Genomic DNA, 279,195 nt, shown 5'->3' with positions numbered 1-279,195 from the left:
GTGGGGTTACCACACATATATCCTAAACACAGTTTACAATCATTTATCATCCATGAATATCTGATACTTGTACTATAGTTTACATAAAGCAGTGGAGTATATATTAGTATATAAACTTCCTCAATGCAGATAGTTCATAAGAATATATATACACACAATATATACAATCAAATGCATTATGCATTTTGTTGGTTTGTCAGTGGTTTCAAAAACAGTTAAGGCACCCACAGCTTTTCTGACTTTATTTAGTATCAAATCAGATGGTGCCCATTTTCACATTTAATTATCTGCCACCAAGTTTTGGTGTTATATTTTCCACTTTTTCCAGGTTTGGAGCAACATGCCTTTTTTAACTTTTCATGCAACGGCTCTTCACAACCACAGAGTTAATTTATGTTTGCAGAGTGTGTTATTTATAATTGTCTTTGTAAATTTTTATATCACATGAAAACGTTCCAGCACTGTCGACCGACACCAGTGCTGATTAACAGCAGGAGCTCGTAGTAGTCATGCTCAATTTGGAACAGGAAACATCGATATTGCAAATGAACATGCCTTTTTCCTAAGTGTACATTTCATTTTAGTCACTGTTAAGCTGTATAGATGGGCACAGATTTTTTTTTTGTTTTTTTTTTTTGTTTGACTTGTAAGTACAGATAACTGTGAATGACAACACATGGTCAACGATAGTTATTTAGACTGTAAAATGTTTGACAGATTTTATGGTATTTATTAACGTGTGAAAAAATGTATTATATGTAAAGTAAATCAATCCTAATTTTTAAAAAAATATGTTGGGTCTTGAAAATGCTTTATGTTGCTAATTTGCATATAGAGTGTTGGATGTATGCAGAGGCAATAAACAATGCAGTTGTTGCAAATGAAGACATTCATTTCATTTTTTAATTTATTACAACGCTTGCAATGTTCTTTTTTTTTTTTTTTTTTTTTTTTAACTATTATACACACCTTTGAAATTAATTTAACTTTATTTAAAGGATTAGTTCACTTTCAAATGAAAATTACCACAAGCTTTACTCACCCTCAAGCCATCCTAGACGTATATGATTTTCTTCTTTCTGATGAACACAATCAGAGAAATATTAATAAATATCCTGACGCATCCTAGCTTTATAATGTCAGTAAGCGTTATCAAACGAGTATGAGCTAAAGAAAGTGTCTCCATCCATCATAAACATATTCCACACGGCTCTGGGGGGTTAATAAAGGCCTTCTGAAGCGACGCATTTGTGTAAAAAAAAATCCATATTTAACAAGTTATGAAGTAGAACATCTAGCCTTCTGTATTCAAATTACGAAAAAAACAGAACTGGCATCGTGTCAGTTCCGTAAGTTGAATAGGGAAGGCGTAGGATGTAGTGTAAACTTTTTGAACTGCTAGAGTTTTACACTTTCTTCGTAAGTAGAATACGGAATGCGGTCTGGTGGAAGCTAGATATTTTACTTCATAACTTGTTAAATATGGATAATTTTTTTTTACAAAAACGCATCACTTTGCTTCAGAAGGTCTAACCTCCTGGAGCTGTGTGGAATACGTTTAGGATGGATGGATGTGGATGAAGACACTTTCTTCAGCTCATACTCGTTTGGTAATGCTTGCTGCCATTATAAAGCTCGGATGCGTCAGGATATTTATTAATATTTCTCTGATTGTGTTCATCAGAAAGAAGAAAGTCATATACATCTAGGATGGCTTGAGGGTGAGTAAAGCTTGGGCTAATTTTCATTTGTGAACTAATCCTTTAAGGTCTATAAACTCAAGAATTTGAATATTAAATGTTGAAAATTTTATGTTGGTCAGCTTTCAAAATCTAACCCATTAAGATTGTGATGTTTGCATATTATTTCTGATTTTCCCCCCCTCCACATCTATTTACATTATGAAGTTCAGTTTATAGGCTACAACTTTCTTGCATATTTGTGCATAGTTAATTGTGGTCTTTTTTCCCCTCACATCTATTCATCAATCTTTAAGCATTTCATTGTTGGCCTGTATCGTTTTTACGTAACTTTACCTTTATTTATTTGCTACTTTGCAAATACTGTTGCTTCAGGATAAGCAAATCCTCTATGCAGATCTTTTAAAATACATTAAGCAATTATCATCAGATTTTATACACAAGAAATACATATAAAATGGTAACTCACCGTAACTGTGGTAAGTCTTGACCTTTAGAAAATTCATATGTTCTTTAGCATTAATATGCCGCAAAACAACCCACTGCTGATTTTCAAACTTCCGCCGCTATGTAAACATTAACCGAGAGGCGCTGCTTCCAGTTTCAGACACAATGGTGGTGGTAAAGACTCATTACCGTGAATCGGTTCCTTTGAACAGTTCGTTTCAAATAACTGGTTAAAAAATTGATTCATTGATTCTTGTACGTCGTCACGTGTTTCCTGACATCGTGGCATATGACGTTCTAAATGTCCCAGTAAAGCCGATAAAGTTTAATTAATGAGGGGTTTTGTTGTTGAACATGACCCAGTTCAGTTTGTTGCTGTCATAATGCGATTTAGAACATATAGAACATTTTAGTACCTATAGATTTTACATACGATGTAGAACTTATAGAACATTTTCATTTGTGTATCTTGGCTGGAAATATTGTTAACATTGCGAGTCGGAGTCGTGTTTGAAAAAGAAATCTGTTTATCCAATAATTCAAGAAACGCTCGGACAGATTCTGATCGATTCGTTTACGAATCATTTAGTTTTGTCATCCGGTTCAATCGATACATCGTAAGATCCGACTCCTAAGGTCCTTTACGAATCGGTCATCGCTTGTTAGAAGCTACTGTCATTGAGAATGAACGCCGCTAGTTTCAGAGATTGCAAGGTAAGTTTGGAGCTTCAATATAGTGCATATAACCGTTTTTCGAGTTATCATGAGTAACTTTTTATGGGTTTCTCGAGATAAAAACGCAACAGCGAACTGTAAACCTCTCTTGAGAAATGTCACTATTGAAGTTGAAACCTTTTGACCTGGGGATTATGATTGAGTTGTTTTTACTTTGCTTCATTAAACAACTACACAGTATAACGAAATGTTACTTCACATGCCTGCAGTGCATGTTACAGGCAGGACAAAAACTTTGCAAACAATATCCTACTTAAACAACACAAACAACAGCACTGCGTTGACAGTGATCCGTTGATCATGAAAATAGGTTTCAATTTGCGATTTGTCAGCAGTTTCTATATCATAACAGATTCATTTCTCCTTGTTTACAAGAAGTAAATGAATGTAATTGATCTACATAATGTTCTGCACAGCATATTGCATTAGGTATTGTATTGAATATTGCTTTGGCGGCACAAAACTAATTATTCAAGCAATCTTATTTGGCCAACAAATTTCAATTACACTACCTATATCATCTCTGTTGTGCATGTTTTAGGCCTGGAAATCAGAGGGTCTGCCTCTGTCCACCAGCAGTAATGAGGCCTGTAAACTGTATGATGCTATACTGTCTCAGGTACATTCATAAATCTATACTAATCTTGATAAATGTGCTTTTCCTTCTGCATATAACTAACCTGAATATTACTGTCTCTGGTAATCAGTATGTGACCTGGCGTAATGATGAGACACTGGGAGGAATAGAAGGCTGCATTACAGCTGTCAAAGCAGCAGACCCGGACTTTGGTACGTGATTGCAACACTGGACATTGTAGTCTGTCATGTGAAAAGTCACTGTAAAAAAGGTTGTAAGTATTAAATGTCTTCTGGAACACTTGATTCTTTATTGGTAAATTCTTGTATTCTGCTATCACATATTTATTTGTTTTTAAATGTCACTCCACAGTGTCTGTCTTCTATGGAATCTTTCCACCATGGAATAAAAATATAAAAAGATAATTGCAACTTTTTATCTCACAATCCTGCCTTTTTTTTTCCTCTCGGAATTCCAACTTTGTCTCTCAATTCTGACTTTATTGTCTGGCAATTCTGAGTTTATAACTCTCAATTCCGAGTTTATAACTCTCAATTCTGAGTTTATATCTAAACTTGGAATTGCGAGAAAAGAAGTCAAACTTGCAATTGCGAGAAAAGAAAGTAAGAATTGTGAGTTATAAATTGAGAATTGCAAGAAATAATGTCAGAATTGTGAGTTGTAAACTTGGAATTGCGAGAAACAAAGACTGACTTTTTCCTCAGAATTGTGAGATATAAACTCGCAATTGTAAGTTATAAAGTCTGAATTGCGAGATATAAACTCTTATAAGGAAAAAAAGTTATAAAAGTTATAAACTTGGAATTGTGAGAAATAATGTCAGAATTGCAAGTTTATATATCACATTTCTGACTTTTTTCTCAAAATTGTGAGATATAAACTTGCAATTGCTAGTTGTAAAGTCTGAATTACAAGAAATAAACTAGCAATTGTGAGGAAAAAAAGTCAGAACTGTGAGATAAAAAGTTGTAGTTACCTTTTTTTTATTCTGTGGTGGAAACAAGCTTACATGTCTTCTCACATTTCATAATTTAATCTCAAAATCAATAATGTCCATTTATTTATTTGGTAAGCTGTGTATAATGTACAATCAGCTGGTCATTATCACAAGATAAACCACTTCAGGTCCTCATTAGTGTCTCCACTGTGCTGTAGTTATGGGTCATGTGATTTCTACTGGGCTGGAGTTGGTGGGCACAGGAAGTTCAGTCTTGCGGGATGAGAGATTGGCCAGCGCTGTGAGAAAGACTGTGGAGCTGGCTAACTCTCAGGAGCTCACGTCCAGAGAGAGAAACCATGTGAAAGCCATGGAGCTCTTCTCTAAAGGGTGAGTTCACATTAAATTGAATAAGAGCTGCACAAGATCATTCAGCTGATGATATTAGGAATGTTTCACATCTAAGTGATTTTTTTTTCTTCTTCTTCTTCTTCTTCTTCTTCTTTTCTGATTCATTTTAAGCAAGGTTGCCTTTGGCCAACAAGCAGTTGTGAATTTGTTCTTTTAAGATTCATGTTCCCTCTAATGTATCCTTGGGCTGTAAAGAGTGTGACTGTCATATGAAACTAAGTTTTAGCTTGATTAAAGTTCTTGAAAAAAGCAGCCTTTTTAAAGAAGTTTCCCAATCATTTATGTTCTCAGCTCTAAAGAATTTGCTTTAGTAAAACCAATAGAATTCTGTGAAAAGATCACTTTTAAAAGAGGGTTCAGAGGTGACTAATACATTTGGTAAACTTTAATTGGTAAAACACAACATTTCTAATCTGAAAAGAATCTTCACAAAATACCTATGACTATAATACAATGTTGTTATGATAAACTAAAACTGTTTTCTGTAAAAAACTTAATTAGAAATGTTGCCTTGAAATAACTTAAATAAGAAAGTTAAAAAAAAAAAAAAAAAAATACAAAAATTACTAAAGCTAAATACTATAATAGTAGATAAATAACAATAAAATAACACTGCTGTACTATGTAAATGTTAAATGATTTTTTTTATTTTTTTTTTTTATGAATGAAGTACTTTGACTGTTGTGTTTCAGAGCCCTGCACAAGGCCTGTGATGTTTGGGAGGGTATTCTGGCAGAACACCCCACAGACATGCTGGCACTGAAGTTTGCCCATGATGGATTCTTCTACCTGGGTGAACAGATTCAGATGAGGGACTCGGTGGCCAGAGTGCTTCCCCATTGGAAACCACATATGCCGTTCTACAGGCAGGTTCTTGTGCTCCACCGATGCCAATCTGATCTGAATGCTAGCTTAAAATAATTTTACCATGTGATGGCAAAATAATTATTTTAAATTTTATTTCTCATTTTTGCTTAAACACTTATTTTATTTTTCACATTATATATATGTATGTATGTATGTATGTATTTATTTATTTATTTTTCATTTTACCAGGTTCAGATATTCATATCTAAGATATCTTTCAAAACCCAATTTGGTCCACATGACAAAAATAATTTTAGAAGTGTCCTGAAATAAAATGAATCAAATTAAATGTTTAACTAATTAATTCCAAGTAAAATGTCTTCATTGGATGTGTTTTCCAGTTATCTTAAAGGGATGTATTCCTTTGGGCTACTTGAGACTCATTTCTATGATGAAGCTGAAAAAATGGCAAAAGAGGTAGTATTTGTTTAATTGCATATATAATTCATATTATTCATTAGTATTGCTATCCAATGTTATGGCACTATTATGTACAAAAAATGACTAATTAGTCTATTAAACATGCATTATTAATTATAATTATATTAATATTTTATGTGATAAACCTGTATTTAATGCAGCAGACACGGTAAATGTGTTTTTCTTGTCTTGCAAAACTGGTGGAAATAAACAGAATAATATCCACATGTCCAGTGTACTGGATATTGAATATTTTAAAGTTCCCCACACAGAAATTTATTAAATTTTTTTATGTTTGTTTTTATTAAAAAAAAAAAAAATGTTTAAAAATATTAAATATTGAACTATTTTTCTGTTATATAAAATGCTGTTTTTAATCATAATTCCTTATTAACTGAAAGCATCATTATTACAATGCATTATTCTTGCAGGGCCTGGCTCTGACCCCTCAGGATGGTTGGAGTGTCCATGCTGTGGCTCATGTCCATGAGATGAAGGCAGAGGTGGACAAGGGCCTAAAGTTCATGGCCTCTACAGAGAAAGACTGGGTGGTCAGTCTCAGAAAGATTGTATAGAACATGTGTAGCACATTGTGTATTGTAAAATATTTAGGTCATATGATGTCTTTTTTTTTCCCCTAAAGGTGTGCGACATGTTGGCGTGCCATAATTACTGGCACTGGGCTCTATATAACATTGAGAAGGTAAAGGGAGGCAACATAGTTACATCAAGAACACAAGTTACTTTTATCAATTTTTTTCATGGATTTTTTTTTTTTCTTTCTTCCACAGGGGAATTATGAAGCTGCTTTGAAGATTTTTGATGAGCAGGTCAGTGCACTGATGTGCTTATGACACTGTCTGACATTAAAGAAGTGGCATGGTACTACTGTGGTTTGCATTGTAATACCATGTTTTTTTTTTCTATGTATCATGGTAGTAGCATGGTATTCTTTAAAAGTGCTTTGGAGTACCATGTAAAAATCATAGTGCAAGAATATGGTAAAATATTCAGTATATATCCAAGATACTGCCATCTGATACCACCTGTGGTACTGCCACAGTACTTAAATCTTGTAGATGTGTGGTGAATGTAATTAGTCACACCAGGGGAGAAATCCTGTCTTGTGTTCCATATGGAATGTGACGGATTCAGGCTGGTGAAAGTTGAATTGATTTAGACAGGAGCATATGGGTGTCAAGCCAAGTTGTTTCCAGGGCAAAATCTTTAGACTACACTCTCTTGAATTTATATGAATCATTCATTCATTTACCGCAGGTACACACTGTCAACAGACCATCAGTATTTGGATATCAGAATATTGAAAGCTGTCAAACTAAAGTTAAAATAGATGCACTTATTCAATAACTTATATTGAAAAATCTTTATCTTGAATAGAAAGAGGTTGAAGTGACAATAAAATATTTTTACATTTATCTCAGCAGGTGCCTTTAGTCTCCGTGAAGGCACAGTGAAGACACTCTTAAGTAAAATGCTTTAGAAAGTTTTTTTAAAAATGTACATAACACTCTGTAATAACTTCCAATGCTATTAACAAAGATTACATAACTTAAAATCTCATTTACATAAAGACCAGTAGTTAATGTAGAGTATATTCATGTTATAAATCTACATGGCTAGAGGTTTGTAACACCAGAACACATCTGTGCTTGTTGAAAGTTTAATATTAATATGGAGTTGGGCCTCTCTTTGCTTTTATATCATCTTCCACAATTCTGGAAAGGCTTTCTGTTAGAAATTGGAATTTGGATGCTGAGATTCACTTCCATTTAAGGCACAAGAGCTTGGATGTTAGGTAGTGACGATGGGCATTGGCTAACATTCTGCGTTTAATGAGGTCATGACATGAGAAATCAAATTTGCCTTGATCTTTTGACATATAAGAGGTCTTTGTACCATTAAGACATCCTGCAAGTTTCATAGCTTAAACGTCCTCCTCATTATAAACAAAGCGTTTATTTAATCAAGCTCCAAAAACAGCTCGTTCTGATATTGGGTGACCTGTGACATCACATGGGCAAATACATTTGCATATGCCTGCCTCCTGAGCAAGACACTGATTAATGGTTATACATCATCGCACCATAGGCCCCGCCTGCTGGCATTCAGTTGCTTAAAGGCTGACATTTGCCTACACTGGATGGGAGTGTTTCGTCAAAAGAAAATAGAACACATTATAATCACTGTCACTGTCTACATTGGATACAGTATACAGATGTGCGTTAAGTTTCTGACATGCTCCACGCACTTGAGTCTGTTGACAGGACAAATGGCAGAATGTTCGCTTTGACACGTCCTCTTTAAACTGCTTATTTGAGTCTCCGTACAGATTTCAAAAGGATCCCAATAGGATCCTTCAAAAGAGTTGTGTTGAATGATTATATGTTTGTTCGGAGCTGTTTGTTTTGTCAGTAAGGTACGGTGTAATGGAGAGTTCGCAAAGAAACTTCATCTGTTGAAAGATGAAGCAGCCAACTGTATCTGACTGCAGCTGCATCAAACCATAAATAAATGATTTAATAATGCTTTGTCTGTAAATGACAGTTTTATATGGATAATGTTTTCAAAACAAACATTAGCCAATCATAACAGTGTCCGTTTACTGACAAGCCTTAAAGGAGCCGTCCCTTAAAAACAGGTCATTTCAGACAGAGGTTCAGAATGAAGGTAGAAAATAATTGTTTTTCCACATATATATTTGTTTGTTGTTTGTGCAAACATTATTATTATATGTGAACCTGAAGGAACATATTAAAATAATTGAAAAAAAAAAAAAAATCCATGTCATGGCCCCTTTAAATTCATCCCAGTAGCGTTAAGGTCTGGGCTTTGTGCATTTCAGTCAAGTTCTTCTAGTAAAACCTTTAGTTTTGGACCTCTCTTTGTGCCAACCATGCTAAAACAGAATAAATGCACCCAATTTTCTTAAAATGTTGATGATTGCACAGCCATATGCTTGATTTTGTCAGTAATTGACGTAGCTGAAATTGTCAAACTGGTTGATTAGAAAGGAGCATCCATATGCTTTTTTAGTCATGTGGTGTATATGGATTAGTTTCATGACCTGTCAAACTCATTATATAATGTAACAATGTTAATGAAAGTTTTGACAAATTGTTACCTAGATGTGGAATTGAAATTACCAGTGATGTGACATTTAAAACCTTTCTCCAGGTTTCTCGGCGCTGTGTGAAATCTGGAGCCATGCTGGACACTGTTGACGCTTGTTCATTGCTCTACAGACTAGAGCTGGAGGGTGAGATATCATTCAGTCTTAAAATAGAGATTGAAAACAATAAAACCTTGTCATCTATGAGCAAGGGCAGAGAAATGTTTCTGTTGGGTCCATTTCTGCTATTCATCAAAACAGCTTGTGCATGCTGAACACATTTGCTTTTGACAGTTTAATCAAGGCAGGTCGGAAGTCTGCTGGAATATAACGTGAATTTGCTGAGGTGAAAAGCCCTGATTTGGTGTGAAGATCATCCGACTGGTGTTAGGCAAGTTTCTGAACCTCGAAAATGAGTGTATTTTGGGTGAAGAACTTGACTGGTAAAAATGGCAGATGGCTTGGGTTTAAAGTTTGGGGTTAACACTGTTTTAAGGTGTCAGTGTAAGTAACATTTAAATACTGAGAGTAGCATTTAAATACTATAGAGTTAGGGTTAGATTAGGGTTTAGATTAAGGTTTGGTTTAGGGTTAGTTGCATGTAGTTATGCACAATTTATAATAATTACTATAGTAACAACATGTAACGTGTAACAAGGATACTCTATATAAATAAAGTGTTACCAAATTTGGTCATGGCTTGTACTGTATGTAACAGAACTGCTAAACAGAATTGGAATTCGGTATTGTTTCCTAATCAAATCAGATTTAATATATATATATATATATTATATATATACAGGTGCATCTCAATAAATTAGAATATCATGAAAAAGTTATTTTTTTTTCTGTAATTTAATTAAAAAAAGTAAAACTTAAATATATTCTAGATTTATTATACATAAAGTAAAATATTTCCAGACTTTTTTGTTTCCATTTTGATGATTACAGCTTGCTGCTCATCAAAATCAAAAAATCAGTATCTCAAATTATTAGAATATTTAATTTCAAGTTCTATTAAATAACCATTCTCAGGGTATAAATACTGGGTTTAGGTCAGTAATCCCAACAGCAGTCATGGGGAAGTCTGCTGACTTGACAGTTGTCCAGAAGACGATCATCAAGACCCTTTACAATGAGAGTAAGCCACAGAGGGTCATTGCTGAAAGAGATGGCTGTTCGCAGAGTGCTGTGCCAAAGCATATTCATGGAAAGTTGACTGGAAGGAAAAAGTGTGGTAGGAAAAGGTGTACAAGTGAAAGGAATGACCGCAGCCTTGAGAAGATTGTCAGGCGAAGCCGATTTAAGAACTTAGGAGAGCTTCAAAAGGAGTGGACTGAAGCTGGAGTCAGTTCATCAAGAGCCACCGCACACAGACGTCTTCAGGAAATGGGCTAAAACTGTCACATTCCACGTACCAAGCCACTTCTGAACCAAAGACAACATCAGAAGCGTCTTACCTGGGCTAAGGAGTAAAAGAACTGGACTGTTGCTCAGTGGTCCAAAGTCCTCTTTTCAGATGAAAGTAAATTTTGCATTTCATTTGGAAATCAAGGTCCCAGAGTCTGGAGGAAGAGTAGAGAGGCACAGAAACCATGTTGCTTGAAGTCCAGTGTGAAGTTTCCACAGTCAATGATGATTTGGGCTGCCATGTCATCTGCTGGTGTTGGTCCACTGTGTTTTCTGAAGTCCACAGTCAACGCAGCCATCTACCAGGAAATTTTAGAGCACTTCATGCTTCCTTCTGCTGACAAGCTTTATGGAGATGCTGATTTCATTTTCCAGCAGGATTTGGCACCTGCCCACACTGCCAAAGGTACCAAAAGCTGGTTCAATGACTATGGTGTTACTGTGCTTGATTGGCCAGGAAACTCACCTGACCTGAACCCTATAGAGAATCTATGGGGTATTGTCAAGAGGAAGATGAGAGATACCAGACCCAACAATGCAGATGACCTGAAGGCCACTATCAAAGCAACCTGGGCTTCCATTACACCTCAGCAGTGCCACAGGCTGATTGCCTCCATGCCACGCCGCATTGATGCAGTAATTCATGCAAAAGGAGGCCCAACCAAGTATTGAGTGCATAGAAATGAACATACTTTTTCAGGAGCCTGACATTTCTGTTTAAAATATCCTTTTTTTTTTTATTATTATTGATCTTATGAAGTATTCTAATTTTTTGAGATAGTGAATTGGTGGGTTTTTGTTAAATGTGAGCCAAAATCATCACAATTAAAAGAACCAAAGACTTAAAGTACTTCAGTCTGTGTGCATTGAATTTATTTAATACACGAGTTCCACAATTTGAGTTGAATTACTGAAATAAATGAACTTTTCCACGGCATTCTAATTTATTGAGATGCACCTGTGTGTGTGTGTATATATATATTTATAATATAGAGATATAATAAACTGTTTATAATTTATATTTTGAAAAAAAATGTCCTAAATTATTATATGCTTAAAACAAGTAGAAAGAACAATTAGCCTTTTAAGAAAAAAAAAATTTGTGTTCTCTGAAAACCGAAAAAGTTGTATTATATTACACAATTTTGGTCTTAAGTTTATAGGGAAACAAGACAAAGGTACTGATTAAGAAAATTAGTTTTGCAGTCAAGTGCCTTGGAAAGGCTTGACGAAACATGTTTCTCTTCATGTTTCCTTGTGGAACATGTAATAACAGGAGGAGATGGTTACAGTGCAATCTATGGCGTTCAGTTGGTTATCTAGGAGATATTTTATCCTCTGGGACACGAGGACTTGTGACATTCCACAGAGAAGATAAATAGAAGATAAAGAGGAGTTCAACCTTTCCGGGCTTGATCTTAGGGTGAGGTGGTTTGAAAAATTACTAACGTTACAAAAAACCTGTTCCTGCTCCATTTTATTTAGCCTATTTATGGGCACAGTTGAAGGTGTCATGATCTATTTCCAAGGATATGTTTAAAGTCTGCTGAAAACTATAGTCAGCTTTAATAATGCTTTTCACAGTTTATATAATTTTAAAACAGCTCTATAGAAATATTAACTAGTCACATAGGGCCAGCTTGCATTAGCAAAAACCCTTTTTGGCATTATAAAACTACTGTCAGGGTTTACTAAAGACATTTACTGAAACATTAGCAATGAAAAGTCATGGACAGTTGCACGGCTGACCTTGTTGCATTATGCATTTGTAGGAGTTTCCCTTTTAGACACAAAATTTATAGGTTGGGAGTATTTAAATAAATTATGCAATGTAATTTACCAAGGTTTGCGGAAATCAATTTACTGGTATTTGCGCCATTATTTAACACTGCCCAAAAAAAGCATGTTCTAACCCATTTTGCGCACATTGCTGTGTCTCCGTTCCCACTCCCATTAGCACTTTTATGGGATTGCGGTCTCATGCTAATTTGCCCTTTTTTGAAATCAAACATGATTATAGTAGGTAATAATGTTTGTTTAGAAGCCTCTGAAGTCTGTTCTAAAGCATGCAAGCTTACAAAATGACTTGAAACCCTGCAAACCATGGAGATTTTAAGTTTATGTCTTCTGTGAATTCATCTTATGAGCTCAAATGTTTTTGTAGTATGCTAACTCACAGGACAGAGTTCACTTGAACTTTGGTATTCAAACATGAACTTTTGCTCTCCCATATTCACATGTGTATGAATGAAAATTCACGGACTGTGAAGTCTAGCATGGCCGGAAGGGACGGCTGGAGGGATGCTGGCAGGGGCTAGTGAACCGTCCCTTGCTGTCTGGCTGGTGTCGCTGCCTGTAGGCATGGTTCAGAAACACAGATGAGCAGAGATAGTGGGATGTGAAACCGCATATGTTTAGTTAATGAATAAAATGCATGTTTTTAGGCTGAAATGTAGTGCAACTGTGTGTTTGTGTGTGTATAAAATATGTCAGGTGTGAGCGTGAAGGACCACTACCGAGAGCTGCTGCAGGTGACCCAGCCACACACAGAGGACCACACATTACTTTTCAATGACCTGCACTTCCTCATGGTTTCCCTGGGTAGCAAGGAGACTGCCACCACTCAGCGCCTGCTGGAGAGTCTGCAGGAACTAGCTAAGTGAGCCACATGTATTACATAACCCACTCAAGAGATTACATTACAACCAGGTTCTGCTCAGGGGTGGGAGTTTGTGGAGGCTGAGTTGTGGACAAATGTGGCGTGTCTTCAGGCTCTGTATGAGATTTCTTAGAAATTTCCCTGCTCTGGGGAAGACTGGCATCCTCAAGGCTGATGCGCTGCATGCATATTTATTCCAATTAGTCATTACGGCCAAAACAAACGTCTGGTAAAGGTTCTACAGAAGGAACAAAGTGTATTGGAAGTATATCCTAGCACAAAAATACATTTCTTGTCAGCATGCTGTGTTTTATAAGATAACATGATGGAGAGGAACCCACTGGGAGTTGTATTTTCAGCACAGCATCTGTTCAAAGAAAGCAGTGTTTTCTCAAAGAGCAGAATGTTTTTCGTTATCCACTCATTTCGTTATCCACTTTAGACTTTTGGTAACTATTTTACACAAAAAAGAAGAAAAAAAAACTTAGCTGAATTGGTTGTCTAAACCAGGGGTTTTCAAACTTTTTGATTCCATGGACCATCTAAAATATAAAAGGGATTGCATAAATGTATACTGTGAAAAATCAAAATATTATAAGTATGTGTAAAATATTATTTGGAAAATATTTTGTTTCTATTATGTCGACACTTTTATTTCTACTCACAATTAGAGTACTGTTAGATGGATAAAACCTGAATAGAAACACCAAACAAAACAAAACTATGGCTATCAATGACTATCTGAGCAGTGTTTAAAAAAGCAGAATAAAACAGTATTAATATGTATATAATTTCTAAATAAATACATAACTTTTTATTCTTTTTTTCTTATCTTTAACCTTTTTGTGGACCCCCTAGCACTCTCTTGTATTCCCCTAGTTTGAAAACCCCTAGGGACCTCATTTATAAAATGTTCCGGCTTAGAACCTGACGTAGCTCTAAGCACTTTTCCATGTCAAAGACTGACTGTTTTTATAAATATGAACATTGGCGTGGATTTTAGCATACACATAGTCAAAGATCAAATCTGTGCATACGCTAAAATCCATGCCAACGTTCATATTTATAAAAACGGTCTTTGACATGGAAAAAAGCTTAGCACTATTCAAGGCTCTAAGCAGGTGTACACACTTTTCCTTGTGGCAGAGAACTGCAGGTATTTGGAAATCTAAGCAATCCTTGCCACTCGCCATTCTCAAGTAAAGGATTTGGACGTTGACTGGTGCTCTTTTATATGTTAATTACATTAATTAGGCGCCGTTTTCAAGGCAGAAATCTGAAACCATTCAGCTGCGTGCAATTTTAAGATCATTTGTGATTTATAGATTTCATATCCGGAAGAGAGGCTTACACGAGTTTTTTGTGCATGCGTTCATTCTCTGAATCACTCGTACACACATTTGAGAAATGATCGTAAGATTAAATGTAGGATGGTTTCCCCTGGTCTAAGTAAGGAAGAAAGCTTCCAAACATTTGATGTGAAACAATATAATTTTCTTACTTTATAGAACACAAAATAAGATGTTTTGAATAATGTTCACACTGCTGTTTTCCCTCTTTAGTAAAACATAGTGATGAGAGGGGCTGGCAATCTCCAAAAAAAAAGTCATATTTGTTGTATATGGAGTGACATAAGAATGAATAAATTATGACAGAAATGTCCATTATAGCATTAGTCAGATGCCTCTGTTTTTCTCCTTCAGAGACCCAGCAGAAAACCATCAGCTCCAGATAGCTCAGCGTGTGGGGCTGCCCATGTGTCAGGCTCTGCTGGAGTATGACCAGGGAAACTACAGCCAGGCCGTGGAGCTGCTTAAACCCATAAGAGACCGCTTTGTAGAGATAGGGGGCAGTGACGCACAGGTCTTTCAACACTTCACTGCAGTATGTATTAGATAAGCAGTGTTTCCACTCTAAACAACCTCTTTTTTTGTTCTTCCGCAGAGAGATGTTTTCAATCAGCTCCTTATTCATGCTGCCATGAAGTCGGGAGACAAAGAACACCAACGATTTGCCAGGTAAACGTTGTGTTATAACCTTCTAAGTGGAAAATGGTTTTCAAATAGCTCATTTGTTGTCTTTTGTGCTTTTATGCTGCAATTTAAAGGCCTTGTTTGGCTTACAATGTAAGCTCTATAGACAGAGTAGTATGCATGCTGACAGTTACCACATTACCTTAATTTGCTCTGTTAACTTCCATTGAAAGCATGTTAAGTTTTCATACCCCTGGCAGAATCTAGAAGATGTTTAACATTTTGAAATGATAAGAGATGTGAAATCTTTAAGATTTGTTTTAATTAGTATGACCCTGATAATGCTATTTGACATGATAGATAGATACATAGATAGATAGATAGATAGATAGATAGATAGATTTTATTTCACTTTGCTAAATGAAAATAAAATAAACTTATGTTTTTTTTGTTTGAGTGAACTGTTTATGCATTTGTTTTTTGTTTTTGTTTTTTGTTTTTTTTGTGGGTGAGACAAATTCACATTATTTTCGGTGGCTGTAGCTACTAGGGATGTACATCCCTATAACTGAGGCCAATGCGATACATATCTCGATGCATAGCCAACAATACGATACATTAAAGATACATAAGAAGCAGCTACCGATGCGATGCCTTGCGATTCACCCCTATTACGATGCAGTACAATCTGATTTCGATTTGATTTAACACAATGCGATTCAATGCAATAACAGGCAATGGAAAAAAATACGATGCTATGCAATTCAATTTGTTTACAATAATAGGGCCCTATGATTTTTTTTCCCCCCAGAAATTCTGTGCTGTGTATTTTAATTTTTCTGGTAATCAAATGAAGGCATAAAACATTAATTTATTATAAGTGCTGCACAACAGGTTTACTGTTAAAATTAAAACATGGATGAAAAATTGTGTGATTATTCCTTCAAAAATAAAGTCTTGATAATTATTGTATTATTATTAGTAGGCCTAGTAGTAGTAGTAGTATTACATTATGACATAAATTATACCGTACAATACTAAAACAATAGTATGCTGGTACATAACACTACAATAGTAATAGGGCTATGTTTCTGTCACAAGCTAAACCAAGCTTTTATTTTGATGGGTGACGCATTTCTGTGTGTATATGATATGACAATAGTTTTTCTCAAATTAAACGGAAAATGCTCATGAAGTGACTCTCAGAGCAGCTCTGGAGATGAAGTTTGTGTGTTCATGTGGTCATATAGTCAGATGGCAGACGCTGGAAAAAAAACACCACGAGCGTGACGCGTGCTTTAGTATGTGTAGTAAAGGTATTCCCGCATCTGAGCCATTCCGCGTTATACAGTAAATTCTGTTTTTATGAATGGATTCTGCAATTCTGTCCATGTTTTCTGCATCAGCGGAAATTATAGGGCCCTAAATATGGAACAGAAAGTATTTCTTTGGTTCAGACAGATAGCAAATCATAAATAAACTTGGGTGCCTTCTCACTTCTAATGCATGGCCCTTTCACAAACAGGCCTTTGTAGTAGTGCCATGTTAATCTATATTCTATGTGACTCTCAGGACATGGTTGGTCTACGTAGTGTTGTGATACGTCATATTCACTTAGCAGTAGTGGTGATGAGAGAAAGCGCTTGAGAAAGTTTAGAGAAGAGAAATCAATCTACATATAAAATATTGGTCACAATTATTTGTCACTTTTTAAATAATGAAAGTATAGCGCATCTAATAATAATTATATATAAATAAATTGCTTTTTACGATGCATCTCGATACAAATGCCAACTTGTGTCCGATGCACACTTTTTTTAATCAATGCATTGCATCGTTAACTTTTATACCGATGCGAATCGGTGAATCTTACCATCCCTAGTAGCTACACTTGATAGAATTTAAGTTTTTAAGTATTTAATCGGGAATGTTCCTTTAAGCGCAGGTTTCTCACTTCATCGTGACCCAGAGATCTTTTAGGGGTCAGCCTTTTAGATTTTACTGATTAATATTTTGTCTTCTAGTCACTATCAACTAATCTGTATTATAAACACAGATGTCTTTCCAAGCTGATAAACAACTTTTGTTAACTGAATAAAATTATACATCAAAAGCCATGGCCAAATACCTTTCAAAAAAAAAAAAAAAAAAGAATTCTCGGCATTCAATGAACTGGTTGTGAACAAAGGCACACGACAGACTGGAGTGCACAGTTGGCAGCATATTTTCATACAGAAATCAGTAAAACAACTATACAAGGCCACAGGGTTCCCATTAAAGATGAACTGTCATGTCAACTGATGTGCTAATTATAACCAAACTGTCCACGGATGCCAGTTATTTCTGTGTAATTCAGTTTCAAACAGAAATTTACATATTGCATTTCATTAGTATGCAATGCTCATAAATCGAAATTCTTCCAAATTTCAAACTCCCACCTGTTCTACACAGGTTGCACATAAAATGAAGTGCATGCGAATATTTTTAAAATGCCTCATTTAGACAGCAGTGTTGTCCTGCAGGGATTTTCTTGGACTCTTTCTAAGGAAACAGGTGTTGTGTGTTTTTGTCCCTAGATGCATGCTGACCGAAAGAGACGCAGTGCGGCCAAACTCCCTGCTCACAGAGCGTCTGATCCAGAGAGCCCACTCCTTACATGTTTAAATTCAGACCCTATTCCCTACGCGGCTAACAACCGGTTCTCCTTTGGTTTAATCACAGGCTGCTTTCCTAACTCATTTAACTACAGACATCAGATCAGAGAGCCCTGCGTACAGTTTGTACTGAAAAGTCTTCTGTTTAATGGGTTCACTCCTCCAACAATGTCTGTTAGTCTAGTCTCTTCCTTCCTCCTACATTGCAAGACATAAATTAAATGGAAGAAATGCCTCTCAAAGATATTTTGCATTACATGTTATTCAAGTCCGAGTAGTATTTTCTCTCTAGGCATGCAACAAATGACCAAGATTATTCAATGCTGTGTGCATTAAAAATGAACTTACAAATATCCCCCCAGACTTTTTGAATTTGTAATGAGGAAATAACAAACAATCCCACAAGCTTTACAAACAAACTTTTTTTATCAAATAACAGAACAAATGTAAACCAAAATAGAAAATAAATAAGAACTAGCTCCGAGGCAGAGTGAAATGAAACTGAGAGGAAAATGTGCTGAAAGTGTGAGAGCAGTCGGTGCAGAATGAAAGCATCACTCCAGTATGTGAGAGAGTTTAGCGGCACTGCAGGTGACTGTCTGCTGCCTCTACAAGACGGATTGGATCTCTTTCTGGATCTCAGAAATGAGGATCAGAGACAGAATGATGCCTGCGATCTATGGATCAAACAAAAGAACTGTGTCAGGACAGCAGTGTGCATGGAGAGAGGATCGTAATTTCAGTTTCTGCCCAACACCCACTGAAAAATTTATGAATGGAAATGCAGTGCATTGCATTGAGTAATATGGGATAAGAATACACAATGTTCATTTCAAAAGGAGCACAATCTTCAAAGGGGATATATGTGTATAATTCAGATTGTCTGTATCTATAGGCCTATCCTTAATTATATTAAAAGGTCACACACATAGGCATCACTGACCTATAATGAACAGACACAATATTGCCAGTTATGTTGTCTGTTCCTGCTCTGCCATCGAAAATAGTTTGAAAACAAAGCCACAGCAAAATGAACCATTGAGTGTCTGAGCTAACAGTATAGGAAAGGTTTTTTCATTTCTGTATGAATCATTGTTTCTGAATGGTTGAGTGAATGATTGAATAAGGGGCCGTTCACACAGAACACGTTTTTCTATTCCAATGCGCTACTTTTCCATTGTTTTTCTATGTAAATATGCGCTAGACAGTCCGTTACGCTCACGTCTCGCGTCTTTTGCAGCACCTCGCATATGAGCGGCACATTTTTAAGATGCTGCCGCTCAACTTTTACACGCAGCGCCGCTCATCAATGTCAGTTCCAAAACAGTGGACCAATCAGAAGAACTCGGAGGCGGGGCAAGTCTGTTTACAAGTCACAATGCTGCAAAATAAACAATTATAGGGACACAGTTTACAACTTCAAAAGATGCAACAAACAGCAACGAGAAAAAACAGAAATATGTGCTCGATTAGTTTTTTGTATCCCTAACATTAGGCTACACAGCAAAAACGATGACATAAAACCATGATAAAAGCTTTCTAATAAAAGCACGTGCAAAGCCGATCATTTTAGCCTATAATGTAAAGATTATGAACAGTTGAACATGTAAATGGGGCGCGTGTCCATTCGGCTGTATTACCTTATCGTAATAATCTATCAAACATGTTGTGATCCGAAGATAAAACAAAAACTTCCATTCCATTCGTTTGTTCGTATGTCAATAAAGCCGCGCCCAACGCAGAGCGAATATTCATGATTATGCACGTATGCTCCGCCCATTGAAACAGTTTTTCACAGGAACTGAATATTACACAAAACCAGCCAATACTGGGTTCGTGTTCTGACATAGAACCCGGAAGCGCTGCTCTGTCTATACAACGTAAACAGTGTAGGAGAATGACAGAGTAGAAGTTGATGAATAAAGTCATTATTTTTGTTTTCGCTTCATAACATTAAAGGTTGAACGACTGTTGTCACGTTGACTATTTTAACTATGTCTTTACTACTTTTCTGGACCTTGAATGATGGTAATTACATTGCTTTCTATGGGGGATAAAAAAAAGCCTTTTGGATTTCCTCAAAAATTTGTGTTCCGAAGATAGAACGACATGAGGGTGAGTAATTAATGACAGAAATTTCATTTTTGGGTGAACTAAACTTTTAATGGTTAATATTGATTAACAAAGCTGTAATAATTCACCAGTGGTTTCCTCAAGATTTTCCTATGGGTTTTTATAATGGGATAATTACAGAGACCCATATCAAAAACGTGAATTTTGACTTGACGTACGTGTGTGTGTGTGTGTGTGTGTGTGTGTGTGTGTGTAATTTACATTGTAGAACAAAACATCTTTACTTATAAAGTAAGTAAAGACTTTACTCTTTAGACCTTATTTTACTCATTAATTGAAAAACCCACAGGAAAATCTCAAGGGAACCACTGGCAAATTAGTCTTTCAGGTTTTGACGTCACAGCTGCAGCACTCTGTTCAGTACACTGTTTGTTTCTGCTGTACTGACCAATCAGCACCCATGAGTGGATTCATAACTCCCCAATCTGTTTGAGAAACTGAAATCATTCAGCTGAATGTTACCTGTGGTAAAGCGAGAGCCAGAGTCAGCGCCCCAACTAACAGCAGGTGAGATTCAATCCATATTACAGCTCTGTCTGCACAGCCCACCGGATAGATGGATTTAGTGGCGTCCAGATAGTTCTGTGTCTGAACCCCAAAGCCACACATGGTGTTGATCACAGTCTGAAAGAGTAAAAGAGAAGATGTTCTTGTCTTTAATGCTTTGTCTCGTCAGATGTTATAAGTCTTTAAGCAGCAGGGGGCAGTAATGGTTTAGCCTCATTCTTGTCGTTTGCTTAATGCATCTCATTTTAAATCCATAGTATACAAATACAAAACATGATTAATTAGTAGTTTTGCTAAAATAAGCACAACTATTAATACTATGCATATTTTGCAATATATCTAGGGACCAGAATATTATCTGGGGAGATTTTGGGCTAGTAAGCAACCACCCAAAATACCTTACCGTAAAAACACCTGCACACATTAGCAACTGAATAAAAGTGTCCTGACAAGAAGTACACATGTAAATGAAGTTCTTGGCACTTTTGATTCTGTTGATGATTATTTATCTCCTTTCTTTGTCTGGCTTTTGCATGTTTAGTGTTACTACCACCATAGGCAGTTTTTGACACCTACCCGACTCGACAGCATCCTACATTATCTAATGGATCAGGGCCAGTCATTTCCCCTTAGCTTTTTACAACTTTAGTGTGAGCATTTCACCATGCTTCATGACAACCTGAGGATATTGAATTCCCTTTTGTTTTGTGGGTTGCTGATGTAAAATGCAGGTCAAGGTCATATCTGTAGACATATGCAGTTTTCAATTGAATGTTTCCACCAGGAATTTACTTCACCCAAAAATGAAAATTCTGTCTCCCCCTCAAGTTGTTCCAAACCTGTATAGATTTCTTTGTTCTGCTGTACACAAAGGAAGATATTTGGAAGAATGTTTGTAACAAAGCAGATATCGCCCCCCATTGACTACCATATTATTATTTTATGCTTGGTTACAAACATTATTCCAAATATCTTCCTTTGTGTAAAGCAGAACAAATAAATTTATACAGGTTTGGAACAACTTGATGGGGAGTAAATGATGATAGAATTTTCATTTTTGGGTGAACTATCCCTTTAACACTGTGTGGTCTAATTATAAACATCAATCATATTTTTCTACAGAGATTTTACACCGCTTTCAGTATTCATCACTGATAACTGACAAGAAACGTACACATGAAAGATCATCAAGATAATTTTAATGTCTAAAAGGGGATAAAATATCACTTCAACAGCATTTCCAAGTATATTTTGTGTTGATAGTTAAACAATCCAAACGCATGTGATCCCTGAACAGGTTACCATTAAATAATGCAATGATTCATTTTCATATCACCTGCCCAGATGCTGCCATAGAGAAGTGCCATTGTCTCCATGTGAACAGCTGTTTGGATGAATCACCGAATATATAAACGAATCATTACTTTTGCTTCAAACAACATGTTTGAATACTGGAAGACAATTAAACCCATAAACCACACAGCTTTTCTCCCTCAGCATCATAAATGTGGCATAGTTCCTCCATTTCCTTCTGTTTTTGTTTGAAAGAATTGCATTTCGTCCACCCTGACCTGTTTAGAGAGTGTTTATCCAGCAATCACCGTAGACATTTGCCAAGGGAACAGAGACCATAATATTTAGGTCTGCCAAGGAGTCACCCTATATCTGTGATCTATGTTCTGTTTGAGTATCTTATCAGCATTTAGACACGTCTCACGGATTGAATTGAAGCACACATTTAGCATTTCAGCCAAGCAGCTGCTCTGGACGTCATGCTAAAATGGCACCGCTCGGTCATTTGCTGCCTTGAGAGGCAAAAAAAGTAATTCAGAACACATCAATTCTTCTCAAATTGCTGCTATGACAACTGTGTAGAAATTGAAACTTTGAATTACTGATACATTTGGTAAACCCAATCTGTTTAACTTCACAAAGCTTTTACTGATGTGATTACAACAGGGGTAGTAATTAGCAGCACAGGCCATCATCGTTAAAGATGAAGGCGCAAAGGACACTTTGAATCCGTCTCTCATGGCACTTTGTTGCCGAGTGCAATAAACCAATGACCACATACAGTTTTGCTGAGCTGATGAGATGAAAAATTATACAACTTTGCCTTTGCACTAATGCTACACTACAAAGACTGAGAGAACAAAAGGGGTGGGAATGTATTGAAATAAAGGATCAAAATGAAGGATCACTGTATAACTGAACTCAAATTTTACATTTTCTGAAAATGTGAGTGTTTTTTTGCCTGCATGTGCAAAGCTCGCCACCTTGATGTTAGAGTGTTTTAGGTGGTTGCCAGTGTTTTGCAGTGGCTAAAGTGTTCTGAGTGGTTGTTAGCATGTTGCTGTGCTGTTGCTAGGATATATTTAGAGGTTTCATTGAAGGTGGACTATTTTAACATGGACCAGTAAGTCATGTATTTTGGTCATAAGCTTATATGGCTTGGGTCCATATTAGATTTTAATTTTGTTTTGTTTTTAAGGTTTTTTTAACATCCACTAGGTGAAAAATTGATTTTGATCTTGTAGAATTTTTTCAAACTTTTGAATTACATTATGAAATTAATGTATTAACTAAGAACAAGCTATAGTAGTAAAACTTTCTAACACCACAAATCAATCATACACTGTAAACCTGAATAAGATGGCAGAACTTTTTCAACAAAAAAAATTGAGGTAACCAGTTACAGAATGTTGTAGAAAGTTAAAAAGTTTAAGTAAAGCCAGGTGCACACTGTGTGATTTATATTAGTCCTTTACGATTGTTGCTTGTCAGACTGTATGAACATGATCCTCATGTCACACTGTGGGATCTCAGCTGTCCTATATGTCAGACTGTACGACAGTCAAGACCCGTTAAAAAACGAATGCACGCTTTAAAACTTGTCCGGAGTTTTACATCAACCCACACACATTTGGTGACAGTGAGCTGCATTACACGCGGGACTAAAATGGTGATTTTACCAGTAAATAGGCAAGAATAAACCTGGTGTCCTTCATGATTCCTGCTCATTCCAACAAAAAGCACTTGAATGCAACAAACTCATAATTATGACTTCTGAAGTGAGAATTCTGAAATTTCCGATGGCACGTGAAGGCAGCATTAATTGGATCTAGAAAAGTGGGTGTTCCCCAGTACCAAATCATTATATTAGAATGATTTCTGAAGAGACGTGAGCTGCTGAAAATTCAGATGTTTAATTTAAAATATATGAAAATAAAATTAGTTATTTTAAATTGTAATAATATTTCTCAGTTTTACGGTTTTTACTGTATTTGTAATTAAATAAATGCAGCCTTAGTGAGCACAAGAGACTTCGTTCAAGAACATTAAAATATTCAAACTTTTAAATGATAAACAGTAGGTGTATATTCTCCCAATATTTGGTTTTCCAAGGTGATTATGCCATTACTGTACATCTGTTGCAGCCATGAACATTTGAGAGAATGTTTTCAAATTTAAAGGGGTGAACCTGGGGTAATATAAAACAATATTGTGAAGTTAAAATGTAATTATAATGATTTAGAACTCATAAAGCAGCATATGAATCCTCGCTTCACACGCAGATCTCATATCTGCTTATATTTCGATGTCCATTTTCATTTATTCATAACTGCAGATTAAAGATCGGTCTGTGCATATAGGTGGTTTACTCTCACCTCTCCTGGTAGAGGAGTGCAGCATGAGAAGGGAACTGCACACCTCTCATTGCTGGGGTTTGATGGGGTGCAGTTGAAGTAGAGGTTCCAGGACCAGTCGGTGTAGTTGCTCCAGCCACAGCATTTGAACTGCAAGGAGCAGCAAGGAAAGAAGGGAGAGAAAATATTTTTAGACACTGTCTCTCAGACCACATATTCACCTCTTATCTGCTGAACCCATGAAAATTTTCATTGTGAGGAGGACAAAGAGGCAGGATAACATACTGTACTTTATTGTAGAAAAGACCATTTGCTTATTTAGAGAGCCATGCATGTGTTGAGTTCACATATTTACCAAACTCTGCACTGTAAAAAATGAAAATTTTGTCATTGTGTAACCCTCATGTTGCTTGAAATTAACATATTTCTATTCACAAAATGAAATATATTGCAGAATGTCCAAGCTGAGGCAAGCTACATAAATTACAAAAAGCACCATAGTATTGGTCCAGATGACATAGGGTTGATAAGGAATTAAAGGATTAGTTCACTTTAAAATGAAAATTACCCCAAGCTTTACTCACCCTCAAGCCATCCTAGTATATGACTTCTTTCTGATGAACACAATCGGAGTTATATTAATAAATACCTCACAGCTACGGAAGGCGGTCTGGTGGAAGCTAGATATTTTACTTTATAACTTGTTAAATATGGATATTGTTCTTACACAAATGCTTTACTTCGCTTCAGAAGGCCCCCCTGGAGCCGCGTGGAGTACATATTGCTTTGGATGGATGCACTTTCTTGAGCTTCATACTCGTTGGTCCCGTTCACTGCCATTATAAAGCTTGGATGCATCAGGATATTTATTAATATAACTCCGATTGTGTTCATCAGAAAGAAGAAAGTCATATACACTTAGGATGGCTTGAGGGTGAGTAAAGCTTGGGGTGATTTTCATTTTAAAGTGAACTAATCCTTTAATAATTTTATTCAGATGCATTAAATTGATAGTAAAGACCTTTACATTGATGCCAACATTTTTAATTTCAAATAAGTACTGTTCTTTTAAATTTTCTATTCCTGAATCCTGAAAAAGCATCAAGGTTTCCAAAATAAAATAAAATAAAATAAAGAATGAGGCAGCTTATTATACTAATTTCATCATGTGACACAGAAGACTGGAGTAATGATGCTGAAAATTCAGCTTTGCTACCACAGGAATACAAAATATATAATAATAATAATAATAAAAACAGTTATTTGAAATTTCACAATACTAGTGTTTTTACTGTATTTTTGATTAAATAAATGAAGCCTTGATGAGCATAAGAGACTTCAAAAACATTAAAAAAGATTCAATCCATAAATGTATATTTGATACAAAAATGTAATCAATTTTGACCATAAAACAGCAAGTGTATACTGTACATAAGGGCGTTTTTTTTTTTTTTTTTTTTGGTTTGCATAGCCAGATGCATTATGAATCTGCACCGTCTGAACAAAATAAAACCCCTACCTCTTTTTGGATGTAGTCCATTAGGTTTTGAAGGTCCAGGTCATCTCGATAATGCACAATGGCTTTTTTCACAAATTTCCCCAGAGTTTCGCGTGTCTGTGAACATGACACTTCATACAGTCTAGCCACCAAGTATATTTCCATACATACTTAAAATCAAACACTTACATCTGGGTTGTATATGCATATGTAATTGTGCTACGGGAGACAGGTCGACAGCGCTAATTCAGCATGGCGGCTCTAATAGCATATGCTTTAGTGTGGTAATTAACTCTCGGGGCCCCCCTGAGCTCTCTCCTTCTCCCCTGTCAGTTCCTCTAATGCTGGCATGTTCAAGCACCTCTGAATGTCATTAACAGGAAGCCTCCTAGAAAGCCTCCATCGAAACGGAACATTTGGTCCCACTTTGATGTGGCAAAGCTCTTTAATCATTAAGCAGCGAAGATGCTTGAAGCGACGTTGTTAAACTGCCCTCCCTGTTTAACCGTGTGTGCTGTGAAGTATAGTGTGATGTAATACTCTCGACCTTCTGCTGGACTGTAGAACTTCAAGATTCCTTTTTTTGAATGAGGTAATAGTAGACCGAAAGGAAACTCTATAGCAAGAATTGACATTACGGGTAAGATGAACAATGGAAGTGAATAGTGAATTGCTTTTAAATTGACTTGCTATCCCATGAGATGAACTTAGAAACTGAGAGATGACTGCTAAAATAGGTTAACCCTCCCCAACCAAGCCAAAGCCTAATGTTACAATTAATCTTTAACAGCCCTGAAAGTTGTAACAATGAAATACACTTCATGTGATAGCCTGTATCCCATATCAGTGCTGCGTCTATAATTTCAAGTGAAAGCCCACCTGGTCAGAGTAGAAGAAGCCAAGGATTGCAATGACCATTTGGATAAGAAAGACCAGGGTAAGACTAAATGAGAACTAGAGAGGAACAGAAAAGAAGATTCTCTTACTTGTCTTTAACTGCTAAAGGATCAGTTTTACTGATAAGTAACAGATATATCATATATGTACAGAGAAGACAGAGGCTAGTTGTCACACTTTCTACTCTTTGTACTTCACTGTGTAGATTTATTTTTGACACTTTAAATATCTTGACCACTGAAGATATTTACCATTTCCACCATAATTCCCAGGAGAAAAAAAATACAAATGTGGGACGTTGTCACAGTAAAAACAAATACACTAAATACACAGTGTTATTTTAGTATATCATTTATATACTAATGTAGTTTTTAATAACATTTCGAATTAGCTTTTATTTTAGTATTTTAATTTAAATTTGAGTAATTTTATGTGCTTTTAGTGCTTCAAATTAAACTTATGGTGCATTCAAGTCATGTCGGAAAGATCATATTTACGAGTTGAACACACATGAATGTCACCACAAAGTCATATATATAGGAAGCTCAGGACTTTCTTTAAGCCCAGAGTTTATGATTTGAGGGCGTGTCAGTGAGAAAAAGTGGCAAAATACCACAATACTAGGTATTTAGCAGTGACATTGTTAGGCTTTCTTTTTTTTTATTTATTTACTACAAAATAAGCTAATTGCCTGCACAAAATATGATAGCATTGTAATACAACAATATAATATGTAACAATAACGTTACATTGTTACAGTTACAAGTTACAGTGGCTTCATAAATATATTAAAAACATAAAGGAGCAAAACACACCTGATGTTCTTTGTTCTCCATTTTCTAGAAGTAGGCTAGATTTTAAAAACCTTGCTGTATTTTTGTGTAGTTAATTAAAAGAAGGTACACCGCCATCTTGCTCCGACGAAATTGACTTGAATGCACATGACGTCGTAAACACGACTTCCCAACATTAGGGCTTTTCACACTTGAAATAGTTAACCCTGGGTCATTCTAAACCCCTGATAAACGAAATCCTGGGTTATCTTTATTCATGTTTCACACTGCATACTATACCCGGGGTTAACAGCCAATCCTAAGTATGTTTCACACTGCACATACTGTACCTTAACCCCAGGATAAAGTCCTTATCTGCATATTTGCGGTGTAAGTGTCACTGAATGGACAAACGCAGCACATGACCCGTTTACATTGAGGCTCTAGCATTGCGCGTCCTCATATTACACATTGCTGACTGTAATATCAATTTTTCTGAGTAAACTTTTCAAGCTATAAAGGTAAGAATGACGGTCTTTTCTTCACTCCAATTGTTGCGTTTTCCATCGCCGGTTGACATTTTTCCTATCATATGCAGAAACGACGTACTGTTTATACATCGCGCGGTGTTTCCATGACTGCTCAAAGCGCGTGAATATAAGGCACGCGATTGGTTGTCGCATCTAGTTGTAACATTCTAACACGATCGTTTCACACTGTACAAGTTTGGCACCGCAATGCGGAGTTAACACAGCAAAAGCGGTGCTAACTAACCCTGCTCTGGAGCAGGGTTAGCACCGCTTTTAAAACCCCAGGTAAAAAGCGGTGCTAACCCCATTTCTAAATTACAAGTGTGAAACACTCCTTTACCCGGGGTTAAAAGCGGTGTTTAGAACGACGATAACCTGGGTTTAAGCGCAGTGTGAAAAGCCCTTTTGTTTAGTTTTTCATCTAGTTACCTATATTTATATTTTATTGTATTTCAGCTTTATTTCAATGAACAAAAAAAAAAAAAAAAAATGTAATCATTTTAGTTTTGGTAATGATAATAATCCTGACAGCCTATATGAAACATATATCATATTATGATATCATATCATAACCTTTTTAGTTAGTAATATACACCCTATGTGACAACTAGCCTCCTTATACATCCATATAGGAAAGGAGTTATAACGACTGAAAAAGATAAAGTGTAATCTTTATTTGTAAGTAACTTTGAATAAACGTTAAGTATGTGTAGATAATAATTCAGTTTCTGCTCACAATTTTAAGGAGCCGTATATTTTCCCGCAGAGCTCCGATGCATCCACAGAAGGTAATGAAGAACATGACCACCCCCACCACAATGAGCATCACAGCAGGATCAATGAAGAATGTGTCACGCACTGTGTCTGTGGGAAAAAACAAACACAAACACAGGAAACCTCTTAACTGATCTGCAACATCTGCAGTTTATTTTGTCAGGTGAGGAACATACAAAACAATAATTGTCATACCTGTCGCCTTTTCAACTTTGGCATATACCCCAATGGCTACAATAAGAAGAGAAAACACCTAAAAAATAAATAAACATCAATAAATAATGTGAAATAATCAACTGCACATATATATACATACACAGAGAGAGAGAGAGAGAGAGAGAGAGAGAGAGTCCTGGTCAGAATTATTGGCACACTTGGTAATATGAACAAAGTTTTTCTCCAATACACACTGGCCACAATTAATGGCACACTTTTATTCAATACTTTTTTTCAACCTCCTTTTGCAAAGATCTTCTCCTATAATGCCCGATGAGTTTGGAGAACACCTGGCAAGAGATCAGAGACCATTCCTTCATACAGAATCTCTCCAGATCCTTCAAATTCCCTGATCCATGTTGGTGGATCTCGTCTTCAGTTCACTCCACATTTTCTATAGTATTCAGGTCAGGGGAATGGGATGACCATGCCAGAAGCTTCATTTTGTGCTCAGTGACCCATTTTTATGTTGATTTTAATATTTGTTTCGGATCAGTGTCCTGATGGAAGATTCAACCACGGCTCATTATAAGATTTCAAGCAGAGGCTGTCAACGGATGAATTTTTTGTCTGTTGGTATTTGATGGAATCCGTAATGCCATGTATCTAAACAGGATGTCCAGGACCTCCAGCAGAAAATAGTCCCACAACATTAAAGATCAAGCAGTAGCCTATATTTAATAGTACACATGTGGTACTTTTTTTGTGTGCACCAAACCCATCTCATGAGTTTGCTGCCAAAAAGCTCTCTCTCTTTTTTTTTTTTAAGTTTCATCTGACCATAGAACCCATTCTGTTTGAAGTTTCAGTATACTGTCTGACAACTGAATATGCTGAAGGTTGTTTTTGGATGAGAGCAGAGGATTTTTCTTGAAACCCTCCCAAACAACTTATGGTGATGTAGGTGCTGTTTGATATTTTTTTTTAGGCTTTCTGATCCTAACTGTTTTCTGCAATTCTCCAGCTGTGATCCTTGGAGATTCTTTGGCCACTCAAACTATCCTCGCCGTGCTTTAAGACATAGACACACATCCTCTTTAAGGCAGATTCATAGCATTTCCTGTTGATTGGAACTTCTTAATTACTGCCCTGATGATAGAAATGGGACAGCTTTAGATATTTTCTTACAGCCACTTTCTGTTTGTGAAACTCAACAATCTTACTATATTCTTTGGTTTTATGTATTATGATGGATGATTAAGGGAATTTGGCCTTTGTGTTACCTTATATTATACTTCTGTGAAACAGGAAGCCATGGCTGGACAATTTCATGTTCCTAGTCACCCTGGTTTGCTAAAAATTGTAAATATGAATGGGAATATACAGTACTTCAGAGATATTTTAGTAATAAAAATTTCTAAGGGTACCAATAATTGTGGCCAACGTGTATTAGAGAAAAACATTTATTTCATAATAAATTCCCCCCCCACATTCATTAATTTTACTCCAGTGAAATGTTAGATTGTTTTTTTTATTTTTTAATAAAAAGCATTAACAATACAGATTTATTTTCACAGCCGTCTTTGATCATATTTACCAAGGGTGCCAATAATTCTGACCACGACTGAATTGTTTTTTTTCAACATACATACATTATTTCTTTTATTATTATTATTTTAAACAAAGACTACATTCCTAGAGATGAAATATAACAGTCTCTGAGCAATAGCCTGGTCCTGAGACACTGTTGGCATTGCTGGTAATATTGCTGCTCTCAACCTGTGGTATAAGTTTTTTGTGTGTGTGTGTTTGAGTGCCACTGTAGTTCCATTACGAAACTGAAGAGTCTTCCACCTGAGTTTTATAAAAGCAGTTGAATCCTGTCAGCTCACTCCTTAAGAGTTGATGACTGTACTTTGAGAGCATCTACACACTTGGCTTACATATAAGGAATCAGGTTAAAGAGCTGTTCAGAAGCTTTTTGGTGCAGTGGAGAAACAGCCACTCCATATACACGGTTTTGTGCTTTTCTGAAAAACCCAGCCAGCCAGTGCGGCTGGAACAAAAGACTAATGGATTATGCTGTCCAGAGGTCCGTCTGTTGTGCACAAACATTGGTTTAGTGTGAAAAGTGTGAATTGGCAGTGCCGTCCACATTCCCAGCACAACACTCACTCACAAAAGACAATTAATCCCGATCACAGTCCACAGAGTATTTGTTTTCGGTGAGAGTTGGCAATTTGAGGCGATACGAGTGACAGTGACTGCTGATAATGTGACAAAATTGAGCAAATTATGCAAATGCATGGTATGCTGCTTTTATTTAGTCCATTTCCATTTTTAATGATGAATCAACTTTTTGCTAGTTTTTGGTTTGTTTGATAGTGTCACCAAGTCATCTAGATGACTAATAGATGGGGTTTTGCTGAAACTGTGATACTAATGGAAGCATCAGTTAGAGTACGAGTTACATTATAATTGTTTAACTCTTTCTCCGCCATTGACGTAATTTTCCGGCAATCCATGTTTTATGTTTTGTGGCGCTATTATGCATCTTCTGAAAGAATACAGAATCTCCGGATCAAAACACAAGCAAAAAAGAAGCAGGAACAAGCGATAAAAGCATTGCTTATGCACATTGTAGTCTTTGACAAAAATGTGATTTTCTCAGCTTTTTGTTCAAAATGTTGCTTTTTTTTAATGAAACACACACATTCAAGTGTTGATAAAAAAGAATGCATGAAGCTTGAATAAAAAAATTTTCTCTCTTTTTTTTAAAGCAGAGGCTCAGTTCTTTCTTTTGATATATGTGACCCTGGACCACAAAACCATAAGTCGCACGGGTATATTTGTAGCAATAGCCAAAAATACATTGTATGGGTCAAAATTATCGATTTTTCTTTTACGCCAAAAATCACTAGGATATTAAGTAAAGATCATGTTCCATGAAGATATTTTGTACATTTCCTATCATAAATATATCAAAAATGTATTTTTGTGAGTGGATATGCATTGCTAAGGACTTCATTTGGACAACTTTAAAGGCGATTTTCTCAATATTTAGATTTTTTTGCAGGGTTTTCCAGGGTCACATATTGCATGTTCAGATATTCATATAACAAAATATTCTGGGGGCCATGAAAGTTCTGTGAAAATGATCAAAAATGCTGGTGGGGAAAGAGTTAAATAAGAGTTAAATTTTTTTTTATCTAATTTTTTTTTTTTTTTTTTTTTTCTCAAATTTACTGTTAAAAATTTGGAGTCCATAAAATATATTTTGTGTTTTATGCTCACCAAAGCTAAAATTATTTAATTAAAAATAGCATTTAAAAAAAGTAATATTGTGAAATATTATTACAATTAAAATAACAGTTTTTCTATTTTAATATATTTTAAAATGTAATTTAATTATGTGATGGCAAACCTGAATTTCAGGATTCTTTGATGAATAGAAAATAAAATAAAAAATAAATAAAAAGGAAAAAAAGCAGCATTTATTTTAAAGAGAAATCTTATATTATCTTACATTATAAATGTTTTTACTGTCACAATTTAATGTATCCTTGCTGAATAAAAGTATTAATTTCTTTTAAAAATCTTACCACAAGATCAATAAAGATAAGGTGAAAGATAAGGGGTGTAGTATATCCTAGTCTTTGTCAGAACTGTTTAAGATTTTTTTTTTTTTTTGGTCCGTTCAAGGTACATTTTGTGTTTTAAACCTGTGCAGTACATCCAGTGGGAAGTTTACAGGAAGCTTGAGAGTCCTGAACAAAAGCATAATTCTAAGCAATTTCTGCAGTGCAAGCAGTACTTGATTTTGAATGGAAAATCCGGGCAGACTGTATCACAGTCAATGCACTGATAAAACACAACACAAACACTACCAACAGAAGAGGAGCATGAGAACAGATGCTTTTGTTTTGATTGCACGTTTCTTTGGGGGATTCAAGCCTTCCACTGCATCATATTCTGAGATTACATTCTAGAGAGTGGCATTTTTACTCTATTCATAGCTATAAAATTCCTTACAATTGTATGCAAATAGAGTGTTTTCGAAACGAGTCATGTTGTGTTGAAAACATTATGGTTGCAGAACAATTGCAACAGCAAGTCTGTTGAACAGACTAAATTACACCCCCTGATGTTTTATTCATTTCCAAGCTGGCCAAAGAGCTTATGATCTGCAGCCTGGAAATGTCCTTTCCCTCAACAAAACCAATTTGGAGCTGGTGTCAGAGGCCTTACTTACCCAGAATAAAAAGCTGAAGAAGAACAGGAAGTACCGAACCCAAGGGTTGACGAAAGAGAACATTTCTGTCCTGGTAAGGCTCGCCTGCCTGTCCATTCTAACAGATTTTTAGAGGCTGAAGATGATTAAAAAATCAGCAATGCCAAACAGATATGCCATCCACCATGTATGTTTCAGTCCGCAGCTATAGCCTGAAATGGACTGCAACAGCTGTTGTACATGTGGACTGACACACCGCGTACATTAGTGTCTGTCGAAATGGCCAGAGCGCCACGTTACATAAAAGCTGCCTTTGGATGCTTTGAAAGCTCTGTTCCATTGTTTTCGATCACCAGTACAGCCAGCGTGGACAAGAATTTGCAGTTAGGCAAAACAGACAGGGCTTTTCCGGTGTTCTAGTTTCGACACTATTCTCTGTCTACAGTATCTCAATATGAGAAGACATAGTGGCGGGTGATAATAGACACTTTGTGAAGAAAAGTAGACCTTGAGACTTCAGTGAATCAGACTGTCACCTGCCTGCTAACTGGTTCAAAGTGATGACTTGATTAGCAGGGCTGCTGCGAGACTCTTGGTAGATCAAGGACTGGGAAACCAGGGCAGGCAGCACAAGAAACTCTACTGCTGGAAAGCCGTTCTAAATATAAATGACCCATCGTGAAACTGCAGTTTCAGGAGTAGTTTGGACTCTGCTGGTTGTCTGACTGCCTTTTCCCACTGGGAGCTCTGCTGTTTCTCTGGACTGCATCTGTAAAGCTCATTGAATCCTTTATTCATGGGAGGCGAAGGACAATCAATCGGGTTGTTGAGAGTCTTTCTCACAGGTTTATTGCTATAGGCCCTGAATGTTTTTTTCTTTGAAAGTTTGGAGACAGACCAGTGTACTTCATGGGATCCAAGGCATTGATTTGTTTGTTTCCGCCCTACGTCCACAAAAATCACATCCTTTGTATGCGATATGGATATAGTCTATCATAATACTCGTATTACCACATTCAGACGCTACTCAGTAGCTTTTAGAATATACTGTAGCTATAAGAGTATTGATCTGACCAAGAATAGAGAACAGCATTGATCTATAATGTCTAATGACTTTTTTATAGGACTGATACAAAGCTTTCTGGATTAAAGAAGTGCTTTGCAAAGTCGACTTTAAAAAGGCACCGATTACTTTGACCATATAGTTATTTGTATTATGGCTAATAACAGAATGATGATGAATTTTTATGCTATTTATCATATTTTTTTTGATCCATTTATTTGGAAACATTAGGATATTTATTATGTAAGTTTATACTATTTATACATTCTAAAAAATGCTGGGTTAAAAACAACCCAGCGGTTGGGTTAAATGTTTGCCCAACCTGCTAGTTTTATTCAACTCAACTACTATTTAAGTAGCTGTACTGATTGTGTAAAATGAACCCAAAATATGTTTGAAATCAACATTTATAAATATATTTAATAAATGAACATTATTAATAAGTTTAATGAACATTTAATAAATTGCTTATTAATAAATATTCACCTTTTGATTATTATTGTTGCCTCTAGTAATTATGTGTCTGATTTTTAATTTCCAACATATTTTAGGTTCATTTTAAGCCAGCCCATATAGTAATTTTTTTTTTTTAAAAATAGTTGGGTTAAATAAAACTGCCCAGCACACTGGACAAACATTTAACCCAACCACTGAGTTTGTCCATTTTCAACCCAACTTGGGTTGTTTTTAACCCAGTATTTTTTAGAGAGTAGTTTTAATTCAACACAATCAGTTACAAACTAAACAAAGAGGCTGTGAATAGAGGCCAGAATCGCATACTCTCTTGAGTAGCTGCTTATCTTGAATGAGTAATTACTTCACGACTGTTGTTCTATATGAATGTAATCTGGACGTACTACATTTGCCATGTTGTCATTATCATATGACCTACCAGAGTCAGTTGCATCGCTTCAGTCATTCACAAATCCTCTCCCGTGGCCTCATGGGATAGTAAAGTCCATGGTATGCATACTTGAGGGGCCTCATTTATAAAGCGTGCGTATGCACAGATTTGAGCTTAGAGTGCGCGTACGCTTAAATCCACGCCAACACTCATATTTATAAAAACGGTCTTTGACGTGGAAAAGAGCCAAGAGCCACGTCAGGGTCTGAGCAGACGTATGCACTTTTCCTTGTCAGATTACTGCATGTTTCTTGCAGCTCGCTAAGGATTTGGATGATGACTGGTGATCTTTTATATGTAAATGACATTAATTAGGTGTCGTTTACAACACGGAGAACTGAAACCATTCAGCTGTGTGCAAGTTCAAGATCATTTGCGATTTATAGATTTCACATCTGAAAGAGAGGCGTACGCTTGTTTTCTGTGTGTACGTTCATTCTATGAGTCACACATACGCACATCTGAGAAATGATTGTAAGATCAAATTTAGGACGGTTTCTGCGCAACATTTTATAAAAGAGGCCCCAGAATCTCGCTGGAAGTAGTAGGTCACTTTTTGCCTACTCTTTTATGAGTACTGTGAATTCGGACATACTTCTTTTGTCACATACTATTTTTAGCCTACTATATATTATAGGGACAACGCTATCTCACGACCAATTCATACATATTTTATGAAGTGGCTAATTCGTCACTCGTACGAATTCATACGATTTGTCTTGACCTACCCCTAACCCCGCCCCTAAACCTACCCGTCACTGGGGTTATTCATACGAATTTGGCAACTCGTAAAATACGTTCGATTTAGCAAAAAATGTACGAATTCGTAAGAATTAGCCACCTCGTAAAATATGTACAAATTGCTGTGAGATCAGGTTGTATAGGGAAGTATGCGGTTTTGGATGCACTGATCTTGAATTAAAGGAGAAAGATGATGCAATCTTCTTTGTAAAATGGCCCAAATTCTGTGAAAAATTGCAAGCCTCTAAAAGAGTACAAAAGGCAATAAACAAAATTCTCACAGGGGTTTGGCAACACACTTTCCTTTATTTAAAAAATAGTAGGATTTAAAGAATGCAATTTAGTGCACCACCTAATATATTTATAGTGCTTTACATGTAGCAAAATACTCCACAGGACAAATCTGGGTTCACAAGATATCTGATAACTGCCACTCACCAGGACTACATTAAACACGTCACTCAAGAGCATACGTTTCTACAGCTTGTATATGCAGCTTACTGGTGGTGGTTAGAATGGCAGTACAAAAATACAGATATGACAGTGATTAGAACTGAATTACTTTTTAGATCCCCCACCTTTTTTTTTGTTTTAAACCCAAAGCACACCAGATTATTAGATCATTTTATGGCAGTGTCTGTTAATGGGAGAAAAAATTTCAATTATTTTAGTTGTACTGTGGTCATTTAGATCACCAATAAAAAGCTTCCCTGTCCTTGCAACACTGTTGATTAAAATATCACAATTCAATATACCAACAAATGCCAACATGTAATTCAGATCTACAACTTAGTTTCTTGAATTAATAGGTACAAAAACTAAAGAAAAAAACACATTGAATGGGTACAAAATTAGTTTCAACGACTGTTGAAAAAATATCCCAAAATATACAATCAGATGGCACGGGTGTGCAAGAATGTTCTTAGATGTTCTGGAGATATGAATTCTGCAATCTTCAATATATGATATGATAAAGAGAGACCATGCCTTGCAGATAATTCCTTAGTATTGGGCAATACTTGCTGTTAATGAACTTCATTAACAGCAATGAAAAGTTCTGCTTTACAATGGCTAGAAACTATAATGTGAATTTGTATGTGCTGTATGATAGTATCCACATACATCCGTTTTATTATGAAAATCCAACATAAATTAATTCTAATGTGGCAATAGGAGAGGCAAAGAAAAAAAACATTTAGAAAAACTAAAGGTTTATATATATAATGCAAAAACGTTATCAATTAATGCTTAGCACACCCTTAAACTTGATAAGTGACGAGAATATGATACAAAAACAATGACAACATAAAACAATGAACAATGTACAAGAAAAGAACAACTAAAAATGACATTACAACCCTTGTGTTGGAGTATCAAGCACTGAGATTCTCTTGCACCATTAGATATTTGACAGACACATTTAGACAGTTAGCAAATAGCAATATTTTCATTGCATATTAAACAGATATGCCCCAGATGTCAAACACATTTGCAACGGTTTATGAGATGATCTGTACTGAAATGTTTACACGCATTAAGCTTGACACAAATGCATTTCAAAACAGACACAAAAAAAAAAAAAAAAAAAAAGTAAAAATGAAAATTGCTAATGCCAAACTGCTGTTGGTTGTCATTCAACACTAATAACTCAACATTTGACAATTCCAGATTTAAATACACAGTGAAGCCTATAACAGTGGAAAAATATAAAGAAAAAAAAAATGGGTACTGTATATACGTGGGTATATACTTTTTTGTAAAAGAAGAGAAGAGAGATGGGTTTGAAGACATCTTTCAAAAATTAAAAAAGCTGAAACAAGACCAAAAAAAATTTCCAAACTCTTAAACAATTCCTAACCTTGGAAAGCTTACACGTGGGATTGGTTCACAGGATGCGATTTTGTGGCCAAAGTTTGTAAATCAGTCAGATAAGAGTGTTGGAACACATCATGAATTTAGCGTGGTGGGGTTAGAGATAGTACACTGAGCAGATGGCACGCATCAGTGCAGACCTAATCAAAGCTAGTATTGACTAACACCATGGTGTTCTTGAAGCAAAAATGGGGTTGAAGCCAGACCACCAGGCATAACACAAAAACATTTTCATTTATGATGGTAATAATGTTGACCGTGGCCCACTGGAGCCAAACTTGCATATTAGATAATTTGCTTGTATTGTTTCTATTTGCTAGTGATGGTGAACATGCAGTACTGATTGGAAAATGCTGTAGATTTCAGCCCTCCAGATACAAATGCCTCATAAATAACAAATATCCCTTAAAGCCAATACGAAACACCCTTGATAACCCATTTTACATCTGTAATGTGACACGTCTACTAGTAAAACAGTATGTTCCTTGACTAAAATGAATGTACACTGGGACTAATACTTCATCCATATGGAATTGACTTTCTTTGCATACCAGGATGGAACCAAACATGAATGTTCTGTCTTGACGTATCCCAACAATAATGCAAATATATCAATATTTGTAAACTTTATTAGTTAAAGCTGCAGTCTGTAAGTTTTGCCTCTTTGTCGCCATCTCTGTTTGAAACCTGCAATTGCAGTTATTTGCGGAATTATCATCTTTACGTGGGTTGTGCATCGGCACAGCTCCTCAGCGCGGATGAATCTAATGTTTTGAGGAGAATGTGTGGCTGTCAGTTACCACACCGGTGGATACTGTACTTCGGAATCACAGATTGTAGTCTTGAAGTATGATCAAATTAAGAATTTTCACCGGAAAATGTCATCTGAACAAGTAAGTAACTTGTAAATCTGCCACTTTTGTTCTGACCAACTGAGAAAAAAAGCATTACAATAAATCGCGCTACCAATGGTGATTAAATCTAACGATCGCTTAGATCATATCACATCTAATCGCACAAATTATTATTATTGTTATACTTTGTTCTCAAATTGTTAATGTTAACAACATTAGCGTTGTGTGACTGTGTATTTAGTGTGTATTAGTGTTACCTGTAGATTTCAATTTCTATACAGTCTAATCTCTAACGTTAATTTGTCATACCATACAATCCGCCATCAAAATGATAAGTTTAATTATTCCAGCTACTGTGAAAAAAATGCTCTGTCACCTGCAGCATCCTCACATGCGATATAACCTACTAGCTGGGACTCGTTCTTTATGTAAACAGATGTGACGTAATGATGCAAAGATGAATGGCAGCATGCTCGAATTTCCCGCAGAAACCTACCAGTACCACTCGAATTAGAAAACATTATTACAAGCTTACCATTGTGAATCGGGCTAAGGTAAGGAGATAGTTTTGAACACTGGCTGGTTATGTACTTGCTCAAAAATTGATTTTGGATAATTTTTAACCAAAAAAAGTTACAGACTGCAGCTTTCACCAGCATTAAATTAATATTTTTACTATTGTAAGATTTAAGAATGGCTGCATTACCAACCACAGTAACCTAAAAAGTTTGTATATATATATATATATATAATATCTCCTGGCCTAAAAGATAATATATAACATTAGATAATAATATATGGATACACATAGCCACAAAAAAGAAGAAGAAGAAGAAAAAAAAAAGTAAATGGGGTCAATTTTAGTTTCATGTTGACTTTAAATGCTTCCAGGCAGAGAAGTGAGTGAGGTTGAGTCTGCAGTTTCTCAGTCTTTCACCTTCTCCACTATCGTAATAAGCACAGATGGCTCTTATAGCAGCAGTGTGTACAGTGACAGAGTTTCTACACTCATCCTAAGCAGAAGCACTCTTTCCCCTCCATTTCAACAGAGGATGAACGTTAGAAGTAGCTGTCGCTTCTGGTCCCAACTGTTTTACGGAAAGCAATCTTTCTAAAATACAGTAAACATAGATTGTGTGTCAGTGAGTGTTTGATGGGATGAGAGGTGTTATTATTTTTCTCTCCATCTTGAGTGCTCTATTACGTCCCTCTTGGTCACACAAACGACGCGCACGTGGCCAAGCTCTTAAGGGAGGGCATGTAGTCTCATGTAGTCTCAGTGACAGCCAGTGACAGTGACCCCACTCTGGTTGTCTCGCAGCCATCATCACGCCCGATCTACTGCTTAGTGATTTTTAAACCCTAAAAACGGTCTGCTGGTAAACACACTTTCACTTCAAAACTTCATTGTCAAGATGCATTTCATTTAAACCAAGTCCCTTTAGGCTATGTGATACAGAAGCATTATCACTTCATTCAGCAGGAATGTAACCATTCCAGCCTGATTCTCGAAACTAAAAGACAGATGGAGACAGAAAAGAGCCGAGAGAGACAGAAAAATAGCACAGGCCATAAAGCTGAGGTGTGCGGAAACAGAAACACTGCAGACGCTTCTTTCTCAAGATGAATTATAGTTTGGAGGATTACAGTCTAACTAACACTACAACTGTGTTTGTATTTGGTTCTCTTTCTTTTTGGCTCCATACTGTATGTGATTTAACTTTAATACTTGACTTATATCTTGTAAGGAAGCAGTATTGACAATATGTTCTGTTGGGTTAGCATTAGTAGTAGACTTGAATCTTCCGACTTGAAAGAAATAGTTCATTCAAAAAGGAAATTTCTGTCAGCTCATGTCAATCTGTACCCTGTGATTTTCTTCAATGGGACACAAAAGGAGAACAGACCACCAATTTAAGTCATTATCTGGCTCACATGTAATATGAGCCTACAGAACTCGTCAGAAAGGTCAGAAGATTTCTGCAGAATTAGAACGCCCATCAATCAAGTTCTATAAATTACCACATTTAAATCCATCTTGCCCTCCGTAGCATCGTATTAGCATATTAAACGTTTTTGTGTTGCATTTAGTTGCATTTCTTGAGACACTCAAGATCAATTTACATCAAACATGATGAAATGCATCTTTATGTATCATATTTGGATATGCATATGCACAAATGAGATTTGGTGGAGGGCTGTTGGAATTTAGAAAACCTGAAATATACAGTATATTCGGTTACACTTTATTTTAAGGTGTCTTTGTTACACTGTAATTATACATTTAAGTACTGAGTAATATTAAGTAACTACATGTACTTACTATAGGTTTAGGATTTGGTTTGGTTTAGGGTTAGTTGCATGTAATTATGCATAATTTATAGATATTACAATAGTAACTACATGTGACATGTAACAATGACACTGTAAAATAGTGTTATCGTATATTCCAAGTTTTCTGAATCCAACTGTTGAGGAAAAGAGCACTAACACTAGTCATATGAACTACTTTTATCATATTTTTCCCTCATTTTTAGAGTTCGAAAGTGAGTTGTCAAAAGTACCAACTTCGGTACCAAGTCGGTACTGAAATTTTAAAAATGTGACGCTTTGAGCGCTGTTGAGCGGATTCGTAAACGCCTCCGATTGGCCATTGTGTTCACACACTCATCAGATATGTCTGTGATTGGCTTCAATGATCAATGCTTCAAAAACATTGTAAAGTCATCAATGACGCTCTTTACCGAGCGCTTACACAGAGACACACGGGAACATTTGAAAGCAGGCGTCTAACACGGACCAGTTTGCTGACATATGCCTGCTTTCAAATGTTCCCGCTCACGCTTTCAAATTCAAACACTTCGGTGTGTTTTCAAACGCTCCCGTGCGTTGATCATTGTAGATAATCACAGACATATCTGATGAGCGCGTGAACACAATGGCCAATCAGAAGTGTTTACGAATTCGCTCAACAGTGCTCAAAGCATCACATTTTTAAAATTTCAGTACCGATTGTACTACCGATCAGTACTTTTGACAACTCTATTCGAAAGCATCAAGTCTGCTTTTATGTATAGGAAAAAGCAACAAAACATTCTTCAAACTGTTTCCTTTTGTGTTCCATGCAAAAACTAAAAGTCCTGCAGGCTTGGAAAACGTGAAGGTGAGTAAATGATGACGGATTTTCGTTTTTGGTTGAACTAACTCTTTAAGTTTGCCAAAAATGTAAACGTTACTGTCCTAGAGAAATGTGCAAACATGAACAAGGTGGAATCTGTGCTATTAGGCTCTGTCTCAACTTTCCTTGGAGTATAGAGTTGGATTCATTGAGCAAAACGTGGGGAAATGGTCAAACTCACAAAGCTCTGCCTTTCACTCATGCTTGGTCTACTTACTTGTAACCTTCCCCCATTTATTCTATAATAACTGCACTTCATTGTCAATGCTACAGAGTTTTAGTAGCAGTTCAGTTAAAATGACCTTTTAGTGGTTAAAGAGGATGTTTTTGCTTGTATGTGGGCGGCTGGGTAATCAGACAGTCTGTATATGGTAAAACAGTCCCTATTTGATGTATTATACTGACATTAGGTTGTAATGGTTCTCATCAGGGTGAAACTTTCGACACATTTTGATGCATCCTCAAATCACAAACCTTTAAACACAAGAACAAGCTTGTGTAGCAACACACACAGACAAACTCAGATTCCTGGTCATACCTCGCTGAAGTCAGAATACTTGTACCGCCTTCTTCCAATCATTAGGTGCAAAAAAATGACAATTATGGGGTTGGGGCAAAGTCACTTATAAAAAAACGAACAAAAAAGTCTTGAGCCAAAATGACAAAGATTTCTGTCTCGTACAAAACCGCATCATGCTAAAATGGAGCTGTTTGTCATTTACATTGTAGATGGAGGTGATAATGAGCGATGCTTTTCAAATTCATCCCACCCCAAAGGTTTCCAGTCTGATGTCTTCTCAATGCTCTGTATGTTGGGCTTAAGAATTTACGTATTAGTGAAGCCACGCAGTTTGTCATCATTATTCTCCTTCTTGCAAACGTTAGTTAGTTCAAGCGTAAAATAAAGGTTCTAGAGGAGATGGAGAAAGTCAGAGGCCTCATGGGGAGGATGCTGGCCAAGAGTTGGTCCTCTCATTCCTCTCTGTCCCCGGGTCTCTTTGGCAGATGAGCAGATGGGGGAGAAAGAGTGGAAAAGAGACAGACCATGACTGAAGTCTATACAGGATGGTAAGGTGTAAGGTGGGGAATAATGGGAAGAGGGGCTGGCCAGTGGTGGAAGTTAGATACAAGAGGAGGAGCTGTCCTCCAGAGTCTGTCCCATAAAGCACCAGGTCTCCTCCCTTGAAAAACAGCCTCGTTAGGCATCATACTTCTTCCCGCTTCTGTGGATCTGATGGAACAGTGTCATGGAAAAGGCCATTCCCAAGAGCTGAAATGACAAAGATCCAAATGTAAAGGTTAATGACACACATGAGCTATATGTCAGCAAACACAGATGGCTTGGCTGAATGGAGACAAAACATTGCATGTGCGCCTAATCAAACACTAGAAAAATCAAGGAGTTAATATCTAATATATGAAATAAAGCGTTTATAAAATATAGTTAATTTCATTTTTTAGAAATATGAAATGTTCAGAGTTAATTTATGTTTGTTCATAATACATACATTATGTTAATTTATACACCTTGTTAAAAATTAGTAACAACCAATATTGATAAATGCTGTACAAATATTGGTCATTATGAAACCTAATGCATTAAAGGGTTAGTTCACACAAAAATTAAAATTCTAGGGATGCACCGATACCATTTTTTAAGGACAGAGTACGAGTACCGATATTTTTTTTCTGGTACTCGCTGATACCGATGCCTATACATTTATTAATTTCTTCTTCTTCTTCTTTTTTTTTTTTTGGTGATGTGGCAGTTTTCCAAGCACAACACAGTGAGACTAATGAATGTAGGACAGCTTCTTTATTATTACTCCAATGAAAAAAGTAATACTTTTTATGTGCTTGTCACAAACTTAAAGCACAAATTTCACAATATCCAATAACCTTCAAAGGGCATAATTACCAAAGTCATAATAAAAAAAACCCAAAAAACAAAAAAAACAAACAAACAAAAAAAACAAGCATTGTCTTTTTTAACCTGCCTATATATATATTTTTTTATTAATTTAACATCTTTTGTTGTTTTATTAACATTAATGACAGACAGATATTTAATTAGGCTACTGTCATTTTAAGACCAAATCCATGGATGTAATACTGACACATATCCTGTTTTCACCCACCTGTTTACATCCACTTAAGCCATAACCGACTGTATTAACGTGAGATACTCCACACGATGGACATTTTGACAACCATAGACATTTGTGCATTTGACCATCGCGTGCTGTCTGAGAGAACTGGGATCGCGCGCAAGAAAGAGAGAGCGCTTCTGGTCTGTCATTCAGCGCGATTTGCCATCATTAATTTTGAAGTATTTCCACACCCCTGAGGCTGACATTGTTTCTGCTGCTGCCGCCGGTATCTTTGTGCACGGAAAATTCTGTCAGTTACGTCACGTGAGGTATCGGTCCTTGGTATCGGGGGTATTTTTACGAGTACGAGTACAAGTACATGAGCTACCGATACCGATACCAGTATCCCTAAAAAATTCTGTCATTAATTACTCACCCTCATGTTGTTCTAAATCCGTAAGTCTTTTGTTCATCTTCGAAACACAAATGAAGATCTTTTTGATGAAATCTAAGCGATCTGTCCCTCCATAGACAGCTACGGGACTACCACTTTGACGCTTCAAAAAGTTCAGAAAGAGATCGTAAAAGTAATCCATATGAATCGAGCGGTCTAGTCCAAATTTTCTGAAGAGACACGATCAGTTTATGTGATGAACAGTTTGAATTTAGGCTTTTATTCACATTTAAACATTCATCAACTCACACATCAGTTGTGGTAAACAGAAGCTCAAGCATGTTTGCTTGACACGAGCAAGAACCAGTGAGATTCATTCTCAGGTTACGCAGCACGTTTGAGCTTCCGCAAGAGGTTTGTTCTCACACGTCTAGTTTCTGTTGAGCTTCTAAATTCAATCTGTTCATCATATAAAGCGATCGAGTCTCTTCAGAAAATTTGGACTAAACTACTTAATTTACATGGATTAGTTCTATGATCTCTTAATGAACTTTTTGAAGCATCAAAGTTTCAATTGCGTAGCTGTCAATGCAAGCTCTCAGATTTCATCACAAAGATCTTCATTTGTGTTCCGAAGATTAATGAAAGTCTTATGGGTTTGGAACGACATGAGGATGAGTAATTAATGACAAAATATTCATTTTTGGGTGAGCTAACCCTTTAACTAATGTTAACAAATGTAACCTTATTGTAAACTGATATTTTTGCCAGCACACACATAGTAATTTCTTGTTTTACTTTTCTATTTCATTACAGTTTTGTCATTTGTCAGTTGTTTATTTTTAATTTCATCATATTACAGTAGATGATTAGCCATTGATTGATTGATTTTTGGTTTTATTTTATTTTATTTATTGTTTATTTCTTTATATTTTATATATATATATATATATATATTATAATTGATTTTTTAGCCATTTGGCAACTGCAAACAACCAAGCAAATGAATGTGAATGCCAATGGATAGTTTGCAGACCTTTTTACAGATAGACTTGCAAAAATTGACGTCATTTTGTAGAAAAAAAAACAAGTTTTTTCACAAGGTGAAGATGCATACTGTCATGGAGGTAAACGGAAATGTGTTGCAAACATACTGACTCTTTGAAGTTCATTTTTAGATCTATCCTGATACATCAAACGCACAGCGGTGGTCGACATTCCACAATCATTATCTTAAAGCTGCAGAACAGCACAGTTTTTATCACGAGCAGGAAGTGCCAACAGACTCTGAGTGTGGATTAAATCTGATTTTCTCACGTCTTTGAACTTTAAAGGTATCACATCGCTTCTTCTTTACACTACGAATTCCCACAGACACTGAACACTAAATTTTGGCAGACTCTCACACAGACTTCAGTGTGAGACTGGTGGAGAAGTCTAGGCCTCAGTAATGTCTGACAACCAGAGATGCACTGTGGTTGAAACCCGTAGGGAAATGATTCCTTTCAGAATCCATGTGTTTTTATGAGAAAGAACTATGGTACACTAATGGAGTACTATGGTATTATAAAGCTTTTTGGACAGTGTAACATGGTACTACCATGGTATTCTAACTTGGTTTGGGGTTTGTACTGCATCCATTTGATCAAAAATGACAGTAAAAACAGTAATATTATGAAACATTACAATTAATATAACTGTTTTATCAGGGTTTCTGCAGGTTTTATGAAGGTAAATTTAAGACTTTTTAAAGACCTATTTAAGACCAAGTAAAGTAAATTTAAGGAATAAATTGAAGGGAACACAATTTGTCATTATGTTCTCTAAATGTAAATGTCTAGGGAGAAACACAATGAGCTGTATTAGCAACACTTCAGAGCTTGAGAATACAACTTCCAACAGATATCCATTACTTGTTAATTCATTTTACAGAGAAGTAGCTTGAATATCTCTGCTCCCAACCACTAGAATATGGACCACTAGAACCACTATGAACCACTAGAATAACTTTTACTGTGTATCTTCTGATCACACGGCGGAAATTAAAGTGATTTTTGTTTGTTTTCCAGTTTGTTTTCCAGTGCAAATGTCTAAAGATTCTTAAATCAAGATGCATTTACTGAAGATACAAAATGACATAAAATATGAAGTCTTGTTTTCTGTGAAATTGATCAAAATTAAGTGAGTTTATGTTTAAAACAAGAACAAATATCTGCTAATGGGCTCAGAAAAATCAACTTAATTCAAAGGGATGTTTTCATAACTCATTGACAGATATTTGTCCTTGTTCAATTTTTATTATCTTTACGTGCATTGTGCATCGGCACGGCTCCTCAGTGCGGATCAATCTAATGTTTGCTGTCAGTCACCATACCGGTGTGGATACTGTACTTCGGAATCACAGATTGTAGTCTTGAAGTATGACCAAAGTAGGAATTTTCACCGGAAAATGTCATCTGAACAAGTAACATATCTGCCACAGACCAACTGAGGGAAAAAGCATTAGGCCTACAATAAATCACGTTGCCAATGGAGATTAAATCCAACGATTGCTTAGCTCATATCACATCAAACCTTGTAAATTATTATTGTTGTTATACTTTGTTCTCAAGTTTTGAACACTGGCTGGTTATGTACTTGCTCAAAAACTGATTTTGGATCATTCAACCAAAAAAAGTTACGGACTGCAGCTTTAAATTTGCATCTCAAGTAAATGTATCTTGATTTAAAGTTGTTTAGATATTTGTATTGGAAAACAGGACAAAATCACTGAGGAAGATATATTTTTTTTTGCAATGTATGCAACTTTTAATGTAATGACTTTATGAATTTAAGATGTTCTGCTTTGATTGAAGACATTTTTAAGGCCTTAATTTGTGTAAGAGTGAGAGACCCGCAGAAATCCTGTTTATATTAAAATAAATGTGGTAAAAAAACATTTCTTTCTATTATTAATGTTGAAAACAGTTGTGCTGCTTAATAGTTTCCGTGATACATTTTTCCACAGGATTCTTTGATGAATAGAAAGTTTATAAAAAACAGCATTTTGAAACATAAATCTTTTGCAACACTATATGTCTTTATCAATTTAATGCATCCTTGCTAAATAAAAGTTGTAATTTCCATAAAAAAAATATTATCCAAAACCTTTGAATGGTATTTCATTGGACATGAATAGTAATCTAACAACGCAATGAAATATATGAAAGTACCATGGTTCTTTGAGATTTGTTCAAATCCCTAACCCTAAGTATTACATTAGAAGGCCCACTAATAATTTAAAACAACAAAGCACTTACAGAGCACAGTTTAGTGATTAAAAACCGGATTTGGCTGGCTTTTGCTGGATGAGATCTAAGTAAATCGCTTGTGACTTTCGCCCCAGCTCAGCCCGTGAGAAGGATTAGGTGGCAAGTGTTTGCTTACAAGCTTGAGGTCACCTCTTAGTACATACTGAGAAAAGTACATAGTAAAGACCCCTGTGCACTATTATCCTCAATAAACCGCAGGTAATTACAGACCATGGGTTTACGAGAACTCGTGGATTAACCGAGAGACCATTTTGGCTAATCCAACATTTTGTATTTCCGCCTTGCAATAAATGACAGTAAACCAAATTTTTGACGACCATGTAAAATGGTGAAGAGTTCAGTTTGTTAACTTTAAAAGTGGCAAAGATGTCAAAGTATAAAGTCAAGCAAGCTGTCGAATCAGGAGTTTGGACTATACTTAATATGTCTCGGCCTAGTTCCAAGAAAAATCTTCAGTTTGACATTAATGCAAAGCACCTCTGCAGAATGTACACATTAGACCATTGAATTCATGCTCTTTCTAGGGCTATAATGAACCAATGCAAGACATCATCTGGGACCGTCAGACTTTCACTTTCTATATATTTCGCATATCAGCAAGCCCTAATGATCGGTTCACCTATTCTCTCCTGTGCTGACTGTGGTGCTCCATGCATGTGCTTCACCGTTTCAGCAGAACCAGACAAGACAGGCACGCTCATTATCACCACTGCGTTTGACACACTGAGTGATGGCAAAACACACAAGCACACACAATCTTACCTGAACTACCAAGATACACATGCCGATGGTTCCGAGTAGGTGCTTATTATCTTCAAGCCACTCTTCAACTTTCTCATAGCAGCCCTGGAAGACAGGAAAAGTCATGAGATGTGATTTACCTTCTGGGCAAAAGCACTAATACAAACAGATTGTGTATGTTTCACTTTGTAATTTGCTAGTTGTTAATTCTGATCTAGAGAAAATGAGCTGAACTCCAGCAGCAGTGGAATTTGTTTGAGCACATGCATGAGTGAGCGAGCGAGCGACTGCTGCGGCTGCATTTTCAACGCGTAGTGACTTAAAAAAAAAAGAAAAAGCATATTCAGCGATATACTGTATGGTGGCTATGCGGAAAAAAAAAAGACAAAACAGCTTTGAGTTGGCGGTGTTGTGGGCTGCTTGTCATACTAAGGAACTGAAAAGGAAATCCATTTCCAGCACAACCGAAAACTGTGGTGGTAATACAATATAATACCTTCAGATATGGCAGAACTCTTGGATTCCTGTGCAAACAGCCTCATGTCACAATTCTTTTGACTAATTCCTCTTGTTCTATGAATTTAAAACAATTTATGTTGGCTAGCTGTTTAACTTCTGTGGGTGAAGATAAATTTAACAATTAAACGGCTTGTGGTTTCAGGCTAACTTAACTACAAATGTGTTCTTGTGTAATTTGCTCCCTACAAGGCAACGGACTGGAAATTGTGACATTCAAAATTTTCTTTTGTGGCAGTTTTACAAATGTGCTCATTCTATTTTAATGAAAAAAATGCATTTGAAAAGAACACTGAAAATTCACTAAATGGAATTGTCTCGTCTCAAGCACACACTCCATTAGTACCTCTGAGGTAACTAAAAGCTGCAGATAAGACAGTGTGACAGTTTGACATGTAACATCAGCTACTGATGTACACTACAGCTCTGTCAATGGCACAAAAATATTCCCTCAAGAAACCATTGCCCTCCCTAAAATCTCATTTAAACATTAAAATCAGTTTTTGTGAGTTAAATCAACTCCCATAGGGTAAGACAAACGCATCTAGTGTCCAAAAATGAGAAGAAATACATAAAGATACATGACTCTTGTACTTTACAGACGCACTTAGAGCTCCTACCAACAGAGATGTCTTAAATCTACGGCTTTTACCGCCTTTCATTTATTAATAATAACTCTTTTCAAGGACAGAAAAGAGAAAGAAAAAAAGAAATCCTCTCAATTATTACCTCCAGTCTTTTATTTTATCCTGTCTTGATTCAGAAATGTTCTTTAATGAATACAAGATTAACAGTCCAAATGTATTCAAAATGAGGATGATTAAAATTGAATGTCGTGCATTTGAAAAGTATAGTTCACTTCACATGTCAAGGCAATTAAAGGTCTGAGGAATTATGGCAACATTTGTCATTGGTTTAAGTGTAGGTGTCCACTCACCCGTGTCCAGAACATGTTGGTGGAGTTGCGGCCACACTCCTGATAATGCTCTTGACAGCAGCGGTCAGGCACCACCTTCTCTTTCAGAGCCTCGTGCCAATCTGTGTACCCAGTTACTCCACAACACTTCCACTGTTGGGGGACAACAATACATTTTATTAATAACCAGGCTAGATTAAGTTCCAGATATTGCTGTGTACATTAGAGAATATTTTCAAGATACTCAACATGATCATAATTTCACAAAGAGTACCTCAGCTTGGATGATATTCCAGGCGTTTCTCAGCCCAATGTTGTTGTCTGTGTTGTAGAGCGCAAGACCATCTTTCAGGTCCTGCTTTGCGTTCTCACTGACCTGTGAACAGCAGAAGGAAACGTTCAGTCATAGTCAATCACAAATCTCATCTTGATTATACCAATGTTTCAGCAAGGCCACTTAAATTATAATAACCTAATAAAAATATTGATTACATATATATATATATATATATATATAGAGAGAGAGAGAGATAGATAGACAGATAGATAGGAGTCATTCATATCTAATTCGTAACTTTTGAACTGAATAATTATTATAATATATATAATTATATATATATATATATATATATATATAATATAATTTGTATTAATCATAATTATTGTATCAAGTCATTCATATCTAATAACTAATTTATAAATTAATAACATTAATCACACACACACAAATGTATGCTATTAAATTGTATTATATCATTCATATTTGTACATAATTTGTATTAATCATAATTAATGTATTGTATCTTTCATGCCTAATTATTCCTAATAAATTCAATACATTTTATAGCTTGAAAGTTTGAATATATTCATTTAAGTGGTTTAGATGAATAAATGTAAATATGTATAAATATCAGCAATGGGAGGAACAGATTGTATATATATATATATATATATATATATATATATATATGCGTGTGTGTGTGTCATTAAATTGTATTATATCATTCTTATTTCTACATAATTTGTATTAATCATAATCTATTGTATCTTTCATGACTAATTATTCCTATAAATGATTATAAATTCAATTAATTTTATAGCTTTAAAGCTTGAATATATATTCATTCAAGTGGTTTGGATGAATAAATGTAAATATGTATAAATATCAGTAATGTGAGGAACAGATTGCAAATAATAAAGAATATTCAAGTCCTTAGTGAAATATTATCTGCTTGTCCACCCTAATAAGGAGCGTCTATTTAGTCAATATCTTCCATTGGGTTCTTGACTATGTGTCAAATTAATGTAATTAGCATCATTAATTGAATGGCATAGAGAATAGAGCGTAAAAAAGCATGCCATCATTGATGCTGGAGAACAACATACTCATATACGCCACTCTGGAATCACTATAATTTCCCCCTCGGCTGTGGTAGATAAATATTTCGCTGGCAGTTTTAATGAGGTGTACGATCTCACATTAGTGGTTCAGTGCACTCTGGCCCAGAGCGACGGAAGTGTGGGGTGATTACAGTTTGACAGAGCGGTGGTCCTGATATAGACACAAGCCAGATTAACATCGTTTCACCCAAGAGAAAAAATAAAACACCATATTCTGGAATTTCAGGCATATTTCAATGAAAGATAGTCTCTCACACAGAGCTATAAATAAGATATATAGAGATAATATCTGCACTTACTGCTTTAACATGATTTATTGTCACAGTTTGTATTGCTGTTGTATTTAACACTCCCTGTTCTGCTCACTTCTGAAAGACTCTGAACTTCTGAAGAAAATGTGACCGGTGCCTGTGCATGATGCTAGGATGTTGTGAGTGGTTGCTTACTATCCTAAAAAATCCCATCAAATTTCTATCATTTAGTAGATTCCAAAGTATTCCTAGATATGATTTGGGACCCTTCATCGATGCAAATCTATTGGATATTTTTTTGCCCATTTTATCATCTACCAGGCAGAAATCGTGAATTAAATCACATAGAACAGTAACATCACAGCTCTACTCAATAAGCCACAAAATTTAAAGGCATAGTTCACCCAAAACTGAAAATTCTGTCATCATTTACTCAGCAATTTGTTCCAAACCTATATGAATCTCTTTCTTCTGCTGAACACAAAAGAAGTTATTCTGAAAAATGTCGGTAACCAAACAGTTGATTGGATAAATATGTTCTTATATGTTCAGCAGAAGAAAGAAATGTATATACTTGTAGGTTTAGAACATCTTCAGGGTGAGTAAATGATGACAGAATTTTCATTTTTGGATGAACTATAACTTTAAGGTATCATTCATGTCCAAGAGAACTGGGATGCTTGCCTTAGCACATACCACTAATAATAAAGCAAACTGAAACATTCATGCTGTGAAACATCTTTAAATGCTGAGGGAAATTAATTAATTAAGAGTATAAAATTTTAATTCTGATAATCTTTCAAATATATGTAGAAAAAATTGGGTTAAAATGTTCTCTGGAGACCCTGTCATGTGATTTTCTTTTCTTTTTTTTTTTTTTCTCCATTCATTCCAGTGATGCCATGATGAAATAAATTCAGCAATGATGCACAACTGCAGCAATAACACTAAGTCAAAGCAAGATATTAAAAAGCTGGTAGAAGGCATATGTCTCTCACTGGAGTGTACACTCATTAGCGGCAGACATTTTTCCTGGTGGGTGCACTGTGTGAGTAGCCACGTTTCAGAATGGAGAATAAAACGAAAGGTGAATAAGCACCATCATTCTCCTCTACGGAAACATCTCGAGTCCGAGGAGTCTCATTATACAAGAATACATCAAAGCACACTCTCAACTCCATCAGAGAACACTGTGACATCACTCCTTTCACATCCTGCTTGGAACACATGATGATCACAACTGTTTGGTAATGGCTGTTCTTTCATACCTAAAGAAAAGCGCCCAATTATCCAGCACACGAGACTCCCATATTCCACACGGTCCAATTACAATTAGGCTCAGACTTATAATAAATTCTTAATCAGCTTGTGCCTGAAAAAGTTACGCAATTCTGTTCATCCAGTTCAAACTGCAAAATAGCATGTCTAATGGAGGGATGTTACATGTCCGACTAAGCCTCCCTAATGCCATGAGCTGAGGGTTATTTTTTTTTAACAAGAATTAATTTTCTCACAGTGCAATGAAAAGGCACAATGTACAGTATCAGGTCATAAAAATAAAGACAAAGTAGTAGTGTAAATACTTCAAAGGTCAGTTTTTTTTTTTTTTTTATTAAGAAATCAATACCTTTCTTCATCAAAGATGCATTAAATTGATCAAAAGTGACAGAAAAGACATTTAAAAGGTTAGGTTCACCCAAAAGTGAAAATTCTGTCATTAATTACTCAGCCTCATGTCGTTCCACACCCGTGAGACCTTCGCTCATCTTCAGAACACAAATTAAGATATTTTAGATAAAATCCAATGGCTCAGTGAGGCCTCCATTGCCAGCAAGATAATTAACACTTTCAGATGCCCAGAAAGCTCCTAAAGACGTATTTAAAACAGTTCATGTGACTACAGTGGTTCAACCTTAATGTTATGAAATGACGAGAATACTTTTTGTACACCAAAAAAACAAAATCACGACTTTTTTTATTTAATATCTAGTGATGGGCGATTTCAAAACACTGCTTCATGAAGCTTCGAAGCTTTACAAAGCTTTTGTTTTGCCATCGGATTTTATCAAAAATATCTTAATTTGTGTTCCGAAGATAAATGAAGGTCTTACGGGTGTGGAACGACATGAGGGTGAGTAGTTAATGACAGAATTTTCATTTTTAGGTGAACTAACCCTTTAATTTGACAAAAGATTTCTATTCTAAACAAATGCTGTTCTTTCTATTTATCAGAGAATCCTGATTAAAAAAAAAACTATCATTGTTTCCACAAAAATTATAAGTGGATTATAAACTGTTTTCAGCATATATTCACCAAATCGGCATATTAGAATGATTTCTGAAGGATCATGTGACACTCAAAACTGAAGTAATGGCTACAGAAAATTTAGCTTTGCAATCACAGGAATAAATTACATTTTAAAAATAGAAAACAGTTATTTAAAATTGTAATAATATTTAACAATATTACTGTACTTTTGATCAGAAAGATACTGTAAACACATTACCAATAGCCTGGGAACAGCAAATATGTATCCAGTAATCACAAATCTCTGGAAAAGTTACTGAAAGTCGTGGAAATACATCAGTCAAAAGGTGTGGGAATATATTTCATGAAAGGTTTCAGGGTATATAAAGCACATCATCACTGAAAGGCAGCAGTCATGTCAAATAATCTAGTAATCTTTCTTCTCATCCAAAACCCCACAAAGAAGGCTAGTGGAGGACGTTGGAACGACTCTCTTTTCTGACAACAAAAGGAGGCTGTCCTATCCTCAGAGGCGAGCGCTATCTGCAATGATAAATATCCTGTCACTGAAATGAAAAGTATTGGTGAGGTGGTGCTCTGATCATATTATGGCTCCAGTTTCCATCTTGCAAGCCCTAAGGGATGAGCTATGTTAATGCAACATACTGTTAGGAGCATCATATTATGCAGAAAGATAATTAGTTCTTCTCTCAGACACTGGAAGAGTGCCAGTGTAAATTAAAGGTTACTGTAAGGAAGTTACGATCGGACTGTCAATCTAAATCTACACTAAACAGGAAGAATCAAAAACTAATCAGATGGATGAACTCCAGTCCAGTTGATTATCAATATTTTATCTGTTTTTTTGGGACAAGAATATAATAATCTGCTAGACAACTCTGGCCAAATTTGTATTATTAAAGAGCTCAAGGATTTGAATCCTACTTCTCAATTAGCATCTCATATCATTACCAAGAGCCTTTAAATCCACTATTACTATACTAGTGCTCAAAAAGTGAATGGAGCATATGTTTCCCATGGCCTGTGGCTGCTTGTAGCTAATGCATAGCTCATTAGGAGTTTGTATACCTGGCCTTGGGTTCTGTTTAAATAACGTCTGTCCAGTTGGATACAGCCTCAGAACGCATGGTCCAAAGCCATTTCAGCCAGCGCAAGCATCTGGATCATGTGAATGACCTAGCGGCTCTTGGTGTTTGATTTGTAATCATTCCTCTAGTTGGTTTCCTATGTTCTCAGGCAACTTGTTAATGTAAAGATGTTAGTGTTTGTTTGGGAATGTGGAGGGTTTGACCAGAGGGTCAGATGTTAGATGTAGCTAATGGATGACATCATTATCTTCTATACCAACAATTCTTGGGGTGAACTGGGAACGGAAACAAGAGCGAATGGTTATACAGAGAGAAAACTGTGCTTTTGCTTTGGTCTCGTGTGTGTTTGAGTCTCCAGAGTGTGGATAGGTTTGGACAGGTTTGTCATATTGATGCCCTGGGGGCTTGGGTTTGTGGAGAAGTGTCAGCACAATGTGTGTGTGTTGAGGAAAGCCTGCTGTTTACTAAAGAGTAGAGGAAGAGAAAGACGAGGTCAGACAGCAGATTCTTCACTGTCCATCACCTCTGCCTACGCCAAAAAAAAAGTTTTGAGATATTTACAGAATGCAAACACACACCTTTAAATCCTAGCCAAAAGTGATAGTTCAACCAAAAAAGGAAAATGTTACCATAAAATTGGTCCATATGACACTATATTCCAAGTCTTCTGAAGTCATACAATAGGTTGGTGTTATTCATTGCTTGGCTTTCCTCAAGAGTTCATGAGAGAAGTGAGCTGGTTCTTGCTGACTTAATGATTCTCTTGTATTAGCAGTCAGAGGATGGGAAGATTATATCAGTGAATAACATCAGTGTTCCTCACCAAAAGTCTTATGACTTCAGAAGACTTGGTATTTAGCATGCAAGTCATATAGACAACTTTTATGATACTTTTTTTTTGTATCTTCATTTAATGTTTGACATGAAAAAGAAAGACCAGTACATTATTTAAATTTCCATTTCCAAAGAGGGAAAAAAAGGTAATATGGGTTTGGAACATCATGAGGGTGGTTTAATAGTAGTGCTGGGCAGTATGACCAACATTCTTTATTTGTTTAAGACTCTGGCCATTTCATGGTGTATCACATCACAGTATTTTTTTTTTTCTTTTTATGACCTTTATATACATTTATAGTGGCTTATTTTGCTGTTAGGAGTACATAGAATATAAAAAAAACATTGTAATGTCACATACAGAGCTGGACGATGACCAGTGTTGCCAAGTCTGCAATTTTCCCATGGAACTGGGCTACTTTTACACTGTTGCCACGGTTTGTTCTTCATGTCTGCGGGTTGAAGTGACCCCAAATAACATGATATTTAGCACCTGGAATGCGAATTTTACCAGAGGAACCCTGCCAAAAACGCGGATTTTACCCCGCAGAAACACTGTTGGGCTAGTTTAGAGTAGCAACTGGGAGGGTTTTGTTGTGAAAACCTGGCAACCCTGACAACCCTGACAATGACATTTTTTTTTTTTTTTTTGCAGAAGTGCTTTATAGATGAAATGAAATAATTTAATAATTGATCATCTTTACAACAGAACTAAATCTGACTTCAGCTGAACAACAGCCAAAATGCATAATTGTAGTGTTATCACTCTAAAACAATCTGTATTGTATAAAGAGCAATACATATAAAGGTGACTTGACAAATTTACTTTAAAAAAAATGGGGTAATCAAATCAATTTATAAAATTTAGTTAACCTTTTAAAATGTAATCAAATGAAAATTTAATAATTCATTTCATTTTTGGCAAGTTTACTATTTAAATTAAAACGTATGAAAACGTGTGATATTCCCTAAAATGTTCTAATAAATTGTAATATTATTATTACTCCTATTATTCCAGTATATTCTGCTGTGCAATGGTTATATATTTCTTTCATAATTTCTTCAAGTTAGACCAAAATTTATTTTGACGGGTTGTCGTAAAAACCTTTGAGTTCCTGTGTGTATATGATATGACAATAGCTTTATCAAATGAAATGGTGAAATGCTCGTGAAGTTAACTCTCAGAGCAGGTCTGCAGATGAAGTTCATGTGTTCATGTACCTCAAATAGTGAGATGGCAGATGCTGAAAACACCACGAGCATCACTACTTTGATATCCTTGCAAAATTCAGCCGTTAATTAATTATAATGTTAGATTATGTTCATTACATGTCTAGCTATGTATGTTTATGCTAAAATATAATTAAATAACAGTTTGTTTTTAAAGATTCTTTCACAATGTGTATTGAGTTGGATCACATGATTATTTCGTGCTTCAGAATTTCCATTAAGGGAACACAGGGAGCATTGATGACTTTTTGGGGAGCGAATGTTTCAGTCCAGTGGAAGGATTTTGCGATTGAGACCTTAAAATGGGTGACTCCCTGATCAGTGCCCTGACTACTGAACTAGGGAGCTGATTTAGATGCACCTTATGACACAGAACATGCAGACTTCAGAAACAGTTTTTTTTTTTTAGATTTAATATTTATAGACACTAGTCCATATCAAGATTTGATTCATTGCACAGCCTTGTCCATGGTATTTGCCTAGTTAAAGAGAGTTAGTTGTGTGGCTTATTTATTGTTGTGTTATAAAGTTATAATATCCATTAGTAAGAAGGGTATGCAGTTAATAGAGGTCCCCTCTCAATACACTCTACATAGTGCTTTTCGTGGCCATTGAATAGATGCAGCAATTATTTCAGCTACGCACTGGTATGGCGGTATTTGAAAGATACATATTGTACATGAAATTTAAACTGGTATATTGGTTCATCCCAGTGCCCAGCACTAGTTAATAGTGACTGAATTTTCATCCCATTAACAACCATTTGCACTTTGGAAATAATGTTCCATTAGCACAAATAAAAGCTTCCCGATCTAAGTGCCTGTCATGGGATGGTAAGTGCCTGTCATAGGATGGTAATTTCCAGCCCAGATGATGGGCCAGACTCTTGATCAGCAAGGGAAAGTCTGGCCATGCTGTGAGCTGGCAAGATAGGCGCAGCATGGGACCTACTGTCACGCCGTCAGGTGCTTTGAAACCTGGCCTGGAGTCCTTAGAAACCCTGGCTGACCGCCCCACCTGATCAGGCACTTTACAAGACACATTTGCTACTTAAGCTCATGAAGTGGAAAATGACTGTTTATATAGTCAAGCCTGATGTAAATCATTTTAACACAGGCACATTCTTTGTTGATTTGTTTAACGCGAGTTAATTGGTTTAATTCAGAGCCAAAATCAGCAAGTAAACAAGCAACCACAATAATGCTACCACATGAGATCACAAGCTTTAAACTCCCAGAATCACCTTAAAAATAACAGGAAACACAAGTGTTTTCTTCGACTAAATTATGATACGAGTTTGGGGGCCTTTAAAATGGTACCTGGAGTTTTACTTCCTGTCAAAAACACTCAACCCATTCCCTGCACATGTGGGTCGCTATTCGTTTTTAGAGCATCCCTAATTGTATCAGGTTTACTCATGTAATGGCACAACATTAGAGGCTAAAAATTGTTAGTCATCTATGGATTAAACCGTAACCACAGCTGAGGAGGCGAAAGTGCGCAGTAATGCTCTTCATCTGTCTCTGTAAGCCTATCCGAAAAATCACGCTACTGTGCTTCCCCCCTGTTCAAACCAGCTAATATGGCTTCATTTGGCCGCCGTCCTGTGGCACACGCGCTGGAATGAGGTCATGAGTGTAAAGACGGATGCTCTAATCTGGTGCCTAGCCTTCGCCATCTGCTGCAGTCAGATGGTGGGTCATTGGAGGGCCCACGTGTGTGCTTTAATCCACGCCGTTCATGTACGCTCAGTGAGGTGAAGACCTACTATACCTTTGTTTCTCCAACATACCTGCAGGAGGGAAGCCTCTTGCTGAGTTAAAGATCGAGGATGGCAAAAAGCATCACTAATGAAACTTTACAGCTCTCAAATTATGAAGCTAGAAAAAAAGAGTTTGCAATTTTGTAAATTTTACATTTAATAAATCAGTTTTTTTTTTTTGTGACATTTATACATTCACACATTATTTGAAACATATTATTCAATATTACATACAGTGTGTGTATATATATATATATATATATACCAAGGTTTTTTTGAGGCGGGAGGGGGGGGTGGTATTTTTATTTAAATAAATTAAATAATTAAAGGATTAAAAGGGATTTAAGGGAATAAAGAAGACATAAAAACAGTAAAAGAAGTTCTAGGTCTAATTATAGTTTATAGTTGTGAGGTAGTCCATTTAAACTCTTCGCCAATAATATTTTACTTAAAAATATGCACAAATTTACTCTTGTTTGTATGTCTAATATGTGAAAAAAAAAAAAATTGTATCGTCTCATCACATTCAGTTATGAATGACATAATTTAATGATAGCATATTTTCAATTAAAAATGGAGAAATTCCATAAAAAAGTTGAGTAGTCACTGTATGTTACACATATCCATCGTGCATTGGAATTCACACACGTCTTCAGTGAATAGTAAGCCCCGCCTTCTTTGATCTGATTGGCCATCTCAGTCATTTTGACATTGACTAGCGCTGTTAGACAGCTAAAGGCAGGGACACACCAAGCCGACGCCGACGAACAAGTGACGATGAAAGCAGTCTGCGGGGTTGGCTCACGTCGGCAGCGTCTGGGCCAGGGCCAAAGGGCCAAATTTGCCCTGTCACTGTGCCTGTGTAAGATGAAATGCCTTTCCGTACCAGCAGGTGGCAGTAGCTGAACAGCCAATCAGAATGATCAGAAATTAAGACAGACCGACGAGCTCCGACGCCGATTCAACATGTCGAATCGGCCAAAAAAAAGCAGACGAGGATGATGGCCGATTTCAAAACAGCGTAATGAATTCGACACTCTGATTCATTACGCTCCGAATCTTCCTGAAGCAGTGTTTTGAAATCGGCCATCACTAAATAAGTCGTTATTTTATTTTTTTTGGTGCACCAAAAATATTCTCGTCGCTTTATAATATTAATATTGAACCACTGTACTCACATGAACTGATTTAAATATGTTTTAAGTACCTTTATGGATCTTGAGAGAGGAAATGTCATTGCTCCCTATGTAGGCCTCACGGAGCCATCGGATTTAAACAAAAATATCTTAATTTGTGTTCCGAAGATCAACGAAGGTCTTACGGGTGTAAAACGGCATGAGGGTGAGTAATTAATGACAGAATTTTCATTTTTGGGTGAACTAACCCTTTAAGAAATATAAAATATTGGAGGGTGGGGATGGGCAATTGACCATTTTCATTTATTGAGGGGGACTTGATTTATATATGTTCAGATTTTGTGGTGAAATTAGCTGTACATGTTTCAATTATAAAATTACAGCTTCAAGTTTTCAGATATAATAAATTCATTTATTAAATTTCACATCTAAAATTAGCTCTATATGATTCCCTGCCTAGTACTACTACCTGAGCAAAATGTTTGGCTTTAACTTTGTGGTTTGTACAGAATAAGCATGCTTTCATACATTGCCAGCATGACTTTTTTCCTTAGATGTGATAATAACTGCCTTGTGATTTGGAGATCAAATAATGGAGTCAATTAAACATTCCTATGATTGCTCACGCCATTCTGCGCGAACAGAGTGGCAGGTTTTGAGTGACGGCAGTACCCCTGCTGCCCAGTTCATGTGGTGGAGAAATGAAAGAGACGTGCTCACAGCCCTGTGCAGTTGATACAGGTCTCTATATCTCATCTTCCCTCTCTTCTCTCTGAAGTATCTCCCTCATCACAGTGTGTTAAAGGTCATAGTGGTATCTTATATCGGTAGTGCGAACAACATCAATACATGGCTGGGGGTCTCAGAGTGGTCTTTAAAGACTAATACATGTTGGGTACCTTGCTTTCAGTCTAGCTTACTTCATAGGAAGGTACAATCTTGAGTCTACACACAATATAGAGATATAAAAGATGTGTCCTTGCAGAAACAAACTCATACAGACAGAAGCAAGCAGAGAAAGAAGTCTTATGCTTAAAAAATTTTTCATTTTGTCACCAAAATGCAGCTTTGGTTTGTGGTCTACAGTTGAGTGTGAGTTACACGCTCCGATAAGACAACCAGGCAGTTCTCGTACCTTAGAGATAGGCAGATCCTAATCTCTAAATGGATTGTGGGTAAGTGAATTACTTTAGCTTCCACAGAGAGCGTGGCAAACGGAGTGAATAATGAACCACCCAGAAATCCTTGACTGGATTAGCATCCTGCCGTACTTTTGGGAAGCGTCCTTGAAAAGGAAACCGTGCAGTGCACCATCTAAAGCATATGCTTGGTGACACTTGTGACTTCATCAAAGAAGAAACAGGACCTCTGCGTGCTCTGGGCGAGTAGCAATCCGCCAGGATCTGCATGGTGTCAAAAGGCCAGATTGCCCTGTTATAGACATACCAGTTGGCACAGTATCGCTTCCAGTTGTGTGCCTGTGCGGTGCCCTGAAGGCCATGAGAAAGAGCCTGACCACTGCGGCAGGTGGAAGAATTGACCGAGAAAGAGCTCAGCGCCAATTACTTGGTGACAACTGGCCGGGATTAGGCCTTGTTATGTGGGGTGACCTCTGACCTTTGAGAGCTCGGCTGGTGATGAAAACTCTTAACCTGCACTGCCAAAGACAAGAGAGGCAACTGTTCTTTAAAGAGGCCGCTGACCTTATTTAGCTGGGAAATGGGACAAGTATACTGAACAACAGTTTACTTGATAACAGGTTTCCATCCATGTATTTTATGGAAATTTTATGGGGATATTACATAAAAAAATCATTGACGGAAGCAACAAAATTACATTAAAATACATTAAAATTGTATACGCTCACTCAAGGTGGATCATTTTTTGTTATGTAAGAGACATGCGCATAAACTACAATGACTACACATTTACTGATTTTAATAAGCATCTATGTGGAAGTGGTTTGTCTGCCATGCAAAATCAAAGCCTAAGAAATCGCCACTAATTAGAGATTAGATATGTGAGGACATACTGTAAAATCATTTGCAGAATATATAACTGGTGAACAGGCTTACCTTATCAGAGTAGACGAAGAAAAGAATGAGCAAAATCAGCTCAGCCAGCAGAATAATCAGCAAGACAATGAAGAACTGCAGAAAGAAAATACACAAAAATAGGAAGTGAGTGATACGATTGAGAGAGAGACGCACAGGGAAAGACCTGTCTGAATGAATCATCTTGGCTTTCTATACTCGCTTTCTCCCTCTCATTCTATTTCACTTCTTCAGCTAAATATTTACACAGCCTTCCATACAGCATGTGCCTGTCAGCCAGTAAACATTATTCCGCTGAGTGCTTGATACACTTTCCAGTCATCTCCTGATGACCGTTCCTGTCAAAGTCCATCTGAAACGCAGATTCGGGCCATCTGAAAGCCTTTAAGACACTTGTTTATTGAACCTCGACATTGACAGGTCTGCAAAATAAGTTTCCTTCCGCCATTAGAGGATGACGAGAGCGATTGGGTTGTCTACGCGTGGCCTCGCCAACCGCTGAATGACAATCTGTGTATATGTCTGCTCTGCCATGACTTTACTCGCTGGTCCGGGCCATATGGGATATACGTAAATAGGGCAAAGTTGAAGGAATGGATGTGAAGAATGCAAAAGCTTTGAAGGTTCTTCCTTCCTAGAGCTCTGGGGGACGAGAGCGCTACACCACATCCAGGAACATAGGGCCGGCTGCTTAAATCTCAAACATGTGAAAACCTTTCTCTGATGTCTCACTCTCCCTCAGAGCTCGGGACGCAGCATATATACAGCACAGATGGAGCAGCGAAATCTAAAGGTCAGGCCATTCGAAATTACACCAGTCCTATCTAATAGGCATTTAGGGAACCGTCGGAACTGGAGATTGACATTAAAAAAATAATGATAAGGGGGAATGGTGATGATGATTCTGGGTTTGACTAAGTTATGAATTCTCCAAGCATCTCTCCCTTCACTTAAACTGAATGAAACATAATGTTTTTAAATTACAGTTAAAGGCACAGTATGTAATTTTTGCCGCTAGAGGTCGCATATTCAAAACCATAACAAAGGCGTAGCTTGATGACACTGTGAAGGAGTGTGGAATGATGGGAGTTGTCGTCTTCACCTCCAGTGCCAATGGAATCACAAATCATGTTCATGGATGAGGTAATGAAATAAAGTTTTATAACTGTTATGTTTGATCACATGATTTAATTCTAATGAATTAGCCGAAAGAAACAATGTTTAATGCTAAATTACTACACGTGTTACTTTATTTGTCGAATTAAATGGTGGGGTAACACAGCGCAGTTTTACGTGTTCAAAACTATCATACAGTTTTTTTAACATATCCACAGCATTTGCAAAAAGGCTGACTTACTATATAAGTATAACAGATACTGTATTTAATTACACTGTCATAGACTTGTTCACGCTGCAGTCCGTAAGTTTTGCCTCTTTGTCGCCATCTCTGTTCGAAACCTGCAATTGCAGTTATTGTGGAATTATCATCTTTACGTGGGTTGTGCATTGGCACGGCTCCTCAGCGCGGATGAATCTAATGTTTTGAGGAGAATGTGTGGCTGTCAGTCACCGCACTGGTGGATACTGTACTTCAGAATCACAGATTGTAGTCTTGGAAATATAACCAAAATAAGATTTTTTACCGAAGAATCTCATCTGAACAAGTAACAAATCTGCCACTTTTGTTCTGACCAACTGAGAAAAAAAAGCATTACAATAAATTGCGCTACCAGTGGTGATTACATCTAACGATCGGTTAGCTCATATCACATCAAACCATGCAAATTATTATTATTATACTTTGCTCTCAAATTGTTAATGTTAACAACATCATCACTGCGTGAATATATGTATTTAGTGTGTATTAGTGTTACCTGTAGATTTCAATTTCTGTACAGTCTAATCTCTAACGTTAATTTGTCATACCATACAATCCGCCATCATAATGATAAGTTTAATTATTCCAGCTGCTGTGAGAAAAGGCTATAAATGATCTGTCACATGCGATATAGCCTACTGGCTGGGACTCCTTTATGTAAACAGACATGATGTAATGACGCAAAGATGAATGGCAGCATGCTTGAATTTCCCGCAGAAACCCATCAGTACCACCTGAATTAGAACACATTAATACAAGCTTACCGTTGTGAATCGGGCTAAGGCAAGGAGATAGTTTTGAACACTGGCTGGTTATGTACTTGCTCAAAAAATAATTTTGGTTAATTTTTAAGCAAAAAAGTTACGAACAGCAGCTCTAAACAGTGTTAGGAAATGCCACACTGCTATTGATCCTCGCTGTATTTTTCCTCTGGTCAAAAACTCTTTTTGGGTCATTTGATTCACCCGTACGTTTACATTTCTTGCACTTATCTTTGGCGTCAGAACCTGCTGTAATGATAATATATGGTCCATGACGACTGTGCTAAACAACAACAAAGTGGTTTGCTAGAAACAAAAACAGAGTTGTGTGCTAGATGCTACAACTACTACTTCCGTATTTTTTCATGAAACTGCCATAGCTTCTACGGCAGAAAAAGCGGAAAACGAGGATAGCGCGGACATGACACCATTGACAGGCAACGTAATAAGGAGGGACATTACACTGGTTAAAAATGTGAATTCCTCTGTATTTAAAAATTGTTGGAAACATTTGGGATAATGCAAGTACACAAGTGAACAAAATACATATCACTGTGTTAGTGGTTATGGGGTATTATAATGCAAAAATCTTACATATTGTGCCTTTAATTACAGTAAATAAAATCATGAACAAAATGATGCTTATTTGGAATTACGTGTGGAAGTCCACAAGCAGATAACACGGTATTCAATGTCCCAAAACAAAACAAAATGACATTGTGACAGATTCATTATTCATTCCTGTAAATCAGTGTTTTCCAACCCTGTTCCAGGAGGCACACCAACAGTGCAACCAACATTTTGGACATCTCCTTTTTCTGACCCATATATTTCTGGTATTGGAGTCTCTATTAATGAGCTGATGAGTTGAATCAATTGTGTTTGATTAGGAAGTGTTCGAAAATGTTTAGTGCTGGTGTGCCTCCAGGAACAGGGTTGGAAAACACTGCTGTAAATGACAGAAAAGCACGCTGAGCGACAACCTTTTTCAATTAGACTGTGTAACACCATTAGCAGAATGATTGGTGGTGGTGGGAAGAGAGAAAGTGAGAATGAGAGTAAAGTCAAAAAGAAAGAACAAAGGCAGTCAAACGGGGAAAATAGAGAGGCATGTGGTTTAACTCTAGTTCTGAACCAAAAGCCTTCAATGCGATGTGGAGGCTTATTTGGCAATGAAGATAATTAACAAACCTTTCTGGTAGCAGTTTATTTTAAGCCTGTAAGTATAATGCATTATAAAAGTTACTCATAAAGCATAATATAGTCCACTTCACATCCTGACAGGGCTTATTTTGGGATAATGACTGGCCGACGGTACAGTGTCCCTCTTTTTACACGGCTACTCGCTGAATAAATAATAAAAGGACATGAAATGTTGATCTGGCTGAAATGATTGTTTTATGTAAGAAGAAAGAGACTGCAGATCAACACAAGAGACATGAAACTAGCACAGCCATGTAGGAAATTGTAAATTGACTGGGAAAACGGTCGATTATATAGTTCAGTGTGCATTTAGCAAAAATATTTGTATTTTTTTTTCATACCTTATATCTACTTAATGTGCTTTAATGCAATTTCTTATGCATACAACACACTAACACTCATAACTATGAATTAATATTATAATGCATACTATTATTGTGGTTAAAATTATTCACAAGAGCATATAACTGATTATAAAGTATTATATTTTTAATGTTTAAATGCATTATACTTTTTCCACTTGCAACAGGTCTGGTAGTGTGTTTTTACACTTCGGGAATGTAAAAGTGTGTAGGTGTGGCATAACTCACGCTCAGAAGCAGGCACTTGTTTTCCTTGATGGCGCCCAGGCAACCGAGGAAGCCCGTCACCATGACGATGGCGCCTATGGCGATGACCATGTTGGCAGCAGAGAGGGAGGGGAAGGAGGGGGAGAAGGTGGCGAAGCTGCCTTGAGACACAGACAGCCAGATTCCAACTCCCAGCAGCCCACAGCCACACAACTGCAGAGAGAAACAATAGATTATGAGATACTGATGCATTCTGGAACATCGATTCAGCAAGAAAGCTGTTGTTTTGAAAAACAACATTCATTATGCACCACAAAAACTAACTGAAATGTAGCTTTCCATCCCATGCAGACATAAAAGAAAGTTTGAGGCAGAAGCATTTCATGCTTTTCGTTGAAGTCTAGAGAGGTCCAATGGAAAAAAAAAAGAATAATACAGTGGATTTTAAAACTGCAACTCGCAACAATTTTCAATGACAACTGGTTCCTCTAGGGGGCACACACACCATGCGAACTTTGTCCCTAGAGGGCCACACCATCATTTTGATAAAACACAGACTGTCCATTGACATTTGTGTGCAGACACAAGAGTCCAGTTGCGTGACTGTGGTGGCGTATTTGTAGTGTTTACAGAGGCTTCTGATTGACAACACTGAGAGGAGAGGCTGTACTCCCCATCAATCTGTGATAAGGGCACAAAGTGATGCCTGCAGAGATGACGAGGAAGGAACGGCTGACATTTCCTTCGCTGTTATTGAAATATTTAAAGCAATCTCCTTGTGAATAAGGAATTGCACCCAGCACTGATAAATTGACAAGCGCCACACGGCAAATCAAAAAGCATCAAGAGTGTCTTCCTAGTGTGAATGCATTTGTCGCTGAAGCGTTAGCATGTTCGACAACCGACCAGCGGCGCAATGGCGATAAGAGCAAACCCGACAGTTGCATCCTTGATTTTTTTTAGATGAAATAAATAATTAATCGCTTTTACATACGCTCTCATTCGCTTTCAAGCATAAACGAGGTGGTTAACTGAACTGCCTGACAATGCCTGCAGCAAACTTGAGGACAGGAAGGGATTTGGGTAAGAGATTGAATAAAACAAATTCCATCAGTCATGGTGGTTGAAATTATCAGCACGCTCTTCTGCCGAGAACCTTTCCCACCACGGATGAGATAAAGAACACTGTGAGAGACAGAGTCTGTGTGTATCTCAAACTTGGCAGGTTAAAAGTGGGTGCTGATGCTCTGTTTGGTGAGGGAGCACTTTAGCCTGAGGGTGAGGGCCATTTTTAATGCCCTGGGTGGTGAGAAACGGCTCTGCGCTAATATAACATGGAGAACTCGATGTATCAATGTCCATGTTGTGAAGCAGCAAATTGTAAAATAACCTGAAATGAAGCAGCTTCTATAAACCTGAGTAGAAAGTGAAGTGAGATTGTGAGAGATATCAATACACGTCATGATACATACAGTCAAACCAAAAATTATTCAGACATTTTTGATATTTTTGATATATTTTTACTAGGGTGCATTAGTTCACTTATGTAAGTGATGATAGCAAAATAAAGTAAACTGTGACATATTATACCCAAAAATTCTTCATACAGTGGACTACCAGTAAAATTGATAAAAATTTGGAACCAAAAATTATTGACACTTTGAACTGACCATGTTTTGCTTAAGTGTTATCTGACATTATTAAGATTATTTTATTCTGACACAGTTTAGCTCTGAGATCTTGTCATATTTTATTATAATTATTTTTTTTTTTTAACTATAGTGAATAAACTGTAATAATGAATTAAATGTTCAAGGTGTCTGAATAAATTTAGTTTTTTTTAATAATTCAATTCAATACATCATGATTTCATAATCGGGCAAAAATGAGAGCAAATCTGCATTGTTAATTTTAATCTCTCTTGTGCAGTTTGCATCACTTTTGTCCAAACTACGCTGCAAGATATGTGAAAAATATGAAAAATATAGACAATACAAAGACCTTATGTGATTATATCAGAACAGCCCTTTGAGAATGATTCCATTTACCTTATTTATTATTTTTATTTTTTATTACACACTAGTTAAACGTTTGGGGTCGATACATTTTTTAAAAATAAAGGCTGCATTTATTTGAACAAAAATACAGTAAAAATAGAAATATTGTGAAATATTATTACAATTTAAAATAACTGTTTTCTATTTTAATATGTTTGAAAAATGTAATTTATTCCTGTAATTTTTAGCATCATTACTCAGGTCTTCAGTTCCACATGATCCTTCAAAAATCATTAATATGCTGATTTGGTGCTCATGAAACATGATTTTATTTGTAATAAAACATGATTTTATTAACAGTGTTAAAAACAGTTGTTCTGCTTTATATATATTTCTTTTTTTCACGATTCGTTGTGAAAATAAAGTAAAAAAAAAACAGCATTTGTTGGAAATTGATTTTTTTGTAACATGTCTTTGTCACTTTTGATCAATTTAATGTGTTATTAAAATATATAATATAAATATACAGTATATTTTATTTCTTCTGATAGAAATAAAACAATGAAATTAAATAAAATAAAAGGACTATACTAAATAATAATATCCTTAATTTATATAGCACCTTTCTAAGCTCAAGGTCGCTTTACAACACAGTTTACAACATCCAGTTAAATACAGGGTAATTTTTTTTTATTTTTTTATGAATAAAAATATAAAATATAATAAAGAGACCACTTTTCACAATCCAGTAATTTCCAAAAGGATAAAACACTGTCCTACTTTTTCACCCCTCATTATATATTCTCTTTCTCTTGTTACATTATGTTCCAACAATATACCACAAAGCTCATTTGCATTTGAAATATGAGCAAATTTATCACTATAAGTTTGCCCGAGCACTATATTTCTGTATGGGAATGCACAATTGAGGGTTAAGCTAACAAACTAATCTACATTTAACAACACCGTTTTTCAAATCACTAAGCCATTTCGTGTCCATCCATCATACAGAATTTATATGTGTAACAGTGGCTGAAGGTCATTAGCATTGGCATGGTCCTGCAGCCTCAGCACTGCTTAAAACGTCCTCGAACGCTTATGGAGTCAGAGCACGCCTGGAAACATCGACCATGCTGCTTAGCAGCCCCTCTGACCATCCTTCAGGCTGTGTGCAATTTTAACTCATTTACCTTATTTGTAAAACCTCTCTAGTGATTGAAACGGGAGCCTGTGCCATCACATCAAAAAAATTGAAGAAGAAGCAGAGGTGAAACGCAGGGGCAGAATGTGAGAGAACACATTAGAGGGGGGAAAAAAGACAGGGTCGAGGTGCAGCATGGAGGGAAAGATAGTAAAAAGTGTCCTCGGTGCTACGGCAAAGTCCTGAAAGCCCAGGAAAAGGACATGAGTGGGGTAAGGTGAGTGCCTCATAATGGTGCATTAGCAGTGTGTGCCTCAACGGGGGACATAAATGGAGGCTTTGTTCTTCTCAAATGAGTCTCAGATGAAAAAAAAAAAAAGGATGAGATTCTGGCCTCTTGCTTCAGTTCTATCTTGTTTTATACAAACTCGCTGGACAGACTTAATAATTTAACACCCAACTGAGCTCAGCACTCCAAGAATCCTGAGCTCTTCTGTTTGTAGTATTTTTAAGCTCTCTTTAAAAAAACACAGAGGAAGACATCAGAAAATCAATGACTGTGCATTTTAAAGATGTCAAATCTCTTACAATGAAATAAAGTGGAAAGTCGCATTCAGTAAGCACTGCTAATGTGGCTGGCATCTACAACTGTGCATTTTGCTTCAGTTTAACAAGACATTAAGGGGAAATTACCTGTTACATTTCCGTTGAACTGTTGACAAATATTTCAAACACAGGCTACTGCATTTAGAGCAATATTCATGATCACGTGACTTCAGGAAAATGTAGATTCTCTTAACCTCATGATCTGCTTAAAACAGCTTCAATTATTTACCCAGCAGTTGAACTACATAAAAATTACATTATTTGTATCAACCCTCTATGCACACCTTGGCAACAGAATCACCATTGGCTACTACATTTTTTAGTTTACTCACCAGACTGATATACTATTAACTATATTCACTTCAGAATTCAAATTTCCTGACAATTTACTCACCCCCATGTCATCCAAGATGTTTATGTCTTTCTTTCTTCAGTCAAAAAGAAATTATGGTTTTTGAGGAAAACATTCCAGGATTTTTCTCCATATAGTGGACTTCAACGGCTACCAATGGGTTGAAGGTCCAAATTGCAGTTTCAATGCAGCTTCAAAGGGCTCTACACGATCCCAGCCAAGGAACAAGGGTCTTATCTAGCCAAACAAGCAGTCATTTTCTTATAAAAAAAAAGAAAAAAGAAAAAAGATGTATATACTCTTTAACCACAAATGCTCGTCTTGCACTAGCTATACGATGCACCACGCATTACATAATAACGTTGGAAAGGTAATTTGTAACCGCGGTAGGGCGAAAAACTTCATCTTATCTTCTCCTCCAACTTCAAAATTGCCCAACATCGCTGTTTTACCTTTTTTTCTTTTCTTTGCACATTCGCTTTGTAAACACTTGCCTACGTCACACGTGACCTTTCCTACATGATAACGTAATGCGTGGCACATCGCAGAGCTAGTGCAAGATGAGCATTTGTGGTTAAAAAGTATATAATTTTTTTAACGTTTCGCTATATAAGACCCTTATTCCTTGGCTGGGATCGTGTAGAGCCCTTTGAAGCTGCATTTAAACTGCAATTTGGACCTTCAACCCGTTGGTAGCCGTTGAAGTCCACTATGGAGAAAAATCCTGGAATGTTTTCCTCAAAAACCTTAATTTCTTTTTGCCTGAAGAAAGAAAGACAAACATCTTTGATGACATGGGGGTGAATAAATTATCAGGAAATTTGAATTCTGAAGTGAACTAATCCTTTAATCAAGTTGTCTGCATTCGCTCAAACTGATTTAAGGAAATCAAAACAGGGACAGTAATAGGTGAGCGCTAGCCAATGAGATTGCCATTTGTGCATTAGTTCTGCCCACTACCGGAGAAACTGGCAGTGGCTTCTGCTTGTCCTTAAAGGCTGAATAATTCGAAATGAACTCCGTTACTTTGACAGGAAAATACAACAAAGAATATCATTTACATGTAGCGCATCAATTCTGCGTGGAATGTAAAACTCTCGCTCTGTCTTGCTCTTTGCGTGTGTGAGAGAAACACTGAGCGCTCTCAGTGGGCGTCTTCACACTAGAGTTTACAGTGCGTCAAATATACTGCGCCGCGCACCCATTGAGATGAATTGAAATGAACTGAAGCGTGCTTTACGGATTGCTTAACGAAGAGCGAAAATCTCAAGTGCTATGTCAGAGTGTTTGGCAAGTGAAAATATATCTGTGCTAAACTTACACTTAGCCTCTAACACACACTGGCGAGTGAAATCTAACAGCTGATTAGCCAATGAATAATGTTAGACATTATTTAGTCACCCAGCTTGAGTGATTTCCTTGCATTGCAGAGGGTTGTGTATATAGTATGTACATGTGCATCATATGCCTATGTGTTTCACATAGAAAGTATGTTGTATATGGTATACATTCATGAGGATACTGAATATTATAATTTCCACAAGAATGAGCGATGGAGATGGAGGTGTCAGTCACAATTCAAGCTAAAGCTGGAGGCTTAGACACAGCTTCAACTCTGTCTTTGCGCTGGTGTTTCACTACATCTTAGACTACTGAATATGTGTGGGAGAAGCCTTGCATCTCACTGTCAAAGCAAAATTGTCAACAGATGCGCTTCACTGGATTAGAAGCAACATGCAAAATGTGCCTAAGTATATCAATGTGCTTCAAGGTTCGAGTGGATGTGCATTTTTGACGCTCTATATGGCGAGTGTTTGTTTTAAAAGGCACTGCTATATTTATAGCGGCACAACTCTAACGCTAAGCTGCTGCTGGAGTTGAAAGGCGACATGGCAGTTTGCAGACTCCTCAGTAAACAAAGTGTCTCTGAAAGGACATTTATCATGGGAAGCCTGTCTCACAATGCCATACCCAACTTGGTATGCCTTAAGCAGAGCCTCTGAGGTATAAACACTGGATGGTTAAACACACTGCCTTTCACCTCACATTTCTCACAGGATAAAGAGAACACCAAGTATGTAATTTTAAAAAGGTAAGGTACAGTAGATAGCTCTAAAAGTTTTATGTCAACGAACATGATGGCTGGAGCTTTAAGAGACGACTCAATTTGACTGGATAAATGGGGTTTGCAGAGAGGCACGTAGCTTAAACTCAAGGTCAGTGTAATTGAAACTATGGAACGGGTTCTTCAGGAAAGCCGAGGAGCTGAGCAAGAAACTTATCCATCACTCTGACCACTTTATCAACTGCAGCAGAAACCTGCTCACTCACACACAGTCATGCAACTTCAATCTTATTGCAGCCCAGTGATGGACGTGACTCACGCGGCCTCTAGAATGCGGGTCGCCTATGTGTGTACGTGTCCGCTGTGAGAGACCGATTAACCTTTTCATGCTCTGCCTCAGAAGGGGGTCAAAGTGTATGTGTCCAGCAAACCAGCCTTAATGAGAGGTTATATCATCCTGACCCACTCGTCTTCACGATTTATTAGGACAAAGCCCTGGAGTAACTCAAAACGGTGTGCATGTGCGCTTTTGAAGGACACTGAAGAAATGTTCCAGCCTCAAAACAAGTTAAACTTTATCAACACCTGATGTGACATGCTGTTGTTTATCAAATTTGAATCTTTTTCCTTCATTAGTTCATTTTAAATGGTCCTATGGTTTGACAGCTGATCTTTTGAAAGCACAAATATTTAATGTAATATGAGGTCGTAAAAGCTGCATGAGTAATAACAAATAATTATATATGTGAGCAAAATGAGTCGCAATGAGCAAATTTTCAAAAATGTTATGGTTGTATTCACTATTTAAAAAAAACCTTCAAAATGATGTATGATTTGTTGAAATCTAACAAAAAATGACCGAGCTACACCTGTTTGAAGTCGACAGAGTCAGCAAAGTCAATTTTGAGAAAAATCAAGTTTTCTAAAGGTTTCAAAACAAAATCACCCAGCAACCATACCATAAAATCCGTTAATAACACCTCATTTGGCACACACCTCATCAAAATCAAATATATATACGAAAATATATATATTCAACTTTTTTTCAATATTTTACTTCAATATTTTGAAGTATAATTCTGTTTGTGTGCGTATATCGGGATCGCGCGCTGTCTGAGGCGTCTTTGTGCGAGCTCTTCGGATCTGTCAGTCAGCGCGAGTAAGATCGATTTGTTTACATCAGCATGAGTTTGAAAATCACATTTCATTGGTTCAGACTCATGCCATCAAAAATTCTCTATGAATATTCACAAAGTTGGAATGCTGCGCTTTAAAACGATACCAAACTTGGACTAATGAGGAAGTTGCTGAGAGGAAGAGCGAGTGGTGAAGCGAGCAGAGAAAAACAGCTTTCAAATGGGCGAAGGAAAGCTACTCCTCTTAAAAAACATACAAATAAAGATACTTTTAGATGTTTCATTGCTATTTGAAGCATTTGAATCACTAGATGAGGACTTAATGAACTCATTTTTGTGAAAACCTCAAATTTGACCAAAATTTACATTTTTGACTTGTTTTGCCTGTAGCTCGTAATTAGCCCATGCGCATTCTGACTCACTTTGCCAGCAAGGTCACATATATTTTAAAATATTAATAAAGAATATAATAAAATTGTGTAATGATAAAATAATCAAAAATTTTGCAAAATGCAGTTTAAAATTGGAGCATACCACACCGCAGGACCAGTCAACTTACATTAGTCACAGCAGCTCTTGATAGAGCTTAACTTGTATTGAACCAGGAACATTTTCAAGTAGCTGGTGGCTTTAAAATAGTTTAAGATAGAGTCCATGGATGGCATAGTGATGAAGATTACAGAAACCAAGACTTATGAAGTTGGTAAGTACAGAAAAAAGAAAAAAAAACTTCTTTAACACATACTGATTAGCATTCTAACGTTTTAAACAAATGTGTTTATTTTCTCCGGTGTGGAGCATTAATAACCTTCTTCACACAAGAGTGATAAAAAGAAATAAAGAGGGTAAGATAGAGAAGTAGAGAGAGATTTAGAAAAACTAAGAGAGTTTCACCGCCCCAGGGGTTGCGGGCCTCTCCTTAAGAAGCCAGTTAGCTGTCATTGATTTTACACTAAAATAAAACCGTCTATTGTAATGAAGACATAAAGGCTGGTATGCACTCAGCACCAAGAGGGAAATGATACCACATTACTGAGCAGCCCCATCCTGCTCAAATGACCGCTGGCCCTTTATTGTTGGAATAGACTGCAGAGAGTCCCTTGCATCAGGTAATATAGCTTTAAATCACATTAATAGGTGTAAGTATACTGTTTGTACAGAAAGAACCAAGTCCTGTAATGTCCCAGTGATATTGAATTAACTTGATATGATATCAATTTAAGAGATTTAGGAGATTCAAACATGTCTTTGATACCATGAGCAGATTAGATGGAGCACATGATGTAACCGTCCTTAGAGAGCGATCAATCTCTGCCTTTCATTTGTTAAGCCACTGCCATCCATCTTAGAGAATAAGTCATGAATGGATACTAATAAGAAGCCAAGTCTAAATAATCAAATCTCTCATCTGAGCAGATAGACAAAACATATTTAGCTTGAGAGGATGAGATATAAACAACTCTCAGCCATTTATCTTCTATAATAGCAAAGCTTCCCACAAATTTCTAAATAGTCAAACACAGGGCTCAGAAAATAAATTATGATAAGTTTTTACACAATGAAAGTGAGCCTTTTCCAAAAATTTATTAATAATAATAATAAAATATAACATTATATGAATAATAAAGCGATATTAATGCTTGTTTTACCACATAAAACCTTTAAACATTTAAAAATCTGAAATGTTTTTACTAAAAAATGTCTATTGATAATATTTTGTAGCATAGAAGAAATAATATTTTATATATATATATATATATATATATATATATATATATATATATATATATATATATATATATATATATATATATACATACATACACACACACACACACACACACAGTAGAGCATTGCACTAGCAACGGCAAGATCATGGGTTCGAATCCCTGGGAATGCATGAACTAATACCTTCGATTCATTGTAAATCACTTTAGATAAAATCTGCTGTTCTCTAAACTAAGAACTAGTCAAAACCTTTTAAGAAGGTTCCCATAGGGTTAAACTCCCAGGAGGCCATTCAGAATAGATCATAACTTAAAACATTCTATTTAAAACATAATGGACTAAAGCCCTCCAAACCAGCCCAAACCTACAGATAATAAAGCTAAGAATGATGGGTCCAAATTGCTGCTCTTCAGAGGGTTGCCTACAGCTTCTTTGGGCAATTATTGTAGAATTAATGAGCACCACAACATCCTGTCGTCTTAGTCATGATGAAAACTGTGACTGTTCTCTGCGTTCCAGCCTAGACAACTTGATCTGTCTCTCTTGGCTCCTTACATGAGTGGTTTTAGTAAGCTAATAAAAAAAAACAGCTGTAAACAGTCATGACAAATTCACATTGTCTTTGCTTTCGACTGAACCCCCCGTTGCTTTCACAAAGCACAGTTTGTCCCCCCATGGTGAAGAAGAGAGTCAGGTCTTCCATTGCAGTGTCTCAAAGAGAAACTTCACTGTGAATAATGCAGCGGAACTGTGGGAAAAATGTACCGCTGAAGAGAATCAGTAGTGAGCCTTAAAAGCCGACAGATGCGCTGCAGAAGATTAAACGGGAATACTTACAGTTTAAAGTTTCACACAAGAAGATGGAACTGAGTGAAATTACATGTCACGAAGACAGAAAATTGCTTTTTGCCAATTTTAAACTAATTAAAAAAACAGTTTGAGAGCTTTTGTGTATGTATTCAATGACATGGATATGATTTTCACAAACCAGTGATGACGGGGAAAAAGAATTGCCTATGTCAATATAAAAAGACATGGGGAACGGATCTAACTTGGGCAATGTGATGTTTTTCTCACACAAACAGAATATTTAGTAAGAAAGAGCGTAGCGACGCCAGTTTCATTGAAGCAGCAGCTAAGTGCTTTTGACATTTATCTTGAATCTCACATCTGGCATTGGGCTCAACGACTCAAAATCAATCAGAACATCTCTGCCAATCAGCAGCCAGCTCTCTCAGCTGACACCTGCCACCACGACTCACTTTCTCACAGTGGAGGATGAGAAGGAAAGGGAATTGGAGCAGGAGGGGGGAAAACTATTAGATACCGTTGGCTAATTTGTGCTGCTCTGCTCCACAGATTTCTGGCAGCTCAACAGAATACTTACGAGGACTACAGGCTCTTTAATTATGGATTGAAATTAGGATCGAGGAGACGAATGTAGAAGATGGAGATGGAGTGCACAATAAAGGAAAAAAATACAGATCCACTAATCGTCAATGGAAGATTAAATTCATTTTTTTTTTTTTTTTTTTTTTGCTGCTGCTATACTACCATTCAAAAGTTTGGGGTCAGTAAGATTTATATATATACAGGTGCTGGTCATATAATTAGAATATCATCAAAAAGTTGATTTATTTCACTAATTCCATTCAAAAAGTGAAACTTGTATATTATATTCATTCATTACACACAGACTGATATATTTCAAATGTTTATTTCTTTTAATTTTGATGATTATAACTGACAACTAAAGAAAATCCCAAATTCAGTATCTCAGAAAATTAGAATATTGTGAAAAGGTTCAATATTGAAGACACCTGGTGCCACACTCTAATCAGCTAATTAACTCAAAACACCTGCAAAGGCCTTTAAATGGTCTCTCAGTCTAGTTCTGTAGGCTACACAATCATGGGGAAGACTGCTGACTTGACAGTTGTCCAAAAGACGACCACTGACACCTTGCACAAGGAGGGCAAGACACAAAAGGTCATTGCAAAAGAGGCTGGCTGTTCACAGAGCTCTGTGTCCAAGCACATTAATAGAGAGGCGAAGGGAAGGAAAAGATGTGGTAGAAAAAAGTGTACAAGCAATAGGGATAACCGCACCCTGGAGAGGATTGTGAAACAAAACCCATTCAAAAATGTGAAGGAGATTCACAAAGAGTGGACTGCAGCTGGAGTCAGTGCTTCAAGAACCACTACGCACAGACGTATGCAAGACATGGGTTTCAGCTGTTGCATTCCTTGTGTCAAGCCACTCTTGAACAACAGACAGCGTCAGAAGCGTCTCGCCTGGGCTAAAGACAAAAAGGACTGGACTGCTGCTGAGTGGTCCAAAGTTATGTTCTCTGATGAAAGTAAATTTTGCATTTCCTTTGGAAATCAGGGTCCCAGAGTCTGGAGGAAGAGAGGAGAGGCACACAGTCCATGTTGCTTGAGGTCCAGTGTAAAGTTTCCACAGTCAGTGATGGTTTGGGGTGCCATGTCATCTGTTGGTGTTGGTCCACTGTGTTTTCTGAGGTCCAAGGTCAACGCAGCCGTATACCAGGAAGTTTTAGAGCACTTCATGCTTCCTGCTGCTGACCAACTTTATGGAGATGCAGATTTCATTTTCCAACAGGACTTGGCACCTGCACACAGTGCCAAAGCTACCAGTACATGGTTTAAGGACCATGGTATCCCTGTTCTTAATTGGCCAGCAAACTCGCCTGACCTTAACCCCGTAGAAAATCTATGGGGTATTGTGAAGAGGAAGATGCGATATGCCAGACCCAACAATGCAGAAGAGCTGAAGGCCACTATCAGAGCAATCTGGGCTCTTATAACACCTGAGCAGTGCCACAGACTGATTGACTCCATGCCACGCCGCATTGCTGCAGTAATTCAGGCAAAAGGAGCCCCAACTAAGTATTGAGTGCTGTACATGCTCATACTTTTCATGTTCATACTTTTCAGTTGGCCAAGATTTCTAAAAATCCTTTCTTTGTATTGGTCTTAAGTAATATTCTAATTTTCTGAGATACTGAATTTGGGATTTTCCTTAGTTGTCAGTTATAATCATCAAAATTAAAAGAAATAAACATTTGAAATATATCAGTCTGTGTGTAATGAATGAATATAATATACAAGTTTCACTTTTTGAATGGAATTAGTGAAATAAATAAACGTTTTGATAATATTCTAATTATATGACCAGCACCTGTATATATATATATATAAAAATATACTTTAAATAGTTATTTCTAGAGACACACAATACTTGTACACTTTTAATTCTTTCAAAATCAATAAAAAATTAAATCTTACCGACCCAAAACTTTTGACTTTTGACTATCAAAACTACTGAGCCCCGCACATGACATGCAAGAAAAAAAATTAAATTGTGTGCACGATTTACTAATTCGTTCCCTCGATTTACTAAATCGTGCGCACGATTTATCCTACTATTTTATTCCTGCATGTCATTTCCAGGGCTCCGTACAAAACAAACCTTCCAGAAGCTGTAAGCAGTTAAAAAAGAAAGCTTGTGTTTATTTAAAGTAAAAAATAAATAAATAAATAAATAAAAAAAAAATTATATATATTATATATATATATATATATATATATATATATATATATATACACATACACACACACACATACATAAATGGCCAAATAAACAAGTAATACTCTTTATTATCCCCTCACTGTCTCATAAAATATATATTGGGACTGCAAGTGTCTGTATGTGTGCTAAACTTTAAAAAGCTCTGAACACACCATCAAAATGGCTCTCTAGGGCCATAAACCCACCAGTCCAAACAGTGCGAAAGTTATAAAGCTTTCGGTTACCCAAGACGAACAGATGTTGCTGCTCTGGGCAAATAAATAGCAAACACTAGTTTGTCTAGCCTTGGAAAGGCTGCACTCTCATTGTAGGAAGAGACACAGACCTGGACAACCAGAGGGGATGTTCGGACAGAGCCAGGACTGAAGAGCATCAGATATGGGTGTAAAGAGCCCAGGGACATGAGCAGTACTGGACTCAGAGGACCAACAATGACGGAGGACAAATCCAGCACTTACACAGCAGAAATAATGACATTTACTCTGCAAGCCCTCAACTGTCTATAGTACTGGCTGACACAAGATGCAATAACTTTGTTATTTTTTTTTGTTTATACAAAAATTGTAGTTTTAGTTATAGATACACGGTGTATTATAAAACCTGAAACCCTCCACAACCCACCTGCATTAAAGGATTAGTTCACTTTCAAATGAAAATTACCCCAAGCTTTACTCACCCTCAAGCCATCCTAGGTGTATATGACTTTCTTCTTTTAGATGAACACAATCGGAGTTATATTAATAAATATCCTGACGCATCTAAGCTTTATAATGGCAGTGAATGGGACCAACGAGTATGAAGCTCAAGAAAGTGCATCCATCCAAAGCAAAACTTTGCTCCGGGGGGATAATAAAGGCCTTCTGAAGTGAAGCGATGTTTTTTTTTTAAAGAAAAATATCCATATTTAACAAGTTATAAAGTAAAATATCTAGCTTCCACCAGACCGCCTTCCGTATTCAGCTTAGGAAGAAAGCATAACTGACGTCGCGTCAGTAAAGCTTTTTCCGTAAGTTGAATACGGAAGGCGTAGGACGTAGCGCAAGTGTTTTGAACTGCGAGAGGCGTTACACTTTCTTCGTAAGTTGAATACAGAAGGCGGTCTGGGGAAGCTAGATATTTTACTTTATAAATATGGATATTTTTCTTACACAAATGCATCGTTTCGCTTCAGAAGGCCTTTATTAACCCCCCGGGGCTGCTGTGTAGAGTACGTTTTGCTTTGGATGGATGCACCTTCTTGCACTCGTTGGTCCAGTTCACTCCCATTATAAAGCTTCGATGCGTCAGGATATTTATTAATATAACTCCAAATGTGTTCATCAGAAAGAAGAAAGTCATATACAGCTAGGATGGCTTGAGGGTGAGTAAAGCTTGGGGTAATTTTCATTTTAAAGTGAACTAATCCTTTAAAAAATGAAAACGCTACTAGATATGGAGGCAATAACACTAGGCTTCAGAATTACTAATAAATACTGACAGAAACTAAATTAAAAATGTAAAACTATAATAACCCTAGAATGAGATATTAAAGCTACGGCAGATGGGAATAAATTCTAAACTATAAATTGCACTAAACAACTATAATAGTATAGAATAGTAACAAGAACTAATAGAATAGTAACAACTTATATTTCCATCTGTTCCTAACACAAAGTTATCAAATGGTTTCAGAAAACTTGTATGATACTTTTTGTCATCTTTTTAGGATGAACTATTTCTTGAACAATGGACATGGACATTTGGACATTTCTACGTTCAAAGTTCAATGTGAAATGTTTTCTTGGATTTTTGCAGTAAGATAATGACTGTATGTGTGTAGCAACAGGAAAGCAGTAAAAGTTTCTAGGGAGTTTAGATGTTGACCATTAGTGCTTAAATCGTGTTAACCACTCCACAACAATCCAAACTTCACAAAATCAATCTTTCACTGTGAACAGCAACAGAAATTCTAAACTTTATATAAATAAAGGGTTTTATCACGGCAGAGGCTGTTGTGTTTGAGGAACAGCTCTTGTTATTAGAATTCTTCCCTTATTCAACAAGATGTGCACATCTATCTTCTAATCTGAGACCTGCTGCCAACCTCACTCTCAAGAACGGCGTGTTATCTAGCTGTCTGCAAACACAGACCTAGCTTCACGAAAACTTAAGAAGCAGGCTGGGATTTGGAGGAGCCAAGATGTCAATGCATATTTTCTATTCTTTTTCACTTAGCATTTCTGCCTCGTCTGACTGACATAGTCATGAGTAGGAAACAGTCAGCTTTTTCACATTGATTTATTTGAAGGACAGAGCTCTCACCGAAGAGATTTCAGAGATCGTCCCTCTAGCGCCAAAAGCAACCATTTTTGGTTTCAAAATTCATTTTGAATTCAAAAACATTGTTTGAACCACCAGGTCACTGAGAAAATAAAATGTTATTGGAAAAGAAGTTGACTCACTGACTCAGACTGGTACCTGTCAAGTCCGTCTCAAGCCAACGTGGTGATGAAATTTCATCAGAACGCGGTAGAGAGGTGCGCTGGACTCCCTCACCTTGGCTTTATAGTGCTACGAAGCTGAGGTGATGAAATATTCTGCTCACATATTCATCAGAAGTACTTCAATTTCCCACCCAAGTTCCATCTTGACACTCATCTCGAGAGTACTCTACACTCATGCAACTCGCATTTTGAAATACAAACATACTTGAGGCCTAAGTGGCTGAAATTCAAACCAGAATCAATGCTAAAATAGCTATTATTTAAATCCTCTCAGCAGCACGATGTCCATGCAGGATTTCCCCGTGTTAGAAGTGCAATAACGATGAATCATTCAAAGCTGTGATGAATGTGTTTTGTATGTCTTGCATGCTCTACATGCATGCCAACAGGATGTAAATATATTTATGGGCTTTTATCACGCAACACAATAGCCCCTGCAGCTACAACAACAACACAGAATTGCAAACCATACCATTACACAGCCCCGCAGGACCGGAGCTGCTAAATATGCACATCCGCTTAAGTGCTAAAGGATGATCTCTCTTTCCCTGGAATGAGGAAATCCGCTATCAAAGACATACAGCATAATCAATAGTCACTTTGTATGACGGCATGAAGAAGATAACTTTCTTCCATTCTTGAGAGACTTTGACTCTCAACGAGGTCAATTAAGTCTTTAAATTGAGAATGCATCCACCTTTGCTGGTTATAACATTACAGAGAGTTTATTCTCAAAAAAATGAGTGACACATGCTCACTTGTTCCGATGCACACCGACAATGAATTCTTGCCAGCATCAACGTGACAAGCCTCAGCTTCACTGTTGACTGCTTTTCAGCTTGTTTTCAACATTACACAGCATGTTTTTCAGACTAATTGTCTCTCTCCTGCATCGTTCATGCCACCAAGCGAACGCTGTCCTGGCAGACACTATTTGTCATGCGTGCAGCATACACCAAACCTCTCTCTCTCATTCCCTCCCTTTTATCATTTTGTCAGTCGTGTTAAGCAGGAAACACGAATTTCAGTCAGTCAGTCCAATCAAGTATGCAGCACCTTTTTTTCTGAAGTTGTAGCTACTTGTTTTTTTTTCTAGATTTAGAATATATTTTTGTTATTTCTAGATATGCACAATACTATACACTAACGTTCAATATCTGAGGTCAGTAAGATTAGATTTTTATAGAAATTAATAACTTTATTCAGCAAGGATGTGTATAATCAGGGCTCGGCATTAACACCCACAATGAAGTGTTGTCAAAAATACTGATTTTTCGATACATATCAATACCAAAATATCTGAAATGCTTACAAAACCCATTTTCCGTAGAATAGATACACTAGCTGCGCTTTCTCGCTCTCTCATCTCTCTGACTGAGTTGACACACAAACCAGCCTCCCCTCACTCACTTGTTTCATTTGCTCCGGATGTATATTGTTGCTGACACCCAAAGTGCGCGCATATAAAGCCACCTCTCAGTATTAAATTGAGTTCTTTTTCGCTGCTTATTGTGCTTAAACAGTCAAATACACACAAAATAATGTCAAAATGCCGGTCTTGGCGAGTAAATCAGTTTGCATGTGTAACAGTATAATGGATCTGTGTGTCAGGTCTTAAAGTGACAACAGCCTTATATGCCTGCTACCAAATTATGAGAACATATAAAAAAAAAATATCTATATGGCAGTTTTTCCTCATGGTATCGATGCCAAAATTGTGGCCATTGAAAATGCTGAGTGGCTATTAACTTTGGAAAACCACTAGTCAAAAAAGTAGTGGCATTAAAGACATTTATAAAGTTAAGAAGATTCCTAAAATAAAATTTCAAATGAATGCTGTTCTTTCTATTCACCAAAGAATACTGAAAAAATTATATTATGGTTTCAACAAAAACAGCTGTTTTGTGAAAAATGTTTCCGTTTTCTCGTTTTCTTTTTTTCAATACAATGTATGTCAATGAGGCCCAAACCAACTCAAAAAAAAAAAAAAAAAAAAACCCACAAACATTTTTTTCAAAATACCCTCCTTTATGTTCCACTGAAGAAAGAAAGACATGCAGGTTTGGAACAACATTAGAGTGAGTAAATGCTGACAGAATTTCTGCTCATCACTAGTCCACATGACGTGTTCCACTAAATCAGGGGTCTCCAAACTAGGTTCTGGAGGGCCATTGTCCTGCAGAGTTTAGCTCCAACCCCAATTAAACACACCTGAACCAGCTAATCAAGGTCTAATTAGGCATACTAGAAACTTCCAGCAGAGATTGTATATTATAGGAAGATGAGACATCTCTTACCATTGGAGAAAGCGTAACGGCTAACTTAATCACATGCAGCACCTCTCAGCTTATCGTGTAATGGCAGTGACATCAGTCGCAACATTCCCTAGTCTGCCTTCTCTTAAAAAAAATACATTTTTATCAAGCTAAAATCTACATATAGTTCCCAACGAAAGTATTGTTTAGTGTAAAACATGCTGAAGATTAGCAAACAGGCTGTCGATTAATTAAATGATTAGCTATTTCCCCACAAAAGCTGTTTAATCAGCATAGTGAAGCCTCTCATCCATTGACATCCATTCAAAAAACAGCCTCTGGTCTCCTTCCCTGCGTACCGCCAGAGGCGGAGCGTTAGCATTAGCTGTTACGCTTTTTTGGCTAAAGGTTGCAGGCTTGCCTTCCAGTGGCTTTGCTTCCAGGCAGGTGCGTTGAGGCAAGATGGAGCTAAACTCTGCAGGACAGTGGCCCTCCAGGACCAAGTTTGGAGACCCCTGCATTAGATGATTTAATAATAATTCACATGTGCAAAAGACGCAATGAGAATTGCCTACGGCTATGAAACATAAGCATATGTGATGGTGTACGCAAACACAAATTCAACAGTCATTACTTAACCTATGTGAACATAAAACTAGCTTTAGTTTACAGGTAATCAGTTCTGAGCGTAAACAGGCCAAGCGAAAGCAGCTCCATCTGTATGCATGAGGCACTAATGCCGCCATGGGTGCTAAGGGAATGCTTAGGCATGCTGAGACAGCAACAATACGAACTCCACAAACCGACTTTTCCATGAAAACCAGCCTCAAGGTCCTAAGAACGCACCTCAGAAATAACACTTCCATCCTTTGAGCACAAACACAAGCTTTAGCAAAAAGCATCTTTAGCAAAATAACTTTTCCATGGTGTACAAAGATAAAGTTTTTAACGTTTTGATTTTATCTTAAGAATATCCCCTACCGTTCTATGTGGTAAGGAGAAACAGGAAGTCCTTGAGTGAATCTCGCTACGCTAGCATCCTATTCTCTCTATCTCATGCTCTCTATTTCAGGCTGAGCTCTATATTAATTCCCACATGGCATAGCTTGGATAAGCAAAACGTGTGTATGCATGCATGCGTTTGAAGATATTTGCCTCCGCATACAGTTTTCCCATTAGGCCTGGCCTGAGAGTCATGCACTCTTCTCTCATCGCCAGCAGACACACATGGCTCACCTTTGACCTGAGACAAAACTGGAATATATGGCAGAAAGAATCCCTCTTCTATTTTATGCAACTTCACAAGATACAATCCCATCAGTTTACTGGTAACATGCTAATTATTCTGGCTCTCCTGTGAAAATACAAGAGTGTTGGAGCCTGTCTATCACTGTGAATAACTGTCACTCAACTCTCACGCCTCAGAGACTCCTCTATATCTGGATGGCTTTCATAAAGCGGAGGTATTGTATGAATCACAAGGCCTATTCATGAAATATAATAGGGCCATCAGAAAAAAAGAGGAAGAAAAGAGAATGAGCTCATGCGTGTCTGCCCTGGCGGTTATGTCCATGCCGAAGCCCATCCAGTAATGTGATATGGACGGTGACCTCCACCATGAAGCAGCAGGGAGGCCAAGTCACATAAGGGGACAATGATGAAGCGCCTATCGAACACCCACTCATGGCCCTCCAGGTCATATTTCAAGATACGGATCACCTGGGCAGAGAAATTGGTCATAAATAGAAAAGCCATGTATGTGTCTCACTGCGGTTTTCTGGTCATGCCGATAACGGCACGCAACAGCGCTACGTAAGGTTTTGATTGCCTTGTTGTAATAATACAATTTTATTGCGTGAGGTTAACATAAGGGTCAGGGGCAGGGAGAAATTTATGAGCTTCCTGTTCTCCCGTATGACTGAACCAGAATTAATCAATACTCATTATATTCACTTCCACTCAAAGGCTGGGCAGAATAACAGCATTTTAAAATATGCCATATTTTGAGCTTCATTTGATTTCTCAGTTGATCAGTCTACTCTCGTCTGCTTCTGATCAAGGTCATCTGCCTCTGTCTTATTTACATTTCAGCAGCCAACCGTATGAATCACAACGGGATACATCTAGTGTACTGTAGAAGGAAGCTGAAATTGGTCAACACTAAATAAACAAGGGTTCCGCCAGCTGTAACACCACATGCATTAACACACTTTTGATCGGTAATACAAAAGAGACATCTAATATACCAGTGCAGCAAACCTGCAATTGCCGAAAGGCTCCATCCTGAGACAATTTTAGTTGATGTATAACACACTAATACACACCAGCACTGCACAGATTTTTTGGCTCAAAGAGGCAATGACAGCATGAGAGATTAATTCGGCATGGCATTGTGGCAGTGCGTATGTAAGGACTGACCCTCATACCGTAGCTGATGATGGGTGTTTGCCAAGGCTTAGACCACTGACAAAATATGATACGCTTGTCGGGGGTTCCATTGGAACAATAAATTATGCAAATCCCTCAGATGATGGCCTCGAATGAAACAATCTATTTTTAATATACTAAACAATGTTCTTTGATATGATAGAAATGTTTCAACTGGTACATGCATATTAGTAGCATATATTGGCTATTTTATAATGACTTCAAACATAAATCACTGATGTACTGAATAATGTGATGCTGTGTTTGAAATGATGCAAGACTTTTGCAGTGATCAAAGACATTCATTCGCTATGAATAATCTTTAAGTTGGTGCTTATCTAGTTCAAATATTCATGTGAGATGTGCCTCTCATTTGTAAGTGAATTAAATGATTAAATATTAGTATGCAATTATGTAAATTATTAAAGGCATAGTTCACCCTAAAATGAAAATTCTGTCATCATCTACTCCCCCTCAAGTTGTTCCAAACTTGTATACATTTATTTGTTCTGCTGTACACAAAGGAAGATATTTGGAAGTATGTTTGTAACCAATCAGATCTCGCCCCCCATTGACTACCATAGTAGGAAAAAAAAAAAAAAATACTATGAACAATGTCTTTACTACCTTTCTGGGCCTTGAAGGTGGCAATTGCGTTGCAGTCTATCGGAGGCCAGAAAGCTCATGGATTTCATCAAAAATATCTTAATTTGTGTTCCGAAGATGAACAAAGGTCTTGGAACGAGATGAGGGTGAGTAATTAATGACAGAATTTTCATTTTTGGGTGAACTAACCCTTTAAAGCCCCATCTAAAGTGTGGAAGAGGTACATTAGGCATATATATCTCGATTATGACATTTAATCTGTGTCCTTGATTCTGAAATATAGAGAAAGATAAAGTTCTCAAATTGTATTTGCTGCATGCATGCAAAATAAATAAATAAATAAACAACAGTTGCCTTTTTAGTCATTTTAGATTAGTCAGATCCTGTCACCTCCATATGTTGGACTAAATCAGCATTCCAGCAGAAGTGTTTCATTGGGACAATGTGTAATCAATGTGACCTTTGAAGATTCTTCTCCTTGTCACACAAAGTTCCGTTTCTAAGAAGTAGGTTAGCAAGTTTCTATGTGCGAAAAGCCCAGTGAAGGATGTCCGGCGCCGACGACCATGTGCTCGCACAAGCTCAGGAGGCCTTTGAAGATTAGAGTGCCGACAGAGGTGCGTCAGGTCAGGGTTACTTGTGTCCGTGCATTAGATTCACTTCACGTGGGACTTCTAGTTACGGTGCGGTACCGTGGGCTGCTTCTCACACAGCCTGCTGAGATGGAAAGACATGCTGGACATGTGGACGGCATCAGAATAGATCAGTGGTATCAGACGGATATGGAATAGAGGCCAGTCATTCCAGACTCTCTGCTACCTACAGCCAATTACTTCCCTGTGGGCCTCTGCTGGTCACACCAAGGTTGTTTGAATGGGGAAGTATTTTCCGTCCTGAATTTCAAACCCATTCAAAGGCCTGGATATACTAGAGGAACCAGGACAGAGCTGTTTGATTTGTGCACTTCCAGAGCATATTGCAATATTGGCTGCACTGAAGTCTTTGATTAAAACTCCACACACACCTTTTCCTGTTGGTATGTAATGAATATTAATTTCCGTCATATATTGCTCTCTTATCTGGCTGTCCCCGATGAGTCTATCTGTGCTATGCCTCACGTCTAACCAATCGTCTTATGCCAGCTTATCTGCCACAGTCTCAGTAAACAAAGTTACAAACTCATTTCTCTCTGAAAGTCACCCAAATTGTATAATTAACCCTCTTCTGGCCAAAAAAATGCAGAAGTTATGCCCTTTCATGTAGATGTTTGCCTTCCCAGAGATGTTGATTAGTTGGAAATTGGGAGGCTAAGTCTTAGAAGCTGTCAGAATGCCTTACATATTTGATGAGGACTGCTTTTGCTGAAAAATGCCTATGTTTGACTCCAAGCATTTGCAAAAATCAGTTCAAATCCTATTTTAATGTTCTAAAGTATGATATTGACACAAATTAATGCAATTACACTAGTTACAGTATGAAACAATTGCTGTAAAACCTTTTTTTTGACAGCAAATGTGACCAACAGAGGCCCACGGGGTATTTGGCTGTAGGTGGGAGAATGTCTGGAATGACAGGGTGAACCAAAACATTAATTATGATATAAATAATACTTTATATAGCTATACTGTAGCTGCTTTACGCATACAACATTGTTACATTTGATGAATTGTTCTTGAATGACACATTTATAAACACAGTCACACTTTTGTTCCTGAATGAATCAACAATTTTGACCTAATCATTTAAGTGAATAATTCAAATTTCTCAATCATATAGATAGTCACTTGTCACCACCTACTGGCATAGCAAAGTACTCCTGCACAAAGAGTGAATGTTTTTTTTTTTTTTTTTTTTAAATTATATTATATTATATTATCCAGTTAAAGGGATAGTTCACCCAAACATGAAAAATCTATCATCATTTACTCCCTCTCAGGTTGTTCCTAACCTGTATAAATTTCTTTGTTTTGCTGAACATAAAGGAAGATATTTGGAAGAATGTTTGTAATAGTGACAGAGTAAATGTCATAATCGATATATGCCTAATGTACCTCTTCCACACTTCAGATGGGGCCTTAAAAATTCTGTCATTAATTACTCACCCTCATGTCGTTCCAAGACCTTTGTTCATCTTCGGAACACAAATTAAGATATTTTTGATGAAATCCATGAGCTTTCTGGCCTCAGATAGACTGCAATGCAATTACTACCTTCAAGGTCCAGAAAGGTAGTAAAGACATGGTTAAAATAGTCCAGGTGACTACAGTGGTTCAATGATAATGTTATGAAGCGACGAGAATACTTTTTGTGCTCAAAAAACAAACAAAAATAACAACTTTATTCAACAATTTCTTCTCTTCCATGCCAGTCTCCTACGCTATTCACATAGCGAACACAGTGCAGTGCTCAGTATTAGCCGACGCCAAATCTGAGAAAAACCAAGTTACACATAGAGTATTACATTTGGCACTTGTCAGTTACAAATGGGCCTAGTCACCATATCAGCATTTCAACCACAAGCAGTATAAACAACAGAAGCTTTCTCCGTTTGGACTGGAACTGATTGGTGCTAAGATGATGTAAGACACGTTTGGCATGGTCTGCATGAAAAGTAGGGTCAGCTGAGGTCACATTCATGACAGGTTCATGTGTCAGAGGTTAGGGGCCAGTCACCTGTGCTTCCTCTCACTGGGCCTCCAGGGAAAAATTCCTGGATGTATACAGTTGGCTGACCCTGCCATTTATGGCCTCGCTCCTCTCTCTCAGCTGGGTCAACAATTTGAGGAACATGACATGGCAAACCACTGACACAAACTTACATAGCTCGGCAGTGACGAATGGCCGAAAAATTCATGATTTATCTTTATTTGATTATCTGAACTGACTCTTTTGCATCAATTTTAAGTCAAGTATTTTTAATAAGTAAAATGCTACTTAAGACACAAAAAGCACCTTAACCCATTATATCACAATCTCACTTTTCTTTGAACAATTCTGCTGAGTGGGCTTGTTTTTGGAAAGTATTTCAATCATCGTTTGTGAGCAGCTGAAAGCATTTCTCTCTACAGGACAGTTTGTAAGTGTGTTGTCCTTTAAAAATGGAATGAATGAACAGCCGTTTCAGCAGAATCAGAAGCCGCAGCTATTTGACAGGGAAGGTCTTGGTGATCATATCTTTGACTGTAAAGCCATGAGGCCTCTCTAACCCAAATCACACTGTTAGGTCATCTGAAGTCCAGCCAGACTCTCAGCTGATGGGAGTTAAATTTAGATCCTTGCTCTGACAGGGGGTTGAAAAGGGCTCACTTTATATTTTAAATATAAAATATAACATTTTATTAATAGCCAACAAATGCCCCGTTAATTTACCAATACCAGATTGTGAAACTACACTAATGCTAAAGTGCATTAAGAAAAATGACCCGGAAATAGTATGTAAAAGACTATGAGACAAAATTATGGTAAATAAAGTGTAAAAACATCAAGGGAACTCATGATCATTTTTAAATAAAAATACACTATGTAAAAACACTCATTTTCTTGGTGCATCAAATTAAAATCAAATCATATGCAGTGATCTGACAAGAAAATATGTCCTGAGCATAGGGAGAAATATTATTAGTGTTCAGAATCTTGACTTCACTTCACGCTCCATGTGATTTACAGGTGGGAAATTATTTCTATAACCAAATGCTTTGAAAGTAGGAAAAGCTACTCTGTTTGAAAAAGCCTGCATTTGATTGCAGTTCCCCCCTTCATTTTCTTCCTGAGAGCATTCAAAGATCGATAGGGTTCCAGTTAAATGAATCTAATGAACATTTCAATTAACTTGTTTCTACTGCAGCCTCACTTTTGAACTATCAATAACAAAAATATAAGCTGCTGAAAAGCAGAAAAATTCAAAAAGTAAAGTTTAAGCAAAAATTTAATTGAAAAGCCCTTATGGAAGCAGTTGACAACAGATGGGCTTTTGTTCTCTATATGGTTCTATGGGTCAGGATTAAATGTCTATCTGTGTAAAAAAAAAGCATTTTATGTTCATTCTCTGCTTTTGCTCACTCCTGATCACGTCAATGTGAGTGAGAGAGACAGAGATATGGTCTCCATTAATGCTCTGCAAAATCTATACCACCACACCTGTCAGGCAGACGTGTCCGTGTGGGATGATAGTTCTAATCTGGCTGCAGCTACTTCAGGAGGATTTCTGACACTCGTGTTTGACGCAGCTGGTGAGGCGATTAGGCCGGTCAGTAGAGTTTACTGTGTACATACATTCCCGTAGGGCTATGAAACGTATGTGCTTACCTCACATAAACGTCTAAAAAGTGGTTTTATGTGATTACAACAGCTCCCTGAGTCAGGAACAAATCAAATCTGTCAAGATGATGTTTCTGAATATCCCACAGTACTTTTTGATGATGTAATGACTAAAATAAAACCACTGATCATCTCAGATTATATGCCATAGGGATTAAATAGTGTTTTTTTCTCATCAGTTACAGTGCACTGACACTTCAACATGAAAAAATGATGTTTACAGAACACATCTTAACCAGTTTTCACCTCCCTCATGCTATAAGCAAAGGCCTGAAATGCTAAGCCAAGCAAAAGCTTGATTCACTGTCATAAACGCTGTTACAAATACACTGAATACATCAGCAGCACAGCAAACAACCATTTTAAAAAGCATCTTAATGTGCAAAGCACGCTTTTGTAGAGAGTCAGCTAATAATAATTAATATGATTAAGCGACAAGTAGAAAAAGATTAGATTAATTTAATAAAAAACTCCTCAGCAGACTCTCATCAGATGATCTCGACCCCACTCATCTGAACATTCCCTTTATCTTCTTTCAAAGGTTAAGCACCAGCCCACTGGGCCAACAAGAAGCAGTTGCTTGCAGAGCAGCTTGGCGGTAAATTCATGGCATTGTCCAGGTTGTCGGCATGTCATGTATAATCCGGAAAAGGAGATGTTGGCTAAACATTGGCAATTACATAAAGCCTGATGTGGTGCCCACTGCCCAGAGCGAGGATCAGTGTGTGCACATGTCCACCAGTGCCTGCCTTGACCGTGCCAGGATGAACGTAACAGCAGCAACCCAGCCCCATGCCTCAAAGTTTATAAAAAAGGCAAGCTTAGTTAATTGTACGGCTGTTAATGTACCATGAAAGCTAATAAATTGCTATGGACTGTAGACCAGTAATAGGTGTATGTTCAATGACATTAAAATAAACAATATATTGATTTCTAAAGCCACTTTTTATAACTATTATTCAGTTGATTAATCAACAAAATATTTTAATAAACTGGACATTACAGACAGTTTATTGCCTCGGTGCATCTAACCAATCAGGTAAAAGTCGGTGCAAATGAGTTTAAATGACCATGAAGTAGAAAAGGAAAAAATAACACAATATTATAATCACATTTCTCTAGGTACAACAAGACATAAAAGCCCTAAGGGTTCACTTAACTTGACAGTTCTCTATGGCTAGCACTTCCCATAATGCCCCAAAATCCAATCACTGTATGATTATTGTAGAAAGCAATTTCGGTACCGGCTAAAATCTGGACAGTCACCTTGCACCCTGCCTCCTGATAGAGAACCTTGAGGAAGTAAGTCCTATAATTGCTACAAAATAGAAGACTATTGTACTCAAATACTTAATGAAGGAAGAAAGAAAGAAAGAAAGAAAGAAAGAAAGAAAGAAAGAAAGAAAGAAAGAAAGAAAGGAAGGAAGGAAGGAGTGAAAGGTTGTGTTGTAATATTAGCAGTCTGGTTAGGCTTCCCTTCACAAGTGAATAAGTATTTAAGAGTGACTAACGTAGAACATGGTGAGGCACTTGTCTTAATTTAGCTCAAGATGAGGAGAGAGCGCCTCGATGGCCTTCTCCTGACAAGCATATTAGAATGAGTGCTGTGAAGCTCTTCAACCAACACAACCACTTTCTATAAAGTTTCTCCAGAAGCCTCAGAAATTCCCACCCCTTTTGGGTGTCTGATGTCATTTTCTGTGGCCTATTTTGGACACTTTTATCAGAATGAAGGATGGTAAACCACACAGTTTCATCAGAGCATGCAAGTCTCTGTTTCCATTTATAGATTGGTCTAGTTCAATATACAGTAGATGGTTACACAGAGGTGTCAATATAGTGTGTATAAGCCAAAAGAGCATATGTTTTGAGTCTGAATGAGTGAGCGGATTGGCACTAAACAAGTGAAGAAACTGAACGAATGAGGCCTCTGAGGCAAATAAGGATCTACTGATCAATGAATGAAACGAATTGCAATGTTGTTCAGTCAGTTTGGCATCCCATTCACCAAAAATAAAAAGAGGGGACAAAGTGGTCACTGCCTACCAGGAAGTTTAAGGTGAACTGAATCAGAAGATTCACTGGGTTGAATCAAAATCCCTACTACTCCTACAGTAGGGATTCTGATTTATCCCAGAGACTTAAATACTTTGATTCAGTTCATTCCAACCACAAAAACTGAATCCAAATCATAACTAAATCAAAAGATTCAAGTCATTACTACTACAGGGATTTTGAGACGTGTATATTTTGATAGTTCATTCTAAAAACATGAACTGAATCAGAACTGAAACAAAAGATTCAAAATCCCTACTACTGTACTTGAATGTTTTGATACAGTTCACCCCCAAAATTGGTAAATCATTTTACATGACTTGAAGCCTTGAAGTAATCCCCAGAAGGGTTTGTCGTCTTAGTTATCTCTAAACTACTGCGCTCGAAGCAGATTTCAACAGAATGTAGTCTTATCTATAAAATGATTAGTTTTTATTTGATTCAGTGAGATGTCAACTTCTCAACACCTTAGAGGCTTAACCTTCACTAACCTTTTATCTTCAAGTTCTAAAGGCTTTAGAAGACTGACGTTCAGCAGAAAGACTACCCTTCATGTGTCAGCCTCTGAGGCTTGTTTCCTGAACTTATGGGCCGCTCTGAGAGACGCCCACTGCATCCAGACCTCTCGGGCTGAACTATGATCTATTATGGGAAATGGGAGCTCTTGTGATCAACAGGGCCGACTGCCTCATTCATCAGACCCGATACATTTGCACTGACATGGCTGTATCACTTCTAGGCGGCCGGGCAGATTTCAAAGCTATATTTGCAATTTGACATTATATGTCATCCTCCCCAGTCCTCTTGTCTGTATGTTTCCATGAATTACCTAGTACTACGCTTTCTTTCTCTGGAGAGGCTGCCTACTGCTGAGTCTGCACTAGGCAGGAGTTCCTCAGAAACATGTAAAGAACTTGAATGCGATCCTTACTGAAGGCTATAAGGTTTCAACACTCCAGGAATCTGTGATAGTGACACATTCATTTATTATGATGATCTCTAAAGCCTATAATAACTATATTTAATGAAAACTACATATATAATATATATACTAAAACTATATGCTCTCCTCTTCTTTTCTGATGATTCTTTTCTCGTTTACTAGTGAGTGCGGGACAACCTGTCACTCACATGAGGTCACTGCAATACCAAACCACAACCATTCAATCAATTCCCCAAGGACAAAATCAAGTCCTGTCTTACTTTTTTTTTTTTTTTTTTTTTCATGTTCGAGAACATGACTTGGATATACTTCACAACAGGGAAGAAGACTATTGCAACTTCTGTTTCATGCCGACTTTAATCTTGGCAGGTAATATAGCATTTCAAATCTCTCAAGATTCATAGGTGTGCTCAAATATTCTTATTCAAAATTTGGGTATGTAACTTTTGGGAGTTGATCTCAGAAAGGTAATCAGACGTTAAGAAGCTAAAGATCTCCCGAAATAAACCCAAATACTCATGGAAGCGTGAATACTGATTAGAGGCACCATGCTGTGTTCAAGCCCAGTTAACAACCGCGTTCTCCACAGAGGGTACACTAATGTTTATAACATTGATTTTTATGGGTCTTTGACCAAGTATCACAGATTACATGGGCTGATCGTCTTTCAATCATACACACTCCATTAAACCACAAGACTTGAACAAAAAAGACACGTAATGACATAACATTTAAATCAGATCAATTTGCTACTGAACAATAAACTGCTTGTACATCTGCGACAAATTAATTCACTCATAAATTTGGGTTCGGGAAGTAAAAACTCCATTAATTTTCTCCATAGGGAAACTGATTTTGAATGACAACTTATAAACCTTTAAAGACAGACCTACTGTGAGCTACGAGGTTGCCTGCCAAAGCCATCAGCCCACATTACTTTTTAGCTTATTAAAATAGTGTTTAATATATATATATATATATATATATATATAGTCAAACCAAAATTTATTCAGACACCTTGAACATTTCATTCATTAATACAGTTTATTCAATACAGTTTTAAAAAAATGTAATAAAATATGACAATATCTCAGAATTAAACAATGTCGAAAAAATTTATCTTAATTATGTCAGATAACACTTAAGCAAAACATGGTCAGGTCAACGTGTCTGAATAATTTTTGGTTCCGAATTTTTATCAATTTTACCGGTAATCCACTGTATGAAGAATTTTTGTGTATAATATATCACAGTTTAATTTATTTTGCTATCCTCACTTACATAAATGAAATATAGTGTCCTGCACCCACACGCATTATATACACACACACATTTGTAACTTAGTAGTTTTATATTTCTACATTTTTATTTCGATTATGTTGTTTGCAATGCTTAATGGGATTGTAGTTCTTTCCCTCATTAAAGCCATTAAGTCTTCTACCTTTGTCTTTTTTTGTCAGATTTTCAAAAATCTTTTTGTTTCAAATCAAAGTTTGTAGTGTTGCGATTCACCTTGTAGCTGATTGGCTTGGTTCATGGCTTATAACTCTTTAACAAAGACTTTTAAAAAAAAATCCCTATGGGAAAAATGAATGGAAAAAATACTTCTGCAACCAGCACCACTGAAAATGGGGAAGGGCACCATTGCACTCTATAATAAATGTTTCTAGAGCCCCAAATCGGCATATTAGAATGATTTCTGAAGGATCATGTGACTCTGAAGTCTAGAATAATGACTGCTGAAAATTCAGCTTTGAGTTCACAGGAATAAATTACATTCTAAAATGTTAAAATACAAAACAGTTTAAATTGTAATAATATTTTACAACATTACACTTTACTGCATTTTTATTCAAATAAATGTAGCCTTGGTAAGCGTAAGAGACTTCTTCCAAAAACATTTTATACCGGAAGTATAGAACAACTGAAACTCTCTTATAAAAGGCATAGCTTACGGACCTAAGAAATCACTAAGCCAACCCGTACATAAAACATCACTAGAAGCTCCACTACATTATAAACACAAATGCCCATGTGTATAACTTCAGACTAAATTATGAATCCATGTTTACTGTGAACCTCTGAAAGGATGACGACTTGTACGTACACATTATGAATTCCTGGATTTGTGCCTCCACATAGGGAACATCAATGTGTGGAGATAGACTCATGCATTGACTCAAGGTGTCATAGCCAGTGTTCAAAGAGGCAAATATCTCTCTAGATCTGAACATGCTGTTTACATTCTCACTCTTTTTCATTAGCATATGCCTTATGATCCGTGATGCAATTTTAATTAAAAATCACAGAAAGAGAAAGGGAGAGAATTAAAAAAGGAGATAGGAAAGAATTAGGTGAATTCTTTTTTCTTTTTTTTTCTTTTTTAAGAGACAGATTCCCAATTTCCAAACAGCAATAAAGACTCAAATCAATAGTCTAACATGCATTCCTGTCAGTGAACTGAAAGGCAGGGGAATTGCTAGTTCATTTCGATATTACTACAACTCATTATTGAACATAATTAGAACATATGCGACGACCAGTGTTTCTCTACATGCTGATTATTTTCTCATCACAATGGACTTAATTACAATGCCCATTTCTAAACCCTCCTCCTACACCTGTTAGGCTGCTAATTTTAATGCCATTGTCAGCTATGTCACATATCCAAATGTTTTCTTGGCATTGACCTTTTTTTTGTACAGAACTGATTCATCACCCAACAGTTGTCATGATTTACTCACTGTCGTGCCATTCCAAACCTGTAGAGATTTCTTTCTTCTGTAGAACACAAAAGGAGATGTTTTGAATAATGTTTCAACTGTCGTTATGAATTGTGCTTTCAATGTATGGACAAAAATTATGGAAAGATATACAGGTTTGGAACGACATGAGGGTAAGTAAAAATGACAAAATATTCTTATTTCGGTGAACTATACCTTTAATTATTTATGATCATTTTATTCATATTCCAACAGCAATCAAACCACAAAAAGTGGTGCTGGTCTCGCATGATGAGCTGTGGCATTACAAGATGAAGATTAAGAGTCGATCCGCACACAGATGCAAATTCCCTCCACCCCTTCGGTAACAGAGACATCCAGGTCCCCATATCTGCAGGAAGATTTAAGTTTTATGCCCTCTTGGGTCATTAAGAACGAAGCCAGTGCTAAATCCCAGCTTACGTCTATCCATCCAGTCTACGTTCGCTGTGATCACCTGCCACATGCGGATCTCTGGAAGCCAACTAGGAACCACTAAAGAAGAAAAAAACACTACGGTATAATGGACCTCACGCTCCAGTGAAAATAAATTAACTATATTCATCCTCATAAAGTGGCCTCGGCTCCCTATCGGTGAATCAACTTCAAGGTTTCTCTCAACCTCTTTATTATATTAAATTATTTGGTCGTTCACACCTGGAGCATGTACCCTCCCCTAAACCCTGCAGATAATCCTCCTCTGCTGTTCTGGAGGAGATAAACAATGGATTCTCCCTGGATTTAGCCAAATCCAATTTAGGACACAGCACCAGGCTACCGGTCTCTCCTGTTAGTCACAACACTTCTCTGCCCTCTCAGCAGCGGCCAGCGATTAATACTCTTTAATGGAAGACGAATTACAGGGAGAGTCATTTTTCTGTATGTGACACTGCTCGCAAATGAGAGGCTTGGGCCTTTTAATAATTTTCTTGTAAGCACCTACTGACAGTTCAGTTTCTGGCAGGACTGGCAGATAACTAATCTTGCAAGCATCCAAGAGATTATGCAACGTTTTACCTATAAAAAATAAAAATAAAAAAATAATATAAATATATATATATATATATATATATATATATATATATATATATATATATATATATATATATATATATTCATAAATGCATGAAAGAATTAATTATGAAAGAATTAATTAATTATTCACATTTCCCTACAGTTCAGCTGACAGTTCAAGCTAACATTTTAGTTAGATACACCAATAGTTAAAAAACAAAAAGGCTATTTTTACATTAAAGCTATATTACAGTTGTCAAAAGTACCGACTTCGGTACCAATCGGTACTGAAATTTTAAAAATGTGACACTTTGAGCGCTGTTGAGTGGATTGGCCATTGTGTTCACGCGCTCATCAGATATGTCTGTGATTGGCTACAATGATCAACGCACGGGAGCGTTTGAAAGCACATGGAAGTGTTTGAATTCGAAAGCATTTTTTAAAGCGGGAGCGTTTAAAAGCAGACCTCTATCAGTGGACTGGTCCGTGATAGACGGCTGCTTTCAAACGCTCCCGTGTGTATCTGTGTAAGCGCTCGGTGAAGAGCTTCACTGATGGCTATTTACACCGTTTTTGAAGCTTTGATCATTGAAGCCAATCACAGACATATCCGATGAACACGTCAATACAATGGCCAATCAGAGGTGTTTACGAATCCGCTCAACAGCGCTCAAAGCGTCACATTTTTAAAATTTCAGTACCGACTAGGTACCGAAGTCGAAAATACCTTTTAAATAATATAATTCTCAGATAAAATTCTCAGAAAATACCAGTATAAGCAATAAAGATATGAATTAGGGTGACATTAAAGCATATTATATTTACATATTTACACTTAACATGACTAATAAAAAAAAGCACTGAATTCACTGTTTTTCCGTTTTTATAATAAACCTTTGTAAATCAAAATCTAGATTTGAATTTTTTTTATGTTTTTATAACCAAAAGATGCTATGTGAAAGTTTGAAACAGAAAATAGTGGTTTTCATCTTGCCACTTTCTTGGTAAAGAAAACACATTTTTACTCAAATTAATCAAAATGGATTTATTGCGTTTTGAAACCAAACTCTTCAAATATTTCTAAATACTTATAGTACAAACATATTATCTAAAATGACTATAATACCTTATAAATATATTATAAATATTTATCATTTTTAAAATATTAATTTTGCTACAAGACAGATGGTGTAAAACTATAAAAAGAGTTCTAGTAACTCATCTGAGTAATGAATTGAACTGCTCAAACAATCGACTCACTAAAATTAATTATAATGAACAATAATAATAAAAAAAATTGACATTATAATGTAGTATAGATTAATATTTTTCATTGCACTGTTAAAATCACAATTTGTTGAAAAAAAGAAGAAAAAAGAAGAGAAAAAAACTGCTACACTAAGGTTTGAAATGTCAATTTTTTTGGCAAAAGATGTTTGTCCTTTAAAGATGAATAAGACAACTCTTCCAGGGGGTGTTTTACAGTGCAAACTGTCTAAAAACTGAAGTACAACACGTTGTCACCACACTGATTAAATCAATGCTGCTAAAAATATAAAAAAGAAAAAAAAAAAATCCAGATAAACTAGTGACCCATCCCTAATTACGCCACAACCCTACTAGTGTTGAAGAAGCTTCAGCACAAATCAAAATAAAGATATGAATGTTGCACCTTTGAGACTCACTGTGTACATGTGATAGATGTTAATTAACAGCAAGCTGAGAATGTTCTGGCACACAGGCAGAGCAACAGTACATTAAAGACATGAATAAAAGATGAAGTGCACCTATCGAGGGTTGCCTAAGAGACACGGACAGGGATCTTTCATCCACTGTCAGTATCTCGAGCAAAAACGAAACTGGGCGTTCTTGCTCTCTCTTTCTGATTCGATCTTGCTCTACGCACAAACACAAGACATGAAACCAAGGAGGAGCTCTGATGAAGTCACAGGAGGTGCATTCATCGCCTGTTTACCCATCCTCTAATGTTTAGGAAAATGACTCTGAAGGGAAGCTGCTTGGGATCAGCCCAAATGAAATTAACGGTGCCATGAATCCTCAAGAACATTCACTGCAGATTTATTCCTCCCTTTAATTCCCCTTTGTTCATCCTCTATGCTAGACTTGCAGGTGGTAACGCCAGAAGTGGTGCTGCAGCTCGCTTTAGTTATGTCACTTGCAATAAACTGTGATTAGTAAATAGGAAGAGGGCCATCAGTGTTCCTTATACGTCTTACCACCATCTGTCCCACTGGCCCTTTACCCTGTGATGATAGCAAATCTTGTTTGCGTGTGCGTCTTAGGAGAAGTGTGTGAAAGCAAACGTACTCGTAACTGAACAGGTGTCAGTAGGTGGAGTCAGGTTCAATAACTAGTGAGAAATTGGCTGAAATCGGAATAGCATTCTTCTTACTATTTATGCCATTTAAAATATGTTATAGAATAAGATAAGATGGTACTCCAGTTTCATACAATATAAAATACAACAGAAATAGAGAGTCGTATGCTAATGTACTATTTTATATCTTCAATATTCCAAATTTAGCCATTGACTATGTTTGCATACAACTATGACTATACTACTATTTCTGCAATACTCTGTCTACATTACAGTCACACACAGACAGTCAGAAGCTTGTCTTAGCCGTTCTCTGATAGGATATGTATGGAAGCCTGTTTCCGCCACTAAAAAAAAATAAATAAAAACAGTAATTGCAACTTTTTATCTCAGAATTCTGACTTTTTATCTCGCAATTGCGAGTTTATATATCACAATTCTCACTTTTTTTCTCGCAATTCTCACTTTTTTCTCACAAGTGCGAGTTATAAAGTCAGAATTGCGAGATATAAACTCGCATTTGCGAGAAAAAAATTCGGAATTCTGAGATAAAAAGTCGCAATTACTGTTTTTATTTTTTATTAATGGCAGAACAGGGCTTCCATAGATATGCACACTGATTGTGGACAATCATGGCCAAAAGTTTTGGCAGTGACATGCGTTTTTAGCTAGACATTTTGTGCCAGGGACAAAAAGTGAAACTTGGGTTTTTGTGGTAAAGTTCACTTTTTTTCCAGCACAAAAAAGTTTTTTAGCAATTATTAAAATGCATCTGATCACTTTGCACAATAATCTAGAAACAATGTGAATCAACACCACATCAACTGAAGCAGCAAATTTTGTGAAACACAAAATTTGTCACTGCCAAAACTTTTGGCCATGACTGTATAAAGTTTCTTTATTGGCATCTATAGGTGCTTTCGCACCGAATCGTTCTAGGAACTCAGTTCTAGGAACTAGCCACTAGGATAGTTCCCCGGGTCATGTTCCTGGCTGTGTTCGCACCAGGAATAGGAACTGTGAAGCGGCCAACAGCGGCATCTTTAAATGCGGCATTTAAAAACACTAAAAACCGGTGAATGGAGGATGCCATGATCGGAGCTGCGTTTATTGCGTGTCGTCGGTTTCGTGATACCGGAGATGGAATGTAAATGCATAATCTACACGACTGAAAGAGCAAAAAGTGGGACTAAGAGACGAAATCTCCTATGACAATTTTCAGTATTGCATATCATCGAGGCGGAGAAAAGAACACAACCCTGCAGACAACAGGTAAATGCCGCTATCGCTGTTTATCATGTTCGTGAAGTAAATGTTTACACAGATTTTTAAAAATGCTGGGTGCCGGTGTTCACCAATCAACATACACTTACGTCACTGATAGTTCCTATAGTAGTAATTCCTACTTCCTCTGAAGTAGGAAGTAATTTAGTTCCCCCAAAAGGAGTTCCTAGAACAAAAATCGTTCCTAGTTCCTGTGGTGCGAACACGGCAAAATCCGGGTACTTTATAGCGCAAAAGTGTTCTGTAGAACTTCTTTTATGGCACTGTTGCAAACCCCTCCTTTTGGAACCTCTGGAACCCCCCCTTATTTTTAAGTGTACTGTATATATGACACATCTCGCAACAAGTAATTAATAGCTTTACCGCAAATAGACTTAATATTCACACTTCATTTGAGCATTTTACACATATCAAACTGTGTCTATTTAAATTTCAGGTGCAAAAAAAAAAAAAAAAAAAAAAAAAGTAGTTCACCTCTGTCAGTGAGAGAGTAGTATGCTACTGTGCTATTCCGCATTCTGCCAGTCTATATGTTACTACACTACTCCTGCAGTACACAGTATGTAAACTGTGTACAATATGCGCATTTTCTTTAGGGAATATTCATATGACCTACTACATTTGTCATAATGTACAAAGCAATCCCACAATGCAATGCACTCAAACTGACATTTTTAATGCTCAGTGTTATGAACAAACCATTTTTAAAAGAAAGATTTTTACATCTTTATCTTGACTTATTTAATTGGACTAAAAAGTAAGACATTTCTACTCAAACACTATTTATTTTTAAGAACTGAACATCATTAATGCTGCTTTCCATCTAATGTCAGAAGTGAGATATTCCTACTTGATATCAAAATGGCAGAGGTACCATTTACTTTGCAGGTGTCTGTCAACAAAAAAAAGTCTCCTTGCAAACAAATTTGCAGAGGATAAACAATGATATGCAATGTTAGCAATTGTTTTGCAGATGTAATTATTTACTGTGCTTAGCACACCTGCCTCTGCAAACATTTGTTGAGCAAATTTTGTTGTTTTATCATGAAGGAACTTTGACTCATTGATGCATTTCAAGGGTTTATTATAAATTGTGTAGGCTACACATCACTTGGTGCTGTCATGTTTATGCTTACACTAGCATCTTTCCAGGTTCCAAATCTAACTGAAAGTGGTGTGTTTTTGCATGTTTCCCAATTGGCAATTCAGACTTTGCGAATTAAAAGTACTGTAATGTAGCATAAACATGCACAATGGCAATATAGAATGCTACTGCTTAAAACATTTTTCACTACATAATACACACTGATTCAGTTTATACAGAATTCATGAGTAGTATTTCATTCCAAACAAGTAATGAGAAAATAATGTCAGGCATCTTTTTAAAAGTGTGAGTTCCAGTCGTTTGACACTTTGAAAACAGCTGAGCACAGCAGAGGGTGAACAATTCTCCACTAATTAATTGAAAGGCAGATTTCCAGGCTTATCAGTCAAGAGATAATTACCATTAACTACACAAACACCCTTAAGACACACCCGCTGTTTATCTCAACTTCTCACTTTGCAGCACTGCAAAATTTAGACTATGTTATCATACTTTCTCTCTTTTTCCCCTCTGTCTATATCAGTCACACGCACAGTCAAAAGCTTGATATGCACACTGATATTACTTATTTGAGGGAGGGGGGTGGGGGTATCTCAGTGCATCTTAGTCCGAGTTCTTGCTGTGAGATGTTACCGCACTCTTCCACCAAGGCATTTGCAAGTTCTTGAAAAACATCAGGGGGGACATATGGTTACACGTCTTAAAGGGATAGTTCACCCAAAAATGAAATTCTGTCATCATTTATTCACCTTCAAGTTGTTCCAAACATGTATAAAATTCTTTGTTCTGATGAACACAAAGGCAGATATTTGGAAGAATATTTGTAACTAAGCAGATCTCGCCCCCCATTGACTACCATAGTGTTTTGTCCCTACTATAGTAGTCAATGGGGGGGGCGAGATCTGCTTGGTTACAAATATTCATCCAAATATTTTTTTTTTTTTGTGTGTGTGTGTGTGTGTGTGTGTGTGTACAGCAGAACAAAGAAATTTATACAGGTTTGAAACAACTTGAGGGGGTGTAAATGATGACAGAATTTTCATTTTTGGGTGAACTTTTCCTTTAAGACTGTTCTACAGGTGCATGTGCAATAATTGTTTATGGTTCACTGAAAAGGTATGAAAAACATCATTTAAACCCTTTCAAAAAAGATCTGTAAAGCTTATTTGGATTTTACTGAAGTAATTTAGTAATTTACCAGATTCTTAAAGATGAAAGTGTATTTTTTTATATGACATCTATAGCGGTCCCAAATCCTCATTTTCATTTAATTAACCATCTTAAAAGCAACAAGCCATTAATAGCTTTACTGCAAATAAACTTAAATTCTACACAAGTAGTTCATTAAAAAGAGAATTCTACCGTCAGCTAGTCAGCCCATGTTATTTCAAACCCATATGTAGGCTTCTGAAGACTTGAAATAGATTTTTTATGGTGCGTTTTGTCATTTTTGAAGCTTGACAGCCCAAGTCCCCATCAGTGAAAGTTCATTGTATAGAAAAAAGCAGGATGAACAATCTGCTAAATATATCATTTTGTGTTCTATGTAAGAAAACTCCATTAAAACAGTTTGAAATGACATGAGGTTTTTTTTTTTTTTTTTGGCAGAACTATTTTTTGAATTATGCACTTGAAATTCAAACAGACTTGGATTAGAGCATAAGAGAAAGCCAGCGGGATCACTGGGAAATATTAATAAGATGGTCACACTCATCTCTCTCCCAGGAACTAAAGTGCACAAAGGCCAGAGATCACAAAAGGGTACGGAAGGTCACAAAGTGATTTAATTACAATTTCATCAATTAGCTTGCATGCAGAGTGCGGATTTTCCTGAGAATAATAATCGTTTGTCGACTCTTTTGAAAAGCTCATGTAGTTTCCACCCCTCTGTGAGGACGACTTCAAAAGACGACCCCATTTGCAAGCCATGCGGCTATGCTGTTTACCAAGACAACCCATCCATCATCCATTTTTCATATAAATGTCGTAGATGTTTGTACAGACACGGCCTGTTTGCATTAATCATGAAGAGACGCATATGCATTTATTAAGGCTGTGACTGAGTTTATTTTTACACCAATTATTAGAAAGCCTCCAAAGTGGTGAGGAAGGGCATAGATAACAGCACTGTATCTAAGTGTCAATGTGTGAGTGAGTGTGTATGTGTGTCCCTGAGGAGGGCTCAGTCTGGGAAAAGCCAGTGGTGTGTGAAGCTTTGTTGAGTGAATCGATATCACCCAATCTCCCTATTCTCTCCCAGGACTCCCCATAAATCTGTAGCCAGCCCAACAGCAGAAGGTGCAAAAGCTAATTAGCGCAAAGCTGCATTGGTGGTAAGAGAGAGCATACAGAGAGACCTTCCATGTTTACAGGCTGTCTTTAAAAGTGACACTAATCTCTAACATGATTACACTGTATGGGGTTTTATATTCCCATCTGACACAAACTGTCATCCTCTGGAATAAATGCAGGCGCTGATCAAGCCAATTATTTGCCATCAAAAATTTGAGCAAGACCTTCAGAAAGCTATTCTCAGTCGCTCTCAAAAAGGTCACTAGCCACTATGAATGCAGAGCAATGCAAGGATGGGATAAGGACCCAAGCTCTAAATGCTAATTCGGAGGAAAAGGTTAATAGGGGCCTCCGATGTAGAACAGATAGACAAAACCGAGGGCGTCACCTTCATGCAAGACCCGACTTGGAGAGCGCCAATCAAGGTGGCTAATGCTGCAACATGAATGCATATATATCAAGATGGTTCACTGATATTGCTTTGAATGGGAGGAGAGTGCAAGCATGATATGTTGGTACAAGTCCCACTTTCTAAATAAAATGGCCAATCAAAAATCGGTAGGGTCATCGCATCACTGCAGCCGCCGTTAAAAACTGTGCATTGGCTTTACTATCTGAAATATATGTTTTTATCGATATTTGAGCGTAGAAAAAAACATTAATGGGACAATTCCTGCCAAATTTTGATGCTGATTTGAAATGTTATTTAAATGTGATGTGAGCACAATGGAAGATGATAATTTATTCAGAAGTTCAACTTACTGACTCAATGATCCAATCAGAGCAGTTAAAAACTCAATGGAAGGGAAGATCTTTTTAATAAACAGATTTTTTCTCACACAAAGCTATCGTATGGCTTCAGAAGTCATTTTATGATACCTTAACACTAGAACCGCCGCGGGGAACAGATTCCCAGTCTCCCAGTCATTGACTTTTACTAAAATTGTGTTATTTACAATCCCCTGTTGTTAAAAATTGTTTAGACAAAACCAGATTAAAAAACAGGGCATTTATATACTTAAAAGCGGCAGCGGGTCAAATTTACCCATATATACCTCTATGTCTGCGCTGTCATTTTTGGCCACTTATGTTTTAATAGGGCTGGGACAATCTGGAGCGATTCTGATATTTTCTGATGTATTGCGATTCTCTCAAATCGATTCTGAGCTTAGTTTTTAAACAGCAGATGGCACTACTACACGTGCTTTAGAAACACTCGTACACTGCCTGCTTCCAGTTCCTTTACACACACAGCTTAAACCTAAAATAATCATTCATAAAGTTCGAAAAGGTTGAAGCGAATTACAAATCTCACATCATAAAAACATTCTGAGCCGAGGTGCAAGTATATTTAAAATGACTTAGCCGAACGCACAATCGCTGTCCAGCAGTCTTCTTCGTGAGCGTTTGAGAGTGTGTGGTTAAAAACTAGCCTAGAGCGCCATCTGCTGTTAAAACTAAGCTCAGAATCGATTAGAGAGAGAAAATATCAGGATCGATCCAGATTCATTGTATCGATTGAGAATCGATGTATCGTCCCAGCCCTATGTTTTAAGTTCTATGTTACTAGGCAACGCCTTTTACCCACTGAGATTACGGTAATCAGTTTTAGTCACAATGGATAAAAGAAGACAATTTTATGGATGCGAAACGGATATTAAAGGCACTAAATGAGTTATGAGTGCTATTTATTCTAGTCTGCCCATTCCCCCCCCCCCAAAAATTGATGTAATGAATAAAATCATTTTTGATAATTACCAAGTTTATTGGTGTTGTTCTCTTATTCAAATTATACATAGCTAAACAAATGAATAATTAATTAGGTGAAACTGTGCGCTTGAATTTGTCATTGCATCATAGGCTACATCTTATGCAGCACAGTGAATTATTATTGCTCTTTATTGTCTATTTAGGGCATTTTAGTAATTTAAATAACATGGGTTATCTTATTATGTGATCAATGACATTTTATTATAATATTACACCACCCAAATATGTATTTATTACCTTTTAATTCTCGTTGTCATTGCAGGCTCATTTAGCCTAAATTCACCAAAAAATGATTTGTTTAGCCTGCTTAAAATAGCATAAAACAACAGGACAAAAACATAGTTGATGACTGAACATTACTTTTTTATGACTCTAGACATTACTTTGTGAAGACAGTAGCACAATACAGTGACATCACACGTTTCGTGCCCATATCGAAACAGTAGTCGTGTGCATAGTCATTTTACCCACTGGCGGTTTTAGATATATAACGACCCCTGGCGGTTCTAGTGTTAATGGATGTTTTTTCATTTTAAGAAGCTTTACAGATATAGCATGAATCTTTAGAATTTATCTTTTTTTTTTTCTCAGAACAAAGTCATCATCCAGGTTTGGTTCGACATAAGTAAATGGTGACTTTTCACTCTTCTCTTCTTCCTATGGTTAACAATGTTGTGGCCTTGAGCAAAGCACTTCATCTCGACACAAACTCAACACAAACACAGACTCCATTCAACTCTTGCCTTGCGGCCAACGCAATCTGAGCTCAAGGGTGGATGTGGTCGGCACCGGCTAATGGCTTGCACAGAAGATGTAGGCAGGAGATTCTCTACAGAGCCCAAGGGTGCTGCCCAAAAGATGCATTCTGATGTCCACACCAACCCATCTGCTCGTGTCATCACCTCTGCGGGTGTTTTTGATTTGTGCCAGGTTCTGTCACTGCCGTTTCTTTCATCGAGTCTCCCACATCGCCCCAGAGCTAATGTTTGAAGACCAATTTTTTGTACGAGTAGGTGTAGAAAGGGTGATGGTAATTATATTCACAAATTATTACTGGGCACTGTTCCAAGAACAGTTCGAACCATTTCATCATATGTGCGGCTGAAAATGTTTAGCCTATACTTCTGAAGAGGAAAATAAACAGAAGGGAGACATAGATCTGGGAGGATGGGGGGAGTAAACACGCTTTCCCTGAGGGTGTTCGGCACTCCTGCAGATTCCCTCAATTCTCTCAAGGCGTTCTGCGCTTTCTGCTTAGCGCTGAGATCTGTCAGGTGTTGATGCTGGGAGCTGTCGTATACCCCAATGTGTCTTCTGATCTGATCTGAGACACAAAACAACCTTATTTTACAAGGCATCATGCTGTGCATGGAATATGAAAGATGGGAAAAGTGGGAATTTATATTCTAATAGAAGAGACATGCGTTGATAAAGTCACAGAACTGTCATTAGGCTCTCTTCCAAAACCTAGTGAGCCATCTCCCTAGGCAGCATGTTAAAGCATCCTAGGCATTTTTGCATCTGAAGCATTTTTGTTGACTTAATTATGCTGCCTCCTAAAATAACTTCTTTTGGATAAATTTTAACGACAAGCAGACCAATCTTCATATACTTTTAGTATTCAAAGAATTATATCTGTAATCAACATTTCTGTCACATTGCCTGCCATCTTGGATTTTTTGTTTTCACCATTCTGTCAGTTTTTATTTTTATTTTTTTAACTAATTCTAAGTCATTAAATACTGAACTTATTAAATAATTCAAATCTAACCTTTTAGCCCTAGAATGCTTTACATCAAGGTAAATGAAAATAAAACAATATCTTACAAATCAAAATGGTCTAATTCAATGACTATGAATGAATGTGACAACATGATGTACATTGCAAGATAGATGTTGATAATAGGTATGCTTAGTTTATTCAATTATGAAAAAAAAAATCATGACTACTGTACCTAAAGATTGTGATTTAGTGATTTAGGCAAATCTAGAATGCTGAAATAAATAAATAAATAAATAAATAAATAAATGGGAATGTGAGATGAATGCTGATTATAGATTATACTTAAATATAATTTAATTCTACAAAGTATCAATAAAAATTCAAAACTAAATACTATACACAAAATTGTGTGTACTGTGTATATTTGGGCACATTAAAGTATTCCTCTTATGTCCTATTTAAGTTAACTGTGAGTCAGCGTTTATTATATTTCAATAAAACAAACTATAAAACACATTTTTGTTACATGAAGAAAAAAAAAACTCAGTTGCCAAGGCACAATAACTTATTTTTATTTAGTTTAACTTGAGGTACTTAAGTAACTAAAACTGAATTAAAAATCAATAACAAAATACTATTTAGACATATTGAGAAAAAAGCAAAATCTAATAAAAATGACAAAACAACAAAATTACTAAAAACTTTACAATTAAAATGAAAACAGGAAAAAAACAGGAAACTAAATCAAAATATGAATAAAATCTATAATACTATCTCAATGACAGTTGCTGCCTATAGAGCGTTTCAAATTAGTCACAAGTTTCACGTTAATATGCTGCTATATAAGCAGAGGGAATGAGGGCAGTTGTTTTGGAACAGGATGAGTACACTAGTGTACTTTTAAGCTATCAAAATTTTGGGTATGAAATCATGGTGTCTGGAAAGATTTGGAAAGAAATTTAAGAGAAACTGAGCTGACATCCCAAAAAGCAACTTTCTGAGCTAACTTTTGCTGAAATGACCAGTTGAGGGTGGGAAAAACCCACTCAGGTAGACAGAAGCCACCTGGGATCATTTCTCTCTCATTCAGAACTCCAAAACTAATGTATAACGAATGTTGAGTAGGTTTTATAATTTAACGCCCACTTGGTGAAAACAAGCCATATCCAGGCATTTCTACAAGGAGCAAGTGCAATCTATCACATGCTGCAGAGTGCCAAAGGCATACAACAAAAGAGTGGAACTGTGCAAACTGAACTGCAAGGACGTCTACTGGGATGTTAAGTTCATGGAGAACGAGGGGGAAAAAGTATACAGCAAACAACGAAGAAAGAGACTTGAGCAGCTACAGAAACCATACAAACCACCACAGATGCCTTGTCTTTTTTTGTGTGTTCCCTTTAGAGATGCACCGGTCGACCGAACGAAAATCAGAAGAAAAGTTTTTGTTTACAGTTTGGCCAATCTCTTTTCCGGACTTGCACACAAGTAACCAAGAAAAAGCGATACCGCTGTTTCAAAAGCCCTGTCGGTGCTGTTCTACTGTCAGAGAGTGAATTTGCAATTTCATTCAGTCCATCTGCTGTTTTTGTTTTGTGCAGATAAGTTTTATGTAGCACAATTTCACAAAGCTAAAGTCAGACCATGCTGTTTTTGCATGCTAAAACATGCTAAAAATCATGCTAAATAATAACATGTTAAAAATATTGAAATTATATAATCTATTGGTTTAAATCAAAAACAACTGCTCAAGTTAAATGTGTGTAGCATCTTTGTTTGGACCATGGTTAAAATGCAGTGCTTGCCTCTAATTTCAAACTGGTTACAGATTTTTTAAGGCTAGTTTGGCCTGTAATAGAGCAAATACACAACAAATAAATTCGCTTAAAGAAAAAAAAGGCAACCAGTATCAGAATCGGCTCATTTGCTAGTAAAAAAATTAGAATCAGCCATGAAAAATCATGATCGGTGCATCCCTAGTTTCCTGTTCAGTTTCCTGAATAGCCATTGTCTTCGAGTCAACAAGCTATCACCTGAGCTTATAAAGCTCCCAGGAGGCCAAGTGCCACGGCAGTGGGGTGTGCTGGGATATTATAATGAGTTGGTCAACTGTAAACGCTCTGTCAATTACGAACACAAAAGGGCCATATTGCAAGAGAGGAGCTAATGAATTGGAAGCTAATGGGCAAGCGTGATTGCAAAGAGACAGAGACATCCAAATTCACTATTGTATTACAAAAAAGGAAAGAAAAAGCTAATTAACAGCACAAATCAGCTCATTTCATTACAAATCCCAATGCATTTCCATATCAATAAGTCGTCAAAGTGCTTGTTCTGAATGAGTCATCATTTGGTATAATAAGAAAAACATTACGTAGGCGTGATATTCCGCATGAGGACTGATGATATTGGACCTTGTTGCTCATCAGAAACCACACAGGATTCAGGAAATATCAACTAGCTCCTCTGCTATTAATACCTGACCAACTATCAGCTCCAGCAGGACACCAGGCTGGTCAGCACCACAAATAGGCCTTTGCACCAACCTGGGTATGAATATGAATGTCAGATTATTCTGAAACCACTAAGCTTTGCCTCATCATGTTTCCATGCTTCAGCCAAATAAGCAGATTTAGATCACATGGACCACTTCACATTTAATTACCTCGCACACAACACTGAACAAAATGCTGTATGACTTGCCAGTGTCACACTTTCAATCAGTTATTCACAATGCCCATTCACACACCTGTGTTCATTTATGAAATATTTTGGCTAATATGATCATGCGTTCAACTAATAACAGTATAGTGCAATGCACCATTTACCATACTAAAAAGCAATATATTCCACTGATTTTCCAACAATATAAGTGCAATAAAAGTCTGCAGATTCCATCTGGCCCTGATTATAAGTAAGCCAGTGTAAATGCTGTGGTTCTATACAGCTGTCAATAAATTGCTTGTTTGAGCATAAAAATAATCATCAGCTGTCAAACGAAGTAGCAAATGCAACACTGGAAGCAGGGCTAAAGGGGTGGTAAGAGTACTTTCTGAAACCCATTTGAAAACTACATACTCTGCAATTCCATTTGCTGCCACTTGGGGTGCATAAATTAAGTTTTATCATAGGGATGCACCAGAACGCGAGAGAGTATGCGCTTTCAGGGCACAATAAAACGTATTTTGTGGCAAAAACCATGACAATAACTTTTCGTCTTCATCCTATTGTTTACTATATTTATTTGCTTGGTCGGTGTCGTTGTGGGTTTTGTTTCTTTTGCGGTTGTAGGCTGTAGGGACCTATTGAGATAACTGAAAACATTTGGCAAAGTGATACGGAACTTTAATGCAGTCAAGACCTGCCTAGAACTACTTTAGCCGTGCGTTTCCCTGAAAATAATTGCACACCTTAGAACGATGGTCAACCAATCAGATTCGAGCATTCAACAGCCCTATAGTATAAGTTAATTTAATTTACATATCAACATATAATATACAGTATGAAAAATAGACATTCGTTTTTATATTTGCTAAAGATTAATAGGGCTTTTGAATTATTACTTCTTTTAGATTAAGATTAAGCAATTAGATGACGGAAAGGTATTCTAAATAAAAATGGGGAAAATTATTAAAGTTTGAAGTTACCATCAAATCAAAACTGCCAATTCTTGTTTTTTTTTTTCATTATAAATAATTTACCCACGCACATAATATTTTTTAATCATCTTCAAGTAATTGAAAATTGGAGCAATTAGCAACAACGATTAAATAAATTCCCGATGGACAAGATCAAGTCCGGCCCTATTCCAGCACATCCCAAAGACTTTCAAAGAATTTAAGGTCTGGACTCAGAGGTGCCAATTCATGTGTGAAAATTATTCTTCACGCTCCCCCCAAACATTCTTTTTACAATTTGAGCCAGATTAATCTTGGCTTTGTCATCCTGGAATATGGCCATGAAACTCTTCCTACATGGTTGTTTAAGAAATGAAAAGGTACACACTCCATCAATTAGGGTTAAAAGAACTGTTCCCAAACATATAACATGCTAAAAACATAATAATCACAGCAATAATGATCCAATAATAATCCAAACAGTGACTTGGCCAGGCAGTGTACTACTATAGAGGAACACTAATATCACTGACAGCCATAGCACACTGAAGTCCACCAGGTCTCATCATTGACCCAAAGACTAGCTAAACTCCTGAGAATAAATTCTGTTATATTTCCAACAGAAGTCCCAAGTACACAGTTCTCTTTCCCCAGTGCGCAACTCTGGGCTTAGAGTGAGGAGAAAGAAGAGCGGCACTTCAGTAAGCTGTAAAACATTATTTGGATGGTGTAAGACATCTGCTGCTACTTCACATGCTGAAGGAGCATCTCGAGAGTAAATCGATATACAATACAGATGGGTACTAAGGGCGCCTACCATGTTCTGTCATTACAGGCTGGCCTACGACACCGCTAGTTATGCTTCTCTGGCGAGCAATGTTTACCAAGCCTTTCCACTTGACGACTCTCATGTTTAGACAAGCAGTTGTGGGTGAAATGCTCTGAGGGATTCCACCTAAACTAAGAACGAGCGCTTGAGACTATCATGGATGCTATGTTGACTTGCTACATTTACCTGCCTAAATGGTGAATGGTGGACAGCAGCTTGCAGAAAAAGTATTTCAGCACACTACTTCCGGAAGTCTGGAAATGTGTAGTGGTTGTTCAGCTAATTTTTGTCTAATGTCATGGAGATGATGTGCTGCAGGGTAGGTGAATCACACAGAGTAATTATGCACACTGAACACAGGTTCCCCAGAGGAGCACATGTCATTGTCATTGGAAGCCCATATAAATTCATAGTCCTACAAACACAAACTTAGCAGGATACACTGATAACAGCAGAGGCGGCCTTTGCAATTCACAGTCTTGTTTCAAACAAACAGTTGGAGAACTAGAGAACAGGGATTAGATAAGTGATTTAATACTGTATTATGCATGCCAGGTCAGTAGTTGGCGATGTCACTTTGAAAAGAAGGACTATGCGCCTGCGCACATACATATTCTTTTACAGAGCACTCACACCAAACATGCATGCCTATATACTAAACACGAAATATGTATGTGCATGCCATCACCGGTTTCACAGATCCGCATTTTTGTTGTCTAGTTATTTAGTGTAGTTTTTTTCAAAAACTTGCACTTTCAAACCTGTTTTTAAAAGTTTACATTTTCAGCCCCCCAAAACGCTGCTGTCGTGTGAATAAACGGGCAAAACGCATAAAAAGTTTTCTGTTTTTAGTTGAAAACGGTGTTGTGTAAACAGCCCCTTACTCTGATTTTAACATTTAGAACTTGGCTTTCTGTTAACAGAGTGCTGCTAAAGCTCTGACAAAGTTTATCCTTATTCAACGATCTCACAACATTTACACCTGGGCAGGCAACATGGTGGAACGCAGGTGTGATTTTATCAGCTGCAGGCATGAGATATAAATATAGATAAAATTAAACAATGGAAAAAATGTAATGAAACTAAAACTGCCAGTAGACGGCGACAAATCATTGTCTTAAAGGAACACTCCACTTTTTTTGAAAATAGGCTCATTTTCCAACTCCCCTAGTGTTAAACAGTTGAGTTTTACCTTTTTCGAATCCATTCAGCCGATCTCCGGGTCTGGCAGAACCACTTTTAGCATAGCTTAGCATAGTTCATTGAATCTGATTAGACCGTTGGCATCTCGCACAAAAATGACCAAAGAGTTTCGATATTTTTCCTATTTAAAACTTGACTCTTCTGTAGTTACATTCTGTACTAAGACCGACGGAAAATGAAAAGTTGCGATAAGTTTTCTAGGCCGATATGGCTATGGCGTAATAATTAAGGAACTTTGCTGCCGTAACATGGGTGCAGCAGGCGCAATGATATTACGCAGCGCCTGTGACCCCCTGCTTGCACAGGGAGCGTGCCTTGCAACCATGGAGACATTTGTGAGAGACGCTGCGTAATATCATTGCACCTGCTGCACCCATGGTACGGTATAAGACTATAGTTCCTAGCCATATCGGCCTAGAAAATCGCAACTTTTCATTTTCCATCGGTCTTAGTACACGATTTAACTACCGAAGAGTCAAGTTTTAAATAGGAAAAATATCAAAACTCTTTGGTCATTTTTGTGCAAGATGCTAACGGTCTAATCAGATTCAATGAACTATGCTAAGCTATGCTAACAGTGGTACCGCCAGACCCGGAGATCGGCTGAATGGATTCGAAAACAGTAAAACTCAACTGTTTAACTCTTGGAAAATGAGTCTATTTTCAAAAAAAGTGGAGTGTTCCTATAAGGTGCCCACACTAAAAGATTTTTAAAATCTGAGAGACCACAAAACATGACGATAAAAAACATTGATTTAACAGTTTTGTTCCTATAGTGTGTAGAGTACCGCATGTGACCAAGACCGTTAGCTCACTTTCTGATTGAGTATCGTTTTGTTTCGTTTCACGTGATAATCTCCAGAGTATTTGTCCTCGGGGTTCCCCCCACACAACAGGATTTCTGATCGTAAATATTCAGCGTTGAATATGTACGATTTGTGATCTGAGCTGCCCCAACGTTCTTCTGAGCAGATTCAGTCTCTTTTAACACACCTCACACTTTACCACACAGGACTTTACCTAGGATTGTCGGAAGGGAAGAAATTGGCCCAAAATCACCCCGGATATCTTGTAGTGTGTGGCGAGGATAAAGGAGTGAGTCATTCAATCATTCAAATGATTCCTTCAAAATGCAGACTCATTCAGTTGCTTGGAGACACGCAATGGCATACTGTTGATTTGTTGTGAAATAGAGCAAAAACAGACAAGGAAAGTCTAAAATGAAAGTCACCTAACATTGACATCTTGTTATTGAACTGTTGTATAAAATCAATAGGCTTAAATATCATATTTATAACTGTGCTGATATTCGGGAAAACAGCACTCTATATCCGGTTATAAATTTTAAAAACAAGAACTCATACAGGGACATTTTGCCCAAAATCTTGATTTTTGGGGGACATTTTTATAAATTTTGGTGGCATTTTCACCTCAAGCCCCTGTAAATTTCTCTTTTTTGAGCGCAAGTAGACAGGGGCCCCTTCTGTTGCGAGGCCCATTTCTAGTGAAACGGGTGAAACATAACAAAGGCCGATACTGGATAACAGCACATATAAATCTAGCTTGTGAGAACAATAAGCCCTATTGGCTGCATGTCAGGCTGATCCATGTTCTGTTGACTTATCAGGCTGCATGCAGACGTTCGCCAAACACCCCTTGGATTACAGCTCAGCGTTGTACAGCTACTGTCATCCTATATGCTAAAGTGCTGTTTTTGCACCGTAATCCAGGTCTCTTGGTTAACATTTCATTACTATGAATGGTGAAGCAGCATATATAGACACCAATGAGACTATTTAATGTTTGTCCTTGAAACCTGCTATGCTATTGTCTATATGTAAAGAATGCAATGTTTGAGACAGAGAAAAGTAAGAGCTGAAAGGACACACTACTCTACAGCCAGAAGGCGCCCTCGCACAACGTCCACAAGTGAGACTAACAGCAGTAATAAAACTTATGATGTCCAGAAAATACCACATAGAAAACTAAATAGAGAGGTGAGTAAAAAAAAAAAAAAATACCACTCCTTGTAACTAACCACCTATCAACCACTTAACCAACACTTAGCAACATCACATAGAACAATGGCTTACTAAATACTTGGAAAGTTGTCAAGCTCCAACATCCTAGAGGTAAGTTTTGCATAGGAAGGCACAGCTTTTTCAGAAACCAAAAAGTTGAACGAAAGTACTGTGCTTCATCTAGCATTGGTACTCATTGCATGCTACTGCACGAGAGCCCTGGTGAAAATACACCTTGTACCAGTGTTTTATGAAGTTGCAGAGGCTGATTCAATTCTACAGGTTTTCTGCTCTTTATTAAGCTGACAAGGAGGGTTACACAAAGCATGTGATCAACTGAAAGACCGCCAGTCACCTTATGCTAACCGCAGTCTGACCAAATAGATTGCCTACTACTAACATCAATGCCTTGGGTATTATACCCCAATATAAATGTTGCTGACATAATAAAAGTATAGTCTAATATAGTTCCTTTCTGGCTGGCAGACATCATGGCATTTTGTTCTATAGTATTTCAACAAACAGCATAAGAAACTGCAGTGTAAACGTCTGTAGTCCTGATACAAATTCCATAATAATGTACTAAGCCTCCAATTATCAGAGTCTGCTAGTGTGTATTTGGGCCGCATGCTACTCAAAATAGCAGAAAAGGGCAATCGCTTCATCTCCCAGAGAATGGGGCACATGACATCCACATGGTCTTTTTAAGAATAGGTCACCCAGGCTGCAAAAAGACCTGAACAAGGCCTGTGAAAAGCTTTCTTTGTATAAACCTTATTTTCTTCCTCTCACGTCACATGACCTTTCATTCAGGAGGCTCATCTGCTGCTCAACCAACGGATCAAACGGCCACACAAAGATGACAAAAGACGGTGAGCCAGACAATGTGTATTATCAGAGGGATTTCAGAGGCCATTTTGAAGAAAAACATCTCTGGATCTGCTTGCTTAGTCAAGGCTAAAGCACACAGTGACGGAAATCTGCATGAAATCTTACTGACCAGAGAGATTTCACTCACATCTGGGGCATCAAGGGCAAAAGATGGTAAGAACATATACTTGACCTTCAGAACAGTCCATGTTCATGCAAAATATGTTGTGCTTTCTTCAACCTGCCCCACACTGTCAGGCTGGGATATGCTCGCAAGGCTTCGGATTTAAAATGGCACCACATGCATCTGCCAAGTTAATTTATAATGCTGCTCATGACTCTTTAAACCTTCAGTCAATTCACTTGTGAGTATTACATATGTGTTTTCAAGGCCGTATTGACATGCTCTTGCTGATTTTTCTGTTATTCTCCCTGTTTACTGAGCCATTTCTAACTTATTTGAACAGATCAAATTTGCCAAGGACCCCCGAATATAATGATCCTCTGAAAATATAATGTCAGGTGAATGGTATATTTATATATAAAGAAAAAAAAAAAAGTGTGATATTATAAAGACACAACATCCAAAATTAAATGCACTAACATGTGCTGGAGCATTGCATTTTTGCGGTTAAAAGCACGAGACAGTTCTAGAGACAAATTTTTTAAAAGTTTAACTTATTTTACCTTGAGCGCCACGTAGAATGCCATGTCATGCACAAGATGCTGCAAAAGATGTGAGCGCAACAGTTAAAGACGTCCGTCTAGTGCATTTACATAGAAAAACAATGGCCCATTCCGAACATTTGCAAACTGCACAGCTAAAAAAATATTGTTCAAAAAATCATGATAGTATTTTTTTTTTTTTGCTCATATTGCACAACCCTAAGCTATACAAATATTGAAGCACACATTTCTTTATGATGCCATTGTATGCTGTAGACAATAAGATTTGCCTCTACTGGAATAAAGGTGTCCAGACCAGGGGTTCTCAACTCTGGCCCTAGAGGTCAACTTTTCTGTAGAGTTTGGTTGCGTCCGAAAATGCTGCCTTCGGAGGATGCATTCCAAGGTAGGAAAGCATCAAGGCACATTGTTAGTCCAATGTTAGCTTCACTTCCTGTCTCCGGAGATACCTTCATCTGATCGATTTTTAAAGGCAGCATAGATGTATCCGTCACTGCCTTTGATATCCCACAATCCTGTGTGTTCAATTCTGTGACCGTTGAGCTAAAAAATAAAGATGGCATCTGAACATTGCATTTGGTTGTTAGATTGTGTAAATGTACATTTTTGAGCAATGTTTTCCACTTTTGATGTCCTATCTAGCAAGAAATGAGTATTGTAGTCTAAATATTTGCTTTGTTGTCATCAAAGTTCTGTCTATTTTTTTGTACTTCATTAAACCATTATGCTGCCTCAGAAGTCTGTCCGCAAAGCTACTTGCAAAGTCATTGCCTGATAGGATAGCGAGGCAACAAGTCAGCTGCCTAAGATTTTGGATGCAGCCTTTATCTCTAACCTCAATCAAACTCACCTGTAACTGTCTAGAAATCCTGAAGACCTTGATTAGCTAGTTCAGATATGCTTGATTAGGGTTGGAGCAAAAGTCTGCAGGAAAATGGGCCTTGAGGGCCAGAGTTGAGAAACCCTGGTCTAGACAAACCTGATTAGAAGGGGTGTCTACAGTACATATTGTCAGTCATGTAGTGCACTGCACTTTTTCAATTTTATTTATATTCAATCACTGATTCTTTCAGCCCTGTTGACAGAGGGAGTTCCTTCCCCAAACTAAGCACATTTAAGTGGAAGAAACGTGAATAAACCAATTGAGTATTCCTCTTCCTGTGGCCTCAGATTAGACAGAAGCACTAGAAAAAAGTGAGATTTCACTCTGAGGGCTTCAAATGACTGTGTTTAACCAGAAATTCCCTGTAGTGCTGTGCAAAAGCTTTGCTATGCTATTAAAGTGCTGTTGCACTGAAATATTAAAAGAGTGGCTGAAGGGAGCTCAAAAAGGTATTTCTGTCATCTCTCCTCCAGATTTCTACATACTAAGAACGTAAGTCAGATTACCGTATTTGTTACATCTCTCTTTCATGCTGGTGAAGCAGTTTCATCACATTCAGAGTTGCTGTGAGGCTTAATGGTCACTCTGGGAGAGGCTCCTTTCCATCACGCTTCAAGGCCGGTGATGAATATGTCAATTGAGCACACGTGAGGCAGCAGGATGACTTTACATTGCATTCGCCCTTTCCTGTAGCTTCTCTAGTTACATCCTGCCCAGCTGTCCACTGATATTTCTGGAGAATGGCATCATAAATTGCTATTGACCCAATTATCCAGGCCATTTGCCTATGTTAAGGTTGGTGCCTGATGTACTCCCTGACCTTTGCTCACTGGTTATTCAGTTGTGGAACTGTAACATCACATCACAAAGGCTGCTCAAAGGGTAACATGTACAGTCAAAATGCATGATGGACTAACAGACAAAATAATTAAGCTCACAATACTTTCATTAATATAACACTGACATTAAGATATCTTTAACACTTACTGAATTAAAGACCTTAAAAATGAAGATTTCAAAAGGAAAGTTTATTAAGAATGAGATTCTAGAAGGATATTAAGATATCTTTACTACTAAATACTTTCAGAGTTACAGGCATGCAAACTTTGGAAAAGGAATATTTATGGCACTCAGACAGGTATGTTCTATGCAGTTAAGTTGATAGAAAAACATGAGATACATTTCTAGTGTCAACATTATTTGTTCTTCAGATATTCCTCTTTAAAAGAAAAAAAGTATCAGCTGTATGCAAAGTGACCTACATTTGGTTTTTGACCACTGAATGTGTGTACAGTTTAACAATTTACTCATGGAGTCACATTAAGACCCCCATATCTCTGGGATTGAACCACTGAGGGCTTTTAAAATGGAGATACCATGGAGCCACATTAAGACCTCCATATCTCTGGGATTGAACCATTGAAGGCCTTTAAAATGAAGATTCCAAAAGGAAAGTTTGTTAAGAACTAGAATCTAAAAGGATATTACGATATCTTTAATACTTCTTGAGTTACAGCCATGCAAACTTGAGGCAAAAAACACAAGAAGTGCTTTTTGCCATTTTTGAACTGTCACCATTGGCATATAATGAAACAAAGATTGCTAAAGTCTACAGATTTTACTAATATATATATCAATATCTGTGTAAAAATAAAATAAGGATGCTGCCATCTTTCTAAAGTCATTTTTACACCCCTGTAAATTGGCTCCAAATTTCAGGTGAAAATTGTCATTTTGACCCCCCTCTACAAAATAGTGGACTACTCAGTAAATATACATCTGTGACATTTAATATTTGAGCTTTTATCATTATTTATGAAAATCAAAAATTTAAGCTGGGGAAGTTTCCAAAATTTGGTTGATTTGACACAGAATGACCCTATAGTAATTGTGAAATGAGCACTTTGAGGTAATTAGGAAACTGCCTAAAGGTAAAATAACATCACACAATCAAGGTTAAAAAGTACAGTTAGCAAAGTTCTGCTCACCACTTCACTCTAAGAGCAAATTAAGCTGCATTTGATGCTTCTGTTAATCAACCGGCCATTGTTCTTTTTTTACTCCATATTTTTATCTACATCATTAAATCTTTATGGAGGATGAGCATTCTACCAGCACAACTTACAAACACACCTTCCCTGTCTAATCAAATGAGTGCAGTCACTTGGTGAGGATGTGTCATTTATAGCTTGCAGCAAATTGTTTTCCAATAAAGAATGATTTATGGGAGTATGAAACACCTTTATGACAAAAAGATAAAAAGAATTGAGTGAATTCTGTCATTCTGATCAGTTAATTACTGAAATGGCCACCTGCTTCCTTTAAAAGTGCTTTCCTGCTGTATCAGGTAACAAAAAGATCCAGTGTTTTTCTCAGCATAAAAGTTCTGCTGTGCTGATAGTTGAGGCTTTAAATCAAAGTTACAGCTTGTATAGAAGTCTTTTAGAGACCTTTCAGAAAAAAGAAAAAAGAATACTGGCCAAAGGCTTAAAAAGACTATCATGAGCAGTGAGTGATTTTTATCGACATAGCATAATAATGTTGGAGGTCAAAGGTTCCAAAGAGACCAACATGAAAAATATTCACATAATAATCTTTTTAAGCGTACAGGCAATGAAATGCAAATTTTTTCCACTGTGTGAAAATGTTTTCAGGACTCATGATTATGTGGGTGTCAAGTAGTGCAGAGGTCGCATTCCAAACTAACTTGAGTGTGAGCTCATTCGTGGGTTTGTGTTCCCATATTAGCTGATGAAACCATCCAATCCAATGCTGCTCTTTCTTGGCAATCGTCAGGTGGTGCTTGTAATCCAAGCAGAATCATCCTTTATGCACACCTGATCGCTTTTAAAAGCCAAATATGAGCAATTGCAGCATCTGTTTGGCAGAAGAGAGCCTTTTCAATCAATTAATTCTGCAGTTAAATGTGTGGCATCTGTCTTATTTGCAGTAAAACTATATGATCCATTGTTTGTGGGTTAAAGAAAACCCCTGGATATGGATGCAAAGTAATGGACAACACTATATGCTCACTATATCTGCTTTAGATGCTGCAGACGACCTCTGGCTTCTCTAGAGAGAGCAGCAACTGAAAAACACATAAAATTCCATCATTTGTGAAGAGCGAAAGAAATACAAACCATAATGTTGCTTTATGCAGGGCTTTATTGATTGAGCGTAATTTCGATTTGGAGTGAAATGACAAGACGGCGGGATGCCTGGGCTTTGATGAGGATGTGCAAGGTCAGTTAAAAACAAAAACAGCTCAGATCGTTTTGCAGAATTTAGATTTTCAAAGTTTTTTTAGGGCTGCTGCACTCTATTCAAGCACAATTCACTGCATATGCAAACATTCAGCTTTTAATTAAAATATAGAATAATTTGAGACATCTGGAAGGTTCAGCCTTGGGACTTCCTGAGAGTCAATTTGATTGACATGAGCTGTAAAGTGGGGAAGATTTAGCAAGACTGCAGCTTACCATCTAATAGAATTATCCCACTTATAATAATCACGAAAATAGAGTGATGATTCATGCCAGGTCATTTTTACCTTCCAGAGCACGTTTGATTTAACTTCATCATTCCCAACGCACCCTGATCAGGAGGTGAAATATAACATGGAAGGTTTATATGACTAAACAAAATGACCACAATAATGATTTGGCCATTCATATAGTCTTCACTACTCAAGACTGACACCACAGTGTCTGGCGTTCACAGCGTGGTTGGAGATGGCCCATTTCCATGCTGAGCTTGGAGTCTATTCTCATTCCGACAGTGACAACAACTCATTCCAGACTGCACACAAAATGACAGAGTGGTCCTTATCAAAAAGCTGTGCAAAAACCTGTCTCCTGAATGCATGATGCCCCAGAGAGCCAAAACGGACTGCCGTGGGTTGAATATGAGAGTTTTTTTTTATTTCTCTGAAAAATAAGGGGATCCAAACATAAAATCATACCCAGGCCTTTGAGGTTTTGTGGGAATTCAATCACAATTTATAGACATAATTGAGGTTTGTGCCCAAGGGACATAGAGTGAAGATTCTGTTAATGACAGCATGAGCCTTCTGAAGGACCTTTTGGTAGAGGAGATGCTGGAGAATAATTCTAGGCGAGGTTCTTTCATCATTACCCCGCAGCAGAAACCCAACAGAAAATTGCTGCCTGATTGAATGGAAGGCTTTAAACATCTGCTTTGAGTCATCTAAGACTATCACAAAATTCAGAATTGAATTGAGAATGTTTTTTAAATTCAGGTTCAATTCTTGAATTTGAATTGAATATGAATTGTGGTACAGTAACAAAAAGGATGCAGACTTTTAATTCAAATTTGAATGTAAAAAAGTGAAATTAAAAAGAAATTAGAACTTAATTTTAACTAGAAATGCAAAGTTTGTCAAGACGAGCTTTAATTATCGGCTTGACAAAACATGTTTGAAAGAAAAATGTTTAAAATGCCTTGAAGTTTGAAGGTTTAGACATACAGTAAATATAAAAAAACAATAAAAAAATTAGAATGAAAGACTGAACGATAGGCCATAGAATGATAGATAAGGCCAATTCACACCGCACAGACAAACATGTTTGTTGGGTTTTGTTGGATCAGTGTTACCCCTGTTGCCGTTGGTCGGGGTTTGTTTTCACCGGAGTGAACATGTTCAATCAGTGTTTGTTGGTGTCTGTTGGGGCAGTGTGAACATGACAGTTATTTTTCATAAAATTCTAAATCCAATTGGCCCGCCATTCCAATTCAAACTCCAAGTTCACTTCCTGTTGATTGTGGATAATTCAACTCAAATTCATATTCATCATTTAAAAAAGTAGCCAACATTTTAATTCTGAATTTCCTCACAACCCTGCCAAAAACGCAGTTCTCCAGTTGCTGATGCCCCATTAAAGATCCTCTTTCCTGTTAATTAAACAGCACAACGCTAACCAAGACAAGCTCTGGTGTCATATCCCAGCACCAGGTGAAAGGTGCAAGCTGGGAGAGTGGGGCACGATCTGACATGTTGGCATCGATTTCCTGCATAATTTGCTTGCAGGTGACAGGGAAAGTGCTGACTGGGGCATGCTACTCTTGCAATCTGCATTAATTTACAGGTTAGTTGAAGATTAGCATTGATTCTTCTGCCAGGGGTTGAGCTGGGGGTGGGATGGGTAAAGTTTCCCCACTCAGGAATGATCTATGAAAGACTAAATCAAGAATGACTTTGAAGGAACCATTTTAAACCACTTCATAGTCACATAATGACGATAGTTTCAGCTACCTCCAAAACCAACCTGCAGAGATTTACCCAACAGCCTGTGAGATGTGATATTGCCTCTCAGTAAAGTGGAGTATGGTCAGTTAATTTCAATAAATTGCAAATGAATACATACACAGACATAAAGAGCCTCATTCTGAGCAGTGGGCTGCATCTTTGCCTTTCATTTCAACTAGTTTGTGGTCCTCAGAGGCGCTATGATGTCATTATCAGTAAATGCTTCTTGATGAGCCATGACTTCTTCCATATGACTTTGTCTTTCCTGTTAAAATCATCTTGTTCAAATGAAGGGCTTCTGGTATCCAGGCTTTTTTTTTTTAAGGAAGAAAAAGTAGGCTAAATTAATATTAGCTTCAAACTGCTATGCTGCGCATTTAATCCTGCTATTTTTAGCATTTCATAAAAGTCAATACGTGTGCTCTCTTTCCGACACATGCACATTTGGTGCTCCATAGAGATTTTCATGTGTCCTGAATGAGCATTCATGAGGTAATTGCACTAACACTGAAGGAGCATTGTGATGGTTTCTGCTTTTTATCAAATAAAAGATATGCCAAAACAGTCATTATAATGAGATGCCATATTGTCCTCCACAGACTGGAATACAGCAAATAATCGCAAAGAGATTGTTTGCAGTTGCATGACACATTACAAACAGGCACAGCACAAAAAGCCCACCTTCCTCATCCTTTGGGAGATAATGATTGAATTTTATATAGGGCTGCCAATTAATTTAAGGGTTAATCAATTACAAAAAATGCTGATTAACTAATTGAAAAATCATTTTTGCTGAGAAATGCCTACATTTAGATACATTTTGCAGACACTTTTATCCTTACAACCAAGATCTTGATGTTGCATGCTCTACCAATTGAGAAACAGAAACACCTCAGATGAATATAATAAAGAATATAATATGCCTATTACTGGCATATAGGCCACAGAATGAATAAATGCATTTACTATCATTACAGGCATATATATTTATTAGTGGAAAATCAATTTAAAAAATAACTAATTAATCACATATTTTTCTGCATTTAATTGTGATTAATCACACCTAACATTAAGTCTTTAATATATTTTATATTGTAATACTTTCACATTGAATCTCCAAAATAATGTTGAAACAACATATTTTAAATATTTGTTTAATGGCATCTTTTTACTAAGCAATATAAATGAAGGACAGTATCACAAATACCAGTGCTGATACTGATGTCTCTACTAAATAATTTGTTCCCCCTCAATTTTAGCCATTAGTTATAGCCATTCAACATTACAGTATAACTGAAAGCTATCAATTTTAACATTTAATAGGCTTTAAAAAATATCACAAACTTTGAATTCAAGTGAACTTAAAATGATCTTCACATAGACCCATTGTAATAAATGTCACATTTAGCTGTGCCTAATATATATCTGGGCTCAACGGTAATGTTTATTTCTATTTGCCCAGTCAGACCGGTTTTACCTGCCCTGCTAAAATGCACATTAAAAACAACAACAACAACAAAAAAAAAAAATATTTTCCTTGTTTTTGACCCATGTAATCTTGTAAACAGTGCTTTACGATTTTCATGTAGGTCTAACAGGTACATATACAGAAACTGAATAAACAAACACTGCACAGTCTTTACTGTATAAATTAAATTAAATATAAATTAATCCTTATTAAAGCTATAAAAGTTATTCAGTCAAGAGAAGTGAGTAATTTTCTCTTTGTCCTTTGTTCTGTTATTAACATTAGAGACACAGATAGCAACAGGTTTTTTTAGGCTGCTGTCACTTTAAGCTTATGAGTATACTTGACAAAATGGGATTTTTTTTGTGTGTGTTTTTTTGTCCATTCAAGCGTGAAAGAGAACTCAATGCAGCACTTGTGCGCTGTCTGAAGCCGCACTCTGTGTGCACATTTTAGGTGTTTGTTCACAGAGAGCCGCTTTACAGACAGCGCACCAGTACAGATTTTTTTGCATTTTATCACATTTGAATGGTGTAATAGCACTTGAAAGAATGATAGCATTGATCATATACTGTAGAACAGCCAAAGGATGCCCAAAAAAAAAAAAAAAAAAAAGATGCTGTGTTATTTGCCTTACATGTTTTTAACGTGTTAAACTGAACAAAAAAAAGAAAAGAAAAAAAAAAAGACTTAAAAAGAATATTTATATATTTTTTTGAAATGCAAAAAATTGAGTTAAATTGACAGCCTAGTTGTTCAAACGATGGCTGCATAAAATGACAAAATACCAAACAGAAGCCTGTACCAAAATGTTATATCAGCTACGGATAAGTGTTAAATTACCATTATCCACTTTTCAACAAATCAGAGAGGACAACTAGACAAACCTAATGTTGCATAATTAATATTCATGAGCCAAGCACCAAGCATCACCCATTCTGCACTACTTTCTTCCTTTCAATAACAAATAGACAAAGTGCAGGGGTCTTATAATGTCTTTTTTAAAGTTTTTTTTAAACAATTATTAAAATAATGTGATGCTTATGGTACAAGACGGATAAAACATTAAGCCCCATGCAGCAGCCAGAACGCACATACTTAGTTCCTGCATTACATGACACTTCAGCAGGATTACAACAGCTAATAAAACGCTGAAAGAAAGTGCTGAATGCCCTATATTTCTAAAAACACATAATTCATCAAGGTCTTAAACAAGAACAGTTAAGATTTTGACAGATAGGTCTGTGTTTCTAAGGTTGCCTTTGCTATGCCCCGTACAGCTCTTTGATTTATTTATGTACAGGTAAAAAGATTTCCTCATGGAGGTAGACAGGAGAGAGGAAAATAAAATGACAAATGAATCAAGTGATATGTCTTTCAATGTGTTATGGTGATTTGAGAACATATCTTGCCCTTAAGGGTGAATTTATTTTTAATTGGGCCATGAGCTGCTATGAATCAGAGACAGAAGTGAAAGGACATAATCTGATCCACTCTGTTGCTGAGAATTGGCTCAAACTCTTAAAATGAAGGACACAGTGCCTACTGCCTTAGGTCTACTACTGAATAGGCCTTTATCAGATCACTCTGGGCTTGAGGCCAAGTGGATGGTTAAGTATGTATCTCTGAAAGTAAAAAAAAACACAAAGAAAGTACAAATAAACAGCAAAACAGACCATTAACAGTCACAATAGCTTTAATTCTTGGGTATTTAAGTAATGTAAGGTTGTGCAGAACTAATTCTATATAAAGATTCTTAACCACTCCACAATGTCAATGACCCCCTGGAAAGAAAAACATCTCCAACTGATCCAACAATATCCCAGAGCTAATGAACCCTTCCAGGAGACACGGAAGACAACGGTACAGGAAATCGAAGGTCTAGGTGCACTTATTGAGAGAATTTCCCCCAGATACTCAGAAAACCAAGTAGCTAAGTAAATTATGTTAAGGAAAGAAAGTGGTAAACAACTATATCAGATGCTCAAATAAGGACTAATAATACAATCATCTTTGTGTAGAACTCAGAACCCATTTGCTCTTTTTCCTTCACAAAGTGTGTAAAGATTGTCAGTTTGTTAGCAGTGTGAAGATTCATGTTTTAACAAACACTCATAAAAAAAATAAAAAAGTGGTGATTTAATTTGGTCAGAGAATGAGCAAATCAGAGCTTGAACTGATTTTCTTTTTTTTCTTTTTTCTTTTTTTTTTTTTTACAATTAGTTAAAACTATTAGTAGACAATAGCTCTGTGGATGGATAGATGGATAATGATAAAGTCAATAATCCATTTTATTAAAGGTCAGAATACAAAAAAAAGTGCAAGAATCTTTTATTTCACTCAATAGAAGAAAAATCAATTTATCCTCAAGTGTTTTTTTTCTCTTAGAATAAAAGGTGCAGATTAACAAACTTAATCGGTGTTGAAGAAGGTGTTGAAGCTGAGAACAGGCTTGTGATAATTTATTAAAATGCAAAATGTTCTGTTGGAAAGAGTGATTCAAACTCTTAAAATAAAAAAGAATGAATGAGATAAAGAAAAAATAGCTTTGCTACCCTGGATGGAAGCTCTGTAGGAAAACACACATCATCTAGTAAGGTGGGTGGAGGGAGAGTGCCACTGCCGCAGTGTGGACCTCCACTCTACCGCTCATTTGTTCGACAGCACACCCCTCCTTTTCCTATCCAAAGTACTCTGAGACTGCCACTCACTTTGTGAGCTTTGTAGAAGCACCCACCAACACCAACATTTCAAACTCCAAAATGTCAACCCAGGCGATTAAATCGACAGACATCCTAATCTTCTGTTACCTTGGACCAAATGGCAGATAAATCCCCTGCAATCCCTAGAGTGAAACTCAGAATTCATAAATGCGAAGGTGCAAACAAAGAGGCAGCAGCTTTGATAAGAAGAAGCACACCTTTGGAGCAAACTGCTGAGGTGGCAGTATTGTTTGAATAAGAATGCGTTTGATGTAATATGATAATGGCGGTGAAATGAGGCTGTGCATTCAGTCTTTTACAAAGGATGTTGTGGAGCATCCTGCTGTAATGCTTTGGCCAGCCATAAGACGGTTACAGGATAGGAGAAGGACAAAGAAAAAGCAGAGCCACTGAAATATTCCTGTGAAATATGGCTCAGCATAATTTGAATGATATAGACAAATTACATCAGCTCACCAGAAATAAATTAGGTTGTAATGAATCTGGTGAGCTTATCTGAATGTGAGAGGCTGATGGCGCCATTATGAGAAAGCAGCCCAATCAAAAATTAGCAATCGATATTCATTAACAATTAACAACTGATGTAATTAATGCAATTTTCTGTTAAAATACTTTATCACAGCTTAATGTGCAGAGACAACCATATAAATGGCAGGACTAAATGTTTAGGGCATGTGCTTGACTGTCCTCTGAGGAAAAAAAAAAAAAAAAAAAAAAAAAATATATATATATATATATATAAATTATAAATTATATTAATATTTTTTAAGGCATTAGAATGATATTTATTGTGAAAAGTGCTTTACAAATTGCAATTTTAAGATACCTTAAAGATTAAAAATATATATAAAGATACATATATTTATACTAAATAAATATTTTCCTGAGAATATATTGTTTTAGCTTTAGTACAATAACAATACAATAGTATTACTTTGCAAAACAGCATGCAACAGTTTAAAACACTCTTTTCTAAATGTAAATACGAACTGAAGAGACAAATAGTAACTTGTCAAGTAGTATGTGTCACATTCCGCTTGGTGCCAGTGGGGCAAATTACAAGCAATCCCCATAAATAATAATAATAATAATAAATAAAACGTGGTGGGTCATTTAGACATGGTGAGTGCTGACCCGTTACAGAATCAGGAACACAGCATGGTGTGACCAAGCTCACCACTAAATGCTCTAATCTGTGCTGAAGCTGCCCAGCTCAAACCAAGCTAATCCACGTAAGAAAGACAAGCCAGATGGTCACAAGCAACTGCTGAAGTTCTGTACAGGAGCCTGATGACATGCCTGAGGTTCACGCTTGTATTTACCTAGTGCCTCGAGTTACAACCGTAAGCTCTGTGAAGAAGCAGCAGGCGGCAGCACCTGGCTCTCTAAAGCGGATGGGGTGACAGGCATCGGCGTTCCACAGAATGGTAACCTTGCAATTCCTGGAGCGCCAAAGCAAGAGGAGCGTGGTCCCAGGGGTGTCATGATACAGAGTCACACTCTCCTAGGATCACCAAGCTTCGATCGCCATCACTCTCTGAGGAATGTCGTAACCCTAAATCACACACACGCTGGTAACTGCACACGCATAGTTCTAGGACTTTGACTGCCGTCCATGTTGGAATGACCTCATGGGATTCAAATCAGGTTGTGTGAGGAATCATTAAAAGAAAATTAATACAAGAACATCTGAATTATCTCTCAGCAGGAGCTGCATCACCAGCGGACAAGGCGGCAACTACTCATGCACACACACACTTCTTAAACAGCAATTTAGAGATTTCAAGATCTTGCTGACAATATGTCGTATCAAAGCTCACAACCCTTGACCGCAATCTCACAGCTACGGATTGGGTTAATGCCCTGCTGAACTGCAAAAGCACCCGTAGGGGTGTCACTCTGGGTTTATCTCTAGTGAAAAAGGAACACACAAGCATAATGACCTGCAGGACTCTAGTGACACCGCCACATGTTGTTCTCCCTTGCACACACACACCTTTTAGACTTATACCTCTGCCAAGATCAAAACAAGTCTCAGGATTCTGGTAACTTGATGAGCTACCCATCCTGCACTACATTTCACAACTTACTGAAGCTCTAGGATTCATACTGTATAAAAACTTGCATATCTTTTTTGTCATTGACAAAGAGGTGGATAGATGAGGGAAGTATTTTATGCTGTGGCAGACTCTGTACCTCTAATAGTGTGTCAGATGTGCCCCAGATATTACTTTCTGAGAGTACGTGTGCGAGGCAAACCTTGTTAGATTATGCGATTAACGTTTATGCATGAGTGCCTCTGCACAAAAGCCCCATGTCCTCCACACACTCTCCCCCATCAGCTTTTAATCCACTACCTCCATCTTTCTGAGATTTGCTTCAAAAACAAATGAAAGTGACAAAAACATGGCCTTGAGGTTTGCAAACTGTCTGACCAGAAATCAACAGTAAACCACATAATACCAAAAATGAATAAAATGCATAAGTAAAACTAAACAGACACACCATGAATTGAGTGTTTGTTGAAGCAATACAAAACTAAATGCATTTAACTGAATAAGTTTAAGACAAGTCTCTCACTTCAGTTCCCAACAAACTTCACAGTTGTTAAGAGTTATAACTGAATGTGATTAAAGAGAAAACATGGACTCTTTTCTAATGATCTCTGTGTAAACATCACAGCATCTCATCAAAGCAAATCGCAAGCTAAACCCATTCCGGGAGTGTGGCACAGTTTTCCCAGGGTGCCCCAGGAGACTCAAAGGCAGCCAGAAATAGTAGCGAGTACGTAAATGAGAGCATGGCTAGCCTGACGTAACATAGGAAAAACACATGACAGGAAAGTCCCAGTACCGGCACGGGTCACTCTGAGGAGCGTGTACCATGACATCTCAATGTACATTTGCTGCCATCAGAGAGCTAGTAAGAGAATTCTGATCATCAAGTGGCCACGCGGCCGCAAATTTTCAGTACCTCACTACCTGTAGACGACGAACAGAGCAGAAGTAAAGAAAATTCAAAGTGTGACTTACCCAGAAGATGAGGTTGAAGACAAACATCATGTATTTCAGACAGCACAGACAGCCTCTCGCCATGTTGCACTTCTTGAACTCTAGAAGGAACACAAAGGATAGATCCAGATAAAAGACCACGTATTTGCTGCCTTTAGGAGCCTTGTACTTATTACTGCCTTTGTCGTCGCCGGCCACCCCACTCTGAGCAGCAGTTTGCGCACGTGGGCCAGTGGACCCGTAAAAGGCTCCAGCGGTAAAGCCTCGTCCTCCGAACGGCCGTCCGGAGGTGGAGGCTTGGGCAAAGTCTGAGTCGCGGCTGTCCACAGAGGGGCTACGGTGGATAGCAGATTCCTCACTACTTGACTTCTCCATGCTCTGGAACGGAAGCCGCGCTCTTTATTTCATTCTCTATCATGTCTCTCAGAATAGCCCTTGAGCAGAACCTTGAACTTGCGCTCTAGTGCTACAAAAATGCTAGTCTTTCTTTTTCACACAAAAGATCAGGATTAAGTCAACCAGACAGTGGCTTTGCAAAATCGCTCTAGTGGATGTGGCAGCTTGCCCTGTAGCCTTGCTGTAATATCCAGAAGCGTTACTCCCACGGGCAGGTGCACGTTGAGTGTAACTGAAGTTTCAGCAGTATTCCTTCACCCTACGCCGCTCTTTACCCCTCTAAAAGAGTGTCCACCCCCAGCCTGGCTTCGTTCAGCTGCTGCTCGATCCCACACTCCTGCCTGCTGACCTCAGCTGTGCCTTTCCACAAGGAGTTGATGAGTTCCCACAGCCTTCTAACTTCCACCCCCGTTCTCCTCTCAGGATTTTGCGCTCCGAGAGACTCTCTAGATCTCCTTTTACTTTTTTTTTTTTATCCTTGTTTGCCTGAATCAATCACGCTGCTCTGATTTAACCACTCTATGGCACGGCATGCTGTTCCTTGCTCCTCTCTCCTCCTCTCTCTGTCTGTGCTCTCAATCACTGCTCTGGTGCTGATACACGCTATTATCAGCAGCTGCATCTAGTGGGCATTCCCTCCCAACCTAGCGCAAAGCTCTCACCTCACTCTCTCTCTCTCTGCCTGTACTCCTCCCAGCCCCTCCCCTGCCACTCAGACCACCAATAAGGCAGCAGCTACTGGAGCTAGACCCTCCCCTAGCCAATACAGCAGCTTTAATGTGCTTATCATCACTGTGCTTTATGCCTATACAAGTTCAGTGCTGTCAACTGCGCTGACTGGCCTGGGGAGAGTCTGGGAGGGCTACGATGAATTAAATGAAATCATGAGCTGATGGAGGAGGAGTGGGACCGGGGCAAGGCTGGGGGTGGAGGGCTTGGGGGGTTAGATGGGGCAGGGAGATGAATATGAGACCAAGCATGCAGCTGAACATTTGGCTATAGTACAGGACTGTGGATATGTTAATAAAAACAAGGAGATTTGAGTTGCAATAAGTGCAAAAATAAGGATCAGAATTTAATAATTTAACCACTTCGAAGTCATCCGTGTGTTGCATTCATTTGCTAATCAAATATAAACTATGTGATATTTACAGAAATGTTGCAGTGAAATGAAACCTGTGATTATATTTGGAGGTTGATGTGTGACCGGTGTTTACTACTTTAAAACCATTTATCCATACTCTCCCATTGCCGTGTAAGAAGCATGGATAAATTGGCAGTGTATCAGCCTGAGGAATTATAGCACCATTTCAAGCATTGACACTGGATAGTAGCTTGAAGATACTTCAGGCTTTTCTGTGGAACGTAGAGTTACATCTTAAGTACCTGATGCATTGCTGTGCGCTCACACCAAACATGTGTTTTATTTTTATATACTGTAGACTGTAAATGTGCGTTTTCAATTTCCTTTAAAAGAGTTCATAAGTCAAGTAAATAGTCAATTAGGCAATTTAACTTTTTAAATTTCAGTATCTGGCTCTTGTTAGAGAAACTGTGATGTGCTGGCTGCAACTTTAGAGCAAATATTTTAATTGGCAAAATTCCCCATTTGTTTGTAACAGTGTGCATGATCAAGATCATAGACAGTGTTAAAACTGTACCATCAGACCAGTCTTTATGTTCTATCTGTCCACATTAATTATTAAAAAAAAAAAAAAAATTACTTATTTGCCTTTTCTAAATAAATAGGGGGTGTTGAAAAATACCACATTTATATGCCTTCAAACATAGAAAAGGTGACGGAGAGAGAGAGGGGAAAAGGACTGGAACATGGTGTATGCCAGATTCCAACCCATTTTCCTTAGAACAACTAAGAAAACTACCACTTCCAAATCCAAAGAATAATTGTTAACAGGTTAAAAGAAAGTTTAGCTAAACATTATCTCTAAATCAAAAGAGAATGCTAAATCATACAGTGCAGTAAAATAATTGAAAAGCAATTTGAATTAAAATATAAAAGGCTTACATGGACCCAGGTTTGAGTCTGGCCCAAGTCATGTCCCGAGCAGACTCCTCTTCAACCTCATTGTTCATACTTGGATTAAGGGACCCTATAACCCTAAGTATTAACCTTTAAGGTGACCCATACTGCTTGTGCTGCAAATTTTAAAACAGGGTTGTGATTTTTCAGAATAAATGTAAGAATTTTTTTACATTTAAATTAAGGTAGACAACAAAACCTAGAACTAGGGGTATGACGAGATTTCTCGTTGAGGTGAAAAGCTGTCTCGCGATATTGCCATGACAGAGTGTGAGAGTGAAATGCCCGTTCCCTATTCACAGAGTACGCGCAATCGCAAAAGCGAAAGTAAAAGGCATTCAAACGTGATTTCAATACCCTGCATTTTGAAAGCGTCTCCCTGATGCATGCAAATATCTCCCAATATGAAAGCTATCTTAGGCTGGGCTGTGTAGTTGTATCCATCTTAGCTCTGTATCATGTCTTGTTGTCCAAAGAGGTAGACTTAGAGGTTTTTGCAAAAAAATTGGTAAATACCAATGAATTGAATAAAGTAACATTTTTGAAAATATGGCATTTCAATAACTGACTAATAACCTTTTAATTACCATTAAAGTGAAATCGCTGAACCTAAACATAGGAGCCTGATTAAAAAAAAAAAAAAAAAAAAAGAATATTATATATATATATATATATATATATATATATATATATATATATATATTAAAAGAAAACATGTCAGACAGACTTAGAGGCTTTTGCACTTTGAATATTGAGAGAGTACTTTGATTATGGTTGCACTTATTGTTTGCACTTAATAAGACTAAGATAAAACTGTTATTAATTTTTATTTATGATCACATGTGGAAAGGAGTTCAGTTAGGAGGTCAAAAGTTGTAGAAGCTCATTATTCATGTAAAGTATAGTCTGAAGAGACTCAAAGGAAATCATACAGGAAAGAAGCCAGTCAGCTGAGTTTGTGGCAAAACCTTTTACAGTGCTTGTATATTGTTGTCTTTCAATGCATATGATAATTCATACTCGGAAAGTAGTGAACTGAAATGACATTCATTACAAAATGATTAGTTAAATGCACCTGCAGACTATTTTTCTAGTCATGTATATCGTAAAAACAAAAACAAAAATCCCACAGCCTTAAACCATGATATATCTACGGACAAGAATTTCACTGAAACTTGGGGGTGGGCCACAAACAAGGTGGTGTAAGCGACATTTGTAAGCATGTTTTTAACAGAAAATGTAGAAATCTAGTTCACTTTACTTGTCACGCCTCAGAGACTCTGGACTAAATGGTCAGTAGGCAATAATGAAGCATTTCAAGCTGCAAGTGTGAAATGGTTAATTTGGCTACTTAGATCAGCGAATCAGCCAGCTGTCATCGATCGTTGTGTTTCATCACAATACTGCCTCTAATTCACTGTGCCATTTTCCTGCAGATACATCCACCCTGTACCCTGCGTTTAGTAGCATGATTCACAGCTTTAAACAGTTGCTAATATCAATGCTATTGACAGCGCTATAGAAGGTCTTGATTGAAGAATCTGGCTTTATTCAGAGCTGGAAACCCCAAGTGGAAAGCTCCACAGTGCAGAGCCCTTCGGGTTGAAGTCATCAGTCTGCTAATGCCTGATTCAATATCGCCTGCGTCAATGCTGGCACGCAGGCTGACGGGCATTCATTTGGCCACCTCTCAAGCCATCTACTCTTGATTCTGTCCTGTGCAGAGAGCACACGCTCAAGACCACATGCCGAACTCGATACCCACAAGAGACCATGCTTATACTGACTGACAAAAAGAAACACACAAGCAAGCACAATTTCTCTTGTGGGCATGGATGCGCACACACACACACACACACACACACACACACACACACACGCACACACACACACACACACACACACACAAAAGTTGTCTTTGATGTTTGAGAAGAATGGCGGTAGCAGGGATTGAAGGGACTGCAATTTACAGCACTGGCCTAAAGCTCCATAAATTTGTATGGATAGATAACAATTATGCAGAAATCTCAGCACATTTCATTTTCATTACTGTAATATGAAAAAAATTATATAATATTTGAATCTTACAGTATTTATACAGCATTGTTTTACTTATTGTACTGACTTTGAAATATATACATTTTAATTTGAACAGTAAAAAAAAAAAAAAAAAAAAAAAACAGGATAACTTTCCTTGCTTTAAAGTAATGAGATACAGAAGCTTGTTTCCAACTTTACTACTGAAATAGGTGAAACATGAGATAAGAAAACGTTAAATAAATTGAAATTAACCCAGAGCATGCCAAAACCAATTTTCATATGACAGATCAAATTGCTATGGTTCATTATTTGCAGTTTCACAAGGATTATAATTTATGGAACTTCTCAGAGGAGCAACTAAACTCAGCAGTTTAAGGGAAAAAAAAAAAAAAAAAAAAAAAAAAAAAGTTAATTAGTTAAATGTAAGTTACCTAATATACAAAATGTAAAAAGTATAAATGAGTTTCTTAGAATTCACAGTGAAACATTATATTAAATTAAGTTTCTTACTCCGAAAGGCATTCTGTCATCATGGTATTTTTTTACAATAAAATCTGAACACCACAATTACCAGATTTTTAGCATAAATTTAACAGGATTTTTTTGTGTGTATGTGTCTTTGACAGCTTCAAATAACACACATACAAAATTTCAAACATGCACAGAGGAAAGGACTCTGAGAGGTCAAGAGACAAGTAAAGAGAATCATGAACAAGAAAAACTGAATTTACACTGCTGTTCCACTATGATACAATCTTGTCAGTGTGAATCAATGGAGCCTAAATGATAAAACAGAGTGATCGTCGCCTCAGTAGTTTCCTTTTTGACAGTTCACTCCACAAAAGGCCAAACAGTCGGACAAAACAGTGGGGGTAGAAGATACTTCTAAGGCCCACTGAGAACCATTAAAAAAACAATTTCAAAGAGTGCCTAAGTGGATTATTGTAAAGCTACATGGTCGAGTGATTACAAAGACATAAAAAGAGATCGATGCACACGCAAGAACCTTATCTTCACTAACTTAAATCTTAATTTGTTGCTTTCATAAGTTGAATATCTTTAATTGCACTGCATTAGAGATCTGTGGTAGCTTTCCCAAGACATTATCTGAGAGATTAAGCAATCTAATTTTGCTGCAACGAGGATGGAATTGTGTTTAAGTCATCTGCAAAAGCTTTAGCTCAGAAACAAGCTCTAAATTGTTGAGAATAGGGCTGTTAAAGACTCTCCCTGTTGAGATTTGGTGAAACAAATTTGTTGGCACACAATATATCTAGGTTTTTTATACCTAGGGCATAAATATAAATCCAAGCACAGACAAGGTATCACAAAACTGATTTTCGTATGACGCAGACCATTTTGATATGGTTTATTATCCACTTCACATACCTACAACAGATTTTATAAGGATTATAATTTCTCAGAAGAGCAACTGACCTCGGCAGCAGAAACATTCAAAAACAAGTTACATTTGAGGTAGGCAAACAAATAACACCCGGAGGGATAAATTCATTCAAGGTCGTCACATGTATATCACATTCTGTTCAGAAATCCCATTTGAAAGCAAAGGCCAAGAGGTCAAAAATATCAATATCTATTTTTTTCTGTTCATCCTCTATATGATTTTAAACAGCTACATGCGGAGTGGCAATAATTTCATGAATAAGGCCTTGAAAATGCACAGCGAGCTGTTCCAAAACTAGTGTGTGTACATATGCAGGTGTGAAAACAGCAAGATCACCAAACTAGACCACACACCTCTATGAAGAGAAAGACCTCTCTGAACAAACAAATGACTGTCAGACATTTGTGCCTAATAACAGATCGTCTCCGAAAAGTCTGGCAATCGGCAGAGCAACGTCTCGGTAAAGGTTATTATTAGAAATGAACAATCGGCACTCTATTTCAGGACTTCACTCAAGTCACATGTCGATTGCACGTGATATTTGCTGATAAGCCTGGCCTTTCGTGACGTCTGGATAATTTGTCCAAGTACTAGTCGATAACAAGGCTCTCACCCATTATCTACAGAATAAGAGAAAAAGATGGACAAATGTGAAGGAACACATTGGTAAAAATGTCTGCTAGAGAGGGTATATTAGGGGTTTATTATGTGATGAAGTCAATATACTCTACTGCAAAGGGCTGGGTAAAAAAAAAAAATTGATTTCTCGATTTTAATCGATTCTCATTTTTACGAACCAATATCGATTCTTAAATCCCAAGAATCGATTAGTCTAGTCTGTTTTCAGTTGATGAATGAACAGAACATGTAGCGCGACTCCCATCCAATAAATCGCAATCATCTTTGTTACTTTTGATATGAAGCAAAGTCTCAGATTTCAAATGACATCCATCTTATTATGAGATTCAAAAAATAAATACCGTATTGGCGTTGTTTGATGTGACGTGACAGATTGCTGTAGTGCCTCAGTTAAAGAAAAGCAGCAGTACAGAGCGCGTGTGAACATCCTCTCCTCCGCTTTAATACCAGTTACAGCGCGAAATAAACATGACTAAACATCTGAAGGTATGTTAAAATAAACAGTACAACTTACCGAAATCCATATCATGTCTCTTGTAATAGCTCAATCAGTGTTTCAACCTCGGAAAGACAATAAAACAGCTTGCAAACAATGTCACGTAACGTCACATTTACCTCAGAAAAACATATTCAGTGACCATAAACTCATTAATCAGCTAGAAAAGTGAACTCTAGAAAGCAGCATTCTGATATAACTATGCACTGTTACATATTCATTATAATGTTCTTCAATATTTAATGCATGTTTGAATAAATCAGTTATGACAGCCATGATTTAAATGTTTATATTTCAAAAAAACGAATTGGAGAAGAAATATGATTATATAATTCTAAACCTTATTTATTATAAAAAAACATAATTGAGTGTAATTTAAGTGTTTGTATATTTATCAGAGTGGAGCTCACAGACACCAGGATGGATTAACTCAATGGTTTTAGTTCTCAGATTTGGCTCCTTTGTTCTGGAAACCAAAGTGCTTCTGTTTAAATGCTGTATATACAGCGTATCTTTAGGCATATTTGTACCTAGTAAGTTCATTTTAACCTTCAATATTATAGTAAAGTAGTACCAACTGACTCCCATGTGTAGTTTACAGCATTGGTTGAGAGATATACTGATATACTACATCCAAAATAATCGATATCGAATCAAATCGAATTGAAATCGTAATCGAATCGATTCGCAAGCATGCGAATAGAAATCAAATCGAATCGTGAAAATTGTGTCAATACCCAGCCCTACTGCAGGGCATCAATCAGTAAGTAAAAGAAAACAAGATGTTGTTCTTTGTAATGCAGACAATGCTGGTCTGATGATGTTTTATAAATTAAACTATTTGAAGGGATAATCAAATACTAGCACAAGAAAGGACTTTGAGTGAATTTACGTTCAACCAACAAGCTACATTGAGTTAGAGGAACTAAATAATTTGTAGCATAAACACAAATGAATTCATTAAAAAAAAATCTACCAGAGTTGTAGCCCTGAAACCAATTATGCTGCCTTCACGTGCTATCGGAAATGTGATAATTCCCACTTTTGAAGTCTCATCACATTCAAGTTTCTAATGGGAGGGCATCACAGATTCACAGAATCACAGATTCTACGTCTTGGAAGTATGAGCAAACTAAGAATTTTCACTAGAAAATGTCATCTGAACAAGTAACAACTGAGAAAAAAAGGCATTTCAATAAAATCTCTCTGCCAATGGTGATTAAATCTAACGATCTCATAGCTCGCATCATGTCAAACCGTGCAAATTGGTATTACTGTTATACTTTGATCTCAAATTAACGCAATGAAGCAAACACGAATGGTTGCATGCTCGAATTTCCCGCGGAAACCCACCAGTACCGCTTTTATTAAAAAACATTATTACAAGCTTACCGTTGTGAATCGGGCTAAGGTAAGGAGATAGTTATGAACACTGGCTGGTTATGTACATGCTCAAAAATTGATTTTGGATCATTTTTAACCAAACCAAAAAAAAAAAAAAATACGAAATGCAGCTTTAACATGTGTATTAATGAACAAGTAAGATATTACTTGTCACTGGCATTAGCACAGTCATTGCTTATAGAGTCAATGTAGTGTTTCCCTTCATGTATCTACTCTTCAGCACAATGGTAACCACAAAAACTTCAACATTACAGATACTCTTAAATGTCAAACATAGCAGCATTAAACACTAACAGGTCTTTCCCTTCACTAAAAACAATAAATTAACACTTAATTTCAACATTTATTCTCCTTATCCAGTCCTATGCAAAGCATGCTGGGAACTAGAAATCCACAGTCTAAATTCCGAAGTTATCAAGACAATTTCATTACGTTACTACAACTTAATGTTCTAAAAAAGCCAATTAACGCAGACATTTGAGTTTAAATTACAAACGATATTAAGTTGATGTAATGATCAACATTATGTCAACAGAACTCAACAAAATGATGTTTGCAACTTAAAAGGTTTAATTAAAACAATAAATTAGATTTTTTAACTTGCAGTGCAACCATACATTTATTTAAGTTGTGGTAACAGGTCCCCTGAATTACTTTTTAGAGTGAAGAAAAGGTCTGCTTTTTTGTGCTAATATTTGATTAACTTCAAAACGTTTTCATTTGAAACAACGTAAAACCAGTGGTTAAGGCTCTTACAATGGAAGTAAATAAATGGTTAAATAAATAAACAAACAAACAAACAAACAAAACAAACAAAAATAAAGAAATAAATGTGGGCCTATTATTGGAGCTTTATAAATTGTCATTTTAATGGTGAGACCAAATGTTCAAGTAGTTTGGTTGTTTCTTTATATAACTTTTTTTTTTAAATTACACGTTATTTCCAATGTACTGTAAGTGCATTGCTGTAACAATTATTGTTTTAAATGAGGGATGAGCATGAGTTATTTCCTGTGATAATCCACATTATGCCACAAATGCTGTCAAAGTTTGCTGTCATAGCTGAAATCAATGAGGATGTATATAAAAACCTACATCCTCTAGCAGCAGTTATGAAGGGCTTTCCCTTCTGAGTCCTGCTGTGAAACTATAATAAAAGTATCCTTTCACATTGTCAGTTTTGTCAGACAATCTGAAAGAAAATTTCAGATTGTCAGTTTGAAATCAAGTTTACTCCAAACTCTTCAGCAGGCAGTATGACTCCATGACCTTAGAGCTCTGAGCAAACACGAACGGTGCTGGGAGACAAACGACAGGGCTGGGCCTCCTGTCAGCTCCGCGCTGACAAAGCAGCAGACCACACAGGTAGGCAGGGCAAGAGAGAGAGAGAGAATGAATGAAAGAACGAGGGAAACATGGACCCGGCACCTCAATCTCCAGTTTAAACAGCAAACCCGCGGCCCCATCCATCAGCGTAACAGCAGATAAGCATGTAAGAGAGCGAGAGGACAGAACAACCTAAACAAACTAGAGCAAACAAACTTCAACCCGACATTAGCATTTACAGCCTCAGAGGAAACGCCTGGCTTGCAGAACGTAACTGAAGTTGACTTTGTTCAAGCACTGTATATGAATTCTCTAATAAACAAGATGAAAAGCCTGAAGCATGTGTAGATTAATGAGAAAAGCATGGCTTCCCACTTTTTGGTCAAGAGGGACTTCTCATCCCTTCAAGTCAACGGATCAGAACGTCAACGCATAATAATAGTGTCTATGAACAAATTATTCACTGTTATGAATAATTGCACATGAGAAAAATACCCATTGAGTCAAAGATGTTGGTTATTCATTCATCATCAATTTAATTGATGTTCACAGAGCAGATTCAAAAAATAGCTTGAACATTTTGATAAAAAGTGCTATGACACTGAGACGGTGAATGTTGAACAGTGCATATGAACTGTGTACATAAATGGCCAATTAAAACAGCATTGCTAATATAACGTTCAGCCAACTGGTCATTATCACAAAATAAACCCTGCCAGTATCACCCATAAGGGTGTTATTCTGAGATAATGACCAGCTAACTGTATATTATTTGGCTAATTATTTGACTGCTTACCATATAAATACTGTATGGACAAGAATTATTGATTTGAGCTGAAATAATTTTATTATGCAAGAAGAAAGAGGCAGCAAAGTGATAAAATGCTTAAAACTAGCATCACTATATGTAAAAAATTATACAGATTAGTAGTCGTGGAGCCTCATAAGTGAACAAATTGAAAAGCTCATACATCATTTAGGCTGAACAAATAGCATCCCACACTGGAGACTTAATTCAAAATTGATTTCAATGGAGATTGATGTTAGCATGGTGCTAAGCTAATGACGTCAAAACTCTTATTTACAAATATTGAGTAAATAATAGATTTGAAATACAAAAACTATTTTAACAATTCTTTTCAGTATTCAGTTGAAACTGACATTTCTCCCGCTTATTTTTTCACTAAGCTTGTTGCTATGCTTTATTGAATTAAAATTAAGATGCCTACCTTTTGGAATTCTCTCATTTCTCTGGCCTTGTCCACCATCTTTGATTAGTTTGTTCACTGAGCTTGTTGCGATGCATTATGGGATTAGAAGGCAGCATAATTACGACGTCAACCTTTTGAAAAAGCCTTTGCATCAGTAGTGCACATACAATGAATTAAAATGATGCATACATACGATACATAAGATGCACAGAAATTACACATCATTGCACCATAGGCCGCACCCACTGGCAATTTAGTCGCTTAACAGGTGATATTTGCCTACACTGGATGTGAGTGTCACGTCAAAAGCAAATAGAACCCATTATAATCACTGACACTGTCTACACTGGATACAGTACAGATGTGTGTTCAGTTGTTCAGTTCAGTTGCTATATTTTGACAGCATTATTAGGAAACCTCAAACCTGAAAGATTCGGGGCTCCGAAAAAAACATTCGGGGCTCCAGCCCCCTTAGCCCACCCCTAGCTCCGCCCCTGGCTGTATACCTCTGAGGGTACTGCTACAGTGACAAGCTAAATGTACAATCTTTGGAAACTTGAATCTATCGTGGAAGAGTGAAAGAACATCTGCTTTGACGTGGCCTGTTTAAACAGCTTGTTTGCATCTCTGTACAGACTTCAGAACGATCCCAGCGTCGAAAACAAGTGGATGGTTTATTTTTATGGCATCCCGGATCATGTTGAAGGATTATATGTTTGTTCGGAGCATTTTATTTCATCAGCAAGGTACAGTGTATTTAAGTTAGTTGTTATATCATTGTTATATCATAATAAAAACCCTTCAACCGGACCGAACGAGAGTCTTGAGGCCTGCCGCTGCTCTGAGTGAGTGACAGGAGGCGTGGCTGTGTTCAACTGTGGTGTGCGTGAACTCGCTGTCGGAAAGAAGAGAGAGAAAGCGCTGCAGGTATTGGTGTATCCTGCAGAAAAGCGATATTGAACTTTTTAACATATTTTAATAGAGAGATTAGAAAAATTATATTTTGACAGCACTGTTAGGAAACCTCAAACCTGAAAGATTCGGGGCTCCGAAAAAACCTTCGGGGCTCCAGCCCCCTTAGCCCACCCCTAGCTCCGCCCCTGGCTGTATACCTCTGAGGGTACTGCTACAGTGACAAGCTAAATGTACAATTTTTGGAAAGTTTAGGCAGCTCACTAGTTTTTGGATGAAAGTAATAACCAAGAACAAAATAAGAGAGAACATTCAATCTACTGTTCAATAATTACTGTTAAAAAGCAGACCAGCTCAGGCATACTTAAAAAAAGTGGATTATTCGACGGCTTCTTGAAGTGCACAGATGATGAAATCTGATGGAAACAGCACATATTCTTTTCTAACACACACATTATCATGGGACAAGTCAGATTTGTGAAAAATCTGCAATGGAACTGCCAAACTGTCAAAAAGTTAGACCATGCGAAATGGTTTAGATGACCTTCACTCATCAAATTACAACAGGTTCCTGTTTGCACCTGCAGCCTAAAACCTGCTCAGCATGGAATATGGCACTCAGCTTACTTCATTTTATGGTACAGCTGTAATTCATCCATCAAATGCCAGTATGAACACAAGGTTGTTGTCTGCATATTACAGCATTAAATACAAACTGCAGGACCCCAGCTAGAGAAACACTTCCCCCTTCTATAGATAGGCACAGTCAGTCATCCGTTACCCCCCAAGATTAGAGGAGAAAGAGAGAGCGGGTCACTTTTATTTTGGGAATCTGAGAGGGGGGCGAGGTGGATAAAAGCGTTGTGGTTTATGGCCAGTGCTCCCCACCACGTGTGCATCTCTGGAGAGGGTGACGCCGGCCAGCCGGTTCACTTCACCTTTTCCGAAGAACCTGCGGATGCTGCGGTCACAACTACAGCCTATTTCCAGCTCTGCAGCTATGTGATTATACCAATGATCCCTTCCGCCATCGCAAAAGCCTATAAGGGGCAGTATTCCTGTGGCGCCTGTCGGGCAATTCGACACACACTTAATCCTCCTCTGTGTTTCATGGAAACAGCAATAGAAAACACATCAGGAGGTCTGGAGATAGAAACACAAATGTCCGCACAGGGACTGGAAACCAATGGGGAAGTTTTGTAAATCGAGCTTATCAAGAAAAGAAGCTGTCTATAGTTATTGCTTACTTCTGCTGAAGGTGGAGTCTAGAAGCTTTGGAGGTAGGCATGGTGCCCATTGGCTCCAGCCTCATCTTTGAAGTTTGCGGGGGCATTTTAACATGCAGTTCAATGAAAGCAGCTGGGCTGTCGGAACCGGAGCTGCTGATACAGCTCCTCGAGGTCAAAACCGTTATAACAATACATCACTGCCTCTGCAACTATGGATGCAACGCAGCAGGGAAGGCTTGTGGCTTACCACTCTTTTATCTAAAGCTCTATTATATGGAGGATTTATGTGTCCGTTCATTAAGCTCACCAGAATTAGTGTGGATAAGGATTCATGCTTCTAGGTAAAAGGGAAATATAGATCAGACTCAAGACGGCAGATGCTATAGGGTCATTCCGTGTCAACTCAACCCTGGCTAAAATTTTTGATTTTGGTAATATTTTTTTTCTGTAGAGAGACAAACATAAATAGTGATGAAAGCCAAAATATTAAATGTCACAGATGTACATTTACTGAGTAATCCACTTTTTTTTTTACAAGTAAAAAATAGTCCTCTGAGTCACTGTAGTTCATATTCAGTTAAGCGGCTGAGCCATCCTAAAAGAAAATACTGGCCCTCATGTATTTTAAAGAGTGTCTTCTTTCTCAGATGCACTTTATATTTTATGCTTTCATTGTTTATAAGAAGTCTTCACTTCAAGCCATCCATTTTGTGCGTGTGTGTGTCTATATCACACTTGTGGGCATAAAGTTAGGTACTTCTATGGTCTTCCTGGTATCATTATGAAACTTTCAAGGATTAGTTCACTTTCAAATAAAATTTTCCTGGTAATTTACTCACCCCCATGTCATCCAAGATGTCCATGTCCTTCTTTCTTCAGTCGAAAAGAAATGAAGGTTTTTGATGAAAACATTCCAGGATTATTCTCCTTATAATGGACTTCAATGGCCTCCAAACGGTTGAAGGTCAAAATGATAGTTTCAGTGCAGTTTCAAAGGGCTTTAAACGATACCAGACGAGGAATAAGGGTCTTATCTAGTGAAATGATCGGTCATTTTCCCAAAAAATGTAAATGTATATGCTTTATATAAACAAATGATCGCCTTCCAAATGCTTCCGCCAAAACCGTACTTTCGTGTTCTTCAAAAAGCTTACGCTGTATGTCCTACGCCTTCCCTATTCAACTTACAGAAAAAATGTAACTGCCGCTGCGTTCGTTCCGTAAGTAGAATAGGGAAGGCGTAGGACATACAGCGTAAGCTTTTTTTTATTGTTTAAAGCCCTTTGAAGCTGCACTGAAACTGTAATTTTGACCTTCAACCGTTTGGAGGCCATTGAAGTCCATTATAAGAAGAATAATCCTGGAATGTTTTCATCAAAAACCTTCATTTCTTTTCGACTGAAGAAAGAAAGACATGAACATCTTGGATGACATGGGGGTGAGTAAATTATCAGGAAAATTTTATTTGAAAGTGAACTAATAGTTTAAGACTTGTAAATAAGGTTTAAAGTAAAGATGAGCATCACAATGTCTTCTGGGAAAACCATTATGAGCGCTATAGTTATCAAACTTCACATAGACATAATTACCACATTCCAAGCTACTTCACAGCTAATGAAACATTAAATTACTCATTATTTTGACCACTTTAATGATTATTAAGCTATGCTAACCAGGAGGAAATTAGCTTGAGAAGAGCACAAGAGACAAAAGTCATTGGTGTCAGGGATGTAAACCCACCAGCTGGCCCACCCAGCATCGCAATATGGCCAGCTCCCTGTAGTTCAGCTGGCTTAAGACCAGAGACTCAATCTATGGCAGACGATAGGTCCTATGTTGGATCGTCCACTGTTTACCGAGGCCCAATGAAGCCGTTCGGGCCTTTACGGGGTCCAAAGAGGGCTGCAGATGGCATGGAGGGCCGAGAAGGACAGGCAGTGAAGCCTAACATCACGCCCCAGAAACCTTCAATTCGGATTAGCATCGGTGAGTCCATCCAATGGAGGATTAGAGATTCTCTCCAGGGATAGAGCCAAGCTTCAACAATCAAGATGGCCTTACCTTGAATAAACTCAAAAACATTCCACAATGAAACAAACTCAAAGTTTGTGCTTTTCAAAGTCAACTTGGAGAAACATCTAACTCTCAAAAGCTGGTTTTATCAATCTCAAAAGTTAAAAAAAAGTAAATATTATCACAGGTTAAATGTATTGAAGCACTAATAAGCAGATACCCCAAATTCCCCTTATGATGTCTTCATGTTTTCCTACAGTAAACATTTCAATGAAAACTGCAACAGATTTTTCACACCCACCTCCACAACAAGCCTGTACATATGTTAACACAAAAACCATTTAGTTGTCACTGATACTAATGAGCGTGTTCTACAAACATGTCAAACTCAAGGTTCACACAACATCAGCATATAAACAAAAGTGATGACATTATTAATGAGTCTATTGACTTTGAGTAATCACTATAAGGAGTTTGGAAACATTACTTGGCTCTCTGTTGAAAAAGCCTTTCCTGTAGTCAGATACCTTTGTCTGCATTCAGAAGGGTATTTCAAATTATTCTCAACATAATTAATAATATGCCTGATGCTATGCAACTACAACAGACTGTAAAATGATTTTACATCTCTGGCATACTGATCGCTGCATATGGAAATGCAAGACTAAATTTCAATATTAGTTTTGCAATGTGCGTTGCATGTATAAACTGCATCTGCATCTGTTTCCACCTCGTATTAAGATGCGTTTTAGTCGATCAGATCACAAGTGGATGATGCTAAATACAGGTGGAAATGGCGTCTAACATGTTTTAACCTTGTCCACTTTCGACCACTTCCAGAGGTAGTCGAAAATGCATTCGACCGGATTGCTTTCATGTGGTTGAATGTGTTCGAACAGCCGCAAAAGACCGCCTACTGACCTAACGCATAAACATTATAGGAAGCGCGCTAAACCAGATGGGATTTAAACTTTGTCGGCTGAAGACCCAAATTTGTTTTGAAGATGAAAAATGTACCAAACACAATGTTCTCTCATCATTCCTGATTTCTAACATGCACTCACAGCGTTCGGCGTGGTCTTGCGGCTGTAGAAACGAAAGCTGATGCTCTCTGTATGTTTTCCGTCCTCTCTGTGCGTGTTCAAATGTAAATTCTACAAGCTTATTTTGTACATTAGATAAAAACCCATACATTTACCCACCCATAGACCCTCCCCTCGAAAAATCAGTTTGAAAGTGAACAAAAGAGATTAATTAAAACACCAGGTGTAAACGGGTATGTCTGCCTTGTCTACTTGTGATCAAATCTACCAAAACGCATCTTAATACCAGGTGGAAACAGGGCCTAAAGTCATGCCACAACTATCATATGTGAACACCACCAAAAAATCCTACTTTTCTTTGCATTTCAGGAATTTCCATGTCAAGTGTTTTAATAAAACTATCATGAGTTATTTGTATTTATGAACTAAATTGTACAGCTGATGAAAAACAGCTAAAAATTTTGGCTAAATGATGTGACTGAAAGCAATTTTTTGACAATTTATGAAGTGACAGGCTTACATGAAACAAATTTTCTCTGTGGCATCAGAGGAATAATAATATCATTCTATTCTGACTAAAATCATCTGAACATACATCACGCCACATTACAACTTCCGAACTCTTAAGACTAGGAGGCAGCATAAGAGACAAAAGCAGCTGCAAACCAATGCGCAGACACCTGCTGACAGCTGAAATACATTAGAAAGGCCAATAGCACATATAATGTCTTCTGCATACATTGACACCATCATTCTATATCTTGAGCAACAGTGATGTAGATGAGGTCTGATAGATCACCGCAAACTTCAGAGACATGTGTGCACAAGGAAAAATATTCAAGCTTTCTTTGCCCAGATACCATCTTTTTTAAATCACTCTCTAGAGGCACAAATCCTCACTCAAAATGATTTATAGGCAAAGTATAACATTCCCGCAACCCACTGGCTACGGATTACAATATCTGCCTCCCATGTGTAAAAATCATCATCTGTGTCATGAAAAATTAAGCCAGTTAGAAGGAAAAAGTGTGTTTCAGCCAAGCTATCGTCTGTGTTTGATTGTTCGAGTCATAGCTGGAAGTTTAATTTCACGCAGTCGATCTTTTGCCATAAAAATGGCTTCAAGGTGGGGCTTAAGTAACAGGTTGCAAAAAACAGACCCTCGAGTTAAGAGACATCAGGCATTTGCTCTTTTCATATATTCTCAGACAAACATCCTAGATGTGAGTATGTGTGTGATAAGGGAAGTGAAGCAGGATAAGCTTTCTTTAGGTTGAGAGTCACATTGCTCTCTTATAAAATGCTCTCTTGACTCTGCTGCATGAGTGTGTTATATTGCTGGACATGATGGCTGGGTGATAAACTGAATATTTATAATATATTCAAAATTATATTATTACTAATATAAAATTTACATTGTGACTGTGAAAATGAATTTAATGCATTATTTATTTGCCCATCACATTTCCTAACATGTGGCAGTTGACTAGGTTCATGCTGAGTTATGATTCATGCTTATGACAGCATAAAGCATTTTTAATAAAATTTTTCATTTAAGCCGCATGATCAAAAATGGATTTCTCTAAATTTCTGCTCTTGGGCTGTCCTATTCAATGAATTAGTTCTTTTAAAATGAAAATAAATAAATAAGTGAATTAAAACATATTAGCAGCGTTTTCACACCTGGCTTGTTTGGAGCGTTTATTTCGGAACCTGGTGCATTTTCCTCCTTATTTCGGTTCGTTTAGGCATATATGAAGACAGCAATCACGCTCGGATCCATATATACAGTATATATATATATACTGTCTATTCTGACTAATATATATATATATATATATATATATATATATATAATTAATATAGGTCTATATTTCATTTATCACTTATGACGGCTGCATTCGTATAAGTGTTTGTCAGTCCATCTTGATGGATGACGCAGAGGAAACTCTTACCAATAAGAGGAGTTTTACTTGCATGTGACTTGCATAAACACATTTTGGTACGCTTTGAATTGTTGAACTGAACCAAGAAGAAAATGCAAAATTGTAACAAATTAAGTCCCTGTTTTGGAACAAAGCATACAATCTAAAGGTCTGAAAACGCCCTAAAACAACAGATCTTAAATACAAATTCTTTACTAAAACTACTCTACAAGAATAGCTGTTCAATCCACATTATGGCTGTTCTGATTGCAGAAACTGTAAAATGCATAAATACATAAATATTTAGATATATTATAAGCATTATCAAAAGGCTGAAACACATGACATAATGAAGCAACATAGCCTTAGCCTTAGTGGAGATGATGCTTAAAGCACAAGGTTCAAACCCAGCATCCTCACAATTAGAAACAAGATACCGGGTTGTGCTCTCAACCTGCCCACAGAGGTGATGTATTTTTAATGCCCTCCAGATCCTCTACCCACATTGACCTTCAATAAAATAAAAAAACATCTCCAGCTAATCTCCACTACTCCACATTAAGAAAACATGGGGCTTGTTTACACATGAGTGCATGTATAACGCTTTGCTCTGGGCCTGAAATATTACAGTTTGCAGTAAATATTGTCTAAAAGTGCACAACCATTGGTTTTATGGAGAACCGCAGTATAATAGAGCACCCACCAGCCATGGCAATTTAGAAGATGCCTCACAGATAATCAAGAGTATGTGAGTGTGTGGACTCACTGAGCTATTCAAGGGCAAAACCGAGGTTAATTAAAATCAGAAAAAACAGGGTTTTTTTTTTTTATTATAAAGATGCAAAAAGTTTTATAGTAACTGTACAAGAGAACTTTTTCAATCTTTATTAAAAATAAGTAACTTAAGCAAGTAAATAAATTAAGAGTTCAGATGCAAAAGCCGCTAAACGCCACTTCTGTCAAAAATGAGAAAATGATTTTGAGGGAATGCTCTCCGCACATAGTATTCGTTCATCAAATATCAGCATCAGCCCATTTGAAAATACCAGTTCGTTGGCAGAAACTGCTAAACGCCACATGTCGAAACCCTCTAAGTCCATAGAAGAACCAATCGGAAGGGGCAAATCGAATCAAATGATTTCATGATGAATGACGGTGTGCATATGAGGCAGCTTTCAATTGCAGAGCTGCAAGTTTTTATCATGTTTTGTCCATTGTTACAGTGGCAATGACAGAATTTCACGAGTAGCAAGTAAACACAACAATGTTCCTTTTTCTGATGTAAAACGGACAGTAACGGATGTTTTACTATGTCTTGTTGTCCAAAGAGGTGGACTTAGAGGTTTTTGCAAAAAAAAAAAAAAAAAAAAGCACACATGGACATGGTTTTGCAGCAAGTTTGTTAAATACCAATGAATTGACTAAAGTGACATTTTTGAAAATAAGGCATTTCAGTAACTGACTAATAACCTTTTCATTGCCATTAAAGTGAAATTACTGAACCTAAACATAGGAGCCTGGTAAAAAAATGCTAATTTGAAAGAAAACACGTCAGACGGACTTTTTTGCATCTGAACTCTTCAAATAAATAAAATAAAACTAATAAATAGATTGTATACACATTAAAACATTATAAATGTCCACATTTAGATAAGACAAATAAATGTGTGTGTGTGTGTGTGTGTGTGTGTGTGTGTGTGTGCGCAACCTGTAGTCTTGCATAGTCAGCTCAGTAATTCCACTCTAGTTCTAGATGTCTGCTTTGGGTCCCTTGGCTCCAGGATGTCTGCAACTCCTTGCTATTCCTGATACTCCACAGGTGTGTGCGTGTGTGTGCGTGCGTGTGCGTGTGTGCGCGCTTGTGTCTTATTGGGCATCTATAATCAGGAGCCTTCGATTACCTTTTTATTATGAGCCGTGTGAGGTGATTTAGCAAAAGCGCTGCATGAATTTCATGATTTATAGTTTCCTTGGCTTCCGTGTGACCTTAAAAATGCACCCTAGAACACTGACAGAAGCATAAAACAAAATTCAAGGGGAAAAAATACATATGTTGATGCATAGTCTATGAATGACAAGGACGTGACGGAACTGCGTCTTCAATTCAGGGTCTATTCATTCAAGGCCTTGTTGTCTTTAAAGGTCCGTCGTTATAATATTAATCTTTAAAGCCGTTTTGCGATGCTAATTATGCCAAAACCTCCATTGTTCAAGGTGACGTGTTGCTCAAGGTGAAGTGCCCTCATTTCAAACTCTGATGGTATGACAGAAGGAGCTTCATAATTACCCGTGATAAAAAAGCCAGGACTGAGTCACAAGGTTAAGGGATTTCAACATGTATTTGTGTGTGAATAAAATACTGCAGGCATTTTGGAACAAAAACAAAAGTAAAAAGCGAACAGGACTTAAAGGTCAAGCTAAAGAAGCTGCGCCTGTAAAAGCTGCGACGTCTGCACTCCTTCATACTCACGGCTTCGTTTTGTGTTTGGTGGCGACATTTCCACTTATTGTCATGTCTTTCCTCCTCAAGTCATATTTCATGGTGTTCCAACTAAATCGCCAAGGCCACAGAGTGTGGAACACACCTTGATTGAATTCTCTTTAAAGTCTGCTGACAGTGCAGAGAGAGAACGAGGAAAAGAGGATGAAAATGAAAGTGAAAGAATCCTCAGAAAAACCACCAGAGGAGTAACACTAAAAAGAAATACTGCCTAATCTGTGAAGCAGGAAATTGTTTTTCACGACACATGTTGAAACTGAAGATCAATCAGTGGGAGACCCCCAAAACTGTGAAATTCATCTCAAGCAAGTGTTTTGAAAATATTTACAAGGAGAACAAAAAGTCATTTGCACTCATTGATGAATCGTTCCTCCCCCATGAGCAAACCTGACATCCCGTAGAGCTCCATGACTTATTTCTGTCACTAAATGGATTTGTTTTCTCATTTCTGAAGTGTGCCACACATGGGTATTGGGCAGTTTGCTTAATATAAAACTAAACTATAAGAATAGAAAAACCTCAAAGAAAGAAAAACCACAAAGGAGATTTTAATTTCAATCTTGATTGCTTCCTCTGAGGCAGAAATAATATTAATTGGAGAGAAAATACTGCTTTTCAGATTTCTTAAAAATCCAGTAATCTCACAAGTCTCTTCTAGAGCAGGGGTGGGCAACTCTGGCCCTCGAGATCTATTTTCCTGCAAAGTTTAGCTCCAACCCTAATCAAACACACCTGAACAAGCTAATCAAGGTCTTCAGGATTACTAGAAAGCTACAGGCAGTTGAGTTTGATTAGGGCTGGAGCTAAACGCTGCAGGAAAATGGATCTCGAGGGCCAGAAGCTACGTTCACACTGCAGGTAAATGTGGCCCAAATCTGATTTTTTTTTTGCCCACATGTGACTCATACCTGTTTTCTCCATGACAGTGTGAACAGTAAGAACCACATGGAATCTGATCTTTTCAATTCCGATTCGTGCCACTTGCATATGTGATACTAAATCCGATACAGGTCAGATGTTTTGTAATGCGACCGCAGTGTGAACAGTCATTTCGGAATTCATGCGATTTTTATGTCACTCGAGATCAACATTCGTCACGATTCTGCGCTCATGGGAGTCTATTTAAAGAATTAACATACCCAATGTTATCAAGACAGTTGCAAAAGGTAGTCAGTAGAAGAGCAGTGATGAGTCAGAGATCGTAAGTATTCCAGAGACAGCTCTATAATACAAGCAAAACATGAGGGCTCGTATCATAAAAGTTTCAAAACTCTGCTCTCTTTTTTCACATTTTTGTCTTTATTTTTCATATCGCCTGCGCATAATTTCGCTGGCTTCCACGGCAGATCACACTAAATAAATGCGTAATGTTTACTTCCGTATGACAGGGCACTGTGTGTTGCCAAGTCTCAGATTTTCCTGCAGAATTTGGTTACTTTTTCACTGTTGCCGCGGGGTTGTTTTGCAGCGACCGCACTAACGCGATATAAAACCCACAATTTTTACCGCGATACCTCATAGAACAGGATTGGGCTAGTTGGTTTTGAGAAGCAATCGAGTGGATTTTGTGGTAAAAACCTGGCAACCCTTTTTGTATCATTCTTTTGCACATGCAGGTCGGTTCAGAACCATGATCTGTTCACACTGGAAATCTGATATTGGCCACATTTAAAACAACAATGTGAACAGCTATACAAAAAAAATCAGATCTGAGCAAAAATCGTAATTGAGCGTTAAGGCTTGCAGAGTTGCCCACCCCTCCCCTAGAGTTTCCCAAAAGTTTCTCAACAATGTATCAAACTGTGCGATAATTTATCAAGACACCATCTGTAATCAAAAGCCAATTATTTCAATATGAACTTCAACATTTCTCAAATTCTACAAATTTTTACAAAAAACCATGCAATAAAAAAAATGTCCTCTAGAGATGTCAAGAAAAGAAGGGTGTCTATTCTCCTAAGCAATTATAGGAGAGACATCTCAAAACTGATACCTATGAACATTTCTGAGGACCACAAAAGTCTCAAACTATGAAAGTGCAACTTCTAAGCTATAAATTTACAGGGGGGAAAAGTTTTTTATTTTCTCATAAATTTATTTATATCATAAATATGAGAAAACAGTTTTACTTAATGGTCTCTCAAAACCGTTTTATTTATGTTTCATGAGCTTTAAAATAGAATAAAAAAGCAATAAAAACAATTCAAAACTACAGCAAAAACTAAAAAAATTGTGTCTCAGAAGTATCTTATATATTTCTTTTTTTACTTTTCATAAAGAATTTTTCATGCAAAAAACATTTGTTTTGAAATGTTTCATTTGTTTTCATTAGAGAATCACCACAAAATCTCCTAAATTTTAAAAGAGCAACTTCTGAGCAAAAAAATGTCCTCTGGGATTTCAGTTAGATTCCTAAAAATGTTCCTTTTCTAAAACAAAGTTAGATTCCTAAAATGTTCCTTTCCTGAAACAAACCTTGACGTGTGAACAAGACATCTTTCATTCAGCTTCTCGCCAAAGCAGTGACAATTAAACCTGACAAAAAATGACAAATGAAAGGCAAGTGTAGCAATTCAGCCCGACAACTGTACACTGTGACATCAAGCTAAGCTTACAGTGAAAAGAAAAATTGACACAATGCACTATGACATCAAACTAAGCAGAGACGTGGAGGGGTCAGGAATGCCGTTCTGCTCTCTAGGTGATGAGAGAGATGAGGTGAGTTCTCACACTGCTGGAGCGAGCGCAGCCCTCAGAATCTCACATTAAGGGAGTGATTTATTGGCTTTGTCAAGAGCAGCTGTTGCAGAGAGACAATAGGGCTCACAGGAGCTTACTTGGAGGAAGGAGGCTTTCAGCATGTAATAAGACAAGGATCACACCATCTACCTTCTACCTCAGGGCTCTGACCCAGACTAGAGCATCTTTTCTGGGAGAGGACAGCTGTGGTGTGCCTCCGAATGCTTTGGAGGAAGGTCCAAGATGGCTAGGAGAAAAGAGCCTGACGTTAGCCACATTTTAACTAATAACCTGGTCCACTTCAGTGTTGTTAACTAAAAAATTATATATATATATACACACATATACACACACACACACACACACACACACACACACTGTATATATAGCCAAAAGTATTGGGACACCCCTCCAAATCATTGAATTCAGGTGTTTCAATCACTTCCATGGCCACAGTGGTAAAATCAAGCACCTAGGCATGCAGACTGCTTCTACAAACATTTGTTAAAGAATAGGTCACTCTCAGGAGCTCAGTGAATTCAAGCATGATGCCGTGATAGGTTTCCACCTGTGCAATAAGTCCATTTGTGAAATTTCCTTACTACTAAATATTCCACGGTCAACTATTAGTGGTATCATAACAAAGTGGAAGCAATTGGGAACAACAGTAACTCAGCCACGAAGTGGTAGGCCACGTAAAATCACAGAGCGGGGTCAGCGCATGCTGAGGCGCACAGTGCGCAGAAGTCACCAACTTTCTGCAGAGTCAATAGCTACAGACCTCCAAACTTTGTGTAGCCTTCAGATTAGCTCAAGAACAGTGCGTAGAGAGTTTCATGGAATGGGTTTCCATGGCCGAGCAGCTGCATCCAAGCCTTACATCACCAAGTGCAATGCAAAGTGTCGGATGCAGAGGTGTAAAGCACGCCGCCACTGGACTCTAGAGCAGTGGAGATGTGTTCTCTGGAGTGACCAATCACACTCCTCTGTCTGGCAATCCGATGGACGGTACTTGCCTGACTGCATTGTGCCAAGTGTAAAGTTTGGTGGAAGGGGGATTATGATGTGGGGTTGTTTTTCAGGGGTTGGGCTTGGCCCCTTAGTTCCAGTGAAAGGAACTCTTAATGCTTCAGCATACCAAGACATTTTGGACAATTTCATGCTCCTAACTTCACGGGAACAGTTTGGGGATGGCCATTTCCTGTTCCGCCAAGGTCCATAAAGACATGGATGAGCAAGTTTGTTGTGGAGGAACTTGACTGGCCTGCACAGAGTCCTAACCTCAACCCGATAGAACACCTTTGGGATGAATTAGAGCGGAGACTGTGAGCCAGGCCTTCTCGTCCAACATCAGTGCCTGACCTCACAAATGTGCTTCTAGAAGAATGGCCAAAAATTCCCATAAACACACTCCTAAACCTTGTGGAAAGCCTTCCTAGAAGAGTTGAAGCTGTTATAGTTGCAAAGGGTGGGCCAACTCCATATTAAACCCTACGGATTAAGAATGGGATGTCATTAAAGTTCATGTGCACGTAAAGGCAGGCGCCCCAAAACTTTTGGCAATATAGTGTATATATATTCTCATTTATCCATAGTTTATTTTGTTTTTGCATGCTGTTCAGGGAGGTAAGAGTTATAAGTTAATAATACAATAATAGACAATCTTGATGAAAAAAATTCAAATAATTCAACTGCAATATTGATCCGCGGCATGCTGCACAGAAAACACAAGTACTCATTATTTCACAGACATATAGCACAATAGTTTACCTGCTGCTATGTGCCTAAAAAATATTTGTAAACATCTTCAAAAGATCTGATGCAAGTAACCTTGGAAACCAATGATTGTTTCTTCCCTAAAACATTTTACTCTATCAACCATGTAAACATGAAGTTTCATAAAGCCAGCCAGCCACATCAGAAGCTGCAGTTAAAGCCATATCTTGTCTATTTTGTGTGCAATATACATCAGACGGCCAGTTAACAAACTGTGGGAGGTCCAAGGGTGTGCCATCTGAGACTAGGTAGAAAAGAAGAGTAAGTGAGAAAAAGAGGAAAAGTGTGAGAATGGCAGACAGAATGTGTGATAGAAAGCCAGTCTTGACATGACTATCTTGGCAAAAAATTAATTTTTTTTACAGGTCTCTCTGAGATTTAAGAAGCAGGAGGTGCAGATGCCACACACACTCACACGACAATCAGAAAAATGAGCGAGTAGGTTACGGCCAAATTCATCCAAGGCGATGCAACCGCATGATGCTGTATACAAGTGCTGAGAGACACTGGAGCTCTTGCCATAATACCAGAGCTGAGCCTCTGGGAAAACAAAGAGATGTAAACTCAGTGCTCATGTTACTGCTTAATTGTTTGTTGGATAAACAGGGCACAGTGCTGTGCAGTATGCTGTGTGTTTACTTTCGTAAGGGCACCCCAATTTGAGGTCTGAGAGGTCCCAAGATGAATGGAAGAGATGGCTGTAGTCTTAATTTAGCTAGACTGAACGTACAACAAGAAATATTGTTGTTTGAAAGTACATATGAGTGTTTCTTCAACCTTGGGTACTTTAATGTCCCAGGGGTTGATTTTTAATAAACAGATTAATTATTTTTTTTAGAAAACCTATGAAGATCAGAATAAAATCTTCAATTTTTGTTCCATGGTTTTGTTTATTATTATTTACAGTATTTTTCAGGTTTTAAAGACCCCCTGTGGTAAAATCAAGATTTTAATGTTGTTTATGTCTATGTGGTGTTTTTAATATGCTTTAAGACAAACCATGTGCACATTCATATGTCAACACCATTGCTGAAGATTTTCTCCCTAAAACTGCAGTGAAAAAAAGACAGTCAAACTCGTGGTTTGAAATCGCTGGTGTCTGCGACGTCACAAACTACCTTATAATCAAACATGTCAACGTGCCGGCGGGCTTTAGCATATCATTAACAGAGAACTAACAGTGGAGTCTCGAGAGAAGCCAGGTTATCTCAGTACATTTTTCTGTTGATATGAAAAATCGTGTAGATTTAGCAACATGGCGGGTGTATGATGTATATTACGATGTTATGGTGAACTATATGCCTTTCTCCACTGACGTTCTGAGTTGTTAAAGCATTTGTAAGGATACTGATTGTTATAAGGCAGCTGTCTGACTCTGACATGGCGAACGGGAACATGGTTTGTGTAACATTTGCAACACATTATTAGCTCTTTGATAACATAGTGGCTACTCGTATTAATTACCGTTATGTGTCCAATGTTGTAAAGAGCGATACCATTGTGCAGCGTTTACCTCAGTAAGTTGACCAAGTGGATCTTTGAGCTGGCGTGAGCGAGTGGAGGTGGGGTTAATTTGCATATTCATTGATCCGAGTATATTAAATGAGGCAAGGGTGTAGAGTTACATTCAAGCTATTTTAAGGCATGAAGAATTTTTTTCACAGGAAAAAAAAAAAAAAAAAAAATGTCATTTTGGTGATCAAAGATGAGTTTTAAGGGCTAAAATTATTGACTACAAGCTGCTTTATGTAGATTTGCTCCTTTTTTTTCCTTAGTCCCAAACTTTCAGTCATTAACTATGAAAATCCATTGTCAAAATACAAATTGTTTAAAACTATTATAATCTAAAGAAAGGGTGAAATAAACAGAATAAACCGAATATTCATTGCCTGAAAATGGTTTATATAATAATCTTTAAAAAAAAAAAATTACATCTGTCCCACAAGAACAATTCGTCAGTTCCACAAAAACATTTTTTTGAGTGTTTATTTACAGTAATGGCCCGCCTTGTTGGCAGATGCTATTTACACTAACTCCACCCATCAATAGCCCCTTTCACACAGCAATCCCAGTAAATTATCGTAAAATTACCAGAACCTGGAAAATTACCAGAATTCTGTGATGTCAGTCATCAGAAATGATCTTTAAATGCTGTACCATTGTCTTCATTCACCTGCATGAAGAGAAGCACTTTAGTTTCGGATGATCAAACAGAACGCGTTTTTGCTCTTAAAAACACAATATGCGCATAATAGTATCCAACCGCAGAGCCGCAACGCTGATGAATGGAAAAGAAGGATATCTAGCGCATATTTAAATAGAAAAACTATTAAAAAGCTCAGTGTAATCATGTCATCTCCATAAGAACTTTGATTGGCCCAAAGCAGACTTCTTACGTCAGGCAATTTCTGACTTTGTATGTTCTCATACTGGTAATCTTCATTCTGCGTTCACACAGAGCACATTACCGGTAATTTACTGGTAATGTTATAACTTCCCTTACTGGTAAATTGCCAGAACCAATTCACCAGTATTTTTGAAAAGGTCCTGTTCACACATGATCTCTTACCGTAATTTACCAGTAAAGACTGTATGTGTGAAAGGGGCTATTGTCTGACTGTGGTTAGCGTTAACTTATGACGCCACTGACCACAGTTTGAATCTGCCTTTTTCTCATTCTTTTCCCTTTTCCTATCACATATCAGCTTGGAGATGCGTTTATTTTAAATAAAAATGAAAGGGATCATGACATGAGAAATCAAATTTTCCTTGAGTTTTTGACATGAGCAACATCCTGCAAGCTTCATAGCTTAAAACATCCTCCTCATTATAAACACAGAGCATTAATTTAATCATATTGTGGAATGTGACATCACATGGGCAAATACATTTGCAAATGACTGCCTTTAGAGCAAGACATCAGCGAATAGTTATACATCACACCATAGGCATCGCCCACTATCGTTCAGTCGCTTAACGGCTGACACCTGTCAACACCGGATGTGAGTGTCACATCAAAAGCAAAATTATAACCAATGATATATATATATATATATATATATATATATGGGTATTCAATAGTGGCAATAAAGTGTTTAAAGGGTAAGGTTACGTGTTAGGGAGCTTTAGGGATAGGGACAAGTAATGTCCCAATAAGGCAGCATCCATTTATGATTTTAATATATATAATAATTTATACTGTTTTATAATGTACTAATACACTGATGTGCAAATAGTATCTACCAGTATTTGCACTAAGTATAAATAGCATCTATCAAATATTTACATTTAGCACAAATAGCATCTAACTATTTACACTTAGTGCCAAGGAAATACTGCTATTTTCATTCAGTGCAAATAGCTGCTGCCGAACAATTTAGCTCTAAAAGGTTTTATTTAAATGTCAGGGTACTTATTTACTAAAGAGGCAACTAGTGACAATTTTAAAGAATGCTTGGTATGAAATTGGTTACAATTTAGTTTTGTTTGTTTATTTATTTGATTTTATTATTTTTTACATTTATGATACTATGACCACTAGCTGTGAAAATAGCCTTGACAATTTAAAGGGAGTTTATCTTCTAGAAGTCCACAAAGCCAATAGTTGAAGAAAAACCCATGTACACAATAAAAACAAGTTCAAAAGAGTCTCTCTGCTTGGCACCACTTACAGGATAATGGCTCTTTTTCTAACAGAGAAGTTTCCTCACTCTTGATTTCAGTCACACTGAGCAGAAGGAAGTGTGGGTGTGCTACTGTCCAGAGAAAGAGCATCCGAATAGTTTCAAGTCACTGAGAAAACCAAGCTGTCATTTCTCTGCCTGACATCTACAGTATTCATGAGGCTCCCGTGGTGACACACACACACACACATACACAGTGGCTGAGAAATTATGGCAGTCTTCAATGTCTTTCCCACTTTAAATTCAAATACATCCCAGCATTTTTCGTGCTCAACCCTAGAAGACACCAAGATGTCTACAGACAGCAAAGCAAAGAGACAAGGAAGGCATACAAATTCAGGGAGAAAAAAAAGTGCAAAAAGGGATTAACAGAGTCAGAGCAGTGACACTTTGTTTAGTGCAAATGATAGACAGAAGAAAAAACTTCCCAGAATACATTGTATGCAACTGCAATTTCTCTGAATTACAATTCCTGTCATTCCAATACAAATTCCAATTCAGCTTCCTGTGGGGCATGGCCAGTTCAATTCAAAATCACTCATGAATTAAAAAGGAGCCAATTCTTTAGTTCTGATTTTGCCACAACCCAGCTAATATGTTAGCAAACACTTATACAGCAAGGATGCATTTAATTGATAAATGCTGTTAAAAAATGCTGTTCTTATTAAATTTTCTATTCAAAGAATCTTTTAAAGGTTTCCACAAAAATATTAAGCAGCACAATTGTTTTCAACAATGATAATAAGAAATGTTTCTTGAGCAGCAAATCAGTATATTAGAATGATTTCTGAAGGATCATATGACACTGAAGACTGGAGTAATCACAAGAATAAATTAGATTTTAAAATATATTAAATAAGAAAACAGTTATTTTAAATTGTAATATTTCACAATACTGTTTTTCTGTATTTGATCACATGCATGCAGCCTTGCAGTGCATAAGATACTTTAAAATCTTACCAACTTTCTGACCTCTGCAGTTGCTAGAGTATTATGGTCAGTGGTTTCCACAGGAAAACATTTTAAAGTAAAATTTGTTAACTGAATTCGCTGAGTTTTTATTTTGGCGGAAAACTACCGTTTCTGTGAAAATAGGTTTATCTCTCATTACAAATCTAATAAAATTCTGTAATTATCTTCCCACAAAGATGTTGCAAATTATGCAAACGTGAAAAAAAAAACATGCATATTTAGTGCCCGCTACGTTTCCAAATGCATGCTAAACTCACAGCACATCATGCAGAGATGAAGTTCACTGTATTCATTTACTGTGAACTGAGCCATTCGGATATGTGGAAAACACCAGATCACGAGTTAAACGTGTGAGCAAAGTGTGCGTTTTGCTTTGAAACACGAAGCACACACACACAAAAAAAATACATTTTTTTAATTAAAAACTTAAATTAAATTCTTTTGTGATTTTATAAGGGCATAAAGCCATATTATGCTTTTTGATTTTAGTTCGTTTGACAGATACTTCGCCAAAGCAATGGCACAAAGCTATTTTTGAGAAGTTTTAAAATATTTTTGGTAATTAATGGCTGATGGTTGTTGATTACTTGCATATTGGTCTCTATGTAGTATCCATAATTGTTCATCTAAAAATCATTTGTGCAATCTTTTTTAAAAGTTATAGAATATCCTATGTAATAACACCTCAAGAAGTAACACAATTAGGTATCATTCATGTGAGTAACAAATGGTGTAATAAGTTGCACACATCTTAAAGGGTTATTTCACCCAAAAATGAAAATCACTTATTATTTATTATAATTACTCACCCTCATGTCTTTCCAAACCCGTAAGACTTTCGTTCATCTTCGGAACACAAATGAAGATCTTTTTGATGAAATCTGACAGCATTCTGTCCCTCCATAGACTGCCCTCACAAATAGAACTTTGATGCTTAAAAAGTTCATACAGAGATCGTAAAACTAATCCATATGAATTAAGTGGTTTAGTGTAAATTTCCTGAAGAGACATGATCGCTTTATATGATGAACAGATTTAATTTAGGCTTTTACTCACATATAAATATTGATCAGCCAACATAGTTGTGAAGGCAGTCTGTGGAGGGACAGAATGCTGTCAGATTTCATCAAAAAAAATCTTCATTTGTGTTCCAAAGATGAACGAAAGTCTTACGGGTTTTGAAATGACATGAGGCTGAGTATTTAATGACAAAATTTTCATTTTTGGGTGAACTAAACCTTTAACAAGCACCATTAATAAATGCACTGTACTGTACTTCAGTGCAGCAGCACTTCAATCGTGGAGCTTGAGGTGGGACACACAAGTGAGGAAGTGTATGGCACATATCTATACCATCACAAATCCAAGCACGGGAATCGGGAGGGTGTGAGCTTTCACACAGGCTGATGTATTTATTCCTCCCTGAAAATGTTGGTAATTGAAGCCCATGTCAAAACGCAAATCAGAAACGTAAAATGGTGGGAGTTTAATCTGGGCCAGAGGCTTCAGATGTGCAAATCTGGCATCCTGTCTGGGGCCCAAACGCAGCCCCAACTGCATTTTAATGAACAGCTGCTATGCATTTTTCCCCTCCTTCTTTCTCGGTTTTTCCTGGTTTCTTCTCAATGATCTATGATAGAGTGTGTAATACATGCCCATTGATAGACTTTGCTATCTCGTACTACCATTAAAATCAGTCACCTCAGAGAAGACCTACGGAACACCCACTTCATCAATTTTCTCAAGATTATTTTCGTCTTCTGGCCCCTTCACACATACGCACACAAATGTGTCACAGAAAGCAGCAAGGACACTCATTACTCAAGGGAAAACTCTTGAAAGTTTCGAAATAGCAGAGGAGCCCTGTATGCATGAAAGAGATTGAGAGAGGTTGTCAGTACGGAACTGAAGAAGCCCTTGACCAGATGGAGGTAGGAGAGTGTTAAAGAAAGGAGATGAGGATCATTAAAGGGAGACAGAGTGGTTGATGGAGTGTTTAATGATGGGATGGATTGTAACTGCAGATTCATGTGTCGATATGGATTGCTGAGTTGAAGCGTTCTGTACTTAATATTCATTAAATGTGCAATACAGCAGATAAGTCTCCATTATGAGAGGGTGGTGTAGACTAGCGGTAAAGATTAGGGCTGGTAACCCTAGGTTTGCATCCTGTATTCTTGAGCTACTGTATCACTATACTCTTGCGCTAATCTTACAGAAGCAGCCAACTTTGCAGTGTATGCAATGTTCTAGTCTCATCACAATTACCATAATTATGAAATGAAAACTCCAAAAAATATTGCATTTCTATGGCATTGCTTGTAATGCTAAAAGCTCACAAGCAGCTTTGTTGTTGATTACAATAAAATAGGTCATGACTACATTAATTCACCTCCGTTACATCTTACAAAATTTCAAAGAACTAAGAATTGTTGGTAAGATTTTTTTAAATGTTTTTAAAAAAGTCACTTATGCTCACCAAGGCTGCTTAATAAAGCAAAAAACAGTAATATTTACAATTTGAAACAACTGTTTTCTTTTTGAATATACTTAAAAATATTATTTTTTCCTGCTTTTGCAAAGCTGAATTTTCAGCAGCCATTACTCCAGTCTTTGGTGTCACATGATCCTTCAGAAATCATGCTGATTTGGTGCTCAAGAAACATTTCTTATTATTATCAATGTTAAAACAGTTGTGCTGCTTCATATTTTTGTGGAAACAGGGATATATTTTTTCAAGATTATTTGACTAATAGAAAGTTCAAAAGAACAGCATTTATTAAAATATATTTTTTTTTGTAACAATGCAAAAGTCTTTACTGTCAATTTTGATCAGTTTACTGCTTCCTTGCTGAATTAAAAAGTATTAACTTCTATAATGCGCCACGCATTACGTAATCAAGCTCATGTAATTGTACTCATACTCGTAAAAATACCCCTGATACCAAAGACCGATACCTCACGTGACGTAACTGACAGAATTTTCCGTGCACAGAGACACTGGCAGCAGCAGAAACAATGTCAGCCTCAGAGGTGTGGAAATACTTCAAATTAATGATGACAACCGACGCATTGCGAACTGCATGCTTTCAATCACAATTCGTTATCGATTAGTGAAGGTGGGATAGGCAGAATCGCGCTGAATGACACAGACCAGAAGCGCGCTCTCTCTCTCTCTCAAATTTTTGTTCAAGTCTGTGACAAGCACATAAAAATGTATTACTTTTTTCAATGAAGTAATAATAAAGAGCTGTCCTACATTAATTAGTCTCACTGTGCTTGGAAAACTGCAACATCACCACCAAAAAAAAAAAAAAAAAAAAGATAAATTAATAAATGTATAGGCATCAGTATCGGCGAGTACCAGAAAAAATATATCGGTACTCGTACTCGGTCCTTAAAAAATGGTATCAGTGCATCCCTAGAACTAATCCTTTAAAGCTCAAACAAAAGACCTTCGAGGCAATTACTGCAGCAGCTCATACTCTTTAAACAAGACTTGTCAAAATCAAACTGATAAAACAAACCTGTGCACCCTTGACTCATGAATTAATTATGTAGTAGACAGCCAGTCACACTGGAAGTTACAATTTCAGACACTTTTCTGTGTGCATTACACTTCAGCAGGTCCATGACCAGGGCCGGCACAAGCTCAACTGCCACAAAACAGTCATGCTGCTCCCATTTCACACACAATAAAACATGATCTTTAAAATGCATGTGAAAGACTGAGGATTTTGTTTATTGATAAAATTGCACTAAAATAAAAGAATAAACAACTCAGCATTTTTTCATTCTGCAACATGAAAAAAAAAAAAAAAAAAAAAAAAAAAAACACTAGTACAGCTGCAAATGCAAATTCTGTATTATATTGACCTAAATACAAGTATACATGCAGAATTTTAAAATACACTGCCCTTGACTAATATATACACATACACAGATGTCTGGAGTCGCCATCAGATGCAGTGTTGCCAAGTCTGTGCATGGTTTTCCCATGGAATTGGATTATTTTTACACTTGCACGGGTTGTTTTCTAGTCCACGGGTTGAAGCGACACGGAAAGCATTAAGTCATTCAGTTCATTTTCAATGAGAGACACATGGAAAGCAGCAGATCGGATGTGGTTCTAATAGTTGCAAAGGGACGGTGTGTAAGCGGTGCTCATACATCCGAAATCCCGATGCTTGTGCATGAACTGCTCTTTGTAGTGGTTATAAATAGTATAAATATTAGCATAATATATGGCGTACATAAATAATATGCAATAAGGTGAGCCACATAACTTCTCTCCCGCTTTCTCTCACACACACATACAACATAAGCCTACCTTTCAGAAGCACGGGTCAGCCTTTAAAACCCATTAGTCACCATAAGCAGTAAAAGTCATCATCTTTTGTATTCACATTCGGATAATTTTATTCGTTTTGATGATAAATTGATGTAGATAATGTAGATAATTGATGCCGCTCTAAGAGTGGGACGGGAGTGGTACTACTAGGTAGAATGAAGGAAAGTTCATTAATATTTAGAAATAACTAATGGGGTGATAACTTGATGATATAAGTGCAATAATTCCAAATGAATGTTCAAAAATATAAATAAAAAAATTTAATTAAAAATGAAATCTCTTTCTTTCTTGCCACCCAGGGTGGCTGCATAGTTCGCCTATAGGCACGCGCCGTTCCTGTCCATGACATCCTGCGGCCATGGCTCCCTGAGGCGGAGACTATCCTTGAGCAGAACGCCTGAACCCAGGTTGCTCCAGGGGAACTGTCTGTGGGCCTGGTGGGTAATGAACATGTTCTTCCCTTGAGCTCTGTTTGAATCTCTCTTCATCTCTGATCAATCTTCCTGGTGTTTCCTGTCTACTCCTATACTATATTCCTGTTCTAAAACATGAGTTGGCTACATAAACTAAGAGAAAAAAAAAAAGCACAAAAATTTTAAATCTTGGGTTTACAGCTCGTCACTGGGGAGATATTCACCCCCAGTGTCCCCTTTTTTTTTTAATCATCATGGTTGTGGTCTCTCACATTTTGAAGATTTTTTTTAAAGGGATAGTTCACCCAAAAATGAAAATTATCCCATGATTTACTCACCCTCAAGCCATTCTATAGGTGTATATAACTATCTTCTTCCAGAGGAACACAATCGGAGATATATTTAAAAATATCCTGGCTCTACCAAGCTTTATAATGTTAGTGAATGGGGGGGGCCTGTTTAATCATAATTATAATCCATATGGCTCCAGGGGGTTAATAAAGGCCTTCTGAAGTGAAGCAATGGGTTTTTCGTAAGAAAAAAATATCCATATTTAAAACATTTCTGTTAATATTTTATTCAGCAAAGACAAATTAAATTAAGCAAGAGTGTCAGTAAATACTTTTACATTGTTACCAAAAAAATAATAATAATAATAATAATAATAATAATAATGCTGTTCTTTCAAACTTTCAAGTGATCAAAGAATCCAGGGGGAGTCAACATTTCTTGAGCACCAAATTAGCACATTAGAATGATTTCTGAAGGATCATGTGACATTGATGACTGGAGTAATGGCTGCTGAATATTCAGTTTTGCCATGAGGAAAAATGCTAATACCAAATTTATTGAAACCAACCAAGTAAATTCTCCGGAGCAGAGAACTATTTGTGTGGCATGCAGAGTTGCTCTGTGGAGCATTCTGAGTTACTAACTTTTGAGGTTTCATGACAGTTTGACTGCTTCCTTATAATGCAGATGCATACTGTATATACGAAGGCATCTCTTCAGGTTTTGGAAAACTCCTAATCTGTCAAAAAAATGGCCTTGTCCATCTTTCGCATTGTCTTTTTGACTGTTTGTGCGCATAGCACTGATGTGTACAAGCAAAAATAAATAAATAAAAAATTAAGACAGAAAAAACACCTACAGCTATTGTGTTGGAGAGGGGGAAACATCATGTGTATATTGTGTACCTATGAGCAGAGTGTTTATTTACCAACATGCAGTACTCAAGTTCATCGACCACACCGCCTGACTTTTCTCTTGGGTGGCCATCAGCCTTATATTTATAGTTATGTCTAAACACACAGCAGCAAAGCTGTGCACCAAGTTCCCAACAAACCTCAAGGTTACAAGAGGTAGCAGCACTCTAATGCAGCCATATACTCTCACTTCAGTCTCACTGCACTGGCCCCGAGGGTGAGAACTGCAAAGCCAGTTGCATCTTCAGCCACCATTAGTATTCCAATCATAACTTCGAAGTATTTGAAGCCTTTCCCAATACTGTCCACAGAATTCCTTTACAACTTAACATGACTACCAGATCAGATGCTTCAAGGCTCAATCTCACAAAAACATGTTCAGGTCACATTTCTCCCTACAGTCTGAAGGAGGAAAACGTTTAATTCTCATTTTCAATGGTGATTCTAGACTGTTTTTTTTGTGTGTGTGTGTATGTGTTTAAAGTGAAATAATTATTACCATGATGTATAAACAATTTAATATACACACATACACACACTCATTGTTAGTTAATATTAGGTAATGCATTAACTAATGTTAACTAAAGCGACCCAATTGTGAAATCTTAATTGTACTAAAATGGCTTTTTAAATCTTTATTCTTTTAATTTGGTGTAAAATAAGACTGAATCCTGTTTTATTTCTCATTTATTTATTTAGTGAGAACTAACAGCACATAATTGATAATATTGTTTTCCTTTTATCAAAATCATTTTTTGTAATGTAATTTATGTTTCTACTCTTATTCATGTGAAAACGTTTTCTTTTCTCAGTACCAAAGAACTAATAAATGCAAGAGGTAAAGGTGTAAATGATCATCCAACTGCTCAAAATCATTTATGCTGAACTAAAACACCTGTTCCTTGGATGGTGAGCAGACGGTGGGCATATGACTAGATCTCTCCTTGATGAGAATGATTGCATAGACACGCATTCTTGACAGCAAACAGAGCACAACACTGAATTTAATTTGTGTTTTAATCCATGCTACACTGAAAAAAATGTTCTGAGTTTGTGACAACATAGACTGATGCCTGTGTTCACCAAACAGCTATGACAAACATGCTACGTGCTAAAGGAATCTGGGATTTATGGCTGTATTCACCCCATTAGCAATGCAGAGACAATTTGCAATGCAATATCGCAGGTATGATGGTGAGGTGTGAGGTGGGAGGTGTGAGGTGGGAGGTGGGGGGTATCATTTTACAGAGTGTGGAAGTCATCAATCACTCGATCTGTATGTTCTCACCGCTGCTTGAAATGCTACATGGATTCCAGGTCTGTACTCGTGCCTGCCCTGAATGACAATCACACACACACAAATGGAATATTATGAATGTCTCTGGTGAGTATAAAAAAGAAAATCTAAAATCTGTTGATAATTTAAAATCCTGCCGATGGTAGAAGCTATGGATGTGCATTTTGGTAATTCTGACTAGAGTAGTAAAGATAAATCAACACAAGTGTGCAGGGAGTTCTGTCGATAGTGAACTTTATACATGTTACTAACTATAAGTAACTTTAAAACTACATGTCAACTACCAGTCATAGAGTATTAGTAGACTGTCTCCTTAATATCTGCACTTTAATTTGATAGTCCTCAAACAGACATTCTACTGGCTATAATGGCTCGTTTCCTCCGAGCTGTACGGTTCAGTTCAGATTTGGGACGTTAAACCCTGATCTGGCTTGCGTTTCCAACGCCAACAGTACCCTTACTTGATAGGCGTGGTGTATGGCAGAAAGTAGCGATCAACATCATTCTCGCGTGAAGAAGAAAGTGACAGTAAACAACAATGGAGGACATATTTCAGCTTTGTTTGAACAAAGGCTGAAGGGTGCAAGGAAAAACAGCCAAAACATACACATTGTGTTGCAACGGTATTGTGTTGTATTTCCCCTTGTAGCACGCGCAAGTGACAATTCTCTGTCAACTAATCAACATTCTGCAGTGAGTGGAGCTCCACCCTTTTGGTACTGGTACTATTGGTACTATTGTGCTAGGTATCCCAAAGGAAGGGTCCCAAAAAAGTGGTACAGTACGGTTTTATAATTGTGTATGGTATTGTGAACCGTACCACTCCATGGAAACGAGCCATAAGTAACTTTGCAAGTACATGTCAACTTATTCTACTAACCCTAACCCTAACCTAACAGTCTACTAATAGTCTAATGAGAGTTAGTTGACATGCAGTTGCAAGGTTACTTATAGTTTATATATACACTTAATGTCTAAAGTGGACTATTAAAATAAAGTGTAACCCAAAAGGACCACCAAAAATGGCACCAGGAAAAAAAAAAAAAAAAAAAAAAAGTATATTTAATATGGAGTATTCAAGTATATTTAATAGTTTTAACCCCCAATGGAGGAATAAAAGTATATTTATCCCTCCACTGACAGCCAATGCAACTACAATTTTCAAGGTCCAGAAAGGGAGTAAAGACATCATTAAAGTAATCCATGCGAGTACTTTGTGAGTATCCGACGCGCGAGCACTTAAAAAAAAATAAAGAATAAAAAAAAAACACTTTATTTACAACATTTAAATGCAAATTACAAAATGTCCAATGAGCGTTCACGCAACAACGTCTGCTCTCGCGTCAACACACATGCTCTCGTGAACGCGGGTTGGAAATTTATATGGAGATTCAAACAAACCACTTGCATCGCTTAATGAAATTTAGGTTAAACCACTGGAGTCACATGGTTTACTTTAATGATGTCTTTACTACCTTTCTGGGCCATGAAAGTGGTAGTTGTGTAGGCTGTCAATGGAGGGACAGAAAGCTTTTAGATTTCATTAAAAAGAGAATTTTCATTTTTGGGTGAACTTACTCTTTAAAATACGCTTGGCTCAAAGTTTGCAGGGGCATGTTTGTTCTCATCCCTAGTATAAGGTAGTCTTTGGACAGAAAATGTCACTCAAGTTAGACTGTGTGTATGTCTATCTCCTTATTCAAGTCCGTCTTGGCAGGAGCAATTTAATACATTTTCTGATGGATGGTGCATCAGTTTGAATCTATCAGGACATTTAGACGGTGATGACTCTGGACATGGCCAATGGCTCTCTATGTTGCCAACAAGATGGAATCAAGGAGAACACTGAGAGATGGGAGGATAGACAGAGAGAGAGCGAAATAACATCAGTACAGCAGTAAGTCAATTCTGACAATTGTGCTTTCATTCTTCCATCTCCATCACCACAGGGTGAGCGGGGCTCAATCCTACACATCGGCTCCATTGTACCACCAACCATTCACGTCATAATTATTCTGCTGGGTCTGGCTGAGCATGTTCCAAAGCAAATTAAATCTATTAAGAACAAATTAAGCTCGGCAAGGAGGCAGGGCAGGGAATTGAAAACCTATAATAGGAAGTATAAAAGAGTCATAGCTGACCACTCAGAATATAGTTGATATGGTTGATGCTTTTCATAAGTAGACTTGGGGGCTTTGATCACTTGACATTACTGACGTCATTTCTGAGCAGACATGAACTGAGTTTTTCCATCTCGCGCACCTTAATGAAAGGGTTTAATTGCCAGACCTCTCAATCAGTTCATTTAAATGATCAAAGGAAAACGATATCACATTGGATAACAGGAGAATTAATCAAGATAAAACAAATAAACTATTAACCTGGAAATCTTGTATGAAATAAGTAAGTATAGACGCAAACTGAGGATGATTCCAGTTTCTTTCCCGTTGTGGGTGAGACATTCAAAATCAGCAATTTAAAACCACATTTAATCATGGGCAAAAACAAAGCAAATTATGATGTGAAATTGTGATGTTGATGATGTGAACACTGTACCAAAGGTCAGATGCTCTTTCAAATCAAGATCACAGAAGTTTTATTCAGTAAGGGTGCATTAAACTGATCAAAAGTGTCAGGGAAGACTTGCATTATTGCAAAAGATTTCCATTTCATATAAATGCTGTTCTTTTGAATACTGTATTTATTGAAGAATCTTGTAAAAGAAAAAAAATGTATGACACAAAAAATATAAATAAAATAATAATCAGCACAATTTTTTTTTCATAATTGATAAGAAATGTTTCTCGAGAAGGACCATGTGACACTGAAGACTTTAGTAATGCTGCTAATAAATCACCAAAATAAAGCCTTGTTGAACACATGAGACTTCTTTCAAAAACATCTCGAACAAAACTTACACACACAAACATACACACATTTGTACAATTACATTTTTCAATGAAAAAAAAAAAAAAAAAAAAAAAAAAAATCAATAAATTAAAAAGATTTTAAATGGAAGTATTTTCAGTAGGTCTCAGACTTTTGTAACCCATACATGCACATATTCCCACAACTGCAAGGCGGCGAATTGTTGTCTTAAGCCCGGGATACACTGCACGATTTTTGGCTGTCCCAGACGAAACATTGCCATCGTGAAACAATCGTGGCGATTTCTGTGATCGTGGCTCTTAATCGGTGGTCCTATGTCGTACAGTGAGAGAGGTTCAAAGACGGCCGTTTTCCCGGTCTTGCGACCAAAGATAGCCTACGATCATTTTCTAACAGTGTCAGAAATTCAGCATGATCATCGCACAGTGTGTTTGCTGCTACGACCTACGTCTACTGACCAGCCAATAAAAATGTGACATGAAATCAACGGGACATGGTACTAAAACTTAAAACTGCTTACCTCAAGCTCTTTTCCCTTCTTCTTTTGCCGCTTCCTTTTTATTTTCAGCACACATAAAAACTACAACTGCCAAAGTGTGATTCAACATAGTGTTTTGTTTAACACTAGCGCATGCTGATGACGTTTTATTCTTCTATAGAAACTTCATAAAACATCATAGCCTACGAGTCAATAGGTGTCATCATCGTACAGTCTACATGCATGTCGTACCCAAGTTTAGTAGATCCATGTCGCACAGTGTGATAAAGTAATGGTCTTATTGGATTGCTAAAATCGTGCAGTGTATCCAGGGCTTTAATAAAACCATTCCACAAATTTCCACATTTCACTCAGTAACTCCACATTCTGTCTGATATCAAAGCTGACAGAAGAAATATAATAAGATACATCAAGCCAATGAGTGACACATCCAGACCAATAATTGCCCATATCAGAGCTCATCAACTAGTGACCCCATAAACCAAATCCAGTTACAAATGTTTTGAAGGCCCTTCGATTGATTTTGATGAATCGCTGCACTGCCCAATACATCAAAGCACTTCATGTGCAAATCTAAAAGGCGGTTCAAAAGCACTCAGCAGAAATCAATTAGCACACTGGATGTTTGAGCTACTCCAATTTCCCAAACCTTTAAGGCACATATTTGACTAAGACTCATCCAATCAGATGTTTTTTATGCAAATGATGTCGATGCAGACAAATCTTCAGAAATAGAATAGCAGTGACTTGCAGCATTTACAAACGTGCTTCCACAAACAAATATTTATTCAGAAAAGGGCTCATAAAAATTGCTAATGTGATGCACCACTTCAGCACCTGCAACATTCATCCCTACTATGTTTGTATTTGAAAATAATTGTGTGTGTGTGTGTGTGTGTGTGTGTGTGTGTGTGTGTGTGTGTGTGTGTGTGTGTGTGTGTGTTGGGGGGGTCCTGGTAATGGCTATGTGAATCTTTGACCTTGTGGGGCCATTAGAAAAACAACTTATAAATCATACAGAATGAAAGTTTTCTGTGATGAGTAGGTTCAGGGATAGGGAATAGACTATACAGTCTGTACAGTACAAAAATCATTATATTTATGGAAAGTCCCCATAAAACATGGAAACCCAATGCGCATTGGCTGTTTATTAGTGCTAATAAAGCACATTTTAAAGACTTATTCTGTATGACCATATTCTATCGATTCTCCGATCCAGAGATATGATATTTGCCGATACCTCAAAAAATTCAGCAATTATATATATATATATATATATATATATATATATATATATATATATATATATATATACACACACACACACACACATAGGGGTGTCAAAATTAACACGTTAATGCATGCAATTATTTTTTTCAGTTTAACGCATTAAACTATTTAACGCAATTAACACAGCATCTGCAATGGTTGTGTTTGAAAAAGGCAATCAAGATACTTCCTGTTAGATTTTTGTGTGTTACATAGAGAATTGTGTGTTGTGTTTTGCATAAAGTGTTTTATGAATTTGAAAACTGAGTCAAAGGCTGAGAATTAGTGTATGGTTTTGCAGATTTGGTTTGTGGTTCTGGTGTTTGAGTGTCAGGTTTCGGAAATTGTGTGACAAGTAAGGATTTTGAGTGTAAGTAGTTGAAAAAAAACTGTATAAAAGGGTTAATGTGAAGATTGTTTTAAGTTCACTTAAATTAAAAGTAATTTTTTAAAGCCTAATAAATGTTGAAAGTGATAGCTTTCAGTTATACTGTAATTTTGAATGTCTATGATTAATGTTTAAAAAAAAAAAAAATCATAGAGACATCAGTACCAGTATTAGTATGAGTGATACTGGCCTTCATTCATAAAAAGATGCCATTAAAGGGATAGTTCACCCAAAAATGAAAATTCTGTCATCATTTACTGACCCTAAAGTTGTTCCAAACCTGTATAAATTTCATTGTTCTGCTGGACATAAAGGAAGATATTTTGTAACCAGTTTGTAACCAGGCCACTTTGGGGCACCATTGACTTCCATAGTAGGAAAAAATACTATGGAAGTCAATGGTGCCCCAGAACTGTTCAGTTTCCCACATTCTTCAAAATATCTTTCTTTGTGCTCAACATAACAAAGAAATGTATACAGGTTCGGAACAACCAGAGGGTTAGTAAATGATGACAGAATTTTCATTTTTGGGTGAACTATCCCTTTAAACAAATATTTAAAATATACTATATACTGCCTTTGTTGTTTAGTTGTTTCTACATTAATTTGGAGAGTAACTGTGAAATTATTACAATATAAAAATATAGAAAAAATGTACGATTAATTAGTTATTTTTTTCTGAACAATAGGCTACAACATATGATGTAAAAGCAAGCACAGTGGTTTCAGATGATCCCACAGACCTGTCTAACAGTTAGTGGCAATACGGTCCTCGGGGGAAAAAAAAAATAGGGAGGTGGGCGTAATGCTTTGTGAGCTGCTCATTTAGCAATGTCTGTACACCTTACACCTTAGGTGGAAAAATGATGCTGACCTTTTCTAGACAGACAAAAAATACAAACTGAAAGAATGCATGCTTCCAACCTCAAAGCTAAAGGCTGAGGCATGACGATCTCAAAGATGTGGGCATCTTTTTCAAGTGGCAGCACAAAGGGGCATAAATCATTCCCCAAGCATTCAACCTCGATTCTTCTGCATCTTCAAATCCCATTCGATTTTAATTTAATTCCTCATTGCTTTATCCATACAAAATACAGAGGGAAGGAGCGAGTGTCTCCAGCTGGTTCACTTGAGGTAAAACCATAATGACTGATTTCAAACTGATTCTTGAGGCAGAAGGACTCTGACTCATCTGTGGAGATATGAAATGACAGTTTGCAGTGATTGGACATGCAGTTCACTCAATCAGGCTTTTTGCCCCACATCAAGCCTTTACACGCTTTCCTTAATGTGAACTACTTCAACACCAAAACCCCTTTTCAGTGAGGTGAACATCTTTTGATTTCATTCTATACCTGTTTGATGTTTCCCCTTCATCTTTGTGTTTTCCATTTCCTCCATTTCCATAAACCAAACTGTAATGCAATCTTTTTTTATCTCTTGAGAGGTAAAAGTACTTTAGTCCCTGACACTTATAGTTTGAAATGCTATTATAGCAAAATATAATCACAATATTATTATTCAAACTGAACCTTTACATAACTGCCATGCGATTACTGTGATTGCATGTTGCTGCGGTGCAGTTATTGCATTTTTCAGCTTAAAATTTCAAGACTCGCAACCACATTTTGAGCTTGTCAATTTATGTAGTTTCTGTCACATCACTGACATACAAATGGCACAATGAAAGCACTGCACACATTATTTGTTTAGCTTTAAATCTCTCTCAGATTGACAAATGACAGAAAATAGCATTTGTTTTTTGAATAAAACTGTAAATAACCTGAAGTGGGAAAAAAAACAGACAGTTTGTGCCATGTATTCTATAAACCCTATATGTGTAGCAGTCCTGAGGTTTTCAGTTATAAATCATCTCTGTTTTTCTCTGAAGAACCACCGTCCAGTGTACAAACACTAAACACATTAACATTCAAATCATATGCAGTGTTTTCCTGCACTGTGGTCTGATGCAAGAGAAATAAAGCCTCTGTAAAGGTAAAGTTTGTAATATGTGCTACTTGCAAATATAAAAGCTGTTTTCAAGTAGGCCAGTCTGCCTTTGGACGACAGACATTATTTCAAATAATTTGACAACTAAATGCCAACACTGACCAATCATAATCAAGCATTCCAGAGATTTGGGCGATATTTTTAAATTATTAATTATAATTTGAATTTACATTTCATATATTTATATTTATATTATGTTCTGTTCAGATTAACTTTGCGCTTGGGGTCAAAGAACCAATTATAATAACCATTATATATAAATTATATAATTATTAAAATATTAATTATCAATAGTTACATGATTAATTATATTAATTAATAATATAACACATTGTATACATTTATTATAATAATCATAATAACATTGAAATATTGTTCCTTAAAGTGTTCCTATTATGCTTTTTCGAATATTACCTTTCATGCAATGTGTAATGTAGCTGTCTGTGAATGTAAACGATCTGCAAAGTTGTAAAGCCGAAAGCGCCGTTATTGTCTCTCAAAAGAAAGAATCGACTCTGAACCCTTTAAACGAATCGTTAGGAATTCAAATCCCACTTCTGTGACGGCTACACGTCACTGGGTAACACATTTGCCTAATACGTGCCTACAGTCTTCATTTGCTGCCCGCAAACAGATACTTTGACCCACCTTCAAACGCTGTAGCTGGTTCATGTTGTATACATGTCGAGAAGACACTGTTTTCTGCTCTACAAAAGCTCTTTCTAAACACTTCCAAAGGATGAGGATGTGAAGAGTCAGTGGTTGAAATTACCAGTGATACAACTGCAGAATAGCATTTTCACGAATGCTTCTCAAATCTCCATGAGGTCTAAATGGGATTTATAAAATGCTTATTTATTAAAGATGGGACCGTACTGACTTTATTTGGACCAACTTGCTCCTCAGAATCACAGCCTGTAAGTACGATTAATTATTGATGTTTATATTTTCTACTGGGTGTGGAAATTTACGTAGTTTTGATCTCCGGCTAACTGGCTAACTCACGTTATTACTGTCTTACTGAAATACTTCAGCAAATTATCTGTGGCTCACTATTACCTAAAATTGTGTCCACGTTAGTGCTCGGCTAATGTTGGCACTATTATTGATACAGTTAAATGATACAGTTCCTCATGTGCACTGCAATAAATTCGAAATATTCACAAACATCAGTTTGTTGATGGACATACACTTACAGTTGCAACATCTCATGATGAACGTCAAACTGAGTGGTGTATCACTGAGAAACTTCCTGTTCAAGTCGTCTTTGCGATGGAGGTTTGGGTTTAATAACTAATTCTTCCAATAGTTCATCATCGGACTCGCGGTCGGATTGATATGGTAAAATTGACGCCATCATTACTGTCAGTGTGTAAAATCGCTGTGCTCCGAAAGCCTCCAGACTGGAACTGAAGTTCTGTCTGGGTAATGGGAGTTTCGCCAAAGAGTATAGAACCCAAGAGGCGAAACTCTGATACTTTTTGGGTAACAGCCACGATGTGGCGCTTCGGTAGCGGCAGCCATTTTGGGGTGAAAATGCCAACTGGACAATAGAATCCATCACATCTTACGCACCCAAAATCGGCGAATCTCACAGCCAAATCAGAAACGGAATAGAAAATTTCTCAAATTCGGTAAATTTTATGACACCTACAGTAAATGTTGTATTGTCTTAACCTATGTTTTATGTGATCAGTTGTGGAATCCAACCATTACACATCTGAGGTAACGTAGTTAGCTTACTTTATTGAGTATTTCCATATTATGCAACTTTACATATTTACTATTAATAGTAAATTAATAAATAATAAAATTAAGATCATGTTTGTAGCGTGATCCAGGGGATTAAAACGTATATAGGCAGACCTAGTGGAGTAATATAGTAATAGTAAATTACTCCACTAGGTCTGAAATACGTTTTAATCCCCTGGATCACGCTACAAACATAATGATCTTATAAAACATGATGCATTGCTGTGTCTGTTATCCCATAATTGCCACTTTTGGACACAGTGGCTGTGCTTTTTGTTTACATAGTCTTGCTTTAATGGACATTAATATAACACTGCAAAAACAGTTTGCTGTGTCAAGCTGTTATGTTCTGTTATATATTTATTGTCCAACATTCCCAATTTTCTGATGCATGTCCTTAATTTAATTTCATATGTTGGTATTTATTCAGTGTTTATAATGCTAATACTTGAACTTCAAAGAATTTTAACCCAAACTGACTTGGTTTCTAGAGAGCAAAGGTTTTGTGAAAAAAAGTGGAAGACTTAAACACAAAATCTGTGAAATAAACTGTTAAAAAGAATTGATGATCACTAGCGATAGTATTTTATTCTGTGTTGTCATCATTCAGGTTGGATTTTAGCTTTAATGTATGTTTTTTTTTTTTTTTTTTTTTTTTTTTTTTTTTAACAAAGCAGCTGATATTGCCATAGAAACTAGTGGAGTCGCTTTCACCCCAAAATGGCGGAAATGCAGAGCTGCTGCTGGACGCTGGTGTTGCAATGGAACGTTCTATTGAGTTTCACTTCTTGTTAGTGGATATTCTTTGGTTTTGCTTCCAACAGGTGCTGTAAGCGGCAGACCAATCATAACAGAATGCGCCACCTGGCCAATCAGAGCAGAGTAGGCTCGAGGAAAGGAGGGGTTTAGAGAGACTGAAGCATCGGACGAGTCGTTTGAGAATCATTGAAAAATGTGATTAAGAACCTTTCAAATAGCATAATAGGGGCACTTTAAATCATTTTAATAATTACATCTGACCTAGTCAAAGCCCATTTAATTTAGTTTTTGAATTTGAATTTTATTTACAATTAAGTCAAATTAGGAAAAGTCATCAAGTAATGTGCTGCAATAGTTTTTAACCTACATTATCACCTCTCAGATCCCAATTAGAACATATGTTCATTTCATTACTTTTTTTTTTTTTTAAATGTTAATTAACAGTTAATTAACATAAATTAAAGTGCTAATTTATACATATCATAAAAAAAATACACGCATCACCTTTACAACTAAGGGCATGGTGTCTGAATCACCCAAAATAACACTGTAAAAAAAAAAAAAAAAGCCTGTGATTCATACACAGAGAGAGAACTGGAACTGCTGGAGAGAATACCTGTGTATGACAAGCGAGTCAATCCTTCTGACAGACAGACAGTTTTTTTGTTCTTTTTCTGTTCTTTCCCTGAGGAACAACAGGCTTTTAATCTGTTCTGTCAGTGACCTTGCTAGACAAAAAACAAAAATCACATACACCAAAAACCAACAAACAGGCTCCTCGGTAAAAACAAACACACAAATACACAGACACACAGTGTGTTGTGTTGACGGAGAAACGGAAATAGAGGTGAAGGAGAGGGACGTGAAAAAAAGAGTGATGGAAGATCAGATCGTTCCTCCGCAGTGGCAAAAATGAAAGCCAACAAACTGCGGCAGATTCATCCATCTCCAGATCACCTCAAGTGTTAACCTGACTTCACCCCACACGCACAGAGAGGGGAAGTTAAGACTCCAGAGAGGATGTGGGATGAGAGCCAAGGAATTGAGGAAGGAAACTGCAATGTCAGGTCTGCAGAGATCCCAGGATGGGCTAAAACTTGCATTAAATAGCTTATTAATTAAGGAAGAAAACATAAACACCAGAGTCTTTAATTTACCTGTCAAAGGGGTCCTTCACCTTCTTATTCACAGGTCTCAATTCAATCAGCTGCTCCTATATAAAAAAAAAAAAAAAAAAAAAAAAAAACAGTGAAGGGAAAATCAAATGGAGTTCAGCTAAATGATTTTGAATTGATTTCTCATAGATTGATTACAGTGTGCACAAGTAGATTCAGGGGTGACGCTGGACACAAATGACTCCCAGAGCTACGCGTATTAGTGTCACAATACAATGCAAATGTAATTCAAACCATTACATTTTCAGCTAAAATGTATTTATTTATTAATAGCTAAAAATTAATTGACATGATTTTTATTTTAGCTTTTATCACGCTTACTCAGAAAAGACATAAAAAAATAACATAAAATTTAACACAAATAGGAAAAAAAATGTTGTGGCTTCTTGGTATTCAAAGGTTATTTTATTGGCAGGGGCTATTTGCACTAAGTGTACATTTTAATTAGATGCTATTTACACTAAGTGAAAATAGCATATTTTCTTAGCAATAGATGCTATTTACAGTAAGTGAAAATAGCAGCATTTTATTAGCGATATGCTATTTACACTAGGTGAATATAGCGATAGATTCTATTTACACTATGTAAAAGTATCATTTCTTTGCAATAAGAGTAAAAAGTAATTAGATGCTATCTATACTTTATATTGGCACCTCTATACTATTTGCACCTCAGTATTTTTGTACATCAGGATGCAAGAATATCAGAGTTTAAATTGTTATATTTATTAAAATTATTAAATGGATGCTGCCTTATTGGGAGAATAAAAACCCTCCCTACACCTTCCCCTAACCCTACCCAATAAACACTTTTAATATTATTAAACACTCGTTCGCAGTTTATTTCCACTTTTTTATTAAAAATAAATGCGAGCTCGGCAAAATGCAGATTCGAACCTGCGCTGATCGCGTTTAAAGCCAAGTCTGCAAACCTTACTCGCTACTGCTGCGCCACTGAAGACGCTGAACTCTGCGCGTCTTTTTTAAAACTTGAGTGGCCCAACCAGACATTGGTGGGCAGAGCTAGTGTAAATAGTGTTTGCCAACAAGGGACATTATTTGCACTTAGCGTAAATAGACACTACATATTTTATTTTATTCCGTTTTTTAATAGTAAAATTGTAGCTCTATACCAGGAGATATACTTTTTATCTATTTTCATATAGTTTAACTGGGGTGCAATTATGTGATTTGATACCTTTTAGCTGGCAAAGGTGCTTTTTAAATGGGCAGACACATAAGTATAAGACAAAGTATACTCAAATAAGCAATAAAATGAAATAAAATAAAATATAATGAAAAATATTGAGTTTTATTGTTCTTGAATAATATGTATACCAGATATAGACGCAACCAGAGAGATGCGACATACATACATGTGGTGCTGCCTCTGTATTTGGTCAAAATAAGGCATCTTAGAAGACACCATAATTCTGCTGCCTAACGTCTGCAACAGCATTTGCTGTCGAGAGCATGATGACTTCAGACAGCTCACTAAAGTTTAAAACAGAAACTGCGCCATTTTGCTTCAACTTTTTCCTCTTTGTATTTATATGCACGTCTGCTTTTGAGTACCTGTCACAGCTGCTGTGGTCCTTTTCTCTGTGCGGACTAAAAAAGTAAAATGTTATCAGTCCAGCCACTATTCATATGAGCAACATTGCTGGAAAGCCACAATTGATAAACAGTCACCACACCGCACACACATGCACACCTGTAATTTCATTACTAAGACTTCAGTATTATTACATCAGAATCACATAATCTCCCACTCTCAGGCGCACCACCTGGGACAACCTCATGTGGCCGTCTTCGAAAAATTGATTCAAGGAAAAATATCACATTTGACATAATGCTATTTTCGAGATTGTGGTGTAATGAAGCAATGTCCTCGCTCCAGGATCATGTGGATTAATCCATCCTTTATCACTCAAAGAGCGATTAGGCTACAGGTGAGTGAAACAGCCATTTAAAACTCACTTAATGAAACCGAAAATAGGAGAGTTTAATGAGTGAGGCCTATCTCTAATGGACACTCTGATATAATGAAATGTGTAAGTAATGATATTATCTGGTGCAGGTTAAAAGCTAGTGTTCTAAATCGAATGGGAACACGGATTCTTTCCAGGATTAGCAGTGGGTTAATAGGTCCTTGAGCAGGAGGATGAGTGTATGAGTGATCTGTGATGGACACAATCCTTACTCTCTAAGGAATATACAACGATCAGGCATAACATTATGTCCACTGACAGGTGAAGTGAATAACACTGATTATCTCTTCATCACGGCACCTGTTAGTGGGTGGGATATATTAGGCAGCAAGTGAACATTTTGTCCTCAAAGTTGATGTGTTAGAAGCAGGAAAATGGGCAAGCGTAAGGATTTGAGCGAGTTTGACAAGGGCCAAATTGTGATGGCTAGACGACTGGGTCAGAGCATCTCCAATACTGCAGCTCTTGTGGGGTGTTCCCGGTCTGCAGTGGTCAGTATCTATCAAAAGTGGTCCAAGGAAGGAACAGTGGTGAACCGGTGACAGAGTCATGGGCAGCCAAGGCTCATTGATGCACGTGGGGAGCGAAGGCTGGCCAGTGTGGTCCGATCCAACAGATGAGCTACTGTAGCTCAGATTTCTCAAGAAGTTAATGCTGGTTCTGATAGAAAGGTGTCAGAATACACAGTGCATCGTAGTTGCGTATGGGGCTGCATAGCTGCAGACCAGTCAGGGTGACCCCTGTCTACTGCCGAAAGCGCCAACAGTGGGCATGTGAGCATCAGAACTGGAGCACGGAACAATGGAAGAAGGTGGCCTGGTCTGATGAATCACGTTTTCTTTTACATCACGTCGCTTACCTGGGGAACACATGGCACCAGGATGCACTATGAGAAGAAGGCAAGCTGGCGGAGGCAGTGTGAAGCTTTGGCCAATGTTCTGCTGGGAAACCTTGGGTCCTGCCATCCATGTGGATGTTACTTTGACACGTACCACCTACCTGAGCATTGTTGCAGACCATGTACACCCTCGGCATTCCTTGGTGGCTGTGGCCTCTTACAGCAGGATAATGCGCCCTGCCACAAAGCAAAAATGCTTCAGGAATGGTTTGAGGAGCACAACGAGTTTGAGGTGTTGACTTGGCCTCCAAATTCCCCAGATCTCAATCCAATCGAGCATCTGTGGGATGTGCTGAACAAACAAGTCCGATCCATGGAGGCCCCACCTCGCAACTTACAGGACTTAAAGGATCTGCTGCTAACATCTTGCTGCCAGATACCACAGCACACCTTCAGGGGTCTAGTGGAGTCCATGCCTCGATGGGTCAGGGCTGTTTTGGCAGCAAAAGGGGGTCAGGGCTGTTTTGGCAGCAAAAGGGCGACCAACACAATATTAGGAAGGTGGTCATAATGTTATGCCTTATCAGTTTATGTCAGTCACAGGCAGCTGTAAATGATGGACCTTTTTTCCATACATTGTCATGTGACAAATTTTTTGCACATTTGCTAGATTAATAGGCCGACACAGCTTACACGCAGACACATCTTACCCCACCCTCCCCTACACATAAAAGCCACACAGCTTATTTGTTCAGCAATGGCAACATGAGCATTCAAATTAATCAAAGCCCAAATGGTCTCACGTTCAGAATAAATGATGCTTGTTTATAAATCAAATGTTGTGTTGACACAAACTTTCATTTATTTAATTGTGTGCCAAATGGCACTTCGATGCCTCCAGTCAGAGGGCAAAGTCACTTAATGGAAAGCTATTAGTGTTTCAGCCTGGCTAAATGACTCAAGAAAAAATCAATTTTGTTTGTTTCTTTAAAAGCTTTAAGCATATCTTTTTTAAGCTTGCATCACGGTCTTTAGTTCAGTCAAAAGTTAGTCAGACGCAAACAGCATACTAATGCAAGGACTTGGATGTTTTAAAAGCAACTTAGCAAACTTTGTTGCTAAAATGTGGCACAAATCTGTGCTAAGTCTAAGCCTAAATCAGAGAAACGTTTTTTATAGCTGCTGTGTCTTTATAGCCCTGCAGTAACCCAGTGTGGCACTTCGAAATTGTAGTTTTACAACCTCCCCATCCTCCAGTTTAAACCATACAGTTATTAAGCCTGGTGGGTGATATTGTTAACTTCATGTGACAAATAAACACAGTACATTTTCGAAAACTCGAGGGTCAGATAAAGCTTTACTCCTATAAAGAAACCAAATTAAGTAAGAATATGGAGAACTGTATTTAGAATATTATTTGATTATTTGAGGTAGTAGGCACAATACAAAGTGTAGCATGAAAAAGTACCATGCTAACCTTCCTAGAACCTTATAGGAGACTCATTTGGAACATTCTACATAAGCACTGTTCTCAGAACACATATTATAATTTGGCGAATTAGTACGAATATCATTCTTTCATTTCTCCTGGAGGGTCAGGTTTAGGGCTGGACTTTCATGGCGTAATTTTACCTAGAAATCACATGTTTTTATATGAGTCAGATTGTACAAATGTATACAAATGCATAACTCTTCAACATGAAGATCACTGGAGACTAGTGTTGTCAAAAGTACCGACGCACTACCAAGTCGGTACTGAAATTTTATAATTTTGACGCTTTGAGCGCTGTTGAGCAGATTCGTAAACTCCTCTGATTGGCCTTTGTGTTCACGTGCTCATCAGATATGTCTGTGATTGGCTACAATGATCAACGCACAGGAGCGTTTGAAAGCACACGGAAGTGTTTGAATTTAAAAGCGGGAGCTTTTGAAAGCAGCCGTCTATTAGCGGACCGTTCCGCTGATAGACGGCTGCTTTCAAACGCCCCTGTGTGTATCTGTGCAAGCACTCGGTGAAGAGCATCAATGATGTCTATTTACAGCATGTTTTTGAAGCGTTGATCAGTGTAGCCAAACACAGACATATCTGATGAGCGTGTGAACACAATTACCAATCAGGGGTGCCAATCCACTCAATCGTGCTCAAAGCGTCACATTTTTAAAATTTCAGTAAAGACTTGGTATTGTGGTCGGTACTTTTGACAACACTACTGGAGACTCAATGCCTATTGACTTCACTGCATCTGTAGTAAAAATAAATGAACATTAGTTTCACAAGGTGTATTGTGTTGTATTATTGGCCTGTGACAGTATCAATACACAATACATCTCCTGTCCTTTATCTTCCCAACACCTCATTTTATGTGGCTCTTGCTCTTGATCACACCAATGTCATTCTTTACACGACCGGACAAGCATCGATCTATATCCAACTGAAAACAAAATCCCATGCCACTAACTTATATACACTTGCAAGGATATGTGAAGCACCAAAATCAACCGCCAAACCCCCATACATCTACAAACAAACAGCCAGAGCTTTATTGCCTTTACAAAGACGTCAAGGTTATAGTGTGTGTGATTTAGAGTGTCCCCATTGCCTGTATAATGATATCCGTGAGGTACAGTGCTTTACATTCGGCTGAAGCCTTCACCATTTGAGGCTAGATAAATTTTAAAAGGTGCTGCTTTGCCCTCTGTGTGGTCTACCACCATAAAAACATTAGTTATAAAAATATAAGACTATTTATCAGCAGCAGGCCAGGCAGCACCGGCATGCCGAAGAATTCCAAAAGGTGAGAAGAAAGGACATCCGTTTAAATGTCGTAAACCCTGAGGTGAAAAGAACTTCAGAGTGAGATTAAATGAAGAAAGCGCTTCAAGTATTTGCTGATGCAAAAATGCTGTCTTTTTTTGGTACTGTGCATGTATTTAAATTCAAATTTTACTGTTGAATAAAAAGGCTGAGGAGGACAATTACCCTTTCCATTTCACGGACGTGGTAATTGTTGTTTCTTCACAATAGGTCTTTGAGATTATAGCGCAATAGAAATGTTCCGAGGCCCGCGGCCATTGAGTGGATAAAGTAAATAAAAAAGGCAGGTCTTCAAGTATAAATAGAACAAATAAATAAATAAATAAATCCTCCTCCAATCACAGTGCAACAATGTCTCACCTCCCTGTGCATTAGTAGTCCGATTAGGGAGCAAATCCTGCCTGTCAGCTACAGATGATAACGTCGTTTCAACTTTAATGTCATAACACAGCTAATCCTCTTTGACGCAGATCAGCAGCAGACAAAAGCAGCTCACGGCGGACCAGCGTGCCTATCTCATTCCTGCTCCTTCCTCTCCCTTCCTCCAACTTAAGTCTTCACCCATCCTGACATCTCCACTGCTGATGTCATAAAAGCCCCTGTCTGATTTTAACCTCTCGCTGCATCTGTTCACTCCTAAAATGACAGATTGAATGATAGCGTGATAGACAGAACAACAGAAGGACAGACAGAACAATACATTGATAGATAGAATAACAGACAGAACAAAAGTTAGAGCGATAGATTGATTGATGGATAGATAGAATGACAGACAGAGAGATAAAATGATAGAAAGAACGGTCAAAAGACCAAATGATCGATTGATAAAACAACAAAACGAGAATGACAGTGACATATAAACAGACAGAGAACTATCAATCTGCCATTCTATCTTTCTGTCGTTCTATCTGTCAGTCATTTCGTCATATTATTTTATGTAGACATAACTACATTTTTATAGACTGTCTAGACAACAAGAAAATTTAAGTTTCTTTGTCTGCAACTAGGCTGAAAGTTGAATGAAAGCATACTTGTTTCAACTCTGCAACAACTGCATTATTATTTTTTATTTGCAAGTTTTAATCTAAATTTATTTTTAATTGGAGTAAACTAAATTTGATTTACTGTGTTTATACAACTGGTTTGTCCAAAGTATGTAAATTGACAAAATTAAATAATAATAATAATAATTCTCAACATTTGTGAATAAAATTCATTATTCCCATACTGAAAATATTATTTTAATTATCCTCCTCCTCTCTGTGTTATATATAAATGAGTTACAGAGATATTTAAAATTGTGAATTATTTTAAAATCATCAGCTCAGATTCATTAAGTGAAACTAAAAATTGGACTTCAGTTCATTCATTTAAGTGAATCAGAAACACTGTCTGATTCAATCCATTCTGGGCAGATTTGACCAATAATGAAAATGAACCAATCAATGTGATTCACTGAACTGTTTGTTACGTGTCAGGTGCAACACACCATGTGTATGACACAGTTCTTCAGAGAATGTTTGAAAGAGCCCTGCTGAAACTGGATGATTTTTCATGTTGGAGCTTAGACAACTTTAAAGAAGAAAACTCGATGAGAGTGACATATATTGTGAAAGTATTGTAAGATTGTTGCAAATGTTTAATCTAGCATTTTATAGTCTCGTATTATCTTATAACATTTATTAAATACCTATAAAGCACACACATAAATGTTTGGAATTGTCGTGGTGTAATGTTGTAGCTATTGTTCACAAATCCGTTACATTTAACTGTGTCAGTGTACTGTTGAATCGATAACTATTATGAATCATTGAATCAGTGTACTGTTGATTCGAGAATTGTTGAGATTGAACTATAGTGTTAATTGTAGAGAAATTCTGCCAACTCATACACTGGTGTGGCTTATTGCTTCATTGCAAATGAGCATTATCAAAAGCAGACATTTTTTTAGGATCATATTGCTCCTTGACAAAAAAAAACAAACCAAAAAACTTACTGCAACTTGGATCTTACCGCAAAGTGTGATGAGCTTCAAAATAGAATGAAACGTAACATGAGATTCTTCCAGATATCAGAAGGAAGTGAAGGAAAAGATACTGCAAGATTTGTGAAGAAGTTGCTGAATAATGTACTACCGTCGGGAATAGACATTAAGATCGAGTGGGCACATCTAACGTCAAAATCAGTGGATTCAACAGATCCCCCTAGATCGGTAATCGTAAGATTCCTGGATGCAGCGGTGAAAGATGCGGTCATTAGATAAGCATGGAGCCAGGGTCGGATCCACTTGCAAGAAAGGGAAATTTTCTTCGACCAAGACTATTCTCCAGGGGCTGTATTTACAAAACATTTTATCTTATCACTAAGAGTTCTCCTAAATGGCAGTAAAAGTTCTTAGCTAAGAGTTTTCTCTTAAAACCTATTCACAAAGCTGCTGACCAACTTTCACTAAGGAACAGAGAGAAGTCTTAAGCTAAGAGAAAGGGCGGGGTTGACCTCGTTGCTATGGACTATGCCCACAGTGATTGGCTGATGGGGAGGAGTCTGTCGTCAGCGATTTAATCATAGAAATATTGTAGAATGAGGTATCATGTTGCCATATACAAATAAAGGTTTTAAAATAAAAATGTTGCCATATTCAATTAAAGGTTTCATAAAGGAAGGCTAAGTGTCACTAATTAAACTATTATATGTTTAGCTAATTGTCCGCCTCTTACATATTTGCATCTCGAGAGATTGCAGAATTCAAGTGACAAATTATGTTTTATAAACAAAGTTTTGGAGGAGCTTGAGGATCTAATCAGCTTGAGTGGAGGTATATATACACAGACGAGAACCGACTCACATAGTTACCTCGACAGTTTTCTGCATCCCTCCGCCAACCCGTTCCTCACTCTCGGCTGGCTGGGGATATGAGGAGAACTCTGGATTTGGGCAAAATTCCAAGCTCGGAGTCCTCGATCCCCTTGGACAGCACACTAAATACGCTTATTATATATATATTTTTTACTCTATTTGATCATTTGTAAGTGTGAACTAGTGAAAACAAATGCCACAGGTAATCAGGCATTTTTTATTTACTTATTAAAGATTTATTTTTGGCGTTTTATCGTAGATTCAAATCTATAAATCAAAATATGTATTGCATTTATGAAGAAAAGGCTCAGCACCCAAGGCTCTATCGCTATGGTGTACAGTGTCTTTGGGTGGATTGCTAAGGCGGATTGGCCCTAACAATCATTTTAGGACTGTTTTTGATTTTGTCTTAGTGACTTAGGAGTCCTCTTGACTACTCCTAGCGTGTCACAGATTTAAGAGCTAGTTTTAGCGCTAAAATGCTTTGTGAAATACTCTTAGAGCAAAAATGTAGTTTTTCCTATACCAGCAAGTTAGGAGCTACTTTTAGCCTTAAGATGTTTTGTGAATACAAAAACTCAGCACTGGGGAGAAAACCTCTGCAACACTGACAGATGCAATAACAATATTGAAGAGCTGGAAATTGAGGTACACTGTGGAGAGAGAGATAATGAGCTGAATTAAAGAGATTAAAGAGCTGAAAAGAAGGCCAGGGAGCAACAGGAGGAGAAGAAAACACAATACTGTCGATACGTGACTTTAAGGCTCTAGATTCAAGAATTTTAAAAGGTTTTTTTACATAGATATTTATAAACACTTTACACAAATATTAATAAAAACAAGGAGGAATGTATGCTGCAATATTACATTATACAGAGTATGGCATCTTTGAATTTCATTAGTTACAACAAACAGAATTAAAAACCCAATACAGGGGGAGAGGAGTGGCTATTTTGTTCAGTAAAGCAGTTTGCTATAACAATGAATAAACATTTTTTGAGACAAGGATGACTGATATGTAATGGTGGTTGGAACAATTGGAAGGATAAAGTTAACTTTAAACTGAAGGGAGGACAGTACATAAAATAGCATTGTTTATGGACGACATACTGCTTTCATAGAAAACCCATCATGTTCCATCCACAGTGTCTGTATGAATATGGACCAGTCTCAGGATATAAAGTTAATGACAAAAAATCTGAAGCAATGAATATTTCTGGTACATGGCCATCCCAATTAAATAAAGTGGTTTCATTTCACTGGTCTAAACAAGGATTTAAATATTTAGGAATTGTTCTTACACCTAATCCCAACCAGCTATTTGAGGCAAATTATAATAAACTAATAAAACATAAAAAAAAATTATATAAAAAGAGATAGGCGATTCTAGGTAGAATTGAGGTGATAAGAATTAACTTACTACCTAAATTTATATTTTTGTTCCAGTCTCTTCCGGTAGGTGTACCCATCTCTGTTTTCAATACACTACATAAATTAATTAGCAAATTTGTTTGGCCAAAAAAAAAAAAAAAAAAAAAAGAAAGGATAAAATTTAAAACTCTACTTCTATCAAAGAACAGAGCACAATCAAAGGGATACCCTTATACATTATATCTTTCATAAATATAAAATCGTGTCTTAAAAGCAGAATTAATATCACTATATCACAAATCATATAGAAAAAGAAATAAAATATAAGAATATGTTATTAATATTGTATAAAAACACTTTCCAACTAAAAGACATGCATCTCATTTATACAAAAGGTTAATAACAAATCCCATACAAAACACAGGGGATATTAAAGGAAAATGGAAACTGGAACTGAATACTATAATTGAAGATGATATCTGGGAGGAATTATGTGAGGGATGTCATAAAGGAATCAATAGTCAATTATGAAAGAATTTGACTGGAAAGTAAAAATGCGATATTTTAATACACCTCATGTGATCTCTGCTTATGTGAATGAACCATCTGTGGCATTACAGTATGTTGGAGAAAATGTGGTAAAATTGGAGATCATGCACATTTTTGGGGGGATTGCCCTAAGATTCAAGAATTCTGGGAAAGTGTTAAAAAAAGAAATAGACAAAATACTAGAGGCAGAGACACCTCTAGATCCAGTGGGATGTACAATGAGGAGATATGTACACTGATATTGTTACTGATAGCTAAAAAAACATGATAGTGCACTGAAAGGAAGATGATGTCGGTTAAATGGACTAAACAAGTTTTTACAAAGGAAAAAATGACTGCATGCCTACAAATGAGGATGGATGTTTTTCTGCAAAGATGGGAAAGTATTGCAATATATTTAGATATGTAACTAAGATGGGTTATAAAGAGCAGGACGACAAACTAATGTAACCTGCTCCTGTTATTTGTTGTACAAATGCTACATTCACAAAGAATGTACTGATGACATTTTCTATATATGTATGTATTTATCTCCATTGTTTGTAAGGGGTTTGAATGTCGGGGATGGGGAAGTTCTGTAAAAACACAGAAAAGAAATATAAATAAAAAGTAAAAAAAAAAAAGAATGCTCAAACTATAGATCGAACGGATCGATTGATCGGCAGACAGAATGATTGATCGACGGACAAATATCGCCAGGTGCCTAAAGATTCTTCACATTACCAATCAGATCACCATATACAAACGCACAATTTGCCATCATCTGCACTAGGACAGTAATGATGTGCGTTGTTCAATGATCGGCAAGATGTGAAGGTTATTGCAGAGCCTTCGCTTTCCCATGCAGGTAGATTTTCCAGTGCTGTGCTCAGGACTCAGTAAACAGGCTGTCTGAACTGTGTTCTGGTCTGATACTCTCACAGAGGGCACATTGACAAGGAGATGCCATTACTGCTCATTTCGCCTTAAGCCATTCCCATAAACCTCCACTGATCACAGCTCTTAGTTGCACTTAGAGAGGACTTCAGAAATGCCTGCCAAAACAATACAAATGTCCTCTTTGACTCTCTGGCTTTTCTTATTTCTCTGCTTCTCTCTTTGTAGCTCTATTGGTTCTATTAGTTTCTTTTCTCATCTTTTCGTTGCACTATTGCCATTTTCTTTCTTTCTCTTTCTATCTTTTCTTCAACTCCCACATCAATGGGATAAATGTCTAACTGTCAAAACTGAACCAATTATTGCCTAAGATCAAACGTGCAATTTAGGGATTAGATGGAAAAACTGAGAAGCTACAAAATAATCACTCCCAAGAGGTGCAAAGACACTGCAGTCCTTAATCATAGAATTTCAAAATGCTCCTTTTACCAGAGAACCTTATAGTCCTCTGTAAAATCAAAGTGTTTCTTTCCCTTTCGTATCTTGCTTTGATTATTATAAACACTTGTAAATAGTACTGCAGCATGTCATGGAAGTCATGCTGCACCTTGTGCATGCACACATAATGTGATAATTGTCAATTAGACCTATGACTAACGCCGGGAACACACTACATGATTTTCAAAGTCTTCGGCTCGCTGCTCTTTTCACACTACACGACTGTCTGGGTACCATTTATTTGCTGTTTTGTGCACATTACAGATCTGTGACAGGGGGTCACACATACATACGTTTTACATAACATTTTATATGTCATACATAACATTTCAAAAGGAAGCATCGCAGATAACGCTGTCTGGTCTACAAACCACGCATGAGACAGGAGTTCTCGCACAAGACCGGATTTCTTCATGTTAAAAATGGTAGCCTGCAAGAGGCTTGCAAACCAAGTCGTCTGTGTGTTTCACAAACAGTCCAGTATTTCAGCTCTATTTGTAGTGTCCCAACTTATAATGAAAAAAATTCTTCTTTCGTATTTCTTCTTTCCTAAATTGTCTTTGCTAGGTGATGATCATAAATGCGAGTAGTAGTCTTCTGTCATGCAACAAAGGTAGCCAGTCTTGTTATAGTATATTTTGGGGAACAAAATTACCATCCAATCACAATTCGTTATTGATTAACTTGCAGTTAGTGAAGGCGGGATATATTAGAGAGCGCGGAGGAGATCAAAGAAGATCAGATGCGAAGATGTCAAAGAAGCATATGTGTACATTTAACGAGGATCTTCAAAAAGAGTTTATCAAGTTTTTATGCGCAGTAAAAAGAACTCAAGGTGTTATCGCGCTGAATGACACACACCCGAAGCACGCTCTCCCGAATTCAGTTCTCTTTGCGCCTGTTATCAAAAGTATCAAGTAAATACAGTCGGTTATGGCTTGAGTGAACGTAAACAGCTTGATGAAAAACAGATAGGGATATGTGTCAGTATATTAGATCCTATCATTCAGTCTGACACCACTTCAACCTAAAATAATCATTCATAAAGTTCGAAAAGTTTGAAGTGAATTACAAGGGTGCTCGCAGTGGGCTGTCTTTACATTAATCTTGCATCATAAAAGCATTCTGAGCTGAGGTACAAGTATATTTAACCACTTACATGACTCAGCCGAACGCACGATCGCTGTTCAGCACTCTCCTTCATGAGCATTTGAGTGTGCGGTTAAAAACTAGCCTAGAATGCTATCTGCTGTAAAAACTAAGCTCAGAATCGATTCGAAAGAGAAAATATCAGGATCGATCCAGATTCATTGTATTGCGAATCGAGAATCAATATATTGTCCCAGCCCTATAATATATACCTTATATTTTAATTATTTTAGTAATTTAATTATTAATTTTATTATTTTTTAAAGACTTTATTCTGCAGAACACAAAAGAATAAAAAGAATGTTTTTAGTCCACAAAAAGGAAAGTCATTGGGGTCCAATCTAGATGCTGGCTTTGCCAAAGCTTTATCTGAGTAAATCTCACATAGAAATCAAGAGTTTCATCTGAGGCCATTAGTAGAAAGTAAACAAGATATCCTCAGGCACAATTGTTGAACAGCAGTATATAAATGTAGGAATATTGATTTCAGATTTACCCACCTCTAAACATCATGTAAAACCATTAAGAACTAAATGTTGTTGGCTAATAGCCATTTCCTATAAGACAGAAATGGACTTCATCAAGAATGCCACTTACCGCCTCAGAAAACCGATTTCTTCATTAGGCAATTCCAATCTTAGGACATTTCTGTAATCTCAATAAAATTAAATGATTATCACAAATGACTATGATTAGCTGGACCGCCTGTGTGCTACTTCTGGTAATCTAGACAATAACTTTCACCTGAATAATCATAATGAGAAACTTTAATAGCCACTGAATTAAAAATTCATAACGAAAAGGAGAATTAACATGGCACCTGATCAATAGAGACAATGTCCAGACCATTAATCCCTACCAGTTCCAGCCTATAAGATAATTGCCACTCGAATGCTTATCCGCTAATAAACACTAACAAATCGTGCTTGATCATTGTATAGTACATGTTGTCTGATAACCTCTTCCTATCAAAGTGTGTGGTTATTAGCAGTATATGACACTAATCCATATTGTACGCATTTAAATTGCTTAAAAAGAAACAAAAGAAAAAGTCTGTCATTCATATAATGATTAGCATGCACTTAAAAACACCCATTTTCTAATAAATTAAAAGCCCAATTCAGTCCAAAAAAATGTAATGTTAAGAAATTGCTCTTACTGTTATGTCTTAAACAGATTTTGATTTGTAAGGATGATTTTACATTACCATTTAAAGGTTTAGGATGAGTCAAAAAATAAATAAATAAACAAATAAACAAATCAATTATATTATATTATATTATATTATATTATATTATATTATATATTCAGCAAAGATGCATTAAATTGATCAAAAGTGACAGTTAAAACTTAACATTGTTACACAAAAAAAATCTATTTCAAATAAATGTTGTTCTTTTGAACTTTCTTTTTATCAAAGAATCGAAAAAAAAATCTTCCACAAAAATATTAATAAGAAGCACTACAGTTTTTTTTTAGTATTGATAAGAAATGTTTCTTGAGCACCAAATCCACATTAGAATGATTTCTGAAGGATCACGTGACTGTGAAGACTAGAATAATGGCTACTGAAAATTCAGCTTTACCATCACTGAAATAAATTGCATTTTAAAATAAATTTAAATAGAAAACAGTGATTTAATATTTCACAATAACACTGTTTTAACTGTATTTTTGATCATATAAATGCAGCCTTGTTGCACAAAAGAGACTTCAAAAACACAAAAAGCCCTGAAAAAAAACTTTTGAACAGTAGTGTACATGTATTCAAAACGTGGCGGGTCATGTCAGGTTTGATGTCAATGCTCAAACTCTATTAGTTCCTTTAGAAAAAAAGTCATACAGTTTGGAATAATAATAAAAGAACATTCATTTTTGTCTGAATTATTCATTTAATAGTGCTACCACCTCTTTTTAGATGTGTTCTGCATAATAAATTCCTCTATAGGGAGTTCTATGCACTACTCTGTCCACCTAACTCACATTTTAATGCATTTCCTTTCAAATTAAAAAATGTAATAATGTCCGACGCCCATCATGTGCCACTACTAATGCAACTGTCCATCTGCCTGTACAACTCTATTAGACATTCAATCTAAAATACAGCATCAAAAAGGCTTTAACATTCATTCCAAGCTCCTTTCTGGCTCCATGTTTATTACAGTTAAAGTGTGTAATTTCTGCACCACCAGCAACACTAAACAGAATTTCAAAAATCGTTTTGAAGCAAGTTTTCCAAACACTTCTCCCATCTGCCATTGGTCAGCTAAACAGATTTTGTCAATCAACTACAAAACTAAAAAACATCTTGTTACAGAAGTACAAAATAATTAAATAATTAGAATAATGAAAAATAAAACTTGTGCAGAGATTAGTTTTTGCACTCCTGTAGTCTTTCTGCCTCACTCCGGTGATTGGCACATCTGGATGATGTCGTCTGATGTGTCCACGACACAAACTGGCACAATGCCAAATGATTTTGTCTCATTATAACAGCGGAAAAGACTTAAAATACTCTGTCATTTATGGTCATACAGATAAGAGTAAGACATCATTCAAAACTGATGAGGATCTATTTTTATTTGTGTACACTCTCAAAAATCATTATACTTTTGTAAAATAAAGTAAACAATATAGCCCTGGGTTCCTTTCCATGAAGTGTAACTCTCACAAAAATTAAACGAAACTCAGCGTATAGGTTACTAGCAAGCTCTTGCATGCCATTTGAACTCGTTTTGGGTTGGTGCATAGATCATCTCTTCTTCTGCTCTTTTTCCTGTTGTGCCAGTTAGCAAACAGCGTTGCATTACCGCACACCCCCTTCTGGATTGAAGCGTGGATCGCCTGTGACTGACTGTATTCGTTGTCTGACTGTTTGCACAGAACCATTTCGTCTGTACCATCTGACGAATACATGTACCGTTACACCCCTAGTATATAATAGTTTTGTATGAGGTACAAAGCACAATTTATGTGCATGTTTATGTGAATCAAACATGCATCACCCAAAACACGGCATGTTGCAATCTGTGACGAAGCAGGTATCACTGTAGTAAAAGGTGTTGTAAAGCTTCCTGGAGGCGCCGATTTCTGAATTTGTATTGAGCCCGGGATTTGACATTACTGCTGAGGAATGGAGATGAAGATCGTAGAATAAAGCCTTGAATTTGGGTCAGTTCCTCGCAAATGTATGGATTCTAAATATGTGGATTACAGAGTACAAATAAAAGTGATCACTTTTGTGAATTTATTGGGCTTAATTTATTCATCGAATTTAGCGTTTTTGGCGTATTTTATGGTTCTTTTGTCAAGTCTCAGCACATGACTATACTGAGAAATCGCCTTGTGTCCCACAGCAAACAAAATAAATATTACATGATAAACAATGGTTAAACAATTACAGAAATGCTATTCATTTTAAGGGTTTAAAGTGTAGTCTTGTTTAACATCATATAATCTTTAAAAATGAGTTTACAGCAGAAATCACAGAACAGAGTAAAATGTTATCGTTTCATATAAAGTAGATGAGCAAACTGCATTTAATAAATGTGACTGAATACAATGTCATTGATATGACAATCGAATACAACCAATATATTAATGAAACAATTTTAATATTGATGAATAAGGATTCGTACACATTTGTACGTCTAAAAGTTGTTTATACGTAAATAATTCACGTTTTAGTGGGGTTGGAACAAAATATCGATAGCACAATATATTGTTGTCCTTCGTGCGATACGAGAATGGATACGCTGGTGTAAAATATCGATATTTTAATTAATAAAATAAGGCTCTCTAAATAGAATTCCCTGTTCCCAGCATCGCTACTTCATGCCTTCTCGAGGTGCCGCTCAACACATGAATGAGGGAAACGTGAACATAAGTTAACTAGCCTAAGAAAAAGAGGTTTTTAACGGGATGGCGGACAGCAGTCTGAGTGCAATAATAGATGCCCCAGCCACATTTAAGTCCAAGTTTGGACTTGAATAAAGAGAGAAAACCTGCACTTAACCTTTTCACAGGCATTCTGTTTTCATAGTTAGACAGATATCATGATGTATCATTATAGGACTGTCTAGCAATATATAGATTATTGCATAATTGCTGTATCGTGATATTATCGGTATCGTGAGCCATGTATCGTGTATCATATCGTACCCTGTGATTCCCACTCCTGTATGTCAGTATTGTACATTTCATTGTGTATGAAAATGTAACTAGAACCACACTTTACATAAAAATACACATGAATACCCATGAGCTGACACTGCAGCAAAATACTAATGAGGTTGTGCAGTTCACGAGGTTCAAGAGCTGCTTTATATTAAGATGTCCTTATCTCTGAAAGGTCTGATTGACAAATCATCAGCACAAAAAAAAAAAAAAAAAAAGTCTTTCCTGTCAGGATATGTGCAACTGTGCTGTCAGAAAGGTGTGAGATGAGTCTTGTAGCTCAGGCACAGGGTGATAGGGTTCATCTCACTGGTGGTCCGAAAGCGAGGTGAAATAAAGGTGAAGTGAGAAAGGTCTCTTTTAACAAACTTTTCCCACTGCAGGTTATAAGAAGTCAATCAGAACCCATGGCAGGAACTAGCCTGTTGTTTTGCCAGCCGTTATTTGTTTTTGTACAAACTTCAGAGTTGGGGTTTATTCTATCAGCAGTCAATCTAATACAACCACAAAATTGAAAACTATATTAGACTCCCTGCGCAAAAGGTTTCCCCCAATTCTCCAAAATACAGTAAAGTATAAATCGAATTGACAACTTTAAAAATGGTCCTATATTCCAGCCTGTTAAATAAGATGTTATCACTCGCTGTGCAATATTTTTTCCTTGTTGGACCCATTCGATATAGACACTATATTGTAATACATACGAGCTAAAGCATCTAAGAAAGGCCATGGATGTTAGTCTGTGATGGATCAATACGAGGCAAACTCAGTCCTTAGAGAGGTAGAATCGAATTGTATCTCACACACTGGCAATTGCAGGGGGGAGGTGGTCCTTTCATATGGGGGATTGGAGCTATTGCTCCTACGGTAGAGAACTGACAAAGAAATAATGAGACATAGAATACAATCTTTTATCTATCACAGTACGTACAGGACTGGTGGAATGTTTCTGCAACTTTCAATCGACATTGCTGTAGAAAGTTGCATGCCATCTTAAAGGCACAGTCACACTGCAGGACAGAGAAGACAGTATGTACAGCTATTAGTAGACATTTACACATGACAACTACAAATATGGAGAAACTTTAAAGGGGAACTATAATGCCTCTGGTGACCCCAGAACGTGTCTGTGAAGTTTCAGCTCAAAATACCCCACAGATTATTTATTATAGCTTGTCAAATTTGCCCCTGTTTAGGTGTGAGCAAAAACACACTGTTTTTGTGTGTGTCCCTTTAAATGCAAATGAGCTGCTGCTTTAACAGCTCACATTTCGGTTGCTCGACAACAACAAAGCTGGAGAATCTCACGCAGCCAAAATGTTGACTGTCAGTAACAGTGTTCAGCCTTACTTTGTTCAAACTTAATAAATTTATGTAGTTGCTGTGGAGTTGATTCAACTCATCAACTAGCATGTTCCGGTCATGTTAATCTATTGTGCAAATCCAACGTTGAATTGACCCTCGTTTGTGAAGCAGTCCTGGCGTAAAATGACGGCATGGCAACAACACTCTACTACAACAACTCTTCCTCTTCTCTAAAGTAGCCCAACATGGCCTCGTCCCCTTTGTTGCGTGTTCTCAGGGGCAGGGTTTATGTAAATTTTAGGGTTAGTGATGTCACTAACCCAGGAAGAAGCTCTTTGTAGTCCCTATCAGCCTGTTTGTTGTTGTCGCCCTTAAACAGCAAATTCTTTAAAAGAAAATATCTCCCTTTGCATTGAACTTTGAGCGTCATAACTTTGGAGATGTTGTTTATGCTCTACCAGCAACATTACACACTAACTAAAGTTTAAAAAAGTGAAATCATAAATCAACCACACTTTTAAATGCAGCTCTTGAGTCTTTTATTTTTCCAATTCAGCTCTTACATAACCATTAAGCTGTTTTTGCATTGATGACAGGCTTATCATTTGTTATAAATAATGTTTTCTTTTAGTCTGTTTACATCAAGTTCCAAATGAAAATAATAAATCAAATGAGATATAATACCTTTCATTTGTCAGGTATTTCATTCCCTGGACAATGCAAAAAATAGCCAATATCACATGGTTATTAAAATGTAAACCATATTTATAATCAGACAATATTGATGGCTGTTGCTGAGGAACAGGCTGGGTAAACATGGGCACTATTGAATAGATAAACAGCACAATGCCAGCCAACTCTAATAAAAGAGGCTGTGTGTGTCAGCGACTGTGTGTGGTCATTTCTCATAATCAAATGATTTAAACTTTGTTATGACATTCCGGCTATGTCTAAAACCGAAGGCAGCTGCCAATCCCAGTCAGTCAATGACTTAACAGACAGTGTTGTTGTAAGAAGGTACATTCTAAAAAAAAAAAAAAAAAAAAAAAAAAAAAAAGTTATTTCAAGCACTTTCAGGGCGTTATGTGTCATGATCTAGGACAAATTTAAGCAGCCCAGGCTCATTAGAAAAACATACCCGTGTCAACATTTTTGCAAAACGCAAAATATGTTGCGTCATGTATGGAAGTAAAATAATGCCATATGTTTTTGAAAAAAAAAAAAAAGCATCTTAAATTACACTACTTGAATAAAATATGCATTGCATTAACCGTGCTTGTATTTTAATGCATTGTATTTTTTAGGGCTTGCATTTTTACGGGCTGAAATTCAACATGGTTGTATATTTAAGCTGTGAATATTTCAATTCAGTTCACACACATTTTCATTGTTAAAAATTCAATAATCTATATTCACCTTTCAGATTTCACTTCCAAAATATTAATTCTGTTTAAAAATACAACCTATAATATTCAGCAGGCAATTTTCTGTCCATTTTATTTCACATCCACAAATTCAGTGATTCAAATTTCAACATTTCGCATTCGGGAACTGCAGGAAAAGCAGTAGAGTACTGAGCATAATCTTCATCTGCTGTTAGTCGACCTTGCCAGCAGGTGGTGCAAGCGCGGGTTGTTGAAGAGCAGAGCAACAGTTAGAACAAGTCATTCATTTCATTCATTAAAACAGATTTACAGTAACAGAGCAAGCGGTAAGTGCATGTGTGATGATTATCAGGGACAGTATGCAGAAAAGCAGATAAAGACAAAAAAGTTGTGTTTACATTTAATTCAATGTCTTCACTGTTACTTTCCCTGTGTAGCCTACATGTAAGCAGCTTTATCTGCAGTGAACGATATTATAATGTTATTCCCCGATGCTGATGTACAATTCAAATGTTAAATCTAAGATAGACATATAACTTTCCTTAACTTTATATCACGGCTGTGCTGCAGTACTGGGGTTTCCTTCAATACGTCATACTTTCCCGTAGGACATAGAACATAGAACGCTTAACTTATCTTTATAGACTAAATACAGTGATATAAAAGATCACCAAACTCGCATCTATACTAGGCTACAGGCAAGCAGGTGGACTCAGAATATGGATGTAATGTGCAAAGATTGACGCTAAGTGTGTCCTAGTGAAATACTGGCATAAAGCTGGCTTGACACTGGATGGTCCATATTCGCAAATTTAGGGACAACATTGTTACATACAACATTGGTGTACACGTTTCTAACTTCAATATCATTTGAAGATAATGACTCACAGTGGTTGGTAAAAAAATGGTAAAATATAAGAAATATTAAATATCTTTATGATATAAAAAAGTTGTAAATATTTTTTTGTTTTTAAATACGTAATGATGTTTACATTTAAATGTTTTCAATTCATCCATATTGTACACTTTAGACAAATTTCAATTCTGCATAAAAAAAAAAAAAAAATACTATGAAGTTATGTTGGTTACATGAACTGATTAAAAGATTTTCAAAAATCAAATTTACAAATACAAAAAAAAAAAAGTCTGAAATTATCTACAAAACAAAATGTAAACAATTTTCAGAGAAACAGAATGTAAAAGGAATATAAATTTAGTGCTACCTTATAAATATGTATATTATTATTATTATTATTATTATTATTATTATTATTATTATTATGATGATTATTTATGAATTTCACCAAAACAGCCCCTGCTGGTAGATGATGTAACTACACCGTTTTGGGGGCAAGAAGCATGTGAAACTGCCAAGCAACTGCCATTGAGATGAATAAAAATGCTAGGGGGTATCTTTCTCAAAGCATCGTACATATCCTTGTTCCTAACTCTGTATTATTACCTGTAAAAACATTTGTATAGACAAAGCCTTTTAAAATAAAGTACTACTGTAAACGTCTGATTAAAATAAATAACAAAAAGCACCTACACAAGACAGACTGTGAGAGCAGACAGCAATTATTATGTGAATTATTGTCTGCATAGTTTAAAAATAAATAAATAAAAAGAGCCATTTATTTCACATTCAATTCCAGGCATTTGGGTGATGCAGTTAAGGTACTACCAAACAGACGCACAAAAGAAATTAACCTTGCGTTCCAGCTCAAATTCCCCTGCATACATTCAAAATTTTAATGGACTGGCACTGAGAAATAGTGAAGCTGGTATACAGCTTCATCTAAGCATTGTGAAGCTATATCCCAAGACAAATGCATCAACTCTCTTGCACTCCGTTTGACTGAATGAGCGCTAATTAAACTCACGACAAAGAAAATTACTTGTCAGTTTATCATCTTACCATTTATTATCATTCTGTTCTTCCACCATGAATGTATTACTTACTTAGACAAAGGCTATAAGGTGTTTAAATAGATTCAGCTGTTTTGCCTGTGCAAATGAACAAGTCTGCTTAAATTGTGCCTAAATGAGCATGACCACGCAAGCATATCAAACGTCACTACTCCCAAGACAATGAAAACCATTCCAGAAAACCAATTTAGGTCTTCCTTTGTGCTCTGTCTCTCTTCCACACAAACACAAACTTTACCATTTCTAGCTCCAGCATCACCGATCTACACCACATTCATGCACGCATCAGGACATCCACAAATAAACACAATCTTACGAATCTTAAGCCTAATCAGGCATCCCCTCCTGCATCATTAATTACTCAGCTGTATAAATAAATGCTGAGTGAATGAGTATTTCCGCCTGTCTTTGTGTCCAGGGCCTCTCCGCCATTTTTCCAGTGGGTAATTCATTGTCTCCCCTGCCGAAACGTAGTCAATCAATACCCAATTAAGCCAAGTCTGCCGTTCTCCCTAGAGCAACTGTCCATGAGACAAAGTGCTTGAGGTAAATTTAAATGCAAATGGTGTATAAGGCTGTTTCCACACTTGGTTTGATTGTTTGATCTGAACTCCCTCCATCTGCAAGTTTCTTTTCACATTGTACTGTTTGGATCAAAACCAGCATCATCAAAGGGAGCCTGACCATGAGTACAAGCAGGAGTTGTTTAACACTGAGCTAGAGAATGACTGACTAATGGAGGAGAAGATGCTAATTTGACTGTTATTGACATATTTCTTGAATTTGGAAACTTTTACCATAACCTTTACCATGAAATGTCTAGAAATGTCTAGAAAATGTATTGATTTTACTGTTTTACCATAATTCCAGACTACCAATACTAAACCATGAAAATCCATCAATGTCTGTTTAAAAGCATAATAATCTACATAAAGAGTGAAATAAAGCATTCAATATTCATTGTATGAAAAGACAACAATGTCAGTGAAGAGCTGGAGATTAAATATGCTATAAGTGAAGGGGAAAAAAACAAAATACAAAAGCAAATATTAGCAGAAAGTTTTCATTTCCAATTAATAATCGGAAAACTGCTTCCATGCCAACATTAAACAAGCTGTGGTCTGAATCAAATGCACAAGTGTGAAAGGACCCTAAAAAAGGATACCACTGCCTCTAGAAGGCCTTGTTTGGTTCTATCCTCTTTGGGTTTGAGTTACAGTACGTGTGACCTCCCTGTACTGCGGCCGAGCTGTACCGCATGCCTGTGGTCAGGGCGGAACAGGCAGCGCAACGCGGAGATGGTGATATTTAAGTGACCTCCACCGTCAATATGCTGATCCACCAGCTGAATACACATGAAAATAGAGTATATATAAATGAGCATGGGCACATGCATATCACACCACTAGACCACATCCTGATACAAAAGCCTTATGTAAAATGAATCCTTAAGTGGTCAAAGTACGCTCAGGATATGCACTGCAATTAGTAATTTAGCCAACACTTACAGTATACTTGCAGAACTTATTAAAGGGACAATCCCCCTGGTGCAACCTAAGGTTGAGCGCCTTGCTCAAGGGCACAGCAGTGACGGTTAATGACTTGCTACTTCTGGAGATCAAGCTACCTTTATAAAACTACACTCTTAAAAATAAAGGTTCTTTATTGGCATCTATGAAGAACCTTTAACATTCATGGAACCTTTCCATTTCACAAAACGTTTTTTTATAGATGAAAAGGGTTCATTAGATTATTAAAATGTTCCACACACTAAAAAAAAAAATGGTTCTCATCACTGCGAAAACCCCCTTTTGGAACCTTTATTTTTAAGAATGCATTCTTTACTATAATGGTTGCAATTATGTGTTTTACAGGGTACTTATCTAAGAAAGTAGTGGGCAATACAAGGTAACCACATGGGTTAAGGTTAGGTTTAGGAGTAGGTTCAGGGTTAGTACCTAGTTATTACCCAGTTATTAGTAATAATTACTACAATAAGTACACATACATGCGGACAGGGCTTGACATTAACTTTTATGCTCACCAGCCACTGTAGCTTTAGGTTAGTGTAGGTTTTCCAAAGTTACTAGGCACTCAGTATTTTCACTGGCCACAATTTTCACATCAATACCATGGAGAAAAACTGCCATATAGATATTTTTAATATTATCTCATAATTTGGCAGCAGGTAAATTAGGCTGCTGTCACTTTAAGACCTGATGCAAGGATCCATTGCGTTTCATAACTGACCGGCATTTTGACATTGTTTTTTGTGTGTTTGACTGTTTAAGCACAATAAACAGCAAAAAAGAACTCAATTTAGTACCAAGAGGCGGATTTATGTGCACGCACTTTGGGTGTGAGAACAAAGTTGAGTAAAATTTAGGGATGGACATTTTTCCAAAATATTATTCGAATATTTAGGCTCGTGAAAAACGAATATTCGAATATTTGTTTATTTAAAAGGCCTTAATGAGAAAGGCGTTTTTTTTTTTTTTTTTTTTTTTTAATTCATCAAGATTTTGTAACCATTTCTGAACAAAGATTACGCTTAGGCAATATACACAATAAGCCTACGTTATATCTTAAGGTTTTCTTTTTGTTCAAAGCATTAAACAATGTGTGTAAACAAACAATATAACGAACAAAAGCATGTAACCTCAAGCAGCGCGAACGGGAAAAACGCTAATAAAGCAGACAGAGCCAGTAATCGTACAGAACGTACATAATACACTCGAGTCAGTATATGGTTATCGTGTTCATATTGTTTCACATGTTCATGTTGAGAAAAACAATAATATCAACATGCTCGGGTGAGAAAACACGCTGATAGACACTGCAGAGACACAAAGTGTGCTGAGCTAAGTTTAGAAGCAGCACTTTGTGTTTTCTGTTAGTAAATATGTCTCCCTCGACGAAACTTAAAGTAAGTTTATGTCTCGAGATAATTTTGCTATCACATAAGTTATCTTCTCGGCTCACACGGGAGGTACAGCTGCGCTTACCTGTCGTGAATGCACGTCTTTCCTCATTCAACTGTTTTTTTGATTTCATTTGCTTTCTCATTATGGTGGTGACATTATGATAACTGAGTTTCATTAATTCATTTGATCAAAAGTAATTCCATTTCGTAGGATCATTTTCCTCTAAGTAATTCCGAACTTCGCGAGGCAGACGTCAATATTATGTGATGATCAAATACAATAAACTTGTTAAACACGCTTCACAGCGCCACCCAGTGCATTTAGTTATAAGTGCGAGTTTTAGTGCATAGGATTTATCATGGATTCACTGCATTTACGGCCAGCAAAGCGACATAGTAAAATTCGAATAGTATTTTTATTTTTCGAATATTAATTACAGATCGAATATTCGACTATTTGTGCACACCCCTAGTAAAATTATACGCAATACGCGCAATCCCACACCGAAATTCAAGCCCTGTAACACCAAAAAAATTAATGCGGAGAAAATAAAACAAGTGGATGAGGGGAGGCTGGTTTGTGTGTCAACTCGCTATCAGAAAGATGAGAGCGAGAACGCGTAGCAGGTATTGTGTATCTATTCTGAAGAAAATGAGTACTGGAAGATGTTTTTCAGTATGTATAAAAAAATCTATATTTTTGACAACACTACATTGCACTTAGTTTATTTCAGAAGCATTTTTAAAAGACTACAATTGAAAAATGTATACATTATATATAAAATTCAACCCGCCATAGTGGCTAGTAAGAGTGACTACGTTACACGCCACTGCTGAAATCCACCCTCATTTGGCGGGTGTTAATGTCAGGCCCTGCATGCAGAACAGGGGCCGGATTCACGAAAATCTTCTTAAGAAATAAGTAAAAAAAGTTCTTGAGACACATTCTCGTTTGTAAGAATGTTCCTAAATGCAATTCTTGAAAAATTCTCAAATATTTTCTTAAGAAAATATATCTTTTTTTTTTCTTAAGAGAAAATGAAAGGTGGTTATAGCTGAAGATTGAATGAAAAACACCTTAAAAGCCTGTCTTTTTGGCTGCCTGCAGATTACCGTAGCACCGGCTTGACAGGAGTTAATCACTCAGTGTCGTGTTTTTAAAGCACCGTATCAAGTTAAAATTGTTATTTTAAAAGAGCCTGTCTCAAGATGCAGCAGTCTTTCTTTTCCATTCATTTGTGCTCCATCTTTCATGCACTCTCTCTAGAGTGAATGCGTCCTGTATGCGTGTGCTGCTTCTCTAGTTCTAGCTAGAGTAAACGCATCATGTATACAAGCAAATGATCGATCAGAGTCACTTCAGAGTACTCGTCCACATTCACGGTGCTAGTAATTCTGTATGTTGTAATCCTTAATATTTGAATCAACCCAATAATTTCATTAAACATCTTACTTCAGGGAATTTAGAAAGGTTGGAGGTTATCCTATAACTTTAAGTAGTTATTTACGACGATTTTTAAGAACATTCTTTTCAGGAATATGAATACTTCTTAAATTATGTCTTTAGAACAATCTTAAGAAAAAAGATAAGAACATTCTTAAAGAGATAGTTCACCCAGAAATGATTTTTTTTTTACTTCAAAACGCAGCCCCCCATTCACAACCATTATAAACATCATTAAAAAATAATGTTTTATGAATCCGGCCCCAGGACTGTAAAATAAAGTGCTACCACTGTAATGATCCCATGTATTGATGGTCTCTGATTATGTATTACTAGAAATGGACAGGACAGTCAACTTGTCGACCAAAACAAGTTTAAAAAAAAAAAAAAAAAAAAAATCTGTTTCTAGCTTTAATATTTTGCAGCAGCAGTGAATTAAAGGAGATGAATGAAGGCGCAACTTCTCAGAGAGGATTTTAGCATGCTGTGCTTTAGCGTGCAGCATTCTCAGCATGGTAAAACCCATGTCTGAGAAGATGCATCTCCAAATTCATTCTCTTTAAAGCACGGCAGCTACAGCCTTCAAAGCAGCAATTATATTACAAAATTCACTATATTCAATAATAAACTTAAATCGCATGCAGGCTACAAACAAATACTGCAGTTTGATCAAGTACTAACTCAATTCAGAACCCTAGTGGTGTCTGACTGACACTCAGCTGCCCTCAAAACGTATTACGTTCTCTGCAAGAAGCGCTCACGTTAATGCAGCTACAATACACGCGTCAAACCGCCTGTCTTGTCAAGATGTTAATGTGAACACGGTTCAGTGAATGTAAACAGGCAGCACAAAAATTTAACAGCAGCTGTCAAAATATCAGATCTGTGCATTGACCCCTGCAATGTAAACACACTTAGAAGACCTGTGGCCTGTTGCATGAAGCCAGTTTCAATTGCTACCCAGGTAAGTTTGAGATTAGTTTGAACAAACTGTTTTTTCAGACTCAAGAAGATGGATTGGTTTTTAGCTGTGTTTATCGCTGTAATGATGGGTCGGCAGAGTGGGGATCCATTTGCAAGCTTTATTAAGAACAGTATTTACACAGGTAGACAGGGGCAAAGGCAGGAACATAAACAAGGACAGGCAATGGTCGAGGCAGGCGGCAGACAAACAGAATCAGGGTACAGGCAAGGATCAGGGTAGGCAGCAAACAATCACAGTCCAGGAAACAGGCAAAGATCAGGGCAGGCAGCAAGGGTCACAGAGAATAAACAATCCAAACGGAAACCAGGAAACAGTCCACAAGAAAACGCTTAGTAATGACCACCACGGCAAATCAAGACTTCGCAAAGGGTGTGTGTGTGTGTGTGTCTTAAATAGTCCAGGTAATGATCTGCAGGTGTGTGTGGCAATTGGTGATTGGTGCATGTGATTGGAAGGGAGGATTATGGGAAGTGGAGTCCAGGAACTGACAGGAACAGACAGTGATCGTGACATAACGCCCCCCTTCCGGAAGGCGCGTCCTCGCGGCGTAAATGGCACAGATAGGGAGGGGGGGTGGGTACATTGGAGACCTGTTGGCAGACAGGAACGGGGTCTCCAATGCAGGTCCAGGAACTCGGGCAGCCACGGGGGGTCAGGTGCCACGGGCAGCCATGGCGGGTCAGATGCCACGGGCAGCCACGGCGAGTCAGGTGCCACGGGCAGCCACGGCGGGTCAGGTGCCACGGGCAGCCACGGCGGGTCAGGTGCCACGGGCAGCCACGGCGGGTCAGGTGCCACGGGCAGCCACGGCGGGTCAGGTGCCACGGGCAGCCACGGCGGGTCAGGTGCCACGGGCAGCCATGGCGGGTCAGATGCCTTGGGCGACCATGGCAGGTCAGGTGGCTTGGGCGACCACGGCAGGTCAGGATCCGTAGCCGGCCACAGCAGTTCACAGGCAGTTGAAGGCCGTGGTCGTGTAAGGTCCCCACCCGCAAGCTCAAGCAGTTCGGAGGCCGCTGATGATCGCGGCTGTGCAGGATCCCCACCCGCAAGCTCCCCACCCACAAGCTCCCCACCCTCAGGTATATGGCCCCCCCCCAAAAAAAGTTCTTGGGGAATTCAACGGAAGCCGTGGCGGTTTCGTGGGTAAGGAGCTCGGGTGGCGCCGGCAGGGCGAGGAGCTCGGGTGGCGCCGGCAGGGCGAGCAGCTCGGGTGGCGCCGGCAGGGCGAGCAGCTCGGGTGGCGCCGGCAGGGCGAGCAGCTCAGCGAAGGCCTCCGTGGCCGTATCAGGAAGAGCGGGCTGCTCTGGGACGGCCTCCGGGCCTACAACGGGCTCTGGGACGGCCTCCGGGCCTACAGCGGGCTCTGGGAAGGCCTCCGGGCCTTGAGGGATGGAGGAAGCCTTCTTCCTCCTCCTCCTCCGTTTACATGGTTGAGGCGGTGGCTCTGTGCCTACCTCCTCTGTGGGCGCTGCAGCGGGCTCACGGGTTGGAGCGGACTCACGGACTGGAGCGACCCCTATGTTCCCAGACACTGGCGGGGTGGCCATCTTGCCCGTGGGCACTGGCAAAGCGGCCATCTTGTCCATAGCAACCGGCGAGCTTGAGTGCGTAGCACCCGGCGAGCTTGAGTGCGTAGCAACCGGCGAGCTTGAGTGCGTAGCAACCGGCGAGCTTGAGTGCGTAGCAACCGGCGAGCTTGAGGGCGTAGCAACCGGCGAGCTTGAGGGCGTAGCAACCGGCGAGCTTGAGTGCGAAGCGGCAGGCGGAGGCTTAGGAATGCCAGCCGCTCGTGCTGAAGTCAGCGGTGGATCAGCCACACTGGAACGCAACCCACTCCGCTCCCAAACAGATCCAGAGACGTGATGTAAATCTAGAAGATCAGCGGAGATGGGATGTGACTCGGGAAGTTTAACTTGGACTTGACTTGGCATTGTAGTAGTGGTGGCCGCCATTTTGTGAGTGTCATCTGGCGCGGCAGCCATTACGCGACCAGACGAGGTGTCGCATTCCTCCGCGACACCCACAGTAAACGGAGAGCCAACATTCAATAAAGCATGATCCAGAAATTGACTTAGAGATGAACGGGGTCCCTCACGAATGAGTTGTGATTTGAGTGGCTGATTAATGCCCTCACAGAAGAAGTCTATCAGCGCACAGTCCGGCAAGTCAGAATGATAAGCAATGTCCAAGTATTCCACAACATATTCCTCCAGCGATCGTGAGCCCTGCTTGAGCCCTAATAACAATAATGCAAAGTTCCTACCAGACCAGTGTTCATCAGAAAAGCTGCTGGATCGTTGATTTGGCGAAGTCTTCTGTAATGATGGGTCGGCAGAGTGGGGATCCATTTGCAAGCTTTATTAAGAACAGTATTTACACAGGTAGACAGGGGCAAAGGCAGGAACATAAACAAGGACAGGCAATGGTCGAGGCAGGCGGCAGACAAACAGAATCAGGGTACAGGCAAGGATCAGGGTAGGCAGCAAACAATCACAGTCCAGGAAACAGGCAAAGATCAGGGCAGGCAGCAAGGGTCACAGAGAATAAACAATCCAAACGGAAACCAGGAAACAGTCCACAAGAAAACGCTTAGTAATGACCACCACGGCAAATCAAGACTTCGCAAAGGGTGTGTGTGTGTGTCTTAAATAGTCCAGGTAATGATCTGCAGGTGTGTGTGGCAATTGGTGATTGGTGCATGTGATTGGAAGGGAGGATTATGGGAAGTGGAGTCCAGGAACTGACAGGAACAGACAGTGATCGTGACAATCGCAATGGTAACTTACACTACACGGCTAACCTGCTCCGGAGCAGGTTTTATTCTGGGTTAGAGATCGCAAACTCAAACTGGACCAATCAGCTGTGAGTAAAGTGACATGTATCTGATGGAATAAAGCCACAAATTAAAGCAGTTTAGGGTGAAAGAAATTCTTGCTCATCTTTTGCTGCTAATTATTTATTATTTTATAATAATTATAATTATTTTTAATTCATATAATACACTCATATAATTATTATAATAATTGACAATTAATATTAATGATGCTAATGTCTTTGTGCCAGATACCACAGGACATCCTTGCAGACTATGCAAAAATGTTCATCTTTTTAACAAAATAAGAAGGATCATAAAAAAGGCATGTTATTTTTTATTTAGTACTGTCCTGAATAAGCTATTTCACATAACAGATGTTTACATGTAGTACACAAGACAAAATAATAGCGGAATTTATAAAATTGAACCTGTTCAAAAGTTTACCCTTGATTCTTAATTCTCCACGTTGTTACTTGAATGATCCAGTTTACCTGTTTACCTGTTACAATAAGCACTTAACTCAAGAGCACGATTCACGAGTGCACATGACAAAGATTGAGCGCGCGCACACAATATCTGAGCGAGAGCAGAGCCATGAGATCACTGTAGGCTATATTTGAGCGCGCACGTCCAGTTTTGTGCAAGAGCTCGCACATTAGCTACTTGGATGCGCTCTCGCATTACAATCACGCGCTCTACACATTTGTCATTAAAATAACACCATAGAAACTGCCTCAAATGAACTATAAATATAAGTTGTGTCTGAAAGATGCAATTGATTTTTTATTGTTGAATATAGAATATCACAGGATTGGCGCCTATATGTTAAAGGTGTAACTTTATTCAAACCGAACCGTAAAAGTGTGATACACCACCCACAGTACATACCGCGATACTCTCACGGAGTACCGAACGCTCCCGCCCCCTGCTGCCCCACCCAGATCTACACGACGAATGTCGTGTTGTAGCCTAACCACCAAAAATCGCAATAAGCTCCATGTTTTGTTACTTTCGATAAGAAACAAAGTGTCATCTTTCAAATTCTGTCCATTTTATCACGAAATTTAAACAAACAAAAAAAAAAATGCTGTTTTGACACTCTTTAATGTGGCGTGACAGATCACTGTACAGGCACCTCATTTCAAGCGGCAGCGTGAAGTGCGAGTGAACATTATCATCTCTTCCTCTATAATACTAGTTACAGAATAAACATGAACATCTGAAGGTATGTTGAAAGACACAGTACAACTTACTTAAACGTATAATATCTCATGTAATCGCTCAATCAGTGTTTCAACGCCGGAAAGACATCAATAAAACAGCTTGTAAACAATATGTCACGTAGCATTTACCTCAGGCGAGTCCACAGCTTGTTAGTTTGCCAGAGAAATGAACTCTTTCGCTAAATATATGCACTATATTAGCCTATATATTCATTATATCTTAACTTAGTTAGTGAAGTCTTGATTATTTAATGTATGTTTAAATAAATCGGTCAAAATGACAGACACTGTGTAAATGATTATATTTCAACAACAAATTGGAGTAAAAACATAATTTTATAATTAAGTTAATGCAAAAACTGCCTTATTTGCAGTTTACAAGTTTGCATACAATTTGTTATTTGAGTGTTGATTATTATATCTAAAAATAAATAGCAACTGAACTTGCAACTGAACAAGTAAGGGCTTCCTATTTAGTTTACAGCATTAGGAGAGATTTTTTATTTATTTTTTTAATCCTTAAACTTTTAATTATAATTGAATTCATTTAAAGGTATAGATACAATTTGTTCAGAAAACTTCTTTAATTAAAAAAATAAATAAATAAATAAAAATGTTTTGTTTTCTCCCCTGCTGTACCGAACCGTGACTTCAAAACCGAGATATGTACCGAACCATTACACCCCTTATATATATATATATATATATATATATATATATATATATATATATATATATATATATATATATATATATATATATATATATATATATATATATATATATATATATATATATATCTCTCACTGGAATAAGTGACAACACCACGGTTATCATATTCATACCATATGGCCCAAGAGCTTAGCATTCACACACACAAACACATGAATGTATCCCTAGCCATGCTGACGCCGGCCGGTTCAGCACCCCTTTGATCCACTGCTGCAGGTTATCTGGCCTCACACTAATTTTAGCTGGCTTGTTTGGCTACCCTAGCCTTGATGTGTCAGCCTTTGGGTCGTTAAGAGAACAACTAGAGCAACTTTACACACACGCGAACTTGCTTTGAATTGAAGGAGCTCCTGTGACCGAGAGGTCCTGTTAGATCACATGCACTGTGAGCAAGTCAACTATGTCGTCAAATATCAGAGCATGAGCCTCGTAATGAGGCCCAATCAAGATATGCAGGACTATCTATAGAGGGTCAGGATATTCATAGAGCTCAGGGAGGCAGCAAGAGATGATTTAAGATACATTTGAGAATCTCTATAAATTATGTCAGCATTATGTGGTAGTATGGGAAGACATCGTTTTATAGATTTCAACGCTAATCAAAGAATAATGTGATTTATGATGCTTTGGGGCCAGTCTGCTTTATCTCTTGTATCTGAATGGATGTTTCTAATTTAGAGGAAACTCTTAAGGCGTGCCATAAAACATCAATATTTTAATGTCATCCCAGCATCTTTACAGTCCTCACTGGAGCCAGTCAGTTCACTCACAGCCATCTTTGTAAATGCCTAAAGGCAAAACATGAACAAAAATCTGAACATAATGGTATTATAAATTTTGTTTCAACTAAAATCATGCTAAAAGAAATACCATGGTCAAGGTTGTAGGTCCAACTAATACACATTCTAGAGCAAATAGACCAGACAATGCATTATCAATAAAGTGATTTCAACTGAAAGGTGGCACTTTCTTTTATACAGCTAGCATTTCGAGTACTATATAATGATTTTTACCATTATTTGTTTCTACAGGTGGTTGGTCTCCCCTTTACTCATTCTTAATCATAATAGGGTAGAATCATTACTGAATGAAAACAGTTTTGTGCTTTAGGAAATGGTATAGTCTTACCCGTCCAATTTACAGCAATTCAAGGATGTCTGTTATCTTTCCAAAAAAGGAGGCAATTCACAGAAAGCAGGTTCCTGAAAAACACACACACACACACACCACATTTATAGCTACAAGATAAGAAAAGAGCATTAAAAAAAACTGTCCTAGATTGTTTCGATAACTGCATGAAAGATATTAATTGAAATTAAAGTCAAAATACTATTTACTCTTACATGCTTATTTAATAACATTTCCTGGACTTAGTGGATTCCTGTCTCTGGATTCATTGATGTATGTTACTCTAAAGACAATTCAATATCTTATTTTTGACTGACATAACCAAAAAATAATATTAACCAATATTATAGCATTACAGTCCAATCAAATTCACATTTTTTTTCTATAATTAACATGCTTTAAGCATATAACCTCAATTATTAACCTCAATTATTAACAGTGTTTGGTAAAGTTACTTTTAAAAGTAATGCTTTACAATATTGTGTTACTCCCTAAAATGTAACTAATTGCATTACTTAGATACTTTTTATGGAAAGTAATGTTGCGTTACTTTTTCTCTCCAGGGCTGGGCTTGCTGGTTTGTATTTACACAGCGCACACAACTCCTCATGGAGACAGTAGAGGTGTCAGCCATTAAATGGGAAAACAAAGTAACTTAAGTTACTTATTTGAAAAAGTAACTTGGATATTTTTTTTATTTTATTTTTTTTTTTTTGTATTTTTAAAAGAAATGCGTTACTAGTTACTTGAAAAAAGTAATCTGATTACATAACTCGTAATGTGTTACCCCCAACACTGATTATTAAAATACTATATGAAATGTTTATAGTTTTATTTGACTTGATTTAAATATAAAATAATATATTAAAATTATTATTAAAATAAACTAGTCAAAGTGAAATTGTGCTTAAAATGGTGAAAAACTAGCAATATCTTTTCTAGCACTGCTTTTCCTTACACAAATTTGTAAATGGACATTTTATGTGTGAACTTCTTGAATATGTGCATGGACTTTGGACATTTAAATTACTAGATGGATCAGAATATACAGTATACATGCACATACATATACATATTCATATACATAGATAGCAACCAATCACACTCTCACACACATTCAGTTGAAGATTCATTTGCAGGCTATGCGATACAGTGAGTGCAATAAAGCAGCTGTGGCAGTGTTGAGTGAATGATAGTTCTCTATAACGCAGCTAAGATGAGGGGCGCAGAAGATGTCTACAAGCAGATTTAAAGCTCCAATCTCACACACACATGCACGCACAGCTTGGGCCACCCCTCTCCTATTGGAGAGTGAGTTACAACAGTGCAACCTCCGCCTCCCATTTCCTTCAGATGAGAAATGGTATATCGTCTTTCCCTCCCTTACTTACAATGACTCCATCCAAGAGAGCCACAAATGCAGCTGTGGGGCTGCTAAAGATGATCCAAATGTTTCCCAATCATTCTGACTCTCCATGCACTAGATCGACATCACCAATCCATTTCAGAGCAGGGTGCCAGAAGATTCCTTGAATTTAGTCTTTCATTTGCACAAACAAATCTGCATCCTCCCACATTGAATCTCTCTGCAAACCATATCTTGTTATAAAGCTGCAAACCCTTGTTTTTAAAGTCATACAGTAGTGTTCATCTCCTGAGGAGAATCTGACATTAACATTGTGGCAAAAGTGTAACCACCAGCCTCTTTATCAATTGCATAGAGAAAGAGAGGTCTGTTTCATTAAACATGAAAACAACAGTCCTTGTACACTTTGGCTGAGTGAAATTTCCTCAATTAGATCCAAGAGAACAACATGCAATCAAGTAAAACTAGTTTTCAAAGTAATGGTTAAAGCTTCAAAGCAAAATTAAGTAAATATAATACATAAAGACCTGCAATTAGCGTAAATGAAATTCACCTTTGTTGTACCATCCTACGTAATACTTAGAGTTGCTATGTAAACCCGACTCAATCCAACACTGATCCAAGGACAATAAACAGAAGCGCACTCTGAGACATCATTACTCAGTTCCGATGTTATTCTAACCGTCTGCGGCACTCCGGAAGTGGACTTCTGTCTCCCACCGGTCCAATGACAACTGGACATCTTAACACAGCACATGCTCATTACGCCTAGCAGAAAAGCTCTGTGAGGGTAGAAGGGCCCGATTCGCTATTAACTCAAACCACTCATCACTGAGATGAGCGTCTGCAAGATTATAGCCTCGAGGGTAAATATGAAACAGTGACCGATGTGACCTTTTCACAATGAACTGAGATCTATTCTTTAACAAAAAATGGAAAGTAGATGACAAAAAAAAAAAAAAAACGGGAAAAAGAATTATGGGCTTTGATTTGTGAGCTTATCTGAAGCAGTGCTGAAGAGGAAATGCAGTGCATGCTGGGTCTTAGTGGCGGTGGAGGGGCTTAGAGGACAACAGCAGTTGCCCTTGTCACAGAGGCTGTGCGTCAAGGTACATGGGTACAGAAGGGCGCTCCAGGACAGCTCTCAAGAGAGTGTGCATCTGCTTCAAACAAATCCGATACAGGTGGAAACTGCTGCGGAGTGTGGACATGAGCCGGAGAAGGGCCGGCTTAGCACATCTGTAAGTGATATGCACCGCACTCTATTGATGTGAATGAGTAAGACTCATTGATTATGCTGTGAAAAGCTCCTTGAGCAAGGCATAGATTTAGAGGGAATCCATGCAAACAATGCCGCTCTTGATAGGACTTGCGGGGGTCAAGTGTGCACGCATGCAAGCAACCGATCGTGAAAAAAACCGATCTGGCGCTAAACGGAGGTTCAACAGCTGTTGGCATCAGTCTGTCCACTTGCATGCAGCACGGACACACACAAGCACACAGAGTCAACAAGCAGACGCGCTCATGTGTGCATGCTCTCATCCATCAGTGCCATGCCACTATCTAGCTCACTGTAGGGTTTCTGAGCTAGTTTCTCCTAGTAATCCTGCTCCATAGGGAAAGCCTCTACACCTAAATCCCAAACAGCTGCAGTCGTTCTCTCCGGTCAGGATGCTCGGACTTTCTCCTCCTCGTTTTTTAAGCAGGAAGAGAATGAAGGACACAGCCCCAGAGTATGATGACATGCCTGAGGAATGTTTGATAGGGAATTTGATTGTAACTCAAAGATATCTGGGTCTGAATGTAGTACCAAAGAAAAGTTAAGTCTAGAAAGAAGAAGAAAATCAGGTTAGTCCATAACCTTTATATTCAAAGCCAAACTTCTATCCAGGGAAGTAGAAATATCCAAAGAGGTCTATAATACTTGGAGAGGGCTATTGGTTAGTAAAACATATTAACATCTCTGCTCTTTAGCATAAAACTGGTAAACGCATACTGCCAAACAAGTCATCGACTTTTACAGAAAAAAATCCAGCTTTGTTGCTGTAAACTACTTTAGTCTACATTTTACATGTTTTTCCGATCTATGCAGTGAAGGATATGGGTTCATTGCAGGCCGACTACTGTAGCACTGGACACGGGCCAGACATTCTGAAGTGCTGAACGATGGAAGACATGCTTAGAGCCAGCCATTTGGTCGTGTTGGGTGACTCGAAATAAGAACTACTGTACTTCCTCTCTTCCATACCTTCACAATGTGTTGATCACATACAGCAGCTCCAAAAGTTAAGTAGTAAAGAACTTTGGCCAATCTTAAAGGGGACCTATAATGCCCCTTTTACAAGCTTTAATATAAGTCTCTGGTGTCCCCAGAATGTGTCTGAAGTTTCAGCTCAAAATACCCCACAGATCATTTATTATAGCTTGTCAAATTTGCCCCTATTTGGGTATGAGCAAAAAAACACTGTTCGCGCATTGATTGCTCGACAACAACAAAGCTGGAGAATCTCATGCAGCCAAAATGACGATTTTCAGTATGGTGTTTAGCCTTAGATTGTTCAAACCAGAGTCGGATTTATAAATTTGTGTAGTTGCTGTGGAGTTGATTCAACTCATCAACTAGCATGTGCCGTCATGTTAATCTTTTTGTGCAAATCCAGCACTGAATTGATCCTCGTTTGTGAAGCAGTCCAGTGTAAAATGACGGCATGGTAACAACACTCTACTACAACAACTCCTCCTCTTCTCTAAAGCAGCCCAACATGGCCTCACCCTGTTTGTTGCATGTTCTCGGTGGCAGGGTTTATGTAAATTTTAGGGTTAGTGATGTCACTAACCCGGGAAGAAGCTTGTTGTACTCCCTACCAGTTATTTGTTGTAGTCCTTAAACAGAAAATTCTTTAAAAGAAAATATCTCCCTTTGCAATGAACTTTGAGCGTTGTAACTTTGCAGATGTTGTTTATGCTCTAACAGCAACATTTACACTAACTAAAGTTAAAAAAGTGAAATCATAATCAAACACCCCTTTAATGTCTGAAAAACATTTCACAAAAAGAAGGTACTTTTAAAGATTAGAAATGATAAGAACAGATAATGTTCTAAATGAAGTATTGATCACACACATTGTTATTCTACTAGGTACAGTGGCAAGAAAAAGTATATGAACCACTTGCAGAATTTGTGAAAATGTGCAAAAATTTAACAAAATAAGAGAGATCATACAAAATGCATGTTATTTTTTATTTAGTACTGTCCCGAGTAAGATATTTTACATAAAAGATGCTTACATATAATCCATAAGACAACCAAATAGCTTAATTTATTAAAATGACCCAGTTCAAAAGTTTGTGAACCATTGATTCTTAATACTGTGTGTGGTTACCTGGATGATCTACGACTGTTTTTTTGTTGTGTGAAGGTTGTTCATGAGTCCCTTGTTTGTTGTGAACAGTTAAAATCTCCAGGTCCCAAAAATTCTTCAGTTTCCCACCATCTTTTGCATATTTGAACCCTTTACAACAGTGACTGAATGAATTTGAGATCCATCTTTTCACATGGAGGACAACTGAGGGACTCAAACACAACTATTAAAAAAGGTTTAAACATTCACTGATGCTCCAGAAGGAAACACGATGCATTAAAAGTCAGGGGGTGAAAACTTTTGAACAGGATGAAGAGGTCCAAATTTTTCTTATTTCGCTTGAATATAATTTTTTTTCATTTAGTACTGCCCTTCGGAAGCAACAGAAAATACTTGCATGTTTCCCGGAAGACAAATTAAATACAATTGACCTTGATCTTCAAATTAAAAATGTTTTCACTCCATCTATTAATGCATCATGTTTTTTTCTGGAGCATCAGTGAATGTTTGAACCTTTTTTACAAGTTGTGTTTGAGTCCCTCAATTGTCCTCAGTGTGAAAAGACGGATCTCAAAATCATTCAGTCACTGCTGTAAAGGGTTCAAATATGCAAAAAATGCTAGAAAACTGAAGAATCTGCAGGACCTGGAGATTTTTTCTGAAGAACAGAGCTCAGTTTAACTGCTCAGGACAAACAAGAGACTCATGAACAACCATCACAAAACAAAAAAAAAAACAGTCGTAGATCATCCAGGTAACCGCACACAGTATTAATAATCAGTGGTTCACATACTTATGAATGGGGTTATTTTAATAAATTCAGCTATTTTTTTGTCTTATGGATTATATGTAAACATCTTTTATGTAAAATATCTTACTCAGGACAGTACTAAATAAAAAAATAACATGCATTTTGTATTATTTCCCTTATTTTGTTAAAATTATTAACATTTTCACAGCTTCTGCAAGTGGTTCACATACTTTTTCTTGCCACTGTATATTATAAAACTCAAAACCTTTACCAACCACCTGCATTAAACATAAAAACGGCATTATATATATCAATTACAATAGACATTTTACACTAATAAACATTTTTAAATGATACCAGTTGGTGCATTAACTTTGGTTAAATAAAATGAACTATTTTATTTAACCAAATAAATGAATGCCACTTTTTGATTTAATATTTTGTTACATAAAATGGCATTCACACTTTATAAAGTGTGATTTAAGTGTTCAAATACTTTATAAAGCCACTGTATATGTTCGACAAGAACTTGTACGGCACTGCACAATGAAATCTAAAATTTGGTTTCAAACATACTAACGCAAGCCAGATCAATCAAAAAATGTCAGCTCAACAAGTGAAGTTTGATCAAAGAGATCAAGCAACAATCCTATGGTGTGACACGAACATCTCTGACAGTTCATTGTCTAATCTGCTGTCAGTAGAAAAGCCCTCTCCACAGTCTCACACATGAGTAATGCACGCCACAGTAGCACAGCATCGCCACAGCATGTCAACAGCATCCTCAATAAAATATTCATTTGCAATGGAGTGTTTTTCATTAAACAGTACAGATTCTGCCATTCAGTGCCGCTCCTAATGGGCTATGTAAATGTCTGCTCCTGTGCCATTTATGGGGGGACTTGGGAGTGAGGACTCAAGTTTGCCAACTGCTGTGGAGAAGGGAAAAGGAGAATAAACTCAGAGCGCTATGAATGGCGTCACCACAGCTGCAGGGATGCGACGAGGGCTTTGCCCGTTAAGATTATGCAAAGAGAAAAAGCACCAGAGGGTTGTCTAGTGTTACAGCCAGGATGCGTATGGAGGATACAGTGCCACATTAAACCGAGAATGAGGCTTTATGTAGGAGAGGCAATTAACGATTTGTGGCCGCAAGCTCATCCAGTTTTCATAATGGAGGACAGTATGAAGAAATGAAACAAGAGCGCGGACAAAAGATGAGAGGAAAAGACTTATACGGCTGAATAAGCCCTGAAAAAAAATATTTCACAAAAGGCTCATTGATTTTTCCATCTCTCAATGCTTCTTTGTATTTTGTTCGATGCCACATGTTGAAAAAAGTAAGCTCTTGAACTCCACCATAAAAAAAAAAAAAAAAAAAAAACAGCACTTCAAGAAACTCAGACAAAACAAACCTTTTGTTTACACAAATACAGTCCCATCTCTTTTGTCGATTACTCATACATCTCCTTTATAAAAGTGTTGTTTTTCAGCAAACAGTCAAAATAAAGTGTGGCTCATGTGCACCTGAGCAGCAGATGGTGGGCTGATTGAAAAGCCTTTCCCATACACTGCAAACTCAATAGTTCAGGGAAAGGGGAGATATAGGCGCTGCCTGCCTGCAGCGAGGTGATTATCTATGATTAGCTTTTTATTGTCGCGGGCGAGATCGCATCCTCAAACTGCACTCAACATACCCAAGGCAACGCAGGCTTATAAGAAGGTAATCTTTATTAAGACTAACCCAGCAGCGCAGGGTGGGCGTAAGAGGGCAGGCGGTCCTTGTCTTCACCTTCTGCTTTATAATTACGACACAAAGCAACCAGTCACCTTTGGCATGAGCTCATGTTGTTTCAGGCAGAGATGTGGAGAGCGGTACTGGAAAGATCAAAAAATATGGGGGAAAAAACATGTTTATTAACACATGGCATGGTATATGCATAGCCATGTGTCACTTTAAAAATCATGGGTAATAAAACTCAGTGATTAATGCTGATCTTATTATCATTTTCATCAGGATGCCAGTACTTTCCAACAATTTACATTTAGCCCTTGGCAAATTAAGCTTACAGCTTGGACCCTGGAAATAACAAACAGCATGCATTTTTCACCATATATTAGGATCTCAGCCAATAAAATAACAACACAAAGCCAACAGAGTGCAACAGTCAGATTCCTGAAGTCAAAATCCCATTCATTTTCTCTATAGAGACATTGATTTTTAACAAATCTGTATAAACCTTTTCAGACAGACCTACAATGGGCTCTGAGGTTAGCAATTGATGGTATGTGCTTCTGGTAAAGCCAACAGTCTGTGTATTTTCCATTTAATTTTTTATGTATTTAATAGAAAATTGAAGAATTATATTATATATGGGAAAAGAAATTCTTCATTTTTCTATAGTTTCTACACAACTGTTCAAAACTTGAAAATGTTTATAATAAGTCTCTTATGCTCACCAATGCTGCATTTACCTGATCAAAAATAAAGTAAAAGCAACAAAAAAGTGAAATATAATTACAATTTATTTATTTATTAATATATTTTAAAATGTCATTTATTCCAATGATGTCAAAGCTGAATTTTTCAGCTTCATTACTCTTCAGTATCACATGATCCTTCAGAAAGCATTCTAATATGCTGATATGGTGCTCAAGAAACATTTCGTATTATTATTCATGCTGAAAACAGTTGTTCTGCTTAATATTTTTTTGTGGAAATCATAATACATTGTTTTTTTTTCTTTCAGGATTTTTTGATGAATGGAAAGTTCAAAAGAATAGCATTTATGTAAAATAGATTTTTTTTTAACATTATAAATGTTTACTGTAGCTTTTGATCAATTTAATACACCCTTGATGAATAAATTATTAATTTCTTTAAAAAGAAATCTGGTTACACTTTATTTTAATGTGTCCCTGTTACAGTGTAATTATACAGTATATTTAAGTACTGAGTAATAACAATTAAATACATGTACTTACTATAGGGTTAGGGTTAGGATTAGGGTTTGGTTTAGGGTTAGTCGCATGTAATTATGCATAATTTATTATAGTTATTACTACATAACTACATGTAATATGTGTAACAAGGACACTGTAAAATAAAGTGTTACCAGAAATCTTACTGAGCTCAAACTTTTAAACTGTAGTGTATCAAAAACTTTTTTGTTACATTTATAATAACTGACTACAAAACTTCATATTATACCATAATTTTTAATTTAAGTACATAATCAAGTCTGGCACTTCAACATTCAACTCTGAAATTGCACAACGGCGCACACTAATCCACAGCCATACCATCCGTCCCCTTTTACAAGGAATTTCCTTCTTGATCCCCATGCAAATGCTGGCACCTGAAACGGCAACGTAGCTAAGATTCCCAGCGCTGGCCAAATTTTAACAAATGTGAATGGTTAAAGAGCCGGTGGAATTCTGAGTGGAATTCTGAGTGGTGTACAGCAGCTGTGAATCCCTCCCCATCCCCCAAAAAGCTCCTCTGATCCCACTCAGACGCTTGCCGTGGCACTGCAGAGCGAGCAGCAAGTGTGGCATAACTACAGGATGAGCTGTCAGCGCCTTGCAAGAGCCCTGATCCATCCCATCATCCTGAAGGCAGCATGACATCATCGCACAAGCCTCCCAGAGTTCCTCTGTGAACCTGAGGGAAATATTTTCAGTGAGATTCGGTTACTCAATGAGCTATTCTTCAGATAAAACAAACCGACCCTTACTCTGTGTCCACTGGGATATAAGCCTTTGCACATTATGGGATAAAATTTTTTTCCCAGTGCAACTCCAAAGTGCTATTAAAACTAATAGACTCTTGGTTGAAAGGATTACAGAGGATGAACAAAAAGTGTTTTAATGAAAACCAAGTCAATGTATGCAACAGATTATTGTGATGTGTTTGCTGAGAAAATTTAATTTATCCAACCAGTGGTGCAATCGCCCCAAGAAAAGATTTGAAGCATTGTCTTCACAGTGGTCTGCCAACAAATACTAACACACATCAATACTCATGGTTATTTAAAATGCCACAGGAATGTGTGCAGGGATGTACAGAAGTACGACTTAAACAAGCAGAGAAAAAAAGATTAATAGGTTTATGTTACTCTGACATGCTGCTCCAAGGCCGTGGGGCAGGCGCTATAAATAGCAGCTCTTTGGCTGCTCGTTACCCGTGATTCAAACATCGCTGCTTGGTAGCTTGATAGCTGTGCGCTAAAGGGTTGAGTGCCACAGAAATGCGCAACATGAGCGCAACAAGGGCTAAATAAGGAGAAGAACATGCAAGGCAGGAGGGAGAGGAGGAGAGGAATAGAAAAAAGGAGAAAACAGTAAATGCACAGGCATAGGCAGGGGACAAGACGTGGTTTTCAGCTTCCACTAACTGGTTCCTGTAAGACGGGTGATGTTGAGAAGTCAAAGTGTGAATGGAGAATTCTGAAAGCAACTTTGAAAGGTCAGAATAGAGCAGATGAATACAGAAACCTTTGAGAGTTTCCATTGGGAGGGTGTCTTTAATAACTGCATTGTGTCCTTCTGTTTGCTAGCATTTAGTAACATAGTAATATATCACTTAATGGGAAAATATACATATATTTCATGTACTATTTAAAGGTGCAATGTGTAAATTTTGGCGCTCAACCCTACCTTTCGGAGAAGCTATGGTGGCTGTCTGGCCGACACAAGACAAAGATGTCGTCTGAGACAGCAGAGAGTAGCTAGTGAAGCAATGATGTTTCTTCTTCTGATAAAGAACGGTCTCTGCTTCTAATAAACCACACGACTACTACTACTTTGTGCGTATTCAACGTAGTGACGATGCAAGCTACCTCTAAAAACAAGAACGATTTAGAAGCAGCACAACATAGTGACTAAACGCGCTCTGTAGAGCAGTTTGTCCGTTTAGGGCTAATGTAGAAACATGCCGGAGCATAATGGCGATTTAACATGTAAGGGGACCCGCGGTGAATGAGATAGAAATGGCTTATTTCAAGATAATAAAAACATAACGGTTCATTATGTAAGGTTTTTATACACCACTGAAAACATAGTTATGTATATTATATTGCATTTCTGTCAATAGATCCTCGCAAATTTTACACATTGCACCTTTAATTAATGTGTTATGCTAGGAAAAAAAAAAAAAAATCACATTTTCAAGCGCCGTTGAAGCGCAAGACTTCATAAAAATCTAACAATTTTAGTCAAACTAAAGATTAACAAATTATTGTTTAGCCCATCTAAAATTAAACATTTAAAGTGCACATAAACATACTGACTATGGTTTCTGTCCCAGCTTCAATCACACCGCAAGGTACTGCCACTGTAACTAAATTAGAGAATTAGCAATTAAATGCTTTTTAATGCAAACTTGCATTATTTATGATTAATCATTGCTGTCACTTTCCTCATCCATAATTTGTATAAATGTGCAATGGTGGAAGAAATAAACCTGAGCTCTAGATGTAATGCACTCTCTCAAGCCAGAAGGCATTTCACTGCCTCAGACAGTTCATTAGTTGCCCCGTGGAGCTACAGAGCAGCAGCCCATGTCATCTGACCCCTGGCCATAACCTTGATTCTGCAGCACACGCCACAAGTCCCTTCACAGACTGCCGTGGACAATAAAGCAGCTAGTAATGACCTCTGGCACCTTAAGCTCCATGTGGCTGACACAGCCACCTGTTCTCAAGGGAGAACTTTTCCAGGATGAATTAAAGGCACACCCCCAGAACAGAGCTCTGCTGGAGTTTGTTAGCGTCTCCCAAGCGGCTGCGTGTACCATGCTTTGTTTGGGCAGTGGGCTGAATTGAGGGATTGCTGCCGAGGCGCTAAATAGGCACATGCATTAATACACAGAGCCCAGGTAGATGCATGGAAGTGTCATACAACAACCCTCCAGCGCTGTAAATGAAGAAAACAAAATGGACCCAGAGACAGAACAAGCTAGACAACAGAGAAGCAAGGGGCTCCACACTGCGACTAAAATGGATGCGAATGTAAAAATACAAACATTTAATGATTTGATTCAATTTGATATCAATTCATTTGGAAATATTTTATAAAATAAAATGGATTAAGTATAATCCATTTTTCTTAACTAAAGGTGCAAAAACAGCAAACTAATTCTGTAAATACTAATGCTCAACTATTGCTGTAATACCCTCATGCTGTAGTGTAAACCCTCTCACTTGGCACACTGTAAACCCCAACACTCAAAATAAATAATTGGTTTGAGTAGGGCAAACTCAATTTAAACAAATTAGTTCAATCAAATTAACTTAATTAACAAATTAACTTAGTATTTAGAACTTTCTTTTTCTTTTGAGTTCACAAAACTGACATATTTTACGTAAATCTGAATTGTTTAACTGTTTTGAGTTCTATGAACTTGATTCTTTTAATTTAGACAAACTTAAATTTACCTGAAACCAAACTATTTCCCAGCATGCTTTGCCATGACACTCAAAAGGGAGAGTAAATGCTAAAATTAAGTGTTATATAATATTTTTTGTGCAAGATTAATGTTAAGTGGGAGATTTAGTAGTGTTTAATGCTTTGCTATGTTAATTTAGAAGAGGGGGGTGAGCTTGATTTGAGAACAGGTATATGTTAAATGTTCTATATTGTCGTACTCTTTCAGCAATTGCTATGCTATGCTAATGTTATCAAAGCATTGTGTTACCAATTAGCATTTGCTGAATTAACTGGTTATAGACAGCTAAATTTCCACTACTAAAAATACTTAAATTGTGATTACATGATAATTTGTTAAATGTATGAATTAACTTACTTAAAATTTTCAATTGCAAATAAAACGTATGAGTACAAAATTTAAATCTGCCAGTTCTGCTTACTTAAACTTTGAATTTCTTAACTTAAAAACTTTTTATGTAACTGATTACCTCAAATTGTTTGAGTTTTGCCAACTTATTCGGGTTTACAGTGTATATTGCTATAATATTAATAGTTAATATTATAAATATTATAATAATATTATAAATAAATCTTCGAAGATTTATGAATCTTCTGTTTAGAATCGGTGGTTCGGAGTGTGTATCAAACTGCCAAAGTCACGCCCCCCCCAGTGGTAAACCATTGAAATTTAGAAACACTTATGACGTAACGAAGCCTCGTTAACTAAAATCACGTGACTTTGGCAGTTTGATACACGCTCCGAACCACTGATTCAAAACAAAAGATTTGTAAAGCTTTGAAGCTTGAAATTGCCCATCACTAGATATTGTTGAATAAAGTCTTCCCGTCGCTTCATAACATTAAGGTTGAACCACTGTAGTCATATGAACTGTTTTAAATATAACTTTAGTACCTTTCTGGGCACTTGAAAGTGTCTATCTTGCTTTCAATGCAGGCCTCACTGAGCTATCAGATTTCATCAAAAATATCTTAATTTGTGTTCTGAAGATGAAAGGTCTTGCGAGTGTGGAACGAAATGAGGGTGAGAAATTAATGACAGCATTTTCATTTTTGTGTGAACTAACCCTTTAACAACAAACTATTACATTTAATATTAATATTAATTTATTTTATATAAAATAATCAACACTCAAATTAAAGACTGAGTTACAGTCAATCATACATGTAGATTAAATAAATCATAATAAATACAACAAATAAAACAAATATATAATATATTTAGCAAAATGCTCCATTCTAACATTATTTTTCTAGCAAACTAATGGGTTATGGGCATTTAATGGCTTTCCTGAGGTAAATGCAACATTATGTAACATGTTCACAAGCTGTTTTATTGACGTCTTTCGGTGGTTGAAACGTGATTACATGAGACATGATACACTTCAGTAAGTTGTACTGTATCTTTCCACATACCTTCCGATGTTCATTCATGTCTATTTCATGCCATAACTAGTAGTAAAGATGGAGACAATCGGTTCAGGTGTGCTGAGACGGCTATAGCAATCTGTCATGTAACATTAAAGAGTGCCAAACAGTATTTATTTTTTGAATTTCATGATAAAACTGACAAAATTTAAAGCAGAGACTCTGTTTTTTCTTAAAAGTAAAAAGGAACAAAATGATTTTGAACGATTTGAGATAGACTGAGTGAACTACACAGCAATTACTGTTTTTCCAATGGTAAACACACTGAACTCAATGAACTGTAGAGGTTCTGAGAATCCATCTTTATCAAGCAATTTTGTAATTTGGCAACTAAATAAGTAATTTGCCTCCTAATTGCTTCATTTTAGAAGACAATTGTTCCCTTGTCATTTTTAAAGTCTGGAGCCCTGCAAGAAATCAAGAAATGGCTGCTTTCTGTGGGATGAGAGATGTGCTTAGGGCTGACTTGATGAACTGTAAGACTGATGCAAACTGCTCATTTACGTCCTGCTTGCTAACAAGCAGGTGCAAAGCTACACACTGGGTTCCAACTAAAACTTATCCATTTTCCTGTCCTTTTATTTTGTACACTCACATACAGATACCAGATACAGTCAGGCGAACTTCCTGTTCCCTCTATCCCTCAAATGGCTTTATAGCAGACTGTAAATGTAGACCGGGTCATGGCGAGGTTCCTCAGCATCTGGCATCTCATGAAATCTCTCTCTCTCTCTCTCTCTCGCTGACACAAACACACACACACACACACACTAAGGCTATGGCAGGACAGGCCACTGGGGACAGACCTCAAGACTGGCTTTGCTAAATTCAATGACAGTGTCACCTGGCTTTACCTGAGTTCTGAGTTTGCAGTCTGAACTGAATAAGATGAGATAAAAAGAACACATACTGCAAAATAAGTCTAATCAAAAAATGTAGACTGATTCAAGAGCAAATGACTCTTCTAAACAGATTCTGCTAAAGAAACTTTTATCGCACGATACGAAAAATAACATTGAATTTAATTCAATTATCACTTAAACGCGATTCTTAGTGCGATTATGAAATCGCAAAGACTGCGAGCTTGTCTTTGAAATATTGCTCCAAATGCTAATCCATCTGAAAGCACTGCGAGTTTGAGTCGCTTATAATGTAGATTTGCAAAAGCAACACGCGTCAAACATCTTTCCAGACATGAGAAACATTTATTAACATCCTGTCCAACAAAAGAAACATTTAATAACATGTTTTTACTCCAAACTCACTTAATAACGACAGTTGAGCATCCTTCTGTGAGGTGATGTGGCTTCTTACACAGAATAAGGCAGTCGTGTGTTTATTAGTCATGTTTACTCAAAGCGTTTCAATCTTCTGTTTATTCAGCTACAGCGATATGACGTGTGTTATCTTCTTCTGCGGCAGGGCATATTTGGAGTTTCTGCGCAAGAGCGCCCTCTGGCTTCCAAATGAAGAAGCATTTACTACTGATCACAGAGCCGCACATCTCTGACAAGCTGTGCATAAAATAATCGCAGCCTTAGCCAAATCGCGTGCGGTTTAATTGTGATAAATCGTGCAGCCCTAACCCTTACTGAACAGATATTATTTTCTTCTTCTTTAAAAAAAAAAAAAAAAAAACCTGATCTGACCCCAAACTTTTAAACGGTAGTGTATATTGTAAGCAATGATATATTGACCAACATTTTTAAAAAAAAAATGTGATATAAATATATCAGGCACCCTAGGCGGGAGGCACGTGGAAATGTGGAATGGCTGATAGGCGACTATTAATGATGTGCATCATTGTGCCTATTTTAACTCTCACCACAACTTCAGAGTTGGGTGTGACTGGCCTTTCCTAAGCAACATGCCATAATATTTAGCAGTAACACAGCTCTAACTTCACATCCTGTCAGCGGTCACGCGCTTGCAGATGCTCATTCACACACCTGGCCACTACTTGTGCTTTAAATGTCCTAGTGACCAAAATGGTCATGAAAACAAGAGAAACTACGTCTGGCAGGAGAAGCGAAACATTTAGTAGAGCCCCTGATCCAACACAGCAGGTAAAAAAGTCCAGGCTCAATGTTTTTCCCATCTTGCAACTGCAGGATTCACACTTAATCTTGACTATGCTTTCATCATTGACTCTTGTCTGCATTACCCATAAGTCCTGCAAGCTCTCTGGTGTTATAGTGACAGACTGGGACGCCATTAAGGAAAAGTGAGAGAGTGAACGAAATGAGCAAAATGCGTAGAGACGGCCGTCAATCTTGCTGAAACGTTTCTCTGCTGGATTTGCAGTATATTACCTACCTAAGAAAATCCCCAAGTAATGGACTTTTCAGAGCAGAGATCACTAGAGCTCTGATCAAAAGAGGCCAGGAGTGCGACAGCACCTTGCAGAAAGGGGAAAGTCAAATTGAATCCGCATGTCTGAATTATCATAAAATATACAAAACCTCTTCAATTGACGCTTGAACTCGAGATGAAATCAAGATAATGAATAATCATCTGCGAGATTGTAAGTGGCGGATAACAGAGCTGGAAAACTGGGACGACGGGTTGTGACCATAATCATTACACATGCACACAGAAAGTCAAAGTGATTCACGACAACAGCCTCTGACATACCCTTACATCCCCTGCTGAGCAGATTAGAAGAGAAATGTACGGTCAAGTAGACAGGCCACCCAGGGAGTCTCTAAGGGAATACAGGGCTGTTGTCTGGTAGTGAGACAACTATAAACAACACAAACCTTCGGCCTGGGATTCACACAGAGAAAATGAATACCTGTCTAGACTTATGGATGGAGATGCTAAAAGAATAGAGGGGAAGAGCTGCATTAGCAGAGAGAGAAAAAAGGTAATCCAAGGTCAACTCAACAAACTTTAAAGGGGACCTATTATGCAAAATTCACTTTTGCATGGTGTTTGGACATAAATGTGTGTTGGCAGTGTGTGTACACAACCACCCTATAATGATAAAAATCCAACCACTCCTTTTTTTTTTAATCCCCATAAATCATAAGCAGTGTCTCAGAACAAGCCGTTTGCAGATATCTGGCAATGTGACGTCACAAAAGCCACAGGCCCCGCCCACGAATGTTGACAGACACTGCCATTTTAACATAGAACCGCCCTGAGCAAGTTTACAGTCAGTTGTACAGTCCGCCATTGCTGCACTGACGAGAATGTCTCCCAAGCGTTTTAGGTGTTCTGTAGCTGGATGGATTAATCCACATAGCTATCTCCATTTACTCCCTAAATCTGAGCCACTGAAGAAGAGGTGGAATCACTTTGTTTTTGAAGAAAATGCTCCCTCAACTCTACCGAAATTTGTTTATGTCTGCGCGAATCATTTCACACCAGACTGCTTTGTGAAGAATGTCAATACAAAGGGACAATACAAAACATACAGTCTCCAGAGTGATACTGGATACGGCAGTAATGAAGGTGAGGGCACTTTAACAAAGTTTACCAGTTTATTAAGCACCACCCGAAAAGGCATAATGTATATATTTGTTTACTGTTAGTTGTAACAAGTGTTTCTGTGTACTTCGCTGTGTATCTTGATGATAATGCAAGGGAGAGAGAGAGAGAGAGAGTTTATGGATAATATTTTAATGTACACTTGCACTGTTTTATTAAGCTCTTACAGTGATTTTCTAGAGTGAAGACAGACGCTTCATATTTTGTGTGAAGTACAATAAACGTCATAAAACTCATCGGTAAACAGGCTTGTACTAATATATAGATAAAAACAAGAAGACAATGTAAATTATAACCGTAATTGAACCAAACTATAAATTATCTGTGGGGTATTTTGAGCTAAAACTTCACATACACACTCTGGGGACATCAGAGACTTATTTTATCTTGTAAATGGGGGCATAATAGGTCCCCTTTAACATACTACTAAGGTAGATGCTTATAAATGGTCAAACCACATGGGCTGCACAATTAATTGAAATAAAACTGAACTTGTGAATTGGCTTACTGCGATTATTAAAATCGCAAAGGCTGCTAGTCAATTAAATAAAATAAAAAATGTGCTGCATGTTTAATTGTGAAGCACAGCACTGTGTGTTAGCGTCTGTACAGTGGCCCGGTTCACAGTATATGTTGCTCCACACAAACTTATCACTGCATCTGCTCTGAGTTTGAGTCTTTTATGCATTTGGGAACACAACATGCACCAATCATCTTCCTAAACTTATATTTATTTAAACATTATTTTTTATTTTACAGTGAAATATTAAATTAGCAATATTTCCTATTTGATTAATATTTTTATTTAGTATTATTTGGTTAGTATTTTATGGAAGAGGATTAGGGCCAAGCAATAATAAAAAAAATAAAAGCACCTTGACTATAAAGTCATTATAATGTTAGTCAATACATTGAGAAAAAAAGTCGAAATACAATGTTGAGAATAAAATCATTAAATTGAGAATAAAGTTGTTGTGTTTCCAGAAAAAAAACTTGTTACATTTCGAGAAAAAAAGTCCAAATAAAATGTCAAGAATAAAGTCATTTTGCTTCAAGAAAAAAAGTTGAAATAAAATATTGAGAATAAAGGTTCGATCAGTGTCATGTTCAATGCATACTGATTAGAGTCCAATTTACGTGATGTAGCCTACTCGCAAGAAAACTTTTTGCCTGTATGATGATTAGATTCACTGTTTTGCACTGCCGCCTTCAGCATATGGCGCTTCATCCATCCATAGTGTGTGTAACAGACGTAGGCTAGTAAGAGCTGTGCACGTAAACCTCACTCCCCTGATCACAAGAGATGCTCTAGCGACTGACGTTAGAGGTTGCAGCCTTTAGCCTCCTTGTTAGATCGTCTGACTCCCACGCCGGAGGCCCGTGTAGAGCAGGACGAGTAGGACCTGGATAGAGGGGTTACATTGGTGCTGTGACCTGGATGGGAGTGAGGTTTAGGGGAGGTGAGTGTAACAGACATTGGCCAGTAAAAGCTGTGTTGCAGCCTTTAGCCTCCTTGTTAGGGCGTCTGACTCCCACGCCAGAGACCCAGGTTTGAGGCCCGCGCAGAGCGGGACGAGTAGGACCTGGATAGAGGAGTTACATTGGTGCTGTGACCTGGATGGGAGTGAGGTTTAGAGGAGGTGAGTGTAACAGACATTGGCTAGTAAAAGCTGTGTTGCAGCCTTTAGCCTCCTTGTTAGGGCGTCTGACTCCCACACCAGAGACCCAGGTTTGAGGGCCGCGCAGAGCGGGACGAGTAGGACCTGGATAGAGGGGTTACATTGGTGCTGTGACCTGGATGGGAGTGAGGTTTAGGGGGGTGAGTGTAACAGACATTGGCTAATAAAAGCTGTGTTGCAGCCTTTAGCCTCCTTGTTAGAGCGTCTAACTCCCACACCGGAGACTCAGGTTCGAGGCCCGCGCAGAGCGGGGCGAGTAGGACCTGGATAGAGGGGTTACACGCGCACACAGAGAGCGCTCAGAATTCTTGTGCTTGAACGGACAAATACACATAAAAGTATGGCAAATGTTGGAATCGAGAATTGTGAAATTATTCTCTTTAAAGTTTGTATGCTAGGCCTACTAATATTTTGGTTATAATTAGCTAAAGCTGATATATCTTTGTTATTGAAAGAAGTCCTAAAATATGGCTTGACTAAGTGATCCAACTCCAACAGTATGCAATGAACATGACACTGATTGAATGCGTGTTTATTCTCAACATTTTATTTCAACTTTTTTCTAGAAATGTAACAATTTTTTTCTTGAAACACGACTTTATTCTCGAAATTTAACAATTTTTTTCTTGAAACAACTTTATTCTTGAAATTTCATGATTTTATTCTCAACATTGTATTTTGACTTTTTTTCTTTAAATGTAACAATTTTAACAATTTTTTTTTTTTTTTAATTATTGCATGGCCCTAATCCTCTTCCGTATTATTATTATTTTTTTATAGTCGTATTGATTTATACAAAAATAAATAAATAAATAAAAAAATAAAATAAAATCACAACATTTTTGGCCAAACTGTGCAGCCCTACAAACATTTTTTTTAATCACAATTTTTATCAGAAAATACCTATATATCGTACAGCCCTAACCACAACTACACAAAATTTTGATTTTTTTGGTTAAAGTCCATGTAAAGCAATATTAAAATATGTTTTCTGAGTTTGTCACACCACAGAAAAATGTGTTATTAACCACCAAGCCAAATTTGAACGATTTAAAAAAAAAAAAAAAAAAAAAAAAAAAAAAAACACCAAGTAAATTAAATAAGTTATTAAAATAAGAGAAAATAAGCAGTATTCTCTGCTCTCAAACACTGGGGGCATGTCCGCTGTCAGCGCTGAAACCACGCAGTCTCTCTCAACTTACTTGTCTAATGAGTCAAACATACTGATGCATATAAACAAAAGAATCACGTAAGAGGGTTGCAAAATTTAGAGTTACTGTGGACTACTTACTAATTCTAACATAAGCACAGGCAACTTACACTCATTGGTGGGCAAATACTGCCAACTGTGTACCAAATGTCGGCATCACGAGACAGGAGGATGAAGGCCGGGAGGGGAGATAGTCGGTTCAGCCCCATTCACCAATAACAGCAGATTATCAGTGTATCCCAGTTGTCTCTGATGAAAGTTTGTAAAACTAATCCGGTGTAAAATTATCACTGCAGAGGTGGATGTTGATAGTGATTGTCAACTCTCCATCAAGATGGCTCTTCACAAAATTAATCCACCTCTTCTCCATATCACCGGTTTTAGGAAATTTAAATAAGGAGACCGAACTGTTTAGTATATTATCGCAACCAAGTAATATGCATTTGTGTGACGAAGGCATAGCTAGTTATAAAAAAAGTAGACTGTAGTAACTAATGGTAATGACAGTAACTTGTGATTGAGTGTGAGCCACTGATGCTAATACGCTGTAGTTATTATAAAAAATCCTGAACACAGAATTGGTGAAAAACTTTAACGTTCTAACTCCACAATTCAGTGCTACATTCACAGTCTTTGTAATGTGTTTCAGTTCTCAGAAACAATTCTCAGAATTGACTTTATCTTTTCCTTTACAAGACAATCATTACCACACAAATACTTTAGTTACATTCTGGGAATCTGGGCTAAGTGAAAACCTTGAACTGTATGCTGGATATTCACATAATTTTCTCAATAGAAGTTATAAAACTCTGAACTTGTGTTCTTAGTCGAGAAGAGATTCCACTTCTGTCTCTTAGGTTGGAAACACAGGAGCCCACAGTGTTTTCTAAAATATGTTCTCCTAGTTACCAGTCACTTTGCAGATGCTTTTATCTAAAGTGACTTAGAGTACATTGCATGGACAGGTCACCTTAAGAATCCTGGCTTTAAGTGCTTCTATGCTCAAAGGCACAATCATGATAGAGGATGTAGACAGCTCTTTAGTTCACAGATCTTGCTTCCCAAGGATTATACCTGCAATCGTTGGGCTATTAGCCCAGATTCTCAACTTTAGAAACCAAGAGACTTTAAAAACCCAAGTATTAATTTCTTTCCACTTTATGTACTGTATCCATTTGCATATATATACACATTAATTTTATGTACAGTATATAAATATAATTATAATAATACAGTTATTTATAAATGCATTAAAAATGAAAAACATTTATTCAAATTTATTCAGTAAATGCTTTTGTTGTCATGCTCATTGCTGGACACATATACATAAAAATGGCAGCTTCATGAACAAATTGAAAGTTCATTACAACTGTCATTAGGGACTACAACATTCATATCCATAGGTCACTAATGAGAGTTACAAATTCCTAAACACTTTTTGGTTTTGTTTATAATGTTCCCCATTTTAAATAATGCCCTCAAGACCATCACAAGTCATTCCTGCAATTTCAACAAAACCTTACCTATATCCAGAGCCATAGACAATAGTGTCCCCTCTCTGGGGACCAGGACAAGATTCCAAAGCAATTTGTCCAAAACTGCTTCATAATGGCCAAGAGCCATCCTTATTGAGTCCTAACAGACCCCCTGAATAGAAGAATATATGACTGCATATTTATGACTATTCTGTTTGGAGAACACAACTAGCTGCTGGACTTAAAGCTCAAACGGGAGGAGATCATAATCAGGCAGTGTATCACTGGCCATAGGAAACCAAGGAAGGTGCTAAAGACCCCGAGTGCTTATAGAGGAATTCTTGATTCGGTTTAAAATGGCATGCTCAGTTTGCAGAAATGAACCCCAGTCATGTTGAGAAGAATTTTCACAAGGGTATTAATCAAACCCTGGCCAACATGTGTGACGGATTTCTGTGGCAACAAGATTCCAACTTTATGGGTGTCTTTCATCATTTCAAAGACTGGCATTACATGCAACTCGATCGCAGTTATGCAGTTACCTTCATGCTGGGAAGCAAATGATAAGGCAAATTCGCCTGCTCCCTGTGAACATACCAAGACCCTGTGCTCTAAGAAACGCTACCACAGAATTAGGCACACACAGGAAAAACCTCCACGTGGGAAAGAGTCATGCAACTGACCTTACTGGACTGATCCACAGTAGGTTCCTTGAAAATACGTGAAGGATAAAATAAAATAAAATAAAATAAAATAAAATAAAATAAAATAAAATAAAATAAAATCGTTTATATATAAATTCAGCAAGTGTGCATTCAATTGATCAAAAGTGACAGTAAAAGACAATGTAACAAAATAATATATTATTTAATAATATTAAATAATATAATATATAATATTAACGTTACAAAAGATTTCCATTTCAAATTAATGCTGTTCTTTTGAACTTTCTATACAAAGAATGCTTAAAAAAAAAAAAAAAAAAAGTGTTTCATAGTTTCCACAAAAATTAAAACAGCACAACTGTATTCAAACATTAATAATAAGAAATATTTCTTGAGCACTACATCAAGATATTAGAATGATTTCTGAGGGATCATGTGACACTGAAGACTCGAGTAATGATGCTGAAAATTCAGTTTTGCCATCACAGGAATGAATTACATTTTAAAATATATATTAAAAAGGAAAACAAAATTATACTGTTTTTAACTGTATTTTTGATCAAATAAATGTAGCCTTGGTGACCATAACTTACTTACTTAATACACTATCATTTAAATTTTTTATTTTTTTTTAATGTATATACTACAAACTAGTTAGTGTATATACACTACAATCAAAAATTACAGATAAGTTTTCACTGCATTAATTTTTTCGTAACATACAAAAAAAAAAAAAAAAAAAAAAACTTCCCATCATACGATCAAAAATGACTTCCCGTCATTCGATCAAAAGGGTTATTTGGAGCTGGAAAATCATCTGATAACCAAAGTGCAACTTAACCAAGTACAACTTTATGGGCTAATAAATATATTTTAATGTCTTTCTGAATTACAGAGGATGCCAACAGAGTTTGACAAACGGATCCATGTGTGTTGTAACTCTTCAACAATCATACTTACAAAGACAGCCACCAAAATAAAAAATCCTGCCATGCATCAGCAGATATTTGAATATGAACCTTTGCACATGAAAAAATATGACCCTTCCCTTGAGTCACCTTGATGTACGACCATAACGACTCAACACATTTAATGAGCCCATAAAAGGAACGGTGATCTGGCCAGTGTTGATAATAATAGACTTATGGTGGCATCATCAACATAGCTATGACCTGCAGCTCACCAATCAATCCTTCCAGCCTGTAGGCAGTCAGTCACGAGCCTTGACCTGCTGGTTGAGTTAATGCAGCCTGGAGACTCTGGGTGGCCTTAATTCTAGACCAATTTAAGAGCAGCCGGATTTCATTAACCAATGCAAAGTCACAAAAAAAATTAGAAAGGCAGAGCCGCAACCTGATTTGCCAAGGTGATGTGTGGACCTCCCTAAAAAGCAGAGATGACCACACTGATTCAATTCATTTATTAATGATAAAGGAAATCAGGCTTGAAATCACACTGATGCTCTGTAACGTGATACATCCTGCCTCAAAGAATGTAGAGATAGGCGATTAATACTGTAAGAGTGGCGATTTCCTCTCTTACTCTTAGGGAAGGATAGTCAGGGGCAATGAGGGCCTCTCGCCCTGCCCGCTGTGGCTATATTTACTCCGTTAAAGCATCCCGGCGCATCACATTGGGATTCTGTTACTCTTACTCAGATGCGCATACATTGCTGGCTATGGGAGCTACACTCACAAGCTGCATTCGCACACATTCAATCTTGCTCTCACATGGAGACCAATGCTGAGGCCAATGGCAAAGTCCAGGGAAGGGTCTCATCTTATTTTTAAGCCATTTAATGAATAAATCTTTTCTAGTCACTAGCAGTGTTGGGGAAAGTTACTTTTAAAAGTAATGCATTACAATATTGTGTTACTCCCTAAAAAAGTAACCAATTGCGTTAGTTAATTTTTATTAAAAGTAATGCAATGCATTACTTTTGCGTTACTTTTTCTCACCTGGGCTGGGCTTGCTTGTTTGTTTATTAATGACAACAAAAAAAAAGTTACATTTTTGGCCAATGTTAAGACCCTTTCACTCCAAAAGTGAAATGAATAAGCCTCAGGCTGAAGGAAATGCATATTTACGTCTGTACAGTAGAGGGCGCAGCTCAAACAAACCTTTCAGCTGTGCTGCCATTCTGGATTAAAGAAGAATAGGATACAGGAGAAGGAAGTTCAAACTCTTATTTCTAAATCAAATCTAAAGTAATTTTTGCTTATTAGTATGGTTGAATTAGATCATTAAAAGGTCACCAGCAAACACATTGGATAATAAAGTGAGATTAAATACATAAAGTATATTAAATATAGTTAATTATTACAGGTTTGCATAAATTCTGAAATTGCATTTCACTGTTTTTATTCATTTTGAGGAATACTGAATGTTTTTGTGCAAGTGATATGAGTAAACACATGTTCACATTTAGTCTAGAACTACAATAACCATCATGTTCACACAGCATCACCTCTGCACTTTATTTCTCTCAACATGGGGACAGGAGAGTTGTCAGTCAATAAATGTGAAAAAGTAACTTGCGTTACTTATTTGAAAAAGTAACTTGGAAAAGTAATGCATTACTTTACTAGTTACTTGAAAAAGTAATCCGATTACATAAGTTACTTGTAACTCAAGTTACTTGTAATGCGTTACCCCAACACTGATCACTAGATATGCTTTGTCCCTCCTTCAATGAAAGTCTATGGGATTATTCTGCCATGTTATGGTTTATCAGGCAAAAATTATAGGTCTGATTGCTTACAAAAGTAATATCACACTTTTCTTCATTAACAGCATGATCTGAATGATATTTATCTTTGTAGCACAAACAGATGACGAGTTATAATATAGCTTAGTACATACATAACATTCATGTTATTAGTAAAAAACAGTTTACACTACAAACATGAGTATCTCAAATGTTTGAAGAAAAGTGAGCTATTACTTTTCCAAGCAATCAGACTTACATTTTTGCCTCATGAACATTAAAATGGCAGAATAATCCCATAGATATGCATTTATTAAAATATCTGCACACATTCAATCTTGCTATCACATGGAAACCAGATGCTGAAACCACTAGCAAAGTCCAGGGAAGGGTATCATCCTATTTTAAGCTGTTTAATGAATGAATCTGCCTTTCCCAGCACTAATTTAGTCTAATTCCACTGCTTACGCTGTCTCGTCCTGCTCAGAGTATAATGAAGAAGGACCTTGGCAAAGTGGAAACAGCTCGTTAAACAGATGTTAGAAAGGAGGACAAATAGGTATGTACTAGCCAATATATTAGTGACTTGCTGTGGTATATTATGTGAATGTTAGTGTAGATTTTAGTGAAGCACATCTATCAAATCCAAACTTTATGCTGCCCTCTAGTGGCTGGAATCAGAATCACTCAAAAGCATCTAATAAGAACGATAATTTGTCTTCAGTGTAATCTAACAATCACATTGATTTTTTTGTCCATCCTGTGCCCATGATATGATATGAATAAATGGCCCTTGGGAGTTCCTTGCCTGTGCACAAATATCAAATCTGCTGCTGTCTCTGAAGCTTCCAATTACCTCGACTGCTTCCTCCAGCGATACAGCGGAGCTGGCAACAGATTTCAATTTGAGAGGTATTGATTTTTGCACAAGTTTCAGAGGTTCTGCTATATGATATCTTTACTAGAAACATCACACATACCTAAAGACTTGATTTAACACAAATTAAAGCATTTCCAGTTCCTTATAATAATTGTTGGGTTCTTGCCTCTCGTTAAAGCCATAGAGACAACAGAGAACTATAATAAAAAATAAATAAGACCTTGAAATCTTTTTCCAAGCAAAGACCAATTTCTATATATGTTTTTGAATTTTTGAGCAGACTAGATCATATTTTCATCTTTGTACACAACATTAATCATTTTCTAAATTATTCTTGACCTTGCAAAACTCACCACCACAAAGCTAGCATGCTGCGAGTGGTTTTCTTGGTGGTTTTCTTCTGACACAGGACTAAGTTTATGATATTCCGGCCCCTATATGCCTCGTCCCTCCTTTAATGAAAGTCTATGGGATTATTCTGCCATTTTATGCTTCATCAGGCAAAACTTATAAGTCTAATCACTTAAAGTAATAGCAAACTTTCTTTAAAAAGCACAAGAAACATAATCTGAGAACAGATAATGAGGTACAGTATGAGCTGAATTTTACTACTTATAAATATACAAAAAATGCATTTAATTCACATATACATATGTGAAAAAATTATGACAACACAACAAACTCAATACTTTTTCTTTGGTTCCAAAACTGAAATACCCACATAAAGCTAAATGCTTCTTTGTGGGACTGTATTTAAGATTCTGGAGAAATACTGCCACCTTGTCATCACTAGATGGCACTCACTACAAGGAAACTACGAACACTTTAACATCTGCTCTGGAAAATCTGGTACATCTCATATGAGTACAAGCCAAAATGACTCTGCATCGGATAAAGGAAAGTTATTGATCTTAAATCCAACTAGACTTTTAACCTTTTTGTTTACTAAAGCTTTGAGTATATGCAAATACACTTTATTCATCTTTGGCCTTCAAATCTGAGCTGTTGGTCATCAATCATCATATCATCCCTAGTGAATAAAGTCCTAAGAATCTTACTCATCCCTCACAGTTGAGCACACCCACAGCCAAATATGATTAAGGTCAAAGGCTTAATCCAGCCTGAGTCAACACTGACCCCCCCAGATCATGAATAGCGTTCCTGCTCTTGAAGATACATCCATGCAGAGGGTCACTGAGAGGCCAATGCTTGAATCATAGGAACCACTAGGGAATCGGCCAGTTGTACTTCCACACCCTGGCTAAATCAAGCCTGGTCATCTGACACATGCTCTGGGGGGTTTCATGTCAATACACTGACTCCCTTGCTGGAGATAGGACATTCGGCGAAGAATGTAAAGAGATCGGAAACACGGCTCACATAACTTACAAATTAAGCCACATGCATGGAACCCACAACATGCGCACTTTACTAAATTATTAGAGCAAAGAGTTTTTGCTGATCAATTCAAGAGCACTCATTGTGATACACATGCCATTATATCTCATGATCAAACCTCTCTGACTCACCCTGGTAGAGGCACACCATCCCGCGCTCTCTCCAAATTTAGAACTGAGATTAGGAGAAATGGGCCCTGCAGCTCCAGACATGGATTGATACAACTTGGATTCAGTTTTGTAACTCTGCTACAGATGAGAGACTTTCTTGAGTGAAAGTTTGCACAAAGTGAGGTTTGTCGACTACTTCTGGATAACAAACGGACTTTGAACGTTTGCAAACTTAAATTGCAAGGTTTATTTGATACCAATAGGAGCAGGCGTAATTTCTCCTAGAAAAGTTATTACCCCAAGATAATAAGTTTTATAGATCGGTACGGTGTATCTGTGCTGGAGAAATTATAAAAACATATTTTGGCATTGCACATATCCTGAGAGGATGTAAGGTTTATTATTAGCCATGTTTTTACTCTCTGAATGCCAAAGTCTTTCTTGATTCTTTTTCCTAATGGGATATTCCAAAAGAAACAGCAAGTGCTGATATCCATTTAAAATATTACTGGAAACAAGAAAAAAAGGCTATAAAACTCATAAATGATACCAGGAGTATCTATCTACTAAAGATCAATGTGTTACAGAATTGAATTTTTTACACAAGTACTCTAAATTAAAGTAATGACTTCTTAATAAATTATTGTGAATATCTGGAAAAAATATGATGGTGATGCAAATTAGCACAGGATATGGTTTACAGTTTTATAAAACACCTTTGAATTATTACATAATTATTAAGTACATAGTATATACTCTTCTGGTCAAAAGTTTGGTTCCAGAAAGACTTATTTTTTATGACCCTGGTCCTCAAAACCAATCATAATTCGCACAGGTATATTTGTAGCAATAGCCAACAATACATTGTATGGGTCAAAATTATCGATTTTTCTTTTATGCCAAAAATCATTATGATATTAAGTAAAGATCATGTTCCATGAAGATATTTTGTAAATTTCCTACCGTAAATATATCAAAAACTTATTTTTGTGATTGGATATGCATTGCTAAGGACTTCATTTGGACAACTTTAAAGGTGATTTTCTCAATATTTTGATTTTTTTGCACCCTTTAGATTCCAGATTTTCAAATAGTTGTATCTTGACCGAATATTGTCCTATCCTAACAAACTATACATCAATGGAAAGCTTATTTATTCTGCTTTCAGGTGATGAATAAATCTCAATTTCAAAAAATTGACCCTTATGACCCTGTGGTCCAGGGTCACAAATGATTACGTTTCTTTAAATGTTCATTCATTAAACTAATCTAAAGTGACAGTAACAGACATTTACATGTTACAAAAAAAAAAACTATGTCAAACAAATGCCTTCTTTCATGAATTTCAATCACTTCTTTCAAAAACATTTACAAAATGGCACAATCATATTGTCATTGCCAGTATAAAAGTGCAACCAGAAAATCTAATTGCCAGTGAAGTGGGCAGAAAGCACCCTAAGGTAAATTTGGGACGTACTACTAAGCAAACCATTCATGCAGTCCCCATGTTCACCTCAACTAAAAAAAGCACACTGCCTGTGTGTTCATACACAAGAGAAACTCGCAACCCTGATCGCGTAGACAGCTTTCTTGCTATATGACAGGACATCAACTTTGCCCTCACTGAAAATTGCTATGAAAACATAAGAGCAGACTGGAGAGATTTGCTGAAAGGGGACCTTTATGAAGAGAATACATAAAGAAGTCAGTAGGTTAAACCCAATTTCTGAACATGATCTTTTGGGGGGAACATACAGGCCAACCAGTGAAAGCAAACACATCAGGTCAAAGCAAAAAGAAAACAAGGGCGGTGGTAGCTTTATAGTTAATAATTTGGACTGCTAACAGAAAGGTTGCAGGTTCCATTACTGCCATCACAATCAACACTGTGACCTCGGCTACTTAATGCAGGGGGACGGTCCATGCAATCAGGATACAAAATTGCTTTGGATGAAAAGTAACTGCTACATGGCAAGTAATCTTTAATCTAAACACATATAGCCATTAAAATTGTCAGACATGGTCTGGTGTCCAGAGTGCGACACAGATCGCCATATTCTTCCCTCACAAAGCTGATACAGCCACTTTAGCCCTTTGTTAGCAGGTAAAAACATCATAATTCGTGTTCAAAAACACCAACTTTCTTACTGTCTGATCATAAATTATCCAAAAGTTAGTAAAAATCAGTACTGCAGGCTTTGCCATTTAGAAATAATAGGCACTAGACTATGACTGACCTAGTTTGTATATTTGGTTATTTGCTCCACAATTGAAGCAGCACCTGCATGAATCTAATCTAAGAATCTAAAATAAGAGGCTCATTTGTCTCTATTTATCACTGTCGTAAATAAAAGCAGGGCTTCTATGGGTTGAGAAATGGAGTGATGAGTTTATAATTAAATAAAACAATGAAGGGGGCCATAACACACACAGACACATAAATATACACACATATACTGTAAAAAATATATTGTGAAATATTTAAAAGAACCGTTTTCTATTTTAAAAACATTTCAAATGTAATTTTTCCCTGTGTTGGCAAAGCTGAATTTTCAGCAGCCATTATTTCAGTCTTCAGTGTCACATGATCCTCCAGAAATCATTTTAATATGCTGATTTGCATCTAAAGAAAAAAAATTCTTATTAATATTGAAAACAGTTGTACTGATTAATATTACTGTGGAGAGTGGAGACCATGAAATATATTATATCAGGAATCTTTGATGAATAGAAAGTTTAAACAGCATTTATTTGAAACAAAATAAAACATTATAAATGTATTTACTGTCACTTTTGATCATTTTAATGTGGAATAAAAGTATCAATTAAACTTTTGAATATATACACACACACACATACATACATATAGACACTAGACACTACTTTTCAAAAGTTTAGGATCAGTAAAAAAAATTGGATACTTTTGCTGTGTGTGTATATCATATATATTAAAAGTTAAAGTTTGACTTACTGCAAAAGCTAACTGTGGTTCTTTATTAACACAAGTGAACTACACATAGGGGGGAAAAAAAAACAAAAATGAATTCAAGTTAATCCGAATAGTTTTGCAAAAGTAATTTTAAGTGCATGCAGCCAAAGGAGAACAAGATTTTTACATGAATATGGTGCCTCAGGGGCAGTCTGCATTTCTTTTCAAAAAGTTTAATTATGAGACTTAAGATCAGGATGCACAGAATTGGCTAACATAATTCCGATAGCATCATCATCCCCCCACAGCGGGAAGTACTTCACTCTGGTTTCATTAAATGCCGCACTCCGCAGACAAAGTGGCTAAAAGGTTAAGTGCAAATATCACAGATATTCTGGCATTTACAACAACAAAATTCTAAGGTGGAAAACTTCCTTTGCTCCATTTTCTCACTACAGTCAAAACACAGAAAAAAATATACTGCATATATATAAAATATACTGTATTATATTGCATGCCGAATAATTTATGCCCTCAAGAGGGGAAGACTGTGTCATTCTTCCCTGATACTGACTCACAAAAACAGTCATTAAAGAAAAAGAACAGACAGAAGTGATAAGGGACCTTGTTAAAAAATAAACCTTAGACACTCATTCTAACATTGGGAACAGTAGGTTCGGTTGAGCTTTTGTATTCGCTGACCAATGTTTATATGTGAATCAAAGCCAAAATTAAATCTGTTCATCATAAAAAGCAATCGAGTCTCTTCAGAAAATTTGGTCTAAACCACTCAAACCATATGGATTAGTTTTATCTCTTTATGAACTTTTTGAAGCGTCAAAGTGTCAGTTGCGTAGCTGTCTATGGAGTGACAGAAAGCTCTCAGATTTGATCAAAAAGATCTTCATTTGTGTTCTGAAGAAGAATGAAAGTCTTACAGGTTTGGAACAACATGAGGGTGAGTAATTAATGATAGAATTTACATTTTTGGGTGAAATAACCCTTTAAAAGCTTCTCATGGTGTTTGTCTCTTGCCTTTCATTATTTTATTCAGCAAATCTATTCAAATGAAAGCTGACATTTTACCCTTAATTCGAAACATCTGAAGAAATATGCACACATCAATGAGTCAATCAATGTGTTTGATCATACTGCAAACTGCAAAAAGATGCCATCAACTTTCAGTTGTAGAAGCAGTATCATTAAATTGAATATAATGAAACTGCTTTTATTAGCTTTCCCGCTTAGTACAAACACCTGACAAACCCTGGATTAGGTCATTTGGCAATGCCCATTCAGACGGCTGTTCAGAAAGACAGATGTTGCTATGCGGCTCAGCTCCAGGCAGTGAACATTTCAGTAGATCTTTTGAAACCTGCCATTTCAGCATACCAAACAGGGCATCTATATTCTCTTAGCAGATGAACATGGCACAAATTTGGAAGTTTATATTAGCAGCCATTTAGTTAGCGTTTAGCCCTGAGAGAATGCAATGCAAATGTGTATGTGAATACACAAAGAGTTCAACTCTCCTTTTTAACAGTGGGTTCACCCAAATCTAAAATTCTGTCATTTTTACCAAGCGTATCATTGTTTTAAACCCAAATGATTTTCTTTCTTCCATGGAACACAAATGAGATGCTTTGCAGAAAGTAGTTGGTCATTATTTTCCATGGAAGGACAATAAATAGGGACTGGAGCCTTAAAGCTTCAGAAAATTGCAAAACCATCGTAAAAGTAGTCCATTCAACCTGCACGTTATCTCAAGTTTTTTCAAGTCATCCAATAGCTTTGACCAAAATATAAGTCTTTATTCTCTAATACTCTTTGTAAACAAATGATTTAGACTGGTTATGTAAACTGAATAAAATGATCCATTGAAAAGATCCAATTCAAAAAAATGATTCATTCACCAATCCTGCATCCAGCAACAAGGGTGGATAATTGATATTTCAATAGAGTAACGACTTAAATTTCAGTTTGTTCCTCACACAAAAGGTATCATACAATTTCAAAAGATGTTTATGATGCTTTTAAAGCACTTTTGCATCCTTTTTGATTCTTGACAGCCCAAGTCCTTATTCACTCAATCACTTGAGTTTACATCAGTTTACAAACCAACTACATTCTAAAAAACATGTTAAAGGGTTAGTTCACCCAAAAATGAAAATTCTGTCATTAATTACTCACCCTCATGTCGTTCCACACCTGTAAGACCTTCGTTTTTCTTCAGAACACAAATTAAGATATTTTTGATAAAATCCGATGGCTCAGTGAGTCCTGCATTGAATGTTATGCATTGAATGTTTAAGTTAATTTACACTTTCAAACACCCAAAAAGGTACTAGTTATATTTAAAACATTTAAAATGTGACTACAGTGGTTCAACCTTAATGTTATGAAGCGACGAGAATACTTTTTGTGTGCCAAAAAACGAAATAATGACTTTATTCAACAATATCTAGTGATGGGCAATTTCAGAACACTGCTTCATGAAGCTTCGAAGCTTTATTAATCTGTTGTTTTCGAATCAGTGGTTCGGAGCGTGTATCAAACTGTCAAAGTAAAGTGAACTATTGAAATTTCGAAACACTTATGACGTAAAGAAGCCTCGTTTACTGAAATCATGTGACTTTGGCGCTCCGAACCACTGATTCGAAACAAAAGATTCGTAAAGCTTCAAAGCTTCATGAAGCAGTGTTTTGAAATTGTCTATCACTAGATATTGTTGAATAAAGTCATTATTTTGTTTTTTTTTGGCGCACAAAAAGTATTCTCGTTGCTTCATAACATTAAGGTTGAACCACTGTACTCACATGAACTGATTTAAATATATAACTTCAGTACCTTTCTGGGCATTTGAAGGTGTAAATTAACTTGCTTTTATTGCAGGCCTCACTGAGCCATCGGATTTCATCAAAAATATCTTAATTTGTGTTCTGAAGATGAACAAAGGTCTTGAGGGTGTGGAACGACATGAGGGTGAATAATTAATGACAGAATTTTCATTTTTGGGTGAACTAACCCTTTAAAAACAAAAAGAAAGTCATAATGGTTTAGAACGATGTGAAAATGAGTAAATGATCACATCATTTTCATTTTTGGGTAAACTATCACTTTATATATCCGTGACATTCCCTACCTTTGCATGCTATTCAAGGGGACTTGTAAAATTAAATTACACCAAATTAACATTCACTTTGAACTTGACCTCAATGCATTATTGTAATTTATAAGCTAATATCTAATTTAGCCTCTAGTGCTTTGCTAACACTGAGGTTTGTACTGAATGCTTTCAAAACACCCCTGCTTACAAACATTGTACTACACTACCGAGATGAACTTTAATATTGTCTTGCTCAATTTAATGCTCTGTAGGTAACACTTTCCTTTCACAATAGAACAAGCCCACAGAGACCACCTTACTGGAAGTAACCCTGTACAGATAGCTTACTCCATAGAATAATTCAGTACACTATCCCATTCAGAAAACCCACAGATGATTACAGTATGAATGTATAATTAGGTATGTGTATATAGAAACATGAAAACCTATTGGTTTTGACCTAATTACTTTGACAAATCCCTGATGACTGAATGTCATTTTTCAATAGGGCATACTGATCCATTTTCTTAATTGGTTTACAAAGGAAATGTTCAATGAAACCAGCCTCTTAATAATTAGGTACTGCGCAAAAATAATTACAAAAGAGTCAAGGTCATTCCTGACCATTGCTTTAAAAGAACACAGTGGGCTCTCATCAGATTTGACATGGAAACTGATGGAGGCTGGAGTGGATGGGGAATCAAAAAGAAAAAAGGAAAATGTAACTCATTTTTAGTCCTCTGGTTGTTCTTTTGAAAGAATGAAGGGGAAATTCTAACTGTTCAAATGTGCAGGTTGTTGTTGGCAGCAACTAATTCCTTGAACCATAAAAACTAGAGCATTTAAAGCATCAATCATGTTCTAGACCATGGGCCGCACTGTTAAAAATCAAATAACAGCTTCTATTTTAGGACATCATACCATCAATACTTTAATTTTAATGCCCTGAAAACTTTATGCATGAATAAATTCCACATGGTTCCTAACAAAATGATTTTCAGTGTTCCATGTGTTTTATTGTCCTGAAACCTTCCTCAATCACACACTATGAAAAGTAATGTGGAGAGGATGGGCTTATATTGCAAGTGAGGGAAAAAAAAAAATAAAAAAAAAAAATAATGCTCTGTTTTCAACAAACTGAACCAAATATTGATCAAAATGCAGCAAGTATAGTGAAGGTGCTCAGTTTCTAAATGCAATATTCTTTTAGATATATGCAACCAGGTTTACACTGCCAAATAGCTAAACTGGTACCGTGTTAGAAAAATCATCTAGATCAATTTTGGATATGCAATGTCCACTTTTCACAACCCAATCAACTCCTCACAGATACATTTAAGTCCAGTCACTATTTTTTCTAGCTGTAGAATTTTTAGAACATCCAGTTTCACTAAATGTGTAAATGAAATCAAGTAAATAAAAAATAATAAATCAATGATTCAAAAAAATAAGTAAATAAGGGCAAAGACACTGAAAAAATGATTTTACAATACTGTTCAGTTTATTAAAAAAAAAAAAAAAAAAATTCATTTAACACCATTGTATTAGGTTTCTCATTCAAACAATTGCATTGTGTTAAACTGACTTGAAACAGTTGTGTTTTGGCTCAACTCAATATTTTCATTTTGAAAGAACATGTTTCAATTAAGTAAAATAACATTTGATGCTTGTTCAATTTAATTAAGGAAAAGAAGTTAATCCAACACAATTCTTTTCAAACACTTTACTTAATCCATTTGAGTTGAGACTACATAAATGCTAAAACTAGGAACAGGATTTCCCCTTCCCATCATGCTTTGCACAGGGCTGGAGAGGGAGAGTAAATGATGTTATTTTATGCATTTTTTATCAAGATGATAAAATTGGGATACTTGTTAATGCTTAATGTTCTTTTATGTTTATATTTAAAAGAGTTTCTTATATGTTAATGTTTTGGGGGGTTACCATTGTGTAAAAAAAAAAATAAATAAATAATAATAATAATAATAATAATAATAATAATAACTACGTTGGGCATGCCATGGATGTAACAAAATCATCTTCTGGCTAACACCTAACTATAAGCGTCTTTACAGAGTAAAGATTTTGTGAACATTATTCTTGTTGGACAAAATTAAGAATGTTAACCTGACTCAACTAAATGGCATTGAATTAACCTTATGTAATAAACTTAAGTTTACTGAAATAAATAATGTTAATTAAATGCAACATAACCCAGTTACATGGAACCTGTTGACATAAAGTAAATCCAATGTATCATTTGAGTGTAAATCAATTTTTCATTTTTATGTTAACTATCATCTCAGTCCTCACAACACTATCACGTTGTGAAGTTCATCTTGAAAAAAGTCAAGACAGCAGTGAGAGGTTCATATCTGAACCAAAACAAACTATGTGGCATGTGATCATCAATATCATGTAGGCGCCTGTCTTTGGTGCTGCTAAACTAGACAGGACCAAAAGCAGAGCCAGGCTGCATTCCATGCGATCATACTAAATGACTGGATGAGCACGAGTCACCACTCAGCAGCTGCTCACTGACTCTGTGGTGGACCATTTTTATTTCCTTTTTCCACCTCTTTTCTTGAATCCTGGTGTATGTTCTCATGCCCACAGCCCGTCTCTAGCCAGAGCACATGTTCAAATACTTCATTTACGGCTCAACCGCAAAGCATTGCCTTGTTTCCCTCGCTTTCTTATTTTTTATCTCTCGGAAAAAAGTACAGCGTCATACGTGGCATTTTTAATACAACCATTCCTACATTTTATTCTGGAATTTTCCAGTGAGCCCCCATATCATTAATGACTTTTGGTTGTTTTTTGTAGTTGTTGTGGCTTGGAATAGAGGTCTGCACTGTGCGCAGTTTTAAAAACAGCAACAGGCAAGCGACAGTCATTTTTTCAGCTTAACCTTGTTTGTATTGATGCTGTTTGGGAAACACTGTGTCACACACGAGCACACTCTGTTCCTGTGCCGGAGGGAGAATTCTGAAAGTGTGTCTGTAGACATGGACACACACAAACTGATGCTTACGTACAATTATAGCCTACAATGGAAATCTCTTTTTTCAGAGCAGACCAGCTCTGGTATTATCTCCTAAAACTAAAAAGGCCTTAAAAGTAACTTAAAGGGGTCATATCATACAGTTTCTTTAAATCAGAAATTTCCCTGTGGTCCACTTATAAATGTTAATAAAATGCTAAAAAAAAATAAAATAAAAACTAATATTTTATTATGCTGTGCCTTTAGGACTTCTATGTAAATGCCTCTTTTGCGCAATGAGAAACAGCGCTTTGCTGCAAGTTTCTTGTTGGGACAATTACAGCGCTGCCCAATCCTTATACTGTATAAAAGCCTATTTTCAAAGCCTGGGTTACATTAAGACAAATTCACAAAACAATCCATCCTGAAATGTGCAATCCATTATAGTCTGAAAACAAACTTCAGGCTTTAAACTTCAATCTTTCCTAACATTGGGATCCTTACTTAAAATACATATATAATAAGAATGAGGCAATAATTGGTTTAAATAAAGTATCAAAAGCAAGTAATCAAATGGTTTTATTGAACAACATAATACGTATTATAACAAATGCTTGCAGAGGGTGTGATTGTTGTGGTTACACTTTACAGCATGGGTGCTCAATCCTGTTCCTGTAGATCTACCTTTCTGCAAAGTTCAGCTCCAACCCTGAATAAACACAAATGAACCAGATAATTAAGCCCTGTGTTTGAAATCACCCCCTATATCCTCATTCACCATTCCCTTCATTAGTCCACTAATATAGTTCACTTGAGGGAGTGAATTGTTATTTGTTATTGCGGTGCATTGTGGGATTGAATGAGTGCACTCAATAACGTCCACTATGGTTTCGGACACCACTATGGCTGTCCCCTCAAATACTGCTCTATTTACGGGTATAGGGGGCAATTTCAGACACAGCCAAGATCTTCAGGAACACTTGATAATTACAGACAGGTGTGTTGGACCAGGGTTGGATCTGATCTCCAGGAATAAGATTGGGCAAATTTGCTTTACAACATGATCAAAACCTTTGGCCAAGAAACATTTAATCTAAATGTCCACTTAATCTTTAATATTTGGCCACTTCTTTATGATAGAAACGCTACTGTTACTGTAATTTCTTGAACAAAAATATTTGGACATCAAAACATGCACACTCAGAGCGAGGGTTTAAACGTTTATTATGAAATTGCGTTGAACAACAATTTGTATATTTAGAAACATTTTGATGTATTCTCTTGTGCTGCCGTAGGATTATAAATTATTTACGTTACAAATCTGGAAAAATAGCACACATTGCGTTCCCAGATGAGTTGAAAAATCCAATCTGTTTTTTTGGACTGAATTTGGACTAAACTGCTCAATACATGTCGATTAGTTTTATGATCTCTTTATGAATTTTTTGAAGCATCAAAGTTTCAATTGCATAGGCTGTCTATGGAGGGAAAGAAAGTTCTCAGATTATATCAAAAAGATCTTCATTTGCATTCCGAAGATGAACGAAAGTCTTACAGGTTTGGAACGACATGAGGGTGAGTAATTAATAACTGAATTTACATTTTTGGCTGAACCTTTCATTCATTATAATGTTAATTCAATTTAATTATGGTTATGGAAAAACAACACGTTAAAATGATTTAACACAACCGCCCCATCCCAGACCTACGTAGGTCATCTTACATTTCATACAGTTGATTGGTGACGAACATGAAGCAGGGCAACAGCTCATAATGTGATGGAGCCTATAGAATAAGGTTAGAATGCCCGTAAAATTCAAGATATCAGGGCATAAATGCCCCAGTATGAGTTTATGTCTCATGTTTATATCATAGGATATTGTTAGCCCTAATTATTATTATTATTTATTTATTTATTTATTTATTAAAAACAAAACAAAAGGGAATCAGGCAGGATCAAAACAGAATGTAAACCGTATCAAAACAACTACCAACAAAACATAAAAATCCAAAGATTTCAGACTAAGTGTTCAATAAATGCTCTTAAGTCTGAAAATTACAATATTTAATAGGAAATCAATAGGAAATCATTTATTATTTCAAAATTTGAAAAAGAAATATTTGACTGATATGACCCCTTTAAAAATATCTTCCTTTAACATTCATTTTAACCTTCTATGCGACAAAACAACCTTGAAACAAGGCTAACTGGCTGATAAAGAGGGCATGTAATATAAATAGTCTAATAGACTTCCGATGTAGGTGACTACATGCCTGTTAACCTTGACCAAAAGCAATTACTAGCACAATGCATGCAGGAAGCACCTTTATCCAAAACACCACAAGTATTGTGTTAAAATCAATGATGCTGAGGTCAAACGTCAGCATGTTAAGTAAATCTCAGTCCTGCATTTTTAGATTGGGGTAAATATTTCCGTCTACTCTCCACGTTGCTGTTCTTCCTTCTGAAGACCAACCATCATTGAGTTTACAGTACTTGGCTTACATTCAGTAAACACACCAGCACGGTTGCATGCCCTCTCCTTGACACCCTCTGTTCATTGGTCTGCTGCTGAGCACCGGACAATAGGTGTGGAGCTCATTCAGTTCCCCCTCATTTAAAGTCTTATCCAAACACAGCCAATGCATCACAGCACATCCTGCCAAAGCAAGCCAGGACACATTCAATCTCCCATATGAAGCAGCAAAGCATTATGGGATGAGAGGCAGGTTGTGTAAATGTTTCAGTGGATTATTTGAGACAGATTCCCCACCCATCTATATCATGTAACAAATGCAAAAAGATGAACAAAACTTCCAAATGCCTTTACAACAGATTTGCTGAGTCAGTAATCCGAGAAAATATATGTGAAACATCTAAACCTTATGGGTTAGATCCCATTTAGTCCTATTAAAATCAGTTTGATCAAAAGTGTCCACTACAATAAAGTCATCGATCAAACTACATCAATCGATGTGACCATTGCATTTGGACTACTCACCTGTTAATTAATCACTGCACTAAATTATGGGTTTTATTTAAAATAAGAATAATAAAATAAATATATAATAAAATAAGAATAGTTAAATAAATCTAAAAACTAAAATAAATTAGTTTACATCAGAACAACTAAACATGGGTATGTAGACTTTTTAAATCCACTGTACATACAATAAGTTTAAATTAATTTATTTGAGCTTCTTGGAGCAGAAACATTTGAAGTGTAATACAGAAAAGACAGAAATATATAAAGAAAGATTAATCGCCAGCCATGCTGAAATACACTCACATCAAAAATGGTTTTCGACAGCAATATCAAACTCTGAACGGTGATATACAGCCATGTCGTGTCATTTTATTTGAGTGCGATCTCTCCAAGGATATGCCACATCAATCAGTCAGACAGGCTATTCACCATGCTGAGAAATGAGGGATGGAATGGACTAAAGACGGTCATCACTATGAGGACATCATTCATGGGAGGTCAGTAGCAGTGGATGGTGGTCTGGCCAGATGGCAAAAGCCTCAGGTGCAGAAAAATATGACTGCTCTCAAAAGCAGTAAGGGTCTCGGCCGGAGGCTTTAGCTAATTTTTAAGCTGACTTTAGAATTTTATGATACAAAAAGTATTAAAGGAAATATAAGGATTATACACAATCAGATGATAATGTTGCTTGCTAAGGATCAAATTAAAATCTATTATATTCTAAATCTTAAATGTATTACTCTTTAAAATGATGAAATAACGTTAGAAATAAATCACGATTTTGAGTGATGGAACAAGGAATCAATATAATCTTACTGAGTGATTCTGTTTGACCTGATAAGAAACGGTCATCGTCGCTTCTTAGTCATGGGAAAAAAAGCTTTGCGACAAACATTTTTCGTCATAGTCTTCATTAACAAAATTAACAAAAGGGAGTTATTCTCTTAAACATTAAGCACTCTTTCTAAACTCCCTGAAATGCCTTGATTGTAGTCTTGAGTTTTCTTCTGGGAGCGTACAATCTATTCCTCATTTAAATAATTCCCACCAAGGCACATGCAAAAAAAAAAAAAAAAAAAAAAAAAAGGGAAGAGGCCTGGTTGAGTTGCGTTAATAATGTGTTGGATCTCACAGTTATCAGGGATGCAAACAGGTAAGGGGGAAAAAAGGTGAGAACACTGCGTGGGGCGGGGGCATGCTCCGCACAGATTTTTTTAAAAGATATTTGCTTTACATGCTCATTTGTAGTTACTTTAAGGGATTTTTATTACCTTATATGTTCAAAACTGTAATTTTTCATGAAAAAAACAACATATTGTTGCAACATTTTACCAAAATCAAGATTGAATACATACATACAAATCTCATGTTATAAAAGATGAAGTGCTATGCAGGCTATTTAAGACAATATTGGCTGATTAGATGGCAATACTGAGCTGAACTGCAACCTGTTTGCCCTCTCTCTCTTCACCGGTCCCACATCTCAGACCTCACATACATAAAATATTACCCTTTATTGTCAGTTTTTAAAGCAAAGAGCAAAGTAAGCACTGTAGAGTACTTACTGAAACAACCCCCCCACCCCCCTTATAAAAACACGTTCTCATTGGATCTATGCAAATCCCATGGGGGACTTATTTTGATCTCAAAAAGGTGAGTTGTCACTGAAAGGTGAGGAGTTTGCATCTATGAGTTATGTTAAGTGGCGTGACATTTCCAAAACACGCTCGAAGCGGCTGACCAACCACAACACACTGTTAAAGTTGCCCACTCAGAGCACATTACACTTTTTCGGAAGGAGGAGCTTCACAGAGACAGGAACTAAACAGAGTGTTACTGACAGACTGGGAGGAGAGGTGCTGCAACACTGTAAAATATGTGAAAAATAATGGGGGGTTTTTCATCATTGAAGCATGAAAACCTATTCTAGCAGACAAAAACAAAATCAAGACTTTGAAAAAGGGGCATAATAGGTCCCCTTTAAAATCAAAAAAATGTTCTAAAAAGAACTTTCTACACAGAATCCATGCGGACTTTTAATTTGCACTCTAAAGCCACACTTAAAGGCGTCCTATTATGTCCTTTTACGAAGTCTTGATTTTGTTTTTAGGGCATACTAGAATAGGTTTTCATGCTTGATTGTTCAAAAAGCACATTTTTCATATATTTTACATTATTACAGTTCCTCTCTTCCCATGCTGGCTCAAACGCGGCATTTAGTTCCTGCTTCGAAGAAGGCCCTCCTTTTGAAATACAAAATGTGCTCTGATTGGTTAGCTGGTTAGCTGTTGTGATTGGCGAACCGCTAAGAGCGCATTCCGGAAATGTCACACCCCTTACCATAACCATGAGTTTAATCTGCTCAGGTGTAAATATTAAGGATGGCATCAACTTCAAACCAGTTCGAGATGCATTCAGACCCTGAGAATCTTAATGAACAAGAGGATCGTGCAGAACGGATTTCAAGCACGGATTTCACAGAACGTTTCAGAGTGGTATGTTTTTTGTTTTGTTATACATTTTATATTCGACGTTATACACCATTTAATCATGGAATTTGTCTGAAAACTATGGTAATACAAAGAGTAATCAATCACAAAACCATGGTTAATTTTCCAAAGGGGCGGTGAACAATCTTACAAAAGCAAGAGCTTACAAAAGCTACAATAAACATCAGCACTGCAATGTTAGTTAGCAGGCCAGCGGAGCCAAATAGTTTTGCCATTTGTTTACATCGTAGCAACAATATAAGATTGGAAATGTTAATAGAAAACACAAGCAAAAACACACTTATAGGTTGTGACAATAAACAACTGATTGTCCCGACAAAGTGGGAACTGCTCCATCTTTCAGGAGAAGCCAGCATTGTACTCGGCATTGTACTCTGGTTCTGGAAGCTGTCCTCCATTAAAAATGTGCAGCACACAAATAAACGTTGGGGTTGTAATGTTTAGGAACAGGATTAAAAATAATTTTTAACCACTCCAAGATTGTCCGCCTTAGAAAGGCCAAACAAAGGGTTTAAAAAAAAAAAAAACAGCATCTCTTCAACATAGCGACAACACTCTTGGTCCTCTCTAGTGCAGCTCAACAAGGCCTAAATGACTAATATCGTGACTTCACAAAACCCGGAAAAACCCCGTTGTAGTAACCCTGTTGTAATCCTGTAGGGAGCCGTGCGCTGTAGTTCTTGAAAAGGGTTTCCTGTTAAATAAAATATCTCCCTTTGGAGTTAACTTTGAGCTTTGTAACCTTGCAGATCTTTTTTGCTCAAATATCAACATTACACACTAACTAAAGTTGAAAAAAATGAAAAAGCATAATAGGAACTTATGAATGGCACTGCATTTGATAACAAAATATCAAAACAAGAAGCATAATTCAAAAATTAAACAAAAATACGTAATTTTAAATCTGTATTTATCATTTTACATTGACATTTTTAATTACTACATATATTTATTTTAAAAATACTTTTTTTTAAAAAAAAAGAAAGAAAAGCCTCCTTGTCTTCTATAGATCTACAGCAAAGTCAAACTAGTCCAGCTGTTTTCCTCTCACACTGGCAAACTGATTGCACACCCTACCACAGCTAATAAATCCATGTAGAAATAGAGGGGGGCTCTTGGCTATGCATAAGAGCTTCTGAATAAGTTTTAAAAGAGGTGATAAGATTTATGGAATTGCATATGGAGCTGGTTACATCGCTGCTGTAAAAACAGGGCTTCGGTTCAAGTTCACAAATGTTTCATGTAAGAGAGACTGAAAGCCAGACTGTTCTTGATTAAATACTCCTGATCGACAAACACATTAACATTTATTTAAGCCATCAAATAACAGAGCAAATGTTAGCCAAGACTTGTTTTTATTAATATCATTGATCTCTGTCAGTTAGTCCAATATTTGCATTGTGCCCCATTGTTAACTGTGCGAGCTAAATTATTTCATTTTAAATAGCAGTACGTCAACAGCAGGCATTACTAAACCTGAACCACATGAAAAATGTCTGAACCTACAAGTAGCAGAGGGCACACTATGACCACACTAAAATTGTGTATTTTAGTTTGTATTAGTTATGGCTTATTTAAGCCAACTTGTTTTTCATTTGACCAGATCTGCCACACTTTAAACGAAAATTAGGTTACACTTTATTTTACAGTGCCGTAGTTACATTGTAATTACTCAAATAAGTACTGAGTACTATTGATTAACTACATGTACGTACTATAGAGTTACAGTTAGGGTTAGGTTTAGGGTTAATTACTTGTAATTATGCATAATTTACTGTTATTACTATAGTAAGTACATGTAGTGATGAGTAACTACGGCACTGTAAAATAATGTTACCGAAAATTTCAACAAAAACAACAAAAGTGGTTATTGTAAGTGTATAAAATGCAGCAATATGACTAGTAAGCTATAAGCAGGGCTACCAGGGAATTAAATTATGGAGCTGTGCCTAATAAAGTGGTTTAGCTTAAAGTATGTCATTTCTTTGATGGCTCTATTAAAAAAGATGTTGTAATTTCCGTGCCACCTGAATCTCAAAACAAAGTTGTTTTTAAACAGGTTTCACAAAAGTACTGTTTAAAAAGTTGTCTTCTACATGCATTTATATGGAAGCTTGTTATAATAAAAAAAAAACTAAAAAAGGTAATTGCGACTTTTTATCTCACAATTCTGACTTTTTTTCTCACAATTGCTAGTTTTCATTTTTTCACAGAATTGCGAGATATAAACTCACAATTGCGAGTTATAAGCTCACAATTGCGGGATATAAACTTGCAATTGCTAGAAATAAAGTCAGAATTGCGAGATGTAAACTCGCAATTGCAAGAAAAATTATGCAAGACCGTCGTCCCCGCCAAGACTGGTAATACCACGAACTTGATGTACCACCTTAGCCGCGCTCACCCTTTGGAGCACAGCCGTATTCAACCAACAACATCTGTAGCTGCAACACCGCACAACATTTTAATTATTTGAGTTTTCCATGGTTGTTCACATTTCTGTCTTAATAACTGAGGGGATTATGATCAGAGGAAGGTGAGGTTTAAAATAAAAATGTTTAAATGTAATATATTTTTCTCCTGGTCCTTATTTTAAATGGGTCATAAAAAAATATCAATAATTATCAATATCGACCGATATGAAACTCAAACGCTGATATCGTGATACAGTTTTCAGCCATATCGCCCAGCCCTATGCCAGACTATTTTTAGCCTGTAAGCAACAACCCAGAACACCCTAGGAAACTCATAACAACCACCACAAACACCCTAGAAACCCCATAGCAACCAGCCACAATACCAAAGAATTGTAAATTTAGCATAGGCAAATGCCACACACTTTTTTCCACCCCAAAAAATGCAAAAATATAGATTTATTTAGTGAGTTGTATTCTACAGTGATACTAAGAAAATCTAGCTTTTTATATACTGGTGGAGGTCCGTCACTCCTAAAACATCCTGCCCTACATCATCAGATAGATCCATGATGATTGTCAGAGGCAAAATTGCATTTCATGTCTCTGTACACTGGCACACCTTTGAATAGAAATATCTCCAGAAACAGCCAAAGAAACATAGTAATTATGAAGAGCATTCCAAAACACAGGACAACCCAAAACCTGACAGACAACCACAGACACTAACACAAGAAATCATGGTAGTAGCATTCAATGAGAGTCGAATACATGCCATATTTAATATGTTTGCCCTTCACCTTTCTGCTATTTATTTTGTTATCCTGGCACTATCTTCTTAAGTGTTAGTAATTTTGAACCTGTCTGATTATAGTGAAGCTATTATGATTGAGTTGTGCACAAAATATTCTTTACACACTATGCAGAATAGAATCTGTCTATTGGCTTTATTGACATCCAGCTATTAGCCATTTAAAAATGTAAATGGATTACTCAAACAATGGCTAATGATTGACATGAAAACCAGGCTAGAATTATGGGTCATATTAGACAGACCCTGTTATGCATATCAATCATGAAGTCTAAATTTAGAGTCCCTACATAGTACATAATTACTGCCTTTCAAAAAGCATTACTGACAAGCAAATTCTAATATGCAGATTCCTAAGTCTAACAGAAACCAAATGAAATCACATAAATTGGGTGAAAATCACATACAGAAGTTAATGTATTGCGGTATTGCCATGTTTTTTGGACATGACACCATGGAAATACCATGTTTTTGGACACATACCTATGTACCCAAAATAAAACCAAGATATTTTAAGAACCATTAAAGTCATTTTATTGAATATTTGTATTAATCATTCATGTTATTATTATCATCTGATACCATACCTGCACCACAATAAGGAATCATGTAGGCTAATAATTACACAAAGCTTAAAAAATGCAAATGTGTCATAAAGACCACACATCTATCACCTGAAAATCATTAGTTTCTGCAGACTTACTTAAAGGGTTAGTTCACCCAAAAATGAAATTTCTATCATCATTTTCCTCATGTCATTCTAAACCTGTAAGACTTTCATTCATCTTCGAAACACAAATTAAGATATTTTAATGAAATCTGATAAATTTCTGTCCCTCCATTGACAGTCCACTCAAGTACCACTTTGTCCATTCAAAAAGTTCATAAAGAAATCATAAAACTAATCCATATGAATTGAGTGGTTCAGTCCAAATTTTCTGGAGAGACATGATCGCTGTACATTAGGGGTGTAATGGTACACAGAAGTCACAGTTGAGGTCACGGTTCGATATGATTTATTTTGAGCAGACAGTAGTGCAAATTACAGTTTGTTCCACCTAGTGGCACTTAGTCCCCCCTGAGGTAGTTGGTACAGTACAGCCTCCTTCAGTATATTAAGCACTATGCAGTAAATAGAATGCACAATTGATAGATTGACCAGTGCTGCATGGTAAAATGCAACGGCTGTTTTCAAACTTATTGGTTTGATTAACGTGTTTCTATGTCCCACTTTCCTTTCTGTAAAGTTTCGATTAAAAATTAAATTGGGTTGGTTCATAGATTGTCTCTTCTTCTTCTGCTCTTTTTCCTGTTGTGGTGGTTAGCAAACAGTGTTGCATTACTGCGCACGCCCCATTCTGGATTAGAGTGTGGATCTTTGTGACTCAATGTATTCATCATCTGACTGTATGCACCAAACCGTGATGCTTCGGGACTAATATGTTACACCCCTACTATATATGATGAACCGATTGAATTTAGGCTTTTATTCACATTTAAACATTCATCAACACACACATCAGTTATAGTAAAAGGAAGTTCAAGCATGCTTTCTTGACATGGAAGAACCAATGAGGTTCATTCTTGTGTGTTAAACCAATCATTGCATGGACTGTCAACAGAGAGACAGAAATCAGATTTCATTTAAAATATCTTAATTTGTGTTACAAAAAGCACATCCTCTCCCAGCAATCACACAGATTATGTTACAGTGTGATTGTAAGACTAATGTAGCATTGGTGGTTTACTAAGCCAACAGGTTACCACAGTCAATCAGAAAGAACTGACTGTTATGAAGGCAGCCTTTTTGAGGTCTTCCAAGAAAAACTATGACCTGTGTACCAATCAAACTCTGTGGTACGACCTCACATCACACTAGCTGATTTCACCAACCACGTATTTCTGCTGGGAGGCATTGGTGTAAATCCTACAATTTGAGGTCTGGCTGATGTACTTTTATATGAGTTAATAAAAACAGCAATCCAGATTGCTTGAGCTTTGATAAACCACCTTATTTTGCCTAGAGCTATACAATATCAGCTTCAACACTTCACACTTCACACCTGTTTGCTTTCAATTCAAATACAGGAATTGAACTTTAATTTTAAAGGCTTTCTCAATGGCTCACAACCCTGACAAACACTATGTCAAGTAATATTCAATGTTAATTCTGACATTATTAAAGCCTGTAACTAATAATTCCCAATATTAAGGATTTTTTCTGATTGCAAAGTCAGGCCAGTACTTTAGATTTCTGCTTGCCCTGCCAACATTTTTCCCAATACACAACTGATCACAAAAACAAAAGAAATGTATGAAATGTATTATTTATTTTTATAATGTTTAAATAAATTACATTTATAATATTAATTAATTTTAATGTATAATTTATACTTTTTACATTTAATATTGTTTTTTATTTTTTTAATTATAGAAAAATTATATTAATTATTATTATAAATATATATTTTACCTGGCTATAAAGTTGACAAGCAGAATTCACAACCAAATGCCATAGAAAACCCAAATGTTTAAGTCTGCAGGGCATAAAAAATGCATGCACAAAATATATAATGTGCTATCATTATTGTTCAACCCAAAGATATTTACACATACACAAAGGTTAAGCCAAAAGAAACACACTTAAAAAGAGGAAAGGGGGAAGGAAAAAAAGGAAATCAATGTACCGAGTGCCATTTACCGCAAGGCAATAAAGCATGAAATCTATAGCATTGATTTTACAACTCACTTCTAAAGTAGTGTTTCTTCTACTGTATAGAATCTAATTCCACATGACCTGAAAGAGTTCACCTGAGGACAGCGATGGAAAAAAAATATGGAAAAAAAAATATTTCAGCCTTTTTCAGATGTATTTCTGTAATGCAAAATGACTTTAATAAAAATAAAAAAAATGTCAAAATGACAAGAGCAAGTATTGGCGAGCATTCAATCTGCCGATACCGTATGTCCAGTAATGTAAAACAGGAGAAACCTCAGGAATGAATTAGTATGATTGAGAAATAAATGGCCCGGGACTACCACCTCTGCAGGGACATGAGGCAATCAAAAAGCTTTCTGCTGCCTTCTGATACGCTAATGACTGCATTAAAGCTATGTCAAATATGGTTTATATCAGGTCGACAGACGTGCCCGCATAGCTGCCAAACAAATCGCCTTCAGTCGCACTCTTAAGATCTCACAGGCCTTCTGGAACACCAGGAAAGGATCCAAAAACTGGTCTAACATTTTTTAAGAGGTAAAGCTGAGGTAAAACAGGCAAAACACATTTGCTGTGCATTCACAAGACGACTATATAAAGCTGCCTATCTGATAAGTAAAATAGTATCAGTTACTGGTGCGCTGAGACTGTCAGCGACAGGCTTGAATGTGACATCAACAGCACACACTGTACATTCCCAAACTACTCTCTTCCTCCCTGTTAAGAATAAAGAATCAAATTCCCAGTAATAATAGTACAGTGAAGAAGACCAGGCCAAATAATAGTTACCCACGTCTTTAATCGCCAGTGAGGTAGTAATTCCAAAAAGGCCTAAACTATGTAGGGGCTCACAAAAGTGCTTTTGAACCAAGTGCTGGCAGAGAGGGACGCAAGGGATGGTTGTGCCTTGCCAATAAGGTCCCTTTGTGTGCAGTTAGCTGGGTTTCATTCAGGTAGTGAGGATGGCTCTCCAGGGCCCCATTCTCCATCCCACTGTGCTCACATGCACAGCTCTGCATACATTTCTAGGTACAGAAGTCCAGTTTTTCACATATTTTGGGAGAATATTTTGGGGTGTTGCCAATAATAAGCCAATAATTCTTTTCATGTTATGCTAACATCAAATTTCATACTACTTTGTTGAAATAAATTAAAAATACAACACTAAAAACTAAAATCAATAGTATTAAATGAAACAAGTGAATTTAGACATTATAACATATTGGATATTTATTTGATATTTAACAGTGTTAAAGATTTTAAAGTTTAACTTTAAGTGAGCGTTAGAGGATGGCTAAGGTATTCTAATTCTAAACATAAAAAAGGCAGCAACAAATAATTAAGAAACTGTAATATCCAATTGCAATCCGATAACTTACAGATATCAACAACAAGGCAATTTTGGTGAACTGGTAGTGAACATCACTAAGGGTTAAATTTAGGGGTGGACCATTTTTTAATACTATGTTTTCGTACAAATCAACTTGTACAAATTCATACAAAAATATAGCTGCGAAAAGCAGTTATTGGGGTTCAAGCGTTTTAAGGCCTTTGAGCACATGCGAAAAAGACATTATGTTCTATTTAGCAAACCTGTAACCATCTCGATCATAAGAAAAGACCATTTACAGCCAATACAGGCAATTTACCATAGGAAATATATAGTTTTTAAAGCTTTTTAACAGTTATCAAGGATGAGTCAAAAACCTACAACTAGTTCGCCAAAGTTGGTTTTTGAAATAATCTCCAATATTTAACAAACAATTAAATGGACAGAGGTGGTCCTAGAGGCAAAGTTGCTCAGAATGAGGAGTTCTACCATGTGATATGACTGTCGTGGGTGTGTGCAAAAAAAACAAAAACGATACATAATATTTTATGTATGTGAAAAACACGAAGATTAGATAACATTTTTATGTTTTTTGCAGTTATAGCGCCACCAAATGGCCAGTTGCCACATTCTTTTTCATGCGACCACAGAATAAGCTCTTACATAGGTGTGCTAAGTTTGGTGAAAATATCTCATTCTGTTCACAAGTTAGAGCCATTTTAGTAAAAGTGGATCCACCAAATTCGAACATTTTGGTGGCCCTTGGGGACCGTGAATTGAAATTTCAACTTTTTTTTGATAATTATTGACAATCAGACTCCGGAGAATCAAGCTGCACTGGTTTGGTTCCGATCAGGCCAAAAACCTAGGACTAGTTCGCAAAAGTAGGATTTTCAAAAAATCTAAAATAGCCGAAAATTTCACGACGAGCAAATCTGCATGCATTTTGTCTGTCTTGAGCCAATTGGATTCCAACGACATAAGACACTAGAGCCTATACCCAACAGTTCAGGAGTTATGAGCCATTTCATACTTTTGACCGCTGTAGTGTCCCTGTCAAGCCGATCGGGGCGAGCCTTGCTGATGTTGAAGACGGTGAGAGTACTACCAGCTCTCAAAGTTTCAAGTCTCAAGTCTCTGTGACTTACGGTTTGGTCTGCCCGATCACTTTTAGGGTTTCAATGCTACGTGCTTGAACCCCTAATTACCAACTTGTCAGTTACATTTTCTCACGAGATTTGGTTGGCTATCATGCATCTCTACAATAAAGAAGTTTTAAAAAAATATGCAAATCGAACAGTGTACAGTCAAATGTAAAGTCATTATCGCAATATAAACCCAACAGGTTGATCAGGACCCCAAGGCAAAGTGGAACAAAGTAAAGAGTAAATCACTAAAGATTTCCAAGATAGACAGTGACACATACTGCATCCAAAATAAAATGGCAAATAGACAATTGTGCAAAATGGAAGTGAAGCAAACATTCACAACCTTCAAAATATCTGAGTAATAGAGTGAACACATCACAGAATCTGAAAATGTGTTTTATGTCTGGAGATCCAATTGATACAAGAAATCCCCCTAAATGAATGACTCACAACCCTTCCTTTAAAACCTTGCAGTAAACTGTCTGTTGCAATGGTGCGTGTGGTTTCCCTCAATTTGCAGAGTGACACATCCAAGGCTAAAGTCGAAGGCATCTGGCTTCAGTTAGTCAAACTCTCGTATTGTCTATGACACCATCATATGTGCCCTCACACACGCTCTGAACAAACTGTCGCACTGCTTTGGCCTCCATATCGAGAGTAGAAACAGAGGGATGGAAGGCAGCACTGGAACCCTTGGCTCTCCACTCTTGGTCATTTTCCCTTAACGATGATCTAATTTCCAACTTAATAAAACATGACCCATCAGAACATGCTGTTGCATTGATGGTGCATTAGGACAAAAGCCAAATAAAAGACTATGAAAGTCACACTTCAGGCTGATCAGAAGAATCCATATGCTTTAGATTACAGCAATGTAAGTCAATGTTCTCTAAGTGTCAGATGTACCAGAAGCCTAATGGAATATAATTGTAATAACTTTTATGAAACACAGAACTTGAAAATGTCAGTTGACGTTATCTGGCTGCTACAACAGGGGAAATATGCCTAATTTTTCAGTTTTTGAGTTTATTTCAGACATCTTTCCAATCAGTTCCATTATGTACCATTCTAAATCTTTCACCAAATAAATTAAAACATGTCATCATACAAAATTATTGTAAGAAGCACAATTATCTTGTGATACTGAAGACTGGAGTAATGGCTGCTAAAAATGTAGCTTTGCCATCAAAGGAATAAATTACATTTAAAAAAATACTAATACTCTATAATATTAAAACAGAAAACAGCTTTTTTAAATTATATTATCTATTATAATATCTCACAATATAACTGTTTTTAATGTATTTTTAATCAAGTAAATGAAGCCTCTGTGAGCATAAAACTTTATTTAAAAAACATTTTTAAAAATCTTACCGACCCCAAACTTTTTTATATTCCTACTATTCCTACTATAAGACTTGCGCCAGACTCGGGTCTTTAAACAAAAACTTAGAAACTATGCAAAACCCTATAGCAACCAACTACAACAACTCTATAGTAACATGTTAAAGCACTCAAAACACCTTACAATGGCACAGCAATGATTTGGTAACACCATCTGAACACCCTAGCATTATAGTTGTGTTAAATCACACATTAACTCATCAACCGTGGTGCTGTTGAAATAAGTCAAAACAGAGATAAACCTACTCAAAGGGCAATTGCTTTCAATTGCCTATGAAAAACTAACTGGAAGGCCTTCTCCACAGGGAACGCTAAACATGTGGCTGTAAGAGGGTTTAATTGGCAGAGGCACACATAGACCAAATAACATACTTGAAACAGTGTTGCAGGACTCAGTAAACAACATGCCATAAACCACAAGGCATCGGTGAGTTATCTACCTTAAAACACATGCACAAACACACATTCATAAACTAACTTCAACGCTATCAACATCACATCTTCAGGAATTCATGTTGAGCCACAAAGGGTAATCTTTAAAACAGAAAGACTGCTCGTTTTTTCAATATAGCAAACAGTCTGCTCTCCAAAATAGAGTGACTGTAAACAACAGCATGTGGTTGAGTCACAGCATCAAAATATAGACAAGAATGTACTTGCCATATAGTTATCACAAAGCTGAACTTACTGACGCCAAACTTTTGTATGGTAGCATACTTATGTTTCATTTTAACAGCAGTAATACAAAAACAGTTCAATGTAATTTTGAAAAATTTTCACCAATGTTTGTGCTATTTTTAGAAATAAAGGTTTGTTTTTGGCACTAAAACACTGTAAACCCGAATAAGTTGGAAAAAAGCTAAAAAAAAAAAAAACAAAACAATTTGAGGCAATCGGTTACATCAAAATTAAGAAATTCAAAGTTTAATTAAGCAGAACTGACAGATTATGTTGTACTCAAACCTTTTAATTGTTCTTAAATTGAAATATTTGAGTAAACTAATTCATACATTTAAATTATCATGTAATCTCAGTGTAAAAATTTGTATTAGTGGAAACTTAGCTAACTATAACTAGAAAATGCTAACTTGCTAATTTGCTAACATGTTAGCAATAGCATGGTACAGCACTTGGTGAATGAGTACAGCAATATAAAACATTTAACACATTGCTCTCAAACCAAGCCACACGTCACCATGATAGTAACTCTCCAAAAACCCACATTAACAGAAACTCTTCTAAATTAGCATAACAAAACATTAATAACTACTAAATCTCCCACTCAACATTAATTTTGCACAAAAAAACATTATTTAACACTTAATTTTAGCATTTACTCTCCTTTTCGAGTGCCATGGGCAAAGCATGCTGGGAAACAGAAATTGTTAAACTTAAGTTCGTCTAAATTAAAAGAAATAAGTTCATAAAACTTAAAGCAATGAAACAGTTCAGTTTACTTAAAATATATCAGTTCTGTAAACTCAAAAAAAAGAAAGTGCTAAATACTCATAAAAGTTAATTTGACTGAAATAATTTGTTTAATTTAAGTTTGTCCTACTCAAACCAATTAATTATTTTGAGCGTTAGGGTTTACAGCAAACATTAAACATCCATGGAGTATTTTCATTGCACAAAAGGTACTTTACAATGGAAAAATATTCTTCAGATTATTAAAAGGTTCTTCACACTAAGAAAAAAATGGTTCTTTGGGGAATCAAAATGGTTCCTCTAGGAATCATTGAAAAAAGAAAAAAACCTTTTGGAAGACAATGTAAGTGTGTACATTGTCTGCTCCACATCTTCTAACACTATGACATCTATGGTCCGACTGAACAAGCATGATGCCATGCAGGCTGACTGCTCAAGATGTCATTAACTGTGCTTATGTCACACAGCTGTAAGTGAAGAGTCAAGCTGATCTTTCTTCTGTTTCTGCTAAGTCATAGCTTGAACCATCAGGCCGATATTGTCCCATACCCGCAGAGGCACAGAGCAGCTCTTGTTCCCATCCGTGGCCAGTGATCCCTCTCTGCGCTGAACAGCCTGGCACTGGTCAAATAAGCCAATGAGGTCAAAGGGAGAACAAAACTGTTGATTTAACAACTGTGGACTCTATGTGGGTGTGAGAGTGCATGGACGCTTAGTCGGCTGGAGATAATAGGAACGTTCGTGAACATCAGGCTAGAATAACAGAGCAATTAAGCATGATGAGTTAGAGCTAGAAATGGTATAAACAACACTACTGCAAAAACATTTGTCACACTCCAAAAAGTAAATCACAAACTAAGTAAGTGTTCGATTTCAAAGCTTTGAAGCTTGTTACACCGAAGTTTTAATCTTGCAACAGGAACTCCAATAATACGCTGAAAAACAATGAGATCCGGCTGAAGCATTTGATTAGACAGAGAACTTGGTGTGGTTTAATCACAAGCTCTTTAAAAGAGAGAGGACGATAAAGCTGATGGGGAGGGGACTCATCGGCCACAAACAACTCGCGCCACGTGCTCACTATGCACGCAGAGGATATTGCCACATGTTTTCCCCCACCAGAAGGCCTTGGAGAGCAGTGGTCCTGAGGACCGCCTGCTCCATGCAGGATGCAGAACTGGAATGTGAGGGTCAGGGTCAAAGGGATACATGCTGATCTTCTAGACTGTAAACACAACGGCCATGTCTGAGACCACAGGGACACAAAGCAAGAAGGGGGAGACTGTTTACGCAAGGACAAATATGCCCTGCTGTGGACGAACATCTCTGAAAGGGGCATCAGATAACCTCAGCATTCCTCAAAATTAAGTGCGCAGGGCAATATAGGTTTAAAGAAAACTATCCCAAATGAGAAACATTTCATATAATACCTATATATAATATATTTCATATAACATTTCATATATTCAATCTGGCTAAATCATTCTGTAGATTCATCCTCGTGAGTGTTATGAATCTCATTTTGACTGTGTATGTGACAGCTGAAAACATGAGACTACGAAGTAGATGTTGTCTCCACTGGCCACTTTAGAGCATATTGATCTCTTCTCAGCTGTTGTCTCTCAAAGAGCTCTGAATTTAAGCTTTGATTCCTGAAATACCTCTGCGTCTGCACTCCAAAATTCCTCCCTGATGTCCGGCTAAGATCACAAACTCTTACAACTGTCTTTACACCTCTTATATTTTATGATATGCTACATATAGTATGAAATTCAGTTTCTGCAACACATAACATTCATTAATAAGTCAAATGAATAAATGTCACAATAATATCAAACGATTCTAATACGATACAATGTTATAGTATCTGTTATCTGTCACAAAAAATATATGGTAACACTTTACAATAAGGTTCATTAGTTAACATTAGTTAACTACATTAGTTAACATGAACTAATATTGATCTGCACTTCTGCAGCATTTATTAATCTTTGTTAATGTTAATTTCAACATTTACAAATACATTATTAAAATCTTGTTAACATTAGTTAATGCACTGTGAACTAACATGAACAAACAATGAACAACTGTATTTTAATTAACTAATGTTAACGAAGATTAGTAAATACAGTAACAAATGTATTGCTCATGGTTAGTTCGTGTTAGTTAATGCACTAACTAATGTTTAACTAATGAACCTTTTTGTAAAGTGTTACCAAACATATCATTTTTATGTAAAATAAATAATGTATATAGGGTGAATTCAGGGTGATTGGGAAACTTTTTGCCATTGAAATGACTTGGAAAAAGTGTCCCAATCAACCTAAATTCAGCCTATATGTATTATTTTACTCTTTTTCTGTTAAAATATTTTTGACAGTTTTACTGTATTTAGTATTTCATTGTAACTTTCTTTGATAACTGCAATGTAGTAAACGCTAACATGTTAAACGGTTATTTATCACAAAGGCAGAAAGATATCAGCAGAACTTTTATTCAGCTGATAACACAACAAACAATCGTTTTACATACAAGTATTGAGCGTCAGCAGTGCAAAATAATAAAGCTCCTTTATCTTGACTCTTTATAAGTTCACATTACATTAACATGCTCCTACCTGTCCGGCGTCTGATCCTGGAAGCGTCTGTCAAACACTCAGAATAACACAACAAAGTTTGGAGCTGGTGAAAGTCTTTCCTCGGCGGAACCTTGTCTACTTTAACTCTGCATTTCACTTGAGCGCTGCTACAAACTTTCGGAGTGACTTGTGTAAAGAATAAATGTTATTCTGACATATATCGAATCCTTTCGTGCTTCTGAGTGCCTCACTGCTCTTTGCAGGGATTTGGGGACTCTTGAGTCCAGTGGAAGCGGAAATGCGGTGCAGCGGCTGGAAGAGGTTTACTGACTCCTACAGGCGTGACTGCTGCTCCCTTTATGAATGAAGTTTAACAAGGTCAAATTCTCTGCTTTCACTAAATATCCTGTACAGAAATGAAACACATCTTACCATGTGTAGTGGTTTCATGAATTTGAACATTTGAAGCTTATATAAATTATAAAGATCTGTTATCTCGCTATAGTTTTCAAGGAAAAAGCTCTTTCATTGCTCAAGAAAGACACTTGAGAACATTTGTGATTTTTTTATGGGATTTTTAAAAGGGTTTAAGGTTTGTGTTTGCGTAAATGGTTTGTTTAAAGAAGAGCATGATGCATACAAAAAAAAAAAAATATGTAAAGATATGGTTTATGGTAGGTGAAAGATCTGTCCATACTAGATGATGTTAAGCCATATTTAATCTCATAACTGCCACTGTCCTGAATCAGTGTTATGTGCTGTCATGGTAGCATACAGATGCAGAAATCTGTTTAGAAAGGCTGCTCATTTGTTATATTAATAGCACAATGTACTAAAAACTCTAGTACAGCAGCTCTTGCAGATTAATCACGCAATATTCTTGTGACTCAAACTTCAACATTATCATTACAAATTGTTTCACTCCCTGCTGTGCATTGTTTACATCCTCTCACTGAATGCTACTTTCCCTAGATAGCATTAAAAACGAATTTGCTCATGCAGTTTTGTCACAATGTAGAGCTGTGATGTATTGCATACTCAATCAACAGGAATCATCAAGACATTTATTTCTGCACCATATTTGCCTGAATCATATATTTCATTCTCCCTCTTTTCTTTTCTTGTGGAAGTAACTCTGATTGTTGTTGTCCATGGCTGAAACAGCTCTTGTATGTTCATCAGTGTCTTTAAAATCATCACCACAGAATGTTTACACATGTGTGGGATTCCGCTGACTCGCTCATCTTTAAATTAGCCTGATAGTCAGTGTCCAAATGTAATCATCCCTGTTAGTTTTCTTTATAAATGACCCTGTGAAAGAGCACTGGCAGATGGTGACAGTAATGATCGTGGTGAGCTATCTTTCCTTAATCATGAGGAGACATGGGACATTGGTGGAGTTTACGAAATACAGTCATTAGAAGTGCATATGGTAAAGAGATTTGGTTTTAGTGCTGTTACTCCCCTAAACAGTGCATTTAGATAAAAACCAGGCTACATTTAAAAGAAATTCATACTTTTATTCAGCAAGGATGCATTAAATTAATCAAAAGTGACTTGTAATGGTTAAAAAAAATGGTAACACTTTATTTAAAGGCTTTATAATGCATTATAAAAGTATTTTTAAAGCATTAATTATGCCTTGTAATGCACATTATAAAGCATTGTTTGGTCTCATGAATATTTATAACCACAGTTAAAATACATTAATATTAATTATGTTAACCCTTTTATATATATATATATAAAAAGTGTAAAAAAAACAAAAAAAACATAATGGAGATATAATTAATTTTGAAGTTTTATTAAGTGTTAACAATGAGATTATGTGGTTTTTATAATCAATTAATCTTGTTTTTTTACAAGATGGACAAAATTTGTCACCAAAAAAGTCATTCGGTTTAACAAAAATTTCAGTTTTACTGAATGTCACTTTTAGTTATAGCGAATGACGATAGTTTCAAAAAATGCTAACAGGCTGATATCTAGTTAGCTAGCTAGTTAGCTTGCTATCTAGCTAGCAAAAGAACAGCCAAGCATTTTATATTTAGTACAAGTTTTTTAAATATTATAATATTTTCCATGTTTTATAGCAGTTGTACTGAATGACCTGATGTTTCAGGACATGCGTATGAGCAAGTGAAAACATGAATTTTTCAAATAGTTAAAAGAGAGTTAGTTACTTTGCTTTGCAGGTGTCTGAATGATGTCACATCCTGTTACATGATACTGACCGCATGACTTGATCCAAAATGGTCTCTTTATATTGGTTCCTCCGAATGAAATTAATTTTTCCGGACATTGTTTCTCATAACAAAGCAACGACTTCTACACATAATTTTAATGCCATTTTGCACTATGTTGATATATGATGTTATAAAATCATGCCAGGATAAAAATATATATACATTTTAAGATATTTTAATCACAAATGAAGTGGCTGCATTGGCCTTTGGACGGTTAAACCGAATGACCATTTGACACTTCAAAATCTTTAAATGCCTTTATATGTAGCAAAATATAATTAAAACCTTTTGGATTCGATAAAAGAGATCTAGGTGTACTACCTTACACACTTTGGATGTCATATCTTTGTTTTTTATTGTTATTATGGCCTTTGGACAAAAGAATGACCTGTCACATCATTGACCTATATATATACACACACACACACTTTTTATTAATTAACTTATTTTACAAAATAATTTTTTCAGAAAATGTAATATTTCATAAACAATTTCAGATTTTACACTATTTTTGAATTGTCAATAACAACATAATGGCAAACATTTTCAATACTGTACAGCTGCAGTGGGACATAAAGGTAAATGATCAGTTCATGGCTGTAAAGTAGTCAATTTTGATTTTGTACATAATTGCAACAGTATACTAAGAGATTTACATTCAATTATTTATATTTAAGTATTTGGCAGACACTTTTATCCAAAGCAACTTACTGTGCATTCAAGGACATGTGTTTTCTGGGATTCCATCCCATGTCCTTGTTGTTGCTAGTGCCATGCTCTGCTGGAACACAGAGTCCTGCTCGATGGTGTAATCTGTTTACATGCGGTGGGTCTCTGTTCAGGTACATTGAACTAATTACTTAATTGTCATCCACAGGGGTTTCACACCTGGAAGAGAGGCTAGAAACAGAGCCCAATTACCTGCCTCATTTCAGGCCCATTACTGTAAACACACTTGTGCTGACCTCTAAAAGAATCTCACTGCATTTATAATGTCCATGTTCCACCTCTGTGAATTTAAAGCCAGTGTTTTCCTCTTTATCTATTGCACCACTGAGGAAAGACTGGACAGGGCATTTAGTGATAAGCATAATCATTAGATTAGTCAAGAGCAGGCTAATTGAGCTAAGCTGTTATGGGACCATGAGTGTGTGTATGCATCAGAATTTGCAAGTTTTATAAAAGACAAACTGAAACAGGTTTGATTTAGATTAATATTTGTAATATTCTTATAGTCGTCATGAAAAGGAAGTTGCCATAATCTTTTCTTCCCTGCTGTTACGTATATCTGAGTGAAACGGCATCTCGAACAAGAAAAAATGTATAGGGTGGGACTTGGTTTTGTCCATGGGGAATTGATTGGATCGTTGGATTGTTGCGGTTTACTATTGCTGTGATCTCATATGAGTGACAAGTTGTCCTGCTCTTGTGCCGAAAAACAGTCATCAGAGAAGAGATGTCACTGCAAGAGGGAAGGGAAGTTATTTTTATTAAAGATTATGAAAACACATGCATTTAAAATAATAATAATAATGTGTACGTATAAATCTTTTATAATAAATAATACAAAATACCATAAAATTAGAATTGTCTATGTAGATTTTTATGATAACTTTAAAGGCACAATAGGGTAAGATTTTTGGATTAAAATATCCAAAAACACTAAAACAACGTTATATGTTATATGTTTTGTTGACTTGTGCACTTACATTATCCCAAACGTGTCCAACAATGTTTAAATCCAGAGAACTATTGTTATCATTGTTATATAGCTCAACTCCATTAGTCTGTGAATCTCTTGTTTTCTTGATTTACCACGAGTACCATGTTTGTACTATGCCTCAGTGCTTGTCAAGAGGCTAACATAGTGTAATCAGAAAAAGCTTTATTTTTTAGTAACAGTAATACAGCATTTTCTCCACCATACAATATATTTTTTAATTAATTGCATGCCATTTAGCAACACAAGTTATCCAGCTTTAGTTAAAGGGTTAGTTCACCCAAAAATGAAATTTCTGCCATTAATCACTCACCCTCATGTCGTTCCACACTCGTAAGACCTTCGTTCATCTTCGGAACACAAATTAAGATATTTTTGATGAAATCTGAGAGGTTTTTTTTTATCTCCCATAGAAAGCAACGTAATTAAGGTCCAGAAAAGTAGTAAAAACATCGTTAAAATAGTCAACATAACTAGAGTGGTTCAACCTTAATGTTATGAAGCGACGAGAATACTTTTTGTGCGCAAAAACAAATCAAAAAGTAGTTTTTAATGACCATCTTTAATGGAAAACATGTAGAGCAGCAGGTGTTATACACATCCAGGAACAGAAAAGGTTCGGAGCACTTTCCCACATTTTTCTCTTATCGTATCCTGGGGTTTACGAAATATAGCAAATATTTCTTCAGTACCTTTCCATGATTGATCAAGTTTCTTAACACCAAACAGGCGTCGTTGACGTGTAAATGTGCACCTGCTTGTCGTCAGAAAGTTGCAGTGGTCTTTTTTTCCCCAGTTTCATTTAGCATTAATAGTTTTTTTCTCAAATGTACAATATGTTATCATAATACATCAAAATCTTTTCAAATGATCAATGAAAATGTGATTTCTTATGACATGAGTCCTACACCTGACCATGGATCGCAGTTCCTTGGGTCTAAGATCATGGGTAATAATGAAAGTGTTTTATGGTGCACTCAGTCTGCTCAGGTATTTGGATCCATCACCAAAGCAGAGTATCACACTTAGGGCATTAATGACATCTACACCCTCTCTCTATACAGTCTAACGCATAAACATAAGAATCTAAAGCATGTCTCTCCACCTTTATTACAATGTCTCTGTGCACATTAAAATCAGATGGGGTGTGATTGGTTTAATCAGAAACAATCAGGCAAAGAACATAAATCTGAATCCCATCGCTATCCATTTGCGATGTGTTTGTTGTTGTAGAAGCTGGGCCTCCATTTCAGATGGTGCGACTCAGGTGGAAGGTGTCTTCTGTCTTTGTGTCTGCCAACAGATAGAACTGGAGACCTTATATAAACTCCATTCACTTAGCATCCCATTACTCACCCAACTGAAGAAAATGCACATGAGGCCTTAAATGCAACCTATGGACTGAGAGAAATGAAAAACATAATGGATAGTTATTAGTTAATGCATTTTTTTTGTGATTTTGAGCCGGCTGGTATTTACCAGTGGCGCCAGATTTTCAGCCTTTATTAAATCCCACCCTATTAATACATTGTAACATTGTGCAAGGGCAATTTAATGTATGTAATGCATGTTGTATTTTATTACTATGGGTACACGAAATGTGATTGATCTGATCGTTATACCATGTGAAGTGTTGTGCTTTTAGTTTTCAATGTGAAAAACAGTTGGCTACTGTTAAACCAATACTACAACATGGCAACCCGCATGCTACTTTGCTTGCTGCAGAGTTGTTGAATGGAGGCAATTTCATTAAGCTATGTTTAATACTTTATCCATCATCAGATGCCCTTTAAATTAACTTAAAATCAGGTAAACTATAGGATTTTAGCAGGAATGGGTGCCACATGTCCGGGTCTTATTTCACCCTAAAGGAAAAAACAAAACTATGCAGAGTTATTGGATGCACATGATAGTTATATAAGATACAAGCTTGGGAGAACACATGCTTTTGACCGTTACTGTATTTTGTAAAATAACATAAGCTAATATTACACTCTAAAAAATGCTGGGTTGTTTCAACCCAAATTTGGGTCAAAAATGGACAAACCCAACCGATGGGTTAAATTTTTTAATTAAAATTTTAACCCAATGTTTGGGTTTGCCCATATTTAGCCCAATTTTAGATTGAAATAACCCAGTGTTTTTTAGTGTATAGTTCTTTGAAAGTAAGTCAACAAATAAGTTAGTGGATTATATGGTAAGAAGATTGGAAGAAATGTGAAACCTTGTTGACTCCCATATTGATTTTGATACAACTTATCATGTGCATCCAACAACTCTGCATATGACCTAAAAAAAAATTGCACAGTAAGAATCAATACAAACAAAATAAATATATATTTATATATATTTTAAAAATCCTTTGATTACAATAGTAAGCATAGGGTTTTTGGTAATGAAAACTGAGGGAATTGAAAAATGCTTAAGATCTCAGAATTATTAAAATCTTTTATTTAATTTTTTTTTTTTAGTTCTGAAATATGACCTTGATATAATGCTGCAGTGCCTCATAAAAAGTGCACTCTAAAAAATGCTGGGTTAAAAAATGGACTAACCCAGTGGTTGGGTTAAATGTTTGCCCAACGTGCTGGGTAGTTTTATTTAACTCAACTATTGTTTAAAAATTACTGCATTGCTTGCTTAAAATGAACCAAAACATATGTTGGAAATGAACATTTATTATATGTTTAATAAATGAACATTTATTATATGTTTAATAAATGAACATTTATTAATAAGTTTAATGAATAATAATTAAACAACAAACATTTATTAAATTGCTTATTAATAAATGTTCACCTTTTGATTATTATTGTTGCCTCTAGTAATTATGTGTCTGATTTTTAATTTCCAACATATTTGGGGTTCATTTTAAGCCAGCCATATAGTCATTTCTAAACAATAGTTGGGTTAAATAAAACTCCCCAGCACATTGGGCAAACATTTAACCCAAGTGGTGGGTTAAAACAACCCAGTCGCTGGTTTTTCCATTTTCAACCGAACTTGGGTTGTTTTTAACCCAGCATTTTTTAGAGTGTGGGCAAAATGTCACATTATACACAATATATTTAATTTATTATCTGTGATCATATCCAAACACAGTATGTTTAGTTGCTCTACAAACAATCAATCATTAATTGTCAATCAATCATTAATGTCATTAATCGCTTACACAACAGAACTTGTCATTTTGAACTTGCAACACATCTATAACCTCATTCAAAGCCCTCAGTGTCTCTTACAGCAGTATTGGTGAGCATTTACCTAATCCTCTGACCGCACTTCGACCGTGTGTTTGAGATGGAATAATCTTGTGGTTCGACACCAGGCCTTGGTTTAACTCCCTACTTAAGACGTGCTAAAATCTGCAGCAGCAACTGTTGATTTCACAGCCGTTCAAATGCCCACAGGGATTCATTTCAGGCTGGTCAAATGGCTCCTTAAATCAGTCCGGTCATATTAAATTACATGGTTAGATTGCTTCATTATCCTGGTTTTAACATTGAGCTGTTTGTGAACAACGGCTGCCTGTTCGTTTGACGCTTATGCTGTTACGCTGCTGCTAAAAGCATTAGGCTAATACTCAAGTCACACATTAATGTTCGATTGACTGGTTTTTGTGGTGCTGTTGCTGATATTGTGCATGGCAATAAGTGCACTGACAGAAAAGGAAAGTGAGATACAAAAGAAAGTGTTGCTGGACAGTATAGTGCTGATAAACGCACAAAACGCACAAAGTCCATGATATAATCACACATGATGTTGTTAATCAGAGCTCATAGGATAGCTCTTTCGACCTCACCCTACAAACCTGTCATAATCGAGACTGAGCCCCAGTGTGGATCATTAATGCTTAACATGCAGAAGTTTTAAGGCTGAATGAGGTGACAGGGTTCTGAGGTGAGTTTGAACAATGGCTGCTCTGGAGAGGGAAATGATCTGGACTGGAGGTCACGCTCGCACACCTGCTTTAGGTGGGCACGCTGGTGTTTCAGAGACCCTGGAGTGTGAAAATAGTCTCATTCCAAACTTATCTCACAGAAAACTTGACTTTATTGGTGTAGTTCATGACTGGATATGTAAGCACAGCCTGTGAGAGCTCTAGCTAGAAGACCATTAGCATGACAAATGCCCTCATAAGATGCAGATGCATTTACCTCTAAGGTTACAAAATATCACTGGTTTTACTAATTTGGACTGAAATTGTTGGGGTTCAGATGGCTGAAATTTATGGTCTCATTCTAGAAATCTTTAAATGGCACTAAGCATAACAAATTCAAAACCAACAAAAGAATTAAAAATAAAAAAAAGATGAAGTGCAGAACAGAGTTCATCCTACAGAGAGTTAATTTATTACACATTTAACTTTGCTGTCTGAGACTGCAGTACAATTGGAAAAGCATCTATATTAGGTACATATTCAATATATAATATAGCAGATCATTAGAGCTGTATACAGTGCTTCTATTTTGCATTTTTCTAATTTGATACGGTTTGTGGTTTCAGACCCCTTTTTGAAAGAAATGAATCCTTTTATTTAGCAAAGACGCATTAAATTGATAACTGTATGCGATTGTTACAAAAGATTTCTATTTCAAATAAATGCTGTTTTTTTTAACTTTCTCTTCATCAATGAATACTGAAAATATTTCTTTGGAATTAATATTTCTGTGGAATCTGGTTTCCACAAAAAATATTAAGCAGTGCAACTGTTTTTAACATTTAATAATAAGACATGTTTTTCTGAGCACCAAATCAGCATATTAGAATGATTTCTGAAGCATCATGTGAGTAATGGTGCTGAAAATTCAGCTCTGTCTTCACAGGAATAAATTATATTTTAAAATACACCGATCAGGCATAACATTATGACTACCTTCCTAATATTGTGTTGGTCCCCATTTTGCTGCCAAAACAGCCCTGACTTGTTGAGGCATGGACTCCAGACCCCTGAAGGTGGGCTGTGGTATCTGGCACCAAGATGTTAGCAGCAGATCCTTTAAGTCCTTTGCGAGGTGGGGCCTCCATGGATTGGACTTGTTTGTTCAGCACATCCCACAGATGCTCGATTGGATTGAGATCTGGGGAATTTTGAGGCCAAGTCAACACCTCAAACTCGTTGTTGTGCTCCTCAAACCATTCCTGGACCATTTTTGCTTTGTGGCAGGGCGCATTATCCTGCTGAAAAAGGCCACAGCCACCAGGGAATACCATTTCCATGAAAGGGTGTACATGGTCTGCAACAATGCTTAAGTAGGTGGTACGTGTCAAAGTAACATCCACATGGATGGCAGGACCCAAGCCTCCACTGCCTCTGCCGGCTTGCCTTCTTCCCATAGTGCATCCTGGTACCATGCCCAGCTAAGCGACGCACATGCACCCGGCCGTGATGTAAATAAAATGTGATTCATCAGAGCAGGCCACCTTCTTCCATTGCCCCGTGGTCCAGTTCTGATGCTCACATGCCCACTGTTGGCACTTTCGGTGGTGAACAGGGGTTAGCATGGGCACCCTGACTGGTCTACGGCTATGCAGCCCCATACGCAACAAACTGCGATGCACTGTGTATTCTGACACCTTTCTATCAGAACCAACATTAACTTCTTGAGCAATATGAGCTACAGTAGCTCGTCTGTTGGATCGGACCACACGGGCCAGCCTTCGCTCCCCACATGCATCAATGAGCCTTGGCCACCCATGACCCTGTCACCGGTTCACCACTGTTCCTTCCTTGGACCACTTTTGATAGATACTGACCACTGCAGACCGGGAACACCCCACAAGAGCTGCAGTTTTGGAGATCTAGCAACCTGGTCGTCTAGCCATCACAATTCGGCCCTTGTCAAACTTGCTCAAATCCTTACACTTGCCCATTTTTCCTGCTTCTAACACATAAACTTTGAGGTCAAAATGTTCGCTTGCTGTCTAATATATCCCACCCACTAACAGGTGCCGTGATGAAGAGATAATCAGTGTTATTCACTTCACCTGTCAGTGGTCATAATGTTATGTTTGATCGGTGTATATTCAAACAGAAAAAAGTTAAATTATTATAATATTTTGTAGTAATACTGTTTTTACTGTCACTGGTTAAATGAATGCAGCCTTGGTAAGCATAAGAGACTTCTTGAACAGTATATAGCATCATGTACACTACAACGTTTCAAAATGCATTAACTTTCAGTAATTTTGAAAGGGAGTATCCAATACAATTTACTAAAGTATCCTTTCATTTGATTAATATGATATTATCTGAACATAAACTCAAGCCTATATGACCAATACACTTTAAGTACACCTTTTCACAACAAAAAAACTTCAGAGCAAAAGCACCACAACTATATGAAGCTTAAGCACATTTATGGCCATTCAGCCCCTGTGCAGCTCATGGTTTACTGGGGTTACAGTTTCTCTGCCTTCACAGTCACTAATTAATTCCACCCTTGTGTTTTTACCCCCCTATGTTAATGGTGAAAATAAAAAACTTTATTACACTGATTAAATCCACTCAAGCTTTCCTTTTGAAGTTTTATGTCATTTATAAAAAAATAAACATAACACAAACAAAAAGCTGGTGGGGACACGTTGCCATTCTATCAAAGACAAATCATAATGAGCAGTGCATAAGTACACATTTTATCAATTACATTCTGAGTACAGCACAAAGGCACAGCAAACACATATGCTGATTAAAAATAAATAAACACATTTGATGGTCTTGCTACGACTGGTCCTTTACATAAACAAACCTCGCCTCTTCTACTTTATCATTTAAATCAAATAACTGAAATGTCAAAGGTCTGATGTGTTTAGAAGTGGTTTTTAACATTAAACAGTGTGAGTTTGTGTATGACAGAGGTCTGAGGACCTGTGGCAAAAAGGGGTTTATTTGAGATTTATATATACATAATCTGAACATTTGTTTGGAAATTTATTATTTAGAAGTTCATGCAAGTTCACGGATTTAGAGAAAGCATGGTTGTCACTTGTGTTTCGTCTTTGTAGAACAGAAATTTGTAGTTCCGGACAAGAAATCTAATGGCCAGTAAAAAGCTAGTGCCCGTATCTGCAGACGCACATTAGCAGCGCAGTGTTAAACATAATCTGCACCACAGAGCTGTGAAAAATCTGAGACCCTGTAAAACGAGGTGGGTTGGTCACTAAAATGGCTGTTAACAACCTGCAAGCTTGCATGTTATGGCTACCATGGGAACAGGGACTGAGTTGTTTCTGTGCTAGTGTAGTAATTTGGTAAGTCTGGGGAAAGAAATGTTGTACGTAAGTTTAATACAGAAAGAAATGAAGTGTAAAAGGAAAAGTGAAGTAAACTGACTCCTTATAGGAGTTTAAGGATAGAACGCAGAGGATTTGTGCTGAAAGTCACTGTTTTTAGGCTTTATTTAGGGAGCAGGTATGTCCAGTCATCATTTCTGACCTGTATGATGACAATTTGAAAGAAAGATTAATCGTCAGAACTCATATCATACAATTAAGATGTTAAAGATTTATTTTTGGCCTTTTTGCCTTTATTATGATAGGACAGTAAGCAGACAGGAAGCGATGTGGGGGAGAGAGGGGGTGACAGGATCTCAGGTCCCCCGAAGCACAACAGCGCTATATATCGCCGTGCTGCCCACAAGGCTATCGGCGCCTATGCATCACAATTTTTATGTAAACTCTTGGCTGGACCAGTGAGAAAAAAGGTAAGGGTAAGGGTTGTGACATTTCTGAAACATGCTCAAAATGGTTGTCCAATCACAACACACAACAATGTAAAAAAAAAAAAAAAAAAATCAAGACCAGTGTTGCTTTTAGAAAGTAATGCATTACAATATTGCGTTACTCCCTAAGAAAAAGTAACTAATTGGTTTACTTAGTTACTTTTTATGAAAAGTAATGCATTACATTACTTTTGCGTTACTTTTTCTCACCTGGACTGGGCTTGCTTGTTGTGCCACACAAGTCCTGAAAAGTGAAGCCAAAATGTTTCAATCGCCCCCAGGTGGCTGGATGCAGTATAGCTCATAAACCCCACCCTCTCCATGTAATTGAATGGGATGTGAGACAAACTAAACAATCAAATTACACTTCAAATTTAAGCTGCAGGCAGCGATAAAAGGGCCCTCGCACCCGGGCTCACTGCCACCCGTTGGCCTTAGGAAAACAGTCAACAGTGGGTGATATGCATGTAAGCGAGTAAATACAAGAGAATTATGGCAAAGTCATTACAAAATGCCACACTTCCTGATGCCAACAGGTGGCACTTTGACTGTAACTGAATTTTGCCATGTAGATGTCTTCAGGCCAGGACTATTATCAAACATGAAGTTTGGAGCAGATCGGACATTGTATGCCTGAGTTACAACACCTTCCTGTTTCGTTGCGTTAATCGCAAACATTAGAACTTAGCCAAGTGTTTCATGATTTAACGTATTTCTAGCATGTTTGGTACTTCATGGCATATACAAATGTGTTTCTGGGAGTGAATTACAGTGTAAAGCATGTCATTTCCTGTTGCCAGCAGGTGGCGCTATGACTAACTGAATATTGGCATATAGATATCTTTAGGCCAGGACTCTTATCACACATGTGAAGTTTGGGGCAGATCGGACATTGTATGAGTTACAACAGCTTCCTCTTTCATGGCGAAACATCAGACTTTGTCAGGCTGCCACGGACACACCCTTCATTTAACATCGCTAAGGCCTTAAAATTAGACTGACAACATATGGTGTTTATCTGGTTTAATCTCTATGAGGAGTTAATCACAGTGTAAATCAAGTCATTTCCTGTTACCCACAGGTGGCGCTATGACTGTAACTGAATATTGCCATGTAGACGTCTTCAGGACAGGACTCTAATAAAACATGTCATTGTATGCCAGAGTTACAACAACTTCCTGTTTCCTGGCGAAACAAACTTTGTCAGGCCGCCATGGACACGCCCTTCAGCAAAAACTCAGGATCTTCGCA

General features: G+C 37.0%; 4 protein-coding genes across 38 annotated transcripts in view; 2 read left to right on the top strand and 2 right to left on the bottom strand.

The window, feature by feature from the left end:
* Positions 1-885, top strand: part of mical3a (microtubule associated monooxygenase, calponin and LIM domain containing 3a) — a 116,986-nt gene extending 116,101 nt beyond the window's left edge. For all 32 annotated transcript variants that reach the window (XM_051870812.1, XM_051870811.1, XM_051870843.1 and 29 more), the window contains one exon: positions 1-885. This exon is cut by the window's left edge and continues 951 nt beyond it. The gene's annotated coding sequence lies outside the window, so the exon portion shown is untranslated.
* A 1,647-nt stretch (positions 886-2,532) lies between these two features.
* ttc38 (tetratricopeptide repeat domain 38) lies at positions 2,533-18,294 on the top strand. The gene is made up of 14 exons (XM_051870804.1): positions 2,533-2,861; positions 3,424-3,501; positions 3,590-3,671; positions 4,636-4,807; positions 5,521-5,694; positions 6,037-6,112; positions 6,547-6,666; positions 6,759-6,818; positions 6,907-6,945; positions 9,311-9,392; positions 13,149-13,314; positions 15,018-15,177; positions 15,259-15,332; positions 17,864-18,294. Exons 1-14 carry the CDS (start codon positions 2,832-2,834, stop codon positions 17,949-17,951), a joined length of 1,401 nt encoding a protein of 466 aa, XP_051726764.1. The 5' UTR covers positions 2,533-2,831; the 3' UTR covers positions 17,952-18,294.
* A 146-nt stretch (positions 18,295-18,440) lies between these two features.
* Positions 18,441-34,039, bottom strand: tspan33b (tetraspanin 33b). Its single transcript, XM_051870809.1, has 8 exons — positions 33,109-34,039; positions 28,896-28,953; positions 28,663-28,790; positions 26,606-26,680; positions 25,748-25,843; positions 24,250-24,378; positions 20,537-20,698; positions 18,441-18,618 (listed from the first exon to the last, which is right to left on the bottom strand). Exons 1-8 carry the CDS (start codon positions 33,202-33,204, stop codon positions 18,550-18,552), a joined length of 813 nt encoding a protein of 270 aa, XP_051726769.1. The 5' UTR covers positions 33,205-34,039; the 3' UTR covers positions 18,441-18,549.
* Positions 34,040-36,075: 2,036 nt separating this feature from the next.
* On the bottom strand, positions 36,076-266,589 carry tspan9a (tetraspanin 9a). 4 transcript variants are annotated; one of them, XM_051870806.1, is made up of 10 exons: positions 266,297-266,588; positions 210,941-211,014; positions 177,932-177,987; positions 130,214-130,293; positions 65,625-65,816; positions 61,714-61,788; positions 49,942-50,043; positions 49,689-49,820; positions 48,257-48,340; positions 36,076-42,969 (listed from the first exon to the last, which is right to left on the bottom strand). In XM_051870806.1, the coding sequence occupies exons 4-10, from the start codon at positions 130,274-130,276 to the stop codon at positions 42,898-42,900; spliced, it is 720 nt and encodes a 239-aa protein (XP_051726766.1). In that variant the 5' UTR covers positions 130,277-130,293; positions 177,932-177,987; positions 210,941-211,014; positions 266,297-266,588; the 3' UTR covers positions 36,076-42,897. The 4 variants fall into 4 exon arrangements, with proteins under 4 accessions (XP_051726766.1, XP_051726767.1, XP_051726768.1 ...); XM_051870807.1 differs by lacking the exon at positions 177,932-177,987 and having other exon boundaries at positions 266,297-266,589; XM_051870808.1 differs by lacking the exon at positions 210,941-211,014.
* Between the last annotated feature and the right edge of the window lie 12,606 nt (positions 266,590-279,195).

Source organism: Ctenopharyngodon idella, chromosome 18, assembly GCF_019924925.1.
Source record: "Ctenopharyngodon idella isolate HZGC_01 chromosome 18, HZGC01, whole genome shotgun sequence".
NCBI lineage: Eukaryota > Metazoa > Chordata > Actinopteri > Cypriniformes > Xenocyprididae > Ctenopharyngodon > Ctenopharyngodon idella.
The sequence above is the reverse complement of the archived record's forward strand: the minus strand, read 5'-3'. Positions and strand labels throughout refer to the sequence as shown.

Bases quoted from the DNA above. Each gene is read 5' to 3' on its own strand.
- tspan9a (XM_051870805.1), bottom strand. From the start codon at position 130,567: ATGGAGAAGTCAAGTAGTGAGGAATCTGCTATCCACCGTAGCCCCTCT. The intron at 49,821-49,941 runs GTACTCTTTGTG...GTCCCCCAACAG, and splicing joins GGAATATCATCCAAGCTGAG to TGGAAGTGTTGTGGAGTAAC. The intron at 42,970-48,256 runs GTAAGATTGTGT...TTGTCATTTCAG, and splicing joins TGTGTATCTTGGTAGTTCAG to CTCTTGGGAATGGCCTTTTC.
- tspan33b (XM_051870809.1), bottom strand. From the start codon at position 33,204: ATGGACAGGCAGGCGAGCCTTACCAGGACAGAAATGTTCTCTTTCGTC. The intron at 28,791-28,895 runs GTATGACAATTA...TTTTTCCCACAG, and splicing joins CAAAGTTGAAAAGGCGACAG to ACACAGTGCGTGACACATTC. The intron at 25,844-26,605 runs GTGGGCTTTCAC...TCATGTTCACAG, and splicing joins GCTTCTTCTACTCTGACCAG to ACACGCGAAACTCTGGGGAA.
- ttc38 (XM_051870804.1), top strand. From the start codon at position 2,832: ATGAACGCCGCTAGTTTCAGAGATTGCAAG. The intron at 6,819-6,906 runs GTAAAGGGAGGC...TTTCTTCCACAG, and splicing joins CTCTATATAACATTGAGAAG to GGGAATTATGAAGCTGCTTT. The intron at 15,178-15,258 runs GTCTTTCAACAC...GTTCTTCCGCAG, and splicing joins TAGGGGGCAGTGACGCACAG to AGAGATGTTTTCAATCAGCT.